Below are 288,358 nucleotides of genomic sequence, written 5' to 3'. Positions count from 1 at the left end.
AGATTTCTTCTAGAATGCTATTATTCCAATTCTTAGGACTTACTGTGAAAAAAAAGTTTGCGATGTTAACTGTGAAACAAAGTATTTACTTTTAAGGTGCTTTAATCTAATTATATTAATTTAAACATAAGTATACCCAGATGCCTAGTAAATAATTTGTAGATATTGTAAAATGAGTTTTTTCCAAATTTATTTACTTGTAGCTGCCAAGTGAAAGTAATACTGTTTGGGGAAGAGAAGAAATGGAGTCACAGATAAAATCTTTACACTCCACATTCCAAAGGAACATAAATGTTTTATTTAAAGCTATCTATCCGAAATCAAAGTCAGAGTGACACTTGCTTTAGTATCACTCCTATTGTTTATTAATCTTACTAACAAGAAAGGTAAAATTGAATGTTTTTGAAAAGACACCTTGGCATCATTGCAGCAGCTGTTTAAAGCACAGGATTAAATTGTGGAATTTAAGTTCTTCACGAATTCTGGAAATCAAGCTTGTTTGGGGGAAGAACTTGATCAGAAACAAAGCAGGTTTATTGAACGTTATGTTGTCTGGGCACTCTTCACCAGCACACGGACAGAATTTATTCTTTAACAGGAGCCATGCTCTAGTTCAGATATAAAGGTTTCACAGAGGAACTCTGTGGGGTATGTTTAAAAGGAAACCTTTAAAAATCATATTATAATTACAACATACTATAAAGATATAGATTTAGCCATTGTTTATCCTTTGCTCATTCTTGGAAGACTTTTAAAACTAAAAATTTTGATGAAAAAGTTCTGGAAATCTTGAGTGTGGCTTACCATCCACTTTGTCTTTATATCCAAGAAGAAAATTATACATTTTAAATAAAGGTAAGTTTGGTGTTTTGGAACCTGTAGTTGATGCTTCTAGTGGTGCCCTGCAACTCTTCCCCTAGGCCCATCTTGGATTTCAGCCACAGCTGTAGTTGACAGTTCACCTCAATCTCAGACGCACCTTTTAGTGACAATAACTTATCATATGAGCGCCCCATCTCTCCACTTACTGACAAAGTGTCCTTTTCTAGGCCATGGGAGCCCCCGAGGCCTAAATGCAAATGTATCCCCTAAGTGTAGACGAGAAATGTCCTCAACCAATGGGTCCAGAGATAGTGGACACATGATCTAGCCTCTAGTCCTTCTTGTGGACAGTTCTGAGAAGCACCTGCTCATTTCTAAAGAGGTGCTGGTCCTGGAATCAACTCCCAAGCATTCACAATGGCAATCTTCATAATATCCTTGTGTTACATTTTCTTCCCTCTCTCATTCTTCCTACTCTCTTACTCCTGCTTCCTGGGATAAGTTCACAAATCATCTACTTGCACCCAAATGTTTGTCTCAAGGTCTGTTTTAGGAGGAATATAACATATGACTTTGGTATGAGAGTGATCCTTGAAAGCAGATCATTAGGATGGGATTCTGGAATGGGATCACTTACCTTATTGCTAGGATAAACAGGATGGTGGTAATCCCTGGTCTGCATCACAATGCCTAGGAATCTCACCTGTGATGGAATGGGATAAGAAGAAATGGGTTATCCAGTAGCTCTGTCACTAGAATGGTTTGGGGGGCAAAGGATTGTGGAATTGGTTAGCATTTGTTATCTGCCTTGGAAGCCTTGAAAAAAGGAAGCAAGTAACAAACTCAGATCAGCCAACTATCATCTTAGGGCACACTGAAAGCCAAAAGGTCACCTTGGCAGTTTAAAGAGACCATTATCTCCTTAGCCATAGGACTTCTGTAGTGAAAATCAAGCTGAGTGTAACTGTAAGGGTGGCAGAGCTGCAAAGGAGATAAAATGTGCAACCTCCACAAGTCTCCTTTGCTAGTGTCACAGCCCTGGTATCTGAGGAGAGAGACTGAGACTTGCGATAAGAAAATTTGGGTGGATATGCTTGAGGAGCTTGAATTCCTGGTTTTCTCTGAAACTTCCACACCAGCCAAAGCAGCTCTTTCTCCCTCTCTAGAGGAGAGCAGCCTCCCCTTACCTGGAGACCACACACAGTGTTCGCCTAAAGTAGATGTCTTGTAAGATGACTCTTCCTACCTCAAGATTGAACTTGTTTCCTCCCATTGCCATGAGAAGAATAACTAATGCCAAGTTTTAGCTGAGAGAGAAAATATAGTTCTTGATCTGGGAAGAGATAGCTTTACTGAAAGAATTTTAGGAACTGGCTAATCATTACTGGCAGGAATTTAAAGAATATGTGTGGGAATAGATCTTGAATGTGCTGGACCAGAGTGGCAGAATATTAGACTGGATAGAGGAGAGTTTATTGACATGGGAGCACTCTCTTATGACTCAAGATGTAACATCCTGGCAAGGACACTTGGTGTTAATAGGCTGTTGGGATGGCTTCTTGCATCTTCGTGGCCTACACTAAATGAGATGGAGACGCTGGAATTGCCTTGTCAAAGTAATGAAGAAGAGGTCAGTGGCTCAGAGAGGTGGGAATGTTAGAATGGATTTATGTCATGTGTCATGAAAACCAACCTATTATTTTCCCAGGAAGAGCCCAGAGAACACTCTCTTTACTAAGGCAATAAAGATTGTACTAATGAGAATGGCAACGATATATTTGAGAAAATTAGTGGTATCTAGACCAGGATTCACAGTAGGAAGTGATGCCACAGAATTGGGCTCTCTTATATTAATTGAGATGATAGAATTCTATAATGGCAGGAGGCAGGTAGTGGTATTCCAACCATCACTGGCAAAGTGGCAGCAAGGCTGAAGTGGCAACCAAGGTTCCTTGGTGTTCAGGGAGCACAGTGTAACTCATGTTCAAGGTAGAAGGCAGTAGACGAGGGTGCAGTTTTATCCAAAAAAGCAAGAGCCAGAGAGCAGAAAGTTGATGTCAACTGCTATAATGCAAAAGTGTTACCCTGTAACTATCATTTCATGTCCATCAATTGAAAAGGAGGCCAATGCCCTTTGAAAAATGCTACTTATGCCACTACAAGCATATAGAATAAATATCTGCCCACTTTCTCTAAAGCCACTTATTAAAGTAACTGTACAATGCAATTCTTTCAAAGGTAGTTGGATAAGAGCGTGCTGAATAGACTTGATATCGAGTGATCTAAAATGTCATCACTGTCCCTCAGTTAAAGTGGGAGCTTACGGATGCCACGTAATAAATGAAGTCCTGGTTCCAGTCCATCTTACAGTAGTTTCAATTGATCCAGATGGGACCCTGTAGCTATTTCCCTGGTCTCTAAGTGCATACTTGAAATCTTAACAGTTTCACATTTGTTCCCTGCCCTATGGAATAAAATCCATTATATGGGGAAGATCAAGCAGAAATCCTTAAAATTGCACCCCTCCACCCCAGCCAAGATAGTAAACCAAAACAAATATTGTACTCTGAGTAGAACTGCAGAGATCAGTACCACTTTCAAAGACTTAAGGAATGCAGAGGTGGTGCATTCTTTTCCCGGAACATATCAATGCGAACTCTGGCACGGTACGTGGCTGCTGATCTGACAAACTTTTTTCAATCATTAAGAACATCAAAAGACTTTATATTTACATGGGAAGGATAGCACAATGCAGGTTAACCTATTGTCACAGCGCTATGTTAACTCTCCTACCCTCTCTCCCATGGTGTAGTCTGCAGGGATCTTGTTCATCTTGTTATTCCATAGAACCTCATGCTGGTCCTCTATATTGGTAAATCAGGCTAATCAGATTTAATGAAGAGGAAGTGGAAAGGACTCTTTGTGCTCTACAAGACACACACAAGCCAGAGGATGGAAGATTTGGACCCCTGAGGATTTTAGGGGTCCAGTGGTCTGGAGGATGCTGGGACATGCCTCCAAGTGAAGGACAAATTACTGAACTTGCACCCTCTACCATTAAGAAAAAGGTACAGTGCTGGGGACTTTGACTTTTGAAGCTAAATGCTGCTCTCACCCACTTATGGGGAGAGTTAGAGGGCTGCTAGTTTCAAGTGGGGCCCAGGGCAAGAGAGAGGACTCTGCTGCAGGCTCAGGCTGTGATGTGAGCTGCCCTCCTGCTCAGACTATATGACTGATTATCCATTGATGCTACAAGTATCTGTGGTAGAACACTGTATAGCATCTCTGGCAAGCTCCAACAGAAGATTAACAGTACAGACATTAGGTTCTGGAACAAAGGCCTGCCTCATCATTGTTTGAAAAGCAACCCTTGGCATGTCTCTGTGCCTGGCAGAAATTGAGAATCTGCTTATATATGACATCAAGTTATTAATTGGAGCTGCCTGTCATGAGCTAGGTGTTATCAGGTTCATCATATCATAGGGCCAGACATTAACAGTTAACAATCCATTATTTTGATGGAAATGATACATTTGGGATCAAGCCTGAGCAAGTCCAGAGGGCACATGTAAGTTACATGGACAAGTAGACTAGATTCCCGTATCATTTACCTCTCATGGACTAATGCATCTCCTTCAACCTACTCCTATGATCCATGGGGGATCCCCTATGGTCAGTTTTATCAGTATTTATTGCTACAATAATGCTATGTAATAAATAACCAAAAAAACGTTGAGACTCAACAGTGAGCATTTATTATTCAGGCATGTACGGCCAGCTGGGAACTGGTTAGGCAGACTTTCTGATCTTGGCTGGGCTTGCTCACATCTTGGGTTTCGCTGCTATGGGACTAGAACAGCTCAGCTCTGCTCCACATACCTCTCATTCTCCATCAGACTATCCCCGTCATGTTTCTCTATCAGAGGCACAAGAGAAGGCAAGACCAATTACCCAAGTATTTTTCAAGCTTCTGCTTGGATCAAATTTGCTAACATTCCATTGACCCAAAGAAAATCACATGGCTAAGTTCAGAGTCCAAAGGTGAGGCAGAATAACTCCACGCAGAGTGGGAAGGCAGTGAAAATTTTATGGGAAATGGCATGGAGACAGGGAGAAGTGAAGAAGTAAGGCTATTTCTGCAATATTAACATACCAGATGACAGAGAAGAAAAAATGTGGGTCTTGTTCATGGGTAGACCAGCTTGATTATCTTGGTGTGAGCCAGAAATGGCTGGCTTCGGAAACACTGTCTCCGCTCAGAGGTGCCTGGAAGGATCAGTGGTAAGGGAAAAATGAAAAATCTTCCTGATAGAGCTTCAAACAGTACACTTGGTCAATCACAGTGATGGAAAAAGATGTGGCCTGAGTTAAGGATAAACAGTCTTGATTATAGAAAAGTGTGTAGATTTTTGTATCATGGAATGTTAATAAAAGAGCCCTAACCTGAGGAGGCAAAGGTTAGGTGGACAGGATGATTCTTCAGTAGATTTCAGCCAGCCTTGCCCTTTACCACTCCAGGCTTACACAACAAACCCAAAAGTGAAGTAATCATGATGGCAGAGATAGAGGGTAGGCATGCACCCGACGGCTTGAGCTTTGTCTAAGGCTGATGGAGTTCTGTCACTGTTGAACACGTGATCTCTCAGCAGCAGCAACCAATGACTCGTAACACTCCTTCAAGAGATAAATTAGCCACATGGAAGCAAGTTGTTTACATTAATTTCCTTCCACCTTGGAGGAGGAAGCAATTCTTTTCTATTGTAATTAATTTGTATTCTTAATTCAGGCTTGTTTTCCCTTTCATCAGTACCTCAGTCATCATTACTATCTGATAGTCTACAGAATGGAGAATGCCAAAAAAAAAAAACCCCTGCTTATTACAAGTAAGGTATCTTGAATTATATTACCTCAGATTGAGGAACTATTTTGTAGTAAATGAAGAGCAACATGAATTACTGGATCCATGATCCTATCATATGCAGCATTATCCAGAAGCAGTCAATCTAACAGAACAATGAAATGGACTATTACAGCATCTGCTTAGACACCAGCTGAGAGATACAGCCTGCAGGGCTGGGGTGCTGTTTTCTAGGAAGTGATACATGCACTATACCAAAGGCCAGTATGTAATCCCATGTCCCCAACTGCTAGAATTTATGGGTCTAGGAGCCAAGAGGATAGAAATAGGACTGGCCCTTCCTACCACCACTCTCAGTAACCTACTTGCAGAATTGTGCTTCCCATCCCCCCTACCACCTTTGGCTCTGCTGAATTGGAGGTCCTGTTTCCTAGACAGGGGAAGAGGAAAAAGCTAGCACACTTCTATCAAGAAGCCCAGTAAGATTTCTACAGAACTGAAGCTACTGCTGCCAAACTGATCCTGTTGGGCTGCTCATGTCTGTGGGACAACAGGCAAGAAAAGGGAGTTAATATGTTGGTTAACATGGAGAGCTAGGATTACAATTACAAAATGAAACAAGGAGGATGTGTCTGGAACTCAGGCGATTCATTAGGGTGATTCTTGATGCTTCTATGCCTGGTGTGAACAGCAAACAGACAAATGTGATAATCATAGCCTAAAAGGGGCAAAGTAACCAAGGCCCATCTCTGAAGGGATGAAGGTCTGGGTCACTCAACCAAACTAGATCTGCTGAATTTCTGGAAGAGAGCAAGGAAAATCTCAAATGGGTGGTGCAGGAAAGAGATGATGGATATGAGTTTTGGTCTTGAGTTCAGTTGTAGCACGAGGAACTACAGCTTGTCTCACTAATCCTCCTGTGTAGTCTTCTACAGACTGTGGCTGGTCATCATTTTGAAGATCTGGTAATGGAGTAGACTTAACACTGGACTCAATTCTGAATAAGGCAAGGGGTAGACAGCAGCAAACACTTCTTTTGCCCCACATCACATCCCTTTGTCAACTTCTGCTATCAGCTCACTCTGAACCACACTGAAACTACTTTCAATTCAACTTCTATTTGAAGATAAATATAATAAGAATATCTGACTTTGATAGTATATGAACTAATGGCCAAGTTGTGAAAAGCTTTACATGCTAATAAATACTACCAGTAAGTTCCAGATCCACAATAAATATGATACATAAGCTTCCAGCTGTCACAGAAAATTTCAATCCAGTATTACTTTCTGCCAGAAATTTCTTTAACAACTCTTAAGATACAAATGTACATAATACTTTTCATGCTAAAATATTCACAAAAATTGAATAATTCATTTAGCCAAATTCACTTTTTTGCTTTGCATTGAGTCTATTTTTGATCACTAAACTCATATCGACTTCATTTTAGATGCTCATTGCATCCCTCAAATACTCTTGAGTACTTTATTTAGGCTATTCTATTTTTCAGTTCAGGGTCCTTTATTTTGGTAACAAGACGTACTGCCAGCTTATTATAAATGTTTTATTTATTTAGTTTTTAACATAGAGGAAGCTTGGTGGTGGATATGTAGCCATTTGATGTTTTTATGAGTAAGAGTTAAAGTTCAGGCTCTCTTTCTTATAGAATGTAAATGTGCACCAACACATGTATATGTAATTGTTATCAACATTAAGCTTAGTCACTAAAAGAAGATTCGCTGTCTGAACTTTCTTTTATATTTTTTTCACCTTCACCATCAGGCACTGGAGCATCTGGCCTCCTAAAAGATAAGGAAAAAAAATTTAATGTTTTTTCCAGTTGAAAAAAAAGCACTAACTGTAAATTAGGTTCATCCTAGAATACTGCTGCTAATAAATCTGCCAAATCTGCATCCTTAACTGAGTCTCCCGCTCTCCGCCACAGCGTGCTTCTCGCTGGCTTCTCCAGCACCATGGGGATTCAGTGCTATTCCTGTACAGGCCATGGCACTGCTTTCTCCTGCCAGTCCTTACACAGTGTGCTACTTCAGCACTTTCTGCTTCTCATTACCATGGAGACCCAACTACAGACAGAGATGCGATCTGGAGAGGCTGGCATGACCAGTGCTAAATCCTTGCAGCCTCCAAGTGTCCACGAGGTACAGAGAAAGGAAAGCTAGAAGTGGAAAGAAAAAGAAAATCTTCATGTTCAGGAAAGCTGCAGGGAGCAGTTTTAAAATGGAAGAGAGTTCAAGAATGGCCATTAAGAAACACAGGCAATATGGAAATTTTGCGGGGGAAGAGAGTGCCTGTCAAAGAAGCTTCTTAACGTCTGCTGAATGTTTTCACTTATATGTTTTATCATCAGAGAAAGAATATAAGAATGAGTTGGTAAAAATAATGTCTTGAAGGTTCCCTAAGCACAACAAGAAAATGTGAGAATGGTTAAACTCCAGCTTTGCATAGATGTGCTATAATAAACTACATGAAATTTAATGGTGTCATTGAAACAGTCAACTAGATAGGCTCCATAGAGTTTGTCAGTAAATCATTTAATCAGTATGGCAGCACTAACACTCAGGCCCTATTCAATCTAACCAAGGAAGTAAATTAAGCAAATAAAGTATACTTGGGGAAACTAAGAGGGAAAGGAAGAATAATATACCTACTCTGTTTTAATAAAAAAAGCTACAAGACTTATTTCTCCCTCAGGCTCCTTGATTCTTATTAAAGATTTAGGACACCAACAAATAAAATTCTTCTTTGCCACAAATATAATTACTATTACTAAAATAAGAAAATGTAGTCTCCTATTTACCTTTAGTTGTAAATTATGGCTGAGTTTTGATGTATACTTTTTAATATCATATCTGTCATGCTACGAAACAGAAGAAATGCTAGCATTGCTTCCTAGCAATGCGTCAAACATAACTTCGTTTGCTCTGCTGCACAATTTTAGATTATGCCTATGAGGAAGTCACATGTATTCAGTACAATAAAACTTTAAAGCTGGGTACAGCATTTATAGGTTTTGTTTGTATGTATGTATGTATGCACATACTTACTTATTTATTTATTTTGGCTGCACCAGGTCTTAGTTGTGGCAGGCGGGATCTTAGTTGCAGCATATGGATTTCTCAGCTGTGGCATGAGGACTCCTTTTTTTTTTAAAATAAATTTATTTATTTATTATTTTATTTTTGGCTGTGTTGAGTCTTCATTGCTATATGCGGGCTTTCTCAGTTGCGGCGAGCAGGGGTTACTCTTCGTTGCGGTGTGCAGGCTTCTTATCTCAGTGCTTCTCTTGTTACCGAGCACCAGCTCTAGGCGTGCATGCTTCAGTAGTTGTGGTTTGCGGGCTCTAGAGCACAGGCTCAGTAGTTGTGGCACATGGGCTTAGCTGCTCCGCGGCATGTGGGATCTTCCCGGACCAGGGCTCGAACCCACGTTCCCTGCATTGGCAGGCAGATTCTAACCACTGCACCACCAGGGAAGCCCCGGCATGCGGACTCTTAGTTGCAGCATGCATGCGGGATCTAGTTCCCCAACCAGGGATTGAACCTGGGCCCCCTGCATTGGGAGCACAGAGTCGTACCCACTGGACCACCAGGGAAGTCCCAGCATTTATAGGTTTTGACTGATGTTCCATCTGCCTAAAATACTAACACAGAACCACAGTCTTCATCATTCTCCATAGAAGCAAGAACTCTAAAAGTAGTGGGCATAAATACTGGGCACATAGTCCCCAGTAAACTTCTCTTTGCTATATACATGATTCCTTACTGTGTTCATTTTATTAAAAAGGAAAACATTACCAGAGAAAATTATTTCAATACTACTTCAAAATTATATTAGTATCTATGGCAACTCAAACAAATAAAACAATGTACATAACTCCCCTAACATAAATGCTACTTAAGAAAATGATAAAAGCAGCTTAGGCCTAGAATGGAGTGAAATTATAAAATTAATTTTTGTGTGTAACCATTTTTTAATATATGTGATGCTATATAGCATAGTGGTTAAGAACCCAGACTCTGGAGCTAGATTGCTTGGGTTTCAATCCTAGCCTTACTATGTACTTGTTGAGCAACTTTGGGGAAGCTATTTAACCACACTGTGTACCCAACTGACTGATGGGATTGTTGTGATGATTAAGATGAATTACTTAATGTAAAGTATACTGAGTAATATGTGGCACATAGTAAGTATATTAAATAAAGGTTATCTATTATTATTATTCTCATCTATCATGCACCTACTACTTGCCAAGAACTGTGTTAGGTGCTGGAGGTACAGAGATGAATAACAAGCACTTCCTGCTCTGAGGAAGCTAGTAATTTAGTGGGGGAGACAGAAATGCAAACAAATTATTGTTATACAGTGTGACACACAAAAATATAGTTGTACTAACTACACTTGTTTGAAAAGAAAAGGTAGTTCACTCTACTAGGGTTGGTCACAGGAGACTCCAGAGAGGTGGAGACACTTGTGAAGGGGTTTGGGATGGGTATGAATTTGGCAGAAACAGAAAATGTGGGAGTAAGTGGGGATGAGAGTATTCTGAGTAAAGAAAAAAATGGGAATGGTGCAGCACAGTACATTTGGGACCTGTAAGTCTTTCAGTAGCTAGGGTGTTAAGTAACTGGGGTATAACAGTAGATGAGGTTAGGTCATGCATGGGCAATAGGTGGAGGGTGGGGAGAAGTTATATGAAATGTAAGCTTTCACTGAAATTACACAACTAAGTTTAGGAATCTTAAGTAGTCATTTCGTTTGTGTTTTTTTTTTTTTTTTTTTTGCGGTACACAGGCCTCTCACTGTTGCGGCCTCTCCCGTTGCGGAGCACAGGCTCCAGACGCGCAGGCTCAGCGGCCATGGCTCACGGGCCCAGCCACTCCACGGCATGTGGGATCCTCCCAGACCGGGGCACGAACCCGTGTCCCCTGCACCGGCAGGTGGACTCTCAACCACTGCGCCACCAGGGAAGCCCTGTGTACAAGTTTTGGTGTGTATGTATGTTTTCAATACTCGAGTATAAACCTAGGAGTGGAACTGCTGGGTCATATGGTAGCTTCATGTTTAACTTTTGGAGGAACTGTCAAACTTTTTTCCACAGTGGATGCACCATTTTACATTTCCACCAGCAGAATATGAGGGTTAAAATTTCTCCATATCCTTGTCAACACTTGTTATTCTCTGTCCTTATTCATTTTTTTTCTTTTATTGTGGTATGATAGACACAACATAAAATTTACCATCTTAGCCATTTTAAAGTGTACAGTTCAGTAGTGTTGAGTATACACTCACAGTGTTGTGCAATCATCACCACTATCCACCTACAGAATTCTTCTCATCTTGCAAAATTGATACTCTGTACCAATTAAATGATAACTCCTCATTTCTCTTTCCTTCCAGCCCCTGACAACCACTTCATTACTTTCTGTCTCTATGATCTTGTCTACTCTGAGTAGCTCATATAAGTGGAATCATGTAATATTTGTCATTTTGTGACTGGCTTATTTCATTTCTCATGTCTTAAGATTCATCCATGTTGCAGCATGTATCAGAATTTCCTTCCAGTTTAAGGATGACTAATACACCGTTGTATGCACATACTACGCTTTGTTTACCCATTCACTTGTGGATGGACATTTGGGTTGTTTCCACCTTTGGGCTATTGTGAAAAATGCTGCTATGAACACCAGTATACAAGTATCTGTTTGAGTCCCTGCTTTCACTTCTTTTGGGTATATAACCAGAAGTGGAATTGCTGGATCATATGGTAATTCTATGCCTAATTTTTGGAGAAATTGCCATACTGTTTTCCATAGCAGTTAAATAATTTTACACTCCCACCCACAGTGCACAAGGTTCATATTCTCACCAATAGTTTTTTAGTTTGCCCTCATTGATTTTAAAATAAATTTAGGGCTTCCCTGGTGGCGCAGTGGTTAAGAATCCGTCTGCCAATGCACAGAACACAGGTTCGACCCCCAGTCCAGGAAGATCCCACATGCCGCGGAGCAACTAAGCCCGTGTGCCACAACTACTGAACCTGTGCACTGCAACTACTGCAGCCCACACACCTAGAGTCCGTGCTCTGCAACAAGAGAAGCCACCGCAATGAGAAGCCCATGCACCGCAACGAAGAGCAGCCCCCACTCACCGCAACTAGAGAAAGCCTGTGCACAGCAATGAAGACCCAAAGCAGCCAAAAATAAATAAAGAAAAGAAAAGAAATTTAAAGCTATTTTGAATTGGAATTGCTATGAAAACAAAAGAAAAGCTACACACTAGAGTTCCTTTTGTACATAAAAGAGAAAAACTTCAAAAATCATGAGACTCAAATGAGGTAATATATGAAAGCATTTTATAACTTATAAAAACTTTACAAATGTTAATGTAATAATAAAACTCAGAACATCATTTCCAGACTGGATATTCATATTCTTAGGGGGAACAGAAATTTGGCTTTTTATGTTACGATCAGAATTGCTCTTGCTTGACCATATATAATATATATATATATATATATATATATGTGTGTGTGTATATATATATATATATATATATATATATATATATGAAATGTTTGTTGTAAGTTTCTTCATAGAAAGAAGTTTTAAAGATATGTTTAAAGAGGTTGCTACTTTAAACTACTGGCTACACTTCATTACTAAAATCTGAAAATGAAGACGGAATAATCCTCTCAATAGTTTAAACATATAAGTGAATCACTAAAATCGAGTGTATCAGCAAAATGCAGAAAAATATATAAAGTCATAAGTATATTCATGATTTATCATATATATTTTTCTAAAATCTCAACCTTTAGTAGTTACAGTAAAAAACACTAGCTTGGTAGCTACATTTTAATAAGCATATTTATATAATTTGTGGCATCAAGATTATCAATAAAAGTCTTAGTAAAAGCAAAATTTTTTAAAGTTTAACTTTAAACTCTTTACTAAGTTTAATTTGTTTAAAAAGAAGTATTTTCAAAGAAGTTACTAGGTTGACCTCAACTAAAAGTGAGCCAAAGTTTAGAAAGGAAAGGAGAAGGAAGTACTAACCATATACAAATCAGTACTTTTTAGCATACCAGATGCTGTGTACATTTTATTTGTCACCTTTCTCTCATTTATGGGAATAAATAAGGCTATCAACCACAATCCCTATTGCTCTCATCCCTTCCTTATACTCTTTCTTTGTTACAGTCACATAATCCAGGCCTGGCAGGTCAGAAGAATCTCTTTACCTGGAAAGAGATCAATTCAAGGGAGTGCTCATAACACAAGCACGGACAATCAGAATGCTTCCCCAGAAATGAGCCTTGGATTATGGAAAAGGGGCTCTCTTTCCTTTCAGTTGGCAAAAACTAGCAATATTATAGCCATTTACAATATAAAGCAAATATTATTTGCTAATTCCTTGTTTTCCAGGAGGAAGCTCATCAGCAGTAGGAGAGAAGTGGATGATTATGCCAAGGAGTAAAGGTGGACAGAGGTGCCAGGTGAGAGAGAACACCAGCCAGTACTGATGGCGCTGCGCCCCTGATTCTGTCCTACTTAGACTTCTTAGGTATGTGAGTCAATAACTTTCCTTTTTTGCTTAAGCTAGTTTGAGTTAGTTTTTCTGATCCTGTACATAAAATGAGTCTTAAAATACAAATATCATTGGTATGATTTGTTGTCATTAAAGAGATATTTATATTCGTGTTTAAAACCACAGCCACTTTAAGGACACCAAACATCATAAACATTCTTTGGAAAAACATTTATGTAGGTAAATAGTTTAACGATATTTTTCATTTTTTAAAAATTTAAAACAGCTGAATTTAAAGCAGATTAAGTGCCAAAAACATTGTTAGTAAAACTACTGCTGAGTAGGAGGATTGTGGGGAGAGGGTGCAATGGTTATCATTCAAATCACTTTTCAAACAAAGTTTTAACGTCACATTAGACTTGTCAATTAGGGTTGTTCTCAGAGCTCTATGCAATGGCAATAAGTGGTCTTAAGGAAATAGCAAAACACTGAATTCCTGCACTGAGATTGCAGTGACTACATAAAGACATTTGGTGTAGTTAAAAAAAAAAAAGACAATTTTGACTTTGATATTACATAGTAACCAGTAAGACTTACTTCAGTATTACATTTACTCAAACTACACATACTTTGGTCTTTCCATTTCTGAATGCCCATCAAGACAGGTATGTCCTGCCCTTTGTGGGAATCTGTGGCAGATTCCCACAGCCAGAGAAACAATGTAATGTCTAATAGCATAAAGAAAAAGAAAGCCAGCCATCCTAGGTAAGATGGGTTTCTGCTGTTTATCTTGGGGTTCTTTACTTCCAACAACTCTCTATCTCTTGCTTGCTAGACATTGGAAGACCACAACTGCTTTTTTCTTTTTTTAATAAATTTATTCATTTTAGTTTTGTCTGCGTTGGGTCTTTTGTTGCTGTGCGTGGGCTTTTTCTCTAGTTACAGCAAGCAGGGGCTACTCTTCGTTGTCGTGCACGGGCTTCTCATTGCGATCGCTTCTCGTTGCGGAGCACGAGCTCTAGGCGTGTGGGCTTCAGTAGTTGTGGCATGTGGGCTCAGTAGTTGTGGCTTGTGGGCTCTAGAGCATAGGCTCAGTAGTTGTGGTGCACGGGCTTAGTTGCTCCGCAGCATGTGGGATCTTCCCAGACCAGGGCTCGAACCCGTGTCCCCTGCATTGGCAGGCAGATTCTTAACCACTGAGCCACCAGGGAAGACCCACAACTGCTTTTTAACACCACCTCTTTGATATTTTTATTATTTCTTACTCCTATGATCAAGGTCTCCAACAGTGGACTAATCATAATTTTCTGACATTGTTTTTATCTGTCCTATACTTTCTAGTCAGTCTGCCAGCCAGTGGTCAAGGACTGGTAATTACCCTGAATGGAATCCCAGCTCAGCAAAAACTAAAAAAACGGAACGAGAGAAAAAACCTATTTTGGGGGACTCCCCTGGTGGTCCAGTGGTTAAGACTCCACACTCCCAATGCAGGGGGACCAGGTTGAATCCCTGGTCAGGGAACTAGATCCCGCATGCCGCAACTAGAAGATCTCGCATGCTGCAAAGAAGATCCCCCATGCCACAACTAAGACCCAGTGCAGCCAAATAAATAAATAAAATAAATATTAAAGACAAAAAAACAAAAAAACCCCCTATTTTTGTAATTGTTCAGTCGGGGAATTGAGATCAATTCTATCCTTAACCAGCCAAAACCCAACCTTTAATCCATTATATTGTTTTGTAGCAGGAGACAGACGAAGATCATTGGCAGATAAGGTATTCCATTAGAGGGCAGGAAAATCTGCTGGATATGCCTTAAATGTAATTAAATAAAGTTTTCTTGCTTTCCAGTATCTGTTTGGTTAACACTAATGAATCTCTTCTTGTCTCAGTGACAAGTAGTCTGAGGTGGTTACTTCTATTTCTGGCAACGATAGTCATGGTCATTCCACAGGCTGGGAGGAGGGTATAAATGTATTTTGAATAGATAAGTCCAGGACAAATGCCAGCTAAGCTGGTTCTGTTTAAAGCCTGCAAAGTAACTTGCCTTCTTTAGCCAAATCAGTATGCTACAAACTGCACCCTCCTACTAATATTAAGAGTGTGACCAGTTAAATTTCAATTTCAGAAGTCTGTTCTTTATTTTTTATTTCTATTTTTTTGTTTTTTATATTTATTTTATTTATTTATTTTTGGCTGTGTTGGGTCTTCATTGCTGCGTGCAGGCTTTCTCTAGTTGCGGTGAACGGGGGCTACTCTGTTGCAGTGCATGGGATTCTCATTGTGGTGGCTTCTCTTGCTGCAGAGCACGGGCTCTAGGTGCACAGGCTTCAGTAGTTGTGGCACACGGGGTCAGTAGTTGTGGCTCGCGGGCTCTAGAGTTCAGCCTCAGTAGTTGTGGTGCATGGGTTTAGTGGCTCCGCGGCATGTGGGATCTTCCCGGACCAGGGCTCGAACCCGTGTCCCCTGCATTGGCAGGAGGACTCTTAACCACTGCACCATCAGGGAAGCCCCAGAAGTCTGTTCTTTACTACAAAGTTTAAAATATAGATTTTTTCAGTTTGGGAAAACACAGAGTATAACTGAAAAGGATAATTACTCTGTACGGTAAATATGTCTTTGTTGAGAACACAGTGGTGCACAGGCAACGACAGGACTCTAAACAAGTTGGGATCCAAAAGCCTGGTAAATCCAATTGTTTAGAACTTGCTACAGATTCCTCCGTTAAAACACTCATAAATCACAACTAACATTTACTGAACATATTTACTGCTTGTCCAGAGCTGTGCTAAGTGCTTACATCATTCTCTTACTCAGTCTGAACAACTCTATAAAGGGTGAACTCTTCTATTTCCCATTTACTGATGAGGAAACTGATGAACAGATTGATTAGGTAATTAGTGCAGGGTCATATAGCTAGAAAGTGGCAGGGCAGAATCCGGACCCCAGCAAGTAGACCATTTCTAAAGTTTGCCTTAGCCTGAGCCTTAACCATCATGAATTTCGTCTCTTGATGGACAGGTCCAGAGGCTAGTCTATTTATGTTGGAGTGGTAAAAGTAGTAATTACTAGGTAATAATAGTAACCTTAGTTATGGGACATAAATGTAAGCATAGAACAGGATAGGGAGAAACATTTTTTTTTTTCTGGTAAGAAAAATCTAGGCATTGATTGAAAAAATTTATAAGGCATGATTTACCTGTTCTATATTTCTAAAACAGATAAAATTTAAAATTTTCCATTTTTTTTCCCCTTAAACTCTTTTGAGTATGATGGTAAAAATGATACTCTTTCACATATCTTTTGATTTCATGGTATTTTTTTTTTCTACTAATTTTTACAAGCTAAACAGAACTAATTCTTGGTTATATAAGCACTATTGTTATTTTCAAAAAACTGGATTTGTAAGAATATTAAATAATCACTCAGAAGTAGCAAACAAATACTATTTATTTGGTAATTATCAGGCATTTTCTTCAGTTTTATAGACTTTCTAAAATTCAGTGATAGTCATTTTTGAAGGAAAATAGCCAGGCTCTCTTCTCCCTTATCATGTAAACCGTTGCGGTTCAAAATTATGTACTCTCCCTAGGTTCTTCAGAACCATTTTTTTTCTTTTTTTTCTTAGATTCCATATATATGTGTTAGCATACAGTATTTGTTTTTCTCTTTCTGACTTACTTCACTCTGTATGACAGACTCTAGGTCCATCCACCTCAGGAATCAAGATGCAGACGTAGAGAATGGACTTGAGGACACGGGGAGGGGGAAGGGGAAGCTGGGACGAAGTGAGAGAGTGGCATGGACATATATACACTACCAAATGTAAAATAGACAGCTAGTGGGAAGTAGCTGCATAGCACAGGGAGATCAGCTAGGTGCTCTGTGACCACTTAGAGGGGTGGGATTGAAAGGGTGGGAGGGAGACACAAGAGGGAGGGAATATGGGGATATATATATACACATAGCTGATTCACTTTGTTATAAAGCAGAAACTAACACAACATTGTAAAGCAATTATACTCCAATAAAGATGTTAAAAAATAAACAAAAAAAATAGCAAAATTACATACTGTCAGCTTCCAGACTGTTATATACACAAGCCAACTGAAGAACAATGTATTTTCTGATCAGTATTTATTTCTATATTAACCTCAGTTTTGCTCTTTGCTCAGTGCAAACAGATCTAGACTATTTCTTCTTACAGTAATATGAATCTGTCTTACTACCTAAAGGTAACAGAAAAAGTGTATGTTTATACCTTAAAAGACAAAAGAACAGTCTTTACTGAAAGCTATTGGCTGAGGCTAAGTATGTACATAAGATTCTAAATAAAAGTACACTCTTTCCTTGGATGGCACATTTTCTTCTCCTTTATCATCTCAGACTTTCCCCTCAAAGCGAGGCTCCTTAACTTTTATGTAAACATGATTCCCAAAGTGCCAGAATTCCTCCTTAACAAGGTGATTGATTCCACTTGTATCTAGCTAAATGTAGTGGGAGCTGGTTTTCTAGTGGTAGTGGTGATAGGTTACAGTGAGTCACCCTATTCCAACCAGCGTCCCTTGTGACCAATGGCATGTACTTATGAGGTAATGGGTCAGAATTCAGGCTCCAGGCTGTGGTTGAGGAACAGCTTTTCTGTTAAGACAATGTTAACTGTTACTGGAATTCTACCCTAAAACTTGGCACCACTTTGCAACTGAATGTTTCTCAACGTTTACAGACAATGATATGTCCTCACGCTTGCTAAGTGAGATACATCAAGGAAGTACTGGGAGTCCTGAGGGTTCTTCCCTTGGTTGTCATCCATGGACTTCTTTTTTTCTTTTTTAATATTTATTTATTTATTTTTGGCTGTGTTGGGTCTTAGTTGTGGCACGCAGGATCTTCCGTTGCAGTGCAGAGGCTTCTCTCTAGTTGTGGCATGCAGGCTCCAGAGCGCGCAGGCTCAGTAGTTGAGGTGCATGGGCTCAGTAGTTGTGGCAGGCTCCAGAGCACGTGGGCTCTGTAGTTGTGGCACGCAGGTTCTCTAGTTGTGGCGCTTGTGCTCAGTAGTTGTGGCACATGGGTTTAGCTGCCCCACGGCATGCGGGATCTTAGTTCCCTGACCAGGGATCGAACCCCCATCCCCTGCATTGGAAGTCGGATTCTTAACTACTGGATCGCCAGGAAGTCCCATCCATGGACTTCTTAAGATGGCGATACCTAAATGGACTCTTTAAGAATATGAAGTCAGCCTGGCTATTTAAGATGGGGGGAGGAAGTTCCATGGGGAGGAATACAAACATTCAAAGACACCAGGATAATGATACATTCAGAGAACTGCCAGTAGTTTGCTACAGCTGCAGGAGATAGGGAGGTATGGATGAATGGCAAGAAATGAAGCTAGAGTCTTGATGATAAAAACATTTATTTGCAATTCTAAGATGTTAGGCTATATGTTAAAGGCAGTGGAGAATCACAGAAAGATTTGTATGTATGAACAGATGAACTATATGAAGAGATCCACTAAGTTTTTAGTGACAGATTGAAAGAGAATAGGAAAACCAATCAGGAGTTATTATAATAATTCAGGTGAAAAACGATGAGGGCTTGAACTAAACAGCAATGGCATGGAGGCATGTGGTGAGATGTGAGAGATTAAAAAAGAGAAAATCACAGTGACTGACATGTTAAGGGGGTAGAGAGGAGGGCAGAATCAAGGGTGACTTTCAAGTTGCTACTGTGGGTAGATGGTTGAAGTAAAGGATAATGAAGTAGGTTTAGGCTGGGCAGGGGATGAAGTGAAGCCAGTAGGGGGTAAAGGTACTGGATTATAGTGCTTATAGGGTGGCTTATAGGGCTGCTTATAGGCCCTATAGCTTATAGGGCTGTTAGTTTTCCATTTATTACATTTTCTCTAGAAAGAAAAATCATGACTTTAAAGGTCATTTTAGCTCTCTGTTAGTACAGAAGGTCTACTGTGTATTTCCAGAAGCAAAAAAGAGGTCACAGTCAATGTTAAATATATTCCAATGAGTACCAAAATGGATTGGACCCATATGTTCAATTCACATTAAAGTATATGTCACAATCCATCTGCTTTTAAAGTGTGTCAGAAACAATTTCCAGAGCAAATGCCAAATATCCTGGAGATACTTTAGTTCAAATTACCAATTATACCATTGTACTTGAACTGTTTGCTACTGAAATACATACTAAATGGAGATACATGTGGGAAATCTGTTCTTGCAGACTTCTAAAAAATTCTTAAATTTCATATTTTGAAAGATAAAATATGAGGAAAAGATTGCATATATGAGGGAAAAAATGCATACATTTTCTTGAAGGGCTAAGAGCCAAGAAAAATTCCAAAGTATACTGCTAGTAGAGTATGAATGCCTGCATAGCTACCATAGTTAAATACATTGGGGTGAACTAAAATCCCAACCTGGAAAAACTCTTTACAAGTGTCTAGATATTTGCAAAGGAGACTAGTTCTGAATAATCCATTACGATATATTTTACCCAGGATGAGCTATGTAGCCAGGTTTGCCTGGACGGAGTAAATTACTGTCAAATTTCTGAGCCACAAATTTTCAGCATTTCTCAAAAATTTTTTTATAAAACTCATACAAAACAATATCTAGTTTCTAATAACCATTACTGTGGACTTAGAGTTACTCTATTTATTTCCCCATCTGGCTCAACCTAGATCATGTAGAGTATATTTCCTATACACTAAGGTCTTAAATAAAAAACTATAGGTAATTCAAGAGAGAGAGAGAGAGATGGAGGGAAGGAGGGAGGGAGGGAGGAAAAAAGTAGCATGGGAAGAAAAAGAGCACTGCTTCTTGAAGACATTACTGCTGTGCAACAAAACTGTCATCAAACTCCATCCCTTCTGCATATACAGATTCATCATCAATCTATTGAAACCACTCCTAAAATGTCTTAAGGCTAGTTTTAGTAGCATAGCATAGATTTTTCACTTTTTAAACATAGCAGAGACACTGTTTATGAAGGTGGTCTCCTCAACCATAAAACACTGTATAGGAAAAACATATAGAGCTTGAAATATTTTTATTATCACTGATAAACTCAGCATCTTGGCAGTAATATCATTATATTAGAAGAATTACTTACTCAAGAAGATCTGGGTCTAGTCCTTCTGATATCATTTTGTTTCTTATTGCCATGACTGGAACACCCTAAGCAAAGAACACAGCATAATAATTCAATTATTAAATATACCTCCTTCATAAAAACAGACAAATAAACCAATGGAACAGAATCAAAAGCCGAGAAATAAACCCAAGCAACAAATATTTGACAAGGGAGCCAAGAATACTCAATGAAGAAAACAGTCTCCTCAATAAATGGTGCTGGGAAAATTGGATATTCACACATAAAAGAATAAAACTTGACCCCTATATCTTGTACCACTCATAAAAATTAACTTGAAATGGATTAAAGACTTAAATGTAAGACCTGAAACTATGAAACTCCTAGAAGAAAACATAGAAAGAAAGCTCCTTGACATGGGTCTAGTAATGATATTATGGAAATCATACCTAAAGCATAAGAGACAAAGTAAAAAATAAACAAGTGAGACTACATCAAGCTACATGTAGCTACAAAGCTACACAGCAAAAGAAACCATCAACAAAGTGGGAAAACTGGGCTTCCCTGGTGGTGCAGTGGTTAAGAATCCACCTGCCATTTCAGGGGACACTGGTTCGAGCCCTGGTATGGAAGATCCCACATGCTGCGGAGCAACTAAGCCCATGAGCCACAACTCCTGAGCCTGTGCACCTAGAGCCTGTGCTCTGCAACAAGAGAAGCCACCGCGATCAGAAGCCCACACACAGCAACGAAGAGTAGCCCCCACTCACCGCAATTAGAGAAAGCCCGTGCACAGCAACAAAGACCCAATGCAGCCAAAACTAAAATAACTAAAATAAATAAATTTATTTTTTTAAAAAGTGGGAAGACAACCTATGAAATGGGAAAAAATATTTGCAAACCATGTATCTGGTAAGAGGTTAATATCCAAAATATATAAAGAACTCATACAACTCGAGCAAAAAAACAAATAATTCAATTAAAAAATGGGCAAAGAACCTGAATAGACATTTTTCCAAAGAAGATATATGAATGGCCAACAGATACATGAAAAGATGCTCAATATCACTAGTCACTAGGGAAACGTGAATTAAAATCACAACGAGATATCACCTCATGCCTGTTAGAATGGCCATGATCAAAAGACAAGAGATAACAAATGCTGGCATGGATGTGAAGAAAAGAAAACCCTGCGCAATGTTTGTGAGACTGTAAATTGGTACAGCCACTGTGGAAAACAGTATGAAGTTTTCTCAAAAAATTAAAAATAGAACTACCATATGATTCAGCAATTCCAGTTCTGGGAGTATATCCAAAAAACCCAGAAACACCAACTTGAAAAGATGTCTGCATCCTCATATTCATAGCAGCACTATTTACAATAGCCGAGACATGGAAACTACCTAGGTGTCCACTGAAGGATGAATGGATAAAGAGTGTATATATACACAATGGAATATTATTCAGCCATAAAAAACAGGAAGACCCTACCGTTTGTGACAACATGGGTGGATCTTGAAGGCATAATGCTAGGTGAGATGAGTCAGACAGAAAAAGACAAATACTGTTCGATCTCACTTATATATGGAATCTAAAAACAAAACAAAACAAAAAACCAAACTCATAGAAAAAGAGATCAGACTTGTGGTTACCAGAGGCAGAGGGTGGGGGTAGGAGGAACTGGAGGAAGATGGTCAAAAGGTACAAACTTAGTTATAAAATAAATAAGTACTGGGGACGTAATGCACAACATGATGACTATAGATAACTTTTCCTTATATCATACAGCAGTGTTAACAGAGTAGATCCTGAGAGTTCTCAACACAGGTGAATTTTTTTCTTTTCTTTTTATTGTATCTATATGAGGTGATGGATGTTAACTAAACCTACTGTGGTAATCATTTCACAATATACGTGAATCAAACCATCATGCTGTACACCTTAAACTTTTCAGTGATGTATGTCAATTATTTCTCAATAAAACTGGAAAAAAATAAAAAATAGAAGCCAGGAAAAAAAGCCTCCTTTTAGATGGTTCATTATTTAAAATAGCTCTTATTTTGCTTTTATATTAGTATGTGCATAGCACTTGAATAATCTAATAAGGTATACATTTTAACTGACTGAATGGAATCAGTGCTATCTAGTACCACATAAGCCCAGATTAAATCATTTGAGTTTATCTATTACTAATTCTGCTGGATAGAAGCCAGATATTATATTCTCACTCTTCTTATATCATCAAAACAAAGAAAACATTGATAAGTCAAATGATTAAGGCCTTGGCTGGGATGGTGCCATGAATACTTAACAATATGAATAAATGCCTTTTCAAATAAAGATTTCAGAGCTTTCTACTCTTAAGTATAGCTATGTCAATGTTCTTTTCATAAGCAAATGGTCCAATTTCACTTGGACACATTATGCAAAAAGGTCAAACAGAATTCAAGAACTCTCTTGGGATTATATTACACATCTTCTCTATACCAATACAAACACCATGTAATGATAATCCTAGAAGTGTATAAGTCACAAAAACATTGAGAACATGTGAATTTCAAAGTTCAGGATAAGAACATCAAAACAGTAAGAAGAGGATATGTCAGAAATAAATACAAATTTACTTGAAAAGGGGACTAATTTGATGTATAAATAAACATTTATTGAAAGCTCACTTATAAAGCTTTAAGGGGAGAAGATGCAATCAAGTCTCTTTCTCAACTCTTCCTCTTCCCCAAAAGATGAGGAAACACTAATCAGATGTGTTAAATTTGAGGACCTTGATTATACCACCTTCAGAAGTAAGTGGGGTCACCATGCTATAAAAGGCTGTACACATGGTTGGGACCCTCTCCCTCATATCTTTTCATCCCACGTGCAGAAAGGGTAAGCTGAGCCAGAGTCCACATGGGAAAAAGCTCAATCTCCTCTCTACGCTGTTGCATACTCTTCTCTTTGGCCCTCCCTTGTCACTAGCCAGTTGTGACATTCAGTTTTGAACCTAAGGTACAGAAGAGACCCCTTAGGAGCTCTGATGCTCCCATCCAATTTCGCAGAGCCCTACCCTGAAGTTTCTGCACTAACCCAGCTAAGGTTCCCTTGCTTTCTTCTGCAGCTGTCCATTGTCTGTTTTCTGGTCTCAGGGATCTTACAGGGTTAGAAATAAACTTACTGGGGTTAGCGGTAGAATTCTGATATCACAATCCCACACTTCAATGTTTAACACCACAATGGCAGCACAGTGCTTTATGCTGAGAAAATAACAACATAATCAGCCCCTGCCCTCAGAGAGCACAGTCTAATAGATGTGTTAAAAAGATGATCACAATACAGTCATAAAATTGATAACAGAGACCTGCATAATGGGCAAGGTTAGACTCAAGGAAAGGCAGACTGAGTTGAGGACCAGCAAAGAATTTGCTGAGGTGAGTCTTGAAGAGGGGATAGGAGCTTATTTAAAATAAAAAACACAAAGACTCAGAAATATATATATATAAATTTTCAAATAATCTATCCATACATAAGCTTGTTTCAAAAATGTTTTAAAGAACAAATATATACTTGTCCAGCTATTTCCCTCCAAAATGCTGATTTTATCTTACATTTCATCCAATAAATCTGTGTTGAGATACAGGCAAGTATATGTAAAAAATATGAGAGTCAAATGGATTATAAATTCAATATGCAGAGCTTTCAAAATTAATGACCATGTATCTCTCATAGAAATGTTACAGATCTTGCCAAATTAAGTTCAGATTAACTACAATACTCATTTTTAAAATCAGAAAATGTATTAAAAATTTAATCCTCACTTTAAAAAAAAAAAAGCCCAAAAAAGACTGTTGTAGAAAGAGTCATTAGATGCCTTCTACAACCATAATCTCTTATTTTGGCTATGGAAGAGAAAAAGTCCAAGTTCTCTACAGCTTGCTAGGTTACAAGAGGCTGGGAAAGCAAAGGTTTTTTTGTTTTTCAAATTCACGGGTTACCAGGAAGACTCTCTCCTGAAAGAGGCAAGGCTGTCATTTACAGGCCCATCTATGTATTCATTTTCATAACTGTTATGTTTTATATTATAAATTGGTAAAATATAATCTGTTAAGACTCCGATAACAAGAAACTTTATTTATTTTTTTAACATCTTTATTGGAGTATAATTGCTTTACAATGGTGTGTTAGTTTCTGCTGTATAACAAAGTAAATCAGCTATACGTATACATATATCCCCATATCCCCTCCCTCTTGCGTCTGCCTCCCACCCTCCTCATGCTATGCGGCTACTTCCCACTAGCTATATATTTTACATTTGGTAGTGTATATATGTCAATGCTACTCTCTCACTTTGTTCCAGCTTACCCTTCCCCCTCCCCGTGTCCTCAAGTTCATTCTCTACGTCTGCGAACAACAGACACTTTAAATACAACCTAAATACTAGATGGATAAAAATAAATGCATCATCATAGAATTCTCTTGAAAACCATACTTCTGAAAGCAATACTGTTCCATGGGGTAATCTTTAAGGTATTCTGAAAAGTTAAGAAGAAGACAAAGAAGCTAGAAGATAAAACTTTGGATCTTTCGTTAGCTTATGAGGTTTAAGGATAAATGAAAGATAGAAAACAAGCACTTACCTGCTTTGGGGCATCCAGCATGAACAGACTCTTCCATTTGGAATAAAGTAAGCACAAGATCACAATTTGCACCACTTTAAAAATATATTATCTGGAGCTAAGACTTGAGAGAAAGATTTTGAAATAAAATGTACTTAATAATAACTTTGTAATAAAAATTATTTAATTTTTTTTCTTGTGGTACGCGGGCCTCTCACTGTTGTGGCCTCTCCCATTGCGGAGCACAGGCTCCGGACGCACAGGCTCAGTGGCCATGGCTCACGGGCCCAGCCGCTCCGCAGCATGTGGGATCCTCCCGGACCGGGGCACGAACCTGTGTCCCCTGCATCAGCAGGCAGACTCTCAACCATTGCGCCATCAGGGAAGCCCAAAATTATTTAATTTTAGTAGTAGAGAAGAAAGCTGACTACTTGAACTACAAGGTTGGAATTTTTACTTGATAATTAAATGTCACTCAACTCTTTAGTATAACAGGGAAAGTTAGGAGTTTGAAACATTTCATTAAAAAAACTCTGAAGTGCTAGGGAGAAATGGTAAAAAGAGCAAGAGTTAAGGTCATACTTTAAAAAGACTTCTCAGTTTTTATTAACTATGGTTTGATGGTAAAGGTCTTTTGACAAACTCAACTATGTGATTTATTTATTATACTTTAGCATAATCTCCACAGGATATCATTGGAAAGGTTATATAAATAAGTTATACAGCCGAGAAAACAGAAGGGAGGAGAAGTGAGGATTGAAAAAAGCTTCCTAAAATATAGCAGAGAAAGTGGTATGGGGTTGGAGAGGGGGAGGCAGTAGGTGGGAAGGGAGAACTGGGGAACAGGGAAGTTGGTGAAATTTGGTAAGCTTCCTATTTTATCATTAGTTTCATGGAACTGGTTACAGTATAAGAGAAGCCTGAATCTATAAGCTCCATATTTTATCCTTAGTTTCTTGAAGCTGGTTACATCACAAGAATACAGATACTACCAAAGTTTGGTGAGTCTTTAGTCATTTCTGTATATGAATATAGATAAAGGAAAATACATATAACTATAATATCTTACCCTATTAAAGACTTTACTATTATCATCACCTTAATACAAATCTGATTAAAAGCTCGATACAAAAATAATTTGGCCTATGTTCCAAAGGACGCATTCCAAAGAGATTTGCTGCTATGTTTCCAGAGATGTTGCTTAGAAAATTGGTTGTTTTGCTATATTCTTCCTTAGAGGTTAAGAAACGGAGTCTGGTTTGTTAAACATCAAAAAGAAGTGTCCAATTTCTGATCTCCAAGAGACAAAGCTACTGGTGGTCTAAGGAGGACATGAGAGACCTCAAAACTGAAGTCTACTGAACTGTGGGATTATTTTTGGCAAGTGATAATGGCAGTTTGTCCAACATAAGTAATGAAGAAGAGAAAAGGCAGCCATAAGTCTGATGTTCCAAAAAATCATGTCTGTATTTGCGTCACTGGAGAAAGTGTGTAAAGAAGCCACACTAATGAAATTACGATGGCAACACTAATAGTTAAACACTACTTTCTTATATCACAAAAACTATTGGAGGCTTATAGGACTGCCAATATTTACATTTATTTGTTATTATGTTAATGAAAGCCAAGATACTAAATTCCTTTATAAAATCATGTTGAAATTCTCCTAAAGTTTTAGATTAGAAGGGGAAAAAACCCTCTTACTCAATCTAATAGAAATGACTTCCCTTTTTAAAAATAATAATACTCTGGAGGTTCCTTAAAAAACTAAAAATAGAACTACCATACAACCCAGCAATCCAACTACTGGGCATATACCCTGAGAAAACCATAATTCCAAAAGAGTCATGTACCACAATGTTCATTGCAGCTCTATTTACAATAGCAAGGATGTGGAAGCAACCTAAGTGTCCACTGATAGATGAATGGATAAAGAAGATGTGGCACATATATAGAATGGAATATTACTCAGCCTTAAAAAGAAACAAAATTGAGTTACTTGCAGTGAGGTGGATGGACCTAGGGTCTCATAGAGTGAAGTAAGTCAGAAAGAGAAAAACAAATACCATAAGCTAACACAGATGTATGGAATCTTAAAAAAAAAAAGGCTCTGAAGAACCTAGGGGCAGGATGGGAATAAAGCAGACCTACTAGAGAATGGACTTGAGGACACAGGGAGGGGGAAGGGTAAGCTGGGACAAAGTGAGAGAGTGGCATGGACACATATACATTACAAAATGTAAAACCGATAGCTAGTGGGAAGCAGCTGCATAGCACAGGGAGATCAGCTCGGTGGTTTGTGACCACCTAGAGGGGTGGGATAGGGAGGGTGGGAGGGAGGGAGATGCAAGAGGGAAGAGATATGGGGATATATATATACGTATAGCTGATTCACTTTGTTATACAGCAGAAGCACACCATGGTAAAGCAATTATACTCCAATAAAGACATTAAAAAAAAAGATGTGGCACATATATACAATGGAATATTACTCAGCCATAAAAAGAAACGAAGGATTTCCTGGTGGCGCAGTGGTTAACAATCCGCCTGCCAATGCAGGGGACACGGGTTCAAGCCCTGGTCCAGGAAGATCCCACATGCCGCGGAGCAATTAAGCCCGTGTGCCACAACTACTGAGCCTGAGCTCTAGAGCCTGCGTGCCACAACTACTGAAGCCCATGCACCTAGAGACTGTGCTCCGCAACAAGAGAAGCCACCGCAATGAGAAGCATGCGCACCACAACAAAGAGTAGCCCCTGCTCGCGGCAACTAGAGAAAGCCCGTGCACAGCAACGAAGACCCAACACAGCCAAAAATAAAAATAAAATAAATAAATTTATATAAAAAAAGAAAAGAAATTGAATTATTTGTAGTGAGGTGGATACAGAGTGAAGTAAGTCAGAAAGAGAAAAACAAATACCATATGCTAACACATATATATGGAATCTAAAAAAAAAAAAAGGTTCTGAAGAACCTAGGGGCAGGACAGGAATAAAGACACAGATGTAGAGAATGGACTTGAGGACATGGGGAGGGGGAAGGGTAAGCTGGGACGAAGTGAGAGAGTGGCATGGACATATATACACTACCAAATGTAAAATAGATAGCTAGTGAGAAGCAGTCACATAGCACAGGGAGATCAGCTCTGTGACCACCTAGAGGGGTGGGATAGGGAGGGTGGGAGTGAGGCGCAAGAGGGAGGGGATATGGGGACATATGTATACATACAGCTGATTCACTTTGTTATAAAGCAGAAACTAACACACCACTGTAAAGCAATTATACTCCAATAAAGATGTTAAGAAAATAATGCTCCTTATATGTTCAAGTTTTTTCCTCTCAGTTTATGAGCTTGAATCACAATACAGTTATGAAAGATGGAAAATATGAAGTTTTTTCCCCTACTTAGGTAAACAATAAAGAAAAGATCTATTGAGTTGGTAGGTGGATAGTACTTTTTTCATTTGAAGGAAGAAAGAATGAGTAGGAATTGGAAAGATGTTATGGGCTGGAAAAAAGCAGCCAGTCCTCCAATCAGGCTTCGTTTATTTAAATTTTAACTTAGTGAAATGGACTCAACCATTTCTTTGCCTTCTGATTTTCAACAGTGCTATACTTGAAATACCTATATTGCATTTTATGAATCATATTAGTAAGGTGTTATATTTAGAATAAAATCTTCAGGTGAAATAATCTATATAATAGATAATAAATGTTTACTGAACAATCATAACAAAAACAATCACATGTTCAATTATCTCCTTCTGGAAGCTTTCCATGAAGGGCTACAAAATTAATTTAAATAAACCTCTTAATCACTGTAAAGTGGACGATGGCTACCTAAAAAAAACGGAAGCTTTATTACTAATGACTTGTACAGATTTAGAAAATGCTATACTCTGATATTACAATATCAGATACTGTTGCCACCAAGGGTCATTTATTTGAACCTAAATATGTGGGCAAAAAAGAAGCTCACAAATCTTGACTAGCACTATATACAGTGGTTTCTATGGAGCTAACAGTAAATTATTCCTTTTTCAATGATTATCTCAAGAGATTAGTATCCCAGTGAGAAAGTATTTCTCACTGACTGTCCATCAGATATCTTTAAAGATGTAAGAACAAATCACATGATAAAATGGACAAAAATGACACTGGCCATGATGGCCAGGGCCCAGGCAGTTACTATTACTTTATTCATAAAATAAATACATGTTAGCAGTTCCATCTGTGCCTTTTAGAAATGGGAACTAAAGTTAACCTAAATGCTTATCAAGAAAAACCCTTAAAGAAATTATTTCAAAAAGTGAGGCATCTATTGTCATGAGACAATATTCAAAATACAGCTGTATCAATTTCCCCATGTGTTCATTTTTCCCCTGGATATTATTTTAACATGATAAATATTAGGTGTAATGACCAAAAAAGTGCATGGTGTTTTCTTTGTAGCTACACAAATATTTGTTAATTTCAGAGTAATTTGGTGCTGTGAAAGACCCATTTTCCTCCCTTCATTATAAAGCAAAGATAATATCTAAAATTTAAAGTCTTGCTATGATAGGTTAATTAATGCTAGAACTCCATTATAAACATGTCAGTTACACTATAGCTTTGCTATCCCTCATTTCACTCAAATGATATTTGTTCTCTGAAATATGTATTAACAGAATTTTCTAAATTTAATTATACTTTTACTTTCCAGGAATAAAAACTTTAAAAGAATTTCTATAGCAAATCATTTTGAAATTTGCTACTTAAATTAAAAGTATCAATATAATAAATTCAGATGGAATCTTGTTCAGTTTTTGAAAACATTATTACTATATGTGTCTATTAAAGAGGACTTAATGAAATATCTGCAAATATGGTAATAAAAGCTATACATAATAGAATTCTTAGTATTTAACTATAAGGATGATTCTACTGATCAAAACCACAGAATATTCACTTTTGAAGTAGTTTTCCAACAGTGGTAATGTGTCTGAACTGGTGTGTTATGAGTCTTTCATTAAATGCTCTTAGGGATCCATAGGGACCTACTCAAAGAGAGATGACCAAGACTGGGCATTACATGTGAGTTCAGAACCACAATGAAGGGCAATGAATCAATGGGTCATCAGCACATGGTCTAACTAACCAACTGAATAAAAATAATTTGTGAACTTGGGCTAGGAAAAGAACAAGAAAAGAAAAGTTAGGATGCTGCCTTACATTATGAAAAACTTTGGTAAGATATATTTACATCTGGAGATTTTTTTTTAAATTGCAGTATTAAGATAAATACAAAAGATGTAGATATCCTCCAGTAGAGGAATAGATAATTTTCATTCATTTTCTCCCAATAAAATTCAATATTTTGAAATGTACTTTTTTTAAAAACATAGTTAACATATTAGCATTTTCTCCAAACTGTAAAATAATACTTACCAAAAGATTAACTTACAAATGATGTTGTGATCCATTCAAAACAAATAATCTTCTGTACCAGGCCTCCACCCCATTACGAATGCTTTCACTGAGATCCTTGTCAGAATATGGTGCTAAAATGTCTTCCTCAAGTTGATGGTCTTTAAAACCTCTAAGACACTTCTCTCCCACCTGAGGTGAGCCCACTTCCTTATTATAGCTCATTTGCTTCTCTGGTCTTTACTTTTTCTCCCATTAATTTACACAATCTTAGACAGACTAATTTATAGTTAAGGTGAGAATCACAATATTTCTAAAAAGAGTAAATCTAATGAAGTAACTACTTAATTTACATTACTATTATTTCCTCCTCACCAATCTGTAGAACTTTTATGTGAGGGCCCTTATTTCTGGCAAAGGTGGTCAATAGGAAAAAAATAGAAGGGCACCGAAAAATCAAAGTTGGGTAAAATTTTATAGTCAGTTTCAGAGTAAAAGAACTATACCGCATATTTCAGCAAGTATAAAAACTGTCATTGTTAGCAATCTTCAAAAGCTTCCTTATGAACTTTAATAGCGATGTACTGTTCCTTTTGTCACAACTTCTATCATAAGAGTTAAGGAGTTGTTTAAATTAGTTGGAATGAAAGATATGAAGTCAAAAGATAAAAATATTTTTCTGCTAAATCCCCTGGTCTTTATTGGTTTCCATTTTATATATCATTTAAATGAAATTCCTATTAAATTCAACACTACCTTAAGCTTACCCTCTAAAAGTTCTCTCTCCTGTATTTGATTGCTTACTTCTACTCCTTTTTCCTTCTTTTGTGGGGAGAAGTGCATAGAGTTATGGTGTTATAATGAATTTAAGGCAGATGAAGTAAATTTTTTTGGCACTTAGCAAAATAAATAAACTGAAATACATAATTAAATGTTTCGGCTTGAAAGGACTGTTTCAGATAAACTGTCCCACACAGTATCTAAATTACTTTATATATGATACTGATGATACAAAAATATGATATGGAGAATAAATTCCTAAAGAAATATAATCTCTTTATACACAGTTTTAAGAAAAACTGATTTGACAAATTTAGCATCCTAAATTACCTTATGAATTATTTTTAAAAGATTATTTTGTGCCCGAATTCTCTTGTGTTGCACTTACTCCTCCTTTAAATTGTTTTATTTAAATTAATTTAAATTATCTGATACATTACTAAAAATCAAAGAATTCATACAGCAACCAAATATCCCCCTACAACTCTAAGAGAGACTGGCATCTGTGTACACTGGCTTGTTGATATATGACCATTCATCAAATATGACTGAGAATTCTAAACCCTCCTGAAGTTCACAGTTCAAAATATGTATATATTTTCCAGAGGTTATAAGCACCATAAATAAAAACAGTTATGGGGCTTCCCTGGTGGCGCAATGGTTGAGAGTCCGCCTGCCAATGCAGGGGACATGGGTTCGTGCCCCGGTCTGGGAAGATCCCACATGCTGTGGAGCGGCTAGGCCCGTGAGCCATGGCCGCTGAGCCTGCGCGTCCGGAGCCTGTGCTCCACAACGGGAGAGGCCACAACAGTGAGAGGTCCACGTACCAGAAAAAAAAAAACAAAAAAACCCAGTTATGGATAAACAACTAGTTCCTATCAACAAATTATTCAAATCAATACTTGCATGGCGGGACTTCCCTTACGGTCCAGTGGTTAAGAATCCACTTTCCAATGCAGGGGATGCAGGTTCGATCCCTGGTTGGGTAACCAAATCTCACATGCCACATGCGGCCTGCATGCCACAACTACTGAGCCCATGTGCTCTAGAGCCCGTGCACCACAGCTAGAGGGAAGCCTGCATGCCACAACAAAGAGCCCATGCGCTGCAACAAAGATCCGACGCAGCCAAAAAAAAAAAAAGAGGTGCAAAGAAACTTAAAAAAAAGTACTTTCATGGCAATTGAATGCCACACAAGGATAGCTATAACGGAAAATATGCAAGCATTAAAATATTCTGAGCAGTATGATTATGGCAAAAGTGGTATTAGTGAAGAAAATGTGAGGAATAGATAAGCATCAAGGCAGGTGCATATAATATAACCAAATGGATACTGACAACCATCTAACTTTGTAGGGTCTGCCCACTATGTGTTTTCCCTTTAGTGTTCTAAGGAAAACAAGAAATCAGGAAAACAAATACATCAGGAAAGCAAGAAATTTAAAACCTGAATTTAGCAATATTATTGTTTACTGCTCTCTAAGAAAAACATATGAGAAAAGTAAAATAAGGAATAAACAAAAGGGTAAGTACATCATAAAGCAATACTTCTTAACCTTAAATGTGTACATGGTATGACTGGTTCTGGCCTCCCTAACTTTCAATTTCAAGGAAACTCGGGAAGGATTCAAAAGGAAGCCATAATATTGAAAAATCATAATCTGGAAAACTGGCATAATAATTCTTTACACATGGTTTCCTTAGAGGTTAGTTCACTGACTTTAGCAGAGAATAAGTAACTTGGGTAGATTTTGTTTTGTTTTTGTTTGTTTGTTTGTTTGTTGCCAAAGATATAACAAAAAGTACCCGTTTCTAGGTTTTCCAGATACTCAGGCCATGGCAAAGCATAGGCTGTTACCTCAGGGGCTCTCAATTGGTAGCTGTCACTGTTTTCTGCCTTAGGGAAAATCTCTATCCAATCCTTCTTGCATTTGATGCAAGATAGAATGTAAAGGAAGCAGGATAACTGTGGTCACTTGATCTCCACTTATGCCATCTCAAAGTTACTACTCATGCAGTTTACCATTCTGCTTTTTTATACCATTCTCTCTTTTATAGTCAAATGGAAATGGAAGTGAGAAGGATAAAGTATTTTCCCTTTTCAATTTTCAAAGCTGGCTAAATTACACAACTAATTAAACAGATATGTATGTTCGCCTGTATCTTTTCTTTATCTACATTCGTATGTGTGGGAAATCAGTCATTGTACATGCTAGCTTTTACCTTCAATGAACAGTGTGATGCTAAAACCCCAGAGGAAATTGTCTAACCCCAAACCTTTATGTAGTCAAAAAATACTGACCTTGATACTGGTTAGTAAACTTTAGCTATTATAAACAAAACACATATTAAAATACCTACAGAATTAAAAATAAAAATAAAAAATAGCATATAAAAGTTAAACTAAATCTGCACCAGTGTTTTCCATAGCTCTGACTATATATGAACCAGTAGCCCCTCCTTTTGACTATACTGCCAACCACTGATGAGAAACCTACCCTGGAACTCTCTAGAACATGGGAAGTCACATGTGGGTCATGTCCCAAACAAGGTTTTAAAGCCCTTAATTACTCTTAAAAAACTATACCTTATCTAAAGAGTACTCTACACTTCATGCTTGATTAGTTTCCCCAGGTCCAAGGTATATAATTTCTTGATGAACATCTTTAATAATCAGTTGAAGATTCTTTCCTTAGGTAATGGAACTCACATTTCCCCAGGCCAACATCCACTGCTGGCAACAGATGCATCAGAACCACCAGAACCAAGATTATTCAATTCACATTTTAAGCCAGCCAAAGAAAATAGAGCTTTTAAAAAAAAACTAAGTGTCCAAAGAGACTGTTTTGGCAAATATGGTTTCAAAAAATACAAGTCATTAGCTTCTTAATGTGGAAGTCAAATTTTCCCAATGCACAATTTATTACTGGCAAAGGATTCACCAAGCTCTGCCAGTAAAAAGGGGAGAACTGTTGGAAAAGTGATCTATGCACACAATTCCAGTTAAGTTATAAATGCAATATGTAATTTAGTAAAGACTTGTGCTGCACTATTATGACAACAAACATTATATCAGAATCAATTACCTGCCATATTTGGAACACAACATTATTACTCACTGAAAAATCTTCTGTAAAACTTGCTTTAAAAGGAAAAAAAAAAACCCAGTAAACGCCGGCAGGTGTTCCAGGAACATTCATTAATAATGAGATCCAAATTTGGAGATCAATTAATGGATCATAAATGTAGAGAACTTTAGATATCATTTTATTTATGTTTGAGGGGACTGAGAACTTAAGAGCCAATATGGTCTGAATATGGTCACACAGGATTGCATGACAAAGCTAAGAAACTATATAGCATGTTGCATCCCAGAAGTACGAAGTAAAGATCTTGGTGTGTACCCTGAGGCATTCAAATTGTCTCATAGGTAACTACTTCCTGGAACTGTAATCATTTTGTACCTCACAGAAGGTAGTAATCCAGGGGTGACAGAAAGAGGTACAGAGACCAAAAAGAAGGGCACAGCTTATTCCTCTGTGCATTGGTACTTGTGACATTTGAAAGATTGTGTTGGCTTCTGTTTAAAGGAGTTTATATTAAGCAGTTTTAATTACCTAGTCTCTAAAGTAGATTTGCAGGTATATGACAAGTGAGGAAAGGCAAATATAAAAGCAATACATTCCAGGAGATATCTAGGACCCAGGAAGAGGAAGTTTTCAGGGCAGCTTACAAAGAAAGCCAAAAAAGACTGTAGTTCATCCTGATACCCAGAAAGCCCAAATTATTTTTTTTAAAACATCAGGGTTTGTAAGTTACAGGACTTCCTATGTCTTCCTATCTGAAGTGAGTGATCACTACATGGGTAGTCAGCAAATTCAAACTTTTATACAAGTGGAGAAGCTGAAAGTGCTTGAGAAACACACTCACTGTCTTATGAGAGAGAATGACATAGTTCTAAATAACGATTCAGGAAGGAAGGAAGAGAAAAGATTACAAGAGGGTTGAGGACTTAGTAAGTATTAAGATGCTGAGTGGAAGAATATTATATTTTGGAAAAAGATGAGAAACTAAGCATATGTGGAATTACAGGTATAAGAAAGACTGCTTATGGAGCAGCAACTCATATTTTTAAATGGCAAAAATATAAAGGCAATTAAAAATGAAAGAAATCCTATTACTGTCCTTAGTAGCGGAGAGAACTTGTGGCACTGTTAATTCCCTCTTGGGTACAGAATGGTTATTTGGGGGATCTTAGGAGTAGATTTTTATATTGTTGGTATACAGTGATTTTTTCAGAAAGACAGGTTTTCAGGAGACCATGCTATCTTTCCTTTTGTTGATACAAACAATTCCCTAAATTCCAGAATGCAGGCTTCTAAAACTCAGCTTTGATAACATGCATCCATAGTAATGGTATGGTGGGTCATAAACTACTTGAGATCATACCAATAGACAAAACAGAACTCATTTGATGAATTATGCTGATATGGTCTTTCTCCATGTTAATAACTAAAACTAAATTTTTAGTGGTGGGTAAGCAAGAGAAACCTTAGTCACCCTCTGAGGTTGAGAGAAATTGGGCATTTTAATGAAAATCTACAATCTTTTTGGGAAAGTGAAACACTTTCTAGTATTGATAAGGCAATTTCTAATAAAGCTACTCTCTAGAATTAGCTGGGGTTAGGCTCTTACATCAAATCTGTTTTTCTTTCTACCTATATCCCTCTGAACCCTATTTGTTCTCAGTCACTCTCAAAGAACTGAATCACCTTGGAAGAATAAACAGCATAGAAGACTAACACAAAAAAACAGGAGGCAATTTACTATCCTGGAGTATAGAGATACAAAGCTATCTAGATTCTTCCCATGTCAATGACAGAAATTGGAAGATTCAATAATACAGATTGCAATGGGTCTCTAATGACTCTTCTCTACTCCTGTGAGGCATTTTCTAAAGCAGGGTAGTATCGTAATTTGTTCTTTACAGTTAATAGTTTTGTTAAAATACAGATACAGGAAACACAACTAGCTATGCAGATGCTGCTAAATCAATATTTTAGGTGATGACTTCTGACACTAGAATGATTATACTCCTGGAAAAGAGTTAAGTAGTTCAGAAGAACCAAAATTTTATGCTTAGCAAGACCCATAGGTATGATCAAGGGGCTTTAAACTGAAATCAAAGGATAAAAAAATTCCTCAATTAAAACTGTAAGACTGGGCCTCCCTGGTGGCGCAGTGGTTGAGAGTCCGCCTGCCGATGCAGGGGATACGGGTTCGTGCCCCGGTCTGGGAGGATCCCATATGCCACGGAGCGGCTGGGCCCGTGAGCCATGGCCGCTGGGCCTGCGCGTCCGGAGCCTGTGCTCCGCGGCGGGAGAGGCCACAACAGTGAGAGGCCCACATAACGCAAAAAGGAAAAAAAAAAAAAAAAAAAAAAAACTGTAAGACTATGAACAATAATAACACCACAGGGGAGAAAAGCAGAGTAAAAGAACTATCAGGTACTGATTAAGAGAAGAGATATAAACAAATAGAAAAAAAAATCCAATAGCTTTAAAAAAAGTGTGTATGTGTCTATTTGTATATAGCAAACCTGAAATTTCAACATAAGTAAATCTCAGGGATTAACACTTAGGAATCCATGAATGGGAACTGGCATTTGAAAGGAGTATCTTACAATGTTTTATAATGGAAGGCGGAAGATACCTTTAAACCAATACATACACATGTATATGGAAATTCTTGAACATGGGATAAAGGAATCCCTAAATGAGGTTAAAAGAAGGCAATAGGCTTCCCTGGTGGCGCAGTGGTTGAGAGTCCGCCTGCCGATGCAGGGGACGCGGGTTTGTGCCCCGGTCCGGGAAGATCCCACATGCCGCAGAGCAGCTGGGTCCGTGAGAGGCCACAACAGTGAGAGGCCCACGTACCGCCAAAAAAAAAATAAATAAATAAATAAAAAATAAGGCAATAGTTGTACTATCCGAAGGAACATACTTTTTGGCCACCTGAACAGAAGCAGGATTTAGGTCAAGTTTTCCTAAAACATGTTGCAAACAAGCACAGGGATAAGATACCGCCGTGATGCGTGGAGACATTAGCTCTTTACCTGTACTGGCAGCTAAATTTTGTTCAAATCAGAGCATCTGATAAATTCCTAAGTTACCCTGTTGAAAATTTCATCCTCCAACAAATAGAGGAAGCAATGAGGGGAACTGATTTAACGATTTCATACTTAAATTTAAACAAAAAGCCAGAACTGAATGATGATGCAGAAGTGATAGGAACTCTAGTAGTGACTATGCCAATGAAAGACAATCCTGGGCACTGTCAAACATGTTGCTACATCTCTGGTTGGATATTTTGACAGTCACTCATGATATTCTTAGGAAACAGGACAAATAGTGGATTTATAGATGGCTTAATAACTATCATCGAAAGAATAAACATTGGCAGGTTCACATCAACCTTGAGGGAGACCTCTACTTGGTCTATTCTTGGTTTGGTTCTACAAAACATTTTAAATCAGTAACTTGAAGAAATAGGAGCACATCTGTACATTTCTGGGGGACACAAAGTTGAGAAAGAGAGTTATAATATGCAGGATAAAATAGTACATTCAACAAATATTGGGACTTCCCTGGCAGTCCAGTGCAGTGGGCACCAGTTTGATCCCTGGTCAGGGAAGTAAGATCCCTGCATGCCACACAGCTCGGCCAAAAAAACCCCAAACAACCAAAAAACAAACAAAACAAACAAACAAAAAACCACCAACCAAAAAACAAATATTGATTGAGCACCTTTTTAGGTAAGGTGTTAAAGTGAATACAAAGATCAATCAAGATATAGTTCTTCCACTCATTTCCTTTTCAACACAAGTAGATAAAAATATTTTAAAATTATCAAAGAACAAGATATGAAGTGAGAGAAAATACAGATAAAGTGGTTGGACAGATAGATGAAGGGAGACTTCTGGCTTTATGTGTTGGTGGGTTCAGAATCTGGGATAATTTAGTGAAAGTGTTCATAGGAACATGTCAGATGAGTAGAATTTGGACATGCAGTGGTCAAGAGAAGGGGGATCCAGATTCAGAGGTGGGAAAGCATGGAGCTTATATTGAGAAAGTTTTGTGGTTTTGTTTGAAGAATGAAATGTAGGACAGGGAGCAATAGGAAACAAAAGTTGGGTAATAAGATTCTGGGATACAGGTTGGCATGATGAACTAAAAACAATAAAATTAAGTTTAACTTGGATGAACTTATAATTTCAAAGCAAAGATGTTGGTCCCTGCTTTCTACTTGAAAATTATTACCCCCAAACAATAAGGCAAAAAGAAATAACACGAACTCCAATTTTAATGACTAAGAGGCATACACGAACCACAATACATGGAAATTAAAAGCAGATAAAAGAATGATGACTTAGCATAGCAAAGGAAGGCCAAGTCCATGTGCCTGAAGAGGAGGATACCACAAAGAAGCAGCATTTCCAGAACACTGGAAATGTTCAGGAATTAGAAACACCCGTACCAAAGGCAGAAGGGAGAAAAAGGACTAAAATCAAGGAAATGGGGCTAAAAACATAAAAAAGTCTGAGGCAGAAAAAATTAAACCCCTGCTCATGGTGACACCAAGCAAAAAGGATGGGCTAAAGCTAAGTGCCAGATACTGCTATAGAATTAGATAGTTTAAAAAATAAGAAATAAAACTAACTATTACTTCTTAAATGTTTTGAGATAAAAATTATTTGGTGTTATAAAACAGTGTAAAGGGGCTTTCCTGGTGGTGCAGTGGTTAAGAATCTGCTTGCCAATGCAGGGGACACGGGTTCGAGCCCTGGTCTGGGAAGATCTCACATGCCACGGAGCAACTAAGTCCGTGCACCACAACTACTGAGCCTGCACTCTAGAGCCTGTGAGCCACAGCTACTGAGCCCACGTGCCACAACTACCAAAGCCCATATGCCTAGAGCCTGTGCTCCACAACAAGAGAAGCCACTGCAATGAGAAGCCCGCGCACTGCAATGAAGAGTAGCCCCCGCTCGCCACAACTAGAGAAAGTCTGCGCACAGCAACAGAGACCCAACACAGCCAAAAGTAAATTAAATAAATAAATTTATTAAAAAAACAACAAAAAAGTGTAAAATATTTTTAACCAGTTCTTAATCAGAAGAGCATTTCTCAAAGCACGTATGCTCTGGCTCTGAGTCCCAACTGCAGAGATTCTCATTTAGTAGAGTGGGAAATAGAAACCTATATCTTGAACAAGTTTTTTACTCTAAAAACCACTCAGCTAGTGTAAAAAAGAAACCTATCACCAAAACCTATCAAAAATTAAAATAGTATAGAGAAAAATACTGTCATTTTCATTCATAGGTAAATACTATGTGCCAGGTATGGTTCTAGGAACTGGGAATAGGGCAGTAAACAATAAGGTGTATATTCTAGGAGCAGTAGAGACACAAACAATGTACGTAAAATAGGTAGTATTTTGCATATAATTAGATGGTTCTATGAAAAAATATATAGTAGGGAAGGAGTAAAAGGAATGGGACTAGAAAGAAGGTAATATTTCTGCAAATATTTGACGGAAGAGAGGGAGCAAACCATAAAGATATTTGGGAAAAGTGTTTCAGGCAGAGAGAACTGATGCAAAGGCCCCAAGACATGCGACTGTCCATATATTTATTCAAGGAACATCAAGGAGGACAGTAGAGCTGGAGCAGAGTGAGTGAAGATATGAGATTAGAAAGGTAATTAGGGAACTAAATTGTATAGCATCTCACGGGCCTCTGAAGGACTTTGGCTTTTATTCCTAGTGAGATGGTAAGCTACATGATTAGAAGAATAAATATATGAAGAATATTTACATATATACATGCAAACATATGATATATATTATATATGAAATTCTGAAAAGCAATGAAATTTGTCTAAGTAATTAATAACGAAAATAAAAATGTCAAGTGGTGTCTGGGAACCTTAGTTGGCTAAATAAATCTAGACAATATCTAATATGGTACCTTAGGGTAAGTGTTTAATAAATATTTGTGGAATAAAAGGACAGTGGATTAATACTGAAAAGGAAAATGAGGATTTTTCAAATTCTTGTAAAGTCAGAGGCAATGTATTAAGAATATAACAATTATCCTAAGATGTGGTCTTCTATCAAATATTTCAAGGCAGTCATAGATATCAAGTAGATTTTTCCCATTTCCTATTTTATATAGGTTAGGCAAGAAGAGACGAAATAAAAAGCCTTTCAGAGTTACTCTGAAACTTTTCATCTTTTGTTTGAAAGTGTCAAAGACATAGTTTTAACAGTCCATATTTTAAGCTTAGCTTAAGCTTTCCTGGGTTTTAGTTTTAAAAATTCATTTATCATGATTCACACTCAAACTAGCTCTATTTTATTTTTATTATTTTAAAAAATTTATATTTTCAACCCAAAGTCTGTTTTTTCCCCCAAAGCCTAAAGCCCAGAGCTTTGACTGTCCATGAAGAATTTTGAAAGTGACACAGCTACTTCTGACAGCTAGAAAAAGTGAATGTACCTTCTTCTCCCCATTGTCACCAATGTAGCTTCTAAATAAGCCAATTTACTCTTTCTGGTTGTCAGACAGTCTTAGTTTTTAAATTATTTTGGTGATAAATAATGCCAAGAACAACAAAACTGTTCTTCTTTAATATCAGTCCTTCTTTTGCCTGATAACAGAATTTTACAGAAGCATTAATTTTTTGATCAACTGAAAAATGGACAGCTAGCTCCTTCAACTACTGTAATAAGACTTTCTACAGGAATGAAATTAACTTCTGCTGTTATAGAAGAGCAAATATTGTGTTGTATGTTTTTGCATCATACCATGTAAGGATTTCTTAGAAAAAATACACATTCTCAAGTCATAATATTAAAAGCATTACCTTACATGGCCAAGTGACTTATGCTCTTTTCTATGAACCAAACTATTGACAGGTGAAATTCAGAATAAAAATACACAAAAAACCATTTGTGTTAGCATACAGGAAATTAAGCTAAAGCCATACGATTTACTAAGTGAACAGTCCACTTTCATTCCTCTGATATATCCAAGATTTGCAAAGATTACGTAACGCAAAAAATTTACATAAATCTATACTAAAGTATGTTAATTTGAAGTGTGAGGTCAGTTTTAATTAGAAAGATTTGACTTCTGCTTACTCTTTATCAGGGTATTCATTAAACATAGAAAAGAAGTAAGAGAGTAGAAAACTTGGTCACTCGGTTTAGCAGTTTTCTCAGATTGAAAAAATAACAATGAAACCTCCAGGGTTAAGAATTTCAGAGGAGGCTGCTAGACAGAGAAGACAGACCAAATTAGCTTACCACTTGAACCATTTTGAGATATCTGGCATATCTTGGATCCTTGGCTACAGTTAAGATATTTTCTGGTGTTACTTCACTTTCCTGTGGTCCAGAGTCTTGTAAACTGTTCGGCTGTAGAGAGTATTGCATATAAAACTTTAGACAATTCACAAAAGGGGTCCATCATGTTACTTAAAAGGGATGTTTCTTTTTATAATTCTAAAGCAATCAATATCAGAAATAAATCACATTTCTAAATTTACCAATAATTTAATTATGGGATATATGTTTCCAAATATTTACAAATACTTAAATATGATTTCAGAGGAAGTTACACTTAATGTCAACACTATATTGTTCCATAAAGATGTAAATATATTCATGGCATTAAAAAATTAGAATTCTGCTTTACTTGTCCCAAGTGCTGATATAAAACATGAATTATTGATGGACCTATTATTTTAATACAACTTTTAATAAAGCTAATAAAGCTATTTGATTTGTCAATTGTTCAACTGTAGCAGACAGAAAATTGATTTTCTGGGTATCTATAGCATCTACACAATTATATTCCTCATTCATTGAATAATCTTGTTCTATGTGGATATGGCTATTCTAACATCTTTAAAGGCAGTGCCTGGAGAACTTGTGGAAGAGAAACCCATTTCTCAGACAAAATTATGTTTTTATATATTTCAGCTACTGATGAAATTATTAACATTATAAAAACTACTACTTATAATGAAGAATACTGGGGAATGGTCTTTATGGACAAAAATGTTTTTATCATATAGGCAGTTCTCAACTTCGCATGGTACGATGTTAACTGAAACTTGTCCATATTGGAACCCTATCTTCACTTAAGTGCAAAGCTAGGACTGTCTATATACAGTTCTTGATTTTTCTATCAACCTAAACATTTAGAGTAAGTCTAGTTAGTGAATTCTCACTCACTATCTGTACGTTAGCCTTAAGAGTAAGTTCCTTAACTGAATAAAATCAATTTTATGTCTACATATCTATGCTGAAATGTAAATAAATCAAAAAAATCTTTAAGTATTCATAGTTTTTAGAATATGAATTATATGTTAAGGTTTTTCCTCAGATAATTCAAATATAAATTAAATCTCTTTTAAATGCTGAAGCAAATAAAACATCCAAAAATTCTTTAGGTTACTCCTGTTATATGACAGTGTCAAGTGTACAAAAGTGTCCACGCACGTGTGTGTGTGTATATATATATATGTATATATACACATTCATCTGTAAAATACATAATTACAAACTGTCCAAAACATTAATTAAATAAAAAATTCAAACAAGACCCAAGTATGCTTTAAAAAAAATAGGGACAATAAATTCATACAGTAGCACAATGGAGCAAATGATACTTACATATAAGACCAATGGATTTTAAAACTTAGCCTTTAACTTTGGCCTAATAACTAAGACCTCAACAAGGTTTAATTATATCAGGTCTTACACCTTTGCTATTTGAATGACTCAAATCCTCTCTCATATTTCTCATCTGTCCTTCATTTTATTCTCAAATTAATTTCAATCTGCACAACTGGATGTTCTATTGTGAGTAATGATAAGATCTGAACCATGAAATTAAAGTTGCAGAAAAATCAGCATGCAAACCTTGGGTCTTTGGCTCATATATATCAATAGATTGGAGGTTGCAATGAATGGATGATTAAAAAAAAAGTTCACGATTATCCTTTATCTGATAAGTGAGTTGACTGTAATGTCAATGGAAATTCTGTGTTAAGCAATACTTCAGTCCATTTCAAAATATTTTACATAAAATATACCAACTAAAAACAATGGAGAAGAAATTAGAAAGTTGATTTTAATATTAAGAACATGCTGATTTTATTAATCCAATCAAGACACAATTTTAGGACATTTTTAAAACTCAGGAAGCCAACAACACTTCATAAATTCTCCAAATGAATTAATATACTATTTTTAAACTGCCAGAATATCAGGTCATTCTGAATTTTAGATAATTCAGTTGTGATTACTCATAATCAATTTTTGAGACCTTAAATAGGCAAGACCAACACAGCTGTGTAAGTTTTAAAATACATATTATAAATGGCATGTACAATAACACCTGGAAAAATTAATATTAAAAGTTAGATACCATTTTAGAAATTTATAGAAACACATGACAGTTAGTATCCTCCAAAGAATAATTACTAGGTACAGTGGAAACATTTAATATTTTTTACACATGCCTTGTTCTAGAGAAAGGATGGTCCATCTTTAACTGAAAAAACCTTGTGAAGCTAAACTCCTCTAAACATCTGGATCTACTCTTGTATATTATATATATTCCAGTGGCCATCATAATGGAATTTGTTATATTAAGTGGATGTTAAATTTTCTAATATCTAATTATTAAGTAAATAGTCATCTAATTCATTCCCCAAATACATAATATCTCTAAATATATGGCTCCTCCCACAGGGCCTTGCACCACCTGTACTCAATATGTTTAACAAGTTCAACACAGGTGCTGGAGACAGTGCAGTGTAGCATATAAGAGCTAGGATTCTTGACATCAGATTGCCTGGGTTAAAATTCCAGCTCTTACTGTTTGACCTTCAGCAAGGTAACTTAACCTCTGTGTACCTCATTTGACATACCTGTAAACATAGGGCTGTTGTGAGAATTGACTTAATTTATAAAAAGCACTTAGCACGCCTCACACAGTAAAAACCTTTACATGTTTAGTTATTATCATCATGGTCAACACCATCATGATCTAAAAAATATCCTGTGAAAAGTACCTCCAGGTACAAATGCAGAATTCCATATAGATAGGAAGTCTGCTTGTTTGGTATTACTTGTTAGACCACCATTTTAGTGATTATTTTATTTTGGATTTTAATACCTCACTGAGATACACTAGAGATTATCTGTTCTTAAACAATAAAGAATTTTTATTTCTTGAAATAAAAAGTCATATAAAATTTAAATTTATACAGAGCATAAATGAATATTAAGACATAAGAAACAAACACAAAGCATGGGTCTTAGTAGGATGTTGATTTAAACAAACCAACTCCCAAAACACACGTAAGACAACTGGTATTTCTTAGATCAAGATCTCTCAAATTTCAAGAGTCTACAAATCACATAGGAATCTTGCTAAAATGCAGATTCTGATTCCGTAAGTCTGGGGTAGAACCTGAGATCCCACATTTCTAACAGGCCCTCAGGTGATTCTGAGGCTGCTGGCCCATGGAGCAGACTTCAGGCAACAAGGAGTTAGATATTACCAGGGAATTATTGTTAATTATATTGTATATGATAAAGGCATTGTGGTTACACAAGAAAATTTCAGAACTTTTCACAAGGAATTATACAGGGGTGAAATAACATGATGCCTGGAATTCACTTCAGTAAGTGACAAAAAAAGATGAAGCATTTGCAACAAAATCTTAACTGGTGAATCCAGGTAATGGACATTTGGGTATTCATTGTACTATTCTATTTTTGTTCATGTTTGAAAGTTTTTATAATAAAACATTTAAAAGATACATTTCTTATAAGAACTAAGAAAAAACTTCCATAGTGAACTTGAAGAAAACAATTATATTCAAGATTTTTCCTAGTTCTATATACGTTTTCTTTTTTTTATAGGCAAGAAAAATATTAACTTCAGGAAGCCCTTCAAAATAACAAATGAAAAGCTAATAACTTTTTTTCAAACTTCATTTTCTATCTTAAGGTTTAAAATATTACTATTCAAAGTGTTATATTTTTATTTAACTTCTTTCTTCAAACCTGCTGATTAGGTCTATTTGGTTCAACCAAGGTATCTACTCATGTTTCCTGGAACTTAAATACTTACCTGTGATTGCTCTGAAGTGGTTTCAGAATGTGTTTCATTTGTGATCCTAGTGACACTTACAGGAGATACTTCAAATGTGACATCATCTAGCCCTGGGATAGATGACAACTGAGAAAAGAAAATTAATGTGGTATATAAGGATAATATTAGGTTCTTAAACACTAAGTTTCTAAGTAAGTGTGTGTGTGTGTGTGTGTGTGTGTGTGTGTGTGTTTTAAATAGCTGTCTTAAGTTTTTAAGTCTATAGAAATAGGTTTATAAAATCTCATCTTTGGTTGAAATTCTCCATGCCATAAACTACTTAAAACTGAAAGGCATTCGCAAATAAAATATTTTTGAAGAATTTATCACCAATCTAATTTAGCATATCACCATTCTTTCTCAGGAATTATTTTTAAAATCTAAGGAATCCTAGTGTAAGGAATGAGAGCATGGGATTTGGAGTCAGATTGCCTAGGTCTAAGTCACAAAATATGTGACCTTGTGTAAATCTTCCTAGGCCTCAATTTTCTTACCTGTAAAGTGGGGATAAGAAAACCTAGCTCACAAAGTTGTAAAAAGATTTTTATTAAACATATTTTGTTACCCCTCAAAAAGTGCTTTGTAGCACATTTTAAGTTTGAATAATCTGGGAAATGAGAAAAGTCTTGCCACATTTTAATGTATGATACAGCTTATTCCTTGTTTTTCTTTAGTAACATCACTGAATGTTACTAAAATAAAATGCATTACTTTTCATACACAAAAAATGAGCATGTTGTCAGTGGTTAAGCATTTCAGGTTGGATTTGCAAGATCCATGCAAACCCTCTTGTCTGATTTCATCCTGATATCAATGATATACATTTGTCAAATGTTTGGCTAACTTTGAGGATTAACTCTATGGCCATGGAAAAAATTAAGTTTAATCTGTCCCTATGGCAACTTAACTTGTGACCTTGAACTCTAACTTAAGAATTCCACAAACATTAAAATAATACACATATTCATTATAAAGAATAATGAAAAACCAATGGTAATAAGACCTGAAGCAGCAATATTCATTGAGAACTGTTGACTGATGACAGTATTTAGCACAGTGGCTATGGCCCAAATAGTTTCAAGTGGGTATGGCTACTAAGAGACTATCCTGAACATGTTCAAGGCCAAGTATCCTAAATTACAGGCTAAAGAAATGTTCTGAGGGAAATACACTGGCTGAAGTCCACAGGAAGATGTAGAAAGTACAAGCTAGACATTCTGATCCTTATGTTAAAAGATATTAGTCATTTCACTTCCTTATAAATATTCAATACATATTTTTTCAGATCAAACTTTTGGATAAAAGGACAAAGTCACATATGTATAGTGGATTCACTTTGTTTATAAAGCAGAAACTAATACACCATTGTAAAGCAATTATACTCCAATAAAGATGTTAGAAAAAAAAGGACAAAGTCACAAAAATATACTAGCATCTCCATTATTTTATATAGAAGAAAAGGACACAAAACCTGCAAGCTTCAAATCAAAACAACCCTTCTATTTTTGCTGTTATAAGATAAAAAGTTATCTTTTGTAATTTCTGACATCAAAATTGGTATTCTTTACTTTAGCATTCAATATATTTACAAATGGAAAATAGGTGATATTTTCTCCAAATTTTGCTCTGGAGACATGTAAAGTTTTACATAACTTTTCCTGTGTTATCAATGATTACTATTAAGATAATTGTGAGTTTTCCATCAAATGAAGTAAACTATGTAACAGTTCAATTTGTTAACATGTTACTCATTATGCTTTTGATTCAAATAATGAAAGAAACCTTGACCCATGTGTACATTTAAATGGACTCGGTTAGTGGTTCATAATGAAGATCATTTCCTTTGCAATTATAATAAATTAAACAAAAGAAAACATTGCACCACTTCATGGATGCAGGAGCTAAACTGAATTCATCTCTAAACGCAATTAAAGTTAAGTGTGACTGAGAAAGCTGGTATATGTAGAGCAAAGTTTATCCTATATTCAGAAATACAAACCTTTGCATCTAAAATATTGAGAGTTGTTTCAATTTGCTGGATACGAAGTGAAAGGTCTGCCAGTTTCTGGAAAAGAAAGATTAGAAACAAAAGAATGAAGTCCAAAGGAAAAAAACAAAAAAAGTCTGATTAAAATAAACCGTTAACAAGGATAACAAATGGCAGATTTGAAAATAATAAAAACTATGGTTTAAATATTTGTGATTTTCTAATATACTGCTCTCTTATTTATATGAGTAAGAATGGAAACTCAAGTATTCTACTAACTTCATTAGCATGCTTCATGGTTATTTTATAAAGCTGTATTCACAGAAAAGAAAAAGTTACATTTTCAACCTTATCAAACTCATTATCAGAGCCATAGTCAATCATTGGGGCCAGAATGTAAACTCCTCTGAGGACAAAGGTTTTTATTCACTGTTATACCCCTAGTGCCAGAACAGTACTGGACACTTAACAGAAGCCTAATAATTGTTGTTGAATGAAGGAATTCTTCACAGAACACAAGAATAAAAATTAGCCCAAAACAGAATGGAACAGGATCTGCCTTTATAAATTACTTAAACACATAAATATATACAATTAGTCCCAAATACAAACATTTCAAGTTTGAAAAGTAAAAAAGAATGAAACTGTAAGATGAGTAGTTAATGTCGGAAAGAATTAAAACAAAGAGAAAAAATAAGAAATAATATTAAAAAAGCAAAAGGAATCAACCTACCATCAAAATCCAAGATAAACCAGAACCAAGAGCTTACCATGCTCTAGTTATTCTGTACAATTAAATTAGCCATATATATACTCCCACACAAATAAAAGTAACATCATAAAATATGATCCATAAGAACATTTATTTAAAACTCCCTCATCCTAAACATTATTAGTGACACAGCCTACAAGCAGTTGGCCAGTTTACTAGTTGACAGATATGCAGCATTCTGATTGCTTTCTGGGATATTATCAAGATCTTGACTAACTCATAAGCAGAATTTTAACACCCCAAGAAATGATCATTTTGCCCATATTTAGAGGGGGAGAAAACTGAAAGCAACCATAGCGTAGTTAGTACTTCTTCACAAGACACTTATTTTTTAGATGAGCATTCTTGATATCTACAAAGATATAATTTAGAAATAAAACATTAGAATCTAGTTTTAATGGCATTTGAAGTTAAGTTTAACCTTGATTTCTAGGATTTGTTTACATAAGGCTTTGATACAAATATAAACACAGGCTTATAAAACATCATATGGATAAATTCCTCTGCAAATTATACATGCTTCTGAAAATCACGGAAATTAAATTTTGACACATCAGTCATTTAATTCACTGCAGAAGCTTAGTAACTGCAGAAATCCCACAGCAAGTTAATTTGTAAAGTGAATGATAATTTCTTACTTATTTTAAAATGCATACATTGTTTTGATTAAAGTGAACACAGAAAAAGAAAAAATGAATTAAAAATTCATTTTTGTTTTAATATATTTATATAAGTATGTACTTTTAAGCAATAATCATCACTGTAAACATTTGAGCATTTACCTTAGTATGCTACACTGTATATGCAAGTATCATTTGAAATCTCACACCAAGTCTATGAAGTAGAAACTATTATGATGCCAATTTTTTTTTGATGTGGACCATTTTTAAAAAATAAATAAATAAATTTATTTATTTCATTTTTGGCTGCGTTGGGTCTTTGTTGCTGCGCGCCGGCTTTCTCTAGTTGTGGTGAGCGGGGCCTACTCTTCGTTGCGGTGCTTAGGCTTCTCACTGTGGTGGCTTCTCTTGCGGAGCACGGACTCTAGGCTCGTGGGCTTCAGTAGTTGCAGCATGCAGGCTCCGTGGTTGTGGCTTGTGGGCTCTAGAGCGCAGCCTCGGTAGTTGTGGCGCACGGGCTTAGTTGCTCAGCGGCATGTGGGATCTTCCCGGACCAGGGCTCGAACCCGTTTCCCCTGCATTAGCAGGCAGATTCTTAACCACTGCGCCACCAAGGAAGTCCCTGTGAACCATTTTTTAAAGTCTTTATTGAACTTGTTACAATATTGCTTCTGTTTTATGTTTTTTGTCTGTGAGGCATTAGGGATCTTAGCCCCCCAACTAGGAATTGAACCTGCACCCCCTGCATTGGAAGGCAAAGTCTTAACCACTGGACCTCCAGGGAAGTCCCTATGATGCCAATTTTATTTTATAATTAATTAATTAATTTTTATTGGAGTATAATTGCTTTACAATGTTGTGTCAGTTTCTGCTGTACAACAAAGTGACTCAGCTATATGTGTGTGTGTGTGTATATATATATATATATATATATATATATATATATATATATCTCCTCCTTACCCCTCATCCCACCCGTCTAGGTCATCAGAGTACCAAGCTGAGGTCCCTGTGATACACAGCAGGTTCTCACTAGCTATCTATTTTACACATAGTAGTGTATTTTTGTCAAAACTAATCTTCCAATTCATCCCACCCTCCTCTTCCCCCACCCGTGTCCACGTACCTGTTTACATCTGCATCTCTATTCCTGCCCTGCAAATAGGTTCATCTGTACCATTTTTCTAGATTCCACATGTGTGTTAATATACGATATTTGTTTTTCTGACTTCACTCTGTATGATAGACTCTAGGTCCATCCACATCTCTAAAAACAACCTAGTTTCGTTCATTTTTTATGGCTGAGTAATGTTCCATTATATATATGTACCACATCTCCTTTATCCATTCATCTGTCATGGACATTTAGGTTGTTTCCATGTCCTGGCTATTGTAAACAGTGCTGCAATGAACATTGTGGTACCTGACTCTTTCTGAATTATGGTTTTCTCAGGGTATATGCCCAGTAGTGGCATTGCTGGGTCATATGGTAGTTCTATTTTTAGTTTTTTAAGGAACCTCCATACTGTTCTCCACAGTGGCTGTATCAATTTACATTCCCACCAACAGTGCAGGAGGGTTCCCTTTTCTCCACACCCTCTCCAGCATTTATTGTTTGTAGATTTTTTGACGATGGCCATTCTGACCAGTGTGAGGTGATACCTCACTGTAGTTTTGATTTGCATTTCTCTTTTAAAGATGAGAAAACTGAGTCTTTATACAAGTAAAATAATCTGAACTCACACTCCAACTTCAGGTACTAAATATTTTTGAAAGTGTTTCAGCTTGTTAAAGTATGATGCCATAGACTCTGGGTGTTGATGTGTCAATGCAGACTGTAACAAACTGAGTGTAAGAAATGTACCATGCTGGTGGGGCATGCTGATAATGGGGAAGGTTGTGCACAAGGGTTGGGAGCAGGAGTCAAGGAATAAATGGGAGCTCTATACTTTCTGCTCAATTTTGCTGTGAACCTAAAACTGCTCTAAAAATTAAAGTTTAATTAATTTTTTAAAAAAGATGGAAAATTCCTGAGTATTGCATAGATATAATTTCTGTTATTCAAAGCTGATAAATGATCAACCTGCTTCTCACTAAAACTAAGATGCTATTGTGCTGAATACTGGGAATCAAATTTTTCTGATCAAATTTCCTAAAATAGATGCTGTTTATCTGGATTTAAAAAGATAGGTATTAAAATTTTTTTCAGGGGGCTTCCCTGGTGGCGCAGTAGTTGAGAGTCCGCCTGCTGATGCAGGGGACACGGGTTCATGCCCCGGTCCAGGAAGATCCCACATGCCGCGGAGCGGCTGGGCGGCCCATGAGCCATGGCTGCTGAGCCTGCATGTCCGGAGCCTGTGCTCCGCAACGGGAGAGGTCACAGCAGTGAGAGGCCTGCGTACTGCAAAAAAAAAAAAAAAAAAAAATTTTCTCAGGATTAGATCATAAATTGTCTTTAAATGGATACTCAAATGTCCACACAAGATAGGCTAAGGATTGAAATACTAGTCTTAGAAAATAAGGGAATAAGGATGAAAATGTTTATTCAGAAAACTACTGTTGATAAGGAAGATTAAAGAGGCTAGGGAAAAAAAAGTTATACTTTCCAGAGCAGTAATTCCCAGTTTTTTTTGGATGCAGATTCATCTGGTATGTCAATCTTTTGCTTTGGCACTCATTTTACCTACTTTCATCTACTATTATCAAAACCTCACCAAAATGAAATGACCTGGTTTTTTAATAAAACAAGATTATATGAATGATTTATTCATGCAAGACATGAAAGACACTGATCTAAGCATCAATGTATTTTAATTAGTTATAATTTATCTGAATATTCTTGATATCTAATCTAGAAACAACGGTAATTGTGAAGTCTAAAGAAATCTGAAACAATCATGTTTTTTAAATTATCCATAAAGGTATTATCTATCTTCTCTAGAGCTGGTTTTTGAGAGTCTAAAATATTAAATATGTTACCTGTTATACAACTTTATGCTTTAATAAAGGATATATCACTATATCACAATTTTGAATTTTTAAGTATGTAACTGGTATCTTTTGTAATCTTACACATTTTATTTTATGCATTTAAAAACATTAATTTCATTTCACTAGACTGCCAAAGGATCCATGGCACAATTAAGAACTTCTGCTTTTCAAAGATTATTCAGCATAATAAATGTTTTTGAGTCTGTTCCCATGTAATTATTGCTATAACACACATAAACATGTACTTTTTAGAAAGCCACTGTCACTTGACAAAACACACCTGGCTTCATTTATGGGCTGCTGAAGCTCATTTCTAAGATGTTTATGTTTTCTGCATTTTCCTTCTAAACCCTTAGACCACCATAAAGTAGGTTTCTCAACCTTGGCTCTATTGACGTTTTGGGCTGGATAATTCTTTGTTGTGAAGGGTTATCCTGTACACTACAGGATGTTTAGCAGAATCTCTGACCTCTACCCACTAAATGCCACAAGAACTCCCCAATTGTGACAACTAAAAACATCTCTAGACATTGCCAAATGTCCCGTTTGAGAACTACTACTCTGAAGTGTAGATGACCACGGATATATTATAAGTAACATGATCAGTAACTGTCCCCACCAAATATCCCTGGTTGAGAGCTACTACTCTGAAGTGTAGATGACCACGGATATATTATAAGTAACATGATCAGTAACAGTAACTGTCCCCACCAAATATCCCTGGTTGAGAGCTACTACTCTGAAGTGTAGATGACTACGGATATATTATAAGTAACATGATCAGTAACAGTAACTGGCCCCGCCAAATGTCCCTGGTTGAGAGCTACTACTCTGAAGTGTAGATGACCACGGATATATTATAAGTAACATGACCAATAACAGTAACTGGCCCCACCTCTGAAAGTTTCAGCAGAGAGGAAATAGAAAGGTAACAATCTTTCCCATCCATCCTCTTTATAAGGGTTTAAAGCAAACCTGAAATACCTTGATTTGGGACAAGAGGGGAAAATACAAGGTACCTAGTTTGTCAGATAAGTTGAAAACTTCTTGATGCATCCATCACCCGCCTATTCCTAAGGCAGTGCATTTTATTGAAGAGAAAAAAAAAAGACAAAGGAAAAAATATGGAGTTAACAGTTGAACATGGGAAGAAAAACCACTGTGGTATTTCAGGTTTGTAAAATATCCAATTTGCATATCCAGTTCTTTAAAAGAGAAACAGTATTTTAAATTAATGGATCTCTTGGTATACCACTTTCGGTTGAATATGTCCTGGGAACCAGAGAGGGAAGCAATCCACGGTTTTACTAAGCTTCATCTGACACTTAAACCCAGCAGTTGGAAAAGTTATAAAAGCAGTTGGAAAAGTTGTAGCAGAAAACAGGGTTTTAAGCAAAACATTATTTGGTTGAAGGTTAAGTCTGATGGTAGGCTTAAAAACTGGATGTAGATTTTTTTTAGGTCGTATGAAAATTCTCAGCACTTTTTGTCTGTACTTAAAGATTTTTTTAAAAAGAAACATTTTAGAATATTTAAAAAATGACTAAACCCCCAGTATTCTAAGCATGTTACAAGTCTGAGTCAAAATAACACACCTGACTGCCCTGTTTATTGATATTGAGTACTTTTAACTTTTAAGATTCACAATAAGGTTAAATTTCTGCTCAGTCTCACCTGTGCTATGCATAGACCTTGTGTCGTCCTCCACCTTCCTCCATTTAAAATTTGCACTGACTGCCACAAGATTTTGCTGATAAGGGCCAGAATAGAAATGCTTACTGGAGACTTGTGAGGGAAGAAGAGATGACCCTAAGTAACTCTGCCACGTGGGTCTGATTCAACTACTTTCCTTTCTCTGTCTTCTAACTTTTCTCCTACCTTGGTTCTAGTCATTGTAAGAGTTACAAAGTGGCTCAGTATCCAGAAAGTTTTTAAAAAGCTACGTTCTTCACTTTTCTCTTTCTCAGAGAACTTTAAAACCGGTATTAGTGATGAAGAGCCCTAGCAATTGGTTTCAAATTTAATTCCCGTTTGAGTTTAGCTGTGACTGAAGTTACTGTTTGGGTTCAAACCAGATTATGTGAAAAAACCAAAACCAAAACCAAAACAAACAAACCCCCAAATCAACCCCCACCTCAAAAAAAACCCCAAACCCACCCAAAACAAACCAAAACCTACCAGGTTTTCTTTTTCCTCCAGTTCACTTCCAGTTCAAAAAGTAATAACTGAGGTTCATTTTTTATTGAGGGAAACAAGAGTTGTTTTGGTTCTTGTTTAAGGCTTTAACTAAACAAGGCCCACAGGTCTAACAGGTGCTATAAACAAATAACAACCCATTTTGGAAAACTACATTGATCTTAACTCGGGAGAAAATGACACTTCGTGTTTGAATACCTATATTATATCCTTGGAATTTATCATATCCAAAAGACATTATATCAAATAGACATGGCATAGTAAAGAAGAGAATACAAATTTAAAAACTACATTTTGAAATAGCTTTAAAGAAGACACTGCAGTCTCTCCCTTGAAAATGATGTAAATATGCATCATACTCAGATCAGATGGTGCAACAGAACAGAAGACTGAGACAGTTTTGTTTTTACCAGTTAATAGATCAGAGTTGGAATCCCAGCTGTTTTACTTTCTAGCTGTGTGACTGTGGGCAAGTTAGAGCAGCTACTGCAGCCATAAATACTATGTGCTCAAATACATGGTGAGTGAATGAATAAACGACTAAGCAACTGATTTAAGCCTCTCTACATCTCAGTTTCTGTATTTCTAAAGAGATAATTGGACCTCTCTCAAAGAGCTGGTCTGTGATGATTAAATACATGTAAAGCACTCAGTACAATGCCTAACACAGAATAAGCACACAATAAATATTACTGTCATCACACCAAGTATTGATAAAAAGTCTACAACTGACATAAACATCCAAACTGTTACAATATGAATTCTAAATAATGAGTTACAGTCAACCCTAGATTATCATCCATTAAGGAGAAAAAGGCATAAGTTATCTTTAAATTTCATGAATTTTTGGCCAACAAAATTTTTTCTAGAGTTCAAGGAAGAAATAGGAAATAGTGATATAGTCAAAACAGCCAACTGTTTTGGGGGGTAGTGGAGAGAGGAAAAGAAGGGGGGAAAGAGTGAATCACGAGGCCTTGATAATGCATAAGCAATCAATAAACAAAAGACAATTATTGTATTTGATCTAGTCTTCAGCAAGTAACACTCACTCCCCAGGCACTGAAAACTGTTAGGCCCTACAAAGGTGCGGGGCTATCCCTACCTCAGGGCAGCTCTATGAAGCTGCTTTCACAGATATGTTTGTTGGTTGTTTTGTTGTTGTTTACTTTTTAAACTGGAGATGAGAAGTATGGGGATGGAGTATTCGCCCTTCTCTGCTAACAATCCTGGAACAGTCTCTCTCTCCAGATACTTCTCCACCCTACAGTGGTATACAAAGTGAAGGGCTAACTCCTTGGCTTACTGCTTTTCAGTCAATTCTTTATGCCATTTATAGAGGCTGCAGTCCTAGGTAAGACTCAGGGAAGCAAAAAGCAACGAGACTCTGAGCCTGTTAGAGAAAAAGCACTGACTGGAGCCCCTTACTCTATCAATCATCATACCACATTTCAATGTCTTTTGTCTTAATGAGAAGGCAGAAGTGATTTTGATAACTAAACAAAAACAACAGCTGGAACCGTATACAAGTTAAAATAGTTTTCCTGTCTCCATGCAGTTTTTATTAATGTATCTAACAAAAACTATACGCTAAGGCTCTACCTCATATTATTTATAAGACAGAATGAACTGAATATTGTTTGACTCAACTGTGAATTATCTCATTTTCCCCCATTCTCCCTATTTTTTGGGGGGGTGCATTACTTGCTTTATTTTATTTTATTATAAATTTATTTTATTTATTCACTTTTGGCTGCATTGGGTCTTCGTTGCTGTGCGCAGGCTTTCCCTAGTTGCAGCGAGCAGAGTCTACTCTTCGTTGTGGTGCACGGGCTTCTCATTGCGGTGGCTTCTCTTGTTGCGGAGCACAGGCTCTAGGCGCACGGGCTTCAGTAGTTGTGGCTCGCGGGCTCTAGAGCGCAGGCTCAGTAGTTGTGGCACACGGGCTTAGCTGCTCCGCGGCATGTGGGATCTTCCCGGACCAGGGATGGAACCCATGTCCCCTGCATTAGCAGGAGGATTCTTAACCACTGTGCCGCCAGGGAAGTCCTATTTGCTTCGTTTTATAAAATTAATCACAGGACATCACCAAAAAATCTAGAAACAATAAATGCTGGAGAGGGTGTGGAGAAAAGGGAACCCTCTTGCACTGTTGGTGGGAATGTAAATTGATACAGCCACTATGGAGAACAGTATGGAGATTCCTTAAAAAACTACAAATAGAACTACCATATGACCTAGCAATCCCACTATTGGGCATATACCCTGAGAAAACCATAATTCAAAAAGAGTCATGTACCAAAATGTTCATTGCAGCTCTATTTACAATAGCCAGGACATGGAAGCAACCTAAGTGTCCATCAACAGATGAATGGATAAAGAAGATGTGGCACATATATACAATGGAATATTACTCAGCCATAGAAAGAAACGAAATTGAGTTATTTGTAGTGAGGTGGATGGACCCAGAGTCTGTCATACAGAGTGAAGTAAGTCAGAAAGAGAAAAACAAATACCGTATGCTAACACATATATATGGAATCTAATAAAAAAAAAAAGGTCATGAAGAACCTAGGGGTAAGACGGGAATAAAGACACAGACCTACTAGAGAATGGACTTGAGGACATGGGGAGGGGGAAGGGTAAGCTGGGACAAAGTGAGAGAGTGGCATGGACATATATACACTACCAAACGTAAAATAGATAGGTAGTGGGAAGCAGCCACATAGCACAGGGAGATCAGCTCAGTGCTTTGTGACCACCTAGAGGGGTGGGGTAGGGAGGGTGGGAGGGAGGGAGACGCAAGAGGTAAGAGATATGGGAACATATGTATATGTATAACTGATTCACTTTGTTATAAAGCAGAAACTAACACACCATTGTAAAGCAATTATACTCCAATAAAGGTAAAAAAAAAGACAAAAAAAGGAAATAAAAGGTATACATATAAAAATAATTAATCACAGGACTTTTATAACAGCTTAACAAGCATAAGTTAACAATAATTAAACTGACAAAAATTGGTATTCACTAGTTAACTTCTTGGGAACATTCCTATATTGTGCCAGTCAAAATGCATCTGGAATGGAGATACATCATACATTGTACAAAAAAGTAGGAGACTGGCTAGGACTGGGAAGTCTCTGGGTATTCTCAGGGTATTTCCTGCAGCAGGCCTTGACTTCTGAGTGAAGTCATTTTAATTTCTGTATAAAGCATCCTTTAAAGGGTATTTAGCTTTAAGGGGTCACTGAACTTTTGTAAAGTAGAATTTGCAAGCCTACAGAGAAATACTATCATACCAGTGTGGGGCTTTTCTCTAGTCTATGGACAGAGTACAGTCAATGGTCCTCTTTAGTATTCAAGTATGTATATGTATCCTGTTCCTAGTACACAATAATGTCCCCAATGACAACAATCTTGACTCCCACACTTTTTAGGCAGCAACCACCCCTCTATGAATAGTCTCTATTCAAGGACTTGATTGTGGAGGATACTCAGTCAAATGGCAAACAGTAACTTCAGCACTCAGGAAGTTCACGACACCAAAATGGAGGCCTAAGGTTTAACATGATCCTCCAGTGGTAAAGAAGACTGTGATAAAGAACAACACCTTTTGGTTTCAGACAACTGTTGTTCTATTTCCTTGTCTCCTTTCTCCTTTCTTAAACCCAATTTCAACCCATGCTTCCCATTTTCCTCCCCACTCTCTTTTTTAGCTTTTTATAAGACAGGAGTCCCTGGATCTTGTACCTCACCTGTAACTGGGTTAATTAATCCTTATTTCACAAGTCATTTGCAGAAAGTATTTTTTTAAATTTCCATAATGATATTTGATGCCCCAGTTATGTTTCTAGGCTACTTCCCCATTATCTCTTGGATCAAGCAATGTAAAATAATTTTGATATAAACTGAAACAATGTATACTTAAAATGTAATCTTTGGGGTAAGAGAAACATAACCAATTTCAAAATAAAAAATGTCTTTAGGGGCTTCCCTGGTGGCGCAGTGGTTGAGAGTCCGCCTGCCGATGCAGGGGACGCGTGTTCGTGTCCCGGTCCGGGAAGATGCCACATGCCGCGGAGCGGCTGGGCCCGTGAGCCATGGCCGCTGAGCCTGCGCGTCTGGAGCCTGTGCTCCGCAATGGGAGAGGCCACAACAGTGAGAGGCCCGCATACCGTAAAAAAAAAAAAAAAAAGGCTTTAACTGTGAAATCTTGGAATTCCTTTTGCTTTCTTTAACCATAATAAACCTTCCTGAACTATTTCACAAAGCTTCTAGAAAATTAATTCAGCAGAGACGGGATGTAGAAATGATGGTAAGAGAATCAAAGAGGATTTAAGGTAATGTTAACATAATAACTGGTTGACAAGAGGTTATGGTACATGAATACATAGGCTGTAATTCTTGTTTTACTCATTTGTTACCTTCAGAAGTGCAAGGTGACATCTGGGCTACTCATTAAACGAGTATCACAGGACCTACCTCCTCACAAACTGTAGAAAATCGGTTGAGGAACTGTACAGTGTGCACCACAAACTGGTTTAGAAATGCCACCGTTCTTTTCTGTTGAATAGCTGGCACCTGTGTCACGTAAAAATAAACATGATCCATACAGGAGGAACGTACACCATGCATCCCTGGATATTAATAATAACGGGGCGTTTTGCTGTGTGAGATGAGTTATTGAAAGTACTGCCAAGAGTCATTAACTTGTTTTCCTAAACTGTAGGGGTGGGGTGTCCGAAGGTGACAGAGGCTGCAAAGTTTGAGAATGGGCTCTGGGTTCACAGGTGTGAACTTTCGCAGGTAAAGGCAACACAAACCCACGAAAAACTCAAGGGCCGAATAAAAGAGGTAGGGTTAGAGATCTGAACCGGCCCGTGTCGCCAGCGCTTCACCCTTGAGGATAGGGACTCGTGACCCGGGAAGCGAAGGCTGGGAGAGGAAAATTACCCCCGCCCCGCTTAGACAGCTCGGGAGGGACCCCTTTTTAATGTGGACTGTGGGATTCTCCCTCCCGAGAGAGGTGGAAGACAGGCCCAGGCCAGGGTTGAGCAAAGAGACACGGCGGGGGGGAGGTGTCTCTCTGGGAACCCGGCGTCCCTTCCCCATCCTCCTCCCAGGTCGCCGAAGTCCAACTCCGTCTTTTACAAACCTTAGTCAGGTCTATGCCTGACCCCATGAGAGGAAGCCCATCCTCATCCATCTCCTCAGCGGGCGGGGGACCCAGGACTCACCCACAAACCCCTCCCTGACCCGGCCCGACCCGCCCAACCCGGTAATAGCGTCCGAAAGCCTACCCTAGTCCCCGCCTCCCGGGCCTTTCCCGCCGGAAGGAAATGCCTCCCCCCGCCAATCACTCGGCGGCTCCCGGGGAGCCCGCCCCTTCGCACGGCAGTCTGGGATTGATAGTTCTAGCTCCGGATTATGACGTCGAATGAGGGGCGTCGGGTGCAGCAAGGGTGCAATTCTAGCAAAATCTTAAAAAGCCTCTCCCCCTGCCACCCCCCCAAAAAAGTAAAGCATCGAGTCTGTCTGAGGTTATCCCTGCTTAGTCTCTTCTGCTATATACGCAGCTAATTCATTCGTTAATCAAAAGAAATATATATACATATATATATGTATTTTAACCGATTAAGTGCCAGATACTCTGCTAGTCCCTATGGTGAATACAGACTGAATCAGATTGAGCATATGTATCTATCTAAAGAGCTACAGAAACATTATCCTCAGTCGGAAAATTGACAAAAATGTTTTTTCTAAGTGGTTTGGGTTCTTTAAAAAAAAGACAAATGCAATGCTATAAGATGTAATTTCTAGTTAATAGAAAAGTGGGAGTGTCTCTCTGCCTCCTAGGATCCTTGATGATTACTGTTTATCAGTCATCCATAGCTCCTGACAGCAGCGCCACTCACAACTTAACTGAATTTCCAGGGCTGTTAAAAACAATCTATAGCTAGAAGTCTTGGTCAACTGCCAGAAATCCTCTGAAATATATACTCCTTCCTCCAGGCTCTCTCTCATTGGATTTCACTTACTATAGTGAATTTTGGAGACAAAACAAGTAAATTGTAATGAATACTGATTTCAAAGGGTGGAGACTTTAAATGCCACCTGCATATATCCATTAAATTTTTAAAGTTTTAAGAATTTGTTAATAGTTATCTTTCTTTTCATAGCAGATAACTAGAAAATCACTAATTTTATCATGAATCAGTTCTTGGGGGGTAGGGGGGTGGGGAATGATGATCATTGGCTTCTTATGGTTTTTTTTCCTGCTCTGCTTCAGGATGAACAGTTAGAGGGGTATAGTGTTGGTTCATAATAGTGGGAAAATAAATTTAAATGTCCCCTATCCCTGCTACACCCATCCCTCAGGAGTGATACAAATCATCTATTGGGACTTGGTTAAGTAAAGGAATTCTAGCCTAGTTATTCATTCTAGGTTAGTTATAATCTAGCCTAGTTAAAAATAAATTGTTTCAGGCTCCTTCTTTTAATTGTGCCTTTCCTAACTTCACTCTGAAAGTTGGGTTGTAGGCTTATGTCCTCCAGGCAGCAGACAGGATTCCTCCCTAAAAAGTGGACTACCTCAAGAGAAGAGATCTGAAGATATTTACAGTTAGGGGGTCCCCAATAAAACAGCATATAACCTAATGACTAAGGAAGCCTGCTTTCTTTAAGGGGGGTGGGGAACTGTCCTTCTGCTTCATTGTACCCAGGGACTTTAATTTATGGAGATGACTTAGTGATGACAGAGAGGTAATTGCCATTGAAAGAATGTGTTACTCACATTTCCCAAGAGAAGGGGACCTACCATGCCACAAAAGGCCATAGGGGAAACACCAGATTTTGGTTAGGAGGCAGACAGAAGCAGGAACCAGGGGAAAGCCTAGGCCAGATCCTTTACTGGCATTTCTTTGGGAAAGGCAAGTTAGGGCAGGAGAAACAGGTGAAAATTGGCTGGTATGAATGATTCCAGTGGGCTTTGGGGCATAAGAGTTGTCCCTGTTGTCTGTACCTGGCCCTGGGTTGATTTAGGGCAGTGGAAATATTGGCTTGATGTAGAAGAATTTAGATAAGGAGGTGGTTGGGGGTAATGGGTTGGATTGGTTGGTTTGCATATGAAAAACATGCTTCCAAGTAAATTGTTTGACTATCTTTGGGAATTAGGTAGCCCTGGGAGAGGCAGTCTTTCCCAGGGTCTGTACGTCCACAAATGCCAGAGCTTCAGGGATACAGAAATTAAGAAAATATAGTTAATATAACTCTTCCTGTGATGAATAGATGCTAAAAAGACAATTACAGAATCCAAGAAAACACAGAACACTCACCCTTCAGTATGTGACCTTACAGGTAATAGTTTCAGCAAGGCACCTCACTCCTAGGTGTAGAGTCTCATTCAGTTTCTCAAGAAGGGATCAGAGGGGAAGGAGTAGCTGCCTGGCTATGCAAACCAGGGGGAAGGTATTTGGGAGGGAGAGGCTAATTGTTCTAGGAGGGACAGTAGTCTTGAAGAAGGATCTTATTTCCCTGTCCAGGGATTGAACCTAGCCGCCAATCCACCAGGGGCTAGAGGCTAGAAGCAAAGTTCCCTGATTCTTACCCATTTGGAAAGCAAAAATGTTTCAAGGAGGCAAAAACTGCAAAACAGGTACAAAGTTTATTATTAGAGACACAACACACAGAGAAACAATTTAAGTCAGAAGCAAGGGAGAAATACACACCCAGAAAGTGTGTGGGTGTCCCCCCCTAATGAGGAGGAGCCCAGTAAAGAGGTGATTTAAATCACTTATATAGGACAGTCCTTCCGGGTCTTTGTTTATCTTTGGCCAGTTACTGTGTTTCTTTTTTCACACATGACTGGTCTTAGGACCCTCCCCAAGATGTCTGTGCAACTTTTTGCTAAGATGGATCCCACTGCAGAGGCCTGTGGGTGCATGTCCACAAATATTATGGGGTGGCGCCCCTCCCTTTTTGACCCCCAAGGAGCCTTCCTGCACATGTGTAGACAGGGAAGTTTTCCTTGACCTCAGGAGCAGGCACCTTATCTCTTTACTTCAGCAGAGCTCAGTTTCTGCCATTAGCTTTGTCCTTGGAGCGTCTGGGTGAGAAAAAAGCTTCAATTTTACTCCACTTGACAACCACCAGCTGTCTGGCCCAGAGGCCCATCTATCTCCTACCTCATAATCATTCCTCATCCAGACTCTCAATCAAACCTCTTGTTTTAATAACCCCTAAAACATGGTGCCCCGCTTTAGAGGAACTGGTGCCCCTCCCAAATCCAAGTGTCGTCTAAACTGCCACTTCTTTTAATCCATATAAAGCTCCTTGCTTTCATCCCTCATTTGATACCTAGCACACTGTGACCATGTGGTATTGCCAACCTATTTGTAATTTCTTTGAGTTCAGAGGCCAGTTTCCATTTCTTTATATTCCTTTATACCTATTAGAGAGCCATGCACATGATAGATAGCAGTATCTGCTTTTTTTTTTTTTTTTTTTTTTTTTTTCTTTTTGCGGTATGCGGGCCTCTCACAGCTGTGGCCTCTCCCGTTGCGGAGCACAGGCTCCGGACGCGCAGGCCCAGCGGCCATGGCTCACGGGCCCAGCCGCTCCGCGGCATATGGGATCCTCCCAGACCGGGGCACGAACCCGTATCCCCTGCATCGGCAGGCGGACTCTCAACCACTGCGCCACCAGGGAGGCCCTGCTTATTTTTAAGTTAAGAATTTATTATAGGGAATTCCCTGGCAATCCAGTGATCCAGTGGTTAGGATTCAGCGCTTTCACTGCTGGGCCCCAGGTTGGATTTCTTAGGGTCAGGGAACTAAGATCCTGCAAGCCTAGCAGTGTGGCCGGGAAAAAAAAAAAAAAAAAAAAAAGAATCTACTATAAGAGTGAAATATTTATTTATGGAAAACATAAAGAAAAAAGCATAGGAAGGAAAAATGTCACCCATAATCACTCTTCTTGGAACTAACTTACTATTTTTATAGAGCCAAGGTATTTTATCTGGAATTCACTGTCAGGTTTTTTCCCCATTGGTGGGGGTATAAATGAGGTGGGCCTCAGTCATTTGCTTTGTACATCTTCTGTAGTACTCTGTCCTCTTCATAGAATAACCTTCTCCATTTATTTAAAAAAAAAAAAAAGCAAATGATGACACTATCAGCTGCTTCCAATTAACCTCCTCTGGCAGTTTCGGTAAATGACTCAGCACCTGGACTCCTTAAAGAGGTCAGGTTATTTTGAATCACAACCTCATAAAATCACTTAACACTACTCTGTAGGTTCAATATAAACATTTCTTCCTGTAGCCTTGTTTCTAGAATTCAAAATGATGTTAGAACCTTTGCTATCACCTTTTTAAAAATGACTGGGGCCGGAGGGTGTGAGCTAATTAGTCTAGGAAGGTGGTTCACAATATTTTCCAGTATGAGAAGCCCTTTTTAATAGAAAAAAAATTGAGGAACCCCAGATGATTGTGGCTGGGTATCTAATATCATTGAACAAATATATATGCATTGTTGAGGATTTAAAATGGGAATATTAAATGGAAATGGGTTAACTATATTGGGAAATTCATCTTAAAATCCCAAATTTTCATTCAAAGATAGTATTTCAGTATTTTCCAGGCCAGGTTCTATTAGTTTTCCTATAATATATTGCTTTAGAAAATCTTGCCTTTTACTTTTTACATAGGCAGGAATAATTAAAGTATTCTGGCTTTCATCTGAACTAGAGCCAAACCTGGGGTCACAAAATAGATATTGAGATGACAGGCACACCTTGACATGAAGGAACTTTTTAACCCTCTCAAGATTCCGACTGATATCTTCAAAAGCCGCTCTCTTCGAACTGGAGGGAAGGGTTCACTGGCAGGTTGATTCCTCCTACTACCTGTTAATGGGTGTTTTGGGGGAGGATGTGGAGAACGGCAGGACACCTGAAGTCAACGTCTGCTAGAATTATGTGGGCAGTTTAATTTGGGGGCAGTCTATGTTATCTCAGGACCCCAGGAGTTCATAGCTTCTAAGGAAAAAAGGATTATGATAGTGGTAATATGACTATTGAGAAACCCTTTCAATAATTTCATATCTTCCCAGTTATTTGCCATCAACAGGTTGGGACCCAGGTTTTGTAAAGATTATACACACATGTAAACACAGCTACTGTGGTAGATGGAATGATAGGGAAAGGAATAGGTCAAAAACACTGACAGAATTTCAGAACTGCTCCAAGGGTTTGGGGTTTAATGTATTTGGTGGGGAGGTCCAGGATGGGGTGAGACTTCTGATGTAGCTGTATATAAGATCAGATCCCATACTTGCTCAAAATTAAGTGCCAGGGAAATCTTACTAGAACTCTATGGATTTCAAAGTGAGGGATGCTTGCACAGATGTCCTCCATGGTACATCAATTTGGAGAGAAATGCAACATTAGCTGTTCACAACACAGCTTGAGGCACTTGTGTCCAACTCTCAGGAGAATCAGCCCTACAGAACATTTAGTGAAGTATTTAAAATTCCAGAGAGTCTAAATCTTAATGGGAACCCCCCGGCCCCTTTTTTGTAGGCTGGAAACCAAAGTGAATTAAGCTATTATACAATTATTATGATAAAATATACGTGAGTTATTTTATCTGTAATAAGTAAACATCTAGTTTTCATTAGTACTAGTGGAAGAAAGAACCAGCAATTAACCAAAGAAGCATTAAAGGAAGAAAAGATGGTAGACAGTTCTTTAAAAAATAACTTATATTGGTCTGGTTTAAACTTAGTCAACTAAGAAATTCATTTCTTACAGTAATAGTTTAAGTAAAAATGAACCAAAATGAACTACTCTGTTTAGACAGTTCCTACCTGCTTTATCACCACAGTATAATTTATCATTAGTTGCCTCTGGCTTATTTTAGAGGTTAGTTGTCTGTGGCTTATTTCCTTTATACACTGTCTCAAAAACAGAGATTTCCTAAAACAGGATTAGAAAGCTCTTCTTGAGATGGTTGCAGAGATTAACCTTAATTTTGGCCAAAGTCTAATCTTGTCTGGATTTGGCTCAGTGATAAGACAACAGCTGTGTTTATAAGAAAGATCAAAGTTTTGTGTTTAACCACCATTAGAAGCGAAGACACCAGCAGCATTTATTGTCTTTTACTACAAAGGAAGGAAATAGGCACTCAACTCAATATAGCACTAAAAAATGCAGTTGGTAGAAATGCTTATTTCGTACATCTTTAAATCTATTGGGTTACTCAAATTGTTTGCAAAGGCTGGGAAACCTGGTGGCCTCCCCTTTCACTTACCATTGTTCATATGGATTTTATAAGCTCATATAAGTATGACAAGTCCCAAGGTAGTGTATTCTGTTAAAAGTTAGTGGAGAAGGCAAACAACTTTATAACAAAGACATGAGTTAAACAAAAATAAGCTCATCCAAAGAAATTTCCAGGCAAATGTAACTTGATCCTCATAAGGGCAACAATTGTTTTTACTAAGGTAGTTCAAAGAACAGCTGAAAAGGTCAGCAAGAAGATTCAATGCTTTCGATTTCCCATGAAGTCTGTGTCCATGCATGCAAAAGAAACTGGTTATGTTGAGTTTGAGTAATGGATATGTCATCAAATGTGTATTCGATTTTGTTTTTGTGAAATGAGATCCTCAAAGCTGATATCCTAATTATTTTGTTGTGTTACTGTGCTTAGTGAACAAATGGTTGCTATAAATTAAAGCCATGTTAATAATAACAAAACTTCTACCTATGTTTTATATGGCATATTTCTTTAAATGTATAATTAGAAACAAATGTTAGCTGTTTTGAAATTCTTTTCCAATGCCTTGTTAAAAATAAATGTTTTTGAATGAGCAAGGTGTTAGATTAAAGAAACAGAGTGTTCTCTCCTGTCCCTGTTGTTGAGCATACCAACAGCTTAATAAAGATATACTGGAACAGAATGCTGCTTCTGAGGACCTGACCAGGCTCTTACCAGGAATATGTGGAAATGGACCATCATAATGGTCATTTTTACTTTAAAATATTTTATTTGGGCCCAGAACTAAGGGTATTACTGGTATGGTCTAAAGTTGGGTTAAACTGAGTTTAATTTTTTGAGCTACAGAAAAATATGGGGAATAATTTGGAGCAAATAACTTTTTCTCTCTTCAGAAATTAGTCTTGGGCACAATACTGTCTCATAACTTCCCAATCAGCATTTCTGGGATAATGTCAGATTTTGGACAATTACAAAAAACCAGACACAAATGTGCAAACCAGATTTCAATTTCTTCTCCACTGACATGAGATTTAAAACAGCAACAGGAACATTTCTAGGTCAGTGTCAATATGTAGTCACAAATTACCAAAGTAAAACAAATTGGCGAGCATGGGTGTGCGATTTTGTGTTTTTGGCATGGGAGAGACATTGAAATATTCACAACATACAAGCCAAATCATAAAAATAAAATGAGACTTATGATCCCATCATTTTGAAAGAGTAGATTTAGTTCTGACATCTTGCAGATTTGTGATATCCTGACTTTTGCTTCAACAGTCCTAAATAACACAAGTTTTAGAACATAAGCACAACATTTTTTTCTTTCTAAAATGTTTGTAAGTGAAGCAATCCTGAGGAAAACGATTTCAACAGAAGAAAAACCTCTTAGGCATATTTATAAACAAACAAGGAAAAACTAAAACACACAAACATACACACAATCAGATCTCATACTATTTATCAGGAATTAGAAGTGATGACCAATAATTACATCCCCATTAAACATTTCCTCCTGTTTCAGTCTAATTTAAACATAGTTAACTAAGAACAAACTTTACTAAGGAAGAAGAATATCATTATACCATTTAAGATAATTGAACACACTAAAGTTTAGCAACAAAGTAGAAGCTGGAAAATCATCAGATAGCCTATATGTGAGATCTAAAGAAAGGAAGGTTAGAATTCTCAATGCTTACGCAGTATAAAATGTATACCACTCCTGAAACTAAGAGCTAAAGACATTCCTCTCATTTCTTGAGACTGTCTTATCTCAGAGTCACATTAATTTACAAATGTAACCACCATTTTCTCTCTTTGAGGGTAACACTTCCTGCCTCTCTTTGGCATAATTGTATTTACAGTTTTTTTTCCCATTTGTCCCCTAAGACAGTAGCTCCACTGGGTAATTTCATCAGACAACTTTTATAAACCTTTTTCCAGAAGATTTCCTAGATACCCAAATAGCCGAGCCCCAACATACTCCCTTCTCCAATCTCCACTCCTAAGCCCACTCAATTCCTAAGTCAGCTTTTCTAAGTATAAGACAATTTTCAAAAAAAAAAAAAAGACAATTTTCAAATATACTGGCCCAATTTGTCACTTTTGAAATACACCCTGAAATGACAAATTCTTACAAATTCTTTGCCCCTTCTTGATGCTTTTAGGGTTCTCTGTCCCATCACAGAGACTGTTAAAGGGAACGACGTCAAAAGTCCCTCACCTTTGCCTTAAGTTCAAAATCTGCTTATGAAGGGGTAAAAGAAAATATTTTTTAATATTTGGTAATAGTATTTTACTGTATTAAATACTTAACTCGGGAATTGCTATGCTGTACAATATTTCATCTGTAATTTAACACACACAACAGTTTATACCAAACATTTACATGATTACAAAATTTTACTAAATTAAAAAAAAATTACCTGCAGCAATTCCGTAGCTCTTAAAGATAATTTTGATTTCATAAGATACTTATTTAAGACATCTTATGAATAGAAAACTTGAGTAAAAAATATTTATTGGCATTATTAAAAATAAATTTCCAGTTCTTCAAAAACAAGAACTATCCATCTCTGAAAAAATTAATAATACATACAAATCCCTGAACTGTGAGAGACATATTAGGTATTTTCATTCACCTTCACTTAATCCTCACAGTAACTTCATGAGACAGTGATTCATATCTCCATTTTACAGCATGAAATGCAACTTCAGAGAGGGCATTAACTGGCATGAATGCAGAGTTTGTAGAAATTTATTTAGCTCTATTATACTCTTCTGATTAGATCATGATGTGACATGGCTGTCTTACACAATGTTTACTTCAATGATCTTGAGGAGAGTGAATATAGTTCTACTGCCACTAGGTGCCATCTCAAAAACATTTAAGTTTGGTAAGAATGGTGAAGATTTATAAAAGGCGGAGGCTGTTAAAGGTATTAAATCATAAGTTATTTTTCAAGGTAAGCTTTATCCCATATACCAGATGTTCTGAGAACGCTGAGAGGTCAGTCAAAAGGAATTTGCGTATAGTAAATAAATAGGGTTGAGTTACATAATGAGTCACATTTTAAAGAAACTGAGAATCATTTCTTATATTAAATTGAATAATCATCCTTTATAATTACTGAGGAAGTTTTAATAAGACCCCTACATATATAGGTTGCTAACAAAAATGCATATACATTCATCCCCACATATACATTCAACTATTTCCAGAGTAACACCGAAAGGAGAGACCTTTTTTTTCTTTTGTAAATGTTTGTGTCTTTGAGAATTAGGAAAACAGTATGTATTTAAGGTATAGAAGATAGGATACACTTTGGAAAGTCCTGTGATAAAGTCAAAAGCATTATGTTTCCTTAATCATCTCTTTTCTAGAGCTGCTGAGTCAACTGTAGTCTTAAAGATGACTAAAAAAAAAATACACAGAATAGAGTAGGAAAATAATTTTTCAAACCATCAACATTTTATTTAAAAAAAGCAACAATTGGAACATTTCTAGATCTTACAGTATATATTTGATACAAAAATAAGGAATTCTCCAAAATATGTACTAAAAATACAGTTTTATGGATCTAGGTACACAGAAAATTTATTTTACATTTCAGTCACCCAAAATAACAGCTTGTGGTCTCCTCCGATTGCGCATAGTGGGAGAGTTCTATGCCAGGAAAGGCCAGATCCAACAGCTACAGAACCAACGAGGATGGGCTACAGAATATGTGAAGAATTAAAGAAGCTCAATACATTACCGACATTAATAAATAAAAACTACCCTTCAAAAATAAGAAATGCATTGAAAATTCACCTTTTTTTATAGTGGAAACAGAATTAAAAAATGTGTTCCCTCATAGGTGAAATACACATTAGAAGGATACAAATAATCTATGAATAATTGGTGCAGTCCAGACTCAAACATTTTTGCAGTCTAAACCAACCAAGCAAGCAAAATTATTACATTTAAATGAAGAAGGAAATAGAAGAAATAAAATGTTTCTTACATGAATATTGGCAAAAAGCCTGTTACCACTGGTGATTTAAACATCAAAAAATGCTTTCTCTTTCCAATTTAAGCAGGTAATAGATATTCATAAATGTTTTAGTTACACATTACAAATCTGGGGGGCTATAAGGAGAAAAGTAGAAAACACAAATTTAAAACCACATATGCCACCAAACATCTCCACATTACCTGAGGGTGTCCTAAATGATGAATTTGAAACTGGCTTGCCATTTTGCCAGGATAACCAGTGGTTGCAAACAAGTTTTCATTAATTGTGGACCACCTAAGAAAAGACAAAGGATGAAAAGCAGTACAGAATCCTACAGACAACTATACGCTTTTCTAAGATTGGCTATTTCTTTTTATACAAAAATGATAATTTTATAACACAAAATTTGATAATATGGCTTTACAATCAGACTGGGAATTCCAGGGAAGTTAGCTATAAATATTTTCTCATTCTGTGAATATTTATTAAGTGCTTATCATGTGCCACTTTGTTAAATTACAAAGTTACACAAGGTTAGCAGTTCCTTTCTTACAATGAAAAGGCTGGCAGTATGATGGGAGATACAAATAAGGAATCAGACAGATAGAAAATATTTCACAGTACATTAAAAAAAAACCCATACATTTAATGTTCTTATTGACATTTGTTTTAAAATTAGTGATAAACTTATGAGTTTAAACTCCTTGGAATGATGTAAACACCTGGAATATATAGATGTTTAAATATTCAAGTATTAAGGCATCACAGATATTGGAATATAATGAATGATCAAGTGTTAATGGACCTCCAGCAACAAGCCCAGCACCATAATAAGTGCAGTAGGGGAGGTACAAGGGGGAAAAAAAAAGATTCCTTGACAAAAAACAAACAAACAAAAGCCCCACTAAAGTCTAGTTATTATTTTAATGTGTGGCAGACATTATGAGTTGCTTGTCCAACAGCCAGCCATTCTGCCTTTTTTCTGTGCTAACTGAACCCCAACTACGTTCTGGCACAGTGTATCTAACCCCAAGGGATGAGACACAACTGGTGTAAGGCAAAGATAGCAATCCCCAATAAAAGGGGTTCTCCTTCATCTCCTCTTATTTTGGACAATGTGGTATGAGGCTACGGTGCCTGGAACTCTGGCAGTCATCTTGTGACTGGGAAGCAAGAAGCCAAAGCCTGTCATTGAGGATGGCAGAGGGAAAGGTCTGAACTCTTAATGGCATCAGTGAGCTACTAAACCAATCCTCAGGCCACCTCCTCCAGACTTAGGTACCATAGTTCGTTGATTTTCTTTTTAGCAACTGGAAGAAAAATGTTTAAAACTGAAGTATAGTTGATTTACAGTATCGTGCTAGTTTCAGGGGTACAGAACGGTGATCCAGTTACAAATACATATATGTATATAAGTATTTCTTTCCCTTATAAGTTATTACAAAATATTGAGTATAGTTCTCTATGCTATATAGTAGGTCCTTGTTGGTTACCTATTTTATATATAGTACTGTGTATGTGTTAATCCCAAACTCCTAATTTATCCCTCCCCCACACCCCTTTCCCCTTTGGTAACCACAAGTTTGTTTTCTATGTCTGTGAATCTAAAGTTTGTTTGATTTTAAAACGTGTATTTGCTCACATCTCTGAAATCAGGATGCATCTTATAATCTATGGCATTCTTACATTTAGTTGAATATATTTTTTTCTTAGGAATACATAAAATAATAGCGTCCCCAGGTTCTACAGTTTTATTGGGGTTATTTTAGATTTGATGAAATACAGTATATAATAAATGTTCTACTGACTTTAGTCTCTGTTAGTAAATTTTCCTGAGGCCAAAAGCACCCTAATGACTACACTATACAATGCAGTATTACATACGAATGAATGAAAAAGAACGAGTACATTAATTTACAAGGAAAAAAGGTCACAGATATATAATATCCAGTGTGTTCTCATTTAAAGAACAACAACGTAGTTCATATGCATAAACGTGGGTCCATCTACATTTTACGTCTTTATCAGCACAAAAAATAAGAAAGCATATGGTCCAAATTGTTGAGGTGGCATGGCAACATTTTGTATTTTATAAAAATTTTCAAAGAAAATATTGGAAAACAATCTCTCACCCAGACCAAAAGACAAAAGCAAAGACTTAGTTAGGAAAGTAAAACATCCATTTATAAAAGAATCAGAGAAAAAGAAAAAAATCAGTGCAAAGGAGAGGACTGGGAAAGTATTCCAGGAGTTGGTGCAGCATGAGCAAACTAGCCAAATTCAGAAAATGAAATTATAACCCCAACAAAAATGGTACATTACCTGAATAAGCAGGCTCGATCCATGTGGACAGGTCTCTTATCTTGAGGGTAACTAAAAGATAATATTTTATGTTTTATGAATTACGTGTTGGTCTTAAGTAGAGGGACTTAAATTAAGGTTTAAAAAGTATTTTCTCTTTAAAGAACACAATGCCCAAGGTATGTAAACTGTGGCAAAATTCCAAATAAGCACTGAATTAAAATAGCTGAGATATCATAAAGACATAAACATGATTTAGAACCATTGCAGAACACCATCATTCAACAGGGGCAGTGTTTTTTCTTCTTTTTTTTAACATAAGTAAACACTGCTCAGATCAAAGATCTCCTCTGCCATTTTTCTTTGTTATTCTCAAAGTAAATCTGTAAAAGCCATCTCTGTTACATAAAAGCCCATAGCTCTGGCCCTTCTACAGGAAAGACTTGTTTTTGCTCTATAGTGTGGCCCAGGCATAGAAGAGTGGGTCAATGGATCATATAGCAATAGTGACTGATTTTTTGGTAAGTAATAGATAAATATACTAAGGAAGTACCTGGACCGAGTAATATCCCAAATTAACCAATCATTCCCTGCAACAGCTCCAACTTTGAAGGTGTTTTTTAAGCACCAGTGTGCTGACATTAATGGCATCTGTTCTGATTCAAGAGATAAAATAGCCTGTTGAGCCAAAAGATCATAAAACCGAATTGTTCCATTCTTCTCTGCAACCATCAACTGTAAGACAGAAAAATAAAGAAAATTCAACCACCTAATTTACTAACCACCTAATTTACTAAATCTGAGAAGGAGGCAGAGATTCAATGTCGTACATATAGTAAAATGTAAACATTTGCATATATTACAAATTGGAGATCAAATGCAAAGGAAATAAGACAAGCCTAGGTAAAATCTCATAGAAAATGGGCAAAAGACAGACATAAGAAAATTGGATACAATTTTAAATGATTATGTATGGTCACCAGGAAGAAGAGATCAGCCTAAAGATTCATTCTGGATAAATTATACATACATACACATAAACACACACACACAGACACACACACACACACGAGTTATTCACAGTAGGTAAGGTTCTATAAAGTTGCTGCAAACACTGAATTAGTGGGTATCAAACCACTGATCCTAAAGGAAATTAAAGGGTCAGTTCTATGAGTTTCTGATCACATTTTGGTCAACTGATCAATACATAATCTTGTGTTTAAAGATGTCTTATTTAATATATATTTATTCATTGACACAGAACTCACAGGCAGCAGCACTGTAACTCATGCCTGAACAAAGCTTACCTAACACGTATTTTCTCCATAAGGCATATCACAGCCTTCCTGCACCTAGAAACACTAAGTAGCTCTTTAGCAGTGTGCTTGGGGGCCATTTTACACAGTGAAAGAAACTGCCAACATAAAGCATAAAAATGTGGCACTCAATAGACTATGAATAGGATACTTGTTTACAGTATGAGAGCTAAAACAAGAAGGCAGAGTACTGCCTTATTCAGCCTTAGCTGGGAATGTGCACATTAGCCAACTCAAATTTTTTGTTGCTCTGTGCATGTCTGTGACTGTCAAAGTGTGACGGTATTGATTTTGGGGTTACAAATAAATTTTAGTGAGTAGGCAAATTTGCAAGTGTGGAATCTGTGGATAATGAAGATCTACTGTATACACACGTATATATAAAACACTATGCTACGTTCAACAGAAGTCCACGGTAAAAGACATGATCCTGGATCTCAAGAAACTTTCCATCTAGAGAAGAGAATTATGAAAAAAAACCTGATCATAATTTTAGGCGAAATACAGTGGGATGCAAAAGAAGCAGTGATTATTTAGAACATGGGTAGTCTTTCAAATTAGGGGATTCTTAAAAGAAAAGGTGGAATTTAAAACTATTCTCGGAGGGCTTCCCTGGTGGCGCAGTGGTTGAGAGTCCACCTGCCCATGCAGAGGACACGGGTTCGTGCCCTGGTCCGGGAAGATCCCACATGCCGCGGAGCGGCTAGGCCCGTGAGCCATGGCCACTAAGCCTGCGCGTCCGGAGCCTGTGCTCTGCAACGGGAGAGGCCACAGCAGTGAGAGGCCCGCGTACTGCAAAAAAAAAAAAAAAAACTATTCTCGGGACTTCCCTGGTGGTCCAGTGGTTAGGACTTCGCCTTGCAACGCAGGGAGTGCAGGTTAGATCCGGGTTGAGGAGCTAAGATCCCACGTGCCTCGGGGCCAAAGAACCAATAGACGAAACAGAAGCAATATTGTAACAAATTCAATAAAGACTTTAAAAAAATGGTCCAATTCAAAAAATCTTTAAAAAAATAAATAAAACTATTCTCAATAACAGGAAGTCTATGACAAATATACAACAAAAACAAGTGCAACATTGAGCTTTACATGCCCTGCCTTATTTAATCCTCGTAACCACTATCTGAGGAAATTGCTATCATTAATCCCATTTTTCAGAAAGGAGACTGAGGTGCAGAGTGATTAAAGTAACTTGTTGAAGATCTCACCACTAGCCTGTGGCAGAGCCTGGATTTGAACTCAGGTCTGAACCCAGGTCTAACTACAGTGCACATGTTCCTTACTACAAGCCTAGATTATCAAGATTGGTAAGTGGCCTGGTGTGCTATGTATAGTCAAGGGTGGGGAAGGACGGGAAATGGGAGGAGACCAAGGAAGACTTACTTGGACATAGTAAAAATACTTGAGCCTTTGAGCCTGTCTATAAAAATCTTGAGAATTTCAGGTATAACTTATGAACGATGGAAGGGCCAAGCCAGGAGAGCCAATAAAGCATGGCAGCTTACGAGTGCAGCTTCTTCAGTCAGGCTACCTGTTTCCGCTCTCAGGAACTATAAGATCTTGAGCACACAGGGCTAATACAGTATCTGCTTCATAGGGCTGTTGGGGAGGATGGTACCAGTTAATACAGTTGACCCTTGAATAAGGTGGGGAGAGCCTTAGGGCAACTGACCCTTTGCACTGTTGAAAATCTGTATATAACTTATAGTTGGCCCTCTGTATCTGCGGTTCCTCCCTAGCCATGGTTCCTGCATCTGCAGTTTCAATCAACCAAAGATCATTTAGTACTGTAGTATTTACTGCTGAAAAAAAATCTGTGTAGAAGTGGATCTGTGTAGTTCAAATCCATGTTGTTCAAGGGTCAACTGTACATGTTAAAGCGTTTAGAACTGCTTTAGCACAGAGTAGGCACTCAAAAAACATTAGCTATTATAGTTTGAAGTCAGATTGAAAACTACTTTCTAGCAAAAAAAATTTATTTTGGTTATTTACTGTTTCTAAAACTGTGCTCAATGGTGACTTTTTTGTTGTTGTTGTTGCTGTTGAAAGAGCAGGTAGAGTAAAAAAAAGTTACTTTTTTAAGTTTCAGAATTGCTGGATCTAAAAACATTACAGGGGAATTCTTCTTGTAGGACTTCTCAGAACCATAAACAGTAATTTGTACTGACTTTTCACAGGGGAAATATCTCAAATAGCTAGAAACACTGTAGCACTTGAATCAGACTGAGGCCAAATCTGTGACTGTGTGATCTAGGGCAAATTAATCTTTTGGTGCTTCAGTTTTCTTACCTACAAAACAGATAGAATAATGCTACCAACCTGAGAATATTTGTGAAATTATATGAGAGAACTTACATGAAGTACTCAGCACAGCTTCTGGCACTGAGAAAGCCTTCAACAAATGTTGATTGTTACACCTCATTTCATTTAGCGGCTCTAACCTCTTTTCTCTTAGAGTCAGAGAAAAGGATGTCCTCAGTCCCAACTCTCTGATCCCATGACATCCTAAATGCTTGCTTCTGTTATTACTACCTGCTGAAATCCTAGCTCCAACTGTGGTTTATTGGATTTAAGAGCTTCGCTTCTACAGATCTTCTGACTTTTGTAACTTGATGATGATGATGATGATGTATCACCACGCGCCTTGTGGGATCCCCGACCGGGGATCAAACCCAGGCCCCGGGAGTGAAAGTGCTGAGTCCTAACCACTGGACTGCCAGGGAATTCCCTATAACTTTATGATTAAATGCTAGTGTTTGCTTTGTGCTTTCCACATTACATGGCTCTTTTGTGTACTTTATATCTCACAAGATTATCGTAAGAATTTTATGATATAGGTGATCATGGACCCATCTCTTTCTTCTCTGGCTCCCTCATTCTCATCAAGACCAAGCATAACAGAACAAAATTCTGGGCTTCATCTGATATGGCAGACCAATGAGAACCACTAGATTGTTTCAGTAGTAATAACAGTGTCAACAACGACAAGCAGCTGAAATTGACAGTGTGCTTATTATGTATCAGGTTTTCTTTTAAGGACTTTATAAGTGTTCACTCATTTAATCTTCATGAGCTTCCATTTTACAAGATGAGGAACTGAAGGTAGTGACTGAAAGAGGTTTTGTAACTTGTCAGAGATCATACAGCTAGTAACTGGTAAAACTGGGATTTGACTCCAGGTAGTTAACTCAAGAGTCCATACCTTTAACTGCTACTCTGTGTTGCCTTTCTGTAATTTTAGGTTTTTGAGTTTAGTAGTGACACGATGAAACTGATATTTAAATATCAGTCTAACTAAAGTAGGCAAGAAGAATCAGATTGAAGAGCCAAAGATTTTAGAAACAAGGATTGGCAAGGATGACTTGTGAGAATAGAAAGGTGAGGAATACACATTAATGACCAAGAGGAATGTATTGTAGTGACAGTGGAGAAAAACTTAAAAGACCTGGAAACATTTGCATATAGGAAAGGAAGATACCAAAGATGATTTCAGGATATTGAGTTGATGTGATTTAGAGCAGGGACTTCCCAACATTCTGAAGTCATGGAAACAAGAAAAAAAAGAGATGGGGTGGGGTGAAATTTCAGTGTTACATAGAAGAATAATAGAAATTAACTTAAAGCATACGGAAGAAAGGGATCTCAAATAACCATAAATTAAGATATAAGTTTTGGGATAGAGGTTATAATAAACATCCTCATTTCTCAACTAGGTCACAGTTTTTGGGTTTTTTTTTTAGGTCACAGTTTTTAAAAAGTAGCCTATGATATTTAAACATGGTAATATTAACATTTTGGTAGATTCCTTGATTATGCTTCAAGTAGACTCACTGCTACAGGGGAGAAATCTAGACATAAAATTTAGGACCTGGATTCAGAAATAACATTTACTTACACATGGAAATAATCCCTATATATGTAATATGAATATATTAGAAAACTGTGCTCATGTACACATACAGAATATAATTCTACTGATAAATTATCCAACAGGCCTGAAACAAGTTTTCATGGAATCCCAGAGAACACACTTATGTAGTCTGGGACATCTTGGCTCAGGGTTATCTTGAAGGCTGTGAGCAGATGGGATTAAAACTTATGTCATCATTCTACTTAACAAGATTTTGATTCCAACACTTAAAATCTGTGTAACTGTATGTACGTTTTTTCTTACTTATAAGTCAGTGTGTAACTCAATGACAAGGACTTTATTCATTCCTTTATCCTCTATTATAATAAAGGGTATAATGTGGGTGAGAACTACCCCTTACAACAATTTACAAATACGTGGTTAAAGAAGAGTTAGCAGTGGAGGAAGAAAAAGGGAATATACGTGCATAGATGCTTAAGGGGACTAGAATAATGCAGCTTTAAAGACGAAGTGAGCAGGGTTTCAAGGCAGAAGTGATCAATAGTGTAAAAAGCTGCCTTGAGACTAAGAATGGAAGAAAAGCCCATTGGATTTGTTAAAAATGTCACTGATGACTTCTGAGAGAGTAGAGGAGACCGAATAAGATTAAAGAGTTAGATCAAGGGATAGGGAAAGAGGAACTGAAGTTAAGAGGTGTAAGTGATGGGTTCAAATATTCAGAAATAAAAGGTGTGAAGAAGATAGACTAAAAAGGGGAAACAGAACGTAATGGTTAAGAACAAGACATATGGAGGAGGTTGCTTGGGTACACATGGCAATTTTTCCAGTTAGTAGTTGTGTGAACTTGGGCAAGTTACTTAACTTCTCTGAGCTTTGGTTTCCTTATCTGTAAAATGAGATCATCACATTACCCATCTCATAAGGTTGCCATGTGGGTTAAATGGCCTAACTTAATATGAAATGCTGACAATGAGCCAAGCATATACAGGTACTATGTAAGTTTCTGCCATGATTAATCAAGGTTACCTTTTTGTGCAAGTATGAGGACAGAAAAGAGTCACGGAGAAGTATGAAGACATTAGAGGGCTATGAAAAGCAGGATGCCTAAGAACTAACGTGAACTCTAGACAGCAGAAGGACTAACTTTAAGAAGATGAACGTGGCAACTTCTTAGATCCTAGGGAAGGATAAAATAGAGCAATGCCCAAGAGAAGATACTGGCAAATGAGAGAACTCTTGGTGAATGGCTCCTATCTTCTCAATGAAATTAAATTAAGGTCAATTGATAATAACTCACCGTGTATTTTTGAATTTTAGAAAGCTTTACTATGAATAGGAATTGAACATCACTGCAGCTAGGTCAAATTTGCCTTATGCCACTGATGCTTTCTGTTTACACACTATGGCTAATAGCATGGATTTAACTTTTTTTAAACAAATACTGCTTACTAGTTAGTCTAGGCATTAGTTTTTATATTATAACCTATCAGAGGGCATGAAAAGTGTACTGTGAATAAATGCCATTTATAGATGATGGTTGTCAAATAAAAACTTAATTGCAGAGAACTTTTAAGGTTCTAGATTAATCCAAATGCATTTGTGCCAATTAAGAGTCTCTGAGGTGGAAAAAGTCATTGATTTTTCTCCTCTATGTGTGCAAGTATTACACATGTATATGTCTTTTCAGCTTGACAGAAGAAAGCTAAGTTATAAATAATAACCTTAAAACTTTCCTCAGGATGCCAGCACACACTCATTCCAGGGGAATGAAGAACAAAATGAGCTGTCTGTATTCCTTCCAAGTTCCAAATCCTAATAAAAGAATAGGAGTAGAATGTTAAAGTTTTGATAATTACTAAAAAAATGAAATTTCTATAAATTTATTCAAAGCTATCAACTAGAGATTACAGGGTAGACACCTGTATTTAAAGCATATCCTTTAAAGAAAATTATAACAAAATTATAATTATTTTAGAATATGTAAAAGTAGTATGAAGAATTTAAGTTTTATCACACTCAATAATGGAAAAACAGTCACATGCATTTTCTCTCTAATTAATCTAATACAGCAACACTGTAACACAGTAACCAAATTAAATTATTCATGAACTCTTATTTTGTGGACAGGATCTTGAAGTTTCTAAGTCACTAATCAGGTTGCATTCCAACTTCAGCAGTCACTTCGATTAACAATAATTTCTACCAGGGGTGCTTAAAACATACACCTGTACCCCCCTCCCTTACCCCAGTGCTCCCATTTTAAAAATAGCATATAAAGAAGCTAGTATGAAGTGATGTGAATTTAGGGAGATAGTAATTTCCCAGTTGCTTATTCCTTCTGCCTTTGAGTTCCCATGCCAGGGGCTACTTCTTATCTTTTACCTTTTCTGATCTGGCTCACTCTCCCAGTTCTTCTCAAAAGGGGCCTTGATTGCTAGCTACCAGATTAAAGGATAGAAGGGCTGAAGGAACAAGCACCTGGCTCCTCCTACTCTCCCTCTCCTCAATACTTACAAATCCATAGTAACAACAACCAACCTACGCAAGTTCTGTCTCAATCTTTTTTCCCATACCCAGAGTGGAGATCAACATTCAGAAGTCTCAGTGATGGCTCTGTTGTGAGAAGTCCTATTCCCCAACCAGACTGCTCATTTCTAGCTCATTCTTCACACTCAGCTATTGTTACATCTCACTGGTACAGAGTGTGGCACAGAGTTAGCATGGCAGGAGACAGAAGGTGATGGGTGGCTGGCAAAGTGCCCACACAGTCTGGTCCTTAAGAACCAAATGCATTCATTAGAATGCCCTGGACTTTTTCTTCTAGGTTTTATAGTTCATATCTCATTAGGGACCATAAAACAATTTCAAGAAACTTAGAGAATGTGTTTTTAAAGTTGAGGCAAACTTTTATTTCAAAGAAAGAAGACATATTTATTGGACAATGCCACTACTATTCTGTGCCAAACCACATCATTTAAAAATTTTTTCCTTTTTATAGAAATTACAGGATCTCCAATCTTGAAATATCCTAGTTACATGTAAACTAACAAAGGTGTTTTTAAAAATGATTATCTACTTGATTAAATAATTTAGCAGCATACACTTTTATCTGTATTTACTATACAGGGAGACAATTACAATTTAATTGAAGAGGGGAATCACATTTACCATGGGTTTATTCAATTGTGTTTCACTTCCCACAATAAATAAGATTATTAGTTATGGCAACTGAATATTTCTTTCTTCTCTATTGCCTTTTACATAATAAAGTGCTGGGCTAGCGTATATTTTACCCCTTTTGAAACAGCAGAAATTTGTCTTGCATATTCAGTGAATCCCATGAGAGAATGGTTTAAAGGCTCCATTCTTTTGATCTTATTCTAACATGTATTTGATTTTTGTTTGTTATTATAGTGAATAAATACATACAGAATATTTTCATGATTTTTTCCTTTTCAAATGAAGGAAACCAAAGACATTTAAAAAAACATGGATAAAGATATTCTATAAAACAGGTCAATTAATGAAGTATATTCTTGTCCAATGAGCCAAATTTTAGTCTAATTTTTAAACAGTACTTAACCTGACCAGAACCTGACATATATTTTTGGGGAAAAAAAACCCAAACACAAACCACCAACAGAAACTGATTTAAAAATGAGGAGGGTAATCCAAATTACTTTCCAGGACTAGGATAAAATGATTTACAGCTTATAATTATATGCTTATTATATAATTTTCAGCAGTTGCATGATCCAAGTACTAAATACACAAAATACAACAAATTGGGCTGAAAAGAGTTATCATAACTAAATTAGCTACAGATGGTACACTTTAAGTTGTTAAGTCTTATTTCCCTTTTTGATAGATTCCATAATTAAGCTCTTCTTAAATCCTTTTGTGGAGCTCAACTTATTTTCCTGTGTCTTTACTGCATGTCTCATCTAGTTAATATTAGTTCCATCAGATGAAGTCACATTCCTCTTTTTTTGATACATTTTTTGCAGTATACCATATATAATAAAAATACACAAATCTGAAGCATACAGCTCAAAGAGAATACACTTGAAGAAAGCACCCAAATTAAGATAGTATTTCCAGAACTCCAGAAGTCATCTGTGCTTCCTTCCAGTCCTATTTCCTTGACTTCTCACAAAAAGTACCTGCCATCCTGACTTCTAACACCATAGCTTACATCTGCTGGTTTGGAACATCATAAAGATGGAATCCTATGGAAAATACTATGGAATGTATTTTCTTGGTCTGGCATCTTTCTTTTTTAATATATTAAAAAATTTTTTTAAATTTATTTTTGGCTTTGTTGGGTCTTCGTTGCTGCACGCGGGCTTTCTCTCTAGTTGTGGTGAGCAGGGGCTACTCTTTGTTGCGGTATGCGGGCTTCTCATTGCGGTGGCTTCTCTTTGTTGCAGAGCACGGGCTCTAGGTGTGTGGGCTTCAGTAGTTGTGGCACATGGGCTCAGCAGTTGTGGTGCACGGGCTTAGCTGCTCCACGGCATGTGGGATCTTCCCGGACCAGGGATTGAACCCATGTTCCCTGCATTGGCAGGTGGATTCTTAACCACTGCGCCACCAGGGAAGTCCCAGCATCTTTCACTCATCATTAAATCTTGTGAAATTTACCAACACTGTTGCATGTTGTATTTTGTTCATTTTCACTGCTGTACATAGTAGTACATTAATTAAGTACACTGCCATGTGTTTACCCATTCTACTGTTGACAGACATTTAGGTTGTTTCTAATTTATGGTCATACCAATAATCCTGTACATGTCTTTTAGTGAATATAGGCACCCACACACCATTCCCCCCCCTTACACAGACACACGCCCACATCTCCCCACCCTCTACCTCCACCTGCTGGGTAACTGCTAGGCGTGAAATTGCTGGATTATAGCTTACAGATATGTTCAACATTAGCAGGTACTGTGAAATAGGTTTCCAGACTGGCTGTACCTCATTTATCTTTTTTTTTTCATATTTCTTTTTAATCACCAACTGAAAAAGTCTAAACTTTCTTTGACAAATTTTCTGACAAAACAATCTTAAAAGTATCATTTGTCCTAATGGCAAAAGGCACAACTTTTCAGTTGGGCTTATTTGTAAGGCTGATTTCTCAAATTATCCCCCTTTTTTCTTGCATTTTAGTTATTTTCATGTATCTGTGTATGAAAAAATTTCCATCTGTTTTAAAAAGTACTTAACACAATGTATAGTAAAGACTCTTAATTGACCTCCTTCCGACAGACTCCTTTTTCTCTTTGCATAACTGACAAGAACAAGAAGGTTACTTTCTAATAGCTCACCTGTGCATTTGTTGTAGGCTTACCTCGAGGGAATATGGGTTTTTTGCTTAGTGAACTGCTGTTTGTAAGTGATGTAAACCCATGCTTATTAGTGTAATTACATAGTTAATATTATATAAGCTGACGATATAAATGTGAAAGAGCTGTTTCAATGGAACTAAGTTGATGGCAACCAAATAAAGGTAAGTTTCTAAATGAAAAAAAAAGCTCTTAAATTAGGTATGCATGAGAGTTATAAAAACAAGTAAAATAAAAATCTAGATATATTTGAATTACTACTGCTTAGCAAATGTTTTCATTGTAGACACTAGGTGTGGTTCAGGCAAAAAAGAGGTCTAATGCAAATCAATGGACTCATAACTTAAGAAAAACAACAAGCCTAGGTCTAATATCAAAAGACTGGCAAACTGGCAAATTTTCATAGACACATTATATATTAAGATAAGGTAGGTAGACATTCCTTTAAAATGAGTTCCTGAGTTTGCTGACTTTTTCGTTAATCTAAGGAACTACTGGTTTGGACCATGTCAGATAAGAGAGTTTCTACTGTAACAGGAAAAAAAAATCATAAATTCACATTTTCATATTTCCAAATTTATTGCTAGTATATTTGTTTATCATAAATAAAATTACCTAAAAGCTAATTATAGCCACAGAAGCATACTTTTCAGGAAAATGGTATATCACAGAAAGATAAAAGCTGTAAGGGTTTATAACCTTCTTAACACACATAATCAAACACATGGAAACATAACAGACCCTTTATAAAAAGTATAAAAATATAACATCAAATTAAACTACTTTGACCAAAACTCAGGAGCTATATAAAACATATATGTATACCTATTCAAGTGTTTGCAAGGGAAATTTCAAAACTAAAGCTTTTAAGGTAAAGTTAATCTGCTGACATAAATAAAATGAGTTTTGATACAATTTGAATCCAAGTGTAACAGACATCTCCACCCCTCCCAACTCTGTGGTCTTAAGTAGAACTCTCAGATTTAGTTGTAAAATGTAGGGGTGAAGAGATATCCACATCTAAGATTATGAATTACATTTACCTTACTTTTGGTAGTTTATTGTTAAAATTATTGCCTGATTTCAGGCTGAGTGCTTTTCAGCAGAACATTAAGTATTCTTAACCACATGGTATTTAAATGTAATTGTCCCATTTAATTAACAAAAAGGTCTCATAAATTGGGTGTTAGCATATATGGGATATCCTACATATTCTCAAGGGTCTTTTGCATTCACAATTAGTAGAGGGAGATGTTCCCTCTGAAAATTCAAAAGGAAATTTCCTGGGTAATACTAGTTCATTTGTTTGTTCTTCATTTTTAATTGGCAGCTCATTGTCTGTTAAGGAGTTCATTGTAGAAGGAAATTTCTGCTACCAAATGTTTATGACAACACAGACAAAAGAAGGGATGGATGACATTAAATGACACATCTGTATCCATTTGGCCCTCTTTAACTGGTAAAGCAAAAAATACAAACCACAATCTTTCTAAAATATATGACTGGATCACATGAATCACTGTATTGATTAATTAAATATGAAAGCAAGAACAAAAGTAATACCTAGATGTAGTTATAAAGATGAGAAGGCACTTTACAATGTTACTGGGTGTAGGAAAGGGACCTCCAACATTCTTAGACAAGACACATGTTTTTCACTGAGCTTGTGATAGCAAAATGAAGATTCCCCCTGCCCCCCATTTCCTAGTAGTTGATCACTAAGTAACTCATCATGCTATGGATAATTCAAAAGAGAAAACGTCGTATATTTCCTAAGTAAGTGAACACACAAATAGGAAGAAAGATGAAACAAATTACAAAATTATTTAGTGCTAAAATATTTGGCTTTAAGTGCAAAAGGAGTTCAGAGGTAGGGAACCATATGATTGAATGCACAAATCGAGGGATTAGGTAGACAAATCTTGATAGGGATATGGTAGGTTACAGTGGTAAATAAACTGTCAGCTTGTGGCTTAGACTATAGAAAACTTTGATAGCTAGGCAAAAGTTTTAACAGTGGAGGTGACAAAATGGCATGACAGCATAAAATAAGAATTTTGCAAAGGGTACTTTCAGTATATGTATTTCAAATATATTCAGAAATAAGATTAGACTAATTCTGCTTTTTAAAAAAATACTTCATACTACTAAGCAAGTAGTATTAATAATAAATGAAGTAGATTATTAGAAATTTTACTGATGAGAGTAAGAAGAATTATAAGGATGAAAATGAAAGACAATTGCTTATGCTTACTATTTTATCCTTCAATAATTAAAAATTATGAGTCAAAAATAGAGTCAATAATCAAAGACTGTGTGTGTTTTGAAGGGGACAGGAAGTGGCCTGTTTCAAATATAACACTAATAAACCAACTACACTGTTCAGAAAACAATCTACTATTGTACATCTTCATGAAGGCTTGGAGGGGTTAAAAAAAATCTTACAAGCTTACATGTTGTTCCTTCATTTTTTTCTTAAAACTATAAACAAATGCAGCAGAAACTACCAATTTACCATCACAGAGGTGAGACACTACCTGAGGCCACCCCAGAGGAGAACTGACATCTTATTCAACTTACATAGACAAACAGATTTTTGAAGGATAGGAATTGTGAGATATTTTGTCATATTTAAAAATAAACCACAAACAGGGGGAGGGAGAAGGCTAAGGTGGCACAAAGTGAGAGAGTGGCATGGACATATATACACTACCAAATGTAAAATAGATAGCTAGTGGGAAGCAGCCACATAGCACAGGGAGATCAGTTCGGTGCTTTCTGTCCACGTAGAGGGGTGGGATAGGGAGGGTGGGAGGGAGACGCAAGAGGGAGGAGATATGGGGATATATGTATATGTACAGCTGATTTACTTTGTTATACAGCAGAAACTAACACACCATTGTAAAGCAATTATACTCCAATAAAGATTAAAAAAAATAAACCTGAAAATTAAACTCTCAACTGCAAAGAAATACCATATGGTAGTTTTCAAAACAGATCGTATTTAGTTATTTCATCTTCAAGGAATTTAGAATAAAAGGACTTTTCCTTTAACTAGCATAAACCTTAACACAAACACCAGTAATATTACCCAGGAAATATTAGCCTTTCATTATTTCCAAGAAAAATTTTGATATACTTGGCAACTGAAATTTGACTATATGCTATAAAGGAGGGAAGGTACTCTTTAATAGTTACATAAATGCACTTTCAAAATAAACCTGAAAAATGTTCATGGATATGATTCTCATTTATACAATTCACTTATTACAACCACACAATGGCTACATAAAGCAAGCTTAAGTTACTGCGATCACTGATATGGTAATACACTTTGAAGTACTGGTTTTATATTTCATCTACGAGAGCACATGAGAGAACAGAGAGTTAAATACTAGAGAGTGGTATTACCAGTTCACGATCATATAAAATTTCAGAAAATTCTTTCATCATTTTATAACTTTTACTCTATTATAATCTTTCATTAACACACTATTTCATTGCCTTGAATTAAAGAAGATCTGCAAATGTGATCAAAAGGTTTTACTAGAATTTTTGAATGCTTCTTATAAAGACATTGAATCCTTATGTTTCATTCATTAGAGGTAAACTCAACACAAATTGTCTCTTTTATTTCACTCTTAAAGCTCTTATTAGAACTATGCAATGATTGATCTTGATTCAAAATGCTATAAAAAACTAGAGGGAATTTTAGAAGACAAGCAGAAAACCTTATTTCTGGAATTATTTAACCATAACATTATCATGAATAATACACATTCTTCTGATTTCACTTTGTACCTGTAATTATTCAGGCATAGTTTAACTGCTCCTAAATGGAGATTGATCTCCCAAGGAATGCTTCATTGGCTTACCTTCAGAAGGCTCTCAGTCCCTTTCTTTCTCTGTTTCCCACACAAGGACTATTTTTATTTATTAAAAAAAATTTTTTTTTAATTTATTTTTTGGCTGCATTGGGTCTTCGTTGCGGTGCGTGGGCTTCTCATTGCAGTGGCTTCTCTTATTGTGGAGCATGGGCTCTAGGCACGCGGGTTCAGTAGTCGTGGCAAATGGGCTTAGTTAATCTGCAGCATGTGGGATCTTCCTGGACCAGGGATTGAACCTGTGTCTCCCGCATTGGCAGGTGGATTCTTAACCACTGCGCCACCAGGGACTATTTTTAAAAAGATCACTTACTTTGTGATCTCAACTGGGGTGGGGTTGGGGGAGAACAGTCTGCCTTAACTATGGATCTTGAAGACTCAAATATAAATGAGCAGAAGTGATATGGAAACAACTCAGCTACCATGGGATATATATATAAGATATTTGATAAACATTCTTTTTCTCTTGTAATAATTTTCAAAAAATGACACTACTGACTTAGTGAGTATCATATGTAATTTAGTATTCCCTTATCCAGTAAGTTGGTTATATTTCTAAAAAAAAAAAAGATCATTTTTTATTTCCCACCCTTTCTCTCATTCTTGTTAAAAATGATGACAGCTAGAACATGGCAACTAATATTCCAAGTTTCATAGACAAAGTGAATGGCACATTACATGCCTCTATTATTTTAGTCTTAAACTAAGAATTCCTTGGTTTCTCAAAGCCAATTTTCCTTCACCATAAATTTTATCTAATATTTTAAAAGATTATTGGGGAGGAGGAGGAGGAAATGGATTTAGTTCTGACATCCTTTGTAGTTACAGTGAGTACTGGGTCTTCTATTTCTTCTGTATCCCCCAAAGTACTAAATGTTGGCTATACTAAATGTGTTTAATAAATACTTGTTGGTCTGACTTGTTCTTACAGAACGGTACTGTTTTTAATATACAAGAACATCTGTTATTTGGCACTGACTGGGAATAAGATGTTCTGTATTAGTGAGTTTTTAAAATAATAAGCTTAACCCATTAAATACTTAAATACCATTTTTACCTTCTTCTGGAAGAAGGGGATAATAAATTTTTCTAAATATGCACTTATTTACCTCTCAAATATTGTAATAATGTTAACCTTCTTTGGATGATGCTGGGTCATAATTTGAAGTACTAGTATTTGTATTTTCCTGTGCATATATATGTGTATATATGGCATACCTGCATGTGGTGGTCTTGATGAGGGACCATAAAAGAAATGGTGTAGGGACTTCCCTGGTGGCGCAGTGGTTAAGAATCTGCCTGCCACTGCAGGGGACATGGGTTCAAATCCTGGTTGGGGAAGATCCCACATGTCGCAGAGCAACTAAGCCCGTGCGCCACAACTACTGAGCCCGTGTGTCACAACTACTGAAGCTCATGCGCCTAGAGCTCGTGCCGTGCAGTAAGAGAAGCCACCACAATGAGAAGCCCGTGCACTGCAACGAAGAGTAGCCCCACCTTGCCGCAACTAGAAAAAGCCCGTGCACAGCAACAAAGACCCAACACAGACAAAAAAATAAATAAATAAATTTTTTAAAAAAAAGAAGAAAGAAATGGTGTAGCACATGAGGCCAAATGCCTTGCAATCTTATGATTTACTTGGGAATTTCTTTTCTTAAACACATCTCCTGTCAGATGTTTTGGTAATGGCATCTTTTTAATAAAGATGTGGTGACAGATACAGAATTGTATTCATTCCTTCACCCACTTACTCACTGAATACCTAACACAAGGGCTCTCTTCTTGTTCTGAGATGACTCTAAGGTAGTAAAGCATGGCTGGCCTTGCAAAATACCTTATTAGTGAAAAGGCCAGAGCAGTCTACTCTAGACATAATGTTTGATTTTGATCAGAACATACAGGTAATATGAACACCTGCTTTTTCAATAATACAAAAAGACTAAAACTTCTTGAATGAGAGAATCTATCAAATAAGGTTTTTGAGGATTAAATGAATTTAAATCATTAAAACACTTAGAATAGGGCCTGGTCACTTATTATTATCTAAATCAACGATTCTCAACAGGGGGGGATTCTAACACCTAGGGGACATTTTTGGTTGTCCTAATGATTGGGTGCTACAAGCATTTAGTGAAAGGTAACCAGGGATGCTAGACATTCTACATGACTTTTGAATATCAGAGTAAAATTTAGAAATACCTCAAAAGGTGGGGCCATTTCAAGATAGGAGATATGTTTTTTGCAATTTTGTTAGTACTCCATCCCCTGACATAACAGTGAATTATTTTGATACTACCCATATAAAAACTGGCTGATTTGCAAGAATGTTATCCTTCCTTATTTTTTCAATGTGATATCCTATAATTTGTCTTGTCATGTTATTTCTATTTTGATTAGCATTATTTCCATACTCTTTCACTTCCCATTGTAAAATTTTAAAAATTACTACTGAGTTTTTATTCTAATAACTAGTTTTGCCCAAGGCTATGACACTGCAAAACTCCAGATGGCACTATTTACATCGTACTCTGCAAGCCACATCCCTGGAACTGTGTAACTTGACAGCTTTGCCTCTCTGCCTTACATTTTCCTGTTATCTTATTTTTCTGATACTCAAATTTATTCCTTGTAAAGAGTGACAAAGACTACACTTCACTATTTCTTCTTATGCAGTTGTATCTGAGCATATACACTGAGCTGTTATCCTATAACAATGTTTTTTACAGAAATGTGTAGTATAGTTAAAATACTATTTTATTTAAAATATTATTAGTATTTAACAGAAATGTGCAATTAAAATAAATTTTTTTACAATTATATATTTTGATAGGTTATATTTTCCATGAGTTTCATTTAAGATTATATAGTAGACATTAGAAAATGTTTGTTTAAAAAGGGGTATTGGGACTGATAAGGAACCACTGAGTTAAATGACAATTCAATTTTTTTATAAACTTGCAGGGATTATAGAATACTAAAACTAGATGGAATCTTAGATAAAAATGAAGTCATATTAGAGAATGCAGAGAAGTAATAAACATCTAAAATATTATTAGATACAAATACCATCTTCTCAGAGTGAATTTGAAAATTGCCACTCAGGAGCTTCCCTGGTGCTGTAGTAGTTAAGAATCTGCCTGCCAATGCAGGGGACACGGGTTTGAGCCCTGATCCGGGAAGATCCCACATGCTGTGGAGCAACTAAGCCTGTGCGCCACGACTGAGCCTGCGTTCTAGGGCCTGTGAGCCACAACTACTGAGCCAGCGTGCTCTGCAACCACTGAAGCCTGTGCGCCTAGAGCCTGTGTTCCGCCACAAGAGAAGCCACTGCAATGAGAAGCCCACGCACCGCAACAAAGAGTAGCCCCTGCTCGCTCCAACTAGAGAAAGCCCCTGCGCAGCAAGGAAGACAGCACAGCCAAAAAAAAAAAAAATTGCCACTCAGGCAGAAGAGTGAGTGAATTAAGAGTGCAGGTACTAGAGCCACACTGCTTGATATTTGAGTTCCTCTCCTTAATAGCTATGTCCCTTTCCACAAATTATTAGCCTCTCTATGTCCTGCCTTCCCATCTTGTAAAATGAGGGAAAAAATTGTACCTATCTTGGAGTTGCTGTAAAAATTAAATAAATTTACACAGGTAAGGCACTTAGTGTTGGTTAGTATGCAGTAAAGCACTCCATAAAATATTTAGTAATATTTACTTATTAATACTGTAATTCATTTATAGAAAATAAAATACTTTTGTCAGTCTTAGAGAAGTTTAAAATGGTTCTGAAATGATTATTCACAGGTTTAAAAATGTATCAGTGATTACCAAATACCCAGCACAGTACCTGGCACATAGTAGACACTTGATATTTGCTGACTGAATGAACTAGTCTCTATATTAATTTATTCTCTACACATTCATTCTCTATATCAAGAGATAAACAAGTGATAACTTTTTTTTTTTTTTTTTGTGGTACGCGGGCTTCTCACCGCTGTGGCCTCTCCCGTTACGGAGCACAGGCTCCGGACGCGCAGGCTCAGCGGCCATGGCTCACGGGCCCAGCCGCTCCACGGCACGTGGGATCTTCCCGGACCGGGGCACGAACCCGTGTCCCCTGCATCGGCAGGCGGACTCCCAACCACTGCGCCACCAGGGAAGCCCAACAAGTGATAACTTTTTAATGGATACACTGACACACTAGTACAAGTGAGACTATCTTCATTCTGATTCAGAATTTGGATATTTTCAACAAAATACACAAGCTTTATGAACCTGCTCAGGGGACAGATTGTTTTGAAATGGAGTCCCTAAGGGCACAAATCTCTTAGCTGATTATAATACGAAAATGCCAGAGTCAAACATCAGAAAATATGCACAGATCAACAATGTATTTAAAATAATTTTTTTTGAGTTGTCAGAGTCAGAGAAACATTTCTTCTGCTCTTTATAGTACAAAATGTTTAAGAATCCATATTGTAGCACTGCTCCATATTGTAGGACAACATAATAAAGCTTAGTATTTAAAAAATTTTATTCACTTATTTTATTCCCCATTTTAATCATTTTAAAGTGTAAAGGGACACTTGGCACATTCACAATGTTCTGCAACCACCACCACTATTTAGTTCTAGAACATTTTCATTATTCCAAAAGGAAACACTGTACCCATTAAGCAGTCACTCCTAAGTCCTTGTCCTCCAACTTCCTGGCAACTACCAATCTGTTTTGTTTCTATGGATTTGCTTCTTCTGGAGATTTTATATAATGGAATCATAGAATATTTTATGTATGGCTTCTTTTACTTAGCATTGTGTTTTCAAGTTTCACCCATGGTGTAGCATGTATCTGTACTTCATTCTTTTTTATAGCTGAATACTATTTCAGTGTATGGATACACCACATTTTGTTTGTCCATTCATTTACTGATGGATATCTGGGTTGCTTCCACCTTTTGGCTACTGTAAATAGTGCTGCTAGGAACATTCCTTTTCAAGTTTTTGTTTGAATGAACACCTGTTTTTAATTCTTTGGGGTATATACCTAGGATTGGAAATGCTGGGTCACATGTTTAACTTTTTGAGGAACTGCCAAACTCTATTCCATGCCGGCTGCACCATTTTACATTCCTGCCAGAAAACAATGAGGGTTTCAGTTTCTTCACATTCTTCAACACTTGTTTTTTTCCTGACTTTTTGTTTATAGTTATTTTAGTGAGTGTTAGTGGTATTTCGTTTTGTTTTTGATTTGCATTTCCCTAATGACATTCAGCATCTTTTCACGTGCTTGTCAGCTACTTGTATATCTTCTCTAGAGAATTGTCTACTCATGTCCTTTGCCCTTTTTGATTGGGTTGTTTGTCTCCTTATTGTTGAATTATAAGAGTTCCTTATATATCTTGTATAAGACCCTTATCAGATATATAATTTGCAAGTATTTTCTCCCATTCAGCGGGATGTCTTTTAACTCTCTTGATAGGGTCCTCTGGTGTCCAAGAGTTTTAAATTCTGATGAAGTCCAATTTATGTATTTATTTTTAATAAATGTGTTTTTGGTGTGATATTTAAGAAACCATTGCCAAATCCAAGGTCATAAACATTTGCTGGTTTTCTTCTCAGAGTTTTCTAGTTTTAGCTGGATGTTGTTGAGGATTCTGCATCTCTATTTATAAGGAATATTGGTGTGCAGTTTTCTTTTTTTGGGATGTCTTTGTCTGGTTTTGGTATCAGGATAATGCTGGCCTTACAGAATGAGTTAGAAAGTGTTTCTTCCTATTCTACTTTCTGGAAGCATTTGAGAGACTGGTGGTTAATTCTTCTTTAAATGTTTGGTAGAATTTACCAGTGAAGAATCCTGTCCTGGCCTTTCTTTGTTGGGAAATTTTTGATTACTGATTCAATTTATTTGTTATAAGTTTATTCAGATTTTCTATTTTTTCCTTGAGTTTTGGCAGTTTCGTGTTTCCAGGAATTTGTCCATGTCACCTAGGTTATTTAATTTGTTGGTGTATAACTATTCGTAGTATTCTCTTATAATCCTTTTCATTTCTGTAAGGTTGGTGGTAACGTCCCCGCTTTTTCTGATTTTACCATTTGTAGTGTTCTCTCTTCGTCTGTCTAGCTAATTAATTTTAGCTATAATATGTTTTAGCTATATATGTTAATTTTGTTATATCTTTTCAAAGAAACATCTTTTGGTGTCATTGATTCTATTGTTTTCCATTCCCTATGTTGTTCATCTCTGCTCTAATCTTTATCATTTCCTTACTTCTGCTAGCTTTGGGTGTCTTTATTCTTTTTTTTTAGCTTCTTAAGGTGTGAATTTAGGTTACTGATTTGAGTTCTTTCTTCAACGTAGGTGCTCACAGCTATAAATTTCCCTCTGAGCACTGCTTTTACTGCATCCCATAAATCTGTATGTTGTGTTTTCATTTTCACTCATCTCAAGGTATTTTCTAATTTCCCTTGTGATTTCCTTCTTGACCCACTGGCTAATTAATGACAGTTTGTTATTTAATTTCCATGTATCTGTAGATGTTGTATTTTCCTTCTGTTAATGATTTCTAGTTCATTCCACTGTGATCAAAGAAGATACTTTGTATGATTTCAATCTTTAAAAAAATTATGTAGATTTATTTTGAGGACAAACATATGGTTTATTCTAAAGAGTGTTCCAGGTACACTTGAGAAGAATGTGTATTCTGCTGATGTTGGGAGTGTGTGGAGTGTTTTGTATATGTCCAGTTGGTTTAAAATGTTGTTAAAATCCTCTACTTCTTTACTGAACTTCAGTCTAGTTATTCTATTTAGCATGTCATTTTAAAGCATGGTATCACCAGCATATAATACTACTCCCAAGATGACACAGGCTTTGCGTATGATTGGACAAGGATATCACTAAGGTATCTTTACCAACAACATAGAGACCCAGACTATGGTAGGCATTACTTTAGTACAGTGACAGGAATGATTCCTGGGATGTAAATGGCTATTTCACCTGCTCAGATTGCACAGCTGCCATTTGGCTGGTGTCTTTATTTGTAACTTGGCAATTCTGTACTTTGAGTTTATAAAGACAGTTGTACTGAAACAGTTTTCTGTTGTAGTTTGTCCCCTCAGAATTCCTTCTTTCCTTTGTTACTTTGAGAGTGTATGTTACTACTCTTCCTTAAACTTGATTTACTTATATCTTCTTTTTCTGTTAAAAATCTTATCTATATTGTTTAGCTTTCAGCCCAAGAAATTTGACTTTAAAAGCCAATCAGAAATGCCCTTCTGGTTGGCAAATTAAGCTGATAAATTCTAAATTTAGCTCTCCAGCTATTGCTACAATGATGTTACCAACCTCCAAAATTTCAGAGACTTAGAAAAATAAGCATACATTTCTTGCTCATGGGTCTGTGGGAAGTTCTATTTCATGCCAGAGGGTTCCATATCTGCTTAATGTGCTTTACATTCTGAGGCCAGTAGCTATCCAGGACATGCTTATATTATAGGAGAAGACAGAGGACAGTTGGTCAGGACAAACCATGTAAAACATTTAAAGTGTCTGCTTGAGTCACACCTGCTAACATTACACTGGCTTAAACAAGTCACATGGCTAAGCCCAACAAAGTGGGAAAACCTCCTTCCACAGGAGCGGGGAAGGGAGAGTAAGTATTCACTGAACAATAACACCATCAACCACAGCCTAGCAAAGTAAGACAGTTAGGAGCAACATAGTAAATTTCAAAAAAAAAAAAAAAAAAAAAATTATGTTTATTTAAATTAAAGGACTTACTTTGAAGTTAAGTTCTTTCCCCTTTTTAGAGTAATAATGTTCTTTTTTAAATAAAATGATGGTAATAATAGAAGGCAGCAGAACTTTAAAAAATTCTTCTGACTTGACAAAAAGTTGGCCACCCTCTGTCAGTCCCCTATATTTTAGGACAATTTTACTATTCTATGAAAATCCCAAAGCCTCCTACAAGAAAAAAATCACGGATCTCTGAATGTAATCCCAGGTCTCTCTGGCTGTTGTTCACTATTCAGAGGCTATTCCTTGGCTTGCAAAGACACTAATTTTCCCCCTTCTCAGGTTTCATTATTCCAAATGCTTGTGATTAGGATGCTCCGTGTGTTAGAGAATTAAAACGTCATTATTTCTTTCTAGTGATCTAATTTAAGTTTTACATTAAAAATGGCCCCACTTACTTTTCCGTCTCTATACAAACTTAGTTTTTTTTTTAACACTTGGGACCCTACAATCTTAATGTCATGCAAATCTTTCATGTCCTTGACATGAAAATTTTATAAAAAATAATGGCCTATGACTCTATAACTTTAAAAAGATGAGCTACTGAGAAGACTAAAATTTAAAAAGAAGCTAGTGGCTTTACTTCCAATGTGAAAGAACACATATTTAGTAGTTTTATATGTATACAAGTATTTACTAACAATTTTGTCATACCTTTATCAAACATTAAAGCTATGCAAAATAGCAGAGCAGCGCTTTTTTTTCTTTTTTTTTTTTTTTTGGTGGTTCTTTTTGCTCACAGTACTGTCAAAGCAAATGAAGCAACTGTCACTCCTCTAATGACTGCTTCACTCCTGACTCTTCAGCTTATTTCCACCTCCTACTCTTGCTCTTCATCTCGTTCTTTAGTTGTGATATTCTCCAGCTTTAGGCACTATTAAAACGTTATAGCCACCCCATCTGTTCCAAACTAGGGGGTGAGGTGGAAGAATGTGATATTGTAATGTATTGTATCTACAGAAAAACTTTATACAGACTTTCGAATTTGTCAAAACACTAAATTTCCCGCGAGTCTTGCTCTAGCAAATGAGATTCTCAGTTCATTATTAAACACTAACTTATCAGATAGGATCTATGAAATAACTTCACAATATGGCAAATGCCTTTTATTATCCTATTCATTGTGTCCACTGTTTGACCTAATATATATTTAGATTTCATAAATGTGCACATCTAAAATAAGAGGCAGAGGGGCACCCATGAATCAGCAAGGGAAGTTTCCACTAAATGGGATGAGAACTCAACTCACTGGTTTTGAAACTCATGTTGGTGTCATACTTACATTTTAAATAAAGTATGCTTCCTTTATAACATTTTGTGGAATATATATATTAGTTTGCATTTTCTCTAATTTTTAAAGTGTAATTCTCATTAAAATAAGATGAAAATTCAAAAATTTGGCTGTAAATTATATAAGCAACATACCTGCAGGTATGATCATCACTCACACTTGCAATTTCTTGGCCTTCTTTGGGATCAAATACCAAACCATTAATGAAATCTGTATGGCCCTCTAAAACCTGACATAAGGGGAAAAGTTAGTAAGAACACAGGAAAATAACCTACAATATTCCTACCTAATATTTTTACTTCATTGCTTTCACTGCATGCTTCTCTTGTCTATAAATATTTCTTAAGCAATCTGCTGTTTTTAAAACATGATTTATATACCCACCTTTCTAGGTTTATCCTGGAAAGAAGCTGATCATTCAACACACTGTTATTAGCTTGATCTTTCTTTTCTAGTATGCATTTCTTACAAAAACAGAGACTTTTTTTTTTTAAACTGTACCTGTCCTCATATCACCTCATTTCTCACTCATTACATAAAGGTTAAATAAAAGTTAAAGTTAGAAGAACTTTCTAGGGGCTCTGAAATAGAGTCCCCTTCAATTTTTTACCTTATACCTGCTGCTCTGTACACTGGCTGCTCCCTAATAAATACATAGCATGGACTTCACCTTCTACTGTCTTTATTCACTTGCTCAATGTGACTGCCAGCACTGGAGACAGCTAGTATTATAAGCCCATTACCACAACCACCCAGCAATTCTCTTCTGGCCACAGAAGAAATAAATGGGAAGTTATAAGGTAGAGGACTATGCAAGCAGGCAGGTCCAATCAGTCTAAATCTTTACAACTGAAATCCTAAACAGGTCTGTCAGATATCAGATATTTAAATATTTTAATAGATATTGTTTTTGCTTCCTATTTTCCTTCCAAACACTTGAATTTGATCTCAGTTGTAAGATTAATAAAGTGGTTCTATTTGGTACTGTTTACTATTTGGAGATATGTCATTAGGAAAAAAAAAGGATTTGATTCAAACATTCCTGTGTAAGTTTAACAAACCCAGGTCCTCCAAATCATTCTTCAGAGCTTAGGTCACAGTCTACAAGCCAAATCAAATTAACATTAAATATTTAATGTCTATTATAACTAACAATAATTGTTAGTAACTATTGACTTTTGATGAGTCGAAGTTATATGTGCCATTTGTACAGTCACTGATACAGCTTTAAATTAATATATACAGTGCACTGTATTATGGTAAAATTGTATATAGCCCACTGTATATAGTTTAGAGCATAACTTTTACTGTTTTCTAAATGATTGGACAGGTTTATAGTTTATCTTTGTTTTATAACATTATTCATAGTTTTGATTTACTAGAAAGTCAAGAAGGCAATACTGTTCTTATAAAAAACATGATTCAGTTTCAATCCAAACTGAGAGGTATTTATTTAATGAATTCCCCTCCCACTTTATTGAGACATATAACACTGTGTAAGTCTAAGGTATACAACATGATGATTTGATATACATATATATTGTGAAACGATTACCATAATAGGATTAGTGAAATGACTCCCACAATAGGGTTAGTTAATACCTCTATCACCTCATAAAATTACCATTCTTGTTTTGTGGTGAGAACATTTAAGATCTACTCTCTTAGCAACTTTCAAGTATATAATACAGTATTGTTAACTATACTCATCATGATGTACAGTAGATCCCCAGAACTTATTCCACTTATAACTGGAAGTCTGTACCCTTCAATCATCATCTCCCCATTTCCCACACTCCCCAGGCCCTGACAACCACCATTCTATTCAGTTTCTATGAGTTCAGCTTTTAAAAAAATTTCTCCTATAAGTGAGATCACATAGTATTTGTCTTTGTCTGACTTATGAGGCAGAAGCTATGATCATCCCCATTTTACAGGTAAGGAAATGAGCACAAAGAGATTGGGAATTTGACCAAAGTCACACTATTACTAAAGTGGTAGAGCTGGGCTTCAAAGCCGGGTGGTCTGGCTCCTGTGTCTGTGCTTTTAGCCACTTTGTAGTCCTGCCTCTCACTAGGCCGTACTGTGTTTGTTCCCTTCAAGTTCAACTCTTACTCTATGTGTGTTCATGTCTATTATACTGAATTTCTAATTATCCCTCATTTGCTGTGTCTACCTAATATTTTAATTTAATAAGTGATATCAGATTTATAATCTGCAGCCCTTACTATGATCCTAGTTACTTACTACAGCCTAAAATAGAGTAAATGAGATTCTAAACTACATATTTTAAAGGTAACCATAAAGTCATTTTAAATTGGGATAAATCCAATCAAAAAAGCAAAAATAATAAATATGTTTTAAAATAAAGATTTACAAATTATACTTGTCAACATACCTTGTATTCATTTTTATCTTGAAGGTCTGAAGTAAATACTCTAATTTTCATATCAGCAGCAGAAGTGCAAAATCTGGAAGTAAGAAAATGAAAACAAACCCATTTTTAGCCTAAGTGAAAGTTCTCCCCACCTCCAACCACCAAAGCTGTTTTCATAACTAATAATCATGCTTTTGTTTGGGCAGAAAGGGGATGCTGTGGCTCTGTTGTAAAAAGTGTTATTACAACTATTACTCAAAGTAGGAGGCACTTAAATATCTTTGGAAAACATACAAAAATTAGTATATTGGATTTGTCTCTTCAGTAAGAAACGTGTAGAATTTTATTATAAATCACCACATGAATTTAATGTTTAACTTTTTCTTAAAGGCAGAAAAGCATGGGCATCTTTATTTAGCTAGGTCAATATTAGATATTATAAATAGTTAATAATTTTAGATATTAAAAATAGTTATATATCTTAGTCTTTGCCTTCTTCAGTTATCCATAAGCCTTCTTACTTTTATATTAAATTCAATAAATTAGACAGAAGCTGATAAACTTTTTATATCTATAAAAGCTGATATACTTCTATCTACTAAAAGCTGGAGTATTATTCACACTGACTGTAACATTTAAGGTACTGTTTAGAAGTACATCAGTGTATGTTACATTAAAAAACAAAATCTAATCAATAAACAACTATTTTTTTAACTACTTTGCCTTCAATCTTAAAATTTTTAGATTCTCAGCATGTCATATTATGGCTGAGGAAGAAACAGAAGTTATATTTATATATTGAAAAACAAAGTTTATTTCCAATTGTCTTCAGATAAAATGAGTATCATATGGATCTAAATTTCTCAAGTTCTGACTGCATTAAAGTTAACCATTTTTTCTCAACTGATACATTTAGTTTAATTAATTAATTAATTAATTATATTTATTTATTTTTTTGGCCGAGCCACGTGGCGTACAGGATCTTAGTTCTCTGACCGGGGATCAAACCCGTGCCCCCTGCAGTGGAAACGTGGAGTCTTAACCACCGGACTGCCATGGAAGTCCCCTAAGTTTATTTAATTTAAATAAAGTTTAAATTATAGAAGGCTCCTAATCTATAGACCTGGATATGTTGGTAGATCTCTGCTACCATGCCTTTTCAATGATTAGTTAAGAGCCATTGGAAGAAATAGAACAAAGCCAGCAGGGAAATGCCTTCTCTTGTCCAAGGCTTTCTTGGAGATGAAATTAAAAGTTGTAGGGAAATAAAGTACAAATTGACCCTTGAACAACATGAGTTTGAATACCACAGGTCTACTTATATGTGGATATTTTTCGATAGTAAATACTACACTGCTACACAGTCTGTGGTTGGTTGAATCCTCAGATGTGGAGGAACCTTGGATAGGGAGTGCTGTTTATAAATTATACTCAGGTTATAACCACCCCCTGCCTTGCTGTTCAGGCGTCAACTGTAGCTCTTTTCCCCACAACTGGGACTATGCTGTTGTAAAGTATTTATAACCAGAGCTGAAATTTTCTAATCTTTTGCCTTTCCTTGACAATGTTAAACTTACTTGATTACTGGAGGCAATGAATTAAGTCTAGTCTCTGGGCTCCAAGCTATGCCATCAACCCTGACTCCATGGTGAAATGTTCGTAGTGTTTTATACTGAATTCCTTCAATGTCTGCTTCTTCTTCCTAAGCATACACAGTAAATGTTTTAATAAGTTATGAGAACAAACAATATAAAACTGTGTATTTCATTATAATGAAGAATTTATCAGGGGGCCATGAATATTCTTTTGAGAAGTTCAAAAGCAGATCAGATATTAAGATGTAACTGGTTTACTGAACAACAACAAAAATATCTGAAGCTGTCTAAGCCTCACAAAATAACTCTCTACGGTAACTAAGGACAAACAATATACTTGTTATACTTTATCGTACTTAGGAGACATTTTATTCCTAATAGTAAATACATTTCACAGCAAACACAATGAAAATGGAATGCTCTAAGAATCAGAATATTCTAGGTAAATGAATTACCATGCATGGATTATCAAGTGACAATATAAAAACTATATACTGAACATATTATGTACAAGATACTTTGTGCCTTATGATGCTTCAAAGTCATTATAATGAGTATCAATAATTTTCGCATAGTATTATACATGGCACTATACATGTGTGGGATGTTACAAACTATTCATCTATACCATATACTATTACACTCTATGAATAGTGAATATGCAAATAATGATCTGATTAGTCTTTTGGATATTTGATTCTGGGTAAGATGTTTAATAAAGTCAGCTTATCTCCTTGGCTTAGTACTACTAAAACGATTTCAGTTTATTCTCATGACAAGATGAGGAAAAAAATGAATTTTAAAAAGTCAAGTCATTTCTGTCTGGCAATATGGACAATAACCAGAAAAGCTTTCTGATACAAAAATAATGCAAAAATCCAAATCCAGAGAAGCAACTGAGCACCAAGACATAAAACTATCTTAAGGACATCTGCCCACATCCAATAACTAACAGCTTCAGTTTGTAGGGGATGGAAGACAAAACTTAGTGCCTGAACAAAGAGGGATGCAGATCAGAGACCTCTGCATAGATCCAGGACCTTTAAAGGGGAAGTAGGGGAAGAAAACCCCCAAAACTAAAAGTGCCAGGCAAAATATGTACCGTGGGTGAAGGCCAAGAAAGAGAAAAAGTCACTTGTGAGAAATCTCAACCATTGGCTGGCCCTAACATGAGTTTGGGGCTGGAATTCACATTAACTATGTGCTCCAGAAAATGACAATTTATTTAAAAATGTCCATATGTTGATAGCAGCCCCAAGCACTTGACAAAGGCAAATTCTCTTTGGGTGAACTTCCTCTACACAGGTCTCATAAAGTTCTGACAGATATAGTTTAATCAAATATGATCTTACCTGCACGCACTACTACATATGAAAACAAAGTACCACAAACACAAACAGAAGAATCAACCTGGAGACATCAGATTAAAAAATTAGATACAGGGACTTCCCCGGTAGTCCAGTGGTTTAAGAATCTGCCTCCAATGCAGGGGACACGGGTTCAATCCCTGGCTGGGGAACTAATACCCTACATGTCATGACACAACTAAGCCTGCGCGCCACAACGACTGAGCCCACACGCTCTGGAGCCCAAGTGCCACAATTAGAGAGCCCATGTGCGCTGCAACTACTGAGCCCACGCGCCACAAGTAGAGAGAAGCCCACACACTGCAACGAAGAGGCCCCGCGCTGCAACGAAAGATCCCATGTGCCGCAACTAAGACCTGACACAGCCATAAATAAATAAGTAAACAAATAAATAAATATTTTTAAAAATTAGATACAAAAAAGATGTATTTTTAAGGATCTAGAGGAGGTAATCAAAAAATATGAGTAAGCAACAAGAGATTACCCAAAATGACCAGACAGATTTTAAAAGGAGCGAAATAAAAACGTCTAGATAAAAATACCATAATGAGAAAAAAAAAAATCAATGCTTAGAGGAGCTGGAAGACAGATTTGAAAAAATTATTCAGAATGCAGCTAAGAGAAGACAAAAAAACTGTTAAGAAGGATTCAGTGAGAAGTTCTACCATATATCTAATTCGGGTTGTAGAAGAAACGAGTAGAGGGAATGGGGGAAGAGTCAATATTTGAAGAGATAATGGCAAAAGATTCATCATACTTGATCAAAGGTACCAATATGTTTATTTAGAAAGAACAATAAATCCTAGGCAGCTTAAAAAAAATCTGAAGTTAGACACAATATAGTGAAACTTCAGAACACACAAACTCTCATGATATATACATATGTGTGTGTATATATAGGTGTGTGCATATATGTGAGGGGGAGGGGGGGAGGGCGGGAGGGAGAGAGAAGGGAAGAGAGTGAGAGAGGTATCTTAGAAATAGCAGCCAGAAAGAAAAGACAGGTTTCCTATAAAAGAGTAATAATTAGAACAACCATTGACTTCTTAGCAGAAACAAATGCAGGCAGACAGTGGAATATCTTCAAAATGACAGGAAAAACGGTTGGACTGTAGCCACAACAGAACTGTTTCTCAAGAATGAAGCTGTTTTAAAGATATTTTCATAAAAACCAAAACCAAGGGTTGGCATCAGTGAAGTCTCACTAAAGCATCTCCAAAAGCAAAGGCTGACAAACTATGGCTAAGGGGCCAAATCTGGTCTATGGTCTAGTTTGGTATGGCCCACAAGCTGAGAATCATTTTTATATTTTTAAAGAGTTGTAAAAAACAAAGAATAATTTGCAACAGACACCTTAAATGGCCTGGCAAAGCTTAAAATATTTACTACCTGGTCCTTCACAGAAAAAGTTTAAACTCTTTCTTGTAGTAAAGGATGTGCTTTTAGGTGAAGAAAAATGACCCTAGAAGGCAGGCCTGAGATGTAAGGAACAGTGAGTAAAAAAATCAAAGGCAAACATGTGGGTAAATCTAAACAAATACTAGTCACATAAACAATACTGAATTTGTGGGGTAAAATGAAAAGAAAAATGATAGAGAACTAAAATATAACAATAAGTCTTTAGGGGTGACAGTTCAAGTGTCAAACGTCCTTGCTTTGTTCATGAAGAAGTTAAAGATATTAATTTTAACATTAATTAAGCATGCATATTAAAATATCTATGGTAACCATTAAAAGAAGAGAAACAACACGTAAAATTTCCAAACTATCAGGGAGAAAAAAGACGAAAGGAGGGGGTAACAAAACTCAAACAGAAGACACAAGAATATGCATGCACACTGGCAATATTTTCAATAGTAAAATACTATGTGATAGAGGAAAAGATTAATTGTGGTATGTTCATATTATAAAACACCATACTACAATGAAGATATATGAATTTTGACACAGAGGAATCTAACAAATATACTGTCAATAACAAACAGTAGAAGAACATAATACAGAATAATTTCACTGATATAAAGTTTAAAACCTGAAAAACAATATGCTGATTTGCAATACCTACACATGGTAACTCTGAAGAGAAACAAAATTTCAGACATGGTTACCTGTTGGGGTTGAGAAGAAAAGGTGGTAAGGAAAGAAAACCCAGGGGGCTTCAAAGGCATTACTAATGTTCCCTTTCTTAAGCTAGGTAGTACGTATACAGGGATCTATTATTATTATTCTAAGCTTAAAATATTGCAATTTAAAAAATAATCATTGTTTTGTTATTTAAATCAAAACCCTAAATGGGTCTTGAGACTAAAGCACAATTTTTCATGACAAATTTGCCCAAGGAATCTTCTGTGTTGACTATAGTTATTCTTCATAAAAGTTTCTAAGATTATAAAATAGGATTAGGGAAAAAATCCAGAGCAGGTGAAACTTGATATTTAATTGAATACATGTCTATACAGATAGAAATTATGTGAAGGACTGTTCTAAGAATTCCATTCATCCTGAATCTAAATCCAAAGTTTTATAATGTGTACTTTAATTGAATCCTAGTGGATGTGTTGATTTTTCCAGGATAGCCTTTGCAATCCCAGCAGTCATCTCACAAATATATTACATATATCTTTCTCTATGTGATTCAGATACCCCTTGAAAATTACTTTAAATTTCAGGTGAGCTTAACAGAAAAAAGTTTTTCTATAAATGAAAAAAGGAAACATAAATGTATTTACCAAGGAAAGAAAAACTGTCAAATTCTATTACTTCTTAATTCATCTGTATAATAACTGTATAGCTAACAGCCAGACATCCCAAGGCAGCAATCACTAAGTAATTTAAAAGTAAGGTTAGGAGCTTAATCATACCTGACTTCATAGTTTGGGTTACATTTATTTTTCCACACTTGACAAATAAATCTTCTAAAAATGAAGTTTTTACCATCAAAACACACATTGTTTTGCTACTGTAACAATAGTATTCATAATTAGGTCCTGTAATTTGTTATCGAAGGTATATATGGAGTTACCGGGTGGTCGTGGGGATAAAGAAATCCCAGGGACTGTACAGCCTGAGTTTTATGTACTACCAGTGAAAACTTTTTTTCCTGGCAGCAATGTCTGCCATTGAGCCAACTAAAAGGCCAGGGTGTGTGTGCGGTATAGGCAGAGATTAATGCTATTTTGGGTTTAGTCTGGGGCGTAGGCAGTATTGTATAGGCAGGAAATTAAGATACCTTGGAAAACTTGCTATAATACAAATCCTCACACAAGGCTCCAGCGTATTTGAGGTTGGGGCAACGCCAGGCTGGTGAAAGGGCTACTCTAAGGGCTTGAAATTGGCAGGCCCCCCCCGCCACACCCATCTAAGGCCAGATACAGAATTTTAGTTGGATGAAACTGTAAAATTTACGTAGTCTACTTCTTTCATCTAATGCTTAAATCTCTAGTAGGCCATTTGAAAAAAGTTTGCGCAACCCTTCTCTAAACATTTTCAAGTGAGAGGGAACTAGCTATTTTGCGGGGGAGCTTATTCAATTTGGGGGGTAGTTCTAATTATTCAAAGAGTTCCATTTAACATTAAACCAAAACCTGTTTCCATGGAAATTCTATTCATTGCTCCAAATTTTGCTCTCTGGAACCATCAATGAGGTAGTCTAATTCAGTGACGGCAAATATCTGGCCATAGCTGATCTCTAGGTGAACACACTCAAAGAAGCAGTTTCAGCATCAGTCTTAAAGCATTATAAGCAACAACTCTACTCAAATAGAGCTGACAAATAACATAAAAAACAGTTACCATTCTGAGTCTAATCCCTCTTTCACATGACAGTTTTAAACTTTTTAACACCACTCTGAAATTTGTCTTCACATACATTATCTCCTTTGAATCATAATACACTGCTAAGAACTGAAGTAAACACTAAACATTACTGTCAATTTACAGAGGAGGATATGGAGTTGTTCTGTCCAGTATGGCAGCCACAGTCACATGGGGCTATTAAGCACTTGAAATGTGGTTAGTTCAAGCTGAGACATGTACACTTTATAAAGTGCAACATCCACACCAGATTTCAAAGATGTAGTATAAAAAGAATATAGAAGTATTTCATTAGTAATTTATATATTGTTCCACATAAAATATTTTGGATATGCTGGGTAAAAAATATATTAATAAAATTAATTTCATCTACTTTTTACATTTCAAAATGTGGTTACTCCAACATTTAAATTTATATTTGTGGCTCACATTATATTTCTGTTGGACAGCACTGAATTAACTTCCTCTGGCAGTTTAATCATCGCACTGATTCATGGTGAACATCCAGGTGACTAAAAACTGTAAGTCATGACTCTCCCTTCTAGCTCTAGCAGTCTATCATTTTAAGACTTTATATTCATCTTTATTAAATTTTAGCTTGGTCAACCTTTGGCCCATTAATCCAATCTATTAAACAATATTTGGATTCTGAGCAGAGTCCGGCATACAACAGGTGTTCAATAAAAATTTGTTAAATGAAGTCTGTCATCCAAAGCATTAGTTATGCTTTTCGACTTCATGTTCTATATAAATTCAATGTGCTTGCCTAAGTCAAGTGTTCTCATCCAAGTCCCAGAAGAGGTTGCCATTTATTACTGATGACCTTTTGAACAGACTTAGAAACTTTCATGCTCCCTCTGCCCTTTACTTTCATAGCAGTTATCTTATTGCATTGCTTTACATTTAAACATCTCCTTGAGGACAGGGTCTCTGCTTTTTTAAAGTATGTATCACCAGTTCCCAGCACCTGATCTGCACTCAATGAGTATTTGACAAATACAAGACACCAATCAATAGTACTATCATTTGGCTCAAATTTCCAACATATTCAAAAGAACACCACGAGATTCTGAAAAATGCTTTGTTGAAATTCACATTTACTACATCAGCAGTGTATTCCTAACAGTCTTAGAATGATGATTGCCTTTCTGACAGGAATGTGGAAATCTTTCAATTCAACTTTAGTTTTTTCTCAAGATAAGAAATTCAGTGCTACAGAACTTGAAGGGTCCTAACATGAGAGAATAGAAACAGTGTTTAAACAGTTCTTAATCAGATAAAAAATAACTTCAAAAGAAGCAATCTGAATCTCCAATGGCAAATTACTGAAACTCAATTCTCCTCCAGAACTGTTTGAACTATGGCTTCAACCTATCTGAATAGCAGCATAGAAGGAAAAGAACAGGGGTATAAAAATGAGATCTAGATCTTGTTTTTTCAATTATTAGTCAGATAAATCCCTGAACTTCTTTGAAGTAGAATGGAAACTCCATGAGGACAGGGACAGTTGTTTAACTGTATCTCCAGTACGTGGCACAGAACATAATTTGTGTTCACTACTTGCTAAATTAATAAAAATCCAATTCTTTCCTTAGGTTATTTGGGGTAAGACCCATATTGCCAGCTCCACAGGTCTGAGGATCAACAAGGAAAATGCATATGACCACAAACCATAACAGAGCAATACAAATGTTTTCACTAATTTTTTTTCTCATTTTGTCATTTTCCCTCTGCCACCCATCACCTCTGCCTTTTCTTTTCTCCTTATTTCTTCTTCCTTTTTGACTTTCTCCCACAACGTTTTTTAGCTGAACAGAAACTACAGCTAAAGCGTATTTTTTCAGTACTTTTGAACACAATTCTATGTTTACTGCTATTAATTTTAAAAGTAATGAAGCAAAATATCAATTTTATCTGTAGGGGGCTGCTTTCTTCTTTTGTAGGTTAGTAGCCTGCATTAGAAAAATGGTTTCCCTACAGTCTTTTTCAAGACTGTGTTACACTATTTCTGTTAATCATGTGACTTTTTATGATCCTAACCTGATAGTCCAGCTGAAATTAGGCCGAGGACCATATTTAGCCTAAAAGCTAGAAATTCCTACCCCAACCCTAAGAGGCAACATGGGATAATGTAAGAGCTTTTGTATTCTACTCAGATACCAACAAACTGAAGCTTTTAATTCATACTTTCTCCTTAGGATAAATATGCACATAGTCTAATTATGTATAACCTAATACATTTATTGCACTGTAAAATGCTAAACTATGATGTCAAAATACTGTAAGATACCGAACTGCCTTCTCAGTAAAAGAGGAAATAATATTTACAACGTTTATAATATCACTTTGGTGTAAAGTTTAAGTCTTTGAAAATTGGTCACTGTCAAATTACCTCATTGATTAACCTCGATTTTGGAAATAGTGTTCCATGAATAACATTCTAATAAACAAAGGATTAACCAGAGATTCCTGAGGGTTGACCTCTCATTGTTCAAAGTCTCTCTTACATGTAGAAGTAGCTTTCCTGTGAGAAAAGATGGTGTGCACCACACCATTAAATATGGGGCTGTGCCTGAGTGTCACCAATGACCAAATCAATGACAGCTAAAACATACATATGTATTAAATCTGTCAGATGCCTTCCAGGAACTGTACATGCTAACTCATGACATTCTCAAAAAACCCTATTAAGTGCAGTTGACCCTTGAACAACATGAGTCTGAACTGTGCGGATCCAGTTATATGCAGATTTTTTTCAGTACATACATACCGTAGGATTATATAATCAGCTGCTGGTTGAATCCACATATGAGGAACCAGGGTACTATAGTTACACCTGGATTTTGACCGCACCCATTGGCACCCTTCACCTCTGCATTGTTCAAGGGTCAAGCGTATTATTTTCCTCATTTTTATAGAAGTGAGGTTAAGTACCTGTTCAAGGCCATTATAGCTATTAAGAGGTAAAGCCAGGAAGGAGTAAAAACCTAGCCATTTTGGCTCCAGAGTTCACTGTCTTAATGACTATGTTAAACTGACTGTTCAGTGAGTATGATCTCACACTTTGTATACTCTAGATGTATAAAAAGTTATGACAGCATATTAATAGGAAAGCTGAATATCATCATAGCTATAAAATCTCCTGGAGGATCATTTTTTAAGCTCTCAATACTAGCTTGTTTCCTATGTTAAACTGGAATGTATCAATAGAAAAGCTAGATTTAGTAATTAATCAAATCTCATTGAATTGATATTTTCCCCTGTACATATCTTCAGTTAATCATAAACTTCAATTACCAGAATATTCCATTTCTAATCACGAGGCACAAGAGAAGCCTTATATACATAGGCTTGCACCTGAACAACAGCAGGAGTTAGGGCGATGACCCTCCTCGCAGTCGAAAATCCTATTATAACTTGCACTAGGCCCTCCCTGTGGGCAGCTCCTTGGCATCTGCAGATTCAACTAACTTAAGATCCTATAGTATCCTAATATTTACTATTGAAAAAAGTCCATATATAAGTGAACCATGCAGTTCAAACCCGTGTTGTTCAAGGGTCAACTATATTCTTTTTCACTACTTATTTAATGTTTGCACAAATATCAGGTATATATTACTAGGAATGTCTTTCTCAGTAGTTCTTCACATCATTTTTTTTTAAAACATTCAAACTCAATATACTTTTAAAGTTTAGCCAAAGTTTACCAAAGTTTGTATAAGTTTTCTTATCAGTGAAATATCTTCACTGTCATTCACTGCAGTTTTGTACACTAACCTGAAATGTACATGTGCCAATGACCACGAAATTATTGCCACCATATGCAATTAGGTTTCCTGAATCCCCACTCTCAAAGGGATTGAATTCTACCACATGCACATAATCTTCGCAATCCACAGTGTAGGTAGCATTTCTTGTGGCATCTTGCTTCATCCTGTATGGCAAAACTCGTGCAGTTGTAAAAATAGCCTTCTATTGGACAAGGTCACGAAACTGTGGATTACAGCACAGAAACAGTTAGATAGAAACCGTCAAAGGATTACTTTACACAATTAATCAAAATAAGGATGTGACTACAGGCAGATGAAAAAAAATTACTTATTCATACACTTCGTGAATGATACTTGCAGAATAAGTCACCACAAAATTCTGTTTAGTTTAAAAGATACAGTGAGTACTTAAAGATGGAATCACATTAATATTAAATATATTCATAAAAAATTAATGATGGTTAACATTCATGGAGCACTATTTGCAGGTGTCACGTTAAGTATTTTACTGACATTATCACATCTAATACTTGCACAAGCCTAAGAGGGAGGTGCTAACTCTGATCCCCATTTTACAGATGAAGAAATCGAGACTTTAGATGGTTAACTAGCTTTCCAAGCTCATAAGAGGAGCCAGAATTTGAGACCTTCCTAAGTGTTGGACACCAGTACTAGAGAAGAAAAACAGACTCCTGCCTTGAAGGAGCTCATAATTCAGGGTTATTTATGATTCAGTGTGAAAAGTGCTATAATATAAGCAGATACAAAATATACGATCTGGAGGAAGGAGTGCCAACATGGGATACAAAAATAATATTCATAAAGCCAGGCACAAAACTTCAACTAACGTTTCATGGGCTGGTGGGCATTCTGGAAGTAGCATTCCCAGATGAGACTTATGGATTCTAAAGAGGTCAGTTTTTTGTTGTTGTTGTTGTTTTGTTTTTTTTAATTGGACGGCAGGAGTTGTCCTGAAAACATATGGGCTCCATAACAAACACATCAAACACCTGATGAGTATTTACTGAGAATCATATGAGATGAGTTGCACCTCGGGAATCTGTAAACTAGTAACCTTAAGGGGACTGAAAATTGTTAAGGGTGACCAACAGGTAAGATATCGGTGTGGGAAGTGCAAAAGATTCCAGATCCGGAAACTCGGTCTCTCATTGCTCATTAAAGTAGTGCCCAGTCTAATTACAGTCTCAGGGCCTCACTGTATAAGGCGGGCTGGACTTGCTCTTCTAAAACTGCTAAGACAGAGGAGGGAGGGAACAAGAGAAGTTCCGGCAGAGCCCCGACGCCAGCCAAGTCCCGCGAGACCCCGCTACCACCTCCCGGAGCCCGAGGTCGGAGGGAAGAGGGGTGGGGAACGACCCGGGGAGAGGAGGAACTTCCAGAGATAGAGTAGAGGCGTGGGGCGGCCGAGAGCACAGAGAGGCTGCCCCTTGGGCTCACGCGCGATACACACCTGAAGGCGCCTGGAAGTAGCTAAAGGGGAGCTAGTCTTCGCCAGGGACTTCTGCGCGCCGGTTCTGCTTCCGGGTCAGAGGGCGGGAGCTGCGATTGGCTCCCCGACCCTCCCGCGAGATTTAAAATGTAAACCCGCGGTCACTCGTTGCAGCCGGGCTGGCGCTTTCTTCAGGCGAGTCTGCACCTCCCGGTTCTCCTCCGAGTCAGGTGAGTGTCGCCTCCTCCTCGCCCGCCTGTCACACTTTAAGTGGTGATTCAAGCGCGGCTTGTGAGGGGTTTTTCGGTAACAGCAGAGCGCCATGTGACCGTCTACGGTATTATTTGTGCAGTGTCTTTGCACTGGGGCCTGGTTTGGTCTGTGGGTGTTGAACAGAGTTCGTAGGTTCCAGTGATGGAGCTGAAAGGTCCTGAGGGATCATCTGCTGACTGGAAGAATAAGGCTCACAGAGCCCTACTTAGATTCAGTAGTTAGGCAGGAAACCAGAGTTCCAATCCTAAAACGTACGTAGACTCCAATTCCGCTGCTTTCGCCCTCTCCCTTTTATATCCTCCCAAGGAACTGTTAGGACCTGCATTCTGACAATGAACAGCAACGACGCCCCCCCCCCTTTTTTAATTGAGCATCTACTAAGTGCCCGGCACTAGGTGGATTATTTACTTGCCTCACTAACGTCTCCTAATTTTATGAGGTAGGAGATAATCTTCCCCGTTTTACAGGTGAAGAAATTTAGACTCATCAGAGCTTTTTGTATAGTTCAGCCTGACATTCAGAATGCTTGCGTATTCGTTGTCTCATTGATTTGTGGAATGTATTATATCTCTACCTAGGCAGTCAGGTGTAAGGCTTATTGTCTGGGCTCACACAGCCAGCTAGCTACTGGAAGAGTTAAGGCTAGACCAAGCTTGGCAAACTAGTGGCACTACCTGTTTTTGTGCAGACAGTTCCTGAGCTAAGAATGGCTTTTACATGTTTGGATGGTTGGAAAAAACAATCAAGAGGAGAATAATATTTTGTGACATGTGAAAATTATTATGATATTCAAATTTCAGTTTCTGTAAAGTTTTGCTGAAGCCCGCTATACTCATTTGCTTATGTATTGTCTGTGGCTAGTTTCACACTGCAAGGTCAAGTTGAGTAGTTGTAAGAGACCCGATGGCCTGAACGCCTCAAAAGTTTACTATTTGAACCTTTCCAAAAGTATGCTGACCCTTTGATGAGATTCACTTTTACATGTGCTAGGCATAGTTGTAAAAGCTTACTTTGTATTTATGTCATTTACTTTTCACAAAACCCTGTGAGATAAGAGTATTATTATTTTCATCTTCAGTACAGTACAAGGAAGCTGAGACAGGGAGAGGTGACATAACTTGGAGAAGGTCTCACAAGCTTGTAGGTGGTGGAGTCAGAATTCAGAACTGTCTAATTCCAGATTAGTCTTCATTATTAGCAATCCGAACTTATAGTACCTTCAAATAATACCAGTAAATAATTTACTACTGAAGATTGATTTTAGGCAAACTAGTAATATCACTGAAGCTTTATTTCTTCACTTTATGTTTTTTTTTCTTTTAAGAGATGAAGGGGATATTTTGAAGAGAATTTTATTATTTACTAGGATATATAGTTTTATAGATATTTTAATTTATAGTCTTCTACCTGTATGTTTAAATTGCATCACTGATTATATTTATAAAGTATTATTTTGTAAATGGCACATGCCCATTTTTTTGATCATACAAACCCAAGATACCTGGTAAACATCCTGGATTCTGTTTATGCCACGTAAAAAAAGAAGAAAAAGATAACAGAGGAGTAAGTAAATGGGAATGTGTACAGTAAAATACCCCAAATAAGATAATGGCATGTGATTGTGTTGGAGACTGGGGTACGTAAAAGGAAGTAGGGAAAAAAAGGTTTAGAGGCATTTCTGTACACTCAGAGAAAGGAATTGGCTGCCTCATATAGTCTTGAGTATATAAAACATTGGAACTACATCCAATTATTTTGAAAGGCCTTTGTCTATCATGAGAAGTTATGTAATATCGTGATTTAAGAGCACAGCTTTTGGACTTGGGCATCTTGGATTTAGGTCTGTTTCCCCATTTGCTAGCTGAGTGGCATAGCGTATTGCTTTCTTCAGAGTAAAATGAGGATAATAATAGACCTTCATAGGACTCCTGTGAAGATTGAATAAGGTAATAAATATTAAGCTTTTGAAAAGTATCTGGCACCAAGAAAGCTTCTAAATATTAGCTATTACTGTATTGGTTATCTATTGCTGGGTAACAAAGCACTGTGAAATTTAGTGGCTTTAAAACAACAATGATTTTAAATGTTTATGATTTTGTGGATCAGCGATTTGGGCTGGACTTAGTTATGTGGTTCTCCCGGTCTTGCCTAGGATCACTTGTGGTGCTGTATTTCATCTGGCAGGTTGATTGGGTCTAGATAATCTAAGATAGCCTCACTCACATGTTTTTGAGTTGGTATTGGTTGTCAGCTGGAGTGCCTTGGCTCTCCTCCATATGGCCTTTCCAGCAGGCTAACTGGCACTTCTTCATATGTCATTCTGAGAGTAGCAAGAGAGGAAGAGCTAAAACTGCAAGGCCTGTGTCAGGAGGTCCCCAAGGTCACCTCAGGTTGAATAATTTGCTAAGAGGACTCAGAGGACTCAGCATATAGTTGTACTCATGCTATAATATATTACAACAGATAGATGCCAAGCAAAATCAACAAAGGGAGAAGGTATGATACATGGGGTGAAGTCCAGGGGAGATCAGGCACAAGCCTCTAAAAGTCTTCTCTTAGTGGAGTCGCACAGGATATACTTAATTCTACCAGCAACAAGTTACAACAACACATGAAATGTTATCTGTCAGGGAAGCTCTTTAGAGATTCAGTGCCCAGGGATTCTACTGGGGTCTGAACATGTAGGTATCCTCTATGTTCCCAAATTCCAGACTCAAAAGAAAAGCATATGTTCAGCATAAGCTATATTATTTATACAATTAGTTTAGGCACAGTGAACCATTCTCACAGGAAATCGTCCTGAAATCTTAGTTCCCAGATGCCAACCCTGTAAGCAGGCTTTTCAAAGGGTAGAAGTCAGGCCTGCTATATTAACACTTTTCTGCATGGGCCTTTTGGAACTAGATCTAGGCTCAGAACTCCCATGATGTCATTCTTGGCACATTTTATTGGTCAAATCGAGTCACAAGGCTGACCCAGATTCAAAGGGGTGGAAAATAGACCATCCCTTTTGGGACAATATAGGGATGGGAGGAAATTTTTTGTTTTGCGTTCTACCGTAGATGTTACCATCTATCTCAAAATAAGTATTTTTAAAAATACAAATTTAATTAGCTATGTTTGTGTCTATAATTATGTTTGCAGAATTTGCATTTATCTGTTTTGTATGAATTTTCAGATTGAAGGTTGGATTTTGTTATTTTCAAAGATTTGGCTTAAGAAAACTAGAGGAGAGGAAAATACGATTGGGCAGAAATTGTATTATTCTGTTTTCCTAAATTTACTTAAAAGCAATCTTATAAATATGAAATGACCTCTTGTTCACTATTTTTCTGTAACTCTGCTTCCTTATACATGTTAAATATCAATTTCCAATTAAAATAAGGCTTTTTTAACATTGCCTTCTGTCTTACTTTAAGAGGATGGCTGTACTTAATCAGAAGTCTGTCTTGGATATGATTAAAGAGTTCAGAAGGAATTGGCACACTTTTTGTAACTCTGAGAGAACTACTGTATGTGGTGCAGACTCCATGCTCTTGGCATTGCAGCTTTCCATTGCAGAGAACAACAAACAGGTTAGTAGACTGTATTTAGGTTAACTTCTTTTTTTTTTTTTTTTTTTTTTTTTTTTTTTGCAGTACGCGGGCCTCTCACTGTTGTGGCCTCTCCCGTTGCGGAGCACAGGCTCCGGACGCGCAGGCTCAGCGGCCATGGCTCACGGCCCCAGCCACTCCGCGGCATGTGGGATCTTCCCAGACCGGGGCCCGAACCCCTGTCCCCTGCATTGGCAGGCAGACTCTCAACCACTGTGCCACCAGGAAAGCCCAAGGTTAACTTTTTTTTTTTAAGTGAATTTTGTTTGCTGCCCATTTGAATAAACTTAATTACGTTAATTTCTTTGCAGTATATGCTCTCCTATGATATCAATATACTGTATTCACAAATGCCTCTGCATATATTTGTCAAAATGTTACAATTGGATTTGAAATGATTTGTTTCAAAATTAAGGCTTTTATATGTATAATTTGACATGGGACATGCACATTTGATGTTTAATTTAAAATCTTAAGGTAAACATACAACTATTATGATTATTATGGTTAAAAATTATTTTTATTTGATAAAACTTCTTCTCTGAAAAGTTCTAGAAAAGACACATAAATAATGTTTATTTAATCCAAGTATTTTATGACTAATTTCAGGCTCTGTGGTATAGATTAATTATTCCTAATCCAGGCTGTGAAGCAGAATCATTTGGGAGGGCTTTTAAAAAATACTGGCTTCTGTACCCCAGTCTTGGACACTGATTTTCCTAATCTGCACTGAGACCCTGGAAATTGTCTTTTTTTTTAACCTTTTAATCTTTTTTTAATCTGAAGTGATTCTTACACAGTCGGCTTGGGCCAAACCAGTGTTTGGAATAAGCTCTACCTAAGGGGCTAGAGGCATTCAGATGAGAGAAGGATGAATGTAGGCTGGAGTGGTAAGGAAAGCCTTCTTGGATTTTACATAATATACTTAAAGGAGGGAAGTCTTTAGATGGGAAGAATTTAAAGAAGCGATGAAGGAAGGGAAAAGTCAGTTCAGAGGAAGCATCCAGGGGGATTAAAATCATGATGTTTTGAAAATGGTAAGGAGACTCTCTTGACTAGAAAAGAAGATTTTTGAAGGGTGGAATGGTTTCAATGGGTCTGTTGGGCTAGATAGTGAAATGGCATTCTGATGAATTTTTTTTTTTTTTTTTTTGGCTGTGCCACGCCGCATGTGGGATCTTAGTTTCCCAACTAGGGATCGAAGCCGTGCCCCCTGCATTGGAAGCGTGGAGTCTTAACTACTGGACTGTCAGGGAAGTCCCTGATGAATTATTTTAATCCTATAAGTCACTAGTTCCCAGACTTGTAGATTTCATTTACCAATAAAATTCCCCCCCCAAATTGGATATTGACAGATTTGAACATTTCTCATGTTAGCACGTAAAGGCATTGAGAAAAAATAGTGACTAGAACCATCATTTTGAAAAAGGAAGAATAATTTAACACCTGAACATTAGGAATTCTATAATCTTAAAACAAGAGATAGTTTTTCCTAAGTGTGGATAGTTTGCTGTTTTGCATATTTAAAACAATGTATATTAAGATAAATTTTGAACATAGAAAAATTTTGACAAAATTCTATCTTAGGTAGTCAGTTATTCTTTCCACACATTTATTAAGTTCTTAGAATAACGTTATTCTAAGAATATATATATTCTAGGAATATACCACTGACAGAAATACCTGCTCTTATGGGATTTATCTTCTAGTGAGGAGAGACAGATAATTCTCTAATAAATAAGATATTTAGCATTTTAGGTCATAATAAGTGCTGCAGAGGAAAATAAAATAGAGATGCTACTAAGGAGTGTTTAGAGTTTGGGGTGGGAGAGTTCTTGTAATTTGAATAGGGTAGTCAAGGAAGGCCTCATCAAGATGATGCCATCTGAACAAAGATTTGAAAGAGGGGAAGAAGGAAGAGTTGTGGAAATTTTTGTGGCAAGGGACTACCAAGCAAAGGGAACAGCAGGTGCAAGGGCCCTGAGGTAGAAAATGCCTCGCATGTTCAAGGAATAGCAAGGAGGCCAGTACAACTGTTTAGCTGTCTATATACATGTTAATTTCTTCCCTTTCTTCCTCCTTGCCCCAGATTTCTTTTTTTTTAATAAATTTATTTATTTAATTTATTTTATTTTTGGCTGCCTTTGTTCTTTGTTGCTGTGCACAGGCTTTCTCTAGCTGTGGCAAGCAGGGGCTACTCTTTGTTGCAGTGCACGGGCTTCTCATCGCAGTGGCTTCTCTTGTTGTGGAGCACGGGCTCTAGGCGCATGGTCTTCAGTAGTTGTGGCATGTGGGCTCAGTAGTTGCGGCTCACGGGCTCTAGAGCACATGCTCAGTAGTTGCGGCGCATGGGCTTAGTTGCTCTGTGACATGTGGGATCTTCCCGGACCAGGGCTCGAACCCGTGTCCCCTGTGTTGGCAGGCAGATTCTTAACCACTGCACCACCAGGGAAGCCCCAGATTTCTTTTTTTCAGCTTCTACTATGTGCCAGGCACTGTGATAAGTGTTGGGTTAGAATGGTGACCAAAACTTGACACGTCTCTTGCCTTTGTGAAGCTTATTGCCTAATAGGTGAGACAGACATTAAGTAGAGAGTAAATAAGTGTGAAATTAAAGCTATCAGAAGAAGAGGTTTGGGGCTTCCCTGGTGGCTCAGTGGTTAAGAATCCGCCTGCCAATGCAGGGGACACGGGATCGAGCCCTGGTCTGGGAAGATCCCACATACCACGGAGCAACTAAGCCCATGTGCCATAATTACTGAGCCTGTGCTCTAGAGCCTGTGAGCCACAATGACTGAGCCCACGTGCTGCAACTACTGAAGCCCACGTGCCTAGAGCCCATGCTCTGCAACAAGAGAAGCCACTGCAATGAAAAGCCTGCGCACTGCCATGAAGAGTAGCCCCTGCTTGCCTCAACTAGGGAAAGCCCGCGCGCAGCAACGAAGACCCAACGCAGCCAAAAACATGAATAAAATAAATTAATTTTTAAAAAAAGTTTATGATGCTATTCGACCAGGGAGTTGACCTGGTCAGAGAGATAAAGCTGAGCCCTAAAGGAGGGAAAGGGGTTAATTAGGCAAGGGAGTGGGGGCCAAGATGAGGATGGAGAAACTGCATATGCAGAGGCCCCATGGCTGAAGACTGCACATTGGCTCAAGACTGCAGATAGAATTTGAGAAAATGCAAAAGGGCCCGTGTAGCTGAAGGGGGAAGAGGGGGACAGTCGTGGTTACATGTCCAATTTGTCTGTTCCTTGTTTTTAATCACAATATTGTTAAAAATAAATTTTACATAGGTATGTTAAAAAAGAATGGAAGTAGCACTTTTTTGACTTTTTATTTTGAAAAAAATGTTAAACTTCTAGAAAAGTGACAAGAATAGTACACTGAACTCCTGTATGCCCTTCACTTAGATTCATTAATTATTAGCATTTTGCTACATTTGCTTCGTTATTCTTTTAATATTTCATATGTATGTATAAATATCACATGTATGTATTACACACAAAAATATATATATACATGCATATTATTATTATTCTGTATGAACCATATGATAGTAAGTAGCAGACATCCTGAATCTTTACCCCTAAACACTTTTTTTTTCCCATGGTACGCGGGCCTCTCACTGTTGTGGCCTCTCCCATTGCCGAGCACAGGCTCCGGATGCGCAGGCTCAGTGGCCATGGCTCACGGGCCCAGCCGCTCTGTGGCATGTGGGATCCTCCCAGACCGGGGCAAGAATCCATGTCCCCTGCATCGGCAGGCAGACTCTCAACCACTGCGCCACCAGGGAAGCCCCCCTAAACACTCTTGGTGTTGTACATTCTGTGGGTTTTGACAAATGTATAATGATATATGTCCACCATTATAGTATGTATGGAATAGCTTCACTGCCCTAAAAACCCTCTGCTCTACTATTCATCTTTCCCTCTCCTCAGTCCCTGGAAACCACTGGTCTTTTTACTGTCACCATAGTTCTGCCTTTTTCAGAGTGTCACATAGTTGGAACATAGTATGTAGCCTTTTCAGATTGACTTCTTTCATTTAGTAATGTGCATTTAAGGTTCCTCTGTGTCTTTTCATGGTGTGATAGCTCATTTCTTTTTAGCAGTGCATGATATTCTATTATATGGATGTATCAATTTATTTATCCATTCACCTTGTTTTACTTTTCTTTCAACCAATCGTCAAAGATTCAACATTTAATAGTTTTTCAGCTTAATGGTGAGATAATTATTAGATTTTCTGTTAATGTCCTCTTTATTTCTAAGAGCCCTTTTTTGTTCTCTTTTTATAATGTCATACTGTTCTTGATTCCTGGGTCTAATATTTTCTCCTTTGAGACTATTAATAATATTTTGTTGAGGTTTTCATCTTCTTGCATAATGTGTTTCCTCCAAGTTCCTTGTTTTTGTTAGTTTTATTTGGGAAGGACTTCCTTTCTTCTGATTAGAGACTTCCTTCATGGTGATCCTTGGCCATCCACCTATATTTAAGTGGAGCACTAAAATGTTTATTGGAAGCTCTTTGTGCAGGGTTAGGGCTTGTCAACCTGATCTTACTGGGCCATTTGGTTGGAGAAGCTTTGATGTTGATATCTTTAGGATATCCCTTTTGGAACAGTTTCCTCGGAAAAGAGTCTTCTTTCCTCCTGCATGAAGGGTGTAAAGTTGAGCTCTATGTGATGGGTGCCTGAAAATTGTGTCAAAATTTAGAATATAAAATGTCATGTGATTCCTATGATTTTCATTTGGGTTCTCTTCCTCAACTGAATTCTTCAGTCCAGAGACTATTTTACCCTGTCCAGGGAGTAAACCCCCAATTTTCTGCCAAGGTAGATGACTGGTTTCCCCTATCTCAGCAGAAACTAAGTATTAGGCAAAAATCTAAGTGAAGATTACCCAGAGAGGTAAGCACAATGCTGAGACTGCTTTAGAAATCTCTTCACCAGCAAGTATCTCTACCATCACCTTCTGCTGGGCAGATTTTGTTCTAGTGGACACAGTAAGAGTGTTGACCTTCAGGGGCTTTTGGCTTTATATGGCAGGTGGGCAAGGAATGTCTCTGATCCAGCTTCCTGCCTTCTTATGGTCAGCTTTGTCTCCTAAACTTTGTGCTCAGAGTTCATAAAAATCAGGTTCTTAAATGCCAGGGAGTGGTAGACACCAGGGAAACACAGAGCCTGCCATTTGCTTACCCTTCTATATTGGCACTTTTTCATTGCTTTTGACCTTTTGTAATTTCCCTTCTCTTATGGACAATTCAGTCATGATTAATAAAAGTTTTCCTATTTTCTCCTGTAATTTTAGGTATTTTATACCAGGAGGTGCTTCTCTGTATATCTAGTTGTACAAATTGCACTGTTAAAGTGTCTGTTTTAAAATTATAACAAATGGTATACATTTTTCTGCGTCTTGTTTTTGTCATCCAACATTGTTTTCAGGACTTCATCAGGTACTGATAGACAGAAAATTTGATACGATTTATTCATTTTAACAGTCATCCTTTGTGTGACCGATACATTTTATGCGTAGATGGACTTTTGGGTTGTTTGAAGTTGTTTGGTATTACAGTTTTGCACTGAAATGAGATGTCTGTGCACTGAGCAAGAGGTAATCTAAGCCCCATACTCAGTGGGTCATATAGTAGATACATCTTTAATTTGCCTTGATACTTCCATATTGCTCTTCAACTTGGCTGTTAGAATTGACATTTATGTCAACAGTGTAGGAGAGTACCATTTTCTTATTTCTTTCCATATTAGGTGTTATCAAACTTCATTAGAAAAGAAAAAAAGTGATATTTCATTTTGATTTTTCTGCTAGCTAAAGCATTTAGCACCTTTTAAAATTCTTATCTAACCATTTAGGTATCCTTTTCTTTTTTTTTTTTTTTTTTGCGGTACGCGTGCCTCTCACTGCTGTGGCCTCCCCCGTTGCGGAGCACAGGCCCCGGACGTGCAGGCTCAGTGGCCATGGCTCATGGGCCTAGCCGCTCCACGGCACGTGGGATCTTCCCGGGCCGGGGCACGAACCTGTGTCCCCTGCATCGGCAGGTGGACTCTCAACCACTGCGCCACCAGGGAAGCCCTAGGTATCCTTTTCTTAAACTGTTTATTCATTTCCTATGCTTATTTTACTGTCGACTTATTTTTGTCTCTTTCTCACTCTTTGAAAGAGTTGTACATATATTTTAGATACTCTCTTGTTATACACTTTGTTGATATCTTCCTGTGTGCTCCATTTACCCACTTTCACTGGATATACTTCCTGTTTCACCAGTATTCATATGCTAGACCTCTCTACTGAGTCTTACTCTGGTATGGTCAAGTACTCACTGGACATTTTACCTTGATTACTGTCTCCACATAAATTTGTAAAAGTAGATCACATTGTTTGCTTCCTCAACTTACCTACCTTACCTTCCACACTCAGTCACTGAAGCTAGATACCTAAGGATCATCATAGGGTCTCTTTCCTTTGCTCCCCTTTGTAATTCATTTTCAAGTCTTGCCAATTTTACTGCCTGAGCATTTTTTTAAAAAATCTGTCCTTCTTTAGTAATCTGAAGAAATGGTACTAAGGTAAATAATATATTATGAGGATATTGTATAATGGAATGGGCCAGCTGAAGGTTAAACCTTGGTGACCATGCACTAGAAAATAAGGAGAGAGAGAAAGTGAAATTATTAAGAGTCATTATTGAATAGTGATTGAGGACTATTGTTCTGGAATCAGACAGACCATGTTCAAATCACCTACTTTGTTTGTTTATGAATAATTAAAAAAATATATCCACAAGCTAAGTGAAATGTACCCTGAAGAAAATTGAGTTCTCATTGTAAAAATTTTGACATATTGAAATATTCAGTACAAGTCACTTTTTCTTCAGGATTTGTCTATGTAGCATTCGCTCAGTATCTCTTTCTACTTGTTAATTTTCTACTTGTTAATTCACTTAATTCACTGTGAAAATTCAAACTCTGGGTGGGAAAGAAGAGGAAAGATGAATTGCAACTAAACTTTTCAAAGTTCATGTTTATATGCATGCACATGTGCAGTGGATATGGTGGGTCGTGGGTCAGTTTTACTTTAACTCTTCATGTACAGAGTCAGCTCAGGCATCCCCATCTGTGCTCAGACTTCAAGTCACTTGGCAATGTGAAACAACATACACTTGCCTGCAGGTGCATTCATAAGTAGCAGATAGTAATAAAAAGGTGGAGTTGGTTGTATATATCCTTCACCTATATTTTCCACCCTGTGCTTTGAGCTCTGTTTAGTTTTTTAATTCTCTTTAGTTTGAGAACATAGGTCCCTAAAGTAATAATCCTTACAACAACATTTGACTACAATGAAACCTTTGAATACCTGGTAGAGTTGTTAGTCTGTTTATTGGTGTGCTTGTTTTCTTAACTGCTTTAGTGGGGAGAAAGAAAATAACTTTTGAGTTTTAGGGTCTTGGAATATTTTCTTAGGTGGGGGGATATTTTAGCTTAAATAATATAACACCTCTCTAGCAGTTTTAATACCACTTAAGATTTAACCTATTATAGATTCACTGAGGATTATTAATTTCATTATATGGCAAATATGTATAACTTCATTACTACATTGCAAATAAAATTTTAGCCTTTCTTTTCTTCGTAATTGGCGTCATAGTTTTAATTTGTCTGGCCATTATGTTATTAAGGCTATTATTCACCTTAAGTAGCCTTAAGAACATTACAAATGGTCCTTTGGATGAAACAAAGCTATTAATTTTATAGCTTCATAGGAAACAATCACAGCACCTGGGGCTGACTGTCAGATTTGAAAATGATCCAACAGTGACATAACAAATAAGAAGAAACTGTTTTTTAAATTGTATTACATTTATCTACCACCCTTCCCCCAACAAACAAATAATTATTTTACTTTGAATAAGAAAAGAGAAAGGAAACTGACAGTTTTTATTACCTAACATTTATCAGGTGTTATTTAATCTGTACAGTCTTACTTTATAACCAAGGAAGGTGACTCAGGGATTTCAGTATCTTACTCAAGGTCACACAGCCAATTAATGCTCTTAAGTAAATCTGTTATCTTTTCTCTTTCCATAACAAGAATTCCAGTTAGTTAAAAATGTAAAGTTTATTTAAAATTTTGAATAATTATAAAAGTAACTTTGGTAAAATGTAAAAAGTACAAGTGCTCTGATAAAACGTAACTCTCCATTTTTCTCATTTTATTCTTGTGAAATACAACCCTTCTTATGTCCATCAGAGAACTAAAGCATTGAACATTTTGAACTTCCTTCAGATATTAGCCAGCTGGCATGTTTTCCTAGCAAAACATTTTCTGATTTGACCACAGACCCTCTCAATCAGTTGTTACTGGTTTGAATAACAGATTATGCTGTCATGGTGGGCACCTGATCATGAAAACTGATATTTGGAGTGCATTTTTATTTGGATTTAAAATGTTTTTATAATCCCAGTATAAACACTGTTAATCTAGTCAAAACCTTTTCTCACAAGATCAAGAGCTTGTATAGGCCACCGGGACTGGGTCTTCCCGGGCTCTGCAGCTGGCGTCGACTTCTCCGCGCTTTTCGGCGGCCTCGCACGCCAGCGCCTTCCGGCTCCCGCCCGGCCCTCTCCCGGTCAGCCCGGCGGCGGGGGCCATGGCGTGGCGGCGGCCCGAGGCCCGCGGAGGGGCCCGCGGCGCGCTTGCGCTGCTAGCGCTGCTAGCGCTGGCCCTGTGCGCGCCCAGGGACCGAGGCCGGGCGCTCAAGTGGTATTCAGTCATGTTGAGCACCGAGTACGTGGACCCATAGGCCAGCCAGAGCTGTGTGGAGCGCCTCGGAGAGCGGCCGCTTCGGCGAGAGCTCGCCCAAGGAGGGCGCGCGGGGCCTGCTGGGCGTCCCGCCTGACGACGACCGCGACCCCGAGGGCTGCGCGTCCTGCACGCGCTTCCTCGTGCCCCGCGGCCGGGGTGCCGCGCCCTGGGTGGCGCTGGTGGCGCGCGGGGGCTGCACCTTCAAGGACAAGGTGTTGGCGGCGGCGCGGCGGAACACCTTGGCCGTGGTCCTGTACAACGAGGAGCGCCACGGGAACCTCACTGCGCCCTTGTCCCACGCGGGAACAGGAAATATAGTAGTCATTATGGTTAGCTACCCCAAAGAAAGAGAAATCGTGGATCTGGTGCAGAAAGACATTCCGGTCACAGTGACCATAGGGCTCGGCACACGGCACTTAGAGGAGTTCATCAGCGGTCAGTCCGTGGTGTTTGTGGCCATCACCTTCATCACCATGATGATTATCTCACTAGCTTGGCTAATATTTTACTATATACAGCACTTCCTATACACTGGCTCACAGTTTGGAAGTCAGAGCCATAGAAAAGAAACAAACTTATCGGGCAGCTTCCTCTTCATACTGTAAAGCATGGAGAAAAGGGAATTGATGTTGATGCTGAATGTTGTGCAGTGTGTATTGAAAATTTTAAAGGAAAGGATGTTATCAGAATCCTGGCATGCAAGCATATTTTTCATAAAATATGCATTGACCCATGGCTTTTGGATCACCGAACGTGTCCAATGTGTAAACTTGATGTCATCAAAGCCCTGGGATATTGGGGAGAGCTTGAGGACGTGCAGGAGACGCCCGCCCCAGAATCTCCCCCTGGGGGCGTTTCAACTGCAGATCTGAGTCTTACTTTACCAGATGGTGACAGAAGTGACGCAGGCAGCTCAGCACTGCCCACCACCAGTGACTCCGCGCCGCCTTGCGAGGCCAATTTTAAAGAGGATGCTGGTGAAAACACGGCCTTGCTGGAGACAAGCAGGAGTGACCCTCAGCGTGAAGGACCTTTCTCCTAGTGTATAACCTGCCGGCAGTGTCACGGACAGAGCTTGGGCTTGAATTAAAGGACATTTAATTTTTTTTACTTTAGCACATAGTTTGTATATGTGAAAATAATGTACATTCTTTTCCCTTTCAGGTTCTGATTTGATATACAAAGGGCTAAGATACTTTATTCTTAAAGAGAATTTTTGATTAGTCTTCATATATTTATCTACTAAAATGTATCATAAGATTAATTCTTCTCAAGGATGGTTCTAGACTAAGCACATTGAATTCAGACTAGTTGAAATGGAGTTGTGTGATTATATTCAGTAACTGATCACCTGAGTTTCCCTGGAGGAAAGACTTTTTTTTTTTAGAACATTAAACTTGTAAATGTGATGAGAGAAATCTATCGCTTCCTTGCACCTCTGTACTATAGAGAGATGTCCAAACCTTAGAGCACTTTCATTGTTGTTTTTTATTTGGAGTTATGGGAAAAGCACTGGTTGACTTTAGGATTTGCATTTCTCCTTTTCATTACCTAATTTCTTCTAACAACCTTGATGGGGAGGGAAGTTTTGTCCATTTTTTTCTGTACAAATAAAAAAAGCTACGATTCCGTATTGCACACGAGCATGAAGTTCTTCATTGCTTGTTAAAGAAATGGAGTAGACAGACTCTGATGGACTCTGATATGGCATTTTTGGGGGTAAATGATGAACATACTGATTCCAACTGCAGTTTAATCTTTACAGTGATAAAGGGTGGTAGATGGGGACTTTTCATTGCTATTGTAACACAATAAACAAGTAACCAGTTTTCTTGAAAAAAATTAAAAAGCTTGTATAGTTTTACTTTAACTAGTTATAGTCATTAGGATGAGATTTGTACATTTATATTAGGCAAAATCTTAATTTAGTTTTAACATGAAAGGTGTTATACCAAAATAGTTTTTAGGAATTTTTGAGATAAAACAATTTAGTTTTGAAACTCTAAATAACTGGATTTATTTAACTTAAATACCACTTGGAAATTTTATGGTATGTAACCTTTGTGGGATTGGGAAGTAAAGTATACAATTTTGATGCAATGCTGAGATATTACAAATCTGTCTTACATTTGGGTTATGGGTCCAATGTTTGAGAGTTACTGATTCTTTTGGTTGTTCATTGAACTAATTTCATGAAATGTAGTTAATTTTCATAATTTTTATATAACAGGTCTCTACTCCAAGGACAATAAAGATAATTTCCTTAGTTGCCTCCATATGGTTGAGTAAAGAGTTAATTATTTTAAGGCAGTTTGAACACCTTGTCTTAAATTTGGATAGTAGTTAGAAAATATCTTTATAAAAGATATAGAGATTTGAAAGAGTCACATATGTAGAAAATAATATATTATTTGGCTGTGTTTGATTTCTTTCTGTTATTCTTCATTGGCTAAAGATGATGTTACATTTTAGTTCCAATGACTAGTACTATTTAAATACACACCCATTATTTTAAATGCTATTAATGGGAAGATATTGGTGTTAGCAGAAACTACTAGCATATTAACTATGGAAGAGGGCAACAAAATCTGTGTCTCAATACCACATATGGATACTTAAAATTATTTGTTACTCATGCTGCAGAAAGGAGTAGTTAGAATTTTTTTACTGAATTAGGTCTAGCATGTTTTGGAGGGCACCATTATTAATATCTGAGATATTAAGTGGGACAGAATGCAATCAATTAAAAAAGTCTTCAACATGTCCACTGAGATAATTTATCATGTAGATATTGAAGAAGAGGAAAAAACGAACAATTTTGTCTGATTAGTAACATCTGACAACTTATAGAAAGAAACCTGACTATGGCTTCTTAGCACTTGTTTGTTATAGTTTAGCATGATGATGAGCAGGGAAGATTCAAAGTTCTTTTCTGACCCCAAATTTTAGCACCAATATTTTGCTTCTGAAATAGTAATGAGATAAAACATAATTTTTAAAAATTTAATTTTTATGTTCATGATTTAGACTAACACTTGGAATAATGTGATATGTAGGAATTCAGTATGACATGACAGTTGTAAATAAGAGATTAAAAATACATTAGCAAAAAGAACTAAAAGGAACTAAGTATTAACAGAATCAAATGCTTCCCCAGTCAATAGCACTTAAGTTCAGTTCACTGCTCACCCATCTCCCCACTTTGGGTAGAAGAAATTTAGTGAAGTTCAGGAAACAAGATGACTATATTTGCTAAATTTGTCATGTGCAAACTTATTATAGTTGTTCATATTTTTAAAAATCATCAAAATCTTTTTCTTTTATATCTGGTTTTAAAATTATTCCATAGCTCAACTTTGATGTTCTTTTAAAATCCACAGGAATTCAATGTAGACTTTTCTATGACAAAATTCAGTTTGTACTTTCTATCTTAATTGTAAGTTAATGAATATCTAGCATCCAACTTTATCATTTTATTTTTGGCATTATCTCTTTCAGTACAGTGGAGAATTTACAGTCTCTCTCAGCGATGTCTTATTGACCTGGAAATACTTACTACATGAGAAATTGAACTTACCAGTTGAAAATATGAAAGTGATTGACCATTATGAGAACATTAGGAAGATTTATGATGACTTCTTAAAGAATAGTAACATGTTAGATATGATCGATGTTTATAAAAAATGTAATGTTTTGACTTCTAATTATGAAAATTATGCCAACATATCTCCTGTAAGTATTTTTAAATAATTTTATCTTAATCAAATTAAAATTTGGCTAGATTTATTTTTACTTTAAATGATGGATCAGCATTTATAGTTATTATAAATGATAATGCTTTTGCTTTTTGGATCATGTTAAGAATGGAAAATTTAGCTACTTGAAAGCTAGTCATTACTTGAGGGAAATATTTTGGTGGTAAATTTTGTTGAATTTGTGTTATTATTTGGTTGAAATATAAAAACAGCTACTTATTAGATCAAAACATTTTTAATAAACCAGTACCAAGTGCGTGATTTCTTTTTGAATTATGTCAGGGATTGATTTTGTATTTTATTTTCTTGGTTTAATGTGCATCTGTTCATTTGGCATATTTGTATAAATGATTGCTATGACTCTTTCTATGGATTAATAATAGCTTTTACTAAGATAGAGTATCATTTCATGAGGATAGTATGATGCAATATACATGAGGTAATACACTTCCTTTTTTTTGCAGACACATTTATTGCCTTATTTTTTTATAGAGCATAAATTTTAAAGTTAATGGAGTAGCATCCCTTGCAGTTTGCTTTTGTGTACATTATAGTTGATAAACTGTTTTAGAATATATTTGAATACATCTAGTTTGTTTTAAAGTATTGAAAATATATTTCTTTATCTTAACATATACCAAGTACCACTAAAGTAGTAATTAAACAGTGGTAATAAAAGAATAATTGCAGCCATAACTAGAAGAAAATGTTTACTGGATTTTCTCAGATATTAAAATAGTTTATAAATATTTCTGTCTGATAGTTGGGAATAATGTTGTGTCTGCTTAGAATAGAAACCTCCACAATAACAGTTGTTTAAGACAATGGAATTTGTTTCATTCTTTTATAAAAGATGTCAAAAGGTTAGCATCTAGGACTGATATGATAGGTTCATGGTTATCAGATAGTACCTAGGATTTTACTGTCAGTCTGCTCTCCTATCTTAGTTCTTGACTTCTACCCTCAGGATTATTTGTGGTCCAAGATAGTTGTTGGAGCTCCAGACGTTGTATCAGCATTTCATGCAGCAGGAGTAGTAAGGGAGCACCGCACTCTCTTTTCCTTTGAAAGAGATGTAGCTCTTTTGCTTCTATCTCATTAACCGAAGCTTAGTCATATGGACAGACCAACATGCTAGCAAGGATGGAGAATATAGTCTTTATTCTGGGTAGTAATATGCCAGAAGAAAAAAGAAAGCGCTGATACTAAGGAAGAAGGGGAGAATGGATACTGGCAGGCAGTTTGTTGTCTTTGCCTCATGGGGCTATCATGGAAACCTTTGCCTTTTTGTAACTTTCTCGAAATACATGCACACACGTGTACATGCATACCCACACATACTTATCCACACCATGATGAGGATACTTGTGAGTGAAGACAGTTGTTTTATTCCTCTCTAGTTATGTTTTATTTGCTTACCTGTAGAGATGATTTTTAACTACTTTACACAAAGTTAATTTAGAGAGGTTAATCAAACACAAGTATTAGATTGTAGGAACAATAAACATGAGTTTCTGATAAGCCAGTGAGAGTATAATCTGCCTGAGGTCTTTGTTTTCATTTTATCCTTTGCCTATAAGTCCTCTAATAAGTTTCTTCATTTAAGTGAATCAGCTTATAGTGTGAGATATATAAGGTTTTACATTTGAGGAAGTTCTGTCTCCTTTGCAGAACATCAGGAATGAAGTGGGAACTGCTGAGATGGTAATATATGAAGTAGAAAATTTTCTACATTTAAATCTTAGAAGGCTGACAACTTGATCTCTGGTACTTATGTTACTCAAAGGAAATTTGCAGTGAGGAAAAAGTGAGCAGGAAAATATCCCTAGATCGACTTTTCAAAAATATGCTAAATGTAACCCTAATTTAGGCTAAAAGTATCTTTAAAGATACATATCAGAAAGTTCTAAACATTTCTGAGTTTCAGGGTCCTGAAAATCATGATCCTAATAAGCTTTTTTGTCTTTGATATATTGTAGCCTAAATAAGGCAAGAATTAAGAGGAATTAAGATAAAGGTAAGTCAGGGAAGTTCTGGGAACATAATTTGAATGATAGCCCTTTCCCCTTTGTTTCCTACTTTTATAATTCCTCTCCTGAGGAACATGGATGCAGGGCCCATGGGCATCTGGGAGCATAGAAGTCCTTGGATGCTAACTGGACTCTAAGTAGGGAGAATTGTTACAGAGATTGCTCTCATGAATTGAGCAATTATCTGGAGGACAAAATCAGAGACCTGGGCTGAGGAGCAGAAGTAGTAGATCCTGAGAAGAGCTTAGCAGCCCTCAGAAATCTGAGGTAGGTCAATAACTGCCTTCTATGAGTGTGCCAGGGTTCCTTTACTCTCAAGAAGCAGCAAAGTAGCTGAATGGATGGTCTTACTGTTGGTGAGGCTTGAGAGACCACAAGAAGACTGTTCAGCCTAAGCAGGTGACTGGCAGCTTGCTTATTTCTCCACTGCTGCTCCATAAGGAGTAGAGACCATTTCAACTTCCATTACTCATAGAACTGTCATCACTTAATGTACCTCAACAGTCATCTGGGCCCCAAAGAGCCAGTAAAGAGAAGCAACGGTCACCTAAGGGGTCTCAGTGGCCAGAAAGATGAATCAGCTAAGAACACACATGCCTAACAAAATAGAGCTGCTCGAAGGGAATGATAGCAAATTGAATCCAGCGAAATAATAAGTACTCAAGGAACTTCAAGTATATACCTAAACATAAGACTTTCTAGACATTAAAAAAAAAGAAAATATTTCCCAATGTAACAGATGAATTCAGACTCAAATTAGTATCCTGAAAGTCAAGTACAATCAGTAAAGCACAGAGTAAAAAACAAAGAAACAAAGAGGGAAAAGTTAAACTTGGAGGTTAGATCTAGAGGATATAACATATAAACGTTAAGAGTTCTAGAAGGAGAAAAAAGAACAGATGCAAAAGAGGCCATGATAAAATAAATCATATATTTGTTACAACTACATTTGTTATAATAAATATTTTCCTGAGTCTCCTAAGGAGTGTTTATGAAGTTCCAGGCTGAATTGATGAGAAATGACACATACCTAGACATATCCTGGTAAAATTCCTGAACTCTTAATTTCCTGGCAGAAAGAACAAGTTATTTAAAAAGAACAAAAAATTAAAATAGCGTGTCCTGAAAGTGACCTAAGAATTCCATCCTCAACCAAGATATCATTATCATCCAAGTTAAGGAAGGACTTGTGAGGATATGAAAAAATTTAAAGAATGTCATCATCATACCTCATATGAAGCATTTACCTTTCCAAAGACTAATAATTAAACAGATGAACTGGAGCAGCGGTCTATCTAGGGAAAGATGGTAGTGAGCACTAAAACTTGGAGTATCTATGTGCAGTTAAAATGATAAGGATGGACTGGGAATATGTGAGCTAAAATGGAAGACTTACACTAAGAGAGATTCTGGTACTAGTTTAGAATTAAAACTGCTAAATTTTGTAATTTGATAGGGGTAAGTAGCAGGCATTATCACTTTTAAAAAATAGAGAAATATGAGTCTGATTTGAGTACAGGGAGAGTAAAGGCAAATATTAATGGAATGGAAAAATACAGTACATCTTCCAAATTAATAAGAGGATAAAAATACAGTGAGTAGCAACCTGTCAAATCAGTAAAGGTACAAATCAGTAAAATTAATAGTGTATCGCAGCAAATATATTGTGATTTTTGTCTTGCCTCAGAAAGCTTTATGCTATATTATCTAGAGTTCTTGTCTAACTTTGAGGTCTAGGAACCACTTTACACTAAAAATTATTTAGGACTAGAAAGAGATTTTGTTTATGTGGATTATATCTATTGGTATTTTCCATATTAAAAGTTAAAATTGCGAAATGTTTAAAATGTTTATCAGTTATTAAAATATTGATATTGAACCTATTACATTTTAATATGAATAACATTATGTTATGAAGAATAACTTTATTTTCCAAAAATAAAAAAATTGTGAGAATAGTGACATTGTTTTACATTTTTATGAGTATCTTTAATATCATGTGTGATAGAAAATACCTGAATTCACATGTCTGCTTCTATTTGATAAATTAGTTTGATTGAAGTATATCAAGAAAATTCAGATTCACATTGATACATAGTTGGAAAAGGAGGACTTCCCAGATCCCCTGAATGGGTCTTAAGGACCTCAGAAGTACTTGGACCATACTTTGACACCCACTGAACTGATCTAGAATAATGTACTTTGCATGTAATTAAACATGAAAATGTTTTTTAACTAGAAGCTAATATTCTCCCATTTCTAAAAATAATATTGTGTTTATGGAAAAATAAATCTTTGCTTTCAGCATCTCTTCTGAAAACATAAGAACCACAAGTGTGAGTACTACCATTATTCAAGATTTGTTAAATAGTAAATTCTTATTTTGGTGATCTTGAATTTTGAGATTGAAAAATTGTATATGTCATAAACAACAAAATCCTAGGCTTTCTAGTTTTTTTTTCCATCACCTGATTAACTCTTTATGAGTACCAGCTTATCATATCAGTAGAATTGTGGCAAATGCTATTTCTTTTTAAGGAGTATATATTGGTGAGTTACTTTAGTTATAATTTTGCAATATCTCACTGGGCTTTGTTAATTCAGTTTGTCCCTTCAGGTTTACTTATTAGGAATTTTGTGTGTGTTTGTGTTTATACATACCTGTATAATCTTCAGTCCCTTAGAATAAATGAAATAATATGGAGATGTTGAGTAGAGTGTCAGGCTGAAAGCAAATATCTCTTTATAAATTATTTTTTCATGGAAACTCTTATTTTGTTTGAAATATTCTGCTGCTTAGGAAAAAAGATTTACTTTTGTATATTCCAAAATGAAGCATTTATTGTGGGCATTAGCTAAGACTTCCGTACAAATAAAAGGCTCAGATGAAATTTCCAAGGTCATCTTTTAACTCTGAACTTGTAAAACTCTTTGAGTACAAGTGCCACTGGAAACAGATTGTTAGGAAATTTAATTCCGTGTATATTATGGACTGCCAACAAAAGTCAGGTAATGTGCTGTACACTGGAATATCAGAGACACTAAGTAGAGCTAGGTGTGAAATATTTTTTACAGTTGGCATAGCATTTTATTAGTAACATCTTGTATTTCTTACAGAGTCAACTACGGGATTTTCTGTCTGGCAGACAGTATGCAGTAGATAATGAAACTGATTTTTCTCAACCAATGTCACCAATGAGTAAACACAACCAGGATAATGAAAAGGTATGGCTAAATTGTGAGTAAATAAAAGCAGGATATGATCCTCTTCAAATCACTATGAATTTGTACGTTACAGTTACTATTTTTTAAAAAATTTTTAAAAGATTTTAATTTGCTTAAATAAAAAAAATTTGTGAAGAGTAGTACATTGGAGACTGGCAAGAGCATGATAATAATCAGTTTATTCATGGTTTTGGGCCATGGTAACAGGCACTGTGCAAAAATAGGTATCACTAAGTATCGGAAAAGTAGTTGACGGTAGTGGTTGCCAGAGTTCTTTGAATTTTTACATTTGGTATACTTCACAGTTAGTATTTTATTTTATTTTATTTCATTTAGTAATATGCTTATTTATTTATTTATTTATTTTTGTCTGCGTCGGGTCTTTGTTGCTGTGCGCACTGGCTTTCTCTAGTTGTGGCGAGTAGGGGCTACTCTTGCTTGCAGTGTGTGGGCTTCTCATTGTGGTGGCTTCTCTTGTTGCAGGGCATGGGCTCTTGGCACACGGGCTGCAGTAGTTGTGGCACACAGGTTCAGTAGTTGTGGGACGTGGGCTCTGGAGTGCAGGCTCAGTAGCTGGGGTGCGTGGGCTTAGTTGCTGCACGGCATGTGGGATCTTTCCAGACCAGGGCTCAAACCCATGTCCCCTGCATTGGCAGGTGGATTCTTAACCTCTGTGCCACCAGGGAGGTCCCACAGCATTTTAAATTGTTGATTCTTAGGAGAATATGTTCTGTTCTCTACTCTTTCAAAAATCTGTTTCTACTCTTTGTAGTAGACTAGCTGATGCATCATGAGTTCTGATAACAGGACTTGCTGTCCAAACAAACCACAGAAAAGTAGTACAGGTTTGGTTTAATATAATTTACCTTCAGCTGAACACTATTCTAGGTACCTAATTACATGTAGTAATTCCTTACTAACCATGGGAGTTGTGTTTATGAAAGTTTCTTAGTAAAATTACCATTGACAAGATGAAAGGTTAAGAGTACTGGAAAGAGCATATCTAAAAATATGTTATGTGAGACTGGTTCAAGATGGCGGAGTAGAAGGACATGCTCTCACTCCCTCTTGCAAGAACACTGGAATCACAACTAACTGCTGAACAGTCATCGACAGGAAGACACTGGAACTCACCAAAAGATACCCCACATCCAAAGACAAAGGAGAAGCCACAAGGAGATGGTAGGAGGGGCGCAATCACAATAAAATCAAATCCCATACCTGCTGGGTGGGTGACCCACAAACTGGAGAACACTTATATCACAGAAAAACACCCACTGGAGTGAAGGCTCTGAGCCCCACGTCAGGCTTCAGAAACTGGGGGTCCAGAAAATGGAGGAGGAATTCCTAGAGAATCAAACTTTGAAGGCTAGTGGGATTTGATTGCAGGACTTCGACAGGACTGGGGGAAACGGAGACTCCACTCTTGGAGGGCACACTCAAAGTAGTGTGCACATTGGGACCCAGGGGGAGGGAGCATTGACCCCACAGAGCCTGAACCAGACCTACCTGCTAGTGTTGCGGGGTCTGCTGCAGAGGCGGGGGGTGGCTCTGTCTCACCGTGAGGACAAGGACACAGGTAGCAGAAGTTCTCGGAAGTACTCCTTGGCGTGAGCCCTCCCAGAGTCAGCCATTAGCCTCACCAAAGAGCCTGGGTAGGCTCCAGTGTTGGGTCACCTCAGGCCAAGCAACCAACAGGGAGGGGACACAGCCCCACCCATCAGCAGGCAAAAGGATTAAAGTTTTACTGAGCTCTGCCGACCAGAGAAATACCCAGCTCTACCCACCACCGGTCCCTCCCATCAGGAAACTTGCACAAGCCTCTTAGATGGTCTCATCCACCAGAGGGCAACAGCAGAAGCAAGAAGAACTACAATCCTGCAGCATGTGGAACAAAAACCACATTCACAGAAAGATAGACAAGATGAAAAGGCAGAGGGCTATCTAGCAGATGAAGTAACAAGATAAAACCCCAGAAAAACAACTACATGATGTGGAATAGGCAACCTTCCAGAAAAAGAATTCAGAATAATGATAGTGAACATGATCCAGGACCTCGGAAAAAGAATGAAGACAAAGATCGAGAAGATGCAAAAAATGTTTAACAAAGACCAAGAACAATTAAAGAACAAACAGAGATGAACAATAATATAATTGAAATGAACCACCTGGAGGGGTGGGATGGGGAGGGTGGGAGGGAGGGAGATGCATGAGGGAAGGGATGTGGGAACAGATGTGTATGTATGACTGATTCACTTTGTTATAAAGCAGAAACTAATAAAAAAAAAGAAGAAGAAAAAAGAAAAATACACTAGAAAGAATCAATAGCAGAATAACTGAGGCAAGAACGGATAAGTGACCTGATAGACCGAGTGGTGGAATTCACTGCTGCAGAACAGAATAAAGAAACAAGAATGAAAAGAAATGAAGACAGCCTAACAGAACTCTGGGACACATTAAACGCAGCAACATTTGCATTATAGGGGTCCCAGAAGGAGAAGAGAGAAAGAAGGGACCCAAGAAAATATTTGAAGAGATTATAGTTGAAAACTCCCCTAACATAGGAAAGGAAATAGCCACCCAAATCCAGGAAGCACAGAGAGTCCCATACAGGATAAACCCAAGGAGAAACACGCCAAGACACATAGTAATCAAATTGGCAAAAGTTAAAGACAAAGAAAAATTATTGAAAACAGCAAGGGAAAAATGGCAAATAACATACAAGGGAACTCCCATAAGGTTAACAGCTGATTTCTCAGCAGAAACTCTACAAGCCAGAAGTGAGTGAAATGATATACTTAAAGTGATGAAAGGGAAGAACCTACAACCAAGATTACTCTGCCCAGCAAGGATCTCATTCAGGTTTGATGGAGAAATCAAAAGCGTTACAGACAAGCAAAAGCTAAGAGAATTCAGCACCACCAAACCAGCTCTACAACAAATGCTAAAGGAACTTCTCCAAGTGGGAAACACAAGAGAAGAAAAGCACCTACAAAACAAACCCAAAATGATTAAGAAAATGGTCATAGGAACATACATATCGATAATTACCTTAAACGTGAATGTATTAAGTGCTCCAACCAAAAGACACATGCTTGCTGAATGGATACAAAAACAAGACCCATATATATGCTGTCTACAAGAGACCCACTTCAGACCTAGGGACATGTGCAGACTGAAAGTGAGGGGATGGAAAAAGATATTCCATGCAAATGGAAATCAAAAGAAAGCTGGAGTAGCAATACTCATATCAGATAAAATAGACTTTAAAATAAAGAATGTCACAAGAGAAAAGGAAGGACACTACATAAAGATCAAGGGGTCAATCCAAGAAGAAGATATAACAATTATAAATATATACACACCCAACATTGGAGAAACTCAATGCATAAGGCACCTGCTAAGAGCTGTAAAAGAGGAAATTGACAGTGACACAATAATAGTGGGGGTCTTTAACACCTCACTTACACCAATGGACAGATCATCTAAACAGAAAATTAATATGGAAACACAAGCTTTAAATGACACAATAGACCAGATAGATTTCATTGATATTTATAGGACATTCCATCCAAAAACAGCAGATTACACTTTCTTCTCAAGTGCGCATAGAACATTCTCCAGAATAGATCACATCTTGGGTCACAAATCCAGCCACAGTAAATTTAAGAAAATTGAAATCATGTCAGGCATCTTTGCTGACCACAGTGCTATGAGATTAGCAATCAATTACAGGGGAAAAAATGTAAAAAACACAAACACATGGAGGCTAAACAATACGTTACTAAATAGCCAAGTGCTCACTGAAGAAATCAAAGAGGAAATAAAAAAATACCTAGAGACAAATGACAATGAAAACACGACCATCCAAAACCTGTGGGCTGCAGCAAAAGCAGTTCTAAAAGGGAAGTTTATAGCTATATAAGCCTACCTCAAGAAACAAGAAAAATCTCAAATAAACAATCTAACCTTACCCCTAAAGGAACTAGAGAAAGAAGAACAAACAAAACCCAAAGTTAGTAGAAGGAAAGAAATCATAAAGATCCGAGCAGAAATAAATGATACAGAAACAAAGAAAACAATAGCAGAGATCAATAATACTAAAAGCTGGTTCTTTTTGGAAGATAAACAAAATTGATAAACATTTAGCCAGACTTATCAAGAAAAAGAGGGAGAGGCCTCAAATCAATAAAATAAGAAATGAAAAAGGAGAAGTTACAACAGACACTGCAGCAATACAAAGCATCCCGAGAGACTACTACAAGCAACTCTGTGCCAATAAAACGGACAACCTGGAAGAAATGGACACATTCTTAGAAAGGTATAACCTCCCAAGACTGAACCAGGAAGAATAGAAAATATGAACAGATTAACCACAAGTAATGAAATTAAAACTGTGATTAAAAATCTTCCAAAAAACAAAAGTCCAGGACCAGATGTCTTCATGGGTGAATTCTATGAAACATTTAGAGAAGAGCTAACACCCATCCTTCTCAAATTCTTCCAAAAAATTGCGGATTAAGTACTCCCAAACTCATTCTATGAGGCCACCATCACTCTGATACCAAAATCAGGGAACGATACTACAAAGAAAGAAAATTACAGACCAATATCACTGATGAATATAGATGCATAAATCCTCAACAAAATACTAGCAAACAGAATCCAACAACACGTTAAAACGATCATACGCCATGATCAAGTGAGATTTACCCCAGGATGCAAGGATTCTTCAATATACGCAAATCAGTCAGTGTGATATACCATATTAACAAATTGAAGAATAAAAACCATATGATCATCTCAGTAGATGCAGAAAAAGCTTTTAACAAAATTCAACACCCATTTATGATAAAAACTCTCCAGAAAGTGGGCATAGAGGGAACCTACCTCAACATAATAAAGGCCATATATGACAAACCCACAGCAAACATCATTCTCAATAGTGAAAAACTGAAAGCATTTCCTCTAAGACCAGGAACAAGACAAGGTTGCTTACTCTCACCACTATTATTCAACATAGTTTTGGAAGCCCTAGCCACGGCAATCAGAGAAGAAAAAGAAACAAAAGGAATACAAATTGGAAAAGAAGAAGTAAAACTGTCACTGTTTACAGATGACATGATACTATACATAGAGAATCCTAAAATTGCCACCAGAAAACTGCTAGAGCTAATTAATGAATTTGGTAAAGTTGCAGGATACAAAATTAATGCACAGAAATCTCTTGCATTCCTATACATTAATGATGAAAAATCTGAAAGAGAAATTAAGGAAACACTCCCATTTACCATTGCAACAAAAAGAATAAAATACCTAGGATTAATCCTACCTAGGGAGACATAAGACCGTATGCAGAAAACTATAAGACACTGATGAAAGAAATTAAAGATGATGCCAACAGATGGAGAGATATACCATGTTCTTGGATTAGAAGAATCAATATTGTGAAAATGACTATACTACCCAAAGCAATCTACAGATTCAATGCAATCCCTATCAAATGACCAATGGCATTTTTTACGGAACTAGAAGAAAAAATCTTAAAATTTTTATGGAGACACAAAAGACCCCGAATAGCCAAAGCAGTCTTGAGGGAAAAAACCAGAGCTGGAGAAATCAGACTCCCTGACTTCAGACTATACTATGAAGCTACAGTAATCAAGACAGTATGGTACTGGCACAAAAACAGAAACATAGATCAATGGAACAGGATAGAAAGCCCAGAGATAACCCGACACACCTATGGTCAACTGATCTATGACAAAGGAGGCAAGGATATACAATGGAGAAAAGACAGTCTCTTCAATAAGTGGTGCTGGGAAAACTGGACAGCTACATGTAAAAGAATGAAATTAGAACACTCCCTAACACCATACACAGAAATAAACTCAAAATGGATTAGAGACCTAAATGTAAGACCGGACACTATAAAACTCTTACAGGAAAACATAGGAAGAACACTGTTTGACATAAATCACAGCAAGATCTTTTTTGATCCACCTCCTGGAGTAATGGAAATAAACACAAAAATAAACAAATGGGTCCTAATGAAACTTCAAAGCTTTTGCACAGCAAAGGAAACCATAAACAAGACAAAAAGACAACCCTCAAAATGGGAGAACATATTTGCAAACGAATCAATGGACAAAGGATTAATCTCTAAAATATATAAACAGCTCATGCAGCTCAATATTAAAGAAATAAACAACCCAATCCAAAAATGGGCAGAAGACCTAAATAGATGTTTCTCTAAAGAAGACTTACAGATGGCCAAGAAGCACATGAAAAGCTGCTCAACATCACTAATTATTAGAGCAATGCAAATCAAAACTACAATGAGGCATCACCTCACACCAGTGAGAATGGGCATCATCCGAAAATCTACAAACAACAAATGCTGGAGAGGATGTGGAGAAAAGGGAACCCTCTTGCACTGTTGCTGGGAATGTAAATTGATACAGCCACTATGGAGAACAGTATGGAGGTTCCTTAAAAAACTAAAAATAGAATTACCATATGATCCAGCATTCCCACTACTGGGCATATACCCAGAGAAAACAATAATTCAAAAAGACACATGCACCTCAGTGTTCATTGCAGCACTATTTACAATAGCCAGGTCATGGAAGCAACCTAAATGCCTATCAACAGACGAATGGATAAAGAAGATGTGGTACATATATACAATGGAATATGACTCAGCCATACAATGGAATGAAATTGGGTCATTTGTTGAGATGTGGATGGATCTAGAGACTGTCATACAGAGTGAAGTAAGTCAGAAAGAGAAAAACAAAAATCGTATATTAACACATGTATGTGGAACCTAGAAAAATGGTACAGATGAACTGGTTTGCAGGAGAGAAATTGAGAGACAGATGTATAGAACAAACGTATGGACACCAAGGGGGGAAGTGGGGTGGTGGTGTGTTGAATTGGGCGATTGGGATTGACATGTATACACTAATGTGTATAAAATGGGTGACTAATAGGAAGCTGCTGTATAAAAAAATAAAATTAAATTAAAAAAAAATAGAACTATGTTATGTAAAACGTCTAGAACATGCCTACTTCCAAGTTAAATGCTCCAATTAGTTCATGCATTTGATGAATCACTTTCTTCATTTTCTGGAAACATTGCTATGGCAGATTCTCCCATAACTACCATGCTCTATAGGCCTCACAGCGTGGCTTTTGGGATCTTAGTTCCTCAACCAGGGATTGAACCCCAGCCCTTGGCAGTGAAAGCGTGGAGTCCTAACCACTGGACTGCCAGGGAATTCTCCAGATCGCACTTTTAAAAATATATTTGATCATTACTCTCAAATACTTGTATACCTACTTCTTAGACTTAATAATGTAGTTTATATGTGCATCTAATATTTTTTCTGTCCTATTTGAAAGTTAAATTGCTGACGTCATGACACTTAATCCCTAAAATTCTTCAGCATATCACTTCCTGAAAATAAGGACAAAACCACAATACCATTATCATATATAAGAAAACTGAAGTATTCCCTAATATCATTCATTTACTATTTTCCCTATTCAAAGTTTTCCATTTGTCCCTGTAATGGGTTTTATGTCTCTTTAGAGTCTTTTAGAATCCTCCTCAGGTTTTTTCTTCTCTTGTTATTTATCTGTTGAGTTCCTACTGGTATTATTTAACTTGTTCCTCTATTTCCAATAAACTGGAAACATCTAAAAGCTTGCTTAGACTGAGCAATGTAATCTATGAAACACTTCATAACTGATGCTGAGTATTTCACTTTGTATCACACTAGGAGACACAAACTGAAGTTGTCCTGAATTTGTGAGGTCTTTCCAATATGAAGATGTAGTTTTTCTTTTGCTGTCAAAAAAGATCTAGTGATACTTTGACTCTGTAAATATCTTGTTTCCCGACAACCTTTCACTGAATGGTTTTGAGCATGCACTGATGATCATTGTCTGAATCAGTTATTTCTTTGGAGTTTGCAGAATGGTTACTTTCCACCTCTATCATGTCTTTACACTAATTTGATGCCATTTCTCAGTAAAGAAGAGCTTTATCTTATTAACTGGGATGAAGTACAGTTCCCTAAAAATGGCAGGGTCACTACTTAATTCTTTCTCTTTAATTACCAGTTTAGGAGTTAGTGTAATAGTTACTTATAGGAAGAAAATTAGATGGTTTTTTTCTGTTTATGTTTCTCTTTTTATGTGTGTTTACATTACTATGGACTCATGGATTTTTATTTATTCAGAGCTTTAAAATCAATTAGTCATTAATCTTTGATGTTAAAATGTAGGGGTCCCCTTCAATCTGGCTTCTGTATCTTTTTTACATGCCCCATTAGAATTTTGAGCACTTACCTCTTTTATGGTACAAGAAAGTATCCCAAGCCCACCTTTGGTTGTTTCCTGCTTAGGCATGGTTTCTTTTAGCGATTGTAACTATTTTCTGTTGCCTTACATTCATTTATTGCTTACATTCTCATTGTTTGTTTTTCCTGCCTTGACAAGATGTTTACCAAATTGCGTGGTCTTTTCTCAGTGATACTTAAGGAGTACACTCTTTTTTTTTTTTTTTAGGAGTACATTCTTACAGGCTACAGGGAGGAAACAATAATTGTTATTGTGCCTTTTATTTAAGAGGAATGAACTAATTTGTACATTTAAAATGACGTAAATAACCAGGAATGAGGACCTACCCATTCCAATGGAAAATCCTTATAAGGAGCCTCATAGAAAATGTGTCTTGGTGGAACATGGGTAGATTAAAAGAATGTACAGCTTTTTTCTCAGTTTATTTCTCCGTTTATTAGATGAATTTATGGAAGGGACATAATAGGTCTTTGTGGAAGAAACAAAAAGAAATTACAGAAGCAATTAAGAGAGCTCAAATAATGGGGTTTATGCCAGTTACATTTATTTATTTATTATTTATTTTTGGCTGCGTTGGGTCTTCGTTGCTGGGCGTGGGCTTTCTCTAGTTGCAGAGAGTGGGGGCTACTCTTCATTGTGGTGCACGGGCTTCTCATTGAGGTGGCTTCTCATTGTGGAGCACAGGCTCTAGGCGTGCGGGCTTCAATAGTTGTGGCACGTGGGCTCGGTAGTTGTGGCTCGCGGGCTCTAGAGCGCAGGCTCAGTAGTTGTGGCACACGGGCTTCGTTGCTCCTTGGCTTGTGGGATCTTCCCAGACCAGGGATCAAACTCGTGTCTCCTGCATTGGCAGGCGGGTTCTTAACCACTGTGCCACCAGGGAAGTCCCCAGTTACATATTGATATAAGGATCCTGCATATCTCAAACACCGGCAGTAAATTATATAAAGTTGTCATCAATAAACTTATTTTATGATAAAAATAATATTAAAGGGATAGCCATGAAAAAGAATTATAGTATATAGAAACTGAAGGGTCTTCATTGTAAGCATATAGTTTTCTCATTTAACAAACAATGGTAATTTCGTGGTGTTAATCCTCTACTTTTTATCTTTTGCCTTCTTGGATTATATTTTCTAAGAGAATTTTATCTACCAGTTAGCTGATGGATTAGATTTTATGCGGACTATTAAGATAGCAGCTATCCTCTCAACCATTTTTCTGTTACTTGCAGACTTCTGATTTTTCTTTTGCAAAGTATTTTATTTCTATTAAAATTCCAAAGTGACTTTTTGGGCTACAGTCTTAAAAAGATATATTTTGATCACCAAATGCTTACTAATGTCACACCAGTTCCTCAAGTAGATGAATGAAATGGACTGGAGGAACAATATTTTTGTTTCCTTATTTTATTTTTCCCTGAGGTACTAAACTATTGCTTTAGAAATTCTGAAGTAATGAAGGGAAAAACAGAATAAAGGCCCCAAAAGAAAATAATCAGTTAAATAAAAAAATTCTACGAGTATATTAGTTATAGTCCAATCTTGTTTGTTCATTATATGTAAGAATTTATGTGTTGACAAATAAAAACAATACTTGCATAAATTTTAATATCAATTTAGAAAAACTGACTTTATTCAAATTGAGATTGAACATATGCATTTCAGTAATAGTTAAGGGTTAGGAAGAGCAACTTGAAGTTGTCAAAAAGCTTAAATAAAATTGTTCAACTTCTAAACAAACATTGCAAATATTTTGTGGTATGGATAGAATCAGTTTATTAAACAGATAAATGGAACAGTATCTTTATTTTTGGTATCTGGGTAAAAGCTTCAATCTTGTGGATTTTTTCAATTTAAGCCCTTACTTCTGGACATCATAACTGTATTTATGTGGAATGCTTTTCCAGAGAGCCTCTTTAAAACCCACTTGCAAATACAAGAGCAGGGAAACCATAACTGCCATGTTATCTGACCATAATGATAGGGATGGATTTCCAATTGCAGCCATGAGTTAGAAGAAACACTCTAACTGTGAGGACTCCAAGATGTTTTTCCCTGATGTTTGCCTAACATCACAGATCAGAAGGATAGAATTTGCTAGCCTTTAAGAACAAGTTGTAGATGTGGGAGTTTAAGTCCTGGTCTTGTACCCAATAAGGATCAGACATATACATATTAGTAAACTCATTATTTTTGAACAGCAGAAGCACAGTGAAATACAGATTACATGAAATTAAATGTAGAAAGAGTAAAGAAATTTCTGATTACAATGTGAATATCTCTTTCCTCTGCTTTGATTTTTGGGAAATTGTGTCACACTTCCTGTATGTTTTAGACAGACTATTGCACTGTGAGGTTAAAATGTAAACTTTGCATTATAGATTCACATGAAATATTATGATTTACTGTGAAAGTAAATATAAAAGGACTCTTGAAATGAAGCAGAAAACTATGTTATACCTTATTTTATAAAATTTTAGGACATCTTTTTTTTAATATATGTGAAAGCACTTTAATGATGAAAAGTAACCTCCTACTACTATTAATAATAATAGTAATAACAATAACAACAATAATACTTAATATTAGCAGTAGTATGTTCTACCGTATAAAATAATCTTCCAGTTTCAGGAGTAGTATGAGGCTAAGTTGAGTCCCCAGAGAGTAATATACTACTTATTTAAAGTAGAAGAAACAACTTTCAAAAAGTGCTGAAGAACATTTCATTGAGTACTCTCTTTCTCTAGCATTAATGGTAACCTAGGGTTCTTAAAGATTTTTGTGCCTCCCCAAGTATTCAACTCACTACCAGAAGATTCTCTTCTTTCTTTCTTTCTCTCTTCCTTCCTTCCTTCTTTCCTTCCTTCCTCCCTCCCTCCCTCCTTCTCTCTCTCTCTTTCTTTCTCTCTCTTTCTCTTTCTTTCTGTTCTTTTCTTTCCTTCTTCCTTTCTTTCTTCCTTCCTTCCTTCCTTCCTTTTCTTTCTTTCTTCCCTTCCTTCCTTCTTTCTTTCTTTCTTCCTTTCTTTTATTCAAACAGAAAGTCACAAAAATTATAATCATCCTCCTCAGTTCACTGAGTCCCATGTAATTAATTTTTTTAATTTTGATCTTTTGTTAGCATTTTTATGAATTCATCAGTTTACCATTAGCATTCTGAAAATGCTTATTCATTCAGTTCAGCAGTATAGTCAGTTACCAGAAACCTGTACTTCTCCAGCCCTGTTTTTTTCTCTCAAGACTGCTTTGGCTATTCGGGGTCTTTTGTGTCTCCATAAAAATTTTAAGATTTTTTTTCTAGTTCCGTAAAAAATGCCATTGGTCATTTGATAGGGATTGCATTGAATCTGTAGATTGCTTTGGGTAGTATAGTCATTTTCACAATATTGATTCTTCCAATCCAAGAACATGGTATATCTCTCCATCTGTTGGCATCATCTTTAATTTCTTTCATCAGTGTCTTATAGTTTTCTGCATATAGGTCTTTGGTCTCCCTAGGTAGGTTTAATCCTAGGTATTTTATTCTTTTTGTTGCAGTGGTATATGGGAGTGTTTCCTTAATTTCTCTTTCAGATTTTTCATCATTAGTGTATAGGAATGCAAGAGATTTCTGTGCATTAATTTTGTATCCTGCAACTTTACCAAATTCATTGATTAGCTCTAGCAGTTTTCTGGTGGCATATTTAGGATTCTCTATGTATAGTATCATGTCATCTGTAAACAGTGACAGTTTTACTTCTTCTTTTCCAATTTGTATTCCTTTTATTTCTTTTTCTTCTCTGATTGCCGTGGCTAGGGCTTCCAAAACTACGTTGAATAATAGTGGTGAGAGTGAGCAACCTTGTCTTGTTCCTGATCTTAGAGAAAATGCTTTCAGTTTTTCACTATTGAGAATGATGTTTGCTGTGGGTTTGTCATATATGGCCTTTATTATGTTGAGGTAGGTTCCCTCTATGCCCACTTTCTGGAGAGTTTTTTTTATCATAAATGGGTGTTGAATTTTGTCAAAAGCTTTTTCTGCATCTATTGAGATGATCACATGGTTTTTATTCTTCAATTTGTTAATATGGTGTATCACATTGATTGATTTGCATATATTGAAGAATCCTTGCATCCTGGGGTAAATCCCACTTGATCATGGTGTATGATCCTTTTAATGTGTTGTTGGATTCTGTGTGCTAGTGTTTGGTGAGGATTTTTGCATCTATATTCATCAGTGATATTGGTCTGTAATTTTCTTTCTTTGTAGTATCTTTCCCTGGTTTTGGTATCAGGGTGATGGTGGCCTCATAGAATGAGTTTGGGAGTGTTCCTTAATCCGCAATTTTTTGGAAGAGTTTGAGAAGGATGGGTGTTTAGCTCTTCTCTAAATGTTTTATAGAATTCACCTGTGAAGCCATCTGGTCCTGGACTTTTGTTTGTTGGAAGATTTTTTTTTTTCCTGTGGTACCCGGGCCTCTCACTGTTGTGGCCTCTCCCATTGCGGAGCACAGGCTCCAGACACGCAGGCGTAGCGGCCGTGGCTCACGGGCCCAGCCGCTTCATGGCATGTGGGATCTTCCTGGACCGGGGCATGAACCCGTGTACCCTGCATCGTCAGGCGGACTCTCAACCAGTGCGCCACCAGGGAAACCCTGTTGGAAAATTTTTAATCACAGTTTCAATTTCATTACTTGTGATTGGTCTGTTCATATTTTCTATTTCTTCCTGGTTCAATCTTGGAAGGTTATACCTTTCTAAGAATTTGTCCGTTTCTTCCAGGTTGTCCATTTTATTGGCATAGAGTTGCTTGTAGTAGTCCCTTAGGACGCTTTGTATTTCTGCGGTGTCTGTTGTAACTTCTCCTTTTTCATTTCTAATTTTATTGATTTGAGTCCTCTCCCAGTCTGGCTAATATTTTATCACTTTTGTTTATTTTCTCAAAGAACTAGCTTTTAGTTTTATTGATCTTTTCTATTGTTTTCTTTGTTTCTATTTCATTTATTTCTGCTCTGATCTTTATGATTTCTTTCATTCTGCTAACCTTTGGGTTTTTTAATCTGCATTCTCTAGTTCCTTTAGGAACTAGAGTGTAAGGTTAGGAGTGTAAGGTTACACTCCTAACCTTTAGGAGTGTAAGGTTAGATTGTTTATTTGAGATTTTTCTTGTTTCTTGAGGTAGGCTTGTATACTTATAAACTTCCCTCTTAGAACTGCTTTTGCTGCATCCCATAGGTTTTGGATCGTTGTGTTTTCATTGTCATTTGTTTCTAGGTATTTTTTTATTTCCTCTTTGATTTCTTCAGTGAGCACTTGGTTATTTAGTAACGTATTGTTTAGCCTCCATGTGTTTGTGTTTTTTTATGGTTTTTTCCCTGTAATTCATTTCTAATCTCATAGCATTGTGGTCAGAAAAGATGCTTGATATAATTTCAATTTTCTTAAATTTACTGAGGCTTGATTTGTGACCCAAGATGTGATCTATCCTGGAGAATGTTCCATGCGCACTTGAGAAGGAAGTGTATTCTGCTGTTTTTGGATGGAATGTCCTATAAATATCAATGAAATCTGTCTGGTGTTGTGTCATTTAAAGCTTGTGTTTCCGTATTAATTTTCTGTCTGGATCATCTGTCCATTGGTGTAAGTGAGGTGTTAAAGTTCCCCACTATTATTGCGTTACTGTCAATTTCCTCTTTTATAGTTGTTGGCAGTTGCCTTATGTATTGAAGTGCTCCTATGTTGGGTGCGTATATATGTATAATTGTTATATCTTCTTCTTGGATTGACCTCTTTATCATTATGTAGTGTCCTTCCTTGTCTCTTTTAACATTCTTTATTTTAACATCTATTTTATCTGATATGAATATTGCTACTCCAGGTTTCTTGTGATTTCCATTTGCATGGAATATCTTTTCCCATCCCCTCACTTTCAGTCTGTATGTGTCCCTAGGTCTGAAGTGGGTCTCTTGTAGACAGCATATATATGGGCCTTGTTTTTGTATCCTTTTAGCAAGCCTGTGTCTTTTGGTTGGAGCACTTAATCCATTTACGTTCAAGGTAATTATCGATATGTATGTTCCTATGACCATTTTCTTAATTGTTTTGGGTTTGTTTTGTAGGTGCTTTTCTTCTCTTGTGTTTCCCACTTGGAGAAGTTCCTTTAGCATTTGTTGTAGAGCTGGTTTGGTGGTGCTGAATTCTCTTAGCTTTTGCTTGTCTGTAAAGCTTTTGATTTCTCCATCGAATCTTAATGAGATCCTTGCTGGGTAGAGTAATCTTGGTTATAGGTTCTTCCCTTTCATCACTTTAAGTATATCATGCCGCTCACTTCTGGCTTGTAGATTTTCTGCTGAGAAATCAGCTGTTAACCTTATGGGAGTTCCCTTGTATGTTATTTGCCATTTTTCCCTTGCTGCTTTCAATAATTTTTCTTTGTCTTTAACTTTTGCCAATTTGATTACTATGTGTCTTGGCGTGTTTCTCCTTGGGTTTATCCTGTATGGGACTCTCTGTGCTTCCTGGACTTGGGTGGCTACTTTCTTTCCCATGTTAGGGAATTTTTTGACTATAATCTCTTCTAATATTTTCTCGGGTCCTTTCTCTCTTCTCCTTCTGGGACCCCTATAATGCGAATGTTGTTGCGTTTAATGTTGTCCCAGAGGTCTCTTAGGCTGTCTTCATTTCTTTTCATCATTCTTTTTTCTTTATTCTGTTCCGCAACAGTGAATTCCACCATTCTGTCTTCCAGGTCATTTATCTGTTCTTCTGCCTCAGTTATTCTGCTGTTGATTTCTTGTAATGTATTTTTCATTTCAGTTATTGTATTGTTCATCTCTGTTTATTTGTTCTTTAATTGTTCTAGGTCTTTGTTATACATTTTTTGCATCTTCTCGATCTTTGCCTCCAGTCTTTTTCCAAGGTCCTGGATCATCTTCAGTATCATTATTCTGAATTCTTTTTCTGGAAGGTTGCCAATCTCCACTTCATTTAGTTGATTTTCTGGGGTTTTGTCTTATTCATTGATCTGGTACATAGCCTTCTGCCTTTTCATCTTGTGTATCTTTCTTTGAATGTATTTTTTGTTCCATAGCCTGCGGGATTGTAGTTGTTCTTTCTTTTTCATTTATTTCTGATCTGATCTTTTTTTTTTTTTTGTGGTACGTGGGCCTCTCACTGTTGGGGCCTCTCCCGTTGCGGAGCACAGGCTCCGGACGCGCAGGCTCAGTAGTTGTGGGTCATGGGCCTAGTTGCTCTGCGGCATGTGGGATCTTTCTAGACTAGGGCTTGAACCTGTGTCCTCTGCATTGGCAGGCAGATTCTCAACCACTGCGCCACCAGGGAAGCTCTGATCTGATCTTTTTTATTTTTTTCCTTCTTCTAACTTTGGGGGTTTTTTGTTCTTCTTTCTCTTAATTTCTTTAGGTGTATGTTTAGGTTGTTTATTTGAGATTTTTCTTGTTCCATGAGGTAGGATGTATTGCTATAACCTTCCCTCTTAGCACTGCTTTTGCTGCATCCCATAGGTTTTAGGTCTTCGTGTTTTCACTGGCATTTTTTTCTAGGTAATTTTTTTTTTTTTCGGTACGCGGGCCTCTCACCGTTGTGGCCTCTCCCGTTGCAGAGCAAAGGCTCCGGACGCGCAGGCTCAGCGGCCATGGCTCACGGGCCCAGTCGCTCCGCAGCATGTGGGATCTTCCCGGACCGGGGCACGAACCCGTGTCCCCTGCCTCGGCAGGCGGACTCTCAACCACTGCGCCACCAGGGAAGCCCTCTAGGTATTTTTTGATTTCCTCTTTGTTTTCTTCAGTGATCTCTTGGTTATTTAGTAGTGTATTTTTTAGCCTCCATGTGTTTGTATTTTTTACGTTTTTTTTCCTGTAACTGATATGTAGTCTTATAGTGTTGTGGTCGGAAAACATACTTGATACGATTTCAGTTTCCTTAAATTTACCAAGGCTTGATTTGTGACCCACGATATATTCTATTCTGAGCATGTTCCATGAGTACTTGAGAAGAAAGTGTATTCTGTTGTTTTTGGTTGGAATGTCCTATAAATATCAATTAAGTCCATCTTGTTTAATGTATCATTAAAGCTTGTGTTTTCTTATTCATTTTCATTTTGAATGATCTGTCCATTGGTGAAAGTGGGGTGTTATAGTCCCCTAATATTATTGTGTTACTGTCGATTTCCCCTTTTATGGCTGTTAGCATTTGCCTTATGTATTGAAGTGCTTGTATGGTTGGTGCATAAATATTTACAATTGTTATATCTTCTTCTTGGATTGATCCCTTGATCATTTTAGGACAGATCTTAAAGATGATTTTAATGTAGTTGTATCTTAGTACTTTTCTTTTTAAGGCAATTTAATAAAAATATATGAGCACTTATTTGATCCCAACTTCCCGATAAGTTTTTATCAGTAGTTTCAATTTTGAAATATCTAAAAGGGGAAATACATGTATTAATTTTTCTTTTGTTTATCATTGAACAAATGCTGATTGAGAACTTATTAATAAGAATGGATTGATTACCTGCTCTAATGCCAGTCATTCTGTAGGACCTAAGGATACATCATTTGCTCTCAGGGGACTTATAAAATAGTAGAAAGATTAATAAAATAGACAAAGTATCAGAAAGTATTAATATTTATGTAGAGAATTATAATTGGTTCATATGCATAGTTATAACAGGGTGATAAGAAAGAGAATATGTGAATAGCTTCTTTATACTGGAGAATCAGGGAGCCTCTCTTCAAACGTAACATTTAGTATCTTTAATATTTAAGAAAAATGGTTTTATAGAGTTCACATCAAACTTTTTGTTTTAATGAATTTTGCTTAGGTTATATTTTGAGTCCATGTTTAAGGTAACCTTTTCCTGTCCATTGAGGTTTTTGAAATTGACCCTGACTGCCTTACATGTTTTAAGAATTGTTTTTTACATGAAAGTTAAATAATCCCAAAGCATGTTATCTTTAGAAGTGCTTTTAAGATGTGTATGAACTTGAAACTTCCTTTATCACTGTCTGAGAGACTTCCTATTGATTTGTAAGTTTTATTTCTACCTTTTAACTCTCTTTGTGCTTCTTAATTTAATGTGATTAGACAGAATATGAAGAAATCTTAATTTTAATAAGGAAAATATTTTCTTAGAGTTTAAAGATGATAAATTATTGGGTCTTTAGCTAAGTTGTCAGTCACTTATAGACTTATGAATTTCATGAGTTTTGAGCATAAGTTGAGTTTAGCATTTGTGAGTCTATTTTAACAGGGTAATAGGCAAGGAGAGGATTTCAAGTGAACATTCTGGGAGCAACATCTAAGAATTAAAAACAAACAGGATTCCAGAGCAGGGTGAAAGTAGTTGAGAGTGTGAGAATAAGGAGAGAATTTCATGCAAGGAATTTAATTTTGATGAAATCCAATTTATCATTTTTTTCTATTATGTTTTGTACTTTTGCTGTCATATCTAATAAGTCTTCCTAATCCCAAGTCATGAAGATATTCTCCTATGTTTTCTCCTGAAAGTTTTATAATTTTATACTCTACATTTACGTCTGTGATCTAGTTTGAGTTAATTTTTATAAAAGGTATGAGGTTTAGGTGAGGTTTATTTGTTTTGCATATGGATGACCAGTTGCTCCCACACCAATTATTGTAAAGACTGCCCTTTCTTTATTGCTTCTGTTGCACCTGTATCAAAAATCAAATAGCAATATCTGTGTTAGTTCTCTTTCTGGACTCTATTCTGTTTCATTGATCTGAGTGTCTGTCCCTTTGTAAATGCTATGCTTTTTTTGTTTTTTTTTTTTACAATTTGTATTCAGTTATTAAAAGGAAACATTTATAATCTCAAGGTTGTGAAGGATTCTTAAGACCCAGAAAGCAAAAAAAATTAGGGAAAAGATTAATGAATTTGATCATTACAAAATGTAAAGTTTCTTGACCTATTCTATTAACAGTGGTAAAGTATAAGCAAAAGACTGAGAGAAGATCTTTGCCAGTGCATAATATATGTGGGTTAAAATCTAGAATATAAAAAGAGCTACTATGAATAAGAAAAAAGCAAACAAATTACACAAAAGAAAGCCATGCAGTCATTTAACAGGAAAAGAAATAAAGATGGCCAACACATTTTTAAAGATTCCTAGTCTTCCAGGTAATCAGAGGAAATAGGTAAAACTTTTAAAGTTTTATAACATTAAATATTGGCCAGGATATAGGAAAATGGGAGCTCTCCTTCACTGTTGGTGGGGGTATAAATAGGTACAAGTGAAGGACATTTGGCAGTATGTATTAAAATAATAAAAAAGTACATTATAGTCCCAGCAGTACTATAAAAACACTCAACATATATACAGGGAGATAAGTATCAGAATATACATGCAACAATGCTTATAATAAAATTTGGAGGAATCTAAATGACCCTCATTAGGGGAATGACTAAATTGTAATATTTTTATATTAGAATGCTATATATTACTGTTTATAAGGAGACAGGTTAAGTTTCTCTTTATGGGCCTGAAAGCTTCCTGACCCTCATTATATAAGCAATATTTTTTCCTTCTTTCACAGAAGAAAGGTAGAATTAAATTGTAACATTGGCAATTTACAGCAAGATTTGTGTGCTGTTTTCAGGAAAATGGATACTCCTGTGAGAAGTCTTTGTTCATAAAAACGTTTTTCTGTTGTTTAATGTATCTATTGGGTTGGCCAAAAAGTTCGTTCGAGTTTGTCTGTAAGATGGTACAGAAAAACATGAACAAACTTTCTGGCCAGCCCAATATTAGAAAATAAGAGGGAAGCACCCCTTAGTGCCTCAAAGGAAATAAGAAAATTAAGACTGAATATCACCTGGGTTCCAAGTTTCTGCCATGGGAAGGAAATCAATACTGTGCTGTCTTGACTATTGTAATTGTAAAGTAATTTTGAAGATCATTTTTCAGCACATATAATATGTTGTTTCAATGTCTTCTGGCTTACATACTTAATTTTTGATGTTCTATTAACCTTACTATTGTTCCTGTGTATGTAATGTGTCATTTTGCTCTGGCTGCTCTTAAGATTTTTTATCTTTGGATGTCAGAGTTTAAGTGTAAAGGAGTGATTTTCTTTGTGTTTTCCTATTTGAGTAACTTCTTGGATCTATAAATTGATGTTTTCCACCAAATTTGGGATGCTTTTTGCCATAATTTCAGCAAATATTTTTTCTGGTTTTTTCACTCCTTTGCAGGGATTTCAATTACATGTATGTTGGACTTGTTTAAATTGACCTGCAGATTTCTTTGGTTCCTTCTTCTTTTTTTTTTGTCTTTTGTTTTTCAGATTTGGTAATTTCTATTGATATATCTATATGTGCACTGATAGTTTCTTTCACTTTCTTCAAGTTGCTGTTGAGCACACCAAGCAAATTTTGTTTCAGTTATTGTACTTCTTATCTCTAGAATTTTCTCTTTAGAGTGTCCACTTTTCAGTTCTCATTCTTCTATTAAGTCACTGATAACATAGTTTCCTTTAATTCATTGAACACATTTTAGTTTAGTTCTTTGACTGTATTTATAGCAGATGCTTTGATGTTCTGTCTGATAAATCTAACATGTCGTCCACTTGGTGACATTTTCTATTGACTGCTTTTTATTCTAAGAAGGGGTCACAGTCTTTTTTCTTTGGCTGTCTAGTAATTTTTGGATGAAACCCAGACATTTCAGGTAATATTTTATAGCAACTCCAGTTTTTTCTCGTGTTCTTCTGAGGAACATTGGTTTTTATTTCTAGTAGGCAGGTAACTTGCCTAGATTCCAACTTCATAGTTTGTTTCCTTGGTGGTATGCATTGGATATCTGTTCTTTTTTTTTTTTTTTTTTTTTTTGCGGTATGCAGGCCTCTCACTGCTGTGGCCTCCCCCGTTGCGGAGCACAGGCTCCGGACGCGCAGGCTCCGGACGCGCAGGCTCAGCGGCCATGGCTCACGGGCCCAGCCGCTCCGCGGCATATGGGATCCTCCCAGACCGGGGCACGAACCCGCATCCCCTGCATCGGCAGGCGGACTCTCAACCACTTGCGCCACCAGGGAGGCCCTGGATATCTGTTCTTATAGTTTCCCTTTGCTGTTTTTTTTAGCTTGGCTTTTGTAAGCCTTCCCTCTGCCTGCCAAATTTGGCAGTCAGCCAAGCATTTGGGGGAGATATGGAGCTTATTTTTGTGGATTCCTTTTTCCTAGGGATTTTCATGAATTTTCCAGTTGTTCTGACAGGTTTTGGCTTTGTATACTTAACATTTCAAGCCTGTTCAGCTTCAGTTTTCTGCCACTTAAACTATACACAGTTGTAGAGTGCACTCAGTTTAGCAAACCTTCAGACGCATAGCTCTGATTCTTTATAGCTCAATCTTTCTAATATATTTCTTTCTGTTTTCTGTCTGTGTTTTTGATAGACCCCCTGGAATCTTCCCCATGCTTGCATAGTTTTGCTGTCAGCTAGGGGTTTTGGCTATTTATGCTCTCAGTTGTTTCCAGGAATTCCTCCTTTAAATTTCTAGCTGTTTTCCCAGCTCTGAATTCTAATCTCTGGCACCTTTAGTCACTTCTATAGTCATGAAACTTGGGCCAGTAAACCACAAACTTAATTCATACCCTTCTTATTGCAGTTCTTTTAAAACTAAATGTTCCTCCAGCCTCTATTTTTTGGACACTTTCCAGTGTCTTTAAACACTATTTAAAATTTTTTATTTAATATTTAATGTTTGTTATTTAAGGGGTTCACATGATAAGTTGCATCTCCCCCATTACTGGAAGTTGTAGGACCTTGAATAACCACAAACTTGCAATTCTTACCCTTCTTGTTGCAGTTCTTCTAACATTAAATTCTCCTCCAGCTTGTGTCTGCTTTTTGGATGCTTTCCAGTGTCTTTACATAGTTATGTTTTAAAATTTTTACCTAGTATTTTGTAGTTGTTACCTGTGGGAGTTCACAGTATTACTTTTGTAATACTAGAAGTTGCAAGGCCTTGAAAAGCTATAGTTAGCTAATTTTAAGAAAAAGATCATTGAATACCCTGGTTTATCACTTGACTGTGAAGGACAAGTGCCGTATATATGAAAGACCTGTTGCCCCTATCAAGTTCTCACAAATGTTACTTATCTTGTGTTTGAACAGTCTATAGCTCTGTTTTAGGCCAGTTAATGTCAACATCAACTACTTGCTATTATTTGCTAACATTTGGTTGAATCTCTTTATTTTAATACTTAGTTGGTTATTTGGTATTGTGAAAGTCAGTATCTAGTAATTCTTCAGAAATTTAACAATTTAACTTCAGCCCTTATATCTTGCCCTGTAGAGAGACATGGGTATAGGACCAAATAGTGCCAGTTGACCCATGCCCTACGCTTCAGGGAGCTTCACTGTTAGTGATTATTTAGTGGCAAATGTATGTAGGGAACTGAGATCCGGTCTCATCAGAAATGCAGCTGTATCTTTTATATCATTTTCTAAGAGACATTTTCCAACAATTATGATAGTTGTTATTTACTTATAGATTCTCATTGGTGGCAAGTTGGTTTCATGAGCCAGGATATGTTCATTGTTCAACCCAAACTTTTGGTTTATATGGCAATTCTCTTTTCCCAAAGAGCTGAGTGAGATACTGTCATTGAATGATCATAAGTATTTTTACTGCGGATTAAAAAAAGATTCTTGGAATGGGAGAAAATATTTACAAATGATACGACAGGCAAAGGTTTAATCTGCAAAATATATAAACAGCTCATACAACTGACCAACAAAAAAATAAACAACCCAATCGAAAAATGGGCAAAAGAGCTTACTAGACATTTCTCCAAAGAAGATCTACAGATGGCCAGTAGGCCCTTGAAAAGATGCCCAACATCACTAAATTATTAGAGAAACGCAAATCAAAACTACAATGAGGGATCACCTCATACCAGTCAGAATGGCCATCATCAAAAAATCTACAAACAATAAATGCTGGAGAGGGTGTGGAGAAAAGGGAACCCTCTTGCACTGTTGGTGGGAATGTAAATTGATATAGCCACTATGGAGAACAGTATGGAGGTTCCTTAAAAAACTAAAAATAGAACTACCATATGACCCAGCAATGCCACTACTGGGCATATACCCTGAGAAAACCATAATTCCAAAAGAGTCATGTACCACAATGTTCATTGCAGCTCTATTTACAATAGCCAGGACATGGAAGCAACCTAAGTGTCCACTGACAGATGAGTGGATAAAGAAGATGTGGCACATATATACAATGGAATATTACTCGCCATAAAAAGAAACAAAATTGAGTTATTTGTAGTGTGGTGGATGGACCTAGAGTCTGTCATACAGAGTGAAGTAAGTCAGAAAGAGCAAAACAAATACCGTATGCTAACACATATATATGGAATCTAAAAAAAAAAAAAAAAAAGGTTCTGAAGAACCTAGGGGCAGGACAGGAATAAAGATGCAGACCTACTAGAGAATGGACTTGAAGACACGGGGAGGGGGAAGGGTAAGCTGGCATGAAGTGAGAGAGTGGCATGGACTTATATATACTACCAAATGTAAAATCGATAGCTAGTGGGAAGCAGCCGCATAGCACAGGGAGATCAGCTCTGTGCTTTCTGACCACCTAGAGGGGTGGGATAAGGAGGGTGGGAGGGAGGGAGATGCAAGAGGGAAGAGGTATGGGGATATATGTATAGCTGATTCACTTTGTTATAAAGCAGAAACTAACACACCATTGTAAAGCAATTATATTCCAATAAAGATGTTAAAAAAAACCCAACTCCAATGAGGTACCACCTCACACTGGTCAGAATGGGCATCATTAAAAAGTCTACAAATAACAAATGCTGGAGAGGGTGTGGAGAAAAGGGAACCCTACAACACTGTTGTTGGGAATGTAAGTTGGTACAGCCCCTATGGAAAACAGTGTGGAGGCTCCTGAGAAAGCTGAAAATAGAGTTACCATATGATCCAGCAGTCCCACTCCTGGGAATATACCTAGACAAAACTATAGTTCAGAAAGATACATGCACCCCTATATTCATAGCAGCACTGTTCACAATAGCCAAAATATGGAAACAACCTAAATGTCCATCGACAGGTGAATGGATAAAGATGTGGTACATGTATACAATGGAATACTACTCAACCATAAAAAATAATGAAATAATGCCATTTGCAGCAACATGGATGCAACTAAAGATTATCATACTAAGTGAAGTAAGTCAGAAGGAGAAAGACAAATACCATATGATATCACTTATATGTGAAATCTAAAATATGGCACAAATAAGTTTATCTACAAAACAAAAACTGACTCATAGATATAGAGAACAGACTTGTGGTTGCCAAGGGTCGGTGGGGAGGGAGAGGGATGGACTGGGAGTTTGGGGTTGGTAGATGCAAACTATTACATTTAGAATCAATAAACAACAGGTCCTACTGTATAGCATGGGGAACTATATTCAATATCCTCTGATAAACCATAATGGAAAAGAATATGAAAGAATGTCTATGTGTGTATAACTGAGTCACTTTGCTGCACAGCAGAGATTGGCACAGCATTGTAAATCACGTATACTTCAATAAAAAATAAATAAATAAAAAGATTATTTATGAATTTAGAAATCTTCAATAAAGAAAATATTTTATTGTACAGGTACAGTTACTAGCAAAGAAAATTATCTACTCATATTTAAACCTGCTGGTGAATTCAAAGAACGACTTGGCTCTGGCTCATATTCTCAATATTCCTGATAGAGGGCTTGGAAGAGAAGCCTTCACTGATTTGAAACATGCTGCTCGAGAGAAACAGATGTCTATCTTTTTGGTATGGACATGTTACATTTTCAATATTTATTTTAAAGACTCTCTGAACAGTGGATCCATGTACCTTAATATAGAATTCTTGTAACTATGATAGAGCAACTTTTAAATTGTGAATATGTGTTCTATGTCATGTATTTGAAAATCCATGGTAGTTTTGTTTTTTACTATATATTTTACTATATATATAGTTCATAAGGGAGAATTTCTCTAAAGCTGTGTTTCCCTACATGTGTTCTGCGGAGTGCTAGCCCTGTTAGATTCTCCTTGAATAAATTATTTCCAGAGGCAAAAGTTCCTGTTCAATGCTCTTTGAATAAATGTTTCCAAGGGCAAAAAGTTGGAAATCGTGTATACTCTTACTGGATATATGTAACGCATGTATACTTCTTCCAAGAAATCCTACCATAAAGAAATCTGCTTAAGTTAACCTTGTTATTTAACCTGTCGTTTCCTAAGTTATTGAACTATGGAACTTTCCCCAGATTATTTAAATTTCATATATTTTTCCTTTCTTAGGATATGCTTTGGAAAATACAGCTTTAGAACATTTTGTCTTTGATGGAGATGGCCTAATGTATAGCCATCTTATTATATATGTATTTTTATCATTGTAAAGGCAAGACCTTTTGAGCTACACATGATCAAATGATCCTAAAATGTGAAAGCTAGATGGGGCTAAGTGATTATCTAGTCTAAATCTTTATTTTACAAATAAAGAAGTTAAGGCTTGGAAGAGTTGAATTAATTGTTCAACTTTGAATAAATCAACACAATTGACACAGAAAAATCCCTTTGTTCCATATAACAATTCCAGTAGCCAGTAGTCAGTCTATTTAAGAATATATTTATTTTTTATAGAATACCACTGTCTAATTCTTTATAGACAGTGATATACTCTTTTTTTATGGCCATGCTGTGTGGCTTGCGGGATCGTAGTACCTCGACTAGGGATCGAACCGGAGCCCCCTGCAGTGGCAGTGCAGAGTCCTGACCACTGGACCGCCAGGGAATTCCCAACAATGATATACTCTTATGAACATATTCTTACACCCTTAATTTGTCCCTAACTTGGCTCCTCAGTCTTAGTCTCCACCTGTGTTGCCATCACTCTTGCTGGAATGAATTATACATGACAGTTGTTTCTTTGATTATTTGCTTCTGAATGAAAATGTGGCATGAGTTGTAAAAAGTGCTTCTCTTTGCCTGTGTACCTAGAAATATGTAAATGTGCCTAGCTTCATAAAATAAGGTGTAGTTTTAACTTACTAAAGTTAAACACTTAACTTTAAATCATTAAACATAACCAAATTATTTGTTTTAATTCATAGGTGGCTACATCATTTATTAGAACAATAGAGCTTGGAGGGAAAGGATATGCACCATCACCATCTGATCCTTTAAGGACACATATAAAAGGATTGTCTAATTTTATTAATTTCATTGACAAATTAGATGAAATTCTTGGAGAAATACCAAATCCAAGGTATGACAAACGTGTGTTATTAGTCTGTCTTTAAAACTTCACAGAATCAGAGGTAGATTAAAAATTAAGAGCTATTGAAATGACCAAGCATCAGACTAAACTAGGAAGAAGAAACAAAATATCTAGATGAGGGAGGGATAAATTAGGAGTTTGGGGTTAGCAGATACAAACTACTATATATAAAGTAGGTAAAGAACAATGTCCTACTATATAGCACAGGGAACTATATTCAATATCCTGTGATAAACTCTAATGGAAAAGAATCACTTTACTGTACACCAAAACTAACATGACATTGTTAATCAACTATACTTCAATTAATAAAATATATAGATTAATAAATTATAATCACATGACCTTTCTCCCTAAATTTCTGCTTATCTGTGATTCTAAAATTTTTGCCAAAGACAAATGGCATGTTCAAATTAAATTTGACTAGAGAAGAGGGCTTACCATTCATTTTTTTTCTGGAAGAAATAGATTTTTGAGGATTGGAAATGACTGAATAGATAATTTCTTTAAACTTTTTATTTAGCAGTAAAGGAAAGTCATACCAAGAATGAGTCAGGAAATTGATAAAAATATGATGAATTTTATATTCTGTTTTCTGCTAGGTTTTTTTTTCATTTTCTTATGCATAAATTTTTGATTCATCTGGAATTTGTTTTTAAATGATAGTGGAATTAAGAGGTGTTTTTAATCAGATAGACCCTTATTTATAATATAGGTATAAATTGGTATAAATTTTATGGTGAGTTAATTTTAGATTAATTTGTGGGGGGCAGAAGTGGGTTGTATATGCTAGCAGTCATGGGAGATCATTGTCAGTTTGGTGGGTATGCCATAGCATAGTACTAATAAAAATAGTTGGTATTTATTGAACACTTACTATGTATCAGACATTATACTGAACTCTTTATGGGGATTATCATTTGATCATTAAAAACACCTTACATTGTAGTTGCTAGATAAATACTCCGTTTAGAGAGGAAGAAACTGAAGCACTGGTGTAACTTACCTTAGTCACATTGTTATTAAGTAGCAGAGTTGGGATCTGAATTCACTTCTGACCCAGGAACCCATTCTCTTAATTGCTTTATCTTATTCTATGAAACGTCTTTCCATTTTAAGATTCCAAGAAGAATTTTTTTCAGGATTTTATTCTGAATTGTTTCCTTCTGTCTTCTTATATGGATATCTATTACAACGAAGTGAATTCGGAAAAGGGTTTGAATATGACTTACAGTCAATATCAGTGACATCTGAATTTCTAAATAATATATTGGCCAGCCATTTCTTCTGAGATAGCATATAATTAATTTTAAAGAATACTATATTTTTGGCAAAGCAAAATAGATATATTTTGTTGAAGTCAAATGGTACTATAGACTTACAGTAATAAAATCCTCAGAGGAATTAACTTTTAATATTTTTGTGTGTGTTTATTTCTGTATTTACCTCATTTAAATGAAATTTTTATGCAGCTATTTTAAAAATTTTTATTGAACTATAGTTGATTTATAATATCATGTTAGTTTCAGGTATACAGCATAGTGATTGAGTATTTTTGCAGTTTATATTCCATTATAGGTTATTATAAGATATTGGGTATCATTTCCTGTGCTATACAGTAAATCCTTGTTGCTTATCTATTTTATGCAGAGTAGTTTGTATCTATTAATCCTGTACTCCTAATTTATCCCTCCCCCCTCTCCCCTTTGGTAACCATAAACTAGTTTTCTGTGTCTGTGAGTCTGTTTCTGTTTTGTATATATGTTTATTTGTCTTTATTTTTTTAGATTCCACATATGAGTGATATCATTTAGTATTTGTCTTTCTCTGTCTGACTTACTTCACTAAGCATAATATTCTCTATGTCTACCCACATTGTTGCAAATGGCAATATTTCATTCTTACCTGTTGGATTAAGCACTAGGGTTGCTTCCATGTCTTGGCTATTGTAAATAGTGCTTCTCTGAATATTGGGGTGCATATATCTTTCCGAATTAGTGTTTTCATTTTTGCCAGATATATACCCAGGAGTAGAATTGCCAGATCATATGGTAGTTCTATTTTTAGTTTTTTAAGGAACCTCCGTACTGCCTTCCATGGTGGCTGTACCAGTTTACATTCCCAGCAACAGTGTTTGAGATTCCCTTATCTCCACATCCTCTCCAACACTTGTTATTTGTAGACTTTTTGATGATAGCCATTCTGACAGGTGTGCGGTGATACCTTATTGTGGTTTTGATTTGCATTTCTCTAATAATTAGCGATGTTGAGCATCTTTTCATGTGCCTGTTAGCCATCTGTATGTCTTGTTTGGAAAAATGTCTATTCAGGTCTTCTGGCCAATTTTTGATTGGTTGATTTGTTTTTTGATACTGAGTTATGTGAGCTGTCTGTATCTTGGATATTAAGCCCTTGTTGGTCTATGCAGCTAATTTTGAGTTTCAATTTTAGGCATTATTTATTAACTTCCTACCATGGAAGATGAGGATTTGCCACCCACTCACCAACCTCCCAATACTCTTCTTTTCCTCTCCCCCTCCTACCACACACACAGACACATACACACACTTCTCTTCTTCTCTCCTTCTAATATAGTTACACAACAGTATCAAGTTAAATCATATTTTAGAGTTTACATTATTATAACTCTGTAATTATTGCCTACAGCTAAGCTATATTATATACTGTTATTATACTTTCTTTCTTGTATACATTTTTGTTTTTTTCTAGAGTCAATGATTATCTACTTTTTTCTCTTGCTTTGCTTCTTATATATTTATTATCAATTCTTTTTCAAGTTTGCCAATGAAAGTATACAGTTTCTTCTTTTTTATTAGGTCATCTATCAGTTCTGATTTGTGCCCTTGAAGACATTCCTTCTGGAGAGTCATCTATCTTCTTCACTCAGTCTGAATACTTTTGCTTGCTAGACCTGTTTCAGAGTGTCAGCCATGAAGCTTCATCACCTTGTGAATTTTCTTTGCCTCTGCCTTGTTTTCAGGATTCCATGACTTTATTTTTAATTGGTTAAACCCCTTATTTTGCTCAAGTAGCTTTCTGAGAAAAAGTAAATGGGAGATAAATATCATTATTCTCACATTTGATTGTATGTGATCTTATGCTTCATTTATTTCTCCAAGGTTATTTAATTTATATGATCATTTTTTATCTGCTTCCTGGATAGTCTTTGTTTTATCTAGTTGAATGTTTTTCTTTTTGTTTCTGTTGCCCTCTTTCATATTAAAGGTGTTCCTAAAATGTAGGGTGATTCTGGACTGTTGTTTCATATTTAGGAATGAGACCCTATAAAGCTAATTAGCAGCTCTATACAGTGGACTTCATTATAGCATAGTAGCCACTTGGCTCTTTTATTGGGAATTCTCCAAATGTGAATAATTGCAGGTCTTTTCTTTGGAACTTACCCCCAAATTTCCATAATGGCATCCTTTAGTCTCTTTCTGAAAGCAGTAAGTCTGGCTAGCAATATTCTGGGATTTGAGGGAGGGTAGGTTGATGCTGAGCCTCCCAGTTCAATATGTAGACTTTTGCTCAGTCCCTCTGTTTTCAGTCATTGGTATCTATAGGTCTGGAGCCTCTTTGGCATAGTTTCTTCAGAGTAATCCTGCTTTCTATGCTGAGGTGACAGAAGTGCGCTAGCCTGATTGCTCAGAATAAGAGAGGAGATTCAGGGGTCTAAGTGTTCCTCACATAGACTGTCAACCAGCTTTCTTATTTGCAATGACACCTTCACCATAGCCTTCAGTATTGCCTTCAGTTTCTGAGATTACTTCTTATTGGTGTATCTTTTAGCAGTTAACTTATGTTGTAGCTTTCTGTGTTCTGGGTAGTCAGTTATCACCTTTCCATCTGCTCTTTGTCTTTCTGTACTTTCATGATAAGTCTCTGCTCTCGACTCTTGTCTCCTCTCCCATTCTGTTTTTCTTTATGGATTTAAAACATTTTCCTTTTTGTCACTTTAGTGGCACTTTAGGAGGGAGCAGATATAAGTGCACATATTCAATCCAATGTAATTTGTTATAATTACATTCCTTTTTGGAGGAATTTCTAGTTGAGGTAAGTTAACAGAGTAAAAGTACATCCATACATACACTTTTGTACAAAAGGGTAGAAGTACGTTTTAGAGGCACCTAGGGTACACTTCAGTTCTTCAATTTAGCAGCCATCTATTTTGAATATCCTGTTTGGTCATAATGAGCAATTACTCTGTGTTCTAGAGACTATACTGAAGAAGTGGGTGTTTAAATAGTCCATCTGAGCAATCTCTATTTTCTTCTGTAAGGTGATTTTTGCATATGTTAAGTATTATTGCATTTCATGATTATAAATAGTAAAGTTATCAAAAACTTACAACATGTATTCTATTTATGTAATAATGGAAAGATGTACAGAGGAAGGGACAATTGACCTAGTTTGTGGGAGCCGGGGATAAGAGTGTTAGGGGTGTTTACCTGGATGTTTGTTAACGGTTGAGCTTAAGGATGAACTTGAAGGAGTTAACCAGACATGGAGAATGGTGGTGAAATGAAGTCCAGATGGGGAGAAGGGAGGATATTTCCTATAGTATGGGTAACCTATTGGGACAATGTTTCATTGGTTATTCATTTTGTCTCATAATTTCAACTTCTACTAGTCCTTTAGCCACAGTCTATAAAGATTATAAGAAAAAACAAATCATCTTCTGTTTTTGTCAGTTCCTTCCTTTTATAGCTCAAATTCTTGAAAAAATACTTTTATTCCACTTCCCAATTTCTAATGATTTAAAATATCTTGAGGGCTTCCCTGGTGGCGCAGTGGTTGAGAGTCCGCCTGCCGATGCAGGGGACACGGGTTCGTGCCCCGGTCCGGGAAGATCCCACATGCCGTGGAGCGGCTAGGCCTGTGAGCCATGGCCGCTGAGCCTGCGCGTCCGGAGCCTGTGCTCCGCAACAGGAGAGGCCACAGCAGTGAGAGGCCCGCGTACCGCAAAAAAAAAAAAAAATCTTGAATATGTCTCATGAGGCTGTAAACTCTATGAGGGCTCTATTGATTTTCTTCACTAATATTCCCTAGCCCAGCACAGTTTCTGGCACAGAGTAGGCACTCAATACTAATTTACTTGTCTGTGTTCAACTGACTCACACTTATTCACTTTTCCACTCTACTGAAGCTGTTCTGTGAAAGATCATTTATGATATTCTAGTTGGCATAGCCTCTGGTCTCTTTTGAGTCCTGAAGTTTGATCATTTTCTCTTTTAGAGCTCTTTTCCTCATAACTTCTGAGATTTTGTTTTCTTATTTTCTACTTACCTCTCTGACTGCATATTTGCAAATTCTAAATCCATATTTCAGTGAAATCCAAACTCTTGCCTGAGTTTCCAAAATATATCTTTATGTACCTAAGGTTGTTACATCAAATGAAACTCAAAACTTAACATCTCCTAAACTAAATCTTCATCTTTCCCTGCGTACCTGCTTGATGGGTACCTCCTCCCAAAGTACCCAGCTTGATGAAGCCTTTCTGCCTCCAGCTGCCCAAGCAGAAATTTGGAACGTATCTTTTTATTATTATTATTATTTTAGTACATCTTTATTGGAGTATAATTGCTTCATAGTACTGTGTTAGTTTCTGTTGTACAACAAAATGAATCAGCCATATGCATACCTATGTCCCCATATCCCCTCCCTCTTGAACCTCCCTCCCATCCTCCGTATCCCACCTCTCTAGGTTGTCGCAAAGCACTGAACTGATCTCCCTGTGCTATGCAGCTGCTTCCCACTAGCTATCTGTTTTACATTTGGTAGTGTATATATGTCCATGCCACTCTCTCACTTTGTCCCAGCTTACCCTTCCCCCTCCCCATGTCCTCAAGTCCATTCTCCCTTTCTCTGTCCCTTCATTCACTAAGATCCATCAATTCTTCTTACTTAACATTTTTGATATTCTTTATCTGTATTCCTATAGCTACTATCTTATTTCCATTTTTTTATGGAAAGTCTGTTTTCAGACTTTCATCCTTTCTTGCCTGGACTTTTTTTACTTATCTCCAAGTTGTTCATTCTGCCTCCAGTCTTGAGTTGCCCCATCCTATTGTCCTCACTGCTGCCAGTGGTCTTTTCAAAACAGCAGATGTTACCACCATAATTAAAACCCTTCAATAATTCCATATTAGGTACAGGATAAAAATCCAGAAACCTCAGTATGGTGTACAAATTCTATACTCTCTACCTCCTGATTGTATCTCACCCTGGCCTCTGTCCCTCAACCTTAAAACTCAGAGATAAAAATGTATTTAACCCTTGTAGCTGAGTGTAAGTTTGTACTAATTGTCTTATAATAGGGTGGTGGTGGTGGTAGGGAATCACAATAATCTTTGAGTCCAAGGAATGGTGGGGAATAGACAGACAGGGGAGGAATCCAAATCACACTTACCTCTCTGCTGCCAGCTTTTCATCAGACCATCTTAGCTATAGTATGGCTGCATTTCTACACTTTGCCAGTAGGTGCCACCATAAAATACCTACTGTACTTTCACCTGAAAAACATCTTAAATTAGGAGTTTCAGGTTACATAACTTAGTGAGTACCCTGTTGTTCAAATGTTTAAAATTCTGTATTTCAGTTTTATTACATAACAACTTTTTAGTACACACCTGCATTATATTTATTGGACTAAATACTATGCATTTATAGAATGTTAAGTCTAGCTGAAATTATCCAGTCCAGAATCCTAGTGTTACATTTCTCATTTTAAAATATATCAGAATCATTTTTGATACATTTCATGTAGTACCTTTAATCACATTTAATTTTTAAAGATATAATTTATTTAGCAAATAATTATCAAATTCTTAAAGATGGTAGGGAAAAGACAAGTCATTCTATATAGTAAAGATAGTCAATAATTCATTAAAATATTACCCATTATTTGTATTATTGCTTATTGTTCTCTTTCAGTCACTGTGTTTTGATTCAGTCATGGGGATTTAATTGTGTTTTTCCTCACTAGCTTCATTTTCCTCTTTCTGCCCCAGAGCTTTAATGTGATGCATTTAGCAGTCAGGAACTTCAGTTAACCTCTTTCGCACCTAAATTCCTCTATTAATGTTTATCCAGAGTAGTCATATCTTCTGGGATGCTTTCCTGAAGACCTTCTTCTCTTACCTCCCCACTTAAATCCCCTCTATACCTTTGGTATCTCATTGTATCAACTGATCAATCGTGACCTCTTAAAAAGAAATCTTTTATTCATTTTGTGTCCCCAGTGCCTATGACAAATGTCCTGGCATCATTTGGGTTAAAACTTCAGGAGTTTCTAGGCTCTAGAGGCAAGAATTTGAATTATACTATGTTGGTGAGCAGATATTTGAAGAGCTAATGTTGGCTCTTGTAGTGAACGTATAGTAATAGACTAGTCAAAGCACTGGTGTTTGTGGTATTTTGCTAAGGGTCAAAATGCTGAGCTTGGCAAGCAACTGAAATACAAATCTTATGCATTTTTCCTAAATACAGTTCATTCAGGGGATTATATCATCTTTAAAATTTAGAATATTTGTTATTGTAGAAGGAATGGGAAAAGAGGGCAAAGGTGACTTTTACCTTTAATAGTACTAAAAGCTTTTTTTTTCTTTTTTGTTCTTATAACTCATACTGTGACACTCTTTCATATTTGATTATTCTTCTGAATCTTTTCCAAAACTCTTCCATTAGAGATTACTTCCCAGAAAAAGCACATAGTGTTAACTGTGTTTTCATTTTGGCTACATTTCATCCAATTATTTTCTGTGTTTTTAATTGAAAATTAAGAAAAAGCCAGTTGGAAAAGAGTGCCTGTTTACATAAAATAATTCTTAAGAGTCCATTCAGACTTCTGATTACAGATGTATAGCAGGCTAGGTCCCCTGATTGACCCTTCCATTGACAATAATTAATACTGCTGGACAACATATTTATAAAGTACTTAAATGCATTGATGAGTAGGTGAATGTAATGAAAATAGGCCAAAAACTGGGGGAAGGAAGAAAGCCAGAGGGGGAAGTCAAGAAGGGAAGCTAGCTTTTATTTTGAAAGAACTTGCTGAATTTGATGATCTGGAGGGTCTGTTCTTATAGTCACTAAAGTCTGAGGGAGCAGGGGACAAAGCCCAGGGACTGCCCAAGGTGAGGTGACTGTTGGGACATACCCAACCTGTAGGGCTACTCCCTTTCAGCATAAAATGAACTAAGAATGAAGTTCTAAAACATAAAGCCTGGCAATAAGGCAGTGAGGATGAGAACTATTCATAATTTCCTTTATGCTACTATAAAAGCCACAGAGAGGTTAAATAGCATATTCAAGGTAGAAAGTGAGGGAGTTGTGATGTGTGCTTAGGTTGTCTGACTCCATAGCCAGACCACACCACCCTCTCATTAGACACTGTGCAGCCTTTCCAGGGATACCTCTAGGGATGGAGATCTCTTAACTTCAAAAAAGAGCCCTCTTTTATTGTTGGACACCTTTAATGTCTTCCTTGTAATGGACCAAAATCCTTCCTCCTTCTCACATTGGTTTTAGGTCAGCCTTCTAGAGCAGGAACTGCAACCCAAATTCACTGAGGTTCAGGCTCAGTATAAAGAAACAATTGATTTCATGTTTTCAAAATTACTTGTCTGTTGGCCATAATTGGTCCAGTCTCTGGTTTCCTTTAGATTAGTATTAACTAGTTTAATTTCCTCTTCCATATAATAACCCTTCTCATGTTAGAGTGCAATATCATGTATTTAAGGTCAATCTCCTTCCTTACCACCTTCTTCCTAGCCGAGAACAAACACTGTTCTTGGACAAGCTATTAAACCTTTTTGAGACTCAATTTTTTCATCTGTAATTTATGGGTAATAATACTTATTGAACTGGTTTAAAGATTAAGTTATGTAACCTTATCATTAATATACAGGAATGCTAGAGATTTCTGTGCATTAATTTTGTATACTGCTACTTTACCAAATTCATTGCTAAGACAGTCTCTTCAATAAGTGGTGCTGGGAAAACTGGACAGCTACATGTAAAAGAATGAAATTAGAAAACTCCCTAACACCATACACAAAAATAAACTAAAAAAGGATTAAAGACCTAAATGTAAGGCCAGACACTATAAAACTCTTAGAGAAAAACATAGGCAGAACACTGTATGACATAAATCACAGAAAGATCCTTTTTGACCCACCTCCTAGAGAAATGGAAATAAAAACAAAAATAAACGAATGGGACCTAATGAAGCTTAAAAGCTTTTGCACAGCAAAAGAAACCATAAACAAGATGAAAAGACAACCCTCAGAATGGGAGAAAATATTTGCAGGAACAACTGACAAAGAATTAATCTCTAAAATTTACAAGCAGCTCATGCAGCTCAATATCAAAAAAACAAACAATGCAATCCAAAAATGGGCAGAAGACCTAAATAGACATTTCTCCAAAGAAGATATACAGATTGCCAACAAACACATGAAAGGATGCTCCACATCACTACTCATTAGAGAAATGCAAATCAAAACTACAATGAGGTATCACCTCACACCAGTCAGAATGGCCATCATCAAAAAATCTACAAACAATAAATTCTGGAGAGGGTGTGTAGAAAAGGGAACCCTCTTGCACTGTTGGTGGGAATGTAAATTGATACAGCCACTATGGAGAACAGTATGCAGGTTCCTTAAAAAACTACAAATAGAACTACCATATGACCCAGCAATCGCACTACTGGGCATATACCCTGAAAAAACCATAATTCCAAAAGAGTCATGTACCACAATGTTCATTGCAGCTCTATTTACAATAGCCAGGAGATGGAAGCAACCTAAGTGTCCATCGACAGATGAATGGATAAAGAAGAAGTGGCACATATATACAATGGAATATTACTCAGTCATAAAAAGAAACAAAATTGAGTTATTTGTAGTGTGGTGGATGGACCTAGAGTCTGTCATACAGAGTGAAGTAAGTCAGAAAGAGAAAAACAAATACCGTATGCTAACACATATACATGGAATCTTAAAAAAAAAAAAAAGTGTGAAGAACCTAGGGGCAGGATGGGAATAAAGACGCAGACCTATTAGGGAATGGACTTGAGGACAGGGGGAGGGAGAAGGGTAAGCTGGGACGAAGTGAGAGAGTGGCATGGACATATATACACTGCCAAATGTAAAATAGACAGCTAGTGGGAAGCAGCCGTATAGTGCAGGGAGATCAGCTCGGTGCTTTGTGACCACCTAGAAGGGTGGGATAGGGAGGGTAGGAGACACAAGAGGGAAGAGATAAGGGGATATATGTATATGTATAGCTGATTCACTTTGTTATAAAGCAGAAACTAACACACCATTGTAAAGCAATTATACTCCAATAAAGATGTTAATAAAAAAAGATTAAGTTATGTAGGATTTTCAATGAGAGGTAGTTTGTGTTATCTTAGTTGTACCTAAAAGTATGTATTTTAAGTATATTGCATGTATATAACTGCCTCTGAATCTTTTATCATATAGCATATATAACTAAATTATTTTCCCTAGCTTTCAAATCAAGGAAGAAGTAACTTACCTTACTGAAATAACTTGCTTTTAGAAAAAGTTTAAAATTTTGTTTCTAATGGTTCTCATCCTTTTCTTAAATGTGTTACTGTTTGATTTCTAAGATTAAAGCCATATTCTTTGAAAAGTGTTGATTAACTCTAAGAATTATATTTTCAAGCTTATAAGCATATTGACATTTCTAATACTATTATAAAAGTGATCTTATTTCTATTTTCAGTATTGCAGGGGGTCGGATACTCTCAGTGATAAAGATGCAGCTGATTAAAGGCCAGAACAGCAGGGATCCTTTTTATAAAGCAATAGAGGAAGTTGCTCAAGATTTGGATTTGAGGATTAAAAGTATTATCAATTCTCAACAAGGAGATTTAGCTCTTAGTACCACTGACATCAGTCCTGCACGGGTAATGAGGTTTTTATTTTTCATTATCCTTCTGTACAAAACATTATATCTTCTACTTGCTGTAGAAATGGTTTACAATTGCTACTTAAGTCAGAAGAATGTGTTTCCTCTGTTATAAGATGTTGAAAATATGTTTCTCAATAGATTATGCAGGATTATGTTCGACTTGGGTAAATCATAATCTCTATGGGCCAAATTGTCTCTGTTTGTTAAAGAAGCACATTGGATAATCTTCAGTATCCCTTGTAGCACTAGAAATTTATAGTTCTTGATGGATATTAAGGTGTTTTGTCATATTTTTCAATAATTATTTTTATAATACAATTATTTTCCCAGTTAATCAGGTATAAGAGTCTGGTGTCTCTGGTTATGACCCCAGTACTAGGCACTCCATAGAACAACAGCAGAAATAGTTTCTACTCAGCAGTTTATTTTTCTTTTATAGAATTTTTCTATTTCCATGATCTCTTATTTACTACTCCATTGCCAGATTACTGCAGACATTAGGAATTTTTCCTATACTTAGTAATTGTTTAATTATATATTCCAGAAAATTTACCTCTTTCTTGTTTTTCTTACATAGATAGTCAGACGTTATAAAGTATTAAAACTATAGTTTTATAGGAGAAATTGACTACCATGTTTTTAGTTCTAGAACAGAATTTTGGAATACGTGTTATAGTAATTCATTTGTTGCAGTTTAATTGTTCAGGTAACAAAATTCCCTCTTTATTAGGTATAATTGTGATAGCCCCTGTATGAAGAAAGACTTTTGCTTAATTTTTATGATTCACTTATTTTTCCGCAGCCCTCGGGCACTATTTTTAGCTATTTTCTATAATCGTGTTTTTAGTTTAACTTGAAGGTGGGACATGGGGGAGATTCTGAGTTATTTCCCCACATATTTCATGTGTGTTAACACTTCTTTTGACAGCTTGGCTCAAATGACAACCAGGTTTTATTATAAGTATAAATCAGGAACTGTCACAGCTCAGATAATTAAGAGCACCCAATCTCTCCCATTTCCTGTCACAAGAAATAAAGATGCAGACAACCTGGTTCTTAATTTTATGTTTTCAACCAAATTAGACATCTTTGAAAAATACAAATCAGTAATTCTCAATGAAGTTAGTATTAAACAGTATGGACTTCTCTGGTACTAATGAAAAATATATGTCAAGCACCAGATTGTGATAGGCAATTTGTTAAAAATCTGGTGTAGCTATACATTACAGTTCACTTGGTAGCCTGAGTCAGCCAAGTAGAGAAAGGAGGCCAAGACCATGTTGATGAAACCTGAGGAAAGAGGTACAGCTATAACAGATGTCCTCAAAAGGGCGACTCTGATATTTAAGCACAATGTCCAACAACCCTATGGGTTAGGCACTATCATCTTCCCTATTTTACCAATGATTTAACTGAAGCACAGTGAGGTTAAGCAACTTTCCCGGAGGTATACAGCACATACAACTGGTTAGTTGGTATGAACCCGGCCAGAAATGCCATCAGAGTTTGTTCTTACGTGTGTCTGTGTAATATTCTCTTATCTTATATTTTCCCTATTCTTCTACCTAGTTACTAAGCTTTTCCAGCTCTCCCCTTTTTTTTTTTTGCATTATGTGGGCCTCTCACTGTTGTGGCCTCTCCCGTTGCGGAGCACAGGCTCCAGATGCGCAGGCCCAGCGGCCATGGCTCACGGGCCCAACCGCTCCGCGGCATATGGGATCCTCCCAGACCGGGGCACGAACCCGCATCCCCTGCATCGGCAGGCGGACTCTCAACCACTGCGCCACCAGGGAGGCCCCAGCTCTCCCCTTTTAATCTGCTTTTTCTTTATCTCCACAGCTACTATTTTAGTTCACTGCTACTACCTTCTTCATTTCTGAGCTGGACTACTACAGTCTCGTAATTTGTGGTCCTGTCTCCAGATTTAATAACAGTCTTACCCTGGAGTATAAATATTTTACACATTTCCATCATTGCTGTCATTTTTCTAAAATGTAAATAGTATCATTTTATTTCCTTGCTTAATAAAGGAAGAGATTTTAACCTTGTAACAGATTGACTTATAACTTCTTTGTCTGATATACAGTGCTTTCCCAGGCTCATCTCACATGACTCCCTCTCTGTTACCCTGTTCTTCAGCTGTTTCATGCCATGTAGTCTCTGAAAATACCATGTTCTCTCTTACCCTTTTGTGTCTCCTCTATGAAGCCATCCTTGATCCCTGGGTAAATTGATCATGACCTTTTGGTGTGCTCCCACTGCACAATTTATACATTCTCTTCGAAATAGCATTTAGGGGACTTCCCTGGTGGTGCAGTGGTTAAGAATCCGCCTGCCAGTGCAGGGGACACGAGTTCGATCCCTGGTCCCCAAAGATCCCACATGCCGTGGAGCAGCTAAGCCTGTGTAGCACAACTACTGAAGCTGGCATGCCTAGAGCCAGTGCTCCACAACAAGAGAAGCCCGCGCACTCCAACGAAGAGTAGCCCCCACTCGCTGCAACTAGAGAAAACCCGCACACAGCAACAAACACCCAATGCAGCCAAAAATAAATAAATAAATAAATAAATAAATAAATAAATAAATATATTTTAAAAAAGGAAATAGCACTTAGTACTCTGTAATGCCATTATTGGTTAATTATTTATTTTATAAAAGAGCCTACGGGTTCCTTGAGACACTAGTTCTTACCTTTGTAGCCTTAGCTTCAAATACAATTCTTGGGACTTAGTATGTGCTTATGGGTGATTACTGAATGAATGAAGGTCAACTAGTTTTTTTATTTTTGCATTTGAGTAGATCTTTACAGCCATCTGTGGGGTTGGTATTCAGATCACCAGAATCTCACTTCTGGTATGAGAGAGAAAAAAGATCAGTATACAAAGAGGTTAAGTCACGAGGCTGAGACCACATAGATTGTAGCTAAACTTTCTGATTTAGACTAATGTTATTTTGACCAAAATCTAATGTCTTCCTTTGATGATACGATTTTCTATATTTTTTGTGCTTCTGGAAGTTCATAAGATTGATTTTATTATGGCTTGAGGGGTAAATATTCACATGCCTTAGAGCCACTTCTCATGGCTGATTTTTTTATAGCTTAATAGAAGAGGAAGGAGGACAATAGTACATGAAATGGGAAAGAGTGGCTGATTGACCCAGCTGGGGTGATTATTACATTTATTTGAAATTGTTTCTTGTTCTAGCCAAAATCTCATGCCATAAACCGTGGCACTGCATACTGTGGCAGAGATACTGTGAAAACTTTACTAGTTCTTTTGGATGAAGAAGCAGCCAGTGCTCCTACCAAAAACAAAGCAGAGCTTTTATATGACGATGAAAACACAACTCATCATAATGGAACTTCTATTCTTACACTTTTTAGGTAAGTAATGTGGAAGTTATATGTATGTGAATATTAACTTAAGTCTATAAAGGAAATTTTTGAAAAAAACACCTCATTTGTTATAAAAGAAATACATGCTATGGTTAGGAAACTTGGGAACTATAGCAAAGTATGAAGAGAAAAAACAAGTTAGTTAAAGGGAGATTGAACATTTGAATGTGAGGGAGTTATATATAAAAGTAGTATTTTGTGAGAGTATGGTGTTTTTTGTTTTTGTTTTTTTCTTATTTTTTGTTTTGGAAATATTTGCATAGATATTTGTGTCAAAAACTTTGCTAAATGCTTTCACTTATATCAGCCCTCACAGCAATCTCTTTTAGTAGTATCCCCAATTTATAAGTGAAGAATTAGAGACTTGAGAGAGATAGTAAGCAATTTGTCTAAGTTAGCAAGCAGCAAAGGTGTCTTTCTCCAGAACCTGAGGTCTCTGCTCCAAAGATTGTGCTATTTTGCCTGAGAATAGGAGAGTTGGTATACACCGGACTACACTGGAATTGACATTTACTTGTTCTTCACCGCATTATGAAAAAAATACTAAATTATTGTTGGTATTCTGTGCAAGACATTGATACTCACCAGTTAACAACAATTCGGTCAAACACTGAGTTGGTGATTTTTTAATTAATGAACATTCATTTATAGAAACATTTAAAATTTTAGAATAATGGTTTAAAATTGTATTATTACATTGTGGAGGATTTTTACAAAATTGTGCTGTTTGATCTTTTCTATTTTCTGCTTGAGCTACTTTCTAGAAATCTGATTTTAGTCTAAAATTGTTCATATCTATCTATGATTGCTTTACCTTCTCTCTCTCTCTCCTGTGCTTCACTGTCTTTTCTCTTTAAAGAGAAACTTTATAATGCTCTATCATTCAGTGTTGTCTTCTAATTCCTTTGCAATGAAAATTTATTTTGTCAATGATTTACTTATACCCTGTGTTGGAATCCCAGAAAAGAGTATAAAGAAAATGAACCTTTGTTTTTTCCTCCTGTCAACTTACTTCTGTTTAACAAAGTTTGCTTTTAGGTAAATACAAATGATTTAGATTTTCTCTTAGATTGAATTCTGTCATTTTCTTAGAGAAAGTTATTTTGTGTTTATAGGATTTTCTAAATAAAATTAATCCCCACATACATTTTAAAGAGGTATTTTTCTATACTCAATCATGTGGCCAAACACGTTTATAGTTACCTTAGCATTTTCAATTGTCATTGTGCAGACAAGTACCAGTCCATGGTAAAGTATATTTTTAATGGTCTGCATTGAAATGATAAAATTAAGGACAATGTATATGAATGTAAGTCAATGTAGGGTTATAAACTAGTCTTTCTTAGAATAGACTATCCTTTATTCTTTTTTTAAAAAATAAATTTATTTATTTAATTTATTTATTTTTGGCTGCATTGGGTCTTCGTTGCTGCGCACGGGCTTTCTCTAGTTGTGGCAAGCGGGGGCTACTCTTTGTTGTGGTGCATGGGCTTCTCACTGCGGTGGCTTCTCTTGTTTCAGATCATGGGCTCTAGGCACACGTGCTTCAGTAGTTGTGGCTCGCGGGCTCTAGAGTGCAGGCTCAGTAGTTGTGGTGCATGGGCTTAGCTGTTCCCCGGCATGTGGGATCTTCCTGGACCAGGGCTCGAACCCATGTCCCCTGCATTGGCAGGCAGATTCTTAACCACTGCACCACCAGGGAAGCCCCCTTTATTCTTATGTAATGTTTTTTTTTTTTTTTGCGGTACGTGGGCCTCTTACTGTTGTGGCCTCTCCTGTTGCGGAGCACAGGCTCTGGACGCGCAGGCTCAGCGGCCATGGCTCACGGGCCCAGCCGCTCCGTGGCATATGGGATCTTCCCGGACCAGGGCACGAACCCGTATCCCCTGCATCAGCAGGCAGACTCTCAACCACTGCGCCACCAGGGAAGCCCTGTAATGGTCTTTTGATGCAAAGGGGTTATGACTCTGGCTCTATTAAGCTAAAAAGGAATTTACTGAGGAATCCATGTTTGTCTGGCTCCAAATTGCCAGTGTCTCCTTCTCTATCATGTCTTCTCTGACCCTCCTATTTCTAAACTATGCTTTTCTCTTTTGAATTTCCCTGCCATGGCATCTGTCCTTTTTTATTTTGAATTTTAGTTATGTGGATATCTTATTTCCCTTACTTAGATCAAGATGCCTGAATTCAGAGCCAGTGAATGAATGAACTTTCTATTTTTCACAACATCTTATACAATGCCTTACATATAGTAGAAGCTCAAATATTTAGTGACTGAATTAATTAATTAAGCAAATTATTAGTATTTAGAACTCTCAGAATAGGAATATGGACACTTTTAAATAGTATTGTAAACAACTAGGTTCAGTTGTTCAGAATAAACTTTTATTCCCTAACAGCTTTTGGGTAGCGGAGAGGTGTAAAAGCTACTTTGGTTTATAAATTTTTGCTTTTTTTGGACTAGATCTCCCACACAAGTGAATAATTCATCGATGAAACCCCTAAGGGAACGTATCCATATGTCAGTGCAAGAGAAAACAATTAAGGTACAATTTAATGTACTGTCATGAAAATGATAAAAATCGGTTTACTTTTAGAAGAATAAATATATACAGCTAAGCTGGGTATTATAAACATACATTATACATGGAACAATAGGAATTAAATGGAAAATAAGTTATGACAATTGACATACAGAAACTTTCCTTTTAATACAATCTTGGCTAATCTGTCTCTGGTTTATTCAATACCTTGGACCTAAAAGAAGGAAAGGAATAAGCACCTGCTATGGTAAGTGTTCAATAAATATGTGTTCAGTGAATGAGGGGGAAAATAAAGAGGACATGGTTTTCTCATTTACATTTCTAATATCTTAAACTGAATCTTGAGAGTCCATATAATTGCAGTTTTGTTCCCATCTGAAGACATAATGGCAGAATATAATTGATTTTGGATTGAGACAAGGAGGACATTTCACATTGTTCATTGACTAGAGCTATTCTTTATATTTTCACTTGGTTTGAATTGAGTATCCCAGTTCTCATTTGAAACATTTGTGCCTATAAGTAGTCAGTAACATGTTTTTAGGCACTTAAATTTTTCTTGGTCTTATTTTTCAAAAAAGAAGCTTGTTTTTAACTCATTGATTTATTCAGCATACATTTATTGGGTATCTGCTATGTGCCAGACACTGTTCTGTGGTTGGGAATTCATTCATTTGTTCAACAAAATTTTCATGTAAAATTTACAATTATCCTTAAATTATCAAATAATTATTCATCTTTTGATATAACTTTGAGAACTCTAATTTGTTCTTTATATTCCCATTTGGAAAGTTAGTCCCAATTAGCAAAGCCTTTAGTTATCTGTTTCTTCTACATACCCCAAATCCATTTAGTTTATTTACATTAATAAGTCTTATCTTCCTATTGGTTATTAGTAGCTGTTAGTAGTTAATATCTGTGGACTACATCATTGATTTTTATATAATTTTTCTGTGAAAAAACTTGTCAATTCTTTGTTATATTAACCTAAGTACTTGTAGTTGAGGTGTAAGATTTTTGAAGAAAAATCTATCCTTTGGACTTGATTAGAAACAGAAATGTAACAAATTCTTTAATTTTTCCCTGCTATGGCTACTGACAAACTTTAATATTTTCATTTAAAAATCATTGGGAGATGCAAGAGGGAGGGGATATGGGGATATATGTATACATATAGCTGATTCACTTTGTTATACAGCAGAAACTAACACAACATTGTAAAGCAATTATACTCCAATAAAGATGTTAAAAAAAATTCAAGTAATACCATTAAACAGTGAAGTAGATATCTGTAAACTACTTAGAAAATTGTCTGGAACCTAATAGATTAACAATAAAAGTTATCTTCCTATGCAATCTTCTATATGTAATAAATTCAGGTAAAAAGTAAAAAAAAAAAAAAAAAGATCATTGGGATATTTTGTTAAACTAAGTAAATCAATATGAAAAGATCTGTCTGAATAATGAGAAGGTGTTTTTAGAAATTGGTAAGAGTCAACTAATTACCGTAAAATTTATGAACACATTTGTAAAGTTTGGGGAGGTAGAAGAGACAGTATCTGATCCAGTCTCATTTATAGATGAGGAGATCAAAATCCTTGAGAAAGCACCTTATCCAAGATATCATAACTACCAGGAAATATTTTGTGCCATTATGCAAAGCCATGGATAAATACTAATGAGACTATAATTACATTGCTTCCGTTACTTAATAGTGGAGCTGGCTTACCCCACATAGCTCTGAAACTAAATGGCAATAGAGAAAGGAAGGAATTAGTGTTTATGGTTATATTTTATAGTACAGTACTCTTTATGGAAGCAAAGTGTGAAAATAATTGGTTTAACCAGGTATACAGCTGAACCATGGCCAGATCGAGTACTTGCTGGAATAACAAAAAATGCTGCTAATATTTGCTACTAAGTAACTATGGAAAAGTAGTTTAACAGCTTCTTATCTTATTATCCTGTTAATTTTTCTCTTTTGGCATTTAATTCTCTTTTTTATCATGGAAAGGATATATGATCTACACTTGAAAAACTGTCTTGGAAAGACAAAGGTAGATACTGTTAGAGAACTTAAAATTTTGATGTTGTAGATCATACTTGATTGTGAAATATCCATGTCATTATTATTTGGGGCAAATGAACTTTTCTTGGATTTTCATTTCCTTGTTCATAAATAGAAATAGGCAGTCCTGATCCCCAAATCCAATGAAACCACTTTGGAAAGTGTTCATTAACTCATTTGAAATGCTCAAGTTTTATTATCTACTGTAGCTTATTTGGAAAATTGTCTATGATGGTCAAATAAATTCCCCTGGGAAGGAAATTAGAAGGTTCTTCCTGAACCTTCATGGGTTTGCTAGGAACCTTTAGAGAATGCTTTATTCCCATTCTTACCCGTTTCCAAGTGATTTATACAAGTACCTTCATACCTTTTTATTATAAGATCTTTCAAGGAGACACTTACCTTCTTAGGTCCCTGTAAATTAATTAGTTTTCTTCCTTCCAGCTTGATTTAGCCGTATTTTGCTTTTTAGACACAACTGAAAAGTTGTATATACATATCTTTTTCCTTATTCTGAGTCTAGTGTCTTCCTCTGTATTATATGTATGTCCGAATAATCATCACCGTTAACTAACTTAATAATTTAAGTCAGTGGATCAGAAAAATGCTAGATCTTTAAAAGTTGGCATCGTTGGGACAGTGAAAATTAGGACATAGGTAGTTGGAAAAAATAGACTGGCTGTAACTCTGGTACCTATTATAAGCAACCAGGCAGTACAAGGCTCATGGTGTTGGAAAATTAGACATCCATGTTTAACCTTTAGGGTATTCCAAAACTGAGTATATCCAAATAAAATGGTGTATTGAATTCAGTTAGAATTTCCTTCCCCTAATACTTAAAATGAGTACAAAATAGCAATAACTAGCAAAAATATTCACCAAGAGCAAACAACAGAAAATAATTTAATTGGGTACAATAAACTTCAGAAACGATGGCCAAGGAAGGAAAGATTTCAGAGGGAAAAGGCACAACATGATTTAGCAACTTAATCTAGCCCCAGTCTCCACATAGTGTGCTAGTGAGTTGACAAAGTCCTGAGAATTATCACTAAAATATTTCCAAAACTGAGAAGCCAACTGTGTGTTCTTTTTCTTTTTCTTTTTAGAGAAATAGTAGAAGTAGCAACTGCATAGTAATGTGGAAAATGAACTCTGGGATTTACACATTGACACAGTGAAGGCTCTAGTGCTGCATACTGAATTGTGGAAATTATCCAAATGATCCCCTTCCATTTGAACGAAATACAGCCTCTAAGTAGAGGGACTTTTTATGGTACATATAATACATAAATTCTTAGAAGAAAGTGAGGAACCAACCCAGAAATTTTTTCAGATTGCCTATCCCCTCAACTGAACGTTACTTTTGCCTCCACCATTCTTCAAGCTACAGAAAAATGAGGGATAACAGAAAATATACAGCCTTCAAAATGTAACTGAGGAGCAAGTAAAATGCTGTCAAATAAGGAGGAAACAATCAAGAAATCACTCACAGGCTTGGAGGCTTCTGTTTCTAACTAGGATGTAGTAGATCATGGCAAAATACCATTTCTGCTACAGTAACAAAATAAAAGGCAGATAAGTTGGGGAAAATATATTTAAAAGACATAAGAAAGCTATGTAAGCAAAACAGTTTAAATAAACTAAAAATCTGGAGAGGGTAAAGTTCTTCTGAGGTGAACAGTCTGTTATCAGAGTTTTCTTCCCTGGGATTATTTTTCCAATTTTGGGTATGAACCAAGGATTGATGTTGGCCCATGTAAAGGAACTCACTGATGGAAAGAGCAACTAACAAATATTTTGGTGTCTTGAGGTGCTGGCAACAATTTGGAAACTTTGGGGCCCTGAATGCACAGTTATTTTTACCTACGGCACCTATGCTGAATTTTGGAGCTGAGTGGGAGGTTAAGGAGCCTCAATCCAGTATACTAAAACCACCTGTGGTCTTGCAGTAGCTCAGAAGACAAGGCTTCTCTTGAGGAGTGTGACCTGGCTCAAATGCATGGCTGTTGCCTTCTCAAGATACTTGCCACGCTTGGAAATGAAGTGAGTTGGGAGACGAAAGAACACAATGTAAAAACCTTTGAAAGACAGACTGAATCCCCCAGACTTTCAGGTCAGAGGTGATAGAGATCCACAAGGCTCTCAGTTGAAAGCTTGGGAGGGACATTCCCGAAGAAGAGGTTAAGAACCAGAAGTCAAATATGAGTTATGACAGCTGCAACCCAGCTTTGACTGAGGTCAGTCCCTGCCAGCATTGTGGTTATCAGCCCCTCTCTGTGTCTGCCTAACAGAGACAAGGGAAACACTTCTTGATAGAAGGTTTCATCTGGAGCCTCTATAGTTCCTTTATATACTGGACATGAGACAGGAAGACTTGTCCTTTAATCAAGAGAAAAAACGAACAATAGAGGCAGACTCACAAATGACCCAGCTACTGGAATCAGCTGACAAGGAATTAAATTTTTTTTAACATTTAAAGGTAATTAAAGGAAAAGGGCAAAATGGATGAAAAATTGGGAAATTCCAACAGAGAATCAATTTTTTTATTTTTTATTTATTTATTTATTTTTTGGCAAGCTGCACAGCTTGTGGGATCTCAGTTCCCTGACCAGGGATTGAACCTGGGCCATGGCAGTTAAAGTGCCAAGTCCTAACCACTAGACCACCGGGAACTCCCAAGAATCAAAAATTTTAAATCAGAACCAAATAGACATTCCAGAACTGTAAAAACATTATCTAAAATTAATAATTCATTAGGTGAATTTATTTATTTATTTTAAAGATTTTTTTATGTGGACCATTTTTAAAGTCTTTATTGAATTTGTTACAATATTGCTTCTTTATTATGGTTTTTTTTTTTTTTTTTTTGGCCCCGAGGCATGTGGGATCTTAGCTTCCCAACCAGGAGTTGAACGTGCACTCCGTGCATTCAAAGGCGAAGTCTTAACCACTGGACTGTCAGGGAAGTCCCTAGGTGAATTTAATAGTAGACCAGACATAGCATTAGGTAGCATAGTGGACATGAAGATAGGTCATTAGAAAAAAGTCCAAACTAAAGCAAAGAGAGGATAAAGAATAAAAAAGCAGAATAGAAGAGTAGGACACAGAAAATGTCTAACATATGCCTAACTGGATCCTCAGAACGAGAGGAGAAAATAGGATTGAAATAGTATTTGAAGATATAATGATTGTAATATTTTCCAAAGCTTAATTGGTCCTTTCACATCAAGTAGTAGTTAGAAGATGTGAGGAACAGATGTGTGGTTTCCTTTAATAATGTACAGTTGCATATGGGTTCCAATATTATGGACCCAGCAAACTAAAAAATGTCCCTGAGTCCTTTGAAAATCCATCTGCCTTTCATGTATGTGCCACACACACACAGAGGACATAGATTGTAAAGCTTCTTTCCAGAGCAGTGTTCTCCAGTAGAACTTCTGTGGAAATGTTCTGTAATTTGTGCTATCCAGTACTGTAGGTGCTAGCCACGTGTGACTATTGAGCACTTGAAATGTGGTACTGCAACTGAGGAACTCGATTTTTAATTCTATTTAAATTTAATTAATTAGCTACACATGGCCAGCATATTAAACAGTTGCATTTCTAGTGGATTAAAGATACACACAAATGCAATAACTGAAAACCCATAATACGTAGAGGAAGTGGTGCTCTGACCATGAGAGATTAGAATAAATAGGATTTAAATAGGGAGAGAGGATGGAAGAGAGCATTTCAGGTGGAGCAAACAACCTGATGAAAAAGTATTAGATTGTCTTACCTAGTATAAAGAGGCTGTGCATTCCATAGTGAACAAAATAAGTGAATAAATAATGTGGGGCAAGGTTAAGGAAGGTGTGGCTTTTGTGGTTTTAAGGAACAGTTACGTTTTGTGGGGCTTATTGTAAGGATATGTGCATGAGAACCTAAGAAAGGTGGAATATTTAAGAACTTGAAAGTAATGGTGGATATAATGGGGCTTAAGGACTTCAGCTGCATGGTTCTCTGTACTTAAATGTGATGTAACTTTGTGTGTATACCTCTTCCTTGTTTCTGTACCAAATGGTTTTCTTACTCTGTTGAACAGAGTAGAGTTTACTCTGTACATGTTTTTCTATTGATATATCAGAGCTTTTGCCCTTAGGGTGCTTTAACTGTTCTTTACCAGTCTACTTCTCTCATTTCTGTGTGCTGTGGTTTCTTTACTCTCCGTACATCTTTTTCTACCTACAAGCTTTTGCTTACTCTTGGCTTCTGTTCCCTCATACCTTCTGCTTGCATACACCTGTTAGAGTGTGTTATAATTTTACTTAATTAATGCACTCAGCAAACATGTATTAAATGCCTACTGGATACTGGGCTCTGTCCTAGGCACTGTAAATACATCAGCAAACAAAACAGACAAAAACCCCTGCCCTGGGCTTCCCTGGTGGCACAGTGGTTGAGAGTCCGCCTGCCGATGCAGGGGACACGGGTTCGTGCCCCGGTCCGGGAATATCCCACATGCCGTGGAGCAGCTGGGCCCGTGAGCCATGGCCGCTGAGCCTGCGCGTCCGGAGCCTGTGCTCCGCAACGGGAGAGGCCACAACAGTGAGAGGCCCACATACCGCAAAAAAAAAAAAAAAAAAAAAAAAAGTATTAAAAAAAAAACCCTGCCCTGATGGGCAAGTTGTCCCCCAATATTTGTGGGACTAGGGTGCAAGAACATAAATGGAAACCCCTGGTCTACCCCCGCAATCCTTTTAACCCTGGTTCTGTTCCGTACTGTTAGACACACTCCACCCAGAAATGTATACATCCCACTCCCTATCACCCTTGTCATAAACAATCAGCCCTTCCTAGAGGAAGAGGCCAGTGCTGGCCCAGTGCCTAGGCAGTTTAAGCAGGGAATTCTGGGGTGCCAGGTTCTTGGAACAGGATCTAAAAGGAGGAGTCTCCTAGTGGGCATATCCAAGTCCCTGTGGACTTATTCCTCACCCTGTGTGATGAAGAGGGCCAGAGCAGGCCATCAGTTGGCAAACTAAGGTTTTGTTCATGGAGCTTACCTTTTAGTTGGGAGAGGCAGATAATAAACAAAACAAACAAGTGAATTATATGGTATATTAGAAGGTTATCAGTGCTATGGCGGGAATTAAAGCTGGGGAGGGGGGTAAGGAGAGTGTGTTCCTTTGTGTGTGTTTTGGTTTTAAAGGGAATGATCAGTACAGGTCTCTTTGAGAAGGTGACATTAAGCAAAGGCTTTAAGGGAATGAGCAGCATTTTTCATTAGAATGAAAATGGGATGTTTGTATTAGTCTGAACTAAAATTTGAACTTGTTTTGGCTGAAGTAACGAGGTTGGGATTTATTGCGTACCTTCTAAGTGTCAAGTGTTATACTAGGTATTTTATATCCCTCATTCCAATTAATCCTTGTTGAAATCTAGAAGGCATTATTTTCCAGACCATATCCTAGTAAGTAACAGAGCAGTGGTTGTATTCAGGTGTAAGACTTCAAAGTTTATGCTGTTTCCAAAGTGTAAATGAAGGCATAGTAATTATAATAGTCATCATTTGATATACTTACAAATTCATATGCCATTAAGAATAGCAAATCTCTGTTCTTTTGAAAATGTGATAATGTAAGAATGAAAAGGTGAATTTTAAATATTTATTTTTAGTTATATATTTAATAGGTATGTTGAGTAATTTCTTTTTCCAAACTTGTTGATAAAATTTATAGCCCCCGCTATAATGGGAGCTTAGAAATTTCATTTTCTTATTAATACAGCTAACTGAGAGTTTCTGTGACTTTTCAGTATTTTGACTCATTTGTCTTAATTTAACTGGAGTCAGGCTTTCCTATGTGAAGTACTATTTTCCTCAAACTGGGAACCTACTAATAATTTCAATTTAAAAAGAGCTTGTGGCAAAAGGACTTTTCCAATTCTTGGCAAGTTTGAAGTTCATTGCAATTTTACTGTGGATAGAAATCTTTCCAAAGGGGGGAAATCACTCTACAAAGGAAAACTTTGAATCTTTTTCTCTCATGTGACTTGAACATAAAATGATTTTAACAGCCATGTATGAATCTGGACATTATTCTTAGTTGTTAAGTACTTCAAAAGCACTTTCAAAAGGGAATTGTTTTGCTTATTTGTGATTCCAAATCAAATACACAGAGAGATTTGGAAGATTTGCAACAGGAAGTAATCTCAATTCTATGTAGCCACTAATCTTGTGCAGAAAAATTCAACTTTTATGAACAAAGGAAAAGCAATCTCTTTTAAGTTATAAATACAAGTCAATGTAGCTTGTATTGTTTTAATAACAAAAATGAAGAAGCTGATTGTAAGTTCATTTTTTTGAGCTGCATTCCTAGAATCATTTTAGGGTTGGCCAGTTCCTGAGAAACCTAATTCAACAGATTTCTTACTCTATAGGAGTACTTTCTTTATATGTTACTACATTAATAACTGTATAGTATCTACATATATCTTTAGAGTTACATAGTTGTTTCATATTTTTAACTTCATTTAATCCTTACAACTCTATGAGGTAAATATTCCCATTTATATGTGGATAAGTGAGAGGTTTAGAGGTTTACCCAAGATCATCTACTTAGTAAGTGATAGGGCCAGTATTAGACGCCAGGTCTTTTGACCGCAAATCTGATGCCTTTTCCATCACATCATCTTGTTTCTTTGTGCAGGTTTCTTAGTTGGACATCACATTGTTGGCTCCAGTCAAGTTCATGATCAGTTAAAATCTCTAGGTCTTTATTTCATATGTTGTTTTTAAGTTAGGTTCTCCTCATCCTGTACATCTGTAATTGATATTTTGAACTTAAATACAGGACTTTGTTTATCCTCATTCATTTTCATCTTATTATTTTCTACTTATGGTTCTAGCCTTCTGAGATCTTTTCAATCTTGATTCTATTATCCAATTTATTTATTATTTCTTCCAGCTGTGTGTCAACAGCAAATTTTATAAGTAGAATGTCTTTGTGATTATGGAAGCCATCCTAGTAATCTCTTTAGTATACTGTGTGCCTGTCACATAGTTGGAACTTAATAAGTGGTCATTGATAAAAAAGATCTTTGTACAGGGCAGGGAAAAACACACATATAATCTTTTACAAAAAAGAAAAAAAACACCCTCAATATAACTACTCTCAGTTATTACTTTTGGATATAAGTGTTCCAAGATTGCCATAGAACCATTGTGGTTCTCTCTTGTGTTTTGATATGTTTATAAATACTATTTTTCATGGTAAATATAGTGGTTAACTGATTTTCTTTCACGTCTCAACCCATAATCCGTATTTTAAGAACCCATTGCCTTCTAACTCTAGTTTTCTGAAACTGCCCTACTATCCCTAAGGGCTAGAGAATTCCTCTATGGGGGGCCTAAGGAGAAGAAATCTAGCTGTCAGGAGGGCTTATTGAACTTATTTTGCGACTGTATTTACATAGCAAAGAAAGCTTTTTACTCAGATGTATGTTTAAAATTAATAAAAATGCCAGCTTTCTAAAGAAATTTTTATTCACATGCAGCATGAGATTGAGAAAACATCAGTTGTCTGTATTAAATAATATAATTTTTGTATTTTTATTTAGAGTGCTTTATGAGTGGTACTGATGAAAGTTTTGTGGTGGAGGCTCTAGTCCCCCAAGCCATCTGTAGGTGCCATCACTATCTGGATATTACGGGAGTGATCCTTGCCAGCCACTTAGCATCCATTTACTTTCATGGCCTTATCATACTCTTTATAACTCTCTGCAAGCAATAAGTTTATAATTTTCTATAAGTGGTAACTCTGGCGCAATGAAAGAAACATATAAAAAGATGTCAGCAGTTACTATTGGTTTTGTAGATGGAAATAAATGTTTTTGGCTAATTTACTACAGTGATGATATGGTGTAATATAATATAAAGTTTATTTTATTAAAATTTATTTTAATAGCTTTATTAATTGTTTTAATTCTCTACTTATGGAATTAATAAAGCCCAAAAAGGCCTAGTTAAAACCTTCAGTTATATTTTAGGGCATCTCATGGTAGAAACTATATAATAGTAGGTGCATTCATGTGGATTCATGAAGATATTGGGCTGTAGCTCCATTCATTATCAGGAGCCTCCTGTATTTCACTTCTAAAAACATAGTTTTTCATCTTTTACATTTTCACATTTTTTTCAATTTTGTGTATATTTGTGCTTAAATCTTCAAGCAAATTAATTATAATTTTTAGTCCTCTGGGAGTTACAGGCTCTCATAGACACCATTACTCAGGAAGATATAAAATTTGTCATCCTGAGAAAACTTGCTTTTATGGAGCAGCTGGACTGGAGACTATTCTGATTTCTTCTAAAATATAGCTAGTGGATTTCACTGCTGTTATGTTTGCAAACGTCTGAGTGGGTTAATGTAGTTATCGTTCTGAATATATAGCATAGTGTATAATTACTGAATATATAATATAAAGTCATGCTGTTTTAGACTTCGTGAACTGTATCAATACATACTCTGTGAGTATTATTCAGCATAATGTAGTTATACTTTGAAGTATTAATTTTTGAATTGTTGAAGTCCTCTTTATTTAATCATGTATTTGAAATAAGCTTTGTCTGTTTCTGAAAAAGATTTGAGATGATTTCTAATTATTTGGAGAAATCTCCCTATTATAACCAAATGGCATTACACAGCAGCTGCAATTGTTGAAATTTGCATTATCTGTGTAGATTACTTTTGTTCTGAAATTAAGTTCTCTCCCTAAAACAGCCACTGGTTTTATGTTTGCAGAATACATTTCCAAAAATACTTTCTTGGCATCGTGCTTAAGAATTAAATTTAGCTTTCTAATTTTCTCCTCTATTTGTCATGTTTGAAGATAATTACAAGAGTATACTTTGAATACTCAACTATTAAATCACTTGGTCACATCTTCTTAGAATGATATAATCAAATCATATTTCTTAATTTTCTAAATATTCATGTTTTTAATTAAGAAATAATGCCTTTGATTCATCACTTTGTTTTATCTTTCACTTTCTTTGTTAGTTTCCTATCTTTGTTTCTTTCACCTTCTCTTATTTTTCTTTTTCATCCTAGTATTTCTCCCTTCCTTAATTTCTCTAATTTCTTGAATTCCATGTGCTATTTTTTCCTAAAAGAGTTGTACTCTGTAATTCTTTAAGATTGAAAACTTGTATTTTTCTAGGATTACATATATCATGTATATCATTATTAAACATAATAAAACCACTTTCTAAAGCATTCAGACATAGGAATGTGTAACAAAGGCCTTTGAAGAGTTTATAATTGATTTTCCTAAGCTTTTACAAAAATTATCAAAAACATACACAAAGCTGGTATTACTGAAAAGAACAAAAATGCTGGTTGTAGCAATGAATGAGTTTGCAAACTATGAAACATCAAGGATTAAAAGTTCCCACAGATAATGAAATATTTAAGGGAAATTTTTGATACCTCAGTGACTACAATTTCTGTCTAGATGAAAAACTAAATAAAAATAAAGGATAAATTGCATATTTTCTTCTTTCTTCCTGTTACCAGATGAAGCAAACCTTAATTAGATCTCAGTTTGCTTGTACTTACAAAGATGACTGCATGATAAGCAAGGATAAGTGGAATAATGTTAATTCAGCATCAAAGCCTTTGTGTGTTCTTCACATGGAAAATGACCTTTCTGGTAATTGACCTTATTTGAGTAATTTAATAACAATTCAATTCTAGTGTACTAATTGGTTTTAACTTAAGTAAAACTAGATTTTTTTTGCAATGTAAAGGTTTATATTTTTATAGACCTGAGTTTATTTAAAAAGTTATATCTAAGTACAAATATATGTATAAGAATAGGACTCAGTTTGATTTAACTAAATGTATTTAAGAAACAACTTGTAGCATTTAAGGATTAAGTGTTATGCATTCAGACAAAGCAAATTTGTTTGTAGGGATGAAAAGTGATATGGTAAAATGAAAAGAAATGTGATAGTAATATAGCTGTATTTGTTCATCATGTAATTTATATCATTATTTGATTGTAAATCATGAGTTTTAAAGTATTTAGCCATTTAAAAAGTTTTCTGTAAAATTCTCATGTGTAATAATTTTAAGTATTATATAATTTCTTTCCTCTTTTCATCTTGCATAACAGGAGGTGTAAATTCACCTGTTGGAAGACCAACAATTGGAACAAGTTCTGGAAATGTTCATCTGGACAGAAGTAAAAATGAAAAAGTGGCAAGAAAATCAATTAGTCTGACAGGAAATAAAGGCTCAAAAAGGAAACAGGTGGATTTGGATGATGAAAATATTCTCTGTGATAATGGAAACGAACCACCTCAACACAAAAATGTTAAGATACCTAAGGCATCAAAAGATTTGCAGAGTAAATTAGATGGCAAACTAGTTAGAGCTGCAAAAAGCAACAAATGTACTGGCAAGGACAAATTGATTACTGGCCAGACAAAGTTAACTCAGTTTTTTAGACTATGAATTTGTCTTTTATGTTCTTTAGATTTATGTATATATAAAACCATTCACCAAAGGCATCTACTAAATTTTTTTTTTTTTTTTTTTTTGCGGTACGCGGGCCTCTCACTGCCGTGGCCTCTCCCGTTGCGGAGCACAGGCTCTGGATGCGCAGGCTCAGCGGCCATGGCTCACGGGCCCAGCCGCTCCGCGGCATGTGGGATCTTCCTGGACCAGGGCACGAACCCGTGTCCCCTGCATCGGCAGGTGGACTCTCAACCACTGCGCCACCAGGGAAGCCCCCATCTACTTAATTTTTAAGAGATCAAGGTGTAAATTATGGTGCTTTATTATTTCGGTCTGCAGTGTATGTAAGGTTAGCATGTTAAGCATTGTTTAAAAAATACTAGTAAGTCATAATTATTCAGAATATTCACAAAGTTTAATGCACAGGTAAAGCATATCATTTAGGTATAACTACTTTCTTTGAAAACAGACATTTAAAATAATACAAATCATAGTAACATTAAGGGCTTTTTCCCCACAGGCAATTAAATGATTTTGTTTTCTTCTGAAATGATGATGTGGACCAACAGGTATCAGACTTGCCAGCAAGGTCGATAGACTCTTCCCAGCATACACCTGAGCACTGAAGGAAAAAAAAAGCTTAAATTGTTTAAAGGACTAGTATCACACAAAATTGATTAGAAATGAAAGAATGGACCTAGTATAGCTAATTCTGAGTAAATCAAAATTATAATAACTAATAACTAATTATAGTAACTAATTAAATACTTTTTAATTTCACATCTTTTGCAGGGGTCACTTAATATCAAGTAAATTGAACCATGGTCTTGTTTGATTTTGTCATGATTGGACCCAAATTCAATTAAACTTAGAGTTCTATTTTATGGTATTAAGATATAAGAATTGAATTTTAAAAAGACTACTCACTGTCAAAATCTCTCCTTCCTATAGGAAATTTAGCTGAGTTTTCTTCATCTGCAATTTCTCTCTTTTCTTGTATTGATTCAGTATTTTGAACTTCATTCTCAGCTGGAAAAGCTACAGATCCTTTTAGTGCAAGATAAGGTTTTATAGCCAGATTCAGTGGCAGACCATTATTTAAGAAATTGTGTTTGGAACCTGCATTCTGTAAAGAAAAGGTTGATTTGTGTTTTAGCTGTCTTATTGGGAATAGAACTATGATACAATTGTGTAATAGTCTTATTGATCAAAGATGCTCTACACTGTTTTGACTCTAAAAAATATTTTAGATACAAGGTTTTCAGGGAATAAAAACCTTTTGAATAAGAGATGTTTTCCAGAATGGAAGAACAACCTGGTATGTAGGAAATTTGATCAATTGTCCTAATGCATATTTTGACTTTTTTTCACATACTTCTGCTTATAAAAGTATCGACTTTACTTCCAAAGGATTCATAAAAATCATTCAAATTTCCATTGAAATAAAGGATAAGTCACACTGCTACTTACCTTTGAATTTTTGTTTTCCTCATCATTCATGAAATTGCTCTCATCATTTTTATATTCCTCCAGGGAAGGAACAACAATTGATTTTTCTTCAGTATCTTCCTTCTGAAAGGCTTTCCCCAGCCTCAGTGTTTTAAATACCATGTCATCTTCTAAATTTCTTATTGACTTGGAGGCTGAAGGCGAAACACCTTGAGAAAGCAAAGAAAAAGTTAGTATTAATATGTAGGAAGAGAAACTCATTTTTGCCATTCTTAGTTTGATGTTTGCACGGAGTCAAACAAGGATGTGTAAAATGAAGTAAAATTTCTCAACCTGCTTTGTAAATGATTCCTACCTTTATATATTTTCCAGCTTGAATAGAAAGCACTTGAAAGACTTAGACTTTGATCATCTTAAAAATGACTCATTAGATAGAAGCTAACTTTTTGTATAGCTGCTAATACACTGTTTGGGTTTTAGTGGCATATTGTTTATTTTGAGTGTGAATTTTCTCAGAATCTGATTAAGATCCTTGGTAGAAAGCTTCTGTTGAGGAGATTATAGTCTCTTGAAAATGGGTTGTTATTAAGGAAGACCACAGGACATCGGGCTCTCCATATTCTTGTTTATTCATATTGTTCCCTTCTGTTTATTTTCTGATTAAGTAAAATATTAAAACTAAAGTTATTTCTTTCACTCAGGATAATAAGCGTCAAAGTTTAAATACATTTAATCCTGATTAAGTTGAAATACTCTTCAGAAAGAATTTTTCCATAAATGCTCGGAATAGTCTTTGGTGTTTAAAGTATATATGCCTGTCAGTATGAACAAAAAGTCATTCATGTTATATCTAAAATTGACCTGTCAGGTGTGTTTTATCTCTATATTTACAAAAGGGTATTACTGATATTTATTAATGAGTTTAGCAATTAATGAATAAGAAGTCCATGAAGAGAATATTTATGTGCTCCATAAATGTTAATTTTGGATAATGAGTATGTTGCATGATTTTTTTTTTTTTTTTTTTTTTTGCGGTACGCGGGCCTCTCACTGTTGTGGCCTCTCCTGTTGCGGAGCACAGGCTCTGGACGCGCAGGCTCAGCGGCCATGGCTCACGGGCCCAGCCGCTCTGCGGCATGTGGGATCCTCCCAGACTGGGGCATGAACCCGTGTCCCCCGCATCGGCAGGCAGACTCTCAACCACTGCACCACCAGGGAAGCCCTGTTGTATGATTTTTAATTAAACATTTCAGAGTTAATTTGTAATGTTGGCCCCGTAGAGTAAGAGAATACATTCTTGTGTATGTCTTCTGGTATATATGTGCAATAGTTTTTCTAGGGTATATTTCTAGTTATGGCATTGCTGGGTCTTGGAGTATGTACATTTCAGCTTTATTCATGCCAAAATGGTTACAGAATAGTAGTAACCCATTTAAACTCCCACCTGCAGGGTGAGAGTTCTTACTGCTCCAGGTTCTAGTTAACACTTGGGTATCTTATTGTGCTTTTAATGTTTATTTCTCTAATTACCAAAGACGTTGGATGCCTTTTCCTATGCTTAAGTAAAATGCCTTTAAAAAAAAATTTATTTCTCTATCAGATTGTTTGGGTTTTTCTTGTTGATTCATGGGAGTTCTTTATATATGCTGGGTATTAATTCTTTGTTAGTTGTATATGTTTAAAATATTGTATTTTTTCTCACATTTCTTATCTTTTGAACCACTTCATGGTGTCTTTTGGTGAACTAAAATCCTTAATTTTAATGTTTAAATTTCTTTTTCTTTTTTGCTTTTTATGGTTACTATTTATGTTATTTAGAAATCCTTCCAAACCCTGAGATAATTAACATACTTCTATATATTCAAAAAGTTTAAGTGTTTTGACTTTCACATTTACATTTTTAATTCATCTAGAATCTTGTGTTTGAAAAAGAAATTTTAACTTTTTCCAAATGTCCTTATATATTTCTTTTTTTAACATCTTTATTGGAGTATAGTTGCTTTACAGTGGTGTGTTAGTTTCTGCTTTATAACAAAGTGAATCAGTTATACATATACATATATACCCATATCTCTTCTCACTTGTGTCTCCCTCCCTCCCACCCTCCCTATCCCACCCTTCTAGGTGGTCACAAAGCACTGAGCTGATCTCCTTATGCTATGTGGCTGCTTCCCACTAGCTATCTATTTTACATTTGGTAGTGTATATATGTCCATGCCACTCTCTCACTTTGGCACAGCTTACCCTTCCCCCTCCCCATATCCTCAAGTCCGTTCTCTAGTAGGTCTGCGTCTTTATTCCTGTCTTACCCCTAGGTTCTTCATGACATTTTTTATTTTTTCTTAGATTCCATATATATGTATTAGCATACGGTATTTGTTTTTCTCTTTCTGACTTACTTCACTCTGTATGACAGACTCTAGGTCCATCCACCTCACTACAAATAACTCAATTTCGTTTCTTTTTATGGCTGAATAATATTCCATTGTATATATGTGCCACATCTTCTTTATCCATTCATCTGATGATGGACACTTAGGTTGTTTCCATCTCCTGGCTATTGTAAATAGAGCTGCAAGAATATTTTGGTACATGACTCTTTTTGAATTATGGTTTTCTCAGGGTATATGCCCAGTAGTGAGATTGCTGGGTCAAATAACTTTTGATATCTGGTAAGCCAAGTTTCTCAGCCTCCCTACTCAGTCACTGGTTTTTCTTCTATAGCAGTTCCTTGGCTATTTTTGTCCATTTCTTTTCCATATAAATGGGCTGTGTTGGGTCTTCGTTGCTGCACATGGGCACTCAGTAGTTGCAGTGAGCAGGGGCTACTCCTCATTGAAGTGCGCAAGCTTCTCATTGCAGTGGCTTCTCTTGTTGTGGAGCACGGTCTCTAGACACAAGGGCTTCAGTAGTTGTGGCACGTGGGCTCAGTAGTTGTGGCTTGTGGGTTCTAGAGTGCAGGCTCAGTGGTTGTGCACAGGCTTAGTTGTTCCACAGCATGTGGGATTTTCCCAGACCAGGGATTGATCCCATGTCCTCTGCATTGGTAGGCGGATTCTTAGCCAGTACGCCACAAGGGAAGTCCCCCATATAAATCTTAAAATCAGTTTTGCAAGTTTTTTGAGAAATCTTGATGGGATTTTGAAGGGAATTGCATCTGTTCTATAGATTAATTTTGGAGGGGAATTGACACTTTTCTTTTTTTAGAATCTTCATTTTTTTAACATCTTTATTGGAGTATAATTGCTTTACAATGTTGTGCTAGTTTCTGCTGTATAACAAAGTGGATCAGCTATATGTATACATATATCCCTATGTCCCCTCCCTCTTGCGTCTCCCTCCCATCCTCCATATCCCACCCCTCTAGGTGGTCAACAAAGCAACGAGTTGTTCTCCCTGTGCTGTGCGACTGCTTCCCACTAGCTATTTTATAATTGGTAGTATATATATGTCCATGCCACTTTCACACTTCATCCCAGCTTACCTTTCCCTCTCCCCGTGTCCTCAAGTTCATTCTCTACATCTGTGTCTTTATTCCTGTCCTGCCCCTAGGTTCTTCAGAACCAATTTTTTTTTTTTAGATTCCATATATATGTGTTAGCATACAGTATTTGTTTTTCTCTTTCTGACTTACTTCACTTTCTATGACAGACTCTAGGTCCATCCACCTCACTACAAATAACTCAATTTCGTTTCTTTTTATGGCTGAGTAATATTCCATTGTGTATATGTGCCACATCTTCTTTATCCATTCATCTGTCGATGGACACTTAGGTTGCTTCCATGTTCTGGCTATTGTAAATAGTGCTGCAGTGAACATTGTGGTACATGACTCCTTTTGAATTATGGTTTTCTCAGGGTATATGCCCAGTAGTGCGATTGCTGGGTCATATGGTAGTTCTATTTTTAGTTTTGTAAGGAACCTCCATACTGTTCTCCGTAGTGGCTGAATCAATTTACATTCCCACCAGCAGTCCCAGAGGGTTCCCTTTTCTCCACACCCTCTCCAGCATTTATTGTTTATAGATTTTTTGATGATGACCATTCTGATCAGTGTGAGGTGATACCTCATTGTAGTTTTGATTTGCATTTCTCTAATGATTAGTGATGTTGAGCATCCTTTCATGTTTTTTTGGAAATCTGTATATATTCTTTGGAGAAATGTATTTAGGTCTTCTGCCCATTTTTGGATTGGGTTTGTTTTTTTGATATTGAGCGGCATGAGCTGTTTGTATATTTTGGAGATTAATCATTCCTTTGTCAGTTGCTTTGTTTGCAAATGTTTTCTCCCATTCTGAGGGTTATCTTTTCGTCTTGTTTATGGTTTCCTTTGCTGTGCAAAAGCTTTTAAGTTTCATTAGGTCCCATTTGTTTATTTTTGTTTTTATTTCCATATCTCTAGGAGGTGGGTCAAAAAGGATCTGGCTGTGATTTATGTCATAGAGTGTTCTGCCTATGTTTTCCTCTAAGAGTTTTATAGTGTCTGGCCTTACATTTAATTATTTAATCCATTTTGAGTTTATTTTTATGTATGGTGTTAAGGAGTGTTCTAATTTCATTCTTTTACATGTAGCTGTCCAGTTTTCCCAGCACCACTTATTGAAGAGGCTGTCTTTTCTCCATTGTATATTCTTGCCTCCTTTATCAAAGATAAGGTGACCATATGTGCGTGGATTTATCTCTGGGGTTTCTATCCTCTTCCATTGATCTATATTTGTGTTTTTGTGCCAGTACCAGACTGTCTTGATTACTGTAGCTTTGTAGTGTAGTCTGAAATCAGGGAGCCTGATTCCTCCAGCTCCGTTTTCTTTCTCAAGATTGCTTCGGCTATTCGGGGTCTTTTGTGTTTCCATACAAATTGTGAAATTTTTTGTCCTAGTTCTGTGAAAAATGCCATTGGTAGATAATTTATTTTCTTATTCACGAACATGAATACAAAGCACAAAGGTATTTTTCCATATTTATTTAGATCTTCTTTAATCTTTTAATGACATTTTGTTTTTTTCTTCTTAAAGGTCTTGCTTATCTTTTGTTGCAAGATTTATAATTGTTTATAATTTAATTATAATTAAGCTCCTTATTTTTAGTTATTGTAAATTGTATCTTTTAAGATACCTTTTCTAACATTATTGCTGGTTTGTACACATGCAGTTGGCTTTTGTTTAGTGCTCTTATACAAAAAACTTGTTAAAGTCTTTAATTCCCTAATAATAATAATAATTATTATTATTTAATTCAATAGTTTATAAATGTATTAACTCTTTAAGGTTTTCCACAAAGACAGTTGATATAAATAATAAGATAATGACATTTTATTTCCTTCTTGCAAGTGTGTGTTTGTGTGTGTTTATCTGTGTGTCTGTCCACGTGTGCGAACAGACTGACTAAAACCTTCTGTAAATGTTGGACATGGAGATAAGACATCTTTGCAGTATTACTGATTTTACAGAGAATGCTTTTAACTTTTCACCATCGAATATGATGTTTGCTCTAGTTTTTTTGTAGATGTTCTTTTCTATTTCTGGCTTACTAATAACTTTTATCATGAATTATTGAATGTTATTGAATACTTTTTCTGTATCTATTGAAACGATCATACTTTTTCTCCTTCAGTGTTTCATTGAGAAAATGAACAGATTTTTCTCATGTTAAAGCAACCATGTGTTTATGAAACAAATCTTTTAAAATATTATTGTATTCAATTTGGTAATATTTGATTTATATATTTTTCATTTATTATCATGAGTGAGATTGATCTGTAATTTCCCTTTCTTCTATTGCCTTTGTCTGCCAAGGCATTAAGGTTGTACTAGCTTCATAAAATGAAGCAGGGAGCAGGGTTTATTCCTTTTTTTTTTCTCCTGTAAAGTGATGTGGGCTTGTGTTTTGTTGGTGGGCTTAATGGTTGATTTACTTTTTTCAGAGCTGTAGGAACATTCAGCTTCTCTGTTTCTTTTTTAGTTTGTTTTAGGAATTTAAAATTTTATAGAATTTGTCCATTTTCTTGTTTTCAAATATTCTAGTGTAAAGTTAGTTATGATATTTTCTTCTAATTATTTGAAGCCTCGCTTTATCTGTAGTTGTCTTTCATTCTAATTACGCTTATTTGTCATCTCTTGGTCTCTGCCTCTCTCTCCTCTGCCTCTGTAATTTGATCATGCTAGCTATAGATTTATCAATTTTGCTGGCCTTTAAAAAACCTTTTGGCTTTGTTGATCTTCACTGTATATTTTTTCTATTCTGTTAATTTCTGCTTTTTATTATTTCTTAAATTTGAAGTTCATTTTACTATTTTCCTGACTTACTAATTTAGAATAACTCATTAATATTTAGGCTTTAAAAAAATACCAGCATTGGGCCTCCCTGGTGGCGCAGTGGTTGAGAGTCCGCCTGCCGATGCAGGGGATACGGGTTCGTGCCCCGGTCTGGGAGGATCCCATATGCCGCGGAGCGGCTGGGCCCGTGAGCCATGGCCGCTGGGCCTGCGCATCCGGAGCCTGTGCTCCGCAACGGGAGAGGCCACAGCAGTGAGAGGCCCGCATACCGCAAAAAGAAAAAAATAAATAAATTAAAAAAAAATACCAGCATTAAAGATTATACATCTCCCTTTATGTATCATTTTTATTAAGTCTCACAATTTTTTTTTTTTTTTGGGCTGTGCCCTGCAGTATGCGGGATCTTAGTTCCCCGACCAGGGATCGAACCCTTGCCCTATGTGTTGGGAGTGCAGAGTCTTAACCATTGAACCTTCAGGGAAATCCCTAAGTCCCACAGTTTTGATAGGTAGAATATTCAATGTTTAATTCCAAGTTTTTATAACTTTCATTATTGTTTCTTCTTCAACCCATTAATTACTTAGATATTTTTAGCATTTAGAATATATGGGAATTGAAACTTTGGGGAGAGGATACCAAGTTCCAACCAAACTGAGTTTGTTGTCAGAAATCTTGTTCTATAAATTATAGAGTAATTGAAATCAGTATTAGGTTGAAGTATGTGCAAGTGATGATTTTCAATGGTTTTTGACATACAAATAATAATTTCATATGGTTCAACCTATAGAAACTTGCCTTGTGGCCTATGATATCTTTATTTTGTGTAAAAGTTCTGAAAATTCTTGAAAAGAATATGTATACATTATTTTTTTAAATAAATTTATTTATTTATTTATTTTTGGCTGCATTGGGTCTTCATTGCTGCATGTGGGTTTTCTCTAGTTGTGGCGAGTGGGGGCCACTCTTCATTGTGGTTCACGGGCTTCTTATTGTGGTGGCTTCTCTTGTTGCAGAGCGTGGGCTCTAGGTGCGCAGGCTTCAGTAGTTGTGACATGTGGGCTCAGTAGTTGTGGCTCATGGGCTCTATAGAGCAGGCTCAGTAGTTGTGGTGCATGGGCTTAGTTGCTCCACGGTATGTGGGATCTTCCTGGACCAGGGATCAAACCCATGTCCCCAGCATTGGTAGGTGGATTCTTAACCACTGCGCCACCAGGGAAGCCCTATGTATATATTATTTTTGAAAGCACGGTTCTGTATGTGTCTACAAGATGAAACATGATAATATGTTGTTCAAATCTTCTATGTCTTATTGATTGTTTTGTCTGCATGAACTGTCAGTTACTGAGAGAGATATTTGCAAATCTTTGACTATGATAATGGGTTTATCTAATTCTATTTGTAGGGTTTTTTTTGTTTTTTGTTTTTTTTGCAGTATGCGGGCCTCTCACTGCTGTGGCCTTTCCCATTGCAGAGCACAGGCTTCGGACGCGCGGTCTTAGCGGCCATGGCTCATGGGCCTAGCCGCTCCGCGGCATGTGGTACCTTCCCGGACTGGGGCACGAACCCATGTCCCCTGCATCGTCAGGCAGGCTCTCAACCACTGCACCACCAGGGAAGCGCTGTAGTTTGTAATTTTTGCTTCATTTATTTTGAGCTTATGTTATTAGGACATTCAAATTAGAGATTGTTTTGTCTTTCCCAAAAACCAAACCATGTATCATGACCCTCTCTATCTTTAATAATGTGTTTATTACTATCACTTTTCCTATATCATCTGTATGTCTTATATGTGTCTGTTGAAAATATCATATAGCTGAATTTGGAATTTTTTATCTGACCTTCTTTGTCTTGGAGAGTTTAGTCCATTTACATTTATTCTGTTTACTGAATTACTAATATTCAGTACTACTGTCTTCTTTTGTGATTTTTATTTGTTCTAATATGTTTCCTACTTCCCTTTCTTGGCTTCTGATTTAAGTTTAATCTATTTCTCATTCTTTTAAAGGGTACCCTAGACATTTTAATATCATCTTCAGTTATTTACATTTAAAGTTAATCAGTATTTTTGTCCTCCTCGCAAATAATGTGAAGACCTGAAAATCCTTAACTCTGGTCACCATTATTCCTAATTTGTATGCTATTATTTTCAAAGATTTAAGTTCTATCTTGATTTTTTTAATGAAACAAATGAGGGATTATTTTATTATTTTATACAGTTAACATTGGTTTAGATTTACCTACAAGTTTACTATTATTTTCCTCACCATTTCCTTTTATGTCTGAGATCTTTCTTTGGACAATCATTTATCTTCTTTCTGAAGTACATGTTTCTGAAGTATACTAAGTGAGATGCTAACTTAGTGAGGTTCTGTTAATAATAAACTGTTTTGTTTTGTTTTAATTAAATGTCTCTTGCTATTCTTGAAAAATATTTTCAAGACTATAAAGTTACTCAGTTGACAATTGTTTTCTCTTAGTACTTTATTATTGCTTCAATTCTTCTGGTTTTCATTGTTACTGCAGAGAATTCAGCTATTGGTTTTAATCATGATTCCTTTATATGTAATCTCTGTACTCTATCTAGCTGCTTTTTAAAATCTTCTCTTTGACTTCATTGTTCTGCAGTTTTACATGATGTGTCTGGGCATGAATTTCTTATAATTCATCCTGGTTTAGATTCTTGAATCTGAGGGTTGATGTTTTTCATGAATTCTGGAAAAGTATTAGTTATTATTTCTTTGAATATTTCTTCTCCCCTGTTCTCTTGTTTTTTCTTCTGGAATTCCCAATAGATATATATTGGGCCTGCCTGCTCACTCTATCCTCCATATCTTATAACCTCTGTTTCCTCTTTTTCTCTTTTTCTCTGTGTGCTGCACTTTAAATAATTTCTTCAGAGTTGTATTCCAGTTCACCAGTACACTTTCACTTGTATTTAATCTGCTGTTTAACCTGTGTATTGAGCTTTTAATTTAACTTCTTATATTTTTTAAAAGTTCTAGTTGGTTTCTTTTCAGATCTGCCTGGTTCAATTATGGTTTTCTATTTTTTATTCATATTTTCAATCTATTTTATTGTCTTAAATCTATTAAACATTTATTTATTTTTATCTTTAAACATTTTATATTTGTACCTAGTTATTCAAGTGTCTCCTGTATTTGCTTATTTGATTCTGCAGTTTGTTACTTCTGCTGATCCTAGCTCATAGTGTCTTCTTCATGTGTTTAGTGAATTTTCATTTTGTTCCTGTATTCATTGAGCTGCATCCAAAGGAATTTTTGAAATTCCTGTGTTTTCTTCTGCCAGGTGCCTGGAGCAGTACCAATCCAGAACCACTTTATTTTATGGGTTTTTTTGGCCGTGTCGGGTCTTATTTGAGGCACGCGGATCTTCGTTGCGACATTCTGGATCTTTCGTTGCAGCGTGGGCTGTTCGTTGTGGCATGTGGGCTCTGTAGTTGTGGCACACGAGCTCTAGAGCGTGTGGGCTCTGTAGTTTGTGGCACATGCGCTCTCTAGTTGAGGCGTGTGGGCCCAGTAGTTGAGGCATACGGGCTTAGTTGCCCTGCGGCATGTGGGATCTTAGTTCCCCGACCAGGGATTGAACCTGTGTCCTCTGCATTGGAAGGCGGATTCTTAACCACTGGACCACCGGGAAAGTCCTTCCAGGGCCACTTTAAACCAAAATTTCTTCTTGCGGTTTTTCAGGACACAGAGTTAATACCAAACTAAGCGAGTATTCTTTTGTCATTAGGAATTATCTGGGTTTTGTGTGTGTGTGTGTGTGTGTGTGTGTGTGTGTATAATTTCCCTCCCCACACCCCCCCACTTCTTCTCAGAGCCATTCCTGACACAGGCATGTTTCCTTCTACGGCCCACATGTGCTGTCTTCTCTTCCAGCACATGTGGGCCATTAAAACCAGGTGCTAAGCCACCAGGAATTCACAGAACCTCTGAGCAAATGCAGGCTCTAATCCTTGTTAACCCCTGTGGAATATTGCACTTTCTCTTTTCTGGCCTTCTGTGGTTTTTCTTATTTTACCACCATTCCAGCCATACTTAGCATTTTCAGTTTTTTACTGAGAGGTGTTCTCTATACAAGTAGTCTGCCATATTGCTGGAAATGGACGTCTCAATTCATTCTTTAGTGGAAAATTCTCTCTGCAAGGGAATTTGAATCCATTTGCACAAAATGTATATGGCATTGCATATTAAATTATTTCCTTTTAAACTCGTGTTATGGGGTTATATTTCAAATTCTTAAATGGTGCTGTTTAATATTCTGATTTCTTTAAGTATATTTGATCAGAAATGGGTGTAGTTAGCTGCTAATTCTCTTGGGGACTGTTTAAATCTAATTAGGTACATGTTTCCTGAGAGTGTATTTATAAATAAAAAACTTCGAAGTCCTCTGACTTCTTTGCTCTTAGGGCTGCCTTATTTTTTTAATGTTGTTAATTGTGCCCTGGTTTGTTTCCCAGGGTATGAACCTGCTTTGGAGGTGGCTGTTTAATCTACAAAAGTCCTCATTAATGGTAACGTTTTTTCTTAGCTGTTGTTCTGGAAGTTTAATAAATATTAACAATTATGTATTTTGTTTTAAATTTCCACCAGATGATTTGGTTTGGCTGATCTTCACCCAAAATTGGGACCAAATCCAAACCATTTTGACAGTTTAGAAAAGTTAGTTAGTGTTTTCCTTTATTTTGCTTAAGTTGTCATAGTCTCTGAACATTATGAGGTTTTCCCATAACCATTTAATTACGGAGGTAGATTCCAATTTTTTTAAATGATAATTTTTTTTAAACATTGGTTACTCTGATGTGCAATGGAGCATAGTAGATTTCTTTTCCATTGATGCTGAAAATTAAGTGTCCCCAAGTGGTAGAAAGGAACTTTGAAGAAGAAAAACTATTGCCAGATGGGCTTGGGTGGTTCAGAAAACCTTGGAAAGGCAAAAAGTTTATATCAAATGCAATCTTCATTTTCTGAAGAACTACTACTAACACCATATATTTGTAAATCACTTTTTGGAAATTCTCTTTCCTTTAATTAACATATCTTTGCCATGTGATGCCAATAAATAAAATGGAACCCAAATTAGAGATTGGTCATTATTTTACTTAGAACCCTGAATTTCTTAATGGCTAATTTTATGAGTCTTAAAACCAAGATTGCTCATTTATATTATCAAAAGATATAACTAAACTTAGAATTCCTTCTCAAATTTATACAGTGAAAAACCCATATACATCCACCTAGATTCTACCATTAATTTATTAGTGTACTTGTTTTATTATCTGTCCATCTTTCTATCCCTCTAGTAATCACCTTGTTCTTTTAATGCACTTCTAAATATATTACATACATTAGTACACTTTCCACAAATTACTTCAACATGCATGTCATTAACTAGCTTTTAATATTTGTTTACAGTTTTTTTCTTTTCAGGTAAAATTTACAAAAAATAAAATGTACAAATCACAAGTGTATGTTTCCTGAGTTTTGATAAATGCATATACCTATGTAACTTACACTCAAGATAAGACATTGTCATCACCCCAGAAAGTTATCTCTTGCCTCTTCATAATTAATTGCCACTACTCACCCACCTCCACTCCTCACCCCAACCTTCAGCTCTGAGGAAATCACTGTTCTGATTTTTCCCACTGTGAATTAGTTTTGCCTGTTTTGGAATTATGCAGTATGTAATCTTTTGTGTAAGGCATCTTTCACTTGACATGTTTGAGACATGAAGATATCCCCCTATACTTTGTCTAAAAGCTTTATGGTTTTAACTTTTCCATTTAGGTCCTTGATCCACTTCAAATTAATTTTTGTGTGTGGTGTGAGTGTGAGGTAGGGATTAAGTTCCTTTTCTCATGTGGATATCAAGCTGTTTAGACACCATTTGTTGAAAAGATTCTCCTTCCCCTATTTTGTTGCTTTGGTGCCTTTATCAAAAATTAAGTGACCAAAAGTACAGACTTATTTTTGGGCCCTCTAATTTGTTTATTGATCTAACTGGTGCTTATCTCAGTACCATATTATCTTGATTACTGTAGTTTTAGAGTAATATTGAAGTCAAGAGTGTAAATGACTCAACTTGGTTCATTTTCAAGACTGATTTGGATATTCTATGTCTCGACAAATTTCATGTTTGAAATCGTAGTGTATATTCTCTTATCACACTGGAATTATTAAACTAGAAATGAATAACAAAGATATCTAAGACTATCTACAAATGTTTAAATATTAACCAACATACTTTTGAATAATGTGTGGTTCAAGAAAACAATCACAATATAAATTAGAAGATATTTTGAATTGGTGATAATGAAAACACAGCATAACTTGTGGGATTCAGTTAATGCGTGCTTATAGGGAAATACATAGCTCTAAAATGCATATTCTTGAAAATAAAAAAGATTGGAAACATCAATGATTTAATCTTACATCTGAAGGAATTAGTGAAAGAATAGCAAAGTAAACCCAAAGAAAATATAAGGAATTATTAAATATAAGAGCAGGAATCAATAAAATAGAATGCAATCATACAATAGAAAAATTTAACAAAGCTAAAAGATTAGTAAATTGATGACTTGTAGTAAGACTGATCAAGAAAGAAGGACACACACAACTCATATCAGGTATGAAAAAAGGGAACATTGCTACAGATCTTATAGACATTAGATAGTGAGTATTATGAACAAATTTTTGCAAAGAAATTGTCAAATTTAGATGAGCTGGATCAGGGATTGGCAAAACTTTTTTCTATAAAGGTCCAGATGGTAAATATTTCAGGCTTTGTGGATTATACAGTTGCATCTGTTCAACTCTTCCACTGCAGCACAAAATCAGCCATATACAATATGTGATGATTGGGTATGGCTGTGTCGCAGTAAAACTTTATTTACAAATACAGACAGCCTGAGGGCCATAGTTTGCTGACCCCTGAACTAGACAAATGCTGTAAACAAAGAGACATAAGACTGGCACAAGAAGAAATAGAAAATCTAAATATTTCTATATCAAGGAAATTGAATCTATAAATTAAAACGCTTTGTCACAAAGAAAACTCTAGGCCCAAATGACTTCTCTGATAAATTCTTCCAAACAATAATAACAATCTTACAGAAAGTGTCAGAAAATAAAGGAGGAACAGTTTCTGTGTAGCTCTGTAATGTATCAACTTGCCTAGTCTCAGTTACACTTTCCAAAATTTCTGTCCTTCTAGCTGGAGTGGGCCACAAGAGACATTCTTGTGTGAGATTTGGAGGATGGAAATGAAGCAGCAGCCATTTTGTAACTCATACATGGTATTGCTTACCTGTCAGCTCACCTGGTTGGCCTGGGGCAGCAGTCAGGCCTGCAATTACCCTGAATCCACTTTCCATTTCTCTGACTCCTGGGATATGTGCATGTGTGTAGTTCTGTGATAAAGGGCACTAACTTTCCTGCAGGACATCCATACCAAGCAAGATCTGATAAGAGTTTCATTCTGTCCTTATTGGTTTCAACTTGCTTGTGGATTCCAGCTTGTCCTTGCTCTTCCCTACTTTACATCCATCTTTCCTTTTCAACTGTTTGAGGCCCTGTGGACTCCAGCATCAGATGAAAGAATCTTATGAAGACTGCTTAATTAGCTTCCACAGTTGCACAATATCAAATCCCTGTAACAAATCGTGTATGTTTATATATAAGTATACATGCATATATGTGTGTGTGGTTCTGTTTCTCTGATTGAATCCTGATACATTTACTTACTTTTTTTATGAGTCTAGCATAAACTTGGTACCAAAACCTGACCAGGATGTTATAAGAAGGGAAAATTATAGGCCAATCTTTCTCATGAACATAAATGTAAAAATTCTTAACAAAATATTATCAAACAATCCAGTTATATGAAAAAGGTCACATTTCACGACGAGATGAAGTTTATTTCATCATTGTAAAGTGGTTTAACTTTTTAAAACATCAATTAAATTCAGCACATTAAATGAATAAAGGAGAAAAGACATGATCGTCTCAATAAATGAAGAAAAGCAGGGCCTCCCTGGTGGCGCAGTGGTTGAGAGTCCGCCTGCCGATGCAGGGGACACGGGTTCGTGCCCCGATCCTGGAGGATCCCACATGCCGCGGAGCGGCTGGGCCCGCGAGCCATGGCCGCGGGGCCTGTGTGTCCGGAGCCTGTGCTCCGCAACGGGAGAGGCCACAGCAGTGAGCGGCCCGCGTACAGCAAAAAAAAAAAAAAAAAAAAAAAGAAAAGCACAGTGATCAGCTGTGCCCAATGCTGCTGGGTGAGTAAGATGAGAACTGAGAATTTATCTTTGAGTTGGACGCGTGCTAGCCACTGATGACCTTAATGAAGTTTCTCAGTGACTCTGGTAGAGACCAAATCCCAATAAGAGGATTTAAGAAAGAATGGGAAGAGAATAAGTGGCAATGGTGAATATAAGCAATATGCCAACAGTTTACACTGAGGAATGCAGAAAAATTGGGCTGTGGGCAGAAAAGGGTGTGGTGCCAAGGGAAGATTTCTTTTTAAAATGGAAGACATTATAGCATGGTGATAAGCAAGAGAAAGAAGTGGCATGCTGAATTTATGGGACTGAACTAACAGGAGGTTTTACAAGCTATTGACTGGAGTAAAAGTGAGATTCATTCCCATTCCCAACACTTAAGTATGTGTGGTGGTAAAAAGATCACTGAAGTGGAGAAGGCCAGAAGGGTGTTGATTACGCAGAAGAGTGGAAAGGGAGGAGAGGGGAAGCACAGAGCCATTTGGAGATGAGAGTGTGTGGGAGATAGATGACTAGAGTGGCTCATATTTGGATGGAGAGCAAGGATAACGGTATATGGAGTGGTAGATTTGCTTGGCAAGAGAATTAGTCCAGGCGTTTCCTTAGAAGGGGGTTTCTCTCTCTTTCTCTCTCTCTCTCTCTCTCTCTCTCTCTCTCTCTCTCTCTCTCTCTCTCTCTCTCTCTCACGTTTATGTAGTTGGCAGGGAAGGATATCTCCTGGTGGGCATTTATGCCACTCAAAATTCAGCAGTTAGAATTAGGAGGTTACACTTCTGAAAGAGTTTGAATCTGTATGCTAAGTTGTCTCCATTCTTTCCAGGAAGAACGTATTTTAGTCTGTCTTTAATTTGAGGGTTCAGAGGAGATATTCAAGGCTTCCAGAACCCAGCCTTGCAGGGAGTGCTTAGAGATTCTTCATGTATATGGGGCTCAGCTGAGAGTTGTGGAGACCATAAAGCTCTTCAATTTTGCTCTAACAGTGGGGTTGGGTAGGGGTTCTCACCATGCTCAGTGCAGTGGATTTGTGGGATGGTAGGTGGGAGATGTGGGGAGAGTTGATGATGCTCTACAGGAATTAGTCCAGTGAATATGAGACCAGGTGAGTAGGAACATTGGTATCCTCAAACTTTGTTCCACTGTTGCATCTGCTAAATGTGGGTTAATTGATTTAAATATTTATATTGCTATAGTATGTATTTGAGTTATGGGCCTGCCTTGCATACACTTTCCTCCTTTTAGTTAACTGTGTAAACATTTGAATTCATCTCTGTCTATGAAGGCTAGTGGACTGGCTTTTCCCTGAGTCTCATAACTAGATGATATGTTGATATTAGTGTTATATAAGCACAATTAATAACATTTTAAAGAGCCAAATGAAGAGCCAGTTCTAGTGAATTATGCATTACCAGTTTTTAGAGCTTAGACTAATATCGATAATTGCCTTAAAACTTTAATGCAACAAATCAAGATATAAGTAACATCAAGAGTTATATGAACATGCTTGAGATTATGTTTCTGGCCAAAATTTTCAATTTCTTGCCAAGATGATTCTTGGGTATTGTTTTGATTCTTGGCAATTTTGGAGTCATATGATAGCATCCTTCCAAAATAACCATCTGATGATAGCTCTTAATATTGGCTTACCAAAAAGGATTATTACATTGTATACACTGATTCATAATTTCAGGCTTCCTCACCATTTTGGTAAATACTGCATTGAATCTTCATTGTCGCACATGTTAGGAATCCTAGTGTTTGTACTCTCATGACTGTCTCAAGCCCTTAGACATTCCTGATTATCATGTTGAGAACTCTAGACTCTCACAGCATTTTGAAATGCAGTGGTTTCTCCTATGTAGGATGAATATGAGATTCAGTTTTGCTACTTCATTTTCTTCTGTTTGTGGTAGAGATTAGATAAGATAGAAGCATCTTGATATTGATTTACATGCCATTCTTTTCTTTCTATTTAGGTACAGTGCTCTTTTCTGCCATCACAAATTTGTTCATGTTATTCTTCACTCTTAGAACTCCCTCATCTTGTCTCTCCACCCATCTAAATCTCAAATATTCTTCAAGACCTTTCTCTTTTTCTTAACTCCTACTTTTGTAATGCATAATCATCCCATTTAGAAAATAATTGTTAGTTATATTTATTAGTTTATCAAGGCCCTACATATCTGCAGAAGCTTGCATTGATAGCTTCAATCGTTCATTGTTTCCTATATCTGTACCATGTAATTTTGCTTTCCCATCTTGGGCAGGGTGACCTGCCCACTCCTTGACTTTGGCCTCAGGTAGGTGACTTGCTTTAACTAATGAAGCAGTCTTGCACATTGGGGGATTCCCTCTTGAACCTCTGCCATCACCATGAGAACATTCCCCTGCTAGCCTGCTGCAGAGAGGACCACATGGGGCAGAGCCCCAGTTGTCACAGCTGAGGCCATCCTCAGCTGACATCCATTCAAATAACAGACTTTAGAGCAAGTCCAGCTGAGGTCAGCAGTGCTTCCTGGCAGACTCCCAGCAGACTCCAGAAACCCAAGCTATAGGATGAAGTTTTGTGTGTGACATAGCATTACTGTAGCAGTAGATAACTGATGCAAATGTCCTACGTGGCCTGGCCCATGCCTTCCTTGCTAAGTTTATTTCTTATTCTTCCCTACTTCTTTCATCACTCTCCAGCCATATTGGCCTTCTTTTTGTTCCTCTTAAATGCCAAGATAAGATCTTTGCCCTGCTGTCCCCTCTGTCAGGAGCTTCTTCCTCCTGTTATTTGCGTGGGCATCGTCATGAGGTTCTTAATGTCCTACTTTCTTAGATTGCTTCCTTGTCTCCACTGCCTAGGGGAACCTTCTTCCCAGTTATTCCCTATTCCATTTCACTCCTTATTTTCTTCACTGTGCTTATTATTTTCTAAACTTATTTGTTTACATGTTTATTGTCCATCTCCCCCAATGTCCCTGAGGTAGGGACCTTGTTTTCTTATCCCCAATATCAAGAATAGAGTCTGGCATATAATAGACTTTCAATAAGTAAGAGATAAATGTATGACTAAATTTTTATTAAGAGGCCAGGTGAAACAAGGTATGATGGGTTCTAGAATATTGTAGAGTATTGTATTGATTTCCTAGGGCTGCTGTAACAGATTTCCATAGACTTGATGGCTTGAAACAACAGAAATGTGCTTTTCATAGTTCTGGAGGCCAGAAGTCTGAAGTCAAGCTCTAGGCAGGGCCATACTCCCTCCACAGGCTCTGACATGGTCTTCTCTATGTCTGTCCTCTGTGTGTCTGTCCCTAATATCCCTCTGCCCCTCTTTTATTCATGTGATGACATTTAGAGCCCACCAGGATAATCTAGGATTACCTCTTCATCTCAGGATCCTTAACTTTAGTCACATCTACAAAGATGGTTTTTCCCCTAATAAGGTTTCATTCAGAGATTTGACATGAATACATTTGGGGGGGTGGCAGTATTTTTTGGCCTACCACAAGTATAGATATGATAAACTCTAGCATGTGGGAGGCAGAATAGCCTCATTTAAGATCCTGTGCTGTGGAGCCAGAGTGTCTGGGTTTGAATCTTTCAGTTTTGCCACTTATTGTATGCATGTGACCATGTTACTTATCCTCTCTGCTTAGTTCCTCTCCTGCAAAATGCAGGTAATGTTGGTACCTACTGCAGAAGGTTGTTGTAAGAATTGATATGTAAGCACTTAGTTGTTCCTGGGACATAGTAAGTGTTCAGTAAATATCATTACACTTGTAAAGCAATACCTACTGAGCATTTCCAATGTGCCAAGCTTTGTGCTAAGCACGATTTGTATCTTAGCTAATTTAATCCTCACAAGAACCCTATGAGGTAGAGACTAAGCCACTTGCTCAGCATCGTACATCTAGAAAGTGGTAGAGGTAAGAGTCAACTCAGACAGTGTCTCATGAGTCTCTCCTCTTAACCACTTCATATATAGTTTCTCTGCTGCTGCTGCTGTTATTTTAAAAGAGTTGCTGTGAGATTTCTTTTGGCTATTAACATTTCCAGGAAAACCAGAGATTTCTGGATGATGTGAATCAGAGTAGAAATCGTGAATCTTTATAGCCTTTTTTAAAACCATTTTTTAAATTGAAATAAGTTAATTTACAATGTTGTGTTAGTTTCAAGTATACAGCAGAGTGATTCAGTTACACACACACATGCACATACACACACACACACACACACACACACATATATATATTCTTTTTAAGATTCTTTTCCATTATAGGTTATTACAAGATACTGAATATAGTTCCCTGTGCTATACAGTATGTCCTTGTTTATCTATTTTATATATAGTAGTATGTATATGTTAATCCCCAACTCCTAATTTATCTCTCCCCCCACCTCCCTGCTATCCCTTTGGTAACCATAAGTTTGTTTTCTCTGTCTGTGAGTCTATTTCTGTTTTGTAAGTAAGTTCATTTGTATAATTTTTTTAGATTCCACATACAAGTGATATGATATTTGTCTGACTTACTTCACTTAATATGATAATCTCTAGGTCCATCCATGTTGCTGCAAATGTATTGTCTTATTTTAAGTAGACCTTCTTTTGGTAATTTAATAGTTTGGTAGTCAAGATCTTTTTATGAAACATGAATTGGCTGGGAAAGATATGGAGACACCCACCCCCTTTTAGATATCTATGTATGTCGAACCAGCTAGCTAGCCTCTTCCTGTTATCTTGCTCAGGGCAGAATATACTTGACAAATCTCCTTTTAGAAGCTTTTAGTAGAAGCACCTGCTTATCTACCATTTGTTGTTGTTGCAAGTATCCATGAGATCAGCTTTTAACCAGTTGTATATATTGCATAATTAAAACACCGAATTAAGAAAAGTCCTTTGTAAGATTGAGAAGTATCTGCTTCTGGTCTGTTAGAATGTAAGGGAACTGAGGACCAGGAATTTTGTCAGTTTTGTTCCATTCTGTACCCCACCTTGGCCCCCAACAGTCTCTTCAATATTGCACGCAGAGTACACCTTTAAAAATGCAAGTCAGATCACTTCACTTGCTTCTTCAAAATCCTCTGAAGGTTTCCCATCATTCTTAGAATTATATTCAAGGTCCTTATATTGCCTTCCAAGCTGCTTCTTGATCTGGTGCCCTCTCTGACTTTCTGATCTCTTCTTCTACACTCCTAAATTTGCTCACTCATCTTCAGGCACATTAGCTTATTATTTTCTGTTCCGGGAACATGCAAGTTCCTTGAACTTGCTCTTTCCTCACCTGAAAGTCTCTTTCCTAGGGGATATGGGAACATATGTATATGTATAACTGATTAAATTTGTAAAATAAAAAAAAAAAAAAAAAAAAGAAAGTCTCTTTCCTCAGGTATCTGCTGGCTTGACCCTTTATCTCCAAATTTTGTCTCAAATGTCATCTTTTCAGTAAGGTTTTCCCTAGCCAGCCATTTCCCTCTACACCCTGCCCCTCTTACCTGCTTTTTCTCCATAGAACTTAGTAACACGTGACATGCTATATATTTTACTTATTTCTTTGTTGATTGGGTGTCTATCCACCAAAATGTAAATTCCATGAGGACAGGGCTTATATCAGTTTGTTCCTTGCTGTATCCCTAGTGCTTTAAATAGGTTTGGTACATAGTTAGCGCTCAGTAAACATATATTGAATAATTGAATAAATGTGCTGCAATGTGACAGTCCCATTAACCATCCAGCACAGATTGAGCTGGGATACGGCCTGCCTACCTAACACTATTATGGAGATATTATTTCCATGGATTTGTCTTCTAAATGTTTGATTTTATAACTTTAATACTGTGTACTTGAAATGTTGTTAGTTCTCTGTATAGTTAAAGATGGCTAAACTCTCTTCTACTCTTTCTTTAACCACAACTTGGTGGAGTGGAATTCCCAGGCAAACAACCTGTTAACCATCTTTCTTGGATTTCATTTAGTTGTGTATATTTTGGGGGCAGTACTAGCAGGGGAAAAGGGACATTGTTTATTGGAAGGGCATAAGTTAGAATTCCCCACTTGCTATTTCAAACTCCCACAAATTCTTAATTGAAATTTTAATAAAAGCCAAATGAAGCTATATAGCATAAGATGAGGACAGGGTAATGTAGTGTAGTTGCACTAACCACGTTTCAAGTGCTCAGTTGCCACATGTGGCTTGTGGCTATCATTGGATGGACAATGTAGTCATAGAACATTTTCATCATTGTAAAAAAGTTCTGTTGGATGCACTGCCCTAGACAGTGGGAATTGTGAAGATTAGTCTAGATAATAAGATGTTATTTTATGTTTTGTCTCTCTAGTGGGGAAATGAAAGTATTGTGTCTTGTAATTCCCTTGTACATTTATTCATTCAAGAAGTGGTTATTGTGTATCTAATAATATATGCCAGGCACTGTGCTGGGCACTGAGAATTCAGTAGTGGACAAGATAGCCTCAGGCTCTTCTATATGAAGTTTGTATTCTAGTGGGAGAGATATTCATTAAATAGACAATCATAAAAATAACTGTAATCTGCATAGTGCTGGGTGTATAGTAGCTGTTTAAATGACTGTTGATTAATTAAGGTGCACAGTACCACCAGCTTCTTAGATCCTGACAAATTGCAGTCCCAAAAAGCTACATAGTAATTCATAGTTGAGGTCTACAGACAACATCAAAATTTTCAGTGCAGTCAATAAATTTAGTAATATTCAGGCTGTTTTCTGTATTTTTCTTATTTCTGACATAGAGCAAAGATTATGTCAGTTGCCCTGTGGTTTAGAGCCACAGTTATTCTGGTAGTACACAGTTGCCATCATTGAGCAGTAGCTGATCCAAAAGAATTCCAGCCAAGGTCTTGCCAATGATGGAAAGAAATGATGTGTCCTGGAAGTTGCCAAAAAGTATGTTTTTCTTTTTAATGGCAATCATTGTGTCTTTGAAGCTCTTCAGATGTTGTGACATGTGCACACATGAGCGTTCCCTAGGAGGCAGAGATCGTGCTGTCAAATTCATTGAAACAGTACTTAACTCTGTATAATTTTCAGTTAATCAGATACCTAATAAATATTTTTGATGCCACTGCTGATGTTACCAGTGACATTCAATAGAAAGTTCTAGAAGATAAACAATGAAGATTGGCACTTTATCATTGTTGATTATTTAAATTCCATTTTCCCCTTCAAATTATCACATCTTGCTTATGCTGTTCAGTCCTAGTACCCCTTCTTTAATATGGAAGGAGAGATGAAGTATAATTTCCACCTCCGAGGATTATTTTCTTTTTCCTTTTCTTTTTCTTTCTTTTTTTTTTTTTTTTGCAACTTCATTTGGACTTCTCTAAAGTGGTGGATCTGTATGTACTTTTTATTGTTTGACACTGACACTGCTGATACTCATAATAATCAGGGATTATTGCTTTGGTTAATAATTAGCTGAGTAACAGAGATTCACAATAGAGGCATTTAAGTAAATTGGGGGATTTATTTTCCTCTGCAAAGGGGAGTCTGGAGATAATCAGAACAGGGTCCCTGTGGTGGCTCCACGACATCACCAGAAACTAGGTTCTCTCATCTTGGCTATGATTAGTACTGAATTCCTTCCCCAAGGCTGCCATGGTAGTTGTTGCAACTCCAGTCATCACATATGTATTCCTGACTGGAAGGAGATGGAAGTAGGGAGAGGCAAAAGGGCACATGTCAGTTGAAAGCCCCACAAGGTGGTCTGGCTACTTCTCACACAATCACTCCTTATTGTAAGGGAAGCCAGGAAGTAACTTTTAGCTAGATCCAATTGGCACCCCAAATAGTATTGAAATTATGTTAGTAAGGAAAGTTAAGAGTATGGGTATTGTACTAGTGGCTTACAGTCTTGCCCACTGCCTAGCAGCTATTACTATTGGTGAAAGGTAGGCAGGTGGAAAAGCCCTGCTGTTTTAAGAGTGAAATTGCTGATGAGTCAGCTTTCATGAATATGACTTAAATGTAGCTATATGGGAAGATAGAAAATATACTTTCTACTTTTCTGAAGGGAAAACTGGTTAAGATAATGAAGTATTTTTGGTCAGTTTTGTTTGACCATAGCTAGTCAAATATTTCCAGTGACCTGAAGTATCATTCATTCAGGAAAGAAAAATCAAGCACATAGTAAGCATCCAGTAAGTCTTAAATAAATGAATTATATTGACTTATCTTTCTTGAGTAGAAGTCTATCATGTCCTTATTAATCCAGGATAACATTATACTAGCATGAATGATTAATGCCATTCGATGAAGGCAATCATCATGCAAACTGGAATTATTTCTTTATAGAGTTCAGGTTCCTCATTTTAAAATACAACAGTAACATTTCCTAAGTACCTGTTTTAAAAAGGCAATTCATATTTGACCAGTAAAATATATGCAAGTAACACATTTAGTGAATTTTTTTGCTATTTTATTGTAAAGTAATACACAAATATAGAAAAGAGAACCCATGCAAATTATACATTTATAATGAATTATAAGATAAAATAACTACCACTCAGGCAAAGCAATAGAACTTTTTCATACATCTCACAAGCCCCTGTGTGCCCAGTTTTAATCTCAACCCCCAGTGACCCCCTAGAAGTAACAACTATTACTATTTTTACAGTAACTAGTTTTTTAAATTTCTGTGTACTTTGAATATTCAGGTGTGCATGACTATACATCATAATTTAGTCTTGCTTATTGAAAAAAATGGTGTCTTTTAAGTCTTTTTTAGTATATAGTTTTCCTCCCCATCTTTTTCTTTTTCTTACAGTTATCTGTTGATAAACCCAAAATATTTGATCTGTAGAATTTCCCACAGACAGGATTTTGATGATTATGTACTCATGGTGAAGTTCAACATATTTATTTGCCCTCCTTATTCATGCAAATTGGTTGTTGGATCCAGAGACTTAATAAGACTCACGTTTGATCCCTTTGGCAAGAGTGTAAGGTTTTTTGTTTTTTCTAATCAAGAGTCACGTAATTATTTGTGTTATTGTTGAGTGTTGATGTTCAATTAATTGGGGGCTCAAAATGGCGATATTCTAATTCTAATTTTATAATTTCATTATTTGGAATAATTTTATTAGAGATGATTCCTCTTGTCTAATATTTTGTTACATAGTGGTACAGTGTATATAAGAAATATAAGATAAATGCTTGATTATTTTCCTTTATTTACAGTGTTGAAAACAATGAGTTGTTTCCCTTTCATCCTCCAAAAGATGGTCATTTACTTTTTTTTCTCTAAGTATCAACATGAATTCATGGATTTAAGTGTATTTGCTGTGTTTCAATCCATTGAGATTATTATCCAACTTGGAGCTCAAATTGTCCTATGTTTTGGCCAATGGGAGCCTTTTTTACATGGACTCCTGAGTCTTTGATAGCTTTCTTGCTATCTGGTATGACATGATGTTCCAGGTTCATCTTGTATAGTTCTTTCCCAGACCTGGAATTTGTCATTTCTTCAAGAAGTCTTGAAGTGAGAATTGGAATTTCAGTGCCACAATCTGGGCAGCAGAGATGCTTATTGCTAATGGGTTGATCGTTTTTTCTAAGACTCTTCAGTGGATAGAGGAAATAAAAACAGCATGTTAAATAAAATATCTGATGAAGTCATATTGATGCTTCCAGTTCAAATTCAGCTATACCACTTCTGTATTTATCTGTATCGCCTTTTTTCTACCTGCTAAAAATCCTAGTTCTTAAGGACACAGAGGATATTAGAATATCTCATAGTTACTTATTCATTTTAAATTATATATATAACACTCTCAAAATATTGATCTATTACTAATATTTCCACTACCAATATAATTACTGAGAAGAGTTTTTAAAGATGTGTGATTTTTTGCATATGCTCCCTCCATTTTTTGGAGTTGTACAAAAGTTGACCATTACCTGAACATACAACCATTACATACTGTCTCTGTTCTTCTAACACTCAGTTAGTATTAGTTTTACAAATAACTATATATTTAATGCTCATTACTAGACTTATGTGGGTGGGTCTCTATTCATTTTGGTTGTAGGATGTTAATTTTCTTGTAGATTCCTCAATAAGGACTTGTGGGAATAATGTTCCCTGAGTTTTTGCATCTTATTAATCATTTGTACCCCTTATCATTGAAGATCGGTTTTACTGGATATAAAATTCTCAGCTCACATTTTATTTCCTTGAGTATCTTAGGTGTGATTGACTTTAGGGGTATCTTGACAGATACCCCTAAAGCATTTGATTAAATTTCTCAGCTGTTCATGAAATTTTTTTTTTTTTTTTTGGCCGTGCTGTGTGGCTTGTGGGATCTTAGTTCTCCAACCAGGGATCGAACCCAGGCCCCCGCAGTGAAGGTGCCAAATCCTAACCACTGGGCCACCAGGGAATTCCAGGAAAACATTTTTAAAAATAAATTAGAAATAACATGAAAGAGAACATATGTCATAAACCAACACCAATATGATGAGTAACTTTGAAACATTTCCAAAATGGACAGGAACAAGACTTGATGCCCATTGTTATCACTATTCACCATTGTTCCCAAAATGCCAGTAGATGCATTAATAACAAGACACAAAATATACTCTGGTATTTACCAGAATGCAGGAGACAAAATTGCTATGGTTCACAGATGATATGAATGTCTAGCTAGAAAGACTACAAAAACCAACAAAAAAGAATTGGAAACAAATATTTTCAGCATGATAGCTGACCAATGTCAATATACAAAATCGTTAGCTTTCCTATTATGTAGGAAAGGGTTAACTCAGCAGGCCTGAGTTGCTTAAACCCTACACTTTCCTATGAAAGGCCCATTTTCAAGATTGGCCTTTGGCTGGCTCCTAGGAGCTGAGATCTTGGAATGTTCTAATAATGTTTTTCCATACCTGAGACCTTGAGCCATGCTGTACCAGTTTGTCCAGATAGTTTATGCTAACAATGTGATTTAGGGTGAACACCTGCTTTCTTTCTGGGATCTGGAGCTTGGGTAACTGAAGTCTGTGATGCAAGTGCTGTATGCTTACATGAATGACCCCAGTAAAAAACCCAAGCACTCAAGCCTGCTTGGGAGAGCTTCCCTGGTTGGCAGCACTTTGCATTGTCACACATTGTTACTGGAGGAATTAAGTGTGTCCCATGTGGCTCCACTGGGAGGGGATATCTGAAAGTTTGAGTCTGGTTTCCTCTGGAAATGCCCTGTATGCTTTCCTTTTGCTACTTTTACTCTCTATTCTTTCACTGTAATAAACCATAATTATGGATATAACAACTTCTGAGTCCTATATAGGAGTCCTAGTGAACCATTGAGCTTGATGGTGACCTTGGGGACTCCTGACATCTCTATATACTGGGAATATCTCAATAGAAAATAAGATCCCATTTATCAGAGTGATAAAATAGTATGCTTAGAAAATATATTCTACTTATAAGATACCTAAAAAAAACTTTAAGTAAGCTTAAAACGAAAGACAAATTTTTACTGAGAAATTTAAGAAAAGACTTGAATAAATGGAGAGGGTTTATGAAAATATCAAGTCTCCCCAGATTATTAAAAATCTTAACATAGTCCTAATTAAAACCATAATTTTTAAAAAGCTTGATCACTTGAGAAAATAGCCTATACGTTTTGAAGAAAAGAGTTATGAGTAAGGCCTTACCTCCAGATAATAAAACTTATTTTTTTAAAAAAGCTACAATAGGGATTCCCTAGTGGCGCAGTGGTTGAGAGTCCATCTGCCGATGCAGGGGACACGGGTTCATGCCCCAGTCCAGGAAGATCCCACATGCCGCGGAGCAGCTGGGCCCACGAGCCATGGCCACTGAGCCTGCGTGTCCGGAGCTTGTGCTCCGCAACGGGAGAGGCCACAACAGTGAGAGGCCCACGTACAGCACACACACACAAAAAAGCTATAATAATTAAAATAGTAGGGTACCTACAGAGCCAGGAATAGATAGTTAAATGAATTTAATGGAAAGCTCAGAAATGTACCCAAATATTTACTAGAATTTAGTATAAGCTAAAGAGTGCATTCAAATCAATGAGGAAATTTATTTTATTCAATGACTGGTGTTAAGAAAATGGGCTGACCATTTGGGAAAAAGTGAAGTTAGAACTCTATTAGTCCATTTGGGAAAATCCAGTCCATGTATAAGTATTTAAACTAGGAAAAACCAAACTATAAAAGGACTTGAAGGAAACATAAAAATGGTTAGATGATCTTATGATAGGAAAAGACCTATATATAATCCCAAATGTATACTATTAGAGAATATATTTATACCTTGTAAATATTCAAATCTGGTTCCTATATGGCAGAACAACAACAAAACTCAAAATAAGCCATCCTACCAATAAAGAATTGCAAGTTAAACCCCAGTAAGTTCCTATAGTTTTCCTATTAGATTGGCAATGGTTTAGAATAATGATAAAAGCTAAGACTGGTGAAAACGTGGGTAAATAAGAATTCTCATATGCTGCCAGTGAAAATATATATTGATCTAACATTTCTGGGGGGGTAATTTGAAAATCTGTACCAAATACCAATATGTATTTTTTACTATTCCACATCTAGAAATCCTTTCTAAGGGAATTACCAGAAAATATGCCAAGAGGTATATACAAAATGTGTTTTGACAACCTAAATGTCCATTGAGAGATGAATGGATAAAGAAGATGTGGTGTGTATATATATATATATATATATATATATATATATATATATATATATATATAATGGAATATTATTCAGCTGTAAAAAAGAATGAAACAATGCCATTTGCAGCTACATGGATGGACCTAGAGATTATCATACGGAGCAAAGTAAGTCAGAAGGAAAAAGATCTCATATGATATCACTTATATGTGGAATCTAAAATATGACAGAATGAACTTGTCTATGAAACAGAAACAGACTTACAGACATAGGGAACAGGCTTGTGATTGCCGAGGGGGAGGGGTGAGCCAGGGAGGGTTGGATTGGAAGTTCAGGGCTAGCAGATGCAAACTATTATATCAATACACAGAATGGAAAAACAACAGGGTCCGATTGTATAGCACAGGGAACTCTGTTCAATATCCTGTAATAAACCATAATGGAAAAGAATATGAAAAAAATTGTGGTACAATACACATATAACATGAAATTTACCTCAAGAATGCACCTTTATTTTTCATCTCTGAAAAAATGTGGTTTAAAAAATTAGAAACTATTTAAATGACCATAAATAGGAAATTGGCTGAACAAATGATGGAATAGCCATACTATGTTGTCACTAAGGATGATATTGTAGGTATGCATTTGTGTACATGGAAAGATGTTTTTAGTATGTTATTTAATGAAAAAATTATAAAACCATTTTAGGATACCTTTTAAAAACATCAAGCATATATTCATTTATTTGTGTGTGTGTCTCAAAGATTATACACTAAAATATTAAGTGTTATTTCTGGGTAGTAGGATTATAGTATTTATATATATTTACTTTTCTTTGCACTTATCTGTATTCTAAATTTTCTATATTAAACCTTGTTATATAAAAATAATGAACTGTAAACAAAACAATTCACCCCTATTGGCTTTAATCATATCACGATTCATATAAGGGATATGCTTTAATGGAGAGATTGGTAGCTCATATAGTTTATTTTTATTCCTGGCCATCCTGTTACTGATTCTTGATGATTCCATAGCTCCAGATAGAGACTTCCCTCCTCTTGTACTTATGCATAATTTAATCTACTTCCTAGATTGTCAGTATTCCTGTTTTGTCTGTGACTAGAATTTTCCCTTTCCTCAGGATGCTAGAACTCCCCACACCTGATGATTGCCCTATGATTAGTTTTGTTTGGACACGCTCCTCTTCAGAGAGCAGTTACAGATGGTTACGACTGTTCAAGATAATACTCACAAAGATTTGAATGAAAAAATTTTTTATCTCCTTAATATTGGTGGTGGGAGGGAGATTAAGAATCTGAATCTAATGCACCAGCCTTGCCCTAGTTAAGCTCTTTGGAGAAATACCTAGTTTATATTTGGTTATGGGGATTCTATCAGGAGATGTGAGGAGACCTGTGTCCCAGTACTTCCAAGATAAGGGTGTTCAGCAGGGCTTGTGGAGCATCTCATTCTGAATCTGGCTTGCTTGCAAATGGCTCCCTTTACAATTCCTAAGGGAGAGGTTCTGGCTGGGTCAGTATGATGTTTGTTTATTAAGCAAAAGTTCATGGCAACTTCAGATGCATTTGACTTTGTATTTAGCCACAGTGTGGATTTCTGTATGAGCAACTTATCATCATAGTGATGAAAAATGAGACAGTACTAGTGATGTTGTGGTTACAGTTGCCCTTTTCATCCTTGATTTTGGAGGGGGTCAATCTTCCTTGAAACTCTCTCTCTTGACCATCATTATGGAACTCTGGAGCTCTCATTGATGGGGTTGATCCCTGAGTTGGCGTTCACCCAAGCCAGGAATAGACTGCAGTACACTTACTGAGAATGACACGGTTCTCGATTGCATGTCTGATCCATGGCTTACATTGTCTTCACCACAGCAAATAATTCTGCCATGAAGTCTTATTTCTCCTACTTCCTTTACTCTTTGCACTTCTTTTCCTCATACGATTCTACTCTGTTTCCAGGGGTCTGTAGATTTCAATGAGTCTTCCAAGTCCAAAGGCTTAAATCTGGGCACCCCTCTCTTTTCTATTCAGTTCTTTTTCCAAGATGACATTGAGGGTGTTGCCATGTTTGTTTAATTCTTACTTATGATTGTTATGATAGGTAATAGCTATTTTATTTCAGGTCTGAACTAAAATTGCTGGCTTGCTTTTTTCATTATGCTATGGTTTTTAGAAACTTTGCACTCCAGTTTTGCCACTGAATGTTTTAATCAAGTGGTAGGTATTAGGAGAATAGAATATAAGAGAAGCCTTCAGAGAAAGTTTTTGAAAGATTAGTTCCAGAGTTGACCATCTTACTATATTCTTATCTAGGCCTGTCTTCTCTCCCTGCAGCTTCTTACAACGCTTGGAGGGCCGCTTCTCACACTGGCACCAAAGAGGTCAGTTTTTCCACTCTTTCTCCCAGAAAAGATCAGGAAGTGCAATAAGGTTCATGAAAATTTAAGCTTGAAGTTTAGAAAACTCAAAACAACCCAAACCCTCAAACATTCAGTTTGGTTTGAATCTTGGACAAAGGTTTGCTATGCAGCTAGTGGAGCCATTCCAGTTTAAGGGCTGTAGTAACTTCATTTCAGGGCTAGTGACGGGGAAATTATGAAACCATAACTTGGATCTTATTTTAACAAAACCAAGAAACAAAAACACTTACTGGGGAATCTGCCTGGGAAAGGGGGCCTACCTAACCCCAAGCGCTGCTATTTTACTGTGGCAGCTCCTCTTACTATAGGAATTACGAAACCATTCTTTCCAATTTCTTGAGAGAGAGCTCACTTTTGAAAGCAATTGAGTTGCCTGCATCCAATTTATAAGTCTCCTGATGTGCACAACAGGGAGAGATCTTTCATAGGTGATTAAATCCAACAGGGTTAAGGCCTGTCATAGTGATCTCCCTCGTGGTCAGCTTTCATTTCAAAAGTCATCCCAGGAGAACAACTGTAGTTCTTTACCTAGTTGACTTCTGAAACAAATTTTCCACTTCAAAGGCAGCCCAATAATTTAGACCCTATCCTCCTTGGATACCATTTATTTATTCCAGGGATAAGAATTCAATTTAATGACTGTTTCTTGAGTGCCTTCATTATATTTGGCACAGGAGAATATATTTCAGGCAGGGGTATACGACATAGAAAAAAATTGTCCTCAAATATCTTATGGACCAGTCTATAATCAACAATGAAAACATCTTAGAACAAAAATACAAAAAAGGATTTATTCTGAAATAATTTAGAAATCAGTTGATTTCTTTTTTTTTTTTTTTTGCTGTACGCGGGCCTCTCACTGCTGTGGCCTCTCCCGTTGCGGAGCACAGGCTCCGGACACACAGGCTCCGTGGCCATGGCTCGCGGGCCCAGCCGCTCCGCGGCATGTGGGATCCTCCGGGATCGGGGCACGAACCCGTGTCCCCTGCATCGGCAGGCGGACTCTCAACCACTGCGCCACCATGGAAGCCCTGAAATCAGTTGATTTCTAAACCTACCCAATAGAGTATCTCACCTTGTTTATAGATGTTCACTTAACAAATACTGCAGAGCAAAATGAGGTCAAGCCTCAGGCTCTGCAGATGTGGAAGACAGCCTGGAGGGGTAAAGAATCACAGGGACCTGATGAAGTTCTTAAGCACACAATCTCAAAGGATTTTAGAAAGATTTGGGGCCTCAGAGTACTCAGAGATACTGAGAATTTAATAAAGTATGCATTTTCTTATTTAGGTAGAGACTTTGATTTGGCCCATTAAATGGCTAAGCTGACAAGGTTCCAGTTGGCAAATAGCATAAATATTCCCGAAAGTAACCATATTCTCATCAAACTGGCTGGTTCTCTTAATTGGGAATACATTTAGTTAATGATTTTAGATTATATTAAGCATTTGCCATCCTTTTAAGTGATTGTTTCTGCTATAACATGGAATCATGTTACTATGAAATTTGAACTAATTCACATGCAATAAGATATGAATCACAAGCTGATGAACTGTGGTTAATGATATCTGTTATAACTTGAAATGTTTCTTTTTTGTGTTTCTGTTAAAATATTATTAAAATATTATGCTTTAATGACATCAACAATTAACTCCTTTTCTTCTTTATGTTTGAACTTTAGAACTACAGGAAGTGGGTCTGTTTCTTAGAATGTAAATATATCTAGTTAACTTTTCAAAATTTGGAGATTCCCTAGAACTATTTTCCAAACAAATAGTGATGCCATAATGAGTACAGTTAACAGTGGAACTATAGGAGCATAACATTCTTTAATAATTTAGCATTTAAAAATTTGGTTCTGAATATTTATCAAAGCTATTAATGGGGCAATCAATAAATACTCTGTGTAGAGTCCTGTGCTTAAGGAGTGAACCAATGGTTGAAGAAATGAAATAAATCTGAGTGTTAAATGCCTACTAAGTATCAGGGACAGTCAGTCCCAAACAAGGAAATAATCATTTCCAGATGGAGATGGTCAAAGGATTCACGGAGGATATGAGATTTGTCTTGGCTTTTGAAGGGTATACAAATTTGGGGCAAAGTTAAGCAGGTTGTTTCAGATGTGAGGAATCGAGGCATCAGAGACTTGAAAATACACGGTTTATACAGGGAGAATTAATATAGAAGAATTAGAGCTTGAAAGGTAGGATGAAACCAGAGTTTGGAAGTCTAGCCAAGGACTCTTGAGTTTTATCTGATAGTTATAAGGAGTGATTCTAAATTTTTGAAATGGGGAATGAAATCGTGAAGTAATGTTTTAGGAAGATAATACTGGTAGTAATAGGTAGAATAGATGGAAAAGGGAGTGGCTGAAGGTAGGACAATTGATTAGAAAAGTTTTTCACTGGCCTAAGGAAATATGATAATGTCTAGTGTACAGTAGCGGAAAGGAAAATGTAAAAGAAAAACATCATTAGGAAGAGAAAGAAGAATCAATGTAACTGTGAGATTATTCGATGTGGGAAGAAAGGGACAACATAAGATGTCATCTTTTGGTTTAGTGTGTGATTTGAGACCTGGGTATCAGGGAGAATGGTTGCAAAACATTATCATAAATGAGAAATGGGAAAATCGCTTAGGTTGGGGTTGGGGGAGAAAAATAGGTTTCGTTTTAGGTTAATTGCTCTTGAGGTGATGACATGTTCTTTAGTAAGCAGGTGAAAATGCAGGGCTCAGTTTTGTGAGAGATAGACAGACAAAGTTCAGGACTAGTAATAAAGATTTTGATATCATCTGTATGTAAGTAATAGTTGAAGTTGGGGAGATATACTTTAGAGTAGGATCAGCACAAGTAGTGCAAGAGTTGAGGAATTATCTCCCAGAGCCCTGTTATTGTGAGTAGGTTTATGTTTAGAGCCTATTATTTGACATTGGATTGATATGTTATGCTGTGAAATCAAACTCAGCAGAGTGTATTATTTTTGACGTATATAACATGTTCAGGAGATAACTTTATCAATTTGTGTCCTGGTCAAATAGGGTTAAAAATTCACCCCAATAAAAATATTTTTATAAATTCAGCCCCTGGGTTCTCCATGTTTCTGCCTCTGATAAGTTTTCTGAACTTGGTCAAGTCATATAGCTAGTTTGGGGCTTAAATAACTCATTTGTAAAATGAGGGTGTTGGCTAGAATCATTAGGTGATCTCTAAGGTCCTTCCAGTTCCTTGATCCCAGTGTCAATTTCTAGGGTATTTCTCTAATTTAGCTGATTGACTTGAGTCTTACCAGCAGGGAGCAGACTGCTCCATAGTTTCTTGAGGACATAGCTATCTCTTTGGAGGACTGATGGTCTAGGGGGAGTTCTGAGTAGCGTTCCTAAACCCACATTATCTTGGAAAGTGCTTTATATTTACAATCCTTTTAGTGGACTTTTTCAATCTACAATAGCTGGGTATCAAGAAAAAAATCTTTGAGTTAATGAAAGTTGTTTGTGACGAATTAGTTATAGTTCTACATGGCATGTTCTCTTCTCTACTCAAGGCTTCTCTACCAAGAGAAGCTTGAAAGTAGATTCATTGTTGAGTCCTTCTAGACCTTTAATTTCAAGAACTTGGTGTAGACTAATGAGTGTATTTTTTTTTCTTGATGTACAGTTGACCCTTGAACAACACAAGTTTGTACTGCATGGCTCCACTTACACACAGATTTTTTTCAATAAATATACTGAAAAATTTTTGGAAATTTGCAAGAATTTGAAAAACTCTCAGATAAACCACACAGACTAGAAATATTTTTAAAAATAAGAAAAAAGTTATGTATGTCATGAACGCATAAATACATATAGATACTAGTCTATCATTACATAGGCATAAGGTGAGTGATATTTAATATAAAATTAATAAAGTGTTAGTTTTTTTACTGTTTTATAACTTTGCTTTCAAAGAATTATATTACTGTACAGTATGCCTCTCTCTCTCTTGTAACTGGAGAAACTGCATATCAGCCTATTATAACAGGTAAGTGCTTTTAAAAAAATATAACAATGTTTCCAAAACTGTATTATGAATATAAGTGTAATACTGTATGCCATAAAAATTTTATAATGATTCATTCATTAGCATAGAGGCTAGGCTACTGTGAAGCAATCTTATCGATTATACTAGGCTAACATAAAGCAATCATATTGCTGCTTCATTATCAATTCATGAATTCAGTTATACCTGTAAGTAAATATGAATTTATTTATCATAATATATTTTTATTTTTGATACCTAGTGTTAGTAATACTTATAATATCTACAATGTTTTGTATTATATAAGACAGTATTGATGTATGTACACAGATGAAATAAACTTATAGTATCAATAAATACAGTATAGTGCTGTAAATGTATTTTCTCTTCCTTATGATTTCTTAATAACATTTTCTTTTCGCTAGCTTACTTTATTGTAAGAATACAATATATAATACATATAACATAGAAAATATATGTTCATCAACTATTTATGTCATTGATAAGGTTTCTGGTGAACAGTAGGCTATTAGTAGTTTAGTTTTGGGGGAATCAAAAGTTATACATGAATTTTCAACTGCATGGGGGGTCAGCATCCTTAACCCCTGCATTGTTCAAGGGTCCACTGTACAATCAATTTGTAGAAGGTTTGAGATGTACAATTTAACAAATTTTAAGTTTCCACCAGGTATGAAGCATTGTGGAAAGGAAGAAGAAAGGGTAAATAAATGTACCAAGATGAATAAGGTACAATTTCTGTCTTCAAGGAAGTATATTGTTTAATAGGAGAGCCTAGAATATAAACAAATACTCCACGTGAGTAGTACAGCAGAAGGAAGTGCTGAGTGTAGGATGAGTAAGATTCCAGACTTGTGCTGCAAATTGGAATAACTGTTTTTTGTATGTGCTATTCCTAAATTCTGCCTGAGCAGGTGGATGTTAGTCAGTATCACTCAGGTCTTGGGTCTTAAGTAATTGATCGGCTTATTTTGAGCAAAGGTCTATGAAGGGTTTTAGTCTACCTCATTAACCAACTTAGATCACAGCATATTGTTCATGTAAGACATGCAAAAGGACTAACTCACTGAAAATGGTTGACTAGTTATAAATAGACACTAAATTTTTGGCAAGATGGAGATGAAAGCTTCTGTGAAATTATACAGTTGTGGCAAGATATTGTCAACTGTTGCACTAGTATTCAGATCATTGGACAAATCACATCAACATTGTCAGTATGCTACTTAGTAGACAGGCATGTTGGCATAAACAAGTTATCAAGCTGCAGACTAAACTGAAGACCTATAAAGGAACGATGCTTTATAGAACATTCTATGGGTACTACATTTATTATGTACATCATATCCAACTTCTGGATGAGTGTCATCTTTAGATTTTCTGTGTTGAATTTAACATAAAGGTGACAAAGTTAGATTTATAAATAAATGTATGGAATTTATGTCATTCAGAGTGCTTGCTAAAATATTCTTGTTCTATAATGTTACTCATCTGAAAGATAACTGTTTTCTGGTGGTAAAAAGATGTTCTTTCCTGTTTGGTACTTGTACATTTTCTTTTCAATTTAACACATCAAATGACAGAAATTAGAATATTGAGGATAAATACTCATAGGTGCTTTGACTAAACTTCCAGACTTAAAGAGTATCAGAAAGCTAGTAAGCCTGGAAAGTGATTTGTTGGGGGGCAGCTATAAACTTCAGCTCATTAGGAAAGCCTTTGAAAAGTTTGACTGTTTAATGGAGGGATAAATCTGTCTAAACTGTGATAAAAGTTCTGATCCTAGATTTGTGTCACTAGGTTTTGAGTAGGAACAATCCTACAAATAACTTGCAAGATGTGTGACCTGAATGAGGGCCTCAAAAAGTCTAAACCATCCCAAAGGTAATTCCATTGGCTCTAAGCCCCCAGACCCTGCCCCGGGTGACTCTTTGTATATTGTGTTTAAAGAGCCCTTGTTAAAATGAACTTTATTATCTGGCAGGAGTAACACCTTAATAATATTAGCTAATATTCAAGTGCTTAAATCTTAGTTAATACTTAGCATACCTTTATGAGGTTGATACTATTGTATTTAATCATTTTTAAGATGTATATTTTTTTTCACATTTTGACATTGAAATTGGGATGTATCTTAGAATCAGTGGTGTCTTACAAGCATAATTTAGAACATTCTTTTCTTTCCTCGTGGCTTGTAAAATCATGGTGAGACTGAAAATAGAAGGCATCATAGATTAGATGAAATGTGATATTAGCCACTATCCCCCTTTACCCAATCTTACCTAAAAGAAAACTGGGGGACTTCCCTGGTGGTCCAGTGGGGAAGACTCTGTGCTCCCAATGCAGGGGACCCAGGTTCGATCCCTGGTCAGGGAACTAGATTCCGCATGCAGGCCGCAACTAAGAAGCCTGCATGCCACAACTAATAAGTCCTCATGCTGCAACGAAGATCCCGCGTGCCGCAACTAAGACCTGGCGCAGCCTAAATAAATAAATATTTAAGAAAAGAAAGAAAACTGGGACATGAAGTTAAGCAAGCTGTTTAAGATCACAGAACTGATAAGTATTTGAGCCAGGATTCCACAGAGTTGTCTTAGCTCAATCCAGGACCAATGCTCATAACCACACCATACTGCCTTCTGGTAATCTAGCAAAATTTGTATATCTGAATTACCATCCTCACAGAGCTGCACACTTTGGAAAGTAGAGATGGGAAGAAAGGGGATTTGCAAGGACCACAGTGGACTGCTGGTACAGTAGAGTACCCTTGGCAGCCAGGATAATCATGAGGAAAATGGACCCTGAGAGGACAGAAAAGCTACAGGAATGTTGGGAAGCCCTGAAGGTGAAGGCCACCCACTTCACTATTTTGTCCAGGGCCAGACCTCTGTGTGCAAAAACTTCTAAATGGATACAGAAAGAAAATCCTTATGTAGCAGGGAAAGTTATTTATCTGTATCTCTCATCTGTATCTATATATTTATACCTATACCTATGTCTATATATATATATATTTGAAAGAGAGATTTGTATTGTGCTTTTTTAAAGGAAACATTAGATTATTAACAAACTTTCCTTATTCTACATTTAGATTTTATAATTTTGTGTTATTCTTTTTTTTACTTGCTTATTTTATTCTCACAGTGCTTAGCACAGTTCAATGTAACTGGAAGGTCAAGCATTTATTTAATAAATTTATTGAATAAATGAATAATAACTTTCTTGGTGCAGGTACTACACAGAATCTTGGAAGCCTGTTTGGGTTAGAAGAAAGATGCTTTAAGTGGGGGTGGGACACCTCTCAAAGAGTTTCATCAGCAGCAGAAATAACAAAGAGTACTGCAATTTCTATTCCTGCTTGTCAAGAAATGAGGAAGGCATTTAATTTAAGGCAGTCAGGATCTAGCACCGCTGCTCTGCCTCTGACAGTAAAGATGAGCCAAGGAAAAGACAAGCCAGAGAAAAGACTCCGTCATTACTCCCTGTCAGCCCCAGTGACCACTCACACAAACACAACACAGACCAACACGTACAAGTACACACACACATATATAAATTTTTGTATTTTCTTTTGCCTATGTGTCTAGTCAGCTCAAATGGGTTGACTCGTGTTTTGGCTCACATAACCAAACCAGACTCTTTGGCTCAGCTCTACCTGCAAACTTTCTGGCCTGCTTGGGTATAGTGGAGTGGTTTGAGTTTCTGAGAACAAATAATTAGGCTCTAGATGAAGGCCAGGGTTATACAAAACCCATTCGTTTCTGCCTCTGTGGGTTCTGTGACCCCGTGAAAAGGAAAAAGTTAGATTAGGACAGTGCTCAGCTACATGGGCTTCATGAGATATTTTTCCTTTTAGTGTTATCAGAACATGTGTTTAATTATTGTTGTTCTAGGCTTGATAAGCTTAGGGATTCGTATCTTTAAATTACATCTCCCTTAATCAACCACATACGACATCTTGGATTCAGAATTAGTGTTGGTGTGGACCTGATTGTTGACCTTGTCTTTTTAATTTAGTCTCATCCCTTGGGCTTCAAAGGTAAATGAAGTTTCAAACTAGGCATAAGAGCATCATCAACTCAAAGAGGCTGAGAATATATGTACTTATTTTATTAGATCTACTCCACCATTTTTCTACATCTTTTTATGGTTTTTTTTTTTTTCTCACTTTGTAGGTATTTTTTCTTTATCAGGGACAGAGCATCTAGAAATTCTTCTCTAAGCCCTCTTCCAAATCATGAATCACCTGACTATAATCACTACTAACATATACCCTCTCAAATAACTTTCAGTGAACTGCGTGCATGTCCATTTACCCAGAGGCAACTACTAATATTATTTTTATAGAAATTACAGACATTTAATTTCTTAAGAAAAGCACAGCCTTGTCTGTTAAGCTTGAGGTAGGTAGGGAAGAAGGTAGGAAGCACCTTACTCGTACTCAAGCTCAGAACTCATGTCTGGAGGAAACGAAACAGAAACCACCTTCCCAAATGGTGGAGCTTTTCATTTCCTAAGCGGGAGCGGGAAGGGAGTGGTGGTCAGCTCAGTGGGCCAACTTTCTTTTTCCGATCTCATTTATCAGATGGTATTTTGGGATTCAGGGATTATCAGTATCACCTATGAGTCATTAATAGAATTGAAAGTTATTTGTATCAGTGAGGTGGGAGAAGACAGATGATAATAGGAATAGTTGCTCATATTATATGAGACAGGGAGATGAGGTCAGAGGAGGGTAAGAATAGTCCAAGGAATAAATAAAAGTCAACTAGATAGTCATTATTCCACTCCCAAATAATTTTTTTTGTAATCATAATTCCTTAAATTGAAAATAAGGACAAAACTCTTGTGAGAAATTGGTTTAAAACCCACTACTTGGGTATTAGATAGACGAGCTGGAAAGGTGTGTTTTGTCTTTCATTTTTGTGTTTATCTTCACCCTTTGCCTTTTCAAGCCACAGGCAAAAGCTCCACCATCCTTAGAGATTCTGTTTACTTACTAATTTGAATCATATTCTTTTAATTTCAAAGATATCAATTCCTTTTCAATCTAACACATTCTGGAGGTTGGTACGGAAAGTAAAGAGAAAGAAGGTGAGAAAACATCAGATTAAAAGTGTTTGGAAGTGAACACTGGACATATTCCCCCATGATACAAGTGCAGTGTTATAACTGTTCAATGGTGATTTAGTAACTGCTGAATTTTTAATTTCCATGTGCTTCTTCCTTTTTTTTTTTCTTTGAAATGCCAGAGAATGTTGCTTGGGTCCTTCAACAACTGACTTGGTCTGATTCTCATGACACAATGTAGTAATCAGTCTGGGGTCTGTACTTCTCATTGGAACACTGAAAACTTACAGTTCAGCAAAGATTAGAAGGGTGATTCCATTGGAACTGCACTAACATTGGTCATTTGCCACATGAAGACAGCCAGATCTTTCACCAGAAAGAAACACATGATGGGTGTTGGGCCCCTGTTGATGGGGTCACTCTCTTAATTATGGAAAACTTCTGAAAATAGCTTGATTGCATGGCCTTTTGACTTCTGTACAGCTTGGATGACAGCCCTGTAGACCCTGAAGCTGATGGTGACAAAGAGGAGAGCCAGGATGATGTAAGAAGCCACAGTGATGATGCTGAAATCTCCAGGGTAAGTAGCACTATCAGTGTGGAGCAAGAACCGAGCTCAGCTTTCTTCACCTTGTGCCAGAAAATCAGCCGGTGTATTGCAAAGGAGGCTCCAGAGCAGATTCCCAGGCAACTCCCTCCCGTGTCCCCTCCCCCATCACTAGGTGTGGAAGGTTGGGCCCCAGAGGACAAAGAGGATTTAGATGGAATTGACTGGCTTCCAATGGCTCTACCATGGGCTTTTCCAAGGAGGGCAGGGGAGAAAGAGGGGAAATAAAATAATCACGCTGTTGGCTCTCCCAAGTCCCTTCACTCCTGGTTCATGCTTATACTCTGACTACTAGTAATGTTTTGATATATAGCCTTCCAGACTTTCTCTATTATTTTATATGCTAACTAGAACTTTTCTTATTTAATATTTCACTTAAAAATCCCTTATCCCTTTGCATTTTTCCCCACTGAAAGGGTTCCCTAATTGTTTTCTTTTGTCTCTCTGCCCCTGCCCTAATCCCATTCCCCTGAGGTAGATTCTAGTAATGTTTTGATATATAGCCTTCCAGACTTCCTCAATTATTTTATATGCTAACTGGAACCATGACTGTTTTCACTGGATGGAACCTTGGAGATCATCTTTCCATCTCTCCTTACCCACTCTCACTAAACCTCCCCCCCCACCTCCACCACTGCAGGCTTCCAGAAGATACATAAGCTAAATACCCCACCTGAAACACCACCTCAGCCAGCGATTGGCAGAACTTGGACTAGAACCCAGGTCTTTTCAGTCCTAGTTAAATGATCTTTCTGCTGCTTTCCACAACTTTATTTTTTAGCCTGTTTCATGACCTAAAGAAGCAGTTCTGTCAGATGGATTTAAGTGGTTTATGGCCAGATTTAGTTTACAAGGTGACCATTCATTTCCTGATGGAAAACAAGCAAACAGACAAACCAACAAATAACCTTCTAACCAAATAGAAGTGGCTATGGTTCGTCTCCTCTGTTCCTCCTTTGGCCTCAGTGACTGGCCTACAGGCTCAGCGCTCTGCTTTCCTGGAGCAGCTTTCTTGTACTAAGATCATCCTTAGGTCCATCTATCATACAGTCAGCTTTTGCTTCTTATTCTGTTTTCTTATTGGTCACTTGCTTTGGGCATAAGTATAGCTCTCCCTGCTTTCTCTTCAAGTGCTCCCAGAAAAACTGAACTTAAACCAGCCAGGCCATTCAAGTTGCTGATTTTCTGGGTATGTTCAAGGTGTTCCCCATAAAAACCAGGACTCTCCCCTGGTGTGGGACATCACGTTTTTTTTCCATACCTTCCATACCTGAAATTTATAGCTTGACCAGTAAATGCTGACCCACCTTAAACTGCTAGTCTTGACTTTTTCTTTAAATTTTTTAACAGACCCCTCTCCAAGCTTTCTAAGTTCAACTCGAGCACATGCATACATCTCCTTTTATAGATAGAAAATGCACACTTTCACAAAATAACACTAATAAAAACCTTGGGCTCTCACTCTACCTCCACCCTTCTTTCACCCCAATCACTCTCAGAACTTCTCAGTCACCTGGCCCACCTAGAAGTGCTAGGATCAATCTTCACACCAGGCCTAGATCTTTGGACTTTGTTCAAAGTCCATCATGTCTTCTGAGTTATAGTAAACATGCTTACTTTAACTGTAGTTCGCTCTCTGACACAGACAGAATTCATAGTGATCTTTGGATATGGAGATTCTTTTTTTTTTTTAACAAACTTGAGTTTTCAAGGAAGAACATGTCAGAGAGTGAATGCCAAAAAGACCCACTTTGCAAATATAATGTGCAGTTAATAGAATACAAGTGAGCTTTTCTGAGTTTGATGGTGGTGGTTGTTGCTTGGGGATCTCTTTCTTTCACCTAAGCCTCTGCCTGTTGTTGTTTCCCCTCACATGTGCTTGTGCGTGTGCCGTGGGGGACGTTAAACAAGCACCGTCTTGTTTCATGTGATTTTGCAGAATAATGCTCTCGTGTTTACCTTTCATATCCACTTTAAGGATGGAATCTGTTTTACAACTGGGACTGCTGCTATGACAAATTCTGTAGCATTGCCTTCAGTTCAGGCACATGCCTCTGAAACCTTAATCACTAACAGATGCTGCTCTGAATCAAGAATTCCCCTCTCTGGCTACTCAGCCTGAGCAATGAGCTGCCTAACTTGGATCCTACAGGCTTCTTGAGAAACTCCACAGGCTGCCTTACTAGCACACTGGTAACATGCAGAAGATTGATATTTTCCAGGCCCAAGCAGGACTTTGAAATAATACCTAGCAGTTGTAGAGAGCTATTTATTTTCCCCTCCTCCTACAAGTGTTTTCACATACATGATCTCATTTTATCCTTCAAATAGTCCTTGGAGTTAAGTAGGGAAAGCAGTATTTTCCCCTAGGAACCTGAGGTCCAGAGATGTTAAGTAACTTGCTCAAGGTCACACATTAGCCTTGACTCCTAGTCTGGTGTTCCTTCTACTAAAATGACACTAGTATTTACTTTGTCCTGTGTCAAAATAATTCTAAAGTCTTTTCAGGTGCTGCATGAAACCAAACTGTCATTCTTACAGCTTGGATTTAATTAAATTTGTAACAGCTTTAGCGTTTTGGGGTTTTTTTCCCCCTAGTCCTTAAATTATAAGGCAGTGATTTTGTGTGCCTAAAAATTATTTGGGGAGATTGTTCAGTAGATCCTGGTTCAGTAGATCAAATGTGCAGCCCCTCAAAGACAAAAAGACAAAGCAGTATTTGTCTGGAAAAAATGCCTTGGAGGGAGAAAGTGAAACCTCCAGGGTCTGAGTTTTCTGGAGAGGGAGAAGAGTAAGAATAGAGAGAACTTTATGGAAAGACGTGAAGTTAGGTGCTGCTTATGTTAAGGGCCAGCAGGGGAATCCCTAGTGGTGGGATTGCTAGAAAGGACTCTGGCGAAGAGGAGTGGTTGATAAGATGTTTGCTCTGTGGTGCAGGCTATGATCCTTCCTTGTGGTCCCTATATATTCAGCAAAACTTGTGTTTTATGTGAATGGAGCCTTTTCTATGAGAATTAATGAAGAGGATGAGTTTTACTTCTGAATTGACATAATGGGGAACTGAGCAGAAGAGATCTTAAGAAGTTTGGATTTCTACAGACTAGAATTGGAGGCTTAAACTCATTGCACCTAGCTACCTGTGGGATGGATAGGACCAGGTGACATCTGGGTGAATACATGATAGTTAGCATGAAGACATTATAGAAAATATTATTATTTTTGGAATACTCTCATGGCTTTAGAAGAACTAGGATGTGATTAGAGATGTCATAAGAATGGTGCACATCAAGAAAGTGAATGTGAACAAGGATGTTTGCAAACGGAATAGGTGAAAGATTAAGAACCTTGAGATGCAGTTCCAGCTTTGGCCCATGTTGCAGAATGATTTTAACTAAGTTCTAGTGCCTTTGTTCCCTGTCCTATGCAATATGTAATGGTAGTTCACACGGACTTTTAATGCTTCTAATCTAACAGCCAGGGCCAAAAAGGGGAATTTTCTATATCTGGAAATATTTAAGATCTTGAGAAAGACTTCTTAGTCTGAAGGAGCAGAGGACGGGGAGGTGCAAGCCACAGAACCAAAACATTGTTTCTTTTTTAAAAATAATTAATTATTTTAAAAAATTCTTTTGGCTGCATTGGGTCTTTGTTGCTGAGTGCAGGCTTTCTCTAGTTCCGGAGAGCGGGGCTACTCTTTGTTGTGGTGGTTTCTCTTGTTGGAGCACAGGCTCTAGGTGTGTGGGCTTCAGTAGTTGCAGCATGCAGGCTCCAGTAGTTGTGGCTCATGGACTCCAGAGCGCAGGCTCAGTAGTTGTGGTGGATGGGCTTAGTTGCTCCATGGCATGTGGGATCTTCCCAGACCAGGGATCAAACCCATGTCCCCTGCATTGGCAGGTAGACACCCTGCACCACAAGGGAAGTCCCAAAGCATTAATTTTCAATTCAGAAAAGAACAGACATTTTACATGAATGTAAGGAGTAAAAATGTCCTCTTTGCAGAGACATGTGAACCCAGGTATGCTGCCTTAGAAATAAAGCCATGTCCTTATTTATGGTATGGATACTGGAGAGTTCCAATCTTCTTCACAATTTAGGGGCTGAGATGATAACAGAATTTGATAAGAACACTTACATTGAATAATTTCAATCCTCTTGGTAACAAAGTCGATTAGCATCATCTGCTGAAAAATAAGGGTTCGGATTATAGAAGTTTGTGGGCTTCACAAGATGTACAGACTAGTTCTGGGAGAAGTAAACTAGGGAGGCAATGATAAATTAATGGCAAGGCTGCCTATGAGTGGCTAAGGTCAAAGAACATCTAGTCTTATACAAACTTTTCAAATAAAGGCTCACTCCACATTTTACTGTTACAAAATTCAAATCTTTTTGCGAATACTGCTCAGGTGGGCTTCCCATTTTCCCCTCCTTCCCCATCATGGGACCAGGAGGAGCAAGCAAAGAAAAGACCATTATTCTTCTGGCTGCCTTTTCATCACTTATTCTTTTTATTTTTTTTATATTTATTTATTTATTTATTTTTTAATTAGTTTCTGCTTTATAACAAAGTGAATCAGTCATACATATACATCTGTTCCCACATCCCTTCCCTCCTGCGTCTCCCTCCCTCCCACCCTCCCCATCCCACCCCTCCAGGCGGTCACAAAGCACCAAGCCGATCTCCCTGTGCTATGCGGCTGCTTCCCACTATCTATCTACCTTACGTTTGGTACTGTATATATGTCCATGCTTCTCTTTCGCTTTGTCACAGCTTATGGGACACCTTAACCTATTCAGCAAAGATAACAACGAATATGATGGCCATACCCTTGGTTTGATCCTTGCCTTGAGACTGAGTTTTAACCAGCATTTATTGCTCAATCATGTATTTTACCATTTGGGATCAAGAAGCAGTTGCTTTCTCTAATCCTGTAAGTCCTCAAATTCCTGGACGTATTCCCTTTTATTCCTGCTTGCACTGTGGTCAGTTCTTTTCTGAGCTCATCTCTTTCTTGTAATACCTTGCTGTATTAGTTTGCTAGGGCTGATGTAACAAAATACCACAAACTGCGTGACTTAACAGGAATTTACCAACTCACAGTACTGGAGGCTTTTCCTGCTCATTATTTTGGTAAAAATATATTGCATTTTATGAAGCAAATATTAAATGTTCCTATATAAACTTTGGCTAGAAGATATTGTATTACGGCTCATTACATTGAACCCTAATCCAATATGACTGGCGTTCTTATATATGATGAGGAGCTTAGGACATAGCCATGCACAGAGGGAAGACCATGTGAAAGCACAGGCAGAAAATAGCCATTTACCAGACAAAAAGAGAGACCTCAGAAGAAACCAACTCTGCCAATACCTTCCTTGATTTTGGACTTCCAAACTCCAGAATCGTGAGAAAATAAATTTCTGTTGTTTAAGCCACCCAGTCTGAGGTCCTTTGTTATGGGAGCCCTACCAAATGGATATAAGGATCCTGGTTGCAACTTTCTGCTTGGCTTCTTATGTTCTCAGCTCTGTATTATTTACAAATGAGCAAATTCCTGGAGGTTAATTGCATCGCTGAATGTTGGGTTCATCTTAATATATTTCCGTTCCCTCTGAAGACCTTGGATTCTCAAATCTTAGTTGTCTTGTTGAATTCCGGGTTTTCTCCTTTAGTCCTGTGAGACCACAGAAAGTTCTGTTCAGCTTCTAGCCTCATAGCTTCCCCTTTCTGCTGAATTCTCAGATGCTAGACTCTACACTGCTTGTGAAACAGCAAATGCATTCAGAAGAGGGGAGCAGAATTTGGGGCTTATCTCAACATACTTCTTGGTTCTTGGAGAGCTTTACCTCTCAAGTCCTGGCTGCCTTGATCATTTCTTATGCTTTCAAACAGATGTAGTTTTTACTTTATTCAACTTTTCTAGGTTTTTGTTTGTTTGTTTTCGTAGGGAGGTTTGATTTGATATAAACATGTCTAAGCCATAACTGGAATAATTTTTATATTAATTTTTAACTTAGGCATTTTATTAAATTCTCTTATTGTCTGTAATAGATTTTTTAAAAAATTTTATTTTATTGAAGTATAGTTGATTTACAATGTTGTGTTACTTTCTGGTGTACGGCAAAGTGATTCCGGTATACATATACACATTCTTTTTCATATTCTTTTCCATTATGATTTATCATAGGATATTGAATATAGTTCCCTGTGCTATACTGTAGGACCTTATTGTTTATCCATTTTATATATAATAGTTTCCATCTGGTAATAGCTTTTTTTAAAATAAATTTATTTATTTATTCATTTATTTAATTTTTGGCTGCATTGGGTCTTCGCTGGTGCACGCGGGCTTTCTCTAGTTGCAGTGAGCGGGGGCTACTCTTTGTTGCGAGGCGCAGGCTTCTCATCGTGGTGGCTTCTCTTGTTGCAGAGCACAGGCTCTAGGCACGCGGGCTTCAGTAGTTGTGGCTCACGGGCTCTAGAGCGCAGGCTCAGTAGTTGTGGCACATGGGCTTAGTTGCTCCGTGGCATGTGGGAGCTTCCCGGACCAGGGCTCGAACCCGTGTTCCCTATATTGGCAGGCGGATTCTTAACCACTGCGCCACCAGGGAAGCCCCTTGTAATAACTTTTTGATTGGATCTTGTTTGCGTCCCTTCAAAATTTATTTGTTGAAACCTAATCTCTAATGTGATGGTAATTGAAGGTAGGGATTTGGGGTGTTGATTATGTCATGAGGGTGGAGCTCTCATGAATGGGATTACTGTAGTAAGAAAGACTCCAGGGAGCTCCCTCACCTATTCTGCCATAGGGAGACACAGTGAAAGGATGGCCATCTACAAACCAGGAAGCAGGCCCTTACTGGACACCAAATCTGTCAGCACCTTTATCTTGGAACTGCCAGCCTTCAGAACTGTGAGAAATAAATTTCTGTTGTTTATAAGCCACCCAGCCTATGGTATTCTGCTAGAGCAGCCCTAAGACAGTAAGTATCATATCTTAGTCTTCCAGCACTGAATATTGTTGTGAAGTATGAAGCCACTCAAATTTTTTCTCTTTGTATTAGGTATGAGAAAGAATGTGATACTGTAACAAAGTATAAGATACAATGATTGAAATAAGATTGAACTTTGCATCTCTCTCATCTGTCAATCTGGCTGATCTAAGGTATCAGAGCAACTGCTGCATAGTTATCCAGGGAGCAATTTATTCTGTCTTGTTGCTCCACTGTCCCCTGGAGCATTATTCTCACCCCCAAGATTAAAGGTGGGATGCTGGCACATCTACATTCCAGCTTGCGAAAGAGGCAAAGGGGCAAAATTCAGAGAGAGCAGCTTTTCTTTAAATTTTGGATGATTTTGCACACTTCACTTTAGTGTGTATCCAATTGTCCAGAGCATACTCATATGGCCACCCTAACTAACTGCAAAGAAAGTTAGGAGATGCAGTGTCTAGCTGGGTGGTTATACAGCCAGAAATAAGAGGAAATTTAGTGGTAACAAATAGGAATGTGTCTCAAATTGTAGGTTACTTAATCATTTTGCCTGCATGCCCAACGTTTTTTGTTTTGGTTTTTTCATCTTTGAGGTCCAGTGCTAATCACTAGGATATGTTTTAGTGTAGATCGTATTGCATGAAGGGTTTTTTTTTGGAGGGGGGTGTTACGGATTGCTAGTTCAAGTTACAGATTTGTCTTTTAGGTTTTCAAAATTATGTCTTTAAATCATTTTTTTCTTCTTTTCATTTTGTGTTGATTTTGTTTTTGTCTCTAATTCACATCTTGACTTTGTTTGCTTTTCTCTATCCTGTTCTTCTATCCTTTAGTGTGATTTTGGTGATGGCTCTTTGTGCTGCTTAATGTAGCCTGATTTCTTGGATAGATTTTTTTTCTTATTTATTTTTTAAGTCTGCCAGCTTGTGTTTCATCTCCTCCAGTTCTCTGCTTTAAGCTTTTTGATTCATTAGGTGCCTTATATTTATGACCATATATTTGGTCATCATTTTTATCTGAACAGTAGCCATATTTTTCTGGTGTGTGTTCATCACCTGCCATGTGTTTTTCCCACATTTTTCTTCGTTTTCCTGAAATAACTTTGCATACATACTTGGCTGGTTCTTTTTTGCTTATTACTTTTGTGAATGAGGTGAATTCTTCCAGTTATTTTTGAGAGGTTTCTTCAGGGAAGAGACTAGAGCAGTGTTCCAGGCAAGCAGTAACTTTCTTTGGTTCACAGCAAAGCTCTTTATGGCTCAGCAGTGTGTGTGTGTGTGTGTATGTATACTGTTTTAACCTTCATTTCTCCCCAGTGCAAAGAAATCAGCAGTGTCTGGACTGCTCACAATTCAAGATCTATTTCCTTCAACCTTCCTCAAGGACATATTGCTTCTCTCAAAAATGTGTGTTTCCTTGTTCATTTCTACCTCCTCTGCCCATTCTATGGGGTTTGGAGAAGCTTCCTCTAAAGACCAGGCCTTCTGTTCCCATTGTTCCAGACAAGACTTGTGGCATTGCCCCTTATGTTGTGCCCTGTGCCTTGTTAACTGTGCTCTGCCTGATTTGTTTGAGATCCTCTCCCACAGCTGTCTCTTTAGGCATTTCCCTACATCCCTGTTTGACTTTCCCTACAATTGGTAGCTCTTTCTCAAATATTATAGTTCAAACTTACAGGTACCTCCTAGCTTTACCAAACATGACCTCTCTCTCTTTTTCACTGCTGCTTTGATTTCTAAAATAAAGTGGGTAGAGCCATTTTTTCTCTGGCATTTTATAATTGGGTACCGTGAATATCCATTTAGAGGACTCCCTTATTGTTTTATTAGGATTAACTCCTTTAAATGGTATATTTACAAACTTTCAAGAATTCCAATCTGTTTTTCAAAAAAGTTATACAAATCTATACTACTCTTCCACTAGTACAGTCTGTTTTCCTATACCCTTACTAATACATATATAGAGATTTGCCGATTTGATATTCTAACATGGTATGCCCCTTAAGTTGCACTTTTCATTATTACATGGCAAACAATTATAGCTTCTTTTGAGAATTTTCTATTACTGCCTGTTAGTGATTTTTGCTTTCTTTTGGTGCCATTGTCAACTTTCTATGGATTAATATGAGCTTTTTCTTAAAGTTGTATTTTTCTCAGTTAGTCATTTGCATGTTTTAGTTTTATTTTCAACATACTATTTTGCCAAATAAAAATATATTTATAAGAATAAATATAAAGCAAGTTTAATATTTTCCTGTATACCTTGGGTATCATTTTCTTTAACACACCAAGATTATATGTTCACATATATATTTCTTTAGTGGTATAGATCTTGTTTTTCTATTTAAATCTCAAATAAGTCTGGAATTTGTTTTGAATTGAGTATGAATATTAATGTAGCTTATTTTCCCCATAACTGATAGTCAAGTACTCCATCACCATTTATAGACTAATTTATTTTTCTCACTGATTTAAGATGCCACTATTAACAAATTAATCTTATGCTTATGAAGAAATGGTTCTAAACTCTAAATTTTCTTCCACTGCTTGCTTGTTTTTATGGAAGTACTACAATATTTTAATTATTATTTTATATATTAATATATTTTATTTTCTAGTAGGACAAAGTCCTATCATTACTATAATTTCTGAAATCTCCCACTTAGTTTCATCTACTATTCTTCCAGATGAACTTCAGAATCATTTGTTGCGTTTCCAAAAATAAATCCTCAAACCCACTGGGATTGCACTGAGTTTATTTATTTATTTGGGAAGAATTGACATCTTGATAATATTAAGTCTTCTGAGCCAGTAACATGATATAGTTCTCCATTTAGACAAGCTTTCTTTTATGTTCTTCAATAACAATATTGTGGTTTTATTCAGAGATTCTGCACATTTCTCTTGAGTTTAACTCTTAGGTGATATGTGTTTTGCTATTAGGAACTCAATTTATTTTCTAATTTATTGCTGCTGGAATGTAGGAAAATATTGAGTTTTATTTATTTTGTAATTACTGCTCTACTAATCTTTCTTATAAATCCTAGTTGCTTTTCAGATTATTTTGTTGAGTTTTATACCTACCCAATGATGTCATCTGTAAGTAATGTTACTTTTTCTTCCTCTTTCCAATATTCGTACTTTTAAATTTGCTTTCTTTCCCAATTGCATTGGCAAACTGTTCCAAAATTGGCAGGCATATTTTACTTGTTCTTGATTATAATAAGAATGCTTCTATTTTACTGTTAAAGTGACTTTTTTTTTTTTTTTGGTAGAGAACGAGTAATTGGGTCTATTAAAAATATTTTGATTTTCCCATTTAACAATCACTGTCTTTTAATTGGTATGTAAATCATTTATCATTAATGTAACTATTGGTTTTATTTAAGTCTCCTTTATATTATTTGTTTTTTTGCTTGTCCTCTCTAGTTTTGTTCCTTTTTCCTTTTCCTACCTTCTTTTTTTCTTGGTAATCCATTTTAATTTGTTGACTTGCTATATCTCTTTGTATTTTTTTAGTGCTTGTTTTAGAGACTATGATATACATAACTAAGTTAATATCTTTTTAATTCAAGCAAAATGCAGAAGCAAAATTTGGAGCCACAGAGTGTTTTGGGCAAAAGAGTTAAATTAATCTAATTGTATTTTAACAAGATAACTTTGTTGCTCTGTTGAGAATAGACTCTAGGAGTATAAGGGCTAAAGTCGGGAGACTTGCCAATATAGGGGAAATATAAGGAAATAAGTTTAAGGAGTTTCCTCTTATTACAATTTTGCTGAGAGTTTTTTATCAAGAAAGTGTTAATTTTGTCAAATGCTTTTTCTGCTTCTATCGAGGAAATTATTGAGGAAATCATTTTATTCTGTTAATGTGGTGAATTGTATTGGTTTATTTTTCAATGCAACTAACCTTGCATTCCTGGGATAAAACCCTCTTAGTCATGAGGTATTATCCTCGTTATGACTTTCATAACGGCAGTGAAATCACAGAGTCCCAACCATTGGACCACCAGGGAATTCCCCCTTTATTAATTTTTGATTTAGTATGACTTAATCCTTCTAAACTCATTGATACTTGTTTATGCCCAATATATGATCTATACTGATGAATGTACCATGAGTACTTAAAATATTCTGTAGTTGTTTGGGTATGGTGTTCTATAAATGTCAGATCATGCTGGCTGGTAAAGATGTTTCAGTTTTCTATGGCTATGCAACATATGTCCCCCATATTTAGTGGCTTAAAACAACAACATTTACTTGACTCAAATTCTGCTGTTTCAGCAAGGCTTAGTGGGAACAGTTTACTATGTCCCACCCAGCATCAGCTCGGACATCTCAAAGGTAGGTTCCACTCAGCATCAGCTAGTTGGAGCTGGATTGGAAGCTGGAAGCTGGAATCATCTTAAGCTACTTAGGCATCTCTATTTTAATGTGGTCTCATTATGTGGCCTCTGCAGCATGGTGGCTCAGGGGAGCTGTTGGTTTAAAGCGCTCAAGTTGCACATTATGAGAGAGGGAGAAAACCAGGTAGAAGGTATATTGCCTTTTTTGACTTAGCCTTGGAAGTCATACAGCTTACTTTTGCCATGTTCTATTTGTAGTGGCAGTCACAGAATGCTGTCTATCCAGTCAAGAAGAGAGGCAATAGACACCAACTCTTGATGGGGGTGTGACTAGGTTCTGGAAGAGCATGTGAGGCTGTAAATACTGCTGAGGACGTTTTTGGAAAATAAAACTTGTCACAGTATTGTTCAAATCTTTTTCTAATAATACCAGCTTCTTTCTTTTCTTTTCTTTTTTTTTTTTTTTACTCTATTGATAACTGAGAAGAGGGCTAATATCTTAAACTGTGAGTGTAAACTTACACATTCCTTCATTTTGTTTTGCTAGTTTTTGCTTCATTTCTTTTGAAATTTTGCTGTTGGTTGCATACACATTTTAAATTATGTCTCCCTGATGAATTGTTCTACATATCTTATAAACCCCACAGGAAACTATTATCTTTGCTTTAAATAGTCAAATATTTAGAGAAATTGAGAAATTAGAAAGTCATTTATATTTACCCATATATTTTTTGGCACTCTTCATTCCTCACAGATCTAAATTTCTGTCTGATATTTTCCTCAAGCCTGATGTGCAGGTCTACCATTTATGAATTTTGTCAGATTTTATTTGATTATGTCTTTATTTTGCCTCCAATTTCAAAGCATAATTTTTCTGGATGTAGGATTCTAGGTCAATGATGTTTTCGTTTCAGTGCTTTATAGGTGTCATTTCATTGTTACCTGGTTGCACTATTTCTTTTTTTTTTTTTTTTTTTTTTTGCGGTACACGGGCCTCTCACTGTTGTGGCCTCTCCCGTTGCCGAGCATAGGCTCCGGATGCGCAGGCTCAGTGGCCATGGCTCACGGGCCCAGCTGCTCTGCGGCATGTGGGATCTTCCCAGACCGGAGCACGAACCTGTGTCCCCTGCATCAGCAGGCGGACTCTCAACCACTGCGCCACCAGGGAAGCCCACTATTTCTTTGTTTAACTAATTATTTTTTGGCTCCGTTGGGTCTTCATTGCTGCACATGGGCTTTCTCTAGTTGCGGAGAGCGGGGGCTACTCGTCGTTGTGGTGTGTGGGCTTCTCATTGCGGTGACTTCTCTTTGTTGCAGAGCACAGGCTCTAGGCACGTGAGCTTCAGTAGCTGTGGCACATGGTCTCAGTAGTTGTGGCTTTCAGGCTCTAGAGCACAGGCTCACTAGTTATGGTGCACAGGCTTAGCTGCTACGTGGCATGTGGGATCTTCCCGGACTAGGGCTCAAACCCGTATCCCTTGCATTGGTAGGCAGATTCTTAACCACTGAGCCACCAGGGAAGTCCTTGGTTGCACTATTTCTAATGAGAAGTGAGCAATCATTCTTGTTCATCGGTATGTAATGTACCTTTTTTCTCTAGTCCCTTTATATATTTTCACTTACTTTTTAGTTTTCAGCAATTTGACTGTGATGTGCCTAGGTGTGGTTTTTCTTAGGTTTATCAGGCTAGAGTTAGTTGAGCTTCTTGAAGAATTTGTGGCCATTGTTTCTTTAATTTTTTTTTCTCCAATATCTTTTCCCTTTCCTTCTAGAATTCCAATTACATATTTGTTAGATAACTTGATATCATTCCACAGGCCACTGAGGCTGTATTCATTTTTTTAGTCTTATTTTCTTTTTTGTGAGCTTTGGTTTAGATATAGTTTCTTTTGTCTAATCTCCAAAACTAATCTTTCCCCTGCAATGAATAGTCTGTGGTTAAGCCTATGCAGTGAATTTTTCATTTCAGATACATTTTTTTGAGTTCTAGAATGTCCATTCCTTTCTTCTCCCTAATTTTTATTTCTCTTTTTAGATTCTGCATCTATTCACTAAGCACTTGAACATGTTTATAATACAGCATTCCCTTGGCATCCACTGGGGATTGGTTCCACTGTAGATACCAAAATCCACAGATGCTCAAGTCCTATAGTAAGCCCTCTGTATCTGCAAATTTTGTATCCACGGATTCAACCAACTGCAGATTGTAAGCATAGTACATGATGCACAGTTGGTTGAATCCGTGGATGCAGAACAGACGGGTGTGAAGGCCGACTGTATATTTATTGAAAAAGTTTGTGTATAGGTGGACTCATGCAGTTCAAATCCGTGTTGTTCAAGGGTCAACTATCGCTATGGTAAAGTCTTTGTCATTTAATTCCAACATTAGTGCAGTCTCTGGGTTTCTACTGACTTTTTCTTCCTGGTTTTGGGTTTTAATAAGTTTTTCCTGCTTCTTCATCAGTTTGGTAATTTTTTGTTGTATGCTAGACATTTATGATGCAAAATTGTTGAAAATCTGGCAAGAGTATGTTTGAGATTATGTCTTCCATTAAACAGTGTTGAGGTTTGTTTTGGCTGACAGGAAATTTACTCAATCAGCTTGATCCTACTTGATTTTAAGCTTTCTTTGTGAGAGTCTAGAATAGTCCTTAATCTAGTGATAGAATAAGCCTTCACTTAACATCTGTCCATTCTAGGGTTGCAACTAAATGCCTGGGGTATTCAGGCAAGTCTCTTCATTTGGCTTGTGAAAATAGGAACATCTCTCAGCATTGTAAGAGCTTTGGAATCTGCATTAATCTCATGGCCCTGAAGTAGCTGTTTCCTATAAGACCCTTTGGAGTCTTGCTCTGTGCATGCACAACTTAGTATTCACCCAGAGACTAAAAGGGATCTCTATGCAGATATAAGGGGCTAGTCTATATAGCTCTCTCTTCTTTGGTGCCTTTGCTCACAAATTTCACTTTGCTGTCTGCGTGTCAAGATTTCTCCTCTCTATTTGTGATCCATTCTCTGTGCTGCTATTTGTATTGATAAAGTGCTCCTAGGCAGAAAGCCAGAGAGATATAATGTTCACCTCATGCATTTTTGCTCTCTCAAGAACAACACTTGTATTGTTTTGTCTAATGCCTAAAGCAGTTTCTTCACTTATTTTTGTTCAATTTTTTTATTGAAGTACAATTGACATATTAATTGCAGGTGTACAACATAATGATTCACTATTTGAATATGTTGCATAATTATTTGTGTTCAATTTTTGCATTGTTTATTGTGGGAGGATAAATATTGATATGATACTAATTACTTCATCATAGTGAGAACTATATGTCTAAACGTGTCAAATTTGAGATGTCTATAAGGTAACCAGATAACAAAGTGGTAGGCTGTTGAATACATGAAATTGGAGTTCAAGGATGAGGTCCATGCTGGAGACATAAATTTGGTATTCATTAGCATAAATAATATATATAAAGTTTTGAAGTGGATGAGATCTCCTAAAGAGTTGGTATAGATTGAGAGGAAATATAAGGACTGAGGCTTTGGGCAATTTTAAAATATCAGGGAGATGAGGAAGGATCAACAAATTCAGAAACATCAAGTGGATAGGAGCAAAACTAGTATTATTTGATGACCTAGAAGCCAAGTGAAGATGTTTCAAGGAAGAGGTAATGATTGACTGTGTCAGCTTGTGCTGATTAGTTAAGTAAGATAAGAATGTGAACTGATCATTGGATTTATCAAACACTGGTGTCATAATGACCTTGACACCAGCAGTTCCAGTGGAGTGGTGGGGATGAAAACCTAACTGGAGTGAATTCAAATCAGAATAGGGGGAGGGGGTATTGGAGATAGAGAGTATGGAGACCTTATAAAATTAAGAATATAAAGATTATGTGGAAAAGAATGTAAATATAAATAATAAGGAATATAATACAGTAGTTATTTGTCTTTGAATGCTTGACAGAACTTTTCTTGGAATCCACTGGACCTGAACTGTTGGAGGGATAATTCCAGGCATGTTCTGGTAAATGTTCAATAACTGGATCTCTGAAAAGAAAAAGCCCTGATTTGTAGCCTTTGCCAATTTCTGTGATGAAAATACTCCCATCATGGGATATTTCAAGCTACTAATGTAATGTCACTGAACACAGAGTTGGGAAGACATACATTCATCCACTCTCAAGAGGTCAGCATATCACTGAGTATCTGGTCATCTTTTCCAGTTTATTGTATTATTATTGCTTTATTAAGATTTTTATTTTATGTATTCTTGGATTAGTTTTAACAATTTATATTTTCCTGAAAATTATCCACTTCGTTTATCTTAGGTTGTTTCAAAGGAGAAAACACGACAAGCGCTGTGAATTTTTTAGGAATCACAAATGTACAAAGTTTTGTTTACTCCCTTCATTTGGGTGAAAATAAAGTAATTATAACATAGTATAATATAAAAGAAATCCTTGCTGAAAGCAGAAATATGGTGGTCCACTTTCATCACTCTTCTGTCAAAAACAAACTATATGTTATACAAGAAGTATGAATATAGAATTGTCTTCTAATGTATTGATTATGAGATATGCACACAAGATGGAATAGGACCTTTTACATTTAAAAGTCTGCTTGAGCAGAAGAAAGGCTAAATTGAAAACATTGCAAAAAGCCTTGTGGCGTCCTTCCTAGAAGATTTCTTCAAGAATATCCTACTGAATTTTTCATTTGTCCTATCATATTTTTAATTTCTAAGAATTTTTTTCTATCATCTTGTTTTTGTTTATGGTTATAACATCTTACCTTATGGAAGATATTAATTTATTTTTGAAGTTTTCTTCTGTTTCCACTATTGAACCTTTTCCTCCAAATTTCTCCATCTGCCTTTTGGTTTGCTTTTGTTTTTCCCTTAACTGTTATAGTCTTTCCGCAAATGTCTGTTGAGCTTGGTAGTCCCATCATACTTAAGAGCTAAGAGGCTCTGTATCTGTGTGTTTGTGTGTAGGTTTTAAATGGTGTGCTTCATGGTTGCGTGATAGAAAAGGGCTATTTCTTTGGGAGAATCAAAAATCATGTATAGATATATGATATTTTTCCCCCAGTGGGTCAATTTTTCCAGAGCAAAATTCTTTCATTCACTACCAGACAGTTGTAAAATCTTGGCTACCAGTATTCTGGGAACCAAGTTACGAATGGGAGCTCCCACATATCACTGTTCAGTATGTTCTTTCCATTATTTTCCCTTTTTTATTTTCTTTTAGTAGCATAGCTTACCTTAATTCTCAATGAGCCTGGTGTTCCTAAGTCCAGGGTCTATTTCAGTATGTAAGAGAAGAAAGCCTTCAAACTTCTGCCAAGGTTGGGGAAAAATAGTCATTCAGCTGGTGGAGTGAGCTGGTGGCCCAGGAATCCTACTGCTTCTTGTTCTGACTTTTCAATCAGTTCACCCATATTTAGCTCCACCAATACATTCACTTTCTGGGATAACTGAGGAATCCAGTTACTAAGACTCTCTTGGATTCTGCAGCCCAAATTATTTTAGTTCTGGGCTTCCTTCATGGGCAGTTTGGTTTCAGTTTTCTCTGGTCTGCTAGTCAGTTCTTCTTGTCCATCTGCTTTCTTGTTTCCAAATTTATGTTGCTTTCATCTCCTTTGCTATTCTCTATATCTGTGAGTTTTTTATCTTAAACTCCTTTAATCCCATTTTAGTGAGGTTTCAGGAGGAGTGAGGCAAGATTAACATCAAGTTCTGTCTTCTCTGTTCAACGTTATTTTGCCTAGCTTGAGTTTTATTCTTATATAGAACTACCTTCCTCTCTCTCTGATTTCAGAGCCCTTTCAACCTCAGACATGTCTTTTTACACAGAAAGTATTTCTCCTATTATATCACTGATTATAGTGTATGTTCTGTGTTTTCAAGCCATTTTCTTTGAGACCTATCTCTGAGATTACCTTCCCTGTGAACCAAATCTGACTGACCTTCCCTAATAGAGCCAATCTGTACGTTCTCTATATTTCCATAGCACTTTAAATAATCCTGTGTTATAGCACCCATCACAGTGTTTTGCCAAATAATTTTTGTTTTATATTTCTCCCCTGACTGTAAATCCCTTGAGGCACATTTTATGCAGTCAATATATGTAGTGGAATGAACAAGTGAAACAGGGTGTGGTTTAGAGAGACTACTGAGTAGATGAAGAAGCACAAAGAAGAAATGAAGAAAAAAATTTGTAAAAATGGGAAAATTTGTCACAGTAAATTGAAGACTTTTAAAGTCACAATGTAAGGTTTATTGAGAGGTAGGGCAGGAAGTGGCATGAAAAGAGTTCAGGAGCATTTATCAGAGGTGAATGAGGGAAAGGCTTTTACTGAGTAAAAGGAACACGTGCATTGCATTGTGGGGGAAAAACCAGTAAATGACCTTAGATGGGAAAACAGTCCTGTAAACAGAATACCAATGAATTCTTCTTTGATTCACTCCATTCTAAACTGAGCCTCAAAAATTCTTCCTGCTGTTTACTATCTCTTTTAGGATCTATGATTTAACATGAGGCCTGGTGGTATCGGCAGCATTGAATGAAACTGTCTGATACTGAGCATGACTGAGGATGGATGGACAGGGATTTCCTATATTTCTATATTGATAAAGTAATTTGGTGGCTGCAATTCTATATAATATGTTGGGTGATGTTTAGAGAAGGGGGTTTAAATGAGATATTCTCTAGGATTCCAACCTTGGTTCATAGTGATTGCAGTGATAACAAAGAAAAAGCTTATTAGCAATTACCTACCAGATTTAAAAGTTTAGTGCTTGTACTTGAAGTATAGGAGAGGATGATTCTCTATAAAATTTCAATGAAAAAAACATTTTTGGCCTATATCATACGAATTGATTGTATTTGTTGACCCAAATTTCCTTGAGAAAAGCAGATTTGGCCTTGATCTGTTAGTCAACATCTCTTGACCTTTTTAGTACCAATGGGCCTCTTTGCCATCTGGTGGAATTTAAATGAATAAAATAAGATACACTGCATTACAAAGAGAACATGATAATTATATACAGTTATCAAAGTATTAAATTCATGGCATCAATGTATAGGTACTTTATTAACACATGAAATTATAAAACAATGCATTTAAAATATAGCTAAGTTAAAGTTAATTTTTATTTATTAAAGACAGTATTAGGGGCTTCCCTGGTGGCGCAGTGGTTGGGAGTCCGCCTGCCGATGCAGGGGATACGGGTTCATGCCCCGGTCCGGGAAAATCCCACATGCCACGGAGCGGCTGGGCCCATGAGCCATGGCCGCTGAGCCTGCGCGTCCGGAGCCTGTGCTCCGCAACAGGAGAGGCCACAACAGTGAGAGGCCCGCCTATCGCAAAAAAAAAAAAAGACAGTATTAGTATAAAGGCTTTTGTTGCTTAGCTTAAATGAGAACATTAAACTCTGGTGTAGTACCTGATTCATCTCTTTCAGTGATTGGCCAATAATTATAGATAGGGAATACAGAAAAGCAACATGGATCTGGCTCTCCTATGTGAAAACATGTGGCTTTCATGGGAAAACATTTGGAAAATATGGTGGCTGAATTACTGTGAACTGCAGAGTTGCTCAATAGTTAGTTATTCATGTTTCATGCTGAGCATCTGTGAGCAGGAAGACAGTCATCACATGCAATTCTAGTAACAAGTTAGCTGCTACCATAGTTTTGAAATAGTGATAAATGTAAATGATATTTTTAGGTATCTGTAGTAAATATAATGTGATATAAAATATTTGTGATTTTTATTGGTAACAAAGTTGCAGATGCAGCTAATGTTCCTGTGATGTGTTGCTTGTATTTATACTTGAAGGAAATGTCAAGATAGAGTCTAGTGAAAAAGAAAAGATATTTTTTTCTCCCACCCATGATTACAAACTTCTCATTCTACCCTTGGACCCCAGGTTGAACATGTTTGTCTTAGATTCTTTATTCTAGTCTCACTCATGACCCTCTACCATATTAGTCATGAATTTTTAGACAATAATATTGGAACCGGTCTCAGTTCCTTCTCTGCTATACTGCTTTAGTTTAATCGGTATTGAAGAAGGTGTTTTTGGCAAAGATATTTGATTCTAGATGGTGAAACCTGAGAATAGTGAACTAGGCCAGAAACCATGGAGTCTGGTTGTTTTCAGATCTAAAAAGTGACTTGCTGTAAGAATAAATTTGCCCTGCTTTTCTTCAGGACTTGAGAAAGGTTGAGCCCATTTTTGTTTCTATGTTGAACCTTTTTCTTTGTCAACCACAAGGAAAGATCTGAATCAGAGACACGTGGTATGATGTCTGGCCCCCAGAGGTATAGTTAGCCCAACAGAGTTAGCCTGCAAAGCATACTCTGAATTTATGGTTTTAATCAAAGCAACTAGTCTGGATTTGTTTAGTTTCTTTTTTCGTGTTAATGGAGATAGTGTGTAGGGAAGAAAGAAACTTCATTTCTGCTGTAGGCTTAGATCCATCCAGAAAACCATAGTGAACCCTAATCCTGTAATCTATGTTGAGTTTTCTAAACATATACATTTCAGATATGTATAATTGAGATATATATAGTAACAATCATTTTAATGGAAAGTAGCTTTACAACGTTTGGTCTAGTGTTTCTTCCAAACATTATGACTTTGAGGCTATCCTTTTAATTTAAAATTGAACACATTGTTCAAAAGTTGAACACAGTGTACCTAATTCTCTATGTGCAATGTTTTTTGAGGTTTGGAAAAATAGTGAAGACTTTTCATTTTGTGTGAGATTCTCAAATGAGAACAAGGAATAGGGACTTAGTTTGCGTTTGAAAGCCCTCGGATTCCACATTTGTTACGCAGTAACTCCCCATGATCAGTACAAAATGGGTACTAGAAAAACCCTACTTTTAAGAGGAGTCTATTTTAAATAGTGACAAAATTTTTAAGATAAATAGTGAAAGAAGATTTAATTAGGGCGTAAGCTTGAAAAAGAAATAAAATCATTAAAACTATTTTATTTCACATTATAAAATTTAGCTTATTACTATGCATTGATTTAAAACAAGGAATGGATCTAGTACTTGTATTTTGGCATACATTTTCTGACAAATATTATGTTGGTAGGATATGACATATTTCTCTTCACGTTTTTTATTTTTTTTCTTAGTGCAATCATATAGAGTCATTTTTTGGCAAACATTTTCAAAGGCTTTACCACTTTTCCTGACAGGCTTGTTTCATATTTTATATTCAAATTATTCTCTTTGAGGTGAATATCTATCCTTTTTCATTTTGCAAGACCTAAATTTCCCTTTTCAATCTGTTTGCTTTGTGTTGTCAAATGTTGAGAAGGCTGAATTGCCGTGTTGGCAGATGTTAGCGTAACATGTGGGAAGAAATGTTGAGTGGTAACTAATTTCATAGGTGTCTAATTCGTTAGTGAAAAATTTCAGGTTATAACTATTGCCCCCCTATAAAACCTCCTAACTGGAGGGTGGGGAAGAACAATCTCCCAGCTCCCCTTTAAAATATTAATAAAGACATCAGAAGAAATATGAGGTTATAGTAGCACTAAACCCCAGACATATTGGCCAAAGATCTGGCCTATACCAGGAGGAATTTCTAGTAATCAAATTGTAGAAAGAGCCCTAAGGAAGAATGTGGGATTGAGCTGGTAAATGGTAGCATATTTCTACCCATTCCCACTGTGTCATTTACCTTGGAGACAGGGAACTTCCACTGACCGGGGGTAAAAGTAAGTAAGAGAGTGTCTTTTACATTCTGCCTTCTATATCTGTTTTCTAAAACCACCCAGGGGATTAGTCTTTATCTCCAACTGACTTCCCTGTTGTCCATCAAATAGTACTTCTAAGTCCATTTGAAGATGAAAATTTGCTCTAATAGACTATAGCAGGAGCAGTGGACAACCAGTGGTATTTTCTGAGTAGACATGTGCAGACTGTAATAATAATGATAATATATAACACCACTGCTGTTATTACTAATAGCAATAGTGGCTAACACTTACTGAGCCTGTAGTATGTAGCAGGCACTCACTTAGGAACCTGTCAAATCCTTGCAACAATCCTATGAGGTATGTACTCTTATTATTTCCATTTTACTAATGAGGAAACTGATACATAGAGAGGTTGAGTAGCTTACCCATGGTCACATAGCTGAAAAGTGGAAGATCAGAATTTGAATATAGGTATCAGATTACAGGGTCCACGGTGTAAACACTATGTTTTGCTGCCTCCCTGTAGAAAGAAGGAGCAGAAACTGGAATGGTCATGAGAACAGAATACTTTAAGTATGAGGTGCTACACATTCAGATTTCATGGATTAATAAGAATGCTAAAGGCAATGGGGCTTTGAAAGGCTATTGGCACTTTAAAAATGCATGCATAGTGTGAAGCCTTAGAGCCAGACTGCTTTGGTTCAAGTCCCCATCCTAACCACTTTGTCTCCCATTGTTTTGGGGGTGGCTTAATAGTCAATATTGAACTACTAACCTTTGTTCTTTTTCTCTTCTTAGAATCTCTACTACCAAGAGGAAAGTCAGCTCTGAGACCCTTTCCACAGGTAAGTGATGTAACATGGTAGAAAAAACTATGTGTTCTGAAAGACTAAACCTTAGGTGAAGTTAGAAGATCCAGGGTATAGAAAAAATATTTCTGAGAAACATTGAGAAAGAACATGGCTTCTTCTTGTTGTACCAGACAAGAGGAAGATTCCCCAGAGCTGAGAGGCGAGAGATTATATGCAGGAGAGCTGATGAAAGTAGAGCATCTAGAGGGTCCTGGATAGAAGGCCCCTGCTCCCTATTCTCCAGGCTAACAGTTGGGGAGGTGTCAGACTTTAGAGGTTCTTGGGGACAGGATGACTAAGGTGACTTGGACATTCTGCCCTTGGTATGCAAGAAGATAGAGCCATGCCAGTCTCACAGAGAGTCATATTTCTTGGCATGGCATGAAAGCAGGAGAAAAAAGAAGACTGTTGTATTGTAAGCATGGCATGGAAAAAGCAGAGGGAACTGCAGATCCTGAAGTGGCCATTTAGATAGGAATGAGGATAACTTCTTACTAAGCTGTATGGAGATGATTGAACATCAGTTGGGGTAGTGGATGTCTCAGTGGATATCTGTGTAGAGAGGTGATTCCATCACTAGATCTTCTCTGTTCCCTCCCCCACCGATATCTTGGTACTTTGTAAACTCCCCAGAGTTTAAATACAACTAAACAGAAGAGAAATGTAGCTGCAATTCCAGATTTATAAAATTATACTGCTATCCTGATGAATTTATGTATTCTTATTTATCCAGATGTACCCTATCTAGATGTCCCTAAAGTTTCTGGGTTTTGGCTATTCTTTTTTTTTTTTTTACATCTTTATTGGAGTATAATTGCTTTACAATGGTGTGTTAGTTTCTGCTTTATAACAAAGTGAATCAGTTATACGTATACATATGTTCCCATATCTCTTCCCTCTTGTGTCTCCCTCCCTCCCACCCTCCCTATCCCACCCCTCCAGGCAGTCACAAAGCACCGAGCTGATCTCCCTGTGCTATGCGGCTGCTTCCCACTAGCTATCTACCTTACGTTTGGTAGTGTATATATGTCCATGCCTCTCTCTCACTTTGTCACAGCTTACCCTTCCCCGTCCCCATATCCTCAAGTCCATTCTCTAACAGGTCTTTGTCTTTATTCCTGTCTTACCCCTAGGTTCTTCATGACATTTTTTTCCTTAAATTCCATATATATGTGTTAGCATACGGTATTTGTCTTTCTCTTTCTGACTTTCTTCATTCTGTATGACAGACTCTAGGTCTATCCACCGCATTACAGATGGCTCAATTTCGTTTCTTTTTATGGCTGAGTAATATTCCATTGTATATATGTGCCACATCTTCTTTATCCATTCATCCAATGATGGACACTTAGGTCGTTTCCATCTCTGGACTATTGTAAATAGAGCTGCAATGAACATTTTGGTACATGACTCTTTTTGAATTATGGTTTTCTCAGGGTATATGCCCAGTAGTGGGATTGCTGGGTCATATGGTAGTTCTATTTGTAGTTTTTTAAGGAACCTCCATACTGTTCTCCATAGTGGCTGTATCAATTTACATTTCCACCAGCAGTGCAAGAATGTTCCCTTTTCTCCACACCCTCTCCAGCATTTATTGTTTGTAGATTTTTTGATGATGGCCATTCTGACTGATGTGAGATGATATCTCATTGTAGTTTTGATTTGCATTTCTCTAATGATTAATGATGTTGAGCATTCTTTCATGTGTTTGTTGGCAGTCTGTATATCTTCTTTGTAGAAATATCTATTTAGGTCTTCTGCCCATTTTTGGATTGTGTTTTTTGTTTCTTTAATATTGAGATGCATGAGCTGTTTATATATTTTAGAGATTAATCCTTTGTCTGTTGCTTCATTTGCAAATATTTTCTCCCATTCTGAGGGTTGTCTTTTGGTCTTGTTTATGGTTTCCTTTGTTGTGCAAAAGCTTTTAAGTTTCATTAGGTCCCATTTGTTTATTTTTGTTTTTATTTCCATTTCTCTAGGAGGTGGGTCAGAAAGGATCTGGCTGTGATTTATGTCATAGAGTGTTCTGCCTATGTTTTCCTCTAAGAGTTTGATAGTTTCTGGCCTTACATTTAGGTCTTTAATCCATTTTGAGCTTATTTTTGTGTATGGTGTTAGGGAGTGTTCTAATTTCATACTTTTACATGTACCTGTCCAGTTTTCACAGCACCACTTATTGAAGAGGCTGTCCTTTCTCCACTGTATATCCTTGCTTCCTTTATCAAAGATAAGGTGACCATATGTGTGTGGGTTTATCTCTGGGCTTTCTATCCTATTCCATTGATCTATCTTTCTGTTTTTGTGCCAGTACCATACTGTCTTGATTACTGTAGCTTTGTAGTATAGTCTGAAGTCAGGAAGCCTGATTCCTCCAGCTCCGTTTTTTCCCCTCAAGACTGCTTTGGCTATTCGGGGTCTTTTGTGTCCCCATACAAATTTTAAGATGATTTGTTCTAGTTCCGTAAAATATGCCATTGGTAATTTGATAGGGATTGCATTGAATCTGTAGATTGCTTTGGGTAGTACAGTCATTTATACAATATTGATTCTTTCAATCCAAGAACACGGTATATCTCTCCATCTGTTTGTATCATCTTTAATTTCTTTCATCAGTGTCTTGTAATTTTCTGCATACAGGTCTTTTGACTCTTGGCTATTCTTTAGTTAATCCTTCTAGAAAATTATATTGTACCCAAATTGTCCAATTTATCAAGCATTTACATGTACTTACATATTCTTTCCCCACCCCTCCAATTTTAATTAATTAATTTTTAAAGCAGGTAATATGTGTACTTGATAAAAAATTCAAAAGTCATCAGCTAGTATACAATGAAAAATAAGTCTCCCTCCTCCCCTTGCCCCTCAGTCCTACCACTGCTATCTGTTTTTTTGTTTCCTGTGACATCATGTGTACATAGTCTCATATGTATATATAATCTAAAAACAGACTCACAGTCATATTTTACACACAGCTCTGTACCTTGCCTTATCCATATAACAAGATGTCTTGGATATTATTCCATAGCTGTGTTTGACATTCCATTCTAGAGATGCTCCATGATTTGTTTAAGCAATCTCTACTGATGGGAATTTAGCTTGTTTCCAGATTTTTGTTATTATGAGTAGTGCTACAATGAATTGTTTGTGCATACTTCTTTGCACATTATTTGAATATACCTGACTACTAATTCTAGAAGACAATATAGGAATGACAATTATGTGCACTTAAAATTTTGACATTCCTCAGTGGCTCTCATAGGGATTATACCAAGTAAAATTCCCACCTCAATGTATGAGTGCCTGATTCCTCTTATTATCGAACATAATTTTTTTTTCCCATCTGATAAATGAAAATTAGTATCTCACTGTAGTTTTTCTTTTTATTAAAAAATTAATTTTTATTTTCTTTTGTACTCCTTTTTGTGTTATCTGTTTATGACCTTTGCTCACTCTTCTCATTGATTTTTTTGTATTCTTTATACATTATATGAAATTAACCCTTTGTAATTTGTATTGTGAATGTTTCCTTTCAGTTTATTGTTTGTACTTTGTGTTGTTTATTTCTTTAGACAATTTAGACTTTTTATTCATATATAGTTGAATTCATCAATCTTTTTTTTATGGTTTTAGTCAGACCTTTCCTACTCAAGAGAGTTTCTTTTTAAACCTCATGCTTTCCCTAGTATTTTGTTTATTTTTATTTTTATGTTTAAATCTTACTGTTGTAAAGAGAAAAGCAGGCTGTTAATTGCCATCCTGATATTCCATTTATAACTTTTACATTAAATTATGTTCCTGATGAATCGTGTGCAACGGAATAAGGTTCTGCTTTGTGCCTTCAAAGTAATGTTTGAATCAGTTGTTTTATTTAATCACAAAAATAAATTCTGCAAGAAAGAAAGTCTTAACTATATTTTTTCATTCTTCAAAAGAAGCCATCCAGTCTGGTTTAGTTAACTGTAACAAGATTGGAGTTGGGAGAAGGTCAGAGGGAGTGCTTAACTATTGTAAACTTAGTGAGCAAATGCAAACTATGACAAACATGGTTTACAGTTTTATGTGAACAAAGACAATTCTCTAGGGCCAACATTGTAAAGAATGTAGTTTCCTATAACAAGAATTTATATTCTCAACATTTTACAAATCAGCAGTCCTTGAAATTATTAAAAACAAACCTTTGAATATTATAGGAAAGCTGTCTTACTCTGTAAACTTAGGCAGAAATTCCACTTTAAGATAACATGATACAGAATAAGTATAGCTTTAATTTAAATTTTATGGTAACTGGTATATAAATATTCTCTAAACTCCTTCATTACCTAGCTAAAACAAAGGGTAATGGCGAGCTCAATGCTTTGCATTCTTAAAAGCACTTATGTTAACAACTCCAAGTTTCTCATTAAATAACATTGAAACACATTGCTATCATTACAACTATTATTGTAATCAAGGCTGAATCAAAGACCTTGGGCACAGATTAATGTACTTTAACTGATAACAAATAATGAACTTAAGCTATATGACATTGCAAAAGATGGCACTTTGAATTTAAATTTAACAATTGTTGAAAACTCTTGCAAGAATACTTCCCGTTGTCATGCCTCCTAATTTTTAATCATTCTTAAACTTTTTAAAAATTTAATTTTTAATTACACAACAAAATATGAATACATTCACTTTTGGAAACAGTAAATCCCTTTGCCTCTACTCCTTCACCTGTTTTTCTCTCCTCAAAACCCCAGCCTCAGACTGTTATGAGTTTGGTGCTTATGCTTCTAGAGACTTATTTACTTCTTCACTCAACAGTATGCTTTTCAGATCTATTGAGGTTGAAACCTTTAGATCTTGTTAGTTTCTTTCAACTGTTTCATAGTGTTCCATCAAATACATGCATAAACAATCATATTCCTCTATCAATAGACATGTTCTTTTCTTTCACGTTTTCATTATTATGAATAAAATTGCAATTAATATGCTTGTAACTGTCTCCTTATGCCTCAACGATGATTTTTTTCTTAGGAGAGAGTCCTCAAATTGGAATTTTGGGGTTATAGGGTATGAGCATTTTGACTTTTAATAGATACTGTCAAATTCCTCTGAAGTAGCTTGTACTAATTCATGCTTCCATCAGCAGTGTATGAGAATAACTGATATCCCCACAATCTTTTCAACACTTGTTTTTTTCAAGCTTTACAGTTATTGCTAATTTGGTGAGTGTGAATTAGTATCTTATTATTTTAATTTGCATCGTGATGATTACTACTGAGTTGATTATCTTTTTATATGTATATTGGCCATTCAGGTTTCTTTATATGTGAGTTGCCTGTTCATATCCTTTGCCCATTTTTCTCTTGGACTCCTTTTCAGTCTCAATTTTTAATGTCTTATAGGATTGTTAGAATTCTTTATTTTTCCAGATATTAATCTCTTTCATATTATTTGTGTTGCAACTCTTTTATCCAGACCTATTGTTTATTATAGTTTTAAAAATGTGTGTCTGTCGGGCCTCCCTGGTGGCGCAGTGGTTGAGAGTCCGCCTGCCGATGCAGGGGATACGGGTTCGTGCCCCGGTCCGGGAGGATCCCATATGCCGCGGAGCGGCTGGGCCCGTGAGCCATGGCCGCTGAGCCTGCGTGTCCGGAGCCTGTGCTCTGCAACGGGAGAGGCCACAACAGTGAGAGGCCCGCATACCGCAAAAAAAAAAAAAAAAAAATGTGTGTCTGTCATCATCTCTGGAAAATTGTCATCTGTTTCTTTAAATATTGTCTTTGTTATATATCTCTTTTCTCCTTCTCCAATCAAATTAATCTTTGCCCTCTCTATTTTCTTTTGTCTCTCTACTTGTATTTCACATTTTCTGTATGTCTCTTTTTTGCTATGCTGCATTTTGGGTGAATTTTTAAGGTTTGTTTTCCTGTTCAGTAATTCTCTCTTTTGCTTTATTCAGTCTGTTGCTAGATACATCTAACTTAATTTTTTAAATTAGATATTATATTTTCATTTTTTTCCTATCTTATAGGTCACATTTTATAGTTTCTACTTCCCTTCAGATATTTTCAATCTTGACCTTATTTCTTCAAACATTGCAAGCCTATTTTTTTATATAATCTTTGCCAGATTATTCCAATATGTGATAGTTTTGTGGATCTGTTTTTGCTGGCTGTTTGTGTTTCTGTTCTCACTCGTGGTATCATATTTCTTTGTGGGCTTGGTTATTTTTGACTATGTACTATCAATTGTCCTTGAAATATTATTTGTATGGATTCCCTAAGGCTTAGGGTGAAGCTGTCTCCTCTAGTCAGGATTTGCATTTGTTTCTGTCAGATCCCCAGAGGCATAAACAGTCCAGGACCACTTTAAACTAAATTTTAAATTAGCTTGAGGTTTTCTGGACTACCCTATTGATATGAGTTAAGGCTAAAAGTCTATGCAAGAGCTCACTGGTGGTTACCATTTTTAAGAGGTAGGTTTTTCTTATTCTATTTTTCTCTCTCTACTTTGCTCAGCATGAAATCCCACCCTCCTCAAGTTCCCTGTGTGTGGGTTATGGTTAGGAAGGTGCATTTACTTACTTCAGAGTTTCACTTTAATATGCTTATTTTCTACTTGGTTTCTCAGGTCAGGTGGAGTGTGGCCTTTGACTTATATTCTCCACACCCCTTGATGTCATCTAAATTGCAGCTCCATCTTACCTGGATCAGCAGATGTCCTCAGAGTTCTCAAGCTCATCCACCTCATAAGTGATTTTTTTCCCCCTGCAGTATTGTTGCTGTTTTAATTTCTACTTCTAGTAATGTATAAGATATTTATATGACATTACTTACTTCATTATAGCTTTTCTTTATTTTTCCACTTCTCTTTTGTCTCAGTAGTAAGTTATTTTTAAGTCATGTTTCTTTATATACTTATAGAATCTATGATTTTGGTGGTTTTATTGGCTATTACTTCCTGGTATAAATCTTTTATGAAAATGATTTTATCTCTATTATTAATCACTATACTTATATCTTTCCTTGTTTTGAGAATCTTTGTATTGGTCCATTGTGATTTGATTTATTTTCCAAAATTTTAATAGTCATTTAAAAAACTTAGATAACAATAAACATTTAAATGGTGAATTCCTTTGAAAAGCATTAGCCAAGGAAATGAATGTAAGCATCTACTATACAATAAAAGACAAAGTAGTTGAACTGAAGCATTCAAACATGCAAACAATTTTTATTTTTAACCTAAACATCAGGAAGAAGCTACTTAAGCCTTAGCCCTTTATTTGTACACAAGCATTTTTTTTGTTTTTCTTTTGTTTGTTTTTTAAAATTTATTTATTTGGCTGCGTTGGGTCTCCCTTGCTCTGCGTAGGCTCTCTCTCGTTGTGGCAAGTGGAGGCCACTCCTTGCTGCAGTGTGCATGCTTCTCATTGTGGTGGACTCTCCCGTTGCGGAGCATGGGCTCTAGGCACGTGGGCTTCAGTAGTTGTGGCACGCAGGCTCAGTAGTTGTGGCTTGCGGGCTCTAGAGCGCAGGCTCAGTAGTTGTGGTGCAAGGGCCCAGCTGCTCCGAGGCATGTGGGATCTTCCCGCGCAGCCAACCACTTCCCAACCACTGTGCCACCAGGGAAGTCCCTGTACACAAGCATTTTTAACAGCATATATAAACATGAGAAGTCATTGGGATCAAAAAAGATGTCAGAAGTGAAAATTCCTAAGGCAAGCCTTAGGAATGTGGATGTTTAGATGTTTTCTGCCCCTCTAATTAATTCTTATTCATTAAAAGAAGTAGAGAAATGTGTATAAATGAGAAAGATTAAAGCAAAATAGAGATGTGGATATACCTGTTGATACCACTTTAAGAAGAATAAATTCCTTCTGAAAGTACTTGTGAATATCCAGTCAGTAGAAAAATGCATTCAGAAAACATTTATTGAACTTACAATGTGTTAGACGCTGTGTTAGAACTTGGGGTGCAAAGTTTTTATTCTTGAGAAGCTCAGAGTCTCATTGGGGCTGATAAGCACAAACATTAAATACTTATACCATTTATCTTGTATCTTGGGATGTACAGAGGAAAATGAATCATCTTTATATACACAAGGAAGTCGGTCACAAAGATAACATTTGTGTGAAATATTTTGCCCTTTTCGTTTCCCGTGGAACCCAGAAACCATCAGGATTCCTGAAATTATAAACCAGAACTCAGATATTCCAATAATTGCACATCAAGTGCCTACTAGTAGCTAAGCATCTGCTACACAATAGCATACAAAAATATGGAAGGTAATAAAAATCGTGCAAATGGGTTCCCCATTTCTTTTCCAAGAAAAACCTCCTAATGGGCTGCTGATGAGCTAATCAGGTCAAGTGTTCTCTGAGTTGCCCTCTTTATACAGAGTCAGCAAGCGTAACATTTTGTTAACCTATTGACACAGAAGAAATTTGTTTTCCATCTGACCTTTTACAGTAACTACTCAAAATTACTTTCTCTTCAGCTAACAAAGTTAATGAATAAATTATCCAAGTTTAACACTCAGACAGTAATGTTTAAAATTTTTGTTGTTACTCCTGATCATTCTTTTTCTCTTTCAGCCATTACTTCTTTCCTTAGGAAAATATATAATTTTTACTGAGAATTTGCATTTTTGTTTTGGAGAGTAATACTCTTGAACTATTTGGAACCAGTTATTTTGCAGATATTATATTCATATATGTTGAAATGGTCACATGGTAATTTTGTAATGCATAGAAATTCTATTCATTAAAAATTTGTAACCATTTGTGTAAGATAGAGTGAAAGTTTAACTTTGGGCTACATATGAACAAAGGGCTTCCTATGGAAACAGTTATTAAAACAAAAATATAGAGGGCATTTAAACCTGGGAATAAACTCTTTTCCAAAATGGAAAAGCAAATTGTGGGTCCTTGCTACATTCTTTATTAAATCTTGATTCTCAGAATCTCTACTCACTAAAATTTTGTTAAATATATTCTTTCAAATTACTAAAAATTTCTTCAAAATACTAACACTTTATTTCAAATTATCCTGAAGTCCAGCCTTTTATCTGTTTCAAATTGATTTTTCCATAAATAAGCCCAAATTGGAAGTTTACTCTAGTAAATAAGTTTTTAATCATTTGCTATATTCATTACAGCTTCAAAGGTGGTCATCCAACTCAATCCCTAAGGTAAGCCTTATTTCATTCTTGAGTGGTTGGACCAATTTTAAGTACTTCTTAGAGAATGAGATTATATATATTTCCTCTGCAGACTATCCTAACATTTACTATTCTTTTTTTTTTTTTTTTTTGCGGTATGCGGGCCTCTCACTGTTGTGGCCTCCCCCGTTGCGGAGCACAGGCTCCGGACGCGCAGGCTCCGGACGCGCAGGCTCAGTGGCCATGGCTCACGGGCCCAGCCGCTCCGCGGCATATGGGATCCCCCCAGACCGGGGCACGAACCCGTATCCCCTGCATCGGCAGGCGGACTCTCAACCACTTGCGCCACCAGGGAGGCCCCTAACATTTACTATTCTAATAATAGTATTTAAGTATCATTAAATCCATTCACCTCTCCAGTTTTCAGAGAGGAAATCGAGCTTGCTCACATTACATTTATCATGAATATGCTACAGGCTATTAACATCGTTTTCCACAAATGTAAGCAGATAGTATTATTATTTTACACCTGTTAGAAAACTTCTATAGACTTGAAAGAACCAAGAGCATTTTAGATTGTCATCAGCAAGTGGCCATTGTTCCTTTGGGAAGATGTTCCTTGTCACTGAAAAGTGTATTGTTTTAACCACAGCTCATTAAACTGGGTTCAGAGACCCACAAATTATACCACCAGCAACATTTCTTTCAGTTGAATATGTTAAGTGTGTTCTTATTCTCTATATGTTTGATTAACTACCTTGTACAGCGTTATAATGAAATAAGTTAAAAATCATTAAATGTTCTTTTAATAGAGAAATAACGCATTTGAAGCGGACAGTAATGCTTAAATAATAACAATTTTTGTTATTAAATATGCTTATAAAATAGTTCTCCTAAGATTTAACTTAATTTGGGGGCATGTTGAGTGAAGTCTCCTTTATTTTAATTATTTATAGACTGAAGTACCAGACAGTCATAATATCTCTTTGTTTCTTTTAAAGCAGAAAAACATAGGCCTTGCATGGAAATTCTTAAGAAATGTCAAAGAGCTAGTCCTGTTGGAAAGGTTAGTAGTTATAGAAAAATATTTCAAAAACATAAATGCAGCAGTTTTAAACATGGTTTAGTGCCCAGAATAACTTGTTGGTTTTGTTTTTCATTTTTAACATAAATATCAACTGCCACTGTATAATTGAGTCACAAACACATTTTGAATTCGGGAATTTTTATACTGAAATATTTCTCCATGAACAAATCCCATCTCACCAAACAAAGATTTTGTTACTGTTTGTGTGTTTTAAAAGAGAGAAAGCCTTGTATTACATAATACTCCATCGGGTATTTTATGTATCTATGTACTTTCTTATTCCACTCCTCTTGTCATTTTTGTGTTCCTCAGAATATCTAGGACAGCATTTTTGCATGCTTGCATATACATAAGAATATAGCATAGTGGTTAAAAACTTGGATTCTGCAGCCAGACTTCCTGGGTTCAAGTCTTGTTCTATAATTTTTAGCTCTATAACCTTCGCAATTCACTCAAACCTGTTGTGCTTCAGTTTTCTCATCTAAAAACTGGGAGTTGCATTAAGTGTTTGTGGATTGAATGAATTAACACATGTAAATCACTTCAAATAGTAGCTGGCATATAGCAAATTCTTAGTAAATGTTAGCTATTATTTTTAACAAGTATTTATCAAGCACTTATTACATTGATACTGTGCTAGAAATTCTGGGGATGCCACAACAAACAAGATAGTCATATTTACTCTTCTTATAGAATTTACAGTTTAGTGGAAGATTCAGTCAAATACACAGGTTGTTGTAATACAGTACAAAAACTACTATGGTGGGGTGGGGTAGTGTGCCACAGTTGCCTAATGGGGGACCCCTTACCCAGACTAAGGAGATGAGGAAAGTTTTTCTGGACTAAGTGACGTCTAAGCCAAGATCTGAAGGATGGGTATGGGTTTGCCATGTGCTAGTGGACAGGGTGGAGGAATAGAGTTTCAAGTAGACCTATTATGAGAAATTTCTTCAGGGGAGAGAGAACATGGAACATTTAAGGACTTAAGGAGGCTTGGTCAAATGTACTATACAGTTCAGGGCAGGGGGTAGGGGGTGGTGCACAAGGCCACTTTATTCTGAGAAGAACAAGGAGTCACTGAAGAGACAGAAGAGGAGGGTGTCATGTTCAGATTTTAGTTTCTTAAAGATCCCTCTAATTCCAGTGTAGATCGTGTATTAGAGTGAATTAAAAGTGGATACAGGGAGGTCAGTTAAAATGCCAGTAGAGCATGCAGGGGAGAGATGTTGGAGGCTTGGAACTAGAGTGGTAATAGTGAAAATAAAGACAACTTGAGAGATCTGAGAGACATTTATGGGGAGAGAATCAGGAGGTTGTGGTAATAGTAGGGTGCTGGATGTGGAGCAAACGGGAGAAAGAAAACCTAAAGATGGACTCCCAGATTTCTTGCTTGAACGCGTGAATGGTACCATTCACTAAGACAGGAAACACTCACTGCAGTGGATGGACAATGGTTGTTGTTGCCACCAGCATATATTCTTGGTAATTATGTCCCAATTTTCAACTGGGAGTAGGCCCCTCCTTAATTTCAATCCATATGTTCCTGGATGGAATTGACTCTACCTCCATTTCCAGGAGTGGAGCACATGATCCAGGCAGAGCCAATCAGTGTATCTCATTCTTCTAGACACATTTCAGGATACATTACAGCAACTCAGCTGTTAACAGTCAGCATGAATGTCAGAGCTTTTGTGGGACATATTGAAAAAGACATAGACATGGAAATTCACAGAGCTACTGTAGTTATCTTGAACCCACTAAGGGTACGTCTATGTGAGAATGGAGCCAACACAATGTAAGGCAAAGCCCACAGAGGGAAGCAAAATCCTGACGATATCCTTTAAGTAATGAATGCAGCCATTCCTGAAGCTATACTATCCCTTGGACTTTTTCATTTATGGGCAACTAGTATGTTGTCTTTTGGCTTAAGCCAGAGGGTTTTTTTTAAATATATATTCAAATACTGATAAAGATAAGAAACCATATATGAAATAACTAGTTGAGGGGAAAGATGCTGAGTTTAGTCTTGGTTATGTTGAGTTTGAGGTGTTTGTGAGGCATCTTAGTAGAGTGGAGATGTCCAGTAGGAAATATGTGTAGGAAGTTAATGACACCTGATAGAGTCTTTGGTAAAGATTTTTAGAAGGCCATGTGGCAATTCATACAAAAGAAATATCAAAAAAAGTGGTCACATTAGTTGACTTTCTAGTAGAACCAGCTAGACCCAGAGTTTGAAGGAGATAATTCTTCAGTTTCAGTTTCTTTAATGATTATCGATCTATTCAGGGTTTATACTTCTGTGATATTCTGATATAATAAGAAATATATATTTAGTCTTCACCTTTGGTTCCTGGCACAGAGCTCCTAAAACCTTTGTAATTTCCTAAGTGAGGGGGTGCTAGGAGCATCTTTTGTTCTAATATTTGGTCTTTGACCCGATTCCTGACATAGAGTTCCTAAACCCCTTGGAATTTCCTAGGCAATAAGACCATCTTTTGTTCTAACAAGGCAACTCTTAGAGGCTTCTGGATGAGGGCCGTTCACCAGAAAGAACAAGCCATGATTAGAAGCTTGGAACTATTAGTTTCACCTCTCATCCTCTGGGGAGGGGAATGAAGCTAGAGACTGAGATCATGCCTATGTGATGAAGCCTTTGCAAACATTTCTAAAGTAGGGGATTTGGAGAGCTTCTAGTTTTGTGAACAAGAACACATAGAGGTCCTGGGAGGGTGGTGTGCCCAAAGAAGGCACAGAAACTCCATACCCATTCTCATATGCCTTGCGTTATGTACCTCTTCATCTGGCTATTCATCTGTATCCTTTATCATACCCTTTATAATAAATTGGTAGATATAAGTAAGTATTTCTGTGAGTTATATGAGCTGTCATAGTAAATTATAGAAGGAAGGTGTCATGGGAATTCCTCATTTGTAGTCAAGTCTGCCAGAAGTATGGGTAACCTGGGAACGTACTACTTGAGACTGGTATGTGAAGTGGAAAGCAGTCTTGTGAGACTGAGCCCTTAACCTATGGGATCTGATGCTAACTCAAGGTAGACAATGTCAGAATTGAGTTGAATTGCAGAATACCAAGTTAGTATTCATCAGAAAACTGAACTGAATTGTTGTGGGAGAAAAACCTAAACATTTGGTCACAGAGGTGTTGAAAACGTTGTGTGTGCGTGCTTTTCCTTTTCAACTTCTAGATCCAACATTTACAATGTCCATTTTGTCTCCAGTTTACCAGTTGTGGTAAACTGAATAATTGGCTTCCCCAAATATGTCCATATTCTAATTCCTGGAACCTGTGAATTTTAACCTCATATGGCAAAAGGCACTTTGATGATGTGATTAAGTTAAGGATGTTGAGATGGGGAGATTATCCTGGATTATCCAGGTGGGTCCAATGTAATCACACAGGTCCTCACAAGAGAGAAGGCCATGTGATGATGGAAACAGAGATTGAGATGATGCACTTTGAAGATGGAGAAAGGGGCCACAAACTATGGGACACAGGTAGCCTCTAAAAGCTAGAAAAGGCAAGAAATAAGATTCTCTCTTAAGGCCTCCAGAAAGAACAAGGCCCTACCAACACCTTTACCCTGTGAAACTGATTTCAGACTTCTGGCCTCAAAAACTATGAGAGAATAAATAAATTTATGTTGTTTTAAGCCATCAGATTTGTTGTGATTTGTTACAGCAGCCATAGGAAACTAATACATCAGTGTAATGTTGTATATAAAGATTTAACACTTTTATTAAGATATAATTCACTATCATAAAATTCATCCATTTAAAGTGTAAAATTCACAGATATGTACAACCATCACTGCAGTCAATTTTAGAACATTTTCATTGCCATGAAAAGATGTCTGTGCACTTTAGCTATCAACTCCCTATTCCTCTATCCCCCATAGCCCTAAGCAACTACTAATCCATTTTCTGTCTATGTAGATTTTCCTGGACATTTTGTATAAACAGAATCACACAACATGTGGTCTTTGTGATTGACAAAATGTTTTCAGGTTTCATCCATGTTATAACGTGTATCAGTAATACATTTCTTTTTTTTTTTTTCAAGAGATAGTAAATTGTTGTTTTAATTCTTTTTTGTTGTTGTTGTTGTTGATTAGTATTTTTTTTATTTTACAAATTTAATCAGTTATACATATACATATGTTCCCATATCCCCTCCCTTTTGCGTCTCCCTCCCACCTTCCCTATCCCACCCCTCCAGGCAGTCACAAAGAACCGAGCTGATCTCCCTGTGCTATGCGGCTGCTTCCCACTAGCTATCTACCTTACGTTTGGTAGTGTATATATGTCCATGCCGCTCTTTCACTTTGTCACAGCTTACCCTTCCCCCTCCCCATATCCTCAAGTCCATGCTCTAGTAAGTCTGTGTCTTTATTCCTGTCTTACTCCTAGGTTCTTGATGACATTTTTTTTTCTTAAATTCCATATATATGTGTCAGCATACGGTATTTGTCTTTCTCTTTCTGACTTACTTCACTCTGTATGACAGACTCTAGGTCCATCCACCTCATTACAAATAGCTCAATTTCATTTCTTTTTATGGCTGAGTAATATTCCATTGTATATATGTGCCACATCTTCTTTACCCATTCATCCGATGATGGACACTTAGGTTGTTTCCATCTCCGGGCTATTGTAAATAGGGCTGCTATGAACATTTTGGTACATGTCTCTTTTTGAATTATGGTTTTCTCAGGGTATATGCCCAGTAGTGGGATTGCTGGGTCATATGGTAGTTCTATTTGTAGTTTTTTAAGGAACCTCCATACCGTTCTCCATAGTGGCTGTACCAATTCACATTCCCACCAGCAGTGCAAGTGTTCCCTTTTTTCCACACCCTCTCCAGCATTTATTGTTTCTAGATTTTTTGATGATGGCCATTCTGACTGGTGTGAGAAGATATCTCATTGTAGTTTTGATTTGCATTTCTCTAATGAGTAAAGATGTTGAGCATCCTTTCATGTGTCTGTTGGCAGTCTGTATATCTTCTGTGGAGAAATGTCTATTTAGGTCTTCTGCCCATTTTTGGATTGGGTTGTTTGTTTTTTTGTTATTGAGCTGCATGGGCTGCTTATAAATTTTGGAGATTAATCCTTTGTCACTTGCTTCATTTGCAAATATTTTCTCCCATTCTGAGGATTGTCTTTTGGTCTTGATTATGGTTTCCTTTGCTGTGCAAAAGCTTTGAAGTTTCATTAGGTCCCATGTGTTTATTTTTGTCTTTATTTAGATTTCTCTAGGAGGTGGGTCAAAAAGGATCTTGCTGTGATTTATGTCATAGAGTATTCTGCCTATGTTTTCCTCTAGGAGTTTGATAGTGTCTGGCCTTACATTTAGGTCTTTAATCCATTTTGAGCTTATTTTTGTGTATGGTGTTAGGGAGTGATCTAATCTCATACTTTTACATGTCCCTGTCCAGTTTTCCCAGCACCACTTATTGAAGAGACTGTCCTTTCTCCACTGTACATTCCTGCCTCCTTTATAAAAGATAAGGTGACCATATGTGCGTGGGTTTATCTCTGGGCTTTCTATCCTGTTCCATTGATCTATCTTTCTGTTTTTGTGCCAGTACCATACTGTCTTGATTACTGTAGCTTTGTAGTATAGTCTGAAGTCAGGGAGCCTGATTCCTCCAGCTCCATTTTTCGTTCTAAGATTGCTTTGGCTATTTGGGGTCTTTTGTGTTTCCATACAAATTGTGAAATTTTTTGTTCTAGTTCTGTGAAAAATGCCAGTGGTAGTTTGATAGGGATTGCATTGAATCTGTAGATTGCTTTGGGTAGTAGAGTCATTTTCACAATGTTGATTCTTCCAATCCAAGAACATGGTACATCTCTCCATCTATTTGTATCATCTTTAATTTCTTTCATCAGTGTCTTATAATTTTCTGCATACAGGTCTTTTGTCTCCTTAGGTAGGTTTATTCCTAGATATTTTATTCTTTTTGTTGCAATGGTAAATGGGAGTCTTTCCTTGATTTCACTTTCAGATTTTTCATCATTTGTATATAGGAATGCCAGAGATTTCTGTGCATTAATTTTGTATCCTGCAACTTTACCAAATTCATTGATTAGCTCTAGTAGTTTTCTGGTAGCATCTTTAGGATTCTCTATGTATAGTATCATGTCATCTGCAAACAGTGACAGCTTTACTTCTTCTTTTCCCATTTGGATTCCTTTTATTTCCTTTTCTTCTCTGATTGCTGTGGCTAAAACTTCCAAAACTATGTTGAATAAGAGTGGTGAGAGTGGGCAACCTTGTCTTGTTCCTGATCTTAGTGGAAATGGTTTCAATTTTTCACCATTGAGGACGATGCTGGCTGTGGGTTTGTCATATATGGCCTTTATTATGTTGAGGAAAGTTCCCTCTATGCCTACTTTCTGCAGGGTTTTTATCATAAATGGGTGTTGAATTTTGTCGAAAGCTTTCTCTGCATCTATTGAGATGATCATATGGTTTTTCTCCTTCAATTTGTTAATATGGTGTATCATGTTGATTGATTTGCGTATATTGAAGAATCCTTGCATTCCTGGAATAAACCCCACTTGATCATGGTGTATGATCCTTTTAATGTGCTGTTGGATTCTGTTTGCTAGTATTTTGTTGAGGATTTTTGCATCTATGTTCATCAGTGATATTGGCCTGTAGTTTTCTTTCTTTGTGACATCCTTGTCTGGTTTTGGTATCAAGGTGATGGTGTCCTCGTTGAATGCGTTTGGGAGTGTTCCTCCCTCTGCTATATTTTGGAAGAGTTTGAGAAGGATAGGTGTTAGCTCTTCTCTAAATGCTTGATAGAATTCGCCTGTGAAGCCATCTGGTCCTGGGCTTTTGTTCGTTGGAAGATTTTTGATCACAGTTTCAATTTCAGTGCTTGTGATTGGTCTGTTCATATTTTCTATTTCTTCCTGATTCAGTCTTGGCAGGTTGTGCATTTCTAAGAATTTGTCCATTTCTTCCAGGTTGTCCATTTTATTGGCATAGAGTTGCTTATAGTAATCTCTCATGATCTTTTGTATTTCTGCTGTGTCAGTTGTTACTTCTCCTTTTTCATTTCTAATTCTATTGATTTGAGTCTTCTCCCTTTTTTTCTTGATGAGTCTGGCTAATGGTTTATCAATTTTGTTTATCTTCTCAAAGAACCAGCTTTTAGTTTTATTGATCTTTGCTATCGTTTCCTTCATTTCTTTTTCATTTATTTCTGATCTGATTTTTATGATTTCTTTCCTTCTGCTAACTTTGGGATGTTTTTGTTCTTCTTTCTCTAATTGCTTTAGGTGCAAGGTTAGGTTGTTTATTCGAGATGTTTCCTGTTTCTTAAGGTGGGATTGTATTGCCATAAACTTCCCTCTTAGAACTGCTTTTGCTGCATCCCATAGGTTTTGGGTCGTCGTGTCTCCATTGTCATTTGTTTCTAGGTATTTTTAAATTTCCTCTTTGATTTCTTCAGTGATCACTTCGTTATTAAGTAGTGTATTGTTTAGCCTCCATGTGTTTGTATGTTTTACAGCTCTTTTCCTGTAATTGATATCTAGTCTCATAGCATTGTGGTCGGAAAAGATACTTGATACAATTTCAATTTTCTTAAATTTACCAAGGCTTGATTTGTGACCCAAGATATGATCTATCCTGGAGAATGTTCCATGAGCACTTGAGAAAAATGTGTATTCTGTTGTTTTTGGATGGAATGTCCTATAAATATCAATTAAGTCCATCTTGTTTAATGTATCATTTAAAGCTTGTGTTTCCTTATTTATTTTCATTTTGGATGACCTGTCCATTGGTGAAAGTGGGGTGTTAAAGTCCCCTACTATGATTGTGTTACTGTCGATTTCTCCTTTTATGGCTGTTAATATTTCCCTTATGTATTGAGGTGCTCCTATGTTTGGTGCATAAATATTTACAATTGTTATATCTTCTTCTTGGATTGATCCCTTGATCATTATGTAGTGTCCTTCTTTGTCTCTTCTAGTAGTCTTTATTTTAAAGTCTATTTTGTCTGATATGAGAATTGCTACTCCAGCTTTCTTTTGGTTTCCATTTGCATGGAATATCTTATTCCATCCCCTTACTTTCAGTCTGTATGTGTCTCTAGGTCTGAAGTGGGTCTCTTGTAGACAGCATATATATGGGTCTTGTTTTTGTATCCATTCAGCCAGTCTGTGTCTTTTGGTGGGAGCATTTAGTCCATTTACATTTAAGGTAATTATTGATATGTATGTTCCTATTCCCATTTTCTTAATTGTTTTGGGTTCGTTATTGTAGTTCTTTTCCTTCTGTTGTGTTCCTTGCCTAGAGAAGTTCCTTTAGCATTTGTTGTAAAGCTGGTTTGGTGGTGCTGAACTCTCTCAGCTTTTGCTTGTCTGTAAACGTTTTAATTTCTCCATCAAATCTGAATGAGATCCTTGCTGGGTAGAGTAATCTTGGTTGCAGGTTTTTCTCCTTCATCCCTTTAATTATGTCCTGCCACTCCCTTCTGGCTTTTAGAGTTTCTGCTGAGAGATCAGCTGTTATCCGGATGGGGATTCCCTTGTGTGTTATTTGTTGTTTTTGCCTTGCTGCTTTTAATATGATTTCTTTGTGTTTAATTTTTGACAGTTTGATTAATATGTGTCTTGGTCTATTTCTCCTTGGATTTATTCTGTATGGGACTCTCTGTGCCTCCTGGACTTGATTAACTATTTCCTTTCCCATATTAGGGAAGTTTTCAACTATAATCTCTTCAAATATTTTCTCAGTCCCTTTCTTTTTCTCTTCTTCTTCTGGAACCCCTATAATTCGAATGTTGGTGCGTTTAATGTTGTCCCAGAGGTCTCTGAGACTGTCCTCTGTTCTTTTCATTCTTTTTTCTTTATTTTGCTGTGCAGCAGTTATTTCCACTATTTTATCTTCCACCTCACTTATCCGTTCTTCTGCCTCAGTTATTCTGCTATTGATCCCATCTAGAGTATTTTTTATTTCATTTATTGTGTTTTTAATCGATGCTTGATTCATCTTTAGTTCTTCTAGGTCCTTATTAACTGTTTCTTGCATTTTGTCTATTCTATTTCCAAGGTTTTGGATCATCTTTACCATCATTATTCTGAATTCTTTTTCAGGTAGACTGCCTATTACCTCTTCATTTGTTAGGTCTGGTGGGTTTTTATCTTGCTCCTTCTCCTGCTGTGTGTTTTTCTGTCTTCTCATTTTGCTTATGTTACTGTGTTTGGGGTCTCCTTTTTGCAGGCTGCAGGTTCGTAATTCCCGTTGTTTTTGGTGTCTGTCCCCAGTGGCTAAGGTTGGTTTAGTGGGTTGTGTAGGCTTCTTGGTGGAGGGTACTACTGCCTGTGTTCTGGTGGATGAGGCTGGATCTTGTCTTTCTGGTGGGCAGGTCCACGTCTGGTGGTGTGTTTTGGGGTGTCTGCGGACGTTTTATGATTTTAGGCCACCTCTCTGCTAATGGGTGGCGTTGTGTTCCTGTCTTGCTAGTTGTTTGGCATAGGGTGTCCAGCACTATAGCTTGCTGGTCGTTGAGTGAAGCTGGGTGCTGCTGTTGAGTTTGATATTGTGTGGAGCTGGGAGGTCTCTTGTGGACCAGTGTCCTGAAGTTGGCTCTCCCACCTCAGAGGCACAGCACTGACTCCTGGCTCCTCAATTTGGGATGATTTGTTGTCTATTCATGTATTCCACAGATGCAGGGTACATCAAGTTGATTGTGGAGCTTTAATCCGCTGCTTCTGAGGCTGCTGGGAGAGGTTTCCCTTTCTCTTTGTTCTCACAGCTCCTGGGTCTCAGCTTTGGATTTGGCCCCGCCTCTGCGTGTAGGTCGCCGGAGGGCGTCTGTTCTTCGCTCAGACAGGACAGGGTTAAAGGAGCAGCCTCTTCGGGGACTCTGGCTCACTCAGGCCGGGCGGGAGGGAGGGGCACGGAGTGCGGGGCGAGCCTGCAGCAGCAGAGGTCGGCGTGACGTTGCACCAGCCCGAGGCGCGCCGTGCGTTCTCCCAGGGAAGCCGCCCCTGGATACCGGGACCCCGGCAGTGGCAGGCTGCACAGGCTCCCGGAAGGGCGGTGTGGACAGTGACCTGCGCTCGCACACAGGCTTCTTGGCGGCGGCAGCAGCAGCCCCAGCGTCCCACGCCCGTCTCTGGGCTCCGCGCTTTCAGCCGCGACTTGCGCCCGTCTCTGGAGCTCCTTTACGTGGCGCTCTTAATCCCCTCTCCTCACGCACTAGGAAACCAAGAGGGAAGAAAAAGTCTCCTGCCTCTTCGGCAGCTCCAGAGTTTTCCCGGATTCCCTCCCGGCTAGCTGTGGCACATTAGCCCCCTGCAGGCTGAGTTCTCGCTGCCAGCCCCAGTCCTCTCCCTGCGCTCTGACCGAAGCCCGGGTCTCAGCTCCAGCGCCGCCCGCCCCGGCGGGGGAGCAGACAATCCTCTCGGGCTGGTGAGTGCCGCTCGGCACCGCTCCTCTGTGCGGGAATCTCTCCGCTTTGCCCTACCCAGGTATGTGGGGAGTTTCTTGCCTTTTGGGAGGTCTGGGGTCTTCTGCCAGCGTTCAGTAGGTGTTCTGTAGGAGTTGTTCCACGTGTAGCTGTATTTCTGGTGTATCCGTGGGGAGGAAGGTGATCTCCGCGTCTTACTCTTCCGCCATCTTACCCGGAAGTCTCCTACATTTCTTTTTAAAGATGAATATTATTCCATTGTATTGATATACCAATATCAATATATTATATGTCTTCTTTCTAAAGAAGCTGAGAGAAGAAAGAAATGAAAGTGTGTGTGTGTGTGTGTGTGTGTGTATGAGAACTCTTATGAGAGAGAACAAGTTATTTATATGTAGTATATTGTATCTATATATGTATATATCTTTTGTAATATTAGCCTTCTTATTTATGATATCTGTTTTTCATCATTTGTTCATCTGGGGTCATTTTCTTAGCCCAATACAGCTTTGCTCCCACTTATCTCCTTTGTTCTGTTATTGGCAAATATATTACATTTCCATTATGTTATAGGTTCAAAAGCACATTGTATACATATTGTTTCATACAATTACTTTTTTAAAATTTATTTTTAATTGAAGTATAGTTGAATTACAGTGTTGTGTTAATTACTGCTGTACAGTAAAGTGACTCAGTTATACATATATATACGTTATTTTTCATATTCTTTTCCATTATGGTTTATCACAGGATATTGAATATAGTTCCGTGTGCTATATAATAGGACCTTGTTGTTTATCCATTCTATATATATCAGTTTGCATCTGCTAGTCCCAAACTCCCAATCCAACCCTCTCCCACCCTCCACCCCCTTGGCAACCACCAGTCTATTCTCTATGTCCCTGATTCTGTTTCCATTTCATAAATAGGTTCATTTGTGTCATATTTTAGATTCTACATATAAGTGATATTATATGATATTTGTCTTTCTCTTTCTGACTTACTTCACTTAGTATGATAATCTCTAGTTGTATCCATGTTGCTACAAATGGCATTAATTCGTCTTTTTATGGCTGAGTAGTATTCCATTGTATATATGTACCACATCTTTATCCATTCATCTGTTGATGGACATTTAGATTGTTTCCATGTCTTTGCTATTGTGAATAGTGCTGCTATGAACATAGAGGTGCATATATCTTTTTGAATTACAGGTTTGTCTGGATATACACCCAGGAGTGGGATTTCTGGATCATACAGTAGTTCTATTTTTAGTTTTCTGAGGAACCTCCATACTGTTTTCCACCGTGACTGCACCAACTTACATTCCCACCAACAGTGTAGGAGGGTTCACTTTTCTCCACACCATCTCCAGCATTTGTTATCTGTAGTTGTTTAATGATGGCCACTCTGACTGGCGTGAGGTGGTACCTCACTGTAGTTTTGATTTGCATTTCATAGTTACTTTTAGAATCAGTTAAGAGAGGAGAAGAAATATGCTGCCTTTTGTAATTACATAGTTATGTTTATTGGTACTCTGTTTTTTCATATAAATTTGAATTACTGTCGGGGGCCAGTTTGCAGCCTGAACCTCTTTTAGTATTTTGTGTAAGGTGGGTCTGCTAGCAACAACTTCTGTTTTAGTTTATTGGGAAATGTCTTTATTTTGCCTTGTATTTGTTGGATATATCAATAATATTCTTGGTTGATAGTTTTTTTTCCCTTTGTGCACTCTGGATAAGTTATCCCACTGCTTTTTGGCCTCGAATGATTCTGCTAAGAAGTTAGCTGTTCATCCTATTGCAGTTCTCTGAATTATTTTTCTTGCTGCAGTCAACATCTTCTCCTAAGCTTTGGCTTTCAGCATTTTTACTATTATGTGTATGTTTGTAGATCTCTTTGCATTTATCCCACTTGGAGCTCATTAACCATCCTGAATGTGTAGATTAATATTTTCAATAAATTTAGGACCTTTTCAGCCACTGTTTTTTGAATATTTTTTCTGCTTTTCTCTCTCTCCTCTCCTGGTTTTCCTGTTACATATATGTTGGTATATTCAAGGATGCCCCATACATCTCTAAACCTCTGTTCATTTCTTCTCCATCCTTCTTTATGTTATTTGGATTGCATAATCACTATCACTCTATCTTTAAGTTTGCTGATTCCCTCTTCTTCCAGTTCAAATTTACTAGTGAGCCCCTCTGGTGACTTTTTTTTTAACATCTTTATTGGAATATAATTGCTTTACAATGGTGTGTTAGTTTCTGCTTTAAAACAAAGTGAATCAGGGGCTTCCCTGGTGGCGCAGTGGTTGAGAGTCCGCCTGCCGATGCAGGAGACGTGGGTTCGTGACCCGGTCTGGGAAGATCCCACATGCCGCGGAGCGGCTGGGCCCGTGAGCCATGGCCGCTGAGCCTGCGCGTCCGGAGCCTGTGCTCCGCAATGGGGGAGGCCACAACAGTGAGAGGCCCACGTACCGCAAAAAAAGAAAAAAAAAAAAAACCAAAAAAACAACAAAGTGAATCAGCTATACATATACATATATCCCCATATCTTCTCCCTCTTGCATCTCCCTCCCACCCTCCCTATCCCATCCCTCTAGGTGGTCACAAAGCACTATGTGGCTGCTTCCCACATGCTATCTATTTTATACTTGGTAGTATATGTAAGTCCCTGCCACTCTCTCACTTCATCCCAGCTTTCACTTCCCCCTCCCTATGTCCTCAAGTCCATTCTCTACGTCTGTGTCTTTATTCCTGTCCTGCCCCTAGGTTCATCAGAACCTTTGTGTTTTTTTTTTTAGGTTCGATATATATGTCTTAGCATACAGTATTTGTTTTTCTATTTCACACTTACTTCACTCTGTATGACAGTATCTAGGTCCATCTACCTCACTACAAATAACTCAGTTTTGTTTCTTTTTATGGCTGAGTACTATTCCATTGTATACATGTGCCACATCTTTATCCTTTCAACTTTCGCTGGGCACTTAGATTGCTTCCATGTCCTGGCTATTGTAAATAGTGCTGCAATGAACATTGTGGTACATGTCTCTTTTTGAATTATGGTTTTCTCAGGGTATATGCCCAGTAGTGGGATTGCTGGGTTGTATGGTAGTTCCAGTTTTAATTTTTAAGGACCCTCCATACTGTTCTCCATAGTGACTGTATCAATTTACATTCCCACCAACAGTTCAAGAGGGTTCGCTTTTCTCCACACCCTCTCCAGCATTTATTGTTTGTAGATTTTTTGATGATGGCCATTCTGACTGATGTGAGGTGATACCTCATTGTAGTTTTGAGTTGCATTTCTCTAATGATTAGTGATGTTGAGCATTCTTTCATGCGTTTGTTGGCAATCTGTATATCTTCTTTGGAGAAATGTCTATTTAGGTCTTCTGCCCATTTTTGGATTGGGTTATTTGTTTTTTTGATATTGAGCTGCATGAGCTGCGTGTAAATTTTGGAGATAAATCCTTCGTTGGTTGCTTCATTTGAAAATATTTTCTCCCATTCTGAGGGTTGTCTTTTGGTCTAGTTTATGGTTTCCTTTGCCGTGCAAAAACTTTTAAGTTTCATTAGGTCCCATTTGTTTATTTTTGTTTTTATTTCCATTTCTCTAGGAGGTGGGTCCAAAAGGATCTTGCTGTGATTTATGTCATAGAGTGTTCTGCCTATGTTTTCCTCTAAGAGTTTTATGGTGTATTGCCTTACATTTAGGTGTTTAATCCATTTTGAGTTTATTTTTGCATATGGTGTTAAGGAATGTTCTAATTTCATTCTTTTACATGTAGCTGTCCAGTTTTCCCAGCACCACTTATTGAAGAGGCTGTCTTTTCTCCATTATACATTCTTGCCTCCTTTATCAAAAATAAGGTGACCACATGTGTGTGTGTTTATCTCTGGGCTTTCTATCCTGTTCCACTGATCTATATTTCTGTTTTTGTGCCAGTACCAGACTGTCTTGATTAGCGTAGCTTTGTAGTATAGTCAGAAGTCAGGGAGCCTGATTCCTCCAGCTCCGTTTTTCATTCTCAACATTGCTTTGGCTATTTGGGGTCTTTTGTGTTTCCATACAAATTCTGAAATTTTTTGTGCTAGTTCTGTGAAAAATGCCCTTGGTAGTTTCATAGGGATTGCATTGAATCTGTAGATTACTTTGGGTAGTATAGTCATTTTCACAATGCTGATACTTCCAATCTAAGAACATGGTATATCTCTCCTTCTGTTTGTAACATCTTTAATTTCTTTCATAGTGTCTTATACTTTTCTGCATACAGCTCTTTTGTCTCCTTAGGTAGGTTTATTGCTAAGTATTTTATTCTTTTTGTTGCAATGGTAAATGGGAGTGTTTCCTTAATTTCTCTTTCAGATTTTTCATCATTAGTGTACAGGAATGCAAGAGATTCCTGTGCATTAATTTTGTATCCTGCTACTTTACCAAATTCATTGATTAGCTCTAGTAGTTTACTGGTAGAGTCTTTAGGATTCTCTATGTATAGTATCATGTTATCTGAAAACAGTGACAGCTTTACTTGTTCTTTTCTGATTTGGATTCCTTTTATTTCTTTTTCTTCTCTGATTGCTGTGGCTAAAACTTCCAAAACTATGTTGAATAATAGTGGTGAGAGTGGGCAACATTTTTCCTGGTCTTGTTCCTGGTCTTAGGGGAAATGATTTCAGTTTTTCACCATTGAGAACGATGTTGGCTGTGGGTTTGTCATATATGGCCTTTATTATGTTGAGGTAAGTTCCCTCTGTGCCTAATTTCTGGAGGGTTTTTCTCATAAATGGGTATTGAATTTTGTCAAAAGCTTTTCCTGCATCTATTGAGATGATCATATGGTTTTTATCCTTCAATTTGTTAATATGGTGTATCACATTGATTGATTTGCATATATTGAACAATCCTTGCATTCCTGAGATAAACCCCACTTGCTCAGGGTGTGCGATCCACTTAATGTGCTGTTGGATTCTGTTTGCTAGTATTTTGTTGAGGATTTTTGCATGTATGTTCATCAGTAATATTGGCCTATAGTATTCTTTCTTCGTGACATCTTTGTCTGGCTTTGGTATCAGGGTGATGGTGGCCTCGTAGAATGAGTTTGCGAGTGTTCCTCCCTCTGCTATATTTTGGAAGAGTTTGAGAAGGGTAGGTGTTAGCTCTTTAAATGTTTGATAGAATTCACCTGTGAAGCCATCTGGTCCTGGACTTTTGTTTGTTGGAAGATTTTTAATCAGAGTCTCAATTTCAGTTCCTGTGATTGGTCTGTTTATATTTTCTATTTCTTCCTGGTTCAGTCTCGGAAGGTGATGCTTTTCTAAGAATTTGTCCATTTCTTCCAGATTGTCCATTTTATTGGCATATGGTTGCTTGTAGTAATCTCTCAGGATCCTTTGTATTTCTGCAGTGTCAGTTGTTATGTCTCCTTTTTTATTTCTAATTCTATTGATTTGAGTCTTCTCCCTTTTTTTCTTGATGAGTCTAGCTAATGGTTTCTCAATTTTGTTTATCTTCTCAAAGAACCAGCTTTTAGTTTTACTGATCTTTGCTATTGTTTCCTTCATTTGTTTTTCATTTATTTCTGATCTGATCTTTATGATTTCTTTCCTTCTGCTAACTTTGGGGTTTTTTTGCTCTTCTTTCTCTAATTGCTTTAGGTGTAAGGTTAGGTTGTTTATTTGAGATGTTTCTTGTTTCTTGAAGTAGGATTTTATTGCTATAAACTTCCCTCATAGAACTGCTTTTGCTGTATCCCATAGCTTTTGGGTTGTCATGTTTTCATTGTCATTTGTTTCTAGATATTTTGATTTCTTCTTTGATTTCCTCAATGATCTCTTGGTTTTTAAGTAGTGTATTGTTTATCCTCCATATGTTTGTTTTTTTTACAGATTTTTTTCCTATAATTGATATCTAGTCTCATAGGGTGGTGTTCGGAAAAGATACTTGATACAATTTCAATTTTCTTAAATTTTCCAAGGCTTGATTTGTGTATCAGTATATATTCTATCCTGGAGAATGTTCCATGAGCACTTGAGAAGAAAGTGTATTCTGTTGTTTTTGGATGGAATGTCCTATAAATATCAATTAAGTCCATCTTGTTTAATGTGTCACTTAAAGCTTGTGTTTCCTTATGTATTTTCATTTTGGAGGATCTATCCATTGGTGAAAGTGGGGTGTTAAAGTTCCCTGCTATGACTGTGTTACTGTCAATTTCCCCTTTTATGGCTGTTAGTATTTGCCTTATGTATTGAGGTGCTCCTATGTTGAGTGCATAAAAAATTACAATTGTTACATGTTCTTCTTGGATCGATCCCTTGATCATTATGTCGTGTCCTTCTATGTTGTAATAGTCTTTATTTTAAAGTCTATTTTGTCTGATATGAGAATTGCTACTCCAGTTTTCTTTTGATTTCCATTTGCATGGAATATTTTTTTCCATCCCCTTACTTTCCGTCTGTATGTGTCCCTAGGTCTGAAGTGGGTCTCTTATAGACAGCATATATACGGGTCTTGTTTTTGTATCCATTCAGCCAGTCTATGTCTTTTGGTGGAGCATTTAATCCATTTACATTTAAGGTAATTATCAATATGTATGTTCCTATTACCATTTTCTTAATTGTTTGGGGTTTGTTATTGTTGTCTTTTCCTTCTCATGTGTTTCCTGCCCAGAGAAAATTCCTTTAGCATTTATTCTAAAGCTGGCTTGGTGGTGCTGAATTCTTTCAGCTTTTACTGGTCTGTAAAGGTTTTAATTTCTCCATCAAATCTGAATGAGATCCTAGGTGGGTAGAGTAATCTTGGTTATAGGTTTTTCCCTTTCATCACTTTAAATATGTCCTGCCACTCCCTTCTGTCTTGCAGAGTTTCTGCTGAAAGATCAGCTGTTATCCTTATGGGGATTCCCTTGTATATTATTTGTTGTTTTTCCCTTGCTGCTTTTAATATTTTTTCTTTGTATTTAATTTTTAATAGTTTGATTAGTATGTGTCTTGGCATGTTTCTCCTTGGATATATCCTGTATGGGACTCTCTGTGCTTCCTGGACTTGATTAACTATTTCCTTTCCCATATTAGGGAACTTTTTAACTATAATCTCTTCAAATATTTTCTCAGACCCTTTGTTTTTCTCTTCTTCTTCTGGGACCCGTATAATTTGGATGTTGGTGCATTAAATGTTGTCCCAGAGGTCTCTGAGACTGTCCTCAATTATTTTTATTCTTTTTTCTTTATTCTGCTCTGTGGTAGTTATTTCCACTGTTTTATCTTCCAGGTCACTTATCCGTTCTTCTGCATCAGTTATTCTGCTATTCATTCCTTCTACAGAATTTTTAATTTCATTTATTGTATTGTTCATCTTTGTTTGCTCTTTAGTTCTTCTAGGTCCTTCTTAAATGTTTCTTGTATTTTCTCCATTCTATTTCCAAGATTTTGGATCATCTTTACTATCATTATTCTGAATTCTTTTTCAGGTATACTGCCTACTTCCTCTTCATTTGTTTGGTCTGGTGTTTTTTTACCTTGCTCCTTCATCTGCTGTGTGTTTCTCTGTCTTCTCATTTTGCTTATCTTACTGTGTTTGCAGTCTCCTTTTCTCAGGCTGCAGGTTCATAGTTCCTGTTGGTTTTGGTGTCTGCCCTCAGTGGGTAAGGTTGGTTCAGTGGGTTGTGTAGGCTTCCTGGTGGAGGGGACTAGTGCCTGTGTTCTGGTGGATGTGGCTGGATCTTGTCTTTCTGGTGGGCAGGACTGCGTTCAGTGGTGTGTTTTTGTTTGTCTGTGACCTTATCATTTTAGGCAGCCTCTCTGCTAATGGGTGGAGTTGTGTTCCTGTCTTGCTAGTTGTTTGGCGTAGGGTGTCCAGCACTGGAGCTTGCTGGTCGTTGAGTGCAGCTTGATTTTAGTGTTGAGATGGAGATCTCTTTGAGAGCTTTCACCATTTGATATTACACGGAGCTGGGAGGTCTCTGGTGGACCGATGTCCTGAACTCGGCTCTTCCACCTCAGAGGCACAGACCTGACACCTGGCTAGAGCACCAAGACCCTGTCAGCCATGTAGCTCAGAAGAAAAGGAAGGGGAAAAAATAAATAAATAATAAAATAAATTTATTAAAATAAAAAATAATTATCAAAAATAAAAAAATAAAGAGTAATAAAAAGAAAGAAAGAATGAAGAGAGCAACCAAACCACAAACCAAATCCACCAATGATAAGAAGTGCTAAAAACTATACTTAAAAAAAAAAAAAGTAAAACCAAAAAAAAAAAAAAAGCCCCCCAAAACGGACAGACAGAATCCTAGGACAAATGGTAAAAGCCAAGCTATACAGACAAAATCACACAAAGAAGCATACATATACACACTCACAAAAAGAGAAAAAGGAAAAATATATATATCGTTTCTCCCAAAGTCTACCGCCTTAATTTTGGGATGATTCATTGTCTATTCAGGTTTTCCACAGATGCAGGGTACATCAAGATGATTGTGGAGATTTAATCCGCTGCTCCTGAGGCTGCTGGGAGAGATTTCCCTTTCTCTTCTTTGTTCGCAGAGCTCCTGGGGTTCAGCTTTGGATTTGGCCCCACCTCTGTGTGTAGGTCGCCTTAGGGCGTCTGTTCTTCGCTCAGACAGGATGGGGTTAATGTTGCAGCTGATTAGGAGGCTCTGGCTCACTCAGGTTGGGGGGGCGGGGGGAGGGACGGGATCGTAATGCAGGTTGAACCTACAGCGGCAGAGGCCGGCGTACGTTGCAACAGCCTGAGACGTGCCGTGTGTTCTCCCGGGGAAGTTGTCCCTGGATTATGGGACCCTGCCAGTGGCGGGCTGCACAGGCTCCCTGGAGGGGAGGTGTGGACTGTGACCTGTGTTTGCACACAGGCTTCTTGGTGGCAGCAGCAACAGCCTTAGTGTCTCATGCCCGTCTCTGGGGTCCGCGCTGATAGCCGCGGCTCGTGCCCATCTCTGGAGCTCATTTAGGCGGTGCTCTGAATCCCCTCTCCATGCGCACCCCAGAACAATAGTCTCTCGCCTCTTAGGCAGGTCCAGACCTTTTCGCTGATTCCTTCCCGTGGTGAGTGCCGGTTGGCACCAATGCTCTGTGTGGGAATCTCCCCACTTTGCCCTCCGCACCCCTGTCGCTGCGCTCTCCTCCGTGGCTCCGAAGCTTCCCCCCTCCGCCACCCACCGTCTCTGCCTGCGAAGGGGCTTCCTAGTGTGTGGAAACCTTTCCTCCTTCACAGCTCCCTCCCAGAGGTGCAGGTCCCGTCCTTATTCTTTTGTCTCTGTTTTTTCTTTTTTTCTTTTGCCCTACCCAGGTACGTGGGGAGTTTCTTGCCTTTTGGGAGGTCTGAGTTCTTCTTCCAGCGTTCAGTAGGTGTTCTGTAGGAGTTGTTCCACATGTAGATGTATTTCTGATGTATTTGTGGAAAGGAAGGTGATCTCCACGTCTTACTCTTCCGCCATCTTGAAGGTTTCACCCCTCTGGTGAATTTTTCACTTCAGTTGTGCTTTTCAAGTCCAGAATTTCCATTTGGTTATTTAAAATAATTTCTATCTCCTTACTGATATTTTCTTTTGGATGTGACATTGTTATCATACCTTTCTTTACTTTTTAAATCATAAAGTCTGTTAGTTATTAGAAAATGTTTATAATGGCTACGTGGAAGATTTTTTCTGTTAAATTTGACTTCTGTTTTTTCTCACAGGCAGTTTCTGTTACCTACTTTTTTTTTCAGTGCATGAGTCATTCTTTCCTGTTTCTTTGCTTGTCTCATAATTTTGTTGTTAGAAACTGGACATTTTAGGTAATATATTGTAACAATTCTGGTCCTCACCCTTCAGAACTTACTATTATTTGCTTGTTTACTTATTTATTGACTGACTATATTATTTTAGTGAAATATGTCTCTCTTTCTGCAGTATGGAGCCTCTGATATTGCTCCTAAAGGGATACAACTTGGGTATGCCCACAGTCACCCTGGGAACACAGTGGATTTGGCAGTGCTTTTTTGGTCTATATCCTTCCTTGGTCATACCCAGCTGTTAAACTCCACCAGTTGCTGGCTGATTACTCTATTTCAGCAGTACCTTGGGGCATAGATTGCTCTAAAAACTGACCCAATAACATTTGGGCTCCTTTGAAAGGATAGTTCCTGAGGTCAGTGTTTGAGATATGTTCTAACCCGGGAAGGTTCCTTCCAGCTGTCTGTTTTCCTATTTCTCTCTAGCAAACTATCCAACTTACATTTTAGCCTATATCTCCAATGAATCTATCAATTTCCTTCCAATTGCTTTTTATCACACCTCAATTGTCTTTGGGAGTGCCTTTAGCCTTGAACTTCTCCATGCTCTATTGGAAATGAAGTCAATTCCTTTGGGAACAAATTCCGAGTCCTCTGTTTTATGGCTTGATTTTCTCTCTGGACAGAATCTCTGAGCCACAGCTCTAGTGCTGGGGATGGAGACAGTGGCACACCTCTCTACGTGACACTCCCACTTTAGGAGCTGAGCTCTTGGTGGAGAGGAGGCAACAGCCCCAGATCGCCTTGGCTTTCCTCTCCTGGTGTTGGGACCTCCATATCATGAGCCAGGGAAAGGGCAACTGGGGCCCCAATATTCTCAGTGGCACAAAGGTAGAACCTCCATTCCATGAGTGGGGGCTGGGTAGAAGAAAAGAGCCCCCATCTCAACCATATTTCAGAAAAGGTTCCAGATCTTCCAGCTTCAAGGAGACACATCTAATTTCTGGCATCAGAGTCAAGGCAGAGTAGGCAAGACTGGTCTATAAAATGAGTTAGCATTCTGGATAGTTCTTAGACTCAGGAAGTGGGATTCCCCAGAGGACAGCTACTAAACTTTCTGATAATCTGAGTAGATAGATCTTAGTGTTACATTGAAGCTTCTTTCTAAGATGATTAAGACTGTTCTACACTCTCTTCCTTTAAGTACCTCTCTTTTAGTAATTACTAATAGATTATTGTTCACATCTCAAACTTGGCAGGACAAAACCAGTTATAAAAGGTTGCTGGTTCTCTTTGATTTCCATAACTTCTTACCTGCTTGCTACTAGAATTCTCATATCCTAATTTGGAAGACTTGTTGATACGCATAGCTCTTTCCTATTTTCTAGTGTATTCCACTATTTTATTTCATATGGATTCTGATTGCCTTACAATGAATTTCCTTGTCCCACTAGCTTGTATCACTGTGGAGTTCAGAAATGTCAGCCCCTAGAGCTCTACCCATCTATCTCTATTCCCAGTTTAATTATGCTATGGAGAATGGTAGCACTATCTGATTGGGGAGGGAGTGAAACATCCCAGGCTGTCTTATACATCAACTCTGAATCAACTGAGGCCAGCCAAGTCTTATACATCAACTCTGAATCCACCAAGGCCAGCCAAGTCAAACTTTAAAGGTAAAAACCTGGACTGGATAGATGGATTTGTTATATATTTTTGTCTATATGTCTTTGCAAATTATGTATAGGTTTTATCTGCCATTTGGCTGGTAGACTTTTTTTTTTTTTTTTTTGCATTACGCGGGCCTCTCACTGTTGTGGCCTCTCCCGTTGCGGAGCACAGGCTCTGGACGCACAGGCCCAGTGGCCGTGGCTCACGGGCCCAACTGCTCTGCGGCATGTGGGATCCTCCCAGACCAGGGCACAAACCCGTATCCCCTGCATCGGCAGGCGGACTCTCAACCACTGCGCCACCAGGGAAGCCCCGGCTGGTAGACTTTTTTATAGGATTCAGATCATAGATGAACACTGCTTGTTTCCAGGACTATTGAAACTTTACCTTACTCAATGGGTTTTAATTAGTGTATCTATGGTAGGAGAAGGAGGTGAAAAAGAAAGATTGCTAGCTTTCTACCATAACTATAAGGTTTAGATTTGGATACTCTTCTATTGCAGAGATCGTAATGTTCCTCCAAATTTCCCAATAGTATTATAGTTGGGTTGAGTCATATAACCAGTTATGGACAATGGACAATGGGTAGAAAGGACCTGTGTTTTAGATGAAGCTTAGAAGAACCCACAGCTCTCTTTTTCTTTGTGCTGTTGACCAACAAGGCCATTAGAATCTCCATTATACTGGATCCCTGGAACAGACACCCTGTTGACCCAAGTGATTGGAGCTCCCTGACAAGTAGTGTGAGCCACAATGAATTTTTTTTTTTACAAGCTAATGAGACTTTTGAGGTGGTTTGTTACTACAGTTACTTATCTAGATTAGTGTATCTTCTTTCTGTATACCTAAACTCAGATTCCATCAAAAAGTTGATGGCAAAATAAAAATCTCTCCAGATGGCTTGGTAGTTTTGCAAAGTTGAGTATACTGTATATCTTTATTAGTTGAAAAAATGAATAGAGATGGCAGAGAGGTTATTCTTAATAGGACAGGATAGTGGATTTTGCACATGTCCTGTGCTGTGTATTAGCCTTGCTTTTGAATGAATACAATAGTGAGGTAATTATCTTTATCAGTGTTTATTCTCCAGTTTAAGAGTGGCCTCTTGATTTAGAATGATAGGGCTCTTCTACTTGAAATATTTCAGTGAGTGATTCCTTTTTACTTGACATCTCCCTGTTATGTTAGGTTTAGTCAATGTGTGATGAGAGATTGTATAGATAATCACAGGTATTAACCAAAGTCTTTACTCCTCCCTCCATTTTTTTCATTTGCTTTTGGTGTTTATTAGCACCTCAACCTCTCAGAAGATTGGAAGGGGAAAGAAAAGAAATGGAACTCTTTTCTTATATACTATATTCCTTTTTCATATATACTTTTCCTATATTATTTCCTATAATAACTCTGATCTTAAAAGGATACCTCAGGATGTTGTTTCATCTATTTAAGAGTTTTGGGAGTGTGTGCACGCATGCGTGTGCCTGTGTGTGTGTGTGTGTGTGTGTGTGTGTTTGTAAGAAATAGAGGGAGGGAGGGAGGGAGGGAAAGAGAAGGAGAGAGAGAGAGAGAGAGAGAGAGAGAGAGAGAGAGAGAGAGAGAGAGAGAGAGAGGGAGGAGAGAGACTGGGAATTTAAAATGAATCTTTAAAAGGTATCCACATTCTCTGATTCTAGAAATTTTGGGTTGCCTCTATATATACCAAGAGTTGTGGTCCTTTACTAACTGAAAGTATCCTCCATAATAACAAAAAATTCCTTATTTTCAAGTGGTATAGTGACTCTCTTTGCTAATTTAATAATAAGATTATTTGAAGATGTTGGCAATTAGAGAAATCCCTTTGCTGAGAAAAATTAAACATGTATGCTTTACACCTGTGGCAAATAAAGTACAATTATTTTTTGCCTTTGAACTTAATCAAAATAAGCTTTAAATTTATTAAGCATATGATTATTTTTCTAAAATATAAGAGATCATTCTTTTCAGTATGTGGTTTAAATCATGAAAGCATGGTTGTTTCTCAGCAATTCCTTCAAAACTTGGGGCTTCTGTGTTTAGAGGAATCCTAGAGGCCAATCCAGGGGTTGAAGTATGGACAATACCTCTATCAATTCAAGTTTCTTCTTATTTAGTAAGAGATGTTTTCTGAGATGGAAGAGATTGGGTAGATTCTATGTTATAGAGATGAATATAAAATTCTATTTTTTTACCTAAAAAACTCTATGGGACCAACTATACTCCAATAAAAATTTAAATAACAACAACAACAAAACTCTACGGAAAAGTTTGAGGAGACTAAGTGAAAGGTATAAAATGGACTTAAATGGAAGAATCTCAATGACATAATGTTGAGTGAAGTAAGAATATACACATTAGGTTCCATTTGTAAAATATTTTTAAAAATGAAATTAAACGATATATTATTTAGGGATGCATAGTTAGTAAAAAGCATGATGAAAAAAGCATGGGAATGGTGAATACAATATACAGAGTAGAGGTTACTTTGGGGTAAAGGGAAGAGGGCTGCAATTAGGGAGATGTGTATGGAGGCTTCTAAACCACTTTTAATGCCATAGTCCTAAAGTTGAGTGGTGGATACACAGATGTTCATTTTTATTCCAGTTTTCAAAACTGTACATATGTTTTCTACACTCTTGGAATTGTGCCACATTTTACTATCAAATAAAAATGACAGTAAGTCCAATATGAATTTATGATGTGATATGGCTTCTCAAAAAAGTTAATTACTCTTGTACATGGTATTATAAGAAGTATGGAATTGAGGTAATTGAGGGTATTTCTCTATCTAGCCCTGATTATACCATGCTTTAGTACTTTGTTAAATTCTATGTATCCCACTTTAAGAGTGATACAGATAATTTAGAATGTGTTCATGGGACAGTGACAAGGCTGGTGATAATTTTTGGAACCCTGCCACATGTGGGAATAATTGAATAAGGAATTGAGAAGAGCAAAATTGAAGAAGAGAAGAAAGTGATCCACTGGGACACAAGTTTTCTATATTTGAAAGGCAGGCATGTGAATGAGCTTAGATTAATCCTACATATGCCAAAGCATAGAATCAAAATCAATAGCTTGTTGCTGCAAGGAAATAGAGTTTGTCTTAACAGAACCAAGAATTTTCTAATCATTACATTTGTTCAATGAGTTGCCTTGAGAAGTAGTGGGTTTCCCACTGGTGGTGGTATTATAGAGTAGATTGTATGTCTGCTGGTGAGATATTATTAGGAGGTGGCCCTAAAAGCCCTCTGGACCCTAAGATTCTTAGAAGGTTTCCAGAAGTCTTCAGTCAACCTGAAGTTTATATTCAGTATCTCCTACTTGAGTGGCATCATAGCTTAGTGACTAAGGGCACAGACTCTGGAATCAGATTCCCGGGGGTGAATCCTGGCCTTGCCAATTACCATCTATGTAACTTTGAGCAAGTTACTTAACCTCTCTGTGCCTTCTTTCTGCAATCTGTAAAATAGTTTTGGTATCTATCTCACAAAGTTGTTATAAGACTTAAAAGCGTGACACGTAGTAAACTCCACTAAATATTTATTTTTTTAAATAAATAATTTCTTCTAAAGATCAGTTGCTCAGTTTACTTTGAATTAGTTATATTTGTGCTTTTGCTTTAAATGAAGAACTCCTTTTCCCTCTATTTTTTTTTTTTTTTTGCGGTATGCGGGCCTCTCACTGCCGTGGCCCCTCCCGTTGCGGAGCACAGGCACCGGACGCACAGACTCAGCGACCATGGCTCACGGGCCCAGCTGCTCCGTGGCATGTGGGATCCTTCTGGACCTGGGCACGAACCCGTGTCCCCTGCATCGGCAGGCGGACTCTCAACCACTGCACCACCATGGAAGCCCCCCTCTATTCTTATGGGTACATATTTTTAATTATCTCCTGATTTACAAGGGAACTGGAGATTTTTTTTAAATCTGTGGGCTCTAAACTCAAGCAATTCCAATGAGTATAGAATTTTTAACTAAAAAAGCTCTTAACTTGACTTGAGTGGCTTTAGAATAGCTTTATTACATAATCACAGGGCCACAGAGCCCAAAGAGAACCTCGAGAAGATAATCCAGTCTCTCTTCTTACTCTTGGGATTAGGTACCTTGTCTGCCAAGTTACTTTGTCTTCGAAGGATTGCTGTAAATCCTGTCCCATTGTTGAACCTTTATATGGCTCATCCAATCATCACTAGTAGGAGGTGGATTGTCTGTTAAAAGTTAATGATGCTGAGCTGGGAGTCTGTTGTTTTCTGTTTATGCACAGCAGTGGAAGGGGAAAATCTATTTATTTAAATCAAAATGTAACTGTTTACACTGGAAGCTTAAATTCTTGACACACCATGTCCTGCTTTTGAAAGGGCAATTTGTGGGATAAGGAATGTCACGGTGATGTTCTGGAGGCCACAACAGGCATACTTTCTGGTCATAAGTAGAAAGCAATGATTAAATTCAGGTTTCCTTTCTAGGAGATGCAAAAAAAAGCAAGAATTATTAAATTTAGGTTTTTAATGAGAAGGAAAAAAAGGAAAGAAAATGAGGATGGATGAAAGGAGGAGGTTGTTTCTTCCTAGACTTGATATACATGGGTACATTTCCTGCTAATGATTCATCTTGGTTGGGAGGGGGCAGGAGACATAGAGATACAAGTCCATGAGGAACAGAGTATACTTAGGCAGAAGTGAGACTTAGACCTTGATTATTACCTAAGATTTATATGAGCTCCAACAAATATGCTGTTGATTTGTTGCAAACATGGAGTCATACCCATTCTATATTCTCTGGAATGGTCTGAGCAGTGTGCCACCTCTGTAGGAAGTAGAGGAAGGCAGCTCTGAGTGGCTCTAGATGACTCTGGAGATCAGCCTGCTTATTAGGGCTTTCTGGGTTTGATACAACTTAGTATATCAGTCAGGATAAGATGGGTAATGCTGCTGTAACAAAGTACTCCCAAATCTTGATGGCTTATAATCTGAGAGGTTTATTTTTCCTTATACTACATGCTTCCCCTGCCTGTGTCCTTTCTTCACAAATCACTAGGGGCTGGAGGAGTAGGTTTTCTATGTCTTCCTGTCTTGTTGGTACTTCCTCTACCTCACAATCTTCTCCTTGCTGTAGGGAGTAATTCTCTTGGGTTATAATAGTTAATGACTGTCAGGAAACAAGAGTAATGGGAAAGAACATAAAAGGGAACATTGGTTTAATATTTACAAAATATTAACCCCTTTAAATTAGTAATTAAGCTGAAATTTTCTAAATCCAAATATGAGAGCTATTAGAAAAATGATTAATTGAATATAGAGAGAAATAAAGGTTGACTGCTAGATTTGTGGCCTATGTAACCTAATTGGTGGATGGCAGTGCCTTTCAATGAGATGAGAATATTGGGAGATGGAGGAAGGTTCTGAAGGAGAAAGTCAAGAATTCTGTTAATATTTACTAGCTTAAGAAGGTATAATTATGGGTGATTGTTTCTTTTTCTGCCTTTTTTTTGTTGTTGTTCCTAAGTTTTTCTTAAAGAGGCTTTAATAGTAAAAATAATTTAATGACCAAAATAAATATGTAGGTTACATTCTGATTTCTGTGTCTGGGACATCCACTGGTTCTAGGGCTCCATCCCAGCCTGTGTTGGATCCAATCCGAGAATGAGGAATGTTGCTGGAGGAGCTTGGGATGAGCTTCCTGTGGTTTCTTAGATGCTTCTTGCTGGGTAGACAGGGCAGGGCGTATGGCTCAGGTTGCCAGGATGGTGTTAAATGCCTCCATTTGGTGCAGAGCGGCTTGATGGATGCTTTTGAACTTTTTTTTTAATGCTTCTCAGCTTGAAAATGTTTCCAATTTCCAACTTTTTCATGGGAATTTATTGAACATAAGTAAGTCAAATGTTTTTCTCATTAACTGGAGAACTTAATCATGTAACATGACAAAGGAAAGAAAGACAGAAAGGATTCACAGTTCTCAAGAATGGGCAATTCCCTTGAAGGGATGGATCATTCAGTGAAGCTGTTTGGCCTGGGTTTTCTCTGAGTTTCTTGTTTTCTTCATTTTGGCCCAATTAAGACTTTGAGTGTTTCTGACTACCTTCCCTGACCCTATCACTCTTTCTAGGCCTTGTGGTCTGAATACAGGTCTATCCAAGGAACTCATGGGGCCCTTGGCAAATGCCCTTTGACCTCCAACTCCTTTTTAGAAAGGTAAATTTTCTTGTAAGGAAAAATGAAGCTTGTGTACAATGCAGGCCAACTTGATTAACTAGGGTCATGGTGGTTTGTGCTTTCTGTTTGTTTCAACTGTTGCTATTGAAAAATCTTACAGAAGAATTTAGTTATTTTCCTACTTTAGTAAATAGATTTACTTTTTCTATGGCAAATGAGAATTATGATTGTGTTACAATGTAAATATGGGAAGAGTAGGCAATAATTAAGTAGTGATAGGACATACACAAGACATGTTTTCAAGTATTTCTTCTATAAGCTATTTATTCATTCCTTTATTCCTCTATGCTTTTTATATACTGGTATTCAACTGAGTGCTCAGAATTATTTTTAAGAATGGTGGAAAATATTAAGATCAAGTCCCTGATCTTGGGCTGCTTACAAGCTAGTGGGAAAGAAAAGACATATACTTGGGAAAATAGATACCAGTACCTGGCAAAATATGACCAGTGCGACAGGAGCAAAGCAGAGAGAAATAAAACTATAGAAGTTTAGTAAGGGTGCAGTCCCTGTGGACAGCATGATTTGAGAAATCTTCTTGGAAGAAATGGAATGGGAGTTGAGATGTGAAGTCTGGATTAGCCGAGAGGGCAGTGGGGAGGGAGTTTTCAGGGAGTGAAGAAGCAAAGGCAGTGAGAGGAAAAAGTACAGTACATGTTTGGTTGGGGCACAGGGCAACAGCATGAGTACATCAATGTGTTTGGAGCAGAAACCTTCCCACCCCCACCACTAATTCTGTTAGCTAAAGAGTTCATTGAGTTGAAGTAGAATAAAGCCTCAGTTCCTTACTTACCCTCTGAGCCTCAGTTTCCTTGTTTGTTAAATGGAGTTAATCATATCTACCATCCATGGATGCCATAAGGATTAAATGAAATACTATACTAAAAGCAAAGTGCTAAGTAGGGTTTCTTGCACTTTTTCATCCTCGTTCACTCAGTTCCTAGAGTTCAGCTTAATCCCAGTGCCATTATACTATAAAGAAATCTCTCCCTCCTCCTTACAGATAATTTAAATTTTACTTTGCACTTCTCTAGACCAGTTTCTAGTCAACTCCTGGTTTAGGA

General features: G+C 36.9%; 4 protein-coding genes and 2 pseudogenes across 10 annotated transcripts; 2 read left to right on the top strand and 4 right to left on the bottom strand.

Moving 5' to 3' along the window:
• Positions 1 to 7,230: 7,230 nt before the first annotated feature.
• Positions 7,231 to 59,224, bottom strand: WASHC3 (WASH complex subunit 3). Of its 2 annotated transcripts, none has more exons than XM_060113069.1 (7): positions 59,092 to 59,222; positions 58,419 to 58,517; positions 47,370 to 47,435; positions 45,350 to 45,457; positions 41,503 to 41,613; positions 20,357 to 20,421; positions 7,231 to 7,482 (listed from the first exon to the last, which is right to left on the bottom strand). In XM_060113069.1, exons 1-7 carry the CDS (start codon positions 59,140 to 59,142, stop codon positions 7,398 to 7,400), a joined length of 585 nt encoding a protein of 194 aa, XP_059969052.1. In that variant the 5' UTR covers positions 59,143 to 59,222; the 3' UTR covers positions 7,231 to 7,397. The 2 variants fall into 2 exon arrangements, with proteins under 2 accessions (XP_059969052.1, XP_059969053.1); XM_060113070.1 differs by lacking the exon at positions 7,231 to 7,482 and adding an exon at positions 8,779 to 8,838 and having other exon boundaries at positions 59,092 to 59,224.
• Positions 59,225 to 68,677: 9,453 nt separating this feature from the next.
• Positions 68,678 to 109,464, bottom strand: NUP37 (nucleoporin 37). Its single transcript, XM_060112113.1, has 10 exons — positions 109,386 to 109,464; positions 107,922 to 108,137; positions 98,947 to 99,071; positions 97,391 to 97,463; positions 95,127 to 95,221; positions 78,416 to 78,506; positions 72,061 to 72,242; positions 71,529 to 71,579; positions 69,407 to 69,500; positions 68,678 to 68,925 (listed from the first exon to the last, which is right to left on the bottom strand). The coding sequence occupies exons 2-10, from the start codon at positions 108,075 to 108,077 to the stop codon at positions 68,812 to 68,814; spliced, it is 981 nt and encodes a 326-aa protein (XP_059968096.1). The 5' UTR covers positions 108,078 to 108,137; positions 109,386 to 109,464; the 3' UTR covers positions 68,678 to 68,811.
• A 36-nt stretch (positions 109,465 to 109,500) lies between these two features.
• Positions 109,501 to 188,561, top strand: PARPBP (PARP1 binding protein). Of its 6 annotated transcripts, XM_060112109.1 has the most exons (12): positions 109,501 to 109,594; positions 113,057 to 113,212; positions 125,550 to 125,783; positions 130,954 to 131,061; positions 155,075 to 155,245; positions 156,573 to 156,727; positions 167,516 to 167,699; positions 170,911 to 171,089; positions 173,566 to 173,647; positions 185,267 to 185,402; positions 185,868 to 186,004; positions 186,732 to 188,561. In XM_060112109.1, the coding sequence occupies exons 2-12, from the start codon at positions 113,060 to 113,062 to the stop codon at positions 186,741 to 186,743; spliced, it is 1,551 nt and encodes a 516-aa protein (XP_059968092.1). In that variant the 5' UTR covers positions 109,501 to 109,594; positions 113,057 to 113,059; the 3' UTR covers positions 186,744 to 188,561. The 6 variants fall into 6 exon arrangements, with proteins under 6 accessions (XP_059968092.1, XP_059968089.1, XP_059968095.1 ...); XM_060112106.1 differs by having other exon boundaries at positions 185,868 to 188,561; XM_060112110.1 differs by lacking the exon at positions 109,501 to 109,594 and having other exon boundaries at positions 113,142 to 113,212; positions 125,555 to 125,783; positions 185,868 to 188,561.
• LOC132499347 (E3 ubiquitin-protein ligase RNF149-like) lies at positions 121,897 to 123,093 on the top strand (annotated as a pseudogene).
• On the bottom strand, positions 187,131 to 187,930 carry PMCH (pro-melanin concentrating hormone). The gene is made up of 2 exons (XM_060114233.1): positions 187,682 to 187,930; positions 187,131 to 187,337 (listed from the first exon to the last, which is right to left on the bottom strand). Exons 1-2 carry the CDS (start codon positions 187,928 to 187,930, stop codon positions 187,131 to 187,133), a joined length of 456 nt encoding a protein of 151 aa, XP_059970216.1.
• A 38,116-nt stretch (positions 188,562 to 226,677) lies between the features above and the next one.
• Positions 226,678 to 227,246, bottom strand: LOC132499579 (reticulon-3-like; annotated as a pseudogene).
• Positions 227,247 to 288,358: the final 61,112 nt, after the last annotated feature.

Source organism: Mesoplodon densirostris, chromosome 11, assembly GCF_025265405.1.
Source record: "Mesoplodon densirostris isolate mMesDen1 chromosome 11, mMesDen1 primary haplotype, whole genome shotgun sequence".
NCBI classification, from domain to species: domain Eukaryota; kingdom Metazoa; phylum Chordata; class Mammalia; order Artiodactyla; family Ziphiidae; genus Mesoplodon; species Mesoplodon densirostris.
This window is presented reverse-complemented; position numbering and strand designations above follow the sequence as displayed.

What these genes read in the sequence shown, in the direction of transcription:
- NUP37 (XM_060112113.1), bottom strand. Translation starts at nt 108,077, where the DNA reads ATGAAGCAAGATGCCACAAGAAATGCTACCTACACTGTGGATTGCGAA. An exon ending in AGTGATGATCATACCTGCAG is followed by an intron (nt 78,507 to 95,126) that starts GTATGTTGCTTA and finishes TTCTTTTATTAG; the next exon opens with GATTTGGAACTTGGAAGGAA. An exon ending in ATCCTGAGGAAAGTTTTAAG is followed by an intron (nt 72,243 to 78,415) that starts GTTATTATTTAT and finishes TCTGTCTTACAG; the next exon opens with TTGATGGTTGCAGAGAAGAA.
- PARPBP (XM_060112106.1), top strand. Translation starts at nt 113,060, where the DNA reads ATGGCTGTACTTAATCAGAAGTCTGTCTTGGATATGATTAAAGAGTTC. An exon ending in GGAGAAATACCAAATCCAAG is followed by an intron (nt 156,728 to 167,515) that starts GTATGACAAACG and finishes TTCTATTTTCAG; the next exon opens with TATTGCAGGGGGTCGGATAC. An exon ending in CATGGAAAATGACCTTTCTG is followed by an intron (nt 185,403 to 185,867) that starts GTAATTGACCTT and finishes CTTGCATAACAG; the next exon opens with GAGGTGTAAATTCACCTGTT.
- WASHC3 (XM_060113069.1), bottom strand. Translation starts at nt 59,142, where the DNA reads ATGGATGAGGATGGGCTTCCTCTCATGGGGTCAGGCATAGACCTGACT. An exon ending in TCAATATTTTAGATGCAAAG is followed by an intron (nt 45,458 to 47,369) that starts GTTTGTATTTCT and finishes TTCTTTTCTCAG; the next exon opens with TTGTCATCTATCCCAGGGCT. An exon ending in CTAGACCCAGATCTTCTTGA is followed by an intron (nt 7,483 to 20,356) that starts GTAAGTAATTCT and finishes CTTATCTTTTAG; the next exon opens with GAGGCCAGATGCTCCAGTGC.
- PMCH (XM_060114233.1), bottom strand. Translation starts at nt 187,930, where the DNA reads ATGGCAAAAATGAGTTTCTCTTCCTACATATTAATACTAACTTTTTCT. An exon ending in AGGAAAACAAAAATTCAAAG is followed by an intron (nt 187,338 to 187,681) that starts GTAAGTAGCAGT and finishes TTTTCTTTACAG; the next exon opens with AATGCAGGTTCCAAACACAA.